Below are 288,358 nucleotides of genomic sequence, written 5' to 3'. Positions count from 1 at the left end.
CCTTCCATGCTGAGCTCTGCCCAAATTGCAGACTCACAAGTTAAACACATGAGTTTTGTATTTTTTAAGCCACTAAGTTTTAGGGTGGATTGTTACTCAGCAATACACAATGAGAACAATGGTTCTGGACATACTGCAGTGGATCTGCTTTAGGAGGGCTTTGTTAGGTGGTTAAATTGCCCTGTATAAGAAATAATAGGAAAATAAGAGGATTCTGAGTCATCAAGCTAAGGAGCAGAGGATGAAGAGAGGGAGAGGGCTCCAGCCATACAGAGGATGGGTAAAGCATAAATGAACTCAACAGCCAGCAAAATGATCTAGTGCTAGAGATGGGAGGGGCTATTAGGAACAGGGGTGCAAGTGCTCAGGTTAAAGATGTTTGCTGACACAGCTGGCTGCAGGGATGGGGCACCTGCTAATCTCTGTGCCATTACCGTAAGCATTCAACATAACCCTGCCACATGTATACAGTCTCAAGTCTGGAATACTCAGGACAGGATGGGTATACTGCAATGAAGCTTGGTGGAATAACACAATGCAATTATTAAGGTTTATAGTAACTTCAGTGGTAGAGCTGATCCTTCCTGCCCTGACTGCAAGTGTGCACCTCATTTATTTTGGTTTTGAAGGAAGACCACAAATTCTTTCCTTGGCCTCAGTGTGGACACTTGGGGACATTCGTTGTCTGGGTTTCTCTTTGGTGTCAGTGGAGCATCCCATACCTGGTAGGTGCCCCTCACAATGTTACTTAATAATGCAAGCAGGTAGATGCCTTAGATACCTTGATTAAGTGAAATACTCTAGGTCCAAGGAAAGACCATATCAGACTCTGATGTCAAGAACCATAAAATAATAAATTCATGTTGTCTGAAGCCACTATTTCCAGTGGCTTAAGCCACTAAGTTTGTGGTTACCACAAGAGAAAACTAATACAACCTGGATGTGAAACATTATAATAGAGTGTTTTAAGTTAAAGGAAAGATTTGTTAGAGGACAAAAAAAAAAAAAAAAGGAAAATGTCCAAAGCTTATTTCTTGAGTTAAAAGAAAGACAAAACAATGCACATTTTCTTTGCATTTACTTTTACTGGAAAAAAAAAAGAAAAAACAACAACAAAACATTTTTTTTTCCCAAAAGAATCAAAAGACCATTACACAAGATTGCACAATCACTTACAAATGCTGTCAATTAAAGGTAAGTAGGCTAGTCTCACAGAGTCCTTGTCTAAGTAGTTTTCTCCGTATGCAATACACTGACAAAGTAATTCTCAGAGCTGTTGGGCTGGATTCACAGTCCCACTGGGCATGCTCACTGCATTCCATAACTGAATCACATCAGATCTCAAGTAGGAACTCTTCCACCAAGATTTCTATCATGAGAGCAGTTTAAATAGTCACCTTCTTTCCATTTCCCACTGGCTTTTTTCATAGTCAGGGGTATAGTTCAGCGTTATCCAATGTCTTTCTCCATTTACCACACAATTTACTCTCCTTTGTTTGGGACCTAACTTCCTCAGTCTTCACATTCTTTTCAACCACCACTGTCTTTACTGTACAATAAGATGAGTTCAGTGTAAATATAGAAACCAACATCTTCAAAGGGGGAGAAAAAGAAAGGACCACCTGCTAGAAAAAGGATACAGGGATGATAGGTAATTTCAGGAAGCCCTAGAAAGGACTTTTTGCCATTAACATTAGCTTGTAAAACGCAAGTATGAAACTTAAAAAAAGAAATCAAATTTGATGTGTTGTGTGTGTGTTTTATTTTGCACCATTATGAATCAAATACAAATACAACTAATAATATGCTCTAAGTTGCAACATGAAACAAGAATGGTAACAGCTTACAAATGCTGTGAACGTTCAGTTCTCTTCTGAGACATGGGGTATATCAATACTCCATTTTTCAGAATCCTCCCCTGGGCCTTGTAATCACACATGCCACAGACGGACCTGTGTTTCTATTTTCCCCCCAGAGGACTGGAGTCTGCAATTCTTATTAGATTCAAACTCAAGGTACAACTTAGCAAATGCTACATGCTTTATTAATGATTTTATGCACCTGTGAGGTCTACTTAGGACCCAGAAATTAATTAAGAATATAGAAACAATCTCTTGAAAATATATATCATATCTCTACATATACCTCTTTAGGAATCATGTAAAAGCCTAACATATTCTGTGAATTTGATCTTTATAAGTAGTTTTCTAAAACAAACCTACACATAATTTTTCCCCTCAACAGTACTGATAAAATACAGGGCACCTTTTTCCTTTCAAGTATTTGGGTAAAATAGCATACCCTGAGAATTTGGGGTGCAAACCTACACCTTGTAAACTGTAGAATGAAACTCCTCAAGCACCACATAGGAAAATGTGTACCATGATGGTTTTAAAACACAGAGACTATTACTGAATGTGTCTTCTCATGCACATATAATATATACTTATCATGAGATTATAGTCAGTCTACTTAAGAATCAACACTGTCCTGCAGTCCAAAGTATTATTTCAGGTAGCATGAGCATTCAATTTGTAACAAACACAGACTTCCATTTCTATGAAATATGAAAATAATTTAAATGCATTAAATCTCTTCAAGAGGCAAGAATGATGAAACCAAATTTGAAATTAAAAAGATTTGTATAGCTATGTATTTCTGAGTGACATAGGATGGTTTTGAAGAGCATGTTAACATTTAAGATTCATCATAAAGATGTCAAAATGTAATTTGTTTTAGCTTATTTGCTCAATGATATCCAGAGAGCCATACACATACAGACATAACATAGATGCAGACATACAGAGAGCCAATATGTTAAGTCATTAACTGCATATTTGGGCTTCATTTCATCCTGAGGGCAATTTCAGAGAGTGTTTTTCAAGAAAATACATTCTGGTGAATTAAACTGTTGTACTGGTTACAAATTTGTTCAGTTTCCAACAACAATTCAAAAGGAGCATATTTCAACCTGACCATTTGACCAACAGGGAAATAGGGGAAATGCATCAAGATTTCTACACAAAACGCCCTGTGGTTCATCTGGAAAACTACATTTTGACATGTAACCCCAAGAAGAGATGGCAAAAGCCAGACTCTGCAATTCTAATTAGATTCAAGCTCCAGGAACCCTATAGGAAATGTTACATGCTTTATTAATGGTTTTGTATATTTAAACCATAAAATGGTAGCTTGGTAGCTGAAAGGACACTGTTAGGGTGATGGTTTTATGGGCCAGAAGGTTTCATATACTCTTGGCTTTTTCTACTTAGCTTTGGTTGAATAAGGAAGGACACAAGGACTTCATTCAAATATCAACACAACCTCAAGAAATAAAACAATGAAAAGTGAGGATTTAGATTTACCTTATGTTTTTAAAAATGTTCCCCTCTATCATTTGAGGTGGTAAATGGCCTGGCAGCTTTGCTTTTTATGGCTTGATGAAATAGAGAACCATGAAATTATCACAGATGACATGGTATTCATAGAACACTACTTTAAAAATCACTTTTTTTTTAACCACTTGGATATTTACGACAACGAAAGCAGCTTCTCAGAGGACATGGCCTCTCTGATAGGGCCAACAAATGAAAAGTTCTTTCTTTCCTAGTTTACCTCAATGTGAAAATTTGAGGCTTAGATCTGTTAGGGAAAAATAATGATAAATAGTGATAAGTAAGCTTATGGGATCCCCAGACCCTTGGTAGGTAAGACTCCACCACATTCTCTAGGAAAGGAGATATCTCTCTTTTTGGAGACCTGGAAGTAGTTGACTACTTAACACCAGCACTGGGTTTTCCTAAAAGTCACACGGAGTTTTGAAATAGTCTTGTCAATTCTGGTTCTATCTATGAAATTCTATCTGAGTTTCACAGGATGTGTTCAATACTTGAGATTTCAGTGTTCTGAAAGCATTATAAGTTATTTGAGTATTATGTTTGAGATCTTTAACTGATTCTACATTCTTGTTTCAGTATTAAGTGACCCAGACCCAGAGCATCTCTACTGAATATAAGGAAGGGCTAATGCTGGGAGAGACACTTCCTAGTAATGAAAAATTAAGTTCTGGGGTGAATCTGTTGATGGAGTTGAGTAAGATGACTTCTATAACAAAGGAATAACACTTCCCCCAATTGTGGCACAAGGGCATCTTTTCCAAATACAGGGACTATTTCATATTTCATGCTCCATATCTCATAGAGGCAGTCTCCTCATTTCATAGCTCATCAGCCCAATGATTAATTGAATTGTGACCAGAGCTGACTATTCCTGTCTCAAACCCTTCCTTTTACCCAAAAGAATTCTTTTCAGAGTAAGATCCCTTTAAGGAAAGCCCTGAATATGAAATTGAGTTTTTTTTTAAAAGAGTACAACTGAGATGGAAACATAACACATATCTTCAGTCATGAACAGTATAAATTTCTGTGGTTTCAAGTGGCAATTTTAAGCAAAAATCAATATTGATGATCATTAAAATAAAAATAAGGCTTTAAAAATTACCAGAATGCTTTATCTTTGAAAAAATAAGTAAATAAGAGGAGATTCCTTTTTGAAAAGCCCAGGAGAACCTTCAAGTTATTCTTTTTAAAAGTAAGAAATATTCCAATGTAGCATTTGCTGAATATATATTGACTCACTTATAAATTATGATGAGCTAAGTATCAGTTCAATCAGCTCTTCAAAACTTCCCATGAACACTCACTAAAATAACCTTCAGAAGTGGGTTACAACTGAGGCAGTATTGAACATCAATGAAAAATTCTATGATTTGGATTCTCGACATCTCTTAAAACCATAAGGAGCAAGTGATATAAACCTAGATCACTGCTATTGGTATCATGACAGCTGGAGAGAATCGGAGCCACCAAATCAGAGTTCACTTTCTGCTCCACTACCCCAAACAGGCCACACTTCAGACTCCAAACAATCTGTGAGAGAGAGGAGTATGCAACTATGGAGGGAATCATTAAAGAAGAATATAATCCTCCACACTCATAGCAAAGCTTGGATTCTAGAGGGAAATAGATATTTTATACCTTTCTGAAACTAAGACCTTAATCTTAAATGCAACCACTGGCTCTCCAGTCTTTCAAACCACTCTATTTTAAGGCAACAAATGGTGTCATGGCATTGTACCAATGGGAAAGTTAAAACAAGGCACAAAAGTTAAAACCACTGCTTTTCACAATCACATTTGAAATCATGCTAAACCCAATAAAAGGACATGTAAAACATAACCAATAGAATGACTAGGCTTGGCTGGTCTATGATTCATATTACAGACCCATCATATTTAAACCCAGACAAATGCTACAACTCTGCCAGCCAGTCCTGATATATTGCAAGAATCTGTAGGGAGATTTGTGATCCAAATGACTGATTTGCTAGTTTGGTTTACAACAAAACCAATCTTATTCTGTTGTATGTTTTGACTGAACTACAAGAACATGTAAGAGATGGTTTGCCTAGTCACAAATGCAGGAAGGAAAGATAAAGGGAAAGCTTATATTAAAGTACAAAAGGAAATAGTTTTACATAGGAAAAAACACAACCATTCAATCAGCAATAACACAAAGTGTCTTAACAGGGTTATTCAGAAAAGTATAGAAACTTACACACTTGTTTATAAGAAGCAAAAACTAAGAATAACATATCTAGAGGAAGTTTTTCAGGTGATTCTTAGTGTTGTTACAATGAAGCCTTCAGATTTAAGAAGGTTTGTCCATCTTTCTGTCTTGCTCCTATAAACAAACATAGTCAAAGAAAAGACTGTTAGTTCTAAAAGTAAATCTCAGTCTTAAAGAAGCAAGAAAAATGCCAAGATACATTTTATTTAACTATTTGGCTAATTTCTATGTGAATAATGCTGAAGTTCACATTTTAAAACTGGAGAATGCGTTTCTGAACCTACTAGACATCAAATGGGACATCTTTTTGAAACTTGAATTAAATACAGTCAATCCATTCAAAAATTATTTTAGAGTTAAATATTTAGTTTTACTGAAATTATCCATGACAGAAAATAGTATAACAGATATGTTGTTAAAACATGAAAAAATGATATTTAAACTAAATTGGAACATTTGAAATTTATCATGAGTTATTAATTTAGTTAAATTAATAAACTCTATACTCTAAAGTGAATGGTCACCACCTCAATTATGTGGAATTTCATACTGTGCATTTTGTTTGAAATGAGATACACTGGTTAGAGTGTATAACTTACTTGAATCCATTCTAAAACAAGCATTGACGTGTTCAAAATCTTACTGAAAATTAGCCCTTTCTTTCTGTCAATCTCTCTATATATTGTATATCTAATAGAACTTTGCCTAAAGAACTTTTTAAAATTAACCTTTGGGAGTTGGAACTTGAACATAATATTATGAAGACAGAAATAGAGTGGCCTACAGGTAATATTTTTTTAGGGATTAGACGACTCTATCATGTGAAAAACAACCTTTAAGAAGTATCAAATAACAGCTATCTAATCAATTATATGCAATCAGAGTAGAGTGGCAAAGGATATTTTAATCCTGCCATCTAGAAACTGACCTGTGTTATATATATGCTTAAGGAACAGGAAGACTATAATATTAATTATAGGTTTAGAGCTCATATGTATATATTTCAAGTTTGTTGATTTTACCCTTTTGTACTTTATATCAAGAAATTGCTTTCAAGAGAAAAGGGACTGTTGTGGGTCTGGAAACTTCCCATTTGCTAAAGTTTTTCTACCTTAGGACACACAGAACAGGAAAAGAAAACGTAATTACAAGGGGAGGAAAAGAAAACAGGAGACCAAGAAGAAAAATGTCAATGTGGATCTAAGGACAACTCAGGCTGAGTCCCGTCATGAAGCAAAGTTTGCAAGGACTCCTTGAGCAGAGAGGGGAGAGAGACAGAGAGAAACAGTGAGAGAGAGAAAGAGAGAGAGGGAACACCCCAGGAAAGGGAGAGCAAGTTGAGGAATGGAGGAGAAATCTGTTTCTACCAATTGCTGGGATCATTTTCAGGGACTTGTCTAGATAACATCTTTTCACTCATTTGTGGGATATTGCTTCTGCTAATTGGAGAAAGAAATGGCAACCCACTCCAGTATTCTTGCCTGGAAAATCCAATGGACGGAGGAGCCCTATATATTAACTTTAGAGGAACTGTGTTTAAACTCTTGAAAGTAATAAGGTTGCTCCAGTTCCTATTAAGGCTAAAATAATGATTGCCAGTTGAACCTGGAAGAGGGTCATGACGAAGTCAGGGAAGGGAGGGGGTGACTGTACTGTCACCAGGCAGTCTGGCCTGGATGACTTCCCATGATTTTTAGGACGGAACCCATGGCAGAGTTCAGCAGGGATGTTGGGTCAGATTCTCCCTTGCTCCACATGGGCCTGCGCTCAGAGAGAGGGGAAAACCACCCCACGCAGCTGGCACCCTATGCCCAGAGCTGTATAACATGCTGGAAAGTGTGGGGGATACTAGAGGACCCTGACCACAGCCAACTCCTGCCCCCAGGGGGTCAGGCAGCATGCAGAGCTGTGAGCATGACCTCCGGTTCGGAGAAATACCAAGAAATCCTGCATACCGGCCCCTGGTGCTGCCCTGAGAGTATGCAGGAAAAAGGGTTGACTTTCTGCCTTGGTGGAGGCCCCAGAGAGATGAGGGGCTTCTGAGGCATTGATGAGCTTCTAGTCTCCAAAGAAGATTGAACTCTTATGACAGGGCATGGACTGTGTGCCATGTCCTTTGCAGTGATTTTATGATTCAATCTTCACAATGCTCCTTCAAGGTATCCCCACTCTACCCTTGAGGAAACTGAGGTCCAGAGAGGGCGAGTCATTTGTCTGAGGGAAGACTTTGAGCCAGGGTGCCTGACTTCAAGGCACATATACCTGGGTTTTAGTCAAAGCCACACAGCTTCCTTTGGACTAAAATGCATGTCCCCATCGGCATTTAGCAGACCCTACTTTCAGGTGACATCCCACACCTGCCCCCCACCCCCCTGAGTTACCTGTCCCTCCCCCCAACACAGATTACCCCACCCCACCCCACCCACACAAACACTGGCAGCCACAGCCCTTAGAAGTGCTGAAGCTATTTCTCTTTGGGACACACAGTGTTCTAATGACTAACGAGAGCTAATTTTTTAATCAAAAGAGAAACACACATGGAGGCTTAAATATATGCTAGACATTGCCAGACTCAGTTTCTTACCTTATTTTCTCCCCTTTTCCCAGTTAAGAAAGAGGGACAATTCACAAGGAACTGAGATGTGCAGGGCAGAGAGGAAGAAAGTGGGCAACACATGGCCACTGAGCTCCAAGGGCCTGGATTTCAGCTGGTCTCTTGATCTGGGACAAATTATTTTTTCACTTGTCAAATGGGGATAAGAAAGTACCCACTGGCTTAAAGAATCAAGCAGCATGATGTTAAATCTTGGTATATAATAAATGAATACACATTAGTTATTAATTTTCCTTTCTTCTTAATTTTATAGAGGTTTGAAGAAAATACAATGACCAAAAAAAAAAAAAAAAAACCCTGTAGAGAAAAGCACAAAATAATAAGAATGAGGAAAGCTACAATCCAAGGAAAGAGAAAGGGAGAAAAAAGAAATGGCAAAAAAAAAAAAGACAAAAGGAAGATAATACAACAGCAGCTATTATAATCATTAGGAGAGGAAGCCACAATCACGGTAGGAAAAAACAGATATAAATGAATTGATTCAGAAATGTGATCATGGGATGAGCTGAAAATGAAACATCGAGCGTGCTGCCTGCAGCCCGCCCTGTGACCTCGTGCGCGAGGCTGCCGAGAACACAGGTAAGGGAGCCGCCACTTCCAGCGGTCTAGTCCATGATGACAACAGACTCCAAGCAGAAAAGGGAGGAGAAGGGAAGAAGCAAGGTGGCACTTTAAACTAAATCAACTTCAAGGGAACAGGAAAGAAGAACCAACAATAAGGAATAAAAAATAAATTATCAAAAAACAGAAAGCAAATTCTCAAACAAATGGAAGGGGAAGCAAAGAGGAAAAGTAAGGTGTGGGCCAGACCCCGGGATGGAGGAGGAGAAAGAAGACTTGGAGAAAAAGAGAAGGGGGCTGGGCAGCATTAAGAAAGAAGCAAATGGAAATAGACTCTGGTCTGGGATACTTCAGTTCTGAGTCCCAGTTCTGCCCTAGATGGACACTGTGACTTAAGAAGGGTCAGCCTGAATTTTCTCCTGCAATTTTTACACAAGGGGACAGGGTTTGATGATCTAAGGACCCCATGGGGCCCCTTTAGAGAACCCTATGGAAATCATTTCCCCTGAATCCGCTCCCTTTCTCCTTCCTCTTTAGTTGCTGATGTCTGGGGCTCTATTCAGGAGGTAGAAATAACTCCGAAGAAGTGAGGAGAAAAAGAAAGAACAATGACACAAGAACAGTATAAGGCACACTCAGAAATGAAGAAGCAAATGGGTCAAGTATTAAAAACAGAAAAGACATTCAAAGGAAACAAAATAATTGCAGTCCCCACTGGGTGGCAGGCATGGTGCCAATAACAGTTTTCTGTTGTTATTATTACATATATCTTTATGCCCTTGTAAATGGTACTTAGTATCAAGTCTCAGATACAATTTTAAAGCAAAAATACAGCATGTAAGCAGGTGGGCAGGAGAAAGCAGGAGACTGAATATGTTAGGGAAGGAAAAATATAGCCACATGCCTCAAATGACAGAAATCTAAAATACGAATAATCTCATCAGAAAAGGCATCAGAGATACTGTGGAGAAGGGACTTCCAAAATGAAACATAACAAACGACAAAGGCCTAACAAGAAAGGAGAGAGCTAGCAAGTGTTGAACTGGTATGCCCAGCACACTGGTGTGTTTCCAGTGGGTTTCTGTTGTAACTCTCTGGCCACCAGCTGGGAACCGTTTGGTCCATTTATCACACTGTGTGATATCATTACTAAATACAAATAAAATACATAATATTACTACTTAGCTTCTGAGATGGGTTGTGACCAGGCAAAGATTGAGGAGCACTGCAATTTTGTTCACAGGAAGAAGAGAAATAGCAAAGACACCCCTATAAAAGCGAAACTAGAGGAAAATTCAGAATAATCCGAGAGGAGCAGCAGCTGGGTATACTCAAATCTATATGGGGGAGAAAGTAAGGCTCCTGGTTACAACGTGCAGCTAAAAATAGATGATGAAATACTTATTATTTGAGCTGGAAGGAATCTTAAAGGTTAAGACAGGATTTGAACACTGGTTTTGCAGTTCTGTGTGTACTGCTTATGTCTTCCAGCTGGAGTGCAGGCTCCTGGCTTGTATTAATAGGATGGTCACATGTGGATTCATAGCCTCACCACAGAGTTCACCATGGCTGATGGAGTGTAAACATGTAATTCATGCTCATGGAATGAATGAAGGAGTTAGTGTGTTTTATTAAACATTCATTTTACAAAAGTCAAGAGAATCAGAGCAGGTCCAAGGTGTCCTGGCTGCCAGTCCTGGACTCATTAGGCTCCTCTGCCATCCTTTTTTTGTTTCATGACTCCTACCAACAAACAAACAGCACAGTGTGTGGTCCAGGAGCCAGGAGCCAGCCCCATGGGTCCTGGTTCTCTCCCTCTCTGGGGCCCACTCCAGCAAAACCACTTCTTTCTAAAGCCCCAGTTTTATTCTCCATGAAATGCTGTGTTTGGATCAAGTCATTTATGTGACTTAGTTGAGAGGGGCACATAAAACCCTACTCTACCTCAAGAAAAAACTCTGGAATAAGTCTAGTTTTCAAAGGAAATCTTAAAGTGAAACTAGCTTCCAGGCCTTCTCACACTGACTGTCCGTACAAACACCAACAGATGAACGGGGGTGTACCATGTAATTTTTGCTATATCTGAACCATGTTTAAATTTTTTCACACAAGGAAAAGAACTATACATTTCCTTTTTTTTAACCTGACTTTTCTTTGGCAAGTGGCATAGAACTTTCAGGATGCTGAGTCTTGAAGGATTTTAGTTATCATCTGAATTTGGGTAATTAGATTTTCACCTATACACAGAAAGCTAATAATTAACTCCTCTATGTGTGTATGTGTTTGTGTGTGTATATGTATTAATTGCTCAGTTGTGTCTGACTCTGTAAAACTACATGGACTGTAGTCCGCCCGGCTCCTCTGTTGATGGAGTTCTCCAGGCAAGAATCCTGGAGTCAGTTGCCATTCCCTTCTCTAGGGGATCTTCCCAACTCAGAGATTGAACCCAGGTCTCTGCATTGCAGGCAGATTCTTTACCTTCTGAGCCACCAGGGAAGCCCCAGTTATCTCCTTGCCTATCGTTAAATCTTGAAGCCAGCTTTTGCCTTTCTATTTTTAGGGTTGTGGAGTAAAATAAATGTTAAAGAAATGAAAAGCTTTCAAATAAATCACTGTTCAAATATCTAGTACAAAAAACCTGGGTTTGTATTTATGTCTGATGGAAACCACTCCAGCCTAATCTCTCCAGACTCAGCAGACGGGAGAAGGGCCAGAGGCAGCTGCTACAGGACACGAAGCTAGCCTGTGCCACTTCCTCCCTCCTCGGGGCCCTGTCCTCCTTTCCCCTTGCCCTGTGCCTCCACAACTCACACAAAGGCCTCCCAGGATTAGCTGCTCCCAAACAGCCTTAGGTAAACATCCCACCTGTCCAGAAGATGAAAACACTTTTGTCTAGAGGCTACTCCTTTTCTTCTGCAAAGCTATCTCTAAATTGGGGCCTCTTCCACATGCATATTTCTTTATTTTCTACATTGAACAACAGTTGCATTATTCATCATTAATCTTTGCCTCCCTTCTTTATTTGTGTTCATTACATATGGCCCGTTGCAGATTCTTGGAAAGGAATTCAAATCATTTATTTCTAGATTAGAAGTGAAATGAGGGTTGTGCTTTTACCTGATTTTTTTAAGGAAGATCCAAGGATTATTGAACAGTGGTCTATTGTTTATTTTGCAGCCTAGTAAATATAATACATAGTAAAATCCCTTAATTTGGAAAGCTTTTATATTTTGCAACAACTGTTACATGATCTGACATTCACACAAATGTTGAGCAGTAGAAAGCATTGACACACAGTTGTCATGGGTCCTAGAGAGTTTGCATGCCCCAGAACATACAACTGGTGAAAAGATGCTGGCTCTCTGATCCTACATCTTAATTTAAGGCTTTTTTTCATTGCAGAAAGAAACAATGTTCCTCTCTTTCTTTTCAGTACAGGAATGGCTTATTTTTTTCATGTAAGCATAGAAAGGGTTCCTCCCCTCTTCCTCTCCTTTCTCAGTTCAGTATGCTCTTACGGAGGTATGAAACCCCTTAGAAGCATTTATGCTGTCAACCCTTCCTCATGTGAAGACAACAGGAGAAGGAGAGGGCAAATCTGTCCGCCCAGTGCAGGCAGCTTCCTCCTGTATCTGAAGGGTGTGTGTGTGTGTGTTTAGCTGCTCAGTCATGTCCAACTCTTACGACCCCATGGACTGTAGCCCACCAGGCTCCTCCGTCCATGGAATTCTCCAGGCAAGAATACTGCAGTGGATTGCCATTTCCTTCTCCAGGGGATCTTTCCAACCCAGGGATTGAACCTGCATCTCCCTTTCATCACTGAGCCACCAGGGAAGCCTGTCTGAGGGTTGCCCCTGCCTTATGTGGTTGACCTAAAGTGTCCTGGTTCAGAAAAACCTGGCTCCCCTTCTTATCAAGTTCCATGGACTGTAGTAACAGCAAGGATTCCCACTGATGAATTTCGAATTCTCACCGATGGGCTTCAGTGTCAGAATCCACATCTACTTCACTTAGAGAGGGGAACAAGGGGGAGTTGATTCTTTTCTGACGGGAGAGAATGCAGATAGGAAAGGGTGCCTTGTAGGCATTCCCAGCAGAGCATAGTGGATTCACTCTGAACAGACTGGATCAAACACCGCAGCTTCATCCCAGGAGCCACTGCAGCTTGGGAATCTCCCATCCCATGGGGTCAAGCCGTGTGTGTGTGTGTGTGTGTGTGTGTGTGTGTGTGTGTAAAATACCTTAAAGACTTTGTAAAGACTTTGGACTTGCCTAAACAAAGTATTCTGATTGTCTGAAAGTAAAAACAAGACCTTAAAATAGGCTCTTTGTATAAGAAACTTCAAGAGAAAGATGTGGAAGATGGACAGAAGCCATTCTGCAGATTTTAGAAAACCTCTTAACAAGAAAATGTCAGTCTTTGACTCTCCTTTCTCTGAGGAGCAACCAGAGTAATGGTGTTTCCAAAGATGTCCTGTGCTTCTGTCACTGGGGCTGCAAGGAATAAAGCTCACTCCACAAAATCCAGACCAGGTTTTCATTTCTTCCCCCTGCCAATCTTCACCCAAGGCTAACCCTGATAGATCCCTCCTACTCACTGTGGGAAAAACACTCAGGCAATTTGAAAAGGCCAAAGGGAAAAGGCCAGCCATGGGGCTGAGGAGTGGGGAGAGAAGGAAGCTTGGCAGGAAAATTAGCTCCCTAATAATTTGAATGGGGTTCTATTATGAAAATACCTCCTCTGCTATAATAAACCTACTACTTCAAACACAAAGCATTAGGACTCTTCTTAATCCCTCAAACCTGATTATCAAAGTGATAGTCACTCACCAGCAGCTGCTCCCTTTGGCTTTCTGGTGACCACTCATCATCTGTGTTCTACCACGAAGCTCATGGTGGTGCCGTCAAAGGACGGGGGTGCGATGATCCGCGGCCCCAGGGGCTGTGAGGTGATGCTGATGACAGGCTTGCCGTGCAGCTGGGCAAAGCCCTTGGCCCCTACGAGCTGGGAGGTGGCTGCCGGGGCAGAGGAGGAAGAGGAGGCGGGAGACTGACCAGAGGCCATGAAGTAGGGGGCCTCGGTGAACGCTGCAGCTGCCTCTTTGCTGGGGGGCTCTGCTGTCAGTGGGGAGAGCTCACCGCCCGCTGGAGTGCGAGCAATTGGCGTGGGCTGCAGGGCGTTGGCGGGCAGCACCGTGGGCAGAAACCCGGGGTAGATCATGTAAGTGGGTCCATAGGCCCCAGGACTCAGGGCCAGGGGAGGCACAGGGAGGGACATGGGAGCCACTGCCTGCTGCTGGGAGGTCATTGGCACGTCCACATACTGCCCCGTCTCGGGGTCAAACAGTCTCCGGGTCATGGGCTGTACTGGTGTGTCCACCAGATAGTACTGGCCAGTGGTCACATCCAGGAGCATCTTGCGCTGGGTCTGCTGAGGTGCGGGCTGCTGGAAGGGGTCTGTGGGGATGGGAGCTGGGCCGGCAGGTGCCGGGGCTGGCATGCCTGGCGGGGAGAAGCAGAGGACCTGGGGCTGGGCGCTCTGTAGGGTGAAAGGCAGTGGCTGCTGGTGGTAGATGGCAGTGGGGGGATGCTCAGGGCTCTGGGGCCCCGCGGGGGCAGCTACTGTCTCCCTGGGGTGGTCAGGTTTGGTGCGCCAAGCTGGCCGGCTGGTTCCACTGACCTGAGAGCCCTTGGGACTAGTGGGAACCTGACTGCGAGCACTCAGGGGGGGCAAGCTGCATAGAGTGGCCGCAGCTGAAGATGCTGGGGGTCCCTCCCTCCCTGCCCCAGGCCTGCCTGGAAGCTCTCCAGCTGCAGAGCTTCCTTTAAGAGGGATGGTCAGGTAATTCTCACAGTCACTATTGCTCTTTTCCAAATTGCTGCCGATTTTCCTGCTGGTCACCTCTTCCAGAGGTGCCCGGGTGGCCGGAGAGATCTTGAGGGACCGCAGTCCCTGCGATTTGATGCCCTTGGCGGCCGCCGAGGGACTCTCCGGAGAAGGGCCTTGCGGGAACTTGCCAGCGACTCCCCCAGTTTTCTGGGTGCTGCTGGCACTCACTGTGAAGACATTCCGTTGGCTGGGGAGTGGGGGCAGGGGCTGGGTTCTGTCCACATCCTTGTGCACCGGGGGAATATAGAGGGACCGGGGCCGCTCCCTGGCCAGGTTCTCAAAGGCCGCCGCGCGGGCAGACACGCTCTCGGTGCTGGGGTTGGAGTTTCTCCGCTGTAGACGCTCTGGACCCCCTCTCAGGACCACCCCGCCTTTGTTCCCGACGCCCCGCGGCTCCTCCGGCTCACCCAGCCGTCTGGACAACTTGTCGGGGTCAGCGCCCCCGGCCCCTTCCCTCTCCTCGCTGGCGATGAGCGACAGGACGTGGCTGTCAGTCAGCAGAGGCAAGGGGTCGCTTTTCCGCTTCCACTCGTTCCTGTTGAAGCTGTACAGCTCTTCCATGGACCTCACGGCCGCTGTCAGCTTCTCCAGGGCATTCCGGGATGTCTTGGGGCCTTTCCCTTCCTCCCTGACCTCCTCCTCCTTGACCTTCTCTGGGGTCTTCTGAGCCTTGGAGACGATCTTGAGCACAGGCAGGTAGGAGCCCTGTTCAGCCTTATTGGGGGCGATGGTGGCTACCGGCAGCCTGCCAGATGCCCTGTGCACCAAGACTGTCCCTTCTGGCGAGGAGGAGTTCAAGACCCTGCCGCCTCCCTTGCCCGCATTCTCCCTGGGCTCTCGCTCGGTGCTGTCCTCCCTGGGGTTCACCACAGCCTGGCACGTGATCACCATGGGGGACAAGGATCCAGATCCCCCAGCGGCAGGAGCCAGCTGCCTGGGTTTGGGCCCAGTCAGCCCCTGCTCTGGGGTAACGCTGCCCTTGTCACTGCTGTCCCCTGACCCCTTGATTAGTTTCCGGACATCTCTCACCTGATGGAGGGGGCCTTGGGCCTTGGACTTGTCCCTGACGTCTCTCACCTGGAACTGGGGCACTTTTTCCAGGCTGTCCCCCCTGAAGAGCTTCTGCTGGGCCCTGCTGTTGTCCTCATTGGTCTTGAAGAGGTTGGAGGCACTGCCGCTGGCCAGTTTGGGTGTGAGCAACTTGGCAATGTTGAAGTCCGAGCTCGGCTGTTGCACGCTCCCCAGGCGGATCTTGATTTCAGGAGCCTTCGGTCGGATCACTGCCGTGGAGGTGGCCTGAGCAGCAGGATACTTGGTGGCCTGCTTCCCTGGCTGCTTATCCTTGGGTGTCTGCTGGATGTTGGGGACAAAGAGACGAGACATGATGGTGGACTTGCTGGCAGAGATCTCCCCCAGGTCGGCCCTCCAGTCACCCCCCTTGGGGAGTTTCAGCTTCCCAACGGGGGCTCTTTCTTCTCGCTTCTCAGCCTCTTTCTCCTTCCAGGACCGGAATGCACTGTTCTGACTGCGGAGGAAGATGCCCTTGACAGTCTCTGAGGCACTCTTTTTAATTTCACACACTTCTGGGAGTCCATTGGCAAAATGATGGCCGGAGCCTGCGTGGCTCTCCCGAGGGGCACTGGCTTTGAAGATGGGGGATTTAGACCCAGCTACGGCCCCCTCCCCGCCGGCATCAGACATGCTGACCACCGTGTACTCAGAGCCAGCCTCCGAGTGGCGAGAACTCTGCCTCTGCAGGCCCCTCTCGCGCTGCTTCTCAGCCCCCGGGGGAGGGCCCTCCGTCTCCTTGGAGGTGCTGGAGAGGTGATGGTGGGATGTGTCGCTGAGTTCTCCCCTCTCCATTTTGAACTCGTGTTCCCGCTGCATCTTCTTGGAGATGACATTTTTGAGCAGGCTGGAAGCAAACTTGGACTTCTGGGGGCCATCAGCGCGGGAGGCCGGCTTGCCACTCTCGGAGGTCTCTGAGCCATCATCCGTGTACACTGACCCGGAGCCCTTGCTGGGGCCTTTGGTGGCCTTGCAGGGCCCCGCGGCCAAGCTGGCTTTGCTCTCACTGCGTAAATTCAGAGGCTCGAGAAGGGTGACCACGCGCGGACCGGACTGGACCTGCTTCTGGAAACACAGAGGTGTCTCCACGTGTTTGATCTCGCCCTCGACTTTGCTGACCACGAACTCCAAGGCCTTGGTCTGGGACTTCTTGGATTGGATGTAGAGCTGGTCTGCCGTGGTCCTGGCCCCACCGCCCTTCCTCAGCCCTGCAGCCACTGAGGCCGCGCTGCTCCTCAGGAGGCTCTGTTCCACCCTGGCTCCAACACCTCCACATTTTAAGTCCAAGAAGGTTGACCAGCGCCCAAAGCCGACTTCGGAGAGCGCGGAGGACTCCCGGGAGCTGATGTTCAGAGCCTCAAAGTAGGGGTAAGCGAGGCTCCGGAAGGCCCGGGAGGTCAGGTTACGCACCTCTTTGTCCGCATCGTCCAGCTCGCTCACGGCACTGGAGGCTCCACTGGAGTAGTCCACCAGCTCCTTCGCCCGGATGGCCCCGCACCGGGTCTGCAGGCGAGCAGGGACGGCGATGAATTTCTTTGCATGGTCCTGAGCCACGGCTGCAGCCGGGTCTTGCTTCAGCGAACTGGAATTGTGTTCAGCAGCTGTAGAGACGCGGAGGCTCATGTCGCCTTCATGCTTGGCAGCATAAATAATGTTTTGCTTTGCACACACGTTGCTAGGCTCATTTATAGCCCGGGAAGTCGGTTTGATTGATAGGAGGATCTGGCTTGCTGCGTTCCCACAGCTGCTGGCGGCGGTGGCTGCTGCTGCCCCTGAAGCCGCCTCCGGGGGCTCGGGCAAGGGCTCCCGCGGGGTGGCCGTGCCAGGCCCCGTGGGTGGGGGAGTGGGGTCAGCGTCCGAGGGGCCGCTGCCCACTTCCGTGCTGCTGGTGTCGCCGCCGCCACTGCCCGCGCTGGGACGGGCAGGGTCGCTGCTGGTGGGGCTGGGTGTCCGGGTGGCGTTGGTGCTGGGAGTGGTGCTAAGGTAGCAACTGTTGTCGTCGTCCTCTTCGGTCAGGGTGGTGACGTCCTCTGGGGTCTCGTCGCTGCCACCGAAGGAAGCGTAGTCCACAAATGAGTAGATCACGTTGTTGTCCTCGAAATCCCAGCGGGAGGCCAGGCCCACGTCGAAGTCCATGTCCTGCTCCACCTCGCTCAGCTGGATCTCGTGGGTGGTGATGTAATGGGCCTCCTGATTTCTGGGGGGGTCCCGGCTGCCCTGAGACTTGGCAATAATGTCTCTGCACTCTGTGGCATCTGCTTCCCCACATCTCCCTCTTCCTCCCCCTCCCCATCCTCCTGCTTTTTCCCCTTCTTCTCCCTTGGGCTGGCAGCTCAGCGCGTTCTCACCACTGTCACTCTCGAAGCCTAAGGATGAGGACGAGGTGGCCAGAGCCCCTGTGGATGTGGTGGTGCCATCCATCTTGGACAGGCCACTTTCTTCTGCTCCGTCCACCGGGGAGGAGGAAGAGGAGGAAGAGAAGGGGTTGCTGCCCTCATCGGTACCGGAGAGCTGGGATCTGGAGAGTTCCGAGGGGACAGAATTCTTCAGGGGGGCCAGAGCTTCGCGCTCTTGACTGCTGACTTCGTCTTGGGCTTTCTCCTGGGGACTCTTCAAGCCCCTCTGATCCCCCTGGCGCTGCTCCTGAGTGAGTCTCATGGTCCGGGGACTGTCCCTGGGGACTCCAGCTGAAGCGCACATCTCCACATATTTTGCTTCTCGCAGGGAGGAGGCTGATGGCTTGGGAAGCGGCTGCAGCTGCTGCTTTAGCTCCTGGCTATCTTGAGCTCCGCTCGCCCCGTCCCCCACCTCCTTGGATCTGGCCTGCAGATTCAGTTCAGGAGGGGTGCCTTCCATTCTGAGCCCTTGCCTAGGTGTCAGCGACAGGAGGAGACAGTGGTGAGCGACGGGACTGTCCTGGGTCCCTCCCTGGCCCTGGAGGGGCTGCAGAGTAGCCTGAAGCAGGGTCCCACGTGCCTGGACTGGCCCCAAGGCTGCAGGCACCCTTGCCACTGCCGCCACCACCTCCCAGTTCTTCAGCCCCTGTGGCGGGGCCCAGGCCAACCTGAGGGAGGTAGGAAGGCTCCTGGGTTGGGTGGTAGAGGTGGTCTGTGGCCAGGGGGCTGCTGCTGTGGCCGAGACTGTGGCCAGCTTCCAGCAGCCAAGCTGTTCTGTCCAGTTGTTGGCCTGACGCTGTCGGCAGCTAGGAGTCTGAATGCCATCGACCACGGAAGAAGCAGCATCTGTAGGTCGACTCCGGGACTTCCAGAAATGAAAGGAAAGCATGTGCTGTTTCTTGTGGAGCCTTGTCCCTTTCCTGGATGGGGTAAGAGTGGGTCACGTCATTCCAGAAATATTTTTAGTGTCTATTCCCCAGTCATACTGAAACCACACTTGAGGGTAGAGAGAAGAGGCTCTGAGATGAAGAGAGAATGTGGGAGGTAGAGAAGACGTGTGGGTTCTAATTGAAATCAACCAAATGTCCTAGGTAATCTATTACGAGGATGTCTAGCAAGTATGAAATTATTCTTTACTCACTGCCGTCTTTCATTCCCAAGTCTGATTAAATGTGCCCCCCACTCTTGTTCTTAAATAAATCTGAATTCAGCAGTGCATTTCAAATCAATTAGGGACAGCCCAGAAAGACTTCAAAATCTCCCTTGGACATATGGCAGCTTTATGTTTGTCTGAAAATCTATGCCTTTTCTTTCTCTTTCATCTTAAATCAGTTGAGTTCTGGTAATACTACCTTTTGTAGGAATAAAACACTCTATTCCTCCTTCCCCAAAGTTCCACTTTATGAAACATAATCTGTTTGTTTAAAAATAGGGAGAACTCCTCCAGCCCTTACTGTTGACTAAAGTGTAAAAGGGCAATTGCAGAGACTTGAAACTTAACACTTGAAATAAACTTTTAATTAGGCTCACTAAAAAGCACCACATGGTTCCAAACTGACACTACTTCAAATCCCTACAATCTCAAAAAGTTCCCTAAACTTCCAAAACCGTGGCAAGACAATAAACCTCCAATTATATATAGAGCCTGAGCCGCAGCCTCACGATTCAATTACACTGGCTGGACTCCAGACCTGCAGGGCACCGCCTGAGAAGGCACGGGAGAACAACGAACACACTTACCCTTCACGAGTACAGTGAGGCTGGGAGGGAGGCTCAGAGAGGAAATGTGACCCACTGGCATGCCCCATGGCACCGAAGCCAGAATCCTAGGTCACTGGCTCTGAGATCCTTTCATTTCAAACAATTCGGGAGTTGTGCAAGTGTATTTGCCAGGCAACCCCAGATGGGGGTTCTGTGCTGGCCATCCTCAGAGCAGATCTCTTGGGTCTATCAGTGAAGAATCACAAGTCTTGGTTTGGTGAGATCTGGCTCCCATCGCCTGCCAGGCCCAGGTCCACCACTATACATAGTCTATGCGTCACTTATGCCGATTGAATAAAGCACTATTTTAAACATTCACATTTGTGGGAAGCAAAAATAACACCATCAACCATCCCCTTCCAACATGAAGGCCACCCCCGCACTGAAAAATGTTCCTTCCTCTGGCTGGGCATGGGGGGAGGTATGGAGTGGGAGCCCCTAGCAACTGAGGCATCCACCTTCTCATCCTTGGGATGTGGACAGTGCAGCCCTACCATTCTCCCGGAACAAGTCTCTCCTGCCCACATCACTGCCATTGAAAACACGACATGGGGAAGGCTGGAAATATCAAGTATCACAATGTGGATAGAGAGCCAGAGTGCTAGACACAGAGAGTAAAAGAGAAAAGGAAACAGAAACAGAGAGGGAGAGAAGGAAAGAACAAAAAAGTGAGAGAGAAAGAAGGGACTTGCTAAATTTGTGATCAAATTTTTGATTATGGAGAGCCAGGTGGAATGGCACAAAATCCTAGATTCTTAATGATAAGAAAAAAATTGTGAATCGCAATAGTTACAACTAAGAGTTGCATAGTGTTTACTGTGTGTGAGTCATTATCTGAGGCACTTTTAGATGTGTCTGTATTTATTAATTTAATTCTCATTACAGCTTGGTAAGTTAGGTACAATAATTGTAGTGAATTTACAGATGGAAAAGCTGAAGTACAGAGATGTTAAGAAATTATAGTGAAGTTGCTCAGTCATGTCTGATTCTTTGCAACCCCATGGACTGTAGCCTACCAGGCTTCTCCGTCCATGGGATTTTTCAGGAAAGAGTACTGGAGTGGGCTGCCTTCTCCTTCTCCAGGGGATCATCCTGACCCAGGGATCGAACCCAGGTCTCCTGCATTGTAGGCAGATGCTTTACCCTCTGAGCCACCAGGGAAGCCCAAGAAATTATAGAGCAGAATTCAAACCCAGGCTGTCTGGTTCTAGAGCTCACCGCTTCACCATGCTGCTACACTGCCTTGCTGACTTCCATACTCAAATACTCTCTGCTGCACCCAGATGCCCGATTAGACTGGAGCAGGGCATCCTAGGCTATTTCATCTGAATGACCACAAAATAAGCCATGTAACCATTTCTTGGTTTTGTTTTGTTTATATCATCAGCCTGTATTCACATTATGTATTCAGGGATTAAGGAACATGAGCCTATAAATAAAATGAAATAAAATATATCTGTCTCCTCCAGGCAAGCAGAATACTTCCAAAGCCCCATTTTAATTTTGCTTCAAAGCCTGGGATGAGAAACCCTGAATACTGCCTCAAACACTGTGGGCCATACACACTCCTCAGCTGATTATAAAACAGAGTTTCTGCCCATCATGGCAATTATACTTCAAGAAGAAATGTTTCCAGCACTTTCCATATGGCCCTGTCTGTCATGACAACTCAACAGATTTTAGCAGTTTTGCCTTACAGTTGGCAAGCACACAATTAAAAGGTCAGATGCCCTGGATGTAGGTTAAACATAATTATTCAATGTCCTGAATTCTAGAAGCTTACTTCCAGAGTTTTGCTTCTTCCAGAGAGTACAACCCTTGCCCAAACTCCCCGCAAAGAGAGAAGGTTAACCTAAAATAGGCACTTACCTCCAAAATACCTGTGTGGCTCCTTTTCTCTATTCTAAGTCAATGCCAGCATAGGAAAAAAATTGTAGGAAAAAAAAATTGGCCTTTTTCAAGTAAAGTCAATTTCCAAAAAGTAGAGTTTAATTCAAACCACAAGTTCTATTTAAAAATCAAAAAAGCAGAAAATTTGGAGTAGAAGACTCTATTAAAATATTTTTTTTAAAAAGAAACTCATAAATGGAAAAACAAGGACCAATCATAGAGTAAAGTAAGACAAAAGCACCAAACTTCTGCTTCCTGGCATTTCCAGAGCTCTAGATTAGTATATGCTACTGTGAAATAATTTCAGTTTTGATGAGATAACTTTTTGTCATTCATTAGCCATGGAGCCATTTATTCCTAACATGACTACAGTCATTTTTTTTTACAGATGAACTCAGTGATTGCCTACCTGATCTCAGCTCTTGAGCAATTAACAGTGACTAATATCACCAGCATTAACCCATGCTAAGCAAGCATACTTGCTAGACTAGGCAAGGTATACTCAGTAGATAACTTTATATGGGAATTCAAAGAGCAACAAAGGAAATGACTCATGTCGTTATATTTATCTCTGAAGAGAAAGTTTCTTAGCATTCCCTGAAAGTCTTATGCGATGTATCACAGTGAAGAAAACTTTAACATGATTAAAGAAGAATGATGGCCAGGCTATCCACCAACCAGTGAAAGGGGATGGTTATATTTCAGGCCTCTGACAGTGGCCTCAAATATCTCAAATAGACAAATACCTCATTCCAAAGCAAAACAGTTATCCAATGTAGACTACAAGACCAGAAATGAAGAGACAGGTTTAAACTCTGACTCAAACTAGACAAAGGATTTTTCAAACACAGGCATTTTCAGGATTCTCTGAGGTGCAATGGGGGACAGTTTCTGATTACTTTAAATTTGGAGAAAGGCTTCCCATTGCGTTTAAGTTGTGGTGCTGGAGAAGACTCTTGAGAGTCCCTTGGACTGCAAGGAGATCAAACCAGTCAATCCTAAATGGAATCAACCCTGAATATTCATTGGAAGCACTGATGCTGAAGCTGAAGCTCCAATATTTTGGCCACCTGATGTGAAGGGTCGATTCATTGGAAAAGATCCTGATGCTGGGAAAGATTGAGGGCAGGAGGAGAAGGGGGTGACAGAGGATGAGATGATTGGATACATCACATTCATTCAACTCGATGAATATGAATTTGAGCAAACTCTGGGAGACAGTGGAGGATGGAGGAGTCTGCCGTGCTGCAGTCCATGGGGCTGCAAAGAGTCAGACACAACTTAGTGACTGAACAATAACAAAGGCTTCCCAAAAACACCTGCACACCTATTTGCACACACTGATGTGAAAAGGCTTTTCTGTTGGCCACTGCTTAATGTCCAGGAGTGTGGCCAGCTGTTTCTCCTCCTAGCCAAGGCCGACACGCCTAAGACTTACATTTGAAAGAAAAGCATAATTTTTGTTTGTTTGTTTGGTTGGTTGGTTTTTTGGCTGGTGGTGCCAAAGAGCGAAGACAGGTAACCTGGATGATTTTTTACAACTACTAAGTGCTGGAGCCCTGGCTACCTGGCTCTGAGAGACTCAAACCCACACTCAGTTGATGACTGAGCTTTCAGTTCATGAGGTGGAGGTCATAGGCTCTTTCCCAGTGCTGGCCAGTAGGCTGTTCCACAGCCTCCACCAGCTGCCTGCACACGGGAGCAGCTGGTCACCATGGAGTCCAAGGAAACGGAATGGTAGGATTAGTGTAAAACTATCTCTGTGAATAGAAAACAGTGTGTCCCATGAGGATGAATAAGTAGCACTCTCTTCTTGTGCAAAGAAGAGCACGTTATCATAGAAGCGTGCCATGCACATCGGAGATGCAACCCCTTAGCTATGCCCTTAAAACTTGGAAGGACAGAAAGGGGCAGTTCATGACCAGAAATAAAATATTCATAGACACTCAAGCCTGCACACAAAGGGCAGAGGTGGTGCAAAACGTCCTTCACTTATCCCCTTGAGTCAGGCTGTATATCTGAGGTTGCTCCTCTTGTGTCCATCCCCACCCCACCACTCCTCTGGGTTTCCTAGACATTTTGCACCCCCCATCCTTGCCCCAGACCCATGCCCCTTTTTCCTTTTGGCCCCCGACAATAGTTTCTATCTTGTTGTCTCTTGAGGGAGTAGTGGAGTTTTTGGTGTTTCAGATATTACGGGATAAAGAAAAATTGTCCCTTCTACATCAACCTCAAAGTGAAACATTGACAGGACAAATAAGTCTTCCTCTATGGAATACAGACCACTTTGAAGAGCCTGTCAATGTTTGTCCGTCTCACCCAAGTCTGTCTGTTATCCTAGACTGTAGGAGGCAGAAGCCTGAGAAGGGTGCTGCTAAGGTTGCCTCCTTGGTCTGAGAAAGCAGGTCAAGGAAGAGGCCTCCTTAGGGTTTCACAAGTTAAAGTAAGATTTTTCCAGTTGGTAATGAAACAGAATTCACATCATCAGTCAGCTCAGCTGCCTGTCTATGGAATAACATGAATAACTTATTTCTAAGACTTTAGAAAGGAAGCTTGTTTTGCCTTTTAATTCTGGATATTGCATTGCGAGGGCTAAAAATCATGTTCCTGTTTTGTATTACTTTGGTAAGTATTTTTTCTCCCCACATTTTTGATTTCAAACTGGTGATTTCAAACAGGAGCCTCTATAGATACGCTCAGTATTTTATTTTTCAGCCTTCTATTTTCTATGAATATTTGAAATCATTATGAAAATTAAGATCTAATTTCTTTCTTTACTCCAAATCTGTTCAAAACTCAAGTACTGAGATGCAAATTAAGCAACTTTTGAGCAAATAATGTGACAGCTTCTGTCTATCATATGTAATGTGACCATTAGGGTTCAATAATATATATACAGGAATGTTTATTGCAGTGTGTTTTGATAGCAAAACAAATTGGAAATCACATAAGCATCAACCAGTAGGGGACGATTGATTGATTACAGAGCACACATACTCTGACTCATTGTGCAGACACTAAATAAATAGAAACATACGTTCTAATCTTTGAAGAATTGCCATGCAAAGACAATTACAGAATAAAAATGTACTAGTATGACTCTGTTTCAAATACAACAATAATAAAACTCACTTAGTGAACATAGTTCCTAGAGTTCATAGTTGAATCAACAGAAAATAGATAAGCATAACACAAACTAACATTGTTTTGTATATGTAGGAAGATAAGATTGAACAAGTATGATTAAATCTTCCTTCATGCAGCTCAGTATTGTTTGAACTGTTACAACAAATACGTTTTTCTTGTATAATTAAAAAAAAAAATTATTTTGGAAAAATTTCACTTCTCTATAAACATTCCTTGGGCCCAAGCAGCTTAGCGTGGAAACAAAGACAACTCAGGCTGCAGTAGACCAAAGAGACTTTTCAGTTTTACTTCCTCATTTGATTTAATTAATTGATTGATTTAAATTTTGGTTGTGCTGGGTCTTCATTGCTGTGCGTCGGCTTTCTCTAGTTGCGGTGAATGGGGGCTACTCCTTGTTGCAGTGCACAGGCTTCTCATTGTGGCGGCTTCTCCTGTCATGGAGCCTGGGCTCTAGAATCATGGATTTCGGTAGTTGCATCACAAGGGCCCAAAGTTGCAGTGTGCAGGCTCTCGGGCATGAGGGCTCCGGTAGTTGTGGCACATGGGCTTTAATTGCTCCACAGCATGTGGAATCGTCCCAAACCAGGGATCAAATGCACGTCCCCTGCATTGGCAGGCAGACTGTTATCCACTGAACCACCAGTGAAGTCCTTACTTCCTTATTTTATTAATGTAGGAAACGAAGTTCAGAGACTGTAAGAGACTTGCCCAAGGTCACACAGCGATGAGTAGCAGAGAAAGAGTGGAATCCATTTCTCCTGACTCCAAATTCAGGGTTTGTTCCTGTGTTGCTTAAACTTTGTCCTCAAAGTAACCAAAGGGAATAGGAAACCAAATCACATTCTCAAACAATTGGAGTATGTTCCCGAAGAATAAAGAATTTTATTGTGGAGTTATGTTTTACCTTCAAAATCAGTGTTGGTTAGATAAACAAACCATAGCCACATGCAACAATATGCATGTACCTCACAAACGTAATGTTAAGAAAAGAAGCTAGATGTAAAGAGAACATACTAGATGGTTCTATTTATTTAAAAATCTGAAACACGACAACCTGAATCACTGGTGTTGGAAGTCAGTCTGGATGGTGGTGACCCTTAGGGGACAGTGTCAGAGAAAGGCCAATGGGGTCTGGAGTGCTGTAACTTCTATTTTCCAATCCACATGCTGATCACATGGATGTGTTTACTTTGTGAAACTATATTGAGCTGTATCCTTATGATTGTTCACTTTAAAGTTTTTTTAATTATTTTACTTTTATTTTTGGGCCACACCCTTGGCATGTGGGATCTTAGTTTGCTGACCAGAGATTGAACACACCCCCCTTTACTGGATGTGCAGTCTTAACCACTGGACCACCAGGGAAGTCCTATGTTCATCAAAAAATTGATGTGATGTTTACAATCATAGTATACTCATATATAATTTCTTATATGTATTTTCAAATATTGAAAAAAAAGGGATAGTTTGTCAAACACGCACTATTTGTCCCTTCACATACCCCTTGTCAAACTCCAGGGTGTCTCCAGAGGCGTGGGCACCCGGGTATGGATGAGAAGTGAGGCATCATGGCCATCTCTGGCTGCAGGAGGGAGTCAGGATATTTTAGGCCAAGCAACAGAGTGTTCCAAAGCTTGGGCACTGGAGTTACACTGCCTGAGTTTGAATAATGGCTCTACCTCTCCTAGCAGTACAACTGAGGACAAGTAATTTAATTTCCCTTTACCCCAATAGGGTACATGTCAATAGAGCTGTGAGAATCAAACTGGATAATCCACTTGAAGCACTTAGCACAGGGCCTGGCCTGTTGAAGGCATGGGATAAATGTTAATTATTGCCAAATCTTGTTAAGCTGTGTGGGAATGTTAACCCTTCCCTACCTACATGGGTATCTCCCATGTCCACCTTCCAGCAAGAACACTGCATACTGCTTTATACATATAAGAGGCTCAATATTCCTGAATTGAATCCAGTGCTTCCCCTTGGTCTATAGGAGAAAGTCTAATATCCTAGTTTTCATTTAAGATTGTTCTTCATTTCATCCCCATCTATTTTCCAGCTTCAGTTTCTTCACTCTTCCATATTAACCCCTTGTCCCAATCATACAAGTCTACAACCATTCCCAGCTATGCCTTACACTTTTGTATCTCAGAATGTTTCATTGCTTATGTAAATTTGCATTGTCCCCACTTCCCAAAACAATCTTCCTGCTCCTCCGTACCTTCTATAATTTAACCAGTTTTTTAAGACCCAGATTAAATTGATCTCCTATAGCAATGTTTCTAATCTTTTCTGTTTTACAAAACCCTTTGAGAATTTGACAACTGCAATTTGACAATTTCTCTCTTTTAGGGAAAAAATATGTGCATACATACAAACTATCTGATTCTGGGCATTTATGATCCCCCTGAACCCTGGTCCAGCCCCCAACCTGTGGTCCTTGGACTCCAACACCATTACAAAGTGACTCTTGTTCTCAATACCCATAGCAATCCCTGTCTGAACGAATAAATGGTCCCTTCTTTTGATGTTTATTTTCACTTACTTGCATGTTTTTTCTCATACTCAGATTGTAATTATTTTGAGGAGAAAGGATTTGTCTCACACATCTCTTTGCCCTCAATGACTAGGCAATATGCCTTATATATAGTGAGTCCACAGTAAAAACGTGTTGACTCAGTTCACTTCAGTTCAGTTCAGTCATTCAGTCGTGTCCGACTCTTTGTGACCCCATGAATCACAGCACACCAGGCCTCCCTGTCCATCACCAACTCCCAGAGTTCATTCAGACTCATGTCCATCGAGACAGTGATGCCATCCAGCCATCTCATCCTCTGTCGTCCCCTTCTCCTCCTGCCCCCAATCCCTCCCAGCATCAGAGTCTTTTTCAATGGGGTGGCCAAAGTACTGGAGTTTCAGCTTTAGCATCATTCCTTCCAAAGAAATCCCAGGGCTGATCTCTTTTAGAATGGACTGGTTGGATCTCCTTGCAGTCCAAGGGACTCTCAAGAGTCTTCTCCAACACCACAGTTCAAAAGCATCAATTCTTCGGCGCTCAGCTTTCTTCACAGTCCAACACTCACATCCATACATGACCACTGGAAAAACCATAGCCTTGACTAGACAGACCTTTGTTGGCAAAGTAATGTCTCTGCTTTTGAATACGCTATCTAGGTTGGTCATAACTTTCCTTCCAAGGAGTAAGCATCTTTTAATTTCATGGCTGCAGTCACCATCCGCAGTGATTTTGGAGCCCAGAAAAATAAAGTCTGACACTGTTTCCACTGTTTCCCCATCTATTTCCCATGACGTGATGGGACGGGATGCCATGATCTTCGTTTTCTGAATGGTAAGCTTTAAGCCAACTTTTTCACTCTCCACTTTCACTTTCATCAAGAGGCTTTTTAGTTCCTCTTCACTTTCTGCTATAAGGGTGGTGTCATCTGCATATCTGAGGTGATTGATATTTCTCCCAGCAGTCTTGATTCCATCTTGTGCTTCTTCCAGCCCAGCATTTCTCATGATGTACTCTGCATATAAGTTAAATAAGCAGGGTGACAATATACAGCCTTGATGTACTCCTTTTCCTATTTGGAATCAGTCTGTTGTTCCATGTCCAGTTCTAACTGTTGCTTCCTGACCTGCATACAAATTTCTCAAGAGGCAGGTCAGGTGGTCTGGTATTCCCATCTCTTTCAGAATTTTCCACAGTTTATTGTGATGCACACAGTCAAAGGCTTTGGCATAGTCAATAAAGCAGAAATAGATGTTTTTCTGGAACTCTCTTGCTTTTTCGATGATCCAGCAGATGTTGGCAATTTGATCTCTGGTTCCTCTGCCTTTTCTAAAACCAGCTTGAACAACTGGAAGTTCACAGTTCACGTATTGCTGAAGCCTGGCTTGGAGAATTTTGAGCATTACTTTACTAGCGTGTGAGATGAGTGCTATTGTGCGGTAGTTTGAGCATTCTTTGGCATTGCCTGTTCACTTATCATCTGCTACTATTATCCTCTTCTTAGGTGATCTCATCCTGGCCCATGGTCTTAAATGCCTTACATTTGGGACTTCCCTTGTGGTCCAGTGGTTAAGAATCTGCCTTCCAGTGCAAGGGATGCGGGTTTGATCCCACATGCCATGCGGCAACTAGGCCCGTGCACCTTAACTAGAGAATCCAGCCCACATGCTGCAACTAAGACCTGAGGCAGCCAAAAATATAAATAAATAAATAGGTTACATTTGTTGGGGCCCATCAGTGTTATGCCTTCAGCCTAGACATCATCCCTAAATTCCAGATTCGTATACCCCGAAGGCTCCTTGAATGTCCAATAGGCATCACAGATGTAAAATGTCAAGAAGGGAACTTGTGGTTGTTCACACCACCCTTCCCTTTCCCCAGATATTTCCATTCCAGGATTTTCCATCTCAATAGTGGTACTTCCATCAGTTGAGAGCTGGGCCCTCCCTTTTACGCTGTTCATCTCTACCCATTCTTACAGTATTAGTCACTCAGTGTTGTCCGACTCTTTGTGATCCCATGGACTGTAACCATCAGGCTCCTCTGTCCATGGAATTCTTCAGACAAGAATACTGGAGTGGATTGCCAGTGCCTTCTCCACTACCCATTCTTGCTGCTGCTACTTCAGTCGTGTCTGACTCTGTGCGACCCCATAGACGGCAGGCTCCCTCATTACTGGGATTCTCCAGGCAAGAACACTGGAGTGGGTTGCCATTTCCTTCTCCAGTGCATGAAAGTGAAAAGTGAAAGTGAAGTCGCTCAGTCCTGTTCGACAATTAGCGACCCCATGGACTGCAGCCTATCAGGCTCCTCTGTCCATGGGATTTTCCAGGCAAAAGTACTGGAGTCGGGTGCCAGTGCCTTCTCCACTACCCATTCCTCCATGTTGGCGGCTCTAGAGACTGAGAGTAGGGAACGGCTTTGGCATATATTTTGGAGATTAATTTAAGAGGACTTAAGAATGGGTAGTCCTCTTAAATTAATCTCCAAAATACATGCCAAAGCCGTTCCCTACTCTCAGTCTCTAGAGCCGCCACCATGGCCCAACCCTTCACCATTCTTACAAGCTTGGGAAAACTGCTGTCCTTGCTCCCTCTTGGCCCTTTGAAATTCATTCTCAAGCTGCCAGAATGAATTTTTGCAAATACAAATCAGTGCTGCTGCTCCCTCTTAAAACCTTTCCATGTTCTTAGAATAAAGTCTAACGTACAACCTGTGTTTCCAGGGCAGCTCCCTCAGTGCTCCTCTATAAACAAACTAACTCCTGCCTTGGGGTGTCATTTTGTCTGACAAACCCTCTTTCCTTCATCCTGGAGTTTGACTACCTCGCTTCTCCTTATCCCTTATTTTAGTTCAGTCTTCATTTTCTTATGAATCTTCCCTGACTATCACATATCAAGCGGACATCTGCAGCCTGGATGGGAGGGAAGTTTGGGGGAGAATGGATACACAAATATGTATGGCTGAGTCTCTCTGCTGTGCATCTGAAACTATTTACAACATTATTAATCGACTATGTGCTGTGCTGTACTCAGTTGCTCCGTTGGGTTCAACTCTGCCACGCCAAGGACTGTAGCCTGACAGGCTCCTCTGTCTATGGGGCTTTCCAGGCAAGAATGCTGGAGTGGGTTGCCATTTCCTCCCTTAGGGGATCTTCCTGACCCGGGAATTGAATTGACGTCTATTCATGTCTCCTGCATTGAAGGTGGATTCTTTACCACTGAGCCACCAGGGAAGCCCATTAATCAGCTATACTCTAATATCAAATAAAAATTAAAAGCATAAAGTAGGCCTCAGAATGACCATGGATCCCATTACTTTGTATATTCCATTTTACTCCGATCCAGTTATCTTTATAAAATGTGTGTCTGTATTTATGGCTCATCTTTTCCATCAAAATTTAAATGCTCTGCAGGCAGGGATCATATCTGACTTGTTTGTTGCTTGAAACCCAACATCTTGGAAAATACAAGCTCCACGAGGTCATAGATTTTCTTTGCTCTTTTACTTTTTTGTTCTCTGATATTGTCCCTGGTGCCTAAAACCGTCCTCCCACATAGAAAGCACACAACAAATCTTTGTTGACTGCTGAATGAAGAGTAGGGACTCAGTAAATGTTGTTTTGTCTACATTATTGAATCAATCAATCAATGGGTTAATTATTACTTCAGGGTAATTGGAGAAAAGCTAGCAACATTATTTAGGGAAAAAAATCCTCCTTAAATGAATAGCTAAAAATGATTTATAATAAATTTATCAGAGCCCTATGGGTATTATTAATACATTGTTTATAAACAGTTGCATCCAAAGTCCTTAGAAACACTCAGTACTCAAAAGCTAGTAAATAATTCCCTCCTTATCTTGTTTGCCTTACAACTTTGCATTGTAAAAAAAGTTTCTAAATAAAGCAACATAGATTTCTAAATAGAAGGTTATCAAATAATACACATTTAGAATCAATATGCATAATGAATTGATCCTAACATAATGACTTTTGTATATAACTCAGCTCAACAGTTGATCAGGTAAATCCAGAAGAGGCTTCTTTGGAGTATTTCATAGCCCTTCATTAAATCAGTCACTGCCTCCAGCAAAATTCTCTGCTCTCTGTAGACTGGCCCTTTATATCATGCAGGAGCCTCCTGGGTCGAAAGAGATGTCTGAAAAAGGTCGTCTTTAAAAGGTCAGGGGTCCTTCATTAAGAAGCACTGTTTACTTTAAGCTCAGAAAGCTGACCATCTTCTGCCAGCAGCCATGGGTGATGAAGAGCGCAAGGAGATCTTTCACTGCTGAGCATCTAGGCTTAGTGGGATTACAAAGGAAGGAGAAATCAGCCAGATACATTTCAGGCCTGCAGACCCTTCTTATATTTATAACAACATGTTTTCCTAGTAACAGTTTATTTTGCTGAAAACATTTAATAAAAACTTTCAGAGCCTCTTATGAGAAGATGGTTTCACATTCCCTAGTCAAGCACCTGCCTGACTTTAATGTGCTACTATTTTAGGTCCTGGAATCATATACCCCCTTCCATAAGACTCAAACTGGTCTCTTTATAATTACCAAGCTCACAGTCCCTAAGAATAGAAATAGGTGCAGAGGCTTTTTCTGGATAACTCTGGTGAACTGTCCTCTCTCAAGCCCTTAGCAGCTGGGGCAGCAAACTCATGGGAAAGAATATTACTTCTAACACAACACACTTCAAAAAAAATTATTTAAGTATAGTTGATTTACAATGTCGTGTTAATTTCTATTGTGATACATACATATATATACATATATATATATATATATATATATATTATTTTCCACATTCTTCCCCATTATAGTGTATCACAGGATATTGAATGTGGTTCCCTGTGCTATAAGGCTGGACCTTGTTTATCCATTCTGTATATAATAGTTTGCATCTGCTAATCCCAAACTTCTGATCCATCCCTTCTACTCCCCAAACTCAGCAATCACAAGTCTGTTGTCTGTATCTGTGAATCTGTTTCTGTTTCATATATAAAGTTCATTTGTCAACACAACACAATTTCAATACAACAGCTCACACAACATTCTTTCACTGATTTTGACACATGTTCTCCTGGTTTTGAAAGTTCTTCTCACCTGAGTTTTCTCCCAGCTATCTTAAAGCAACCTTTGTGCAGTTCTGGATAAGATCTAACAGACTGATCAAACATACAAAGAGATTTGGATTGGAACTTGGGACCAGGGGACATCCATCCCTTGGGCTTTCTCATTCACTAAATGGCCATTTTAATTCACAGTAGAGTCACAGGCTGGTTGGGCTACTAAGATTGTGTTTAAGGTAAAAAGATGTGCATGGTGCTCAATCACTCAGTTGTGCCTAACTCTGTGTGACCCCAGGAGCTGTGGCCCAGCAGGCTCTTCTGTCCATGGAATTCTCCAGGCAAGAATACTGGAGTAGGTAGCCATCTCCTTCTCCAGGGGATTTTCTCTACCCGGGGATTGAGCCTGCATCTCCTGCGTCTCCTGCATTGGCAGGCAAATCCTTTACTATTGAGCCATCTAGGAAGCCCCAACGTAAAAAGACACGTAAGTTAAAAATTACCTAGGAAATCCCTTAAATTGCCCATAAATTCTGATTTCGGGTTTTGAGTATACAACCCTGTGTAACATAATACGTGAATCTGCATGATTGTGTACAATAGATAATTTATAAGTGCACGTGTTTATTCAATATGTAATAAGAGCACATATGCAGAAGAGCATTTGATAACATTTTTATTTTCCAGCCTCCCACCCCACAAACAGAGTGGTTGAATTTGCATAAATTAAATTTACTTGAATTGAAGATGGATCGCTACTGCAGCAATCAGAGGTACTATTTGCCCTCTGAGTACTAACCTGAAGCCTTGATTTCTGTTCTGTGCTTGAAATAAGCCTATTTGGAACCAACTATGTACCTGAGATCATTTTCCCAAGGGAAGTTTTCAGGCATATCAACGACCTTACTTAGACAAACAACATAGTCACAAGAAACTCGTACTTGGGCCATCTGATTATCTAGGAAGGCAGGCAATTTTTCTTTCTCAGCCAGAGCGATGATCTTTCCAAATTCCTATGCTGCCTTTCTTCCATAAAATGATTCATTCACTCGATGGACTTTAGATGTAGTATTTGAATTTTTTAAAAAGCCGTTAAATGTAAAACATGTTCTATTTCTAATATTGTAGTAAGTAATCAAATTTAAATTATTTGAAAGGCTGAAGTGAGTGCTTTGAGGTTGTGTATATCTGTGTGTGTGGGTACGTGGAGGGTGGGGAGGACCGGATTGCACAACCTCTAAGCAGAGTTATACCTCTCAAAATACACCTCTAGACCATATATTTACCCTTTTGCTGAGAATGCATGTGTTTCTTCAGTTCTCACTTTGCGGAGCTGCACTTTCTAAAGTTGAACTCTCATTGCTACTGGTGTAAAGACCAGGATGAAGACTCCACAGAGAAAATAAGAATGCTGTCCTCTACCCAGTGTCTGAGGAGTGGAGAATGTAGAATCCTCATAATGAAACACCAGGTAACTTGGAAAAACTGGGATAACCATAGCTAACGTGCCGAGGAAGAGGATCAGAGGAGGTAAAGCACGAATGTGTGAAGTACTTAAAATATTGCCTGCACACACGGAGTTCTGCATGTTGTTAGTATGGCTTCTATTGCTCATCTCATGACAACAGGCATCCTGGGAGTGGTTTGAATTTTTTGGAACCATCTCAGTTCAGTTTAGTTCAGTGACTCAGTCATGTCCGATTCCTTGCGACCTTACGAATCGTAGCACGCCAGGCCTCCCTGTCTATCACCAATGCCTGAGTTCACTCAAACTCACGTCCATCGAGTCGGTGATGCCATCCAGCCATCACATCCTCTGTCGTCCCCTTCTCCTCCTGCCCCCAATCCCTCCCAGCATCAAAGTCTTTTCCAATGAGTCAACTCTTCGCATGAGGTGGACAAAGTATTGGAGTTTCAGCCTCAGCATCAGTCCTTCCAATGAACACCCAGGAATGATCTCCTTTAGGATGGACTGGTTGGATCTCCTTGCAGTCCAAGGGACTCTCAAGAGTTCTCCAACACCACAGTTCAAAAGCATCAATTCTTCGGCGCTCAGCTTTCTTCACAGTCCAACTCTCACATCCATACATGACCACTAGAAAAACCCATAGCCTTGACTAGATGGACCTTTGTTGGCAAAGTAATGTCTCTGCTTTTCAATATGCTATCTAGGTTGGTCATAACTTTTCTTCCAAGGAGTAACCGTCTTTTAATTTCATGGCTGCAGTCACCATCTGCAGTGATTTTGGAGCCCCAAAAAATAAAGTCTGACACTGTTTCCACTGTTTCCCCATCTATTTCCCATGACCAGATGCCATGATTTTAGTTTTCTGAATGTTGAGCTTTAAGCCAAACTTTTACACTCTCCTCTTTCACTTTCATCAAGAGGCTTTTTAGTTCCTCTTCACTTTCTGCCATAAAGGTGGTGTCATCTGCATATCTGAGGTTATTGATATTTCTCCTGACAATCTTGATTTCAGCTTGTGCTTCATCCAGCCTGGCATTTCTCATGATGTACTCTGCATTTAAGTTAAATAAGCAGGGTGACAATATACAGCCTTGACGTACTCCTTTTCCTATTTGGAACCAGTCTGTTGTTCCATGTCTAGTTCTAACTGTTGCTTCCTGACCTGCATATAGGTTTCTCAAGAGGCAGGGCAGGTGGTTTGGTATTTCCATCTCTTTCAGAATTTTTTTTTTAATCTTTTAAATTTAAATTTATTTATTTTAATTGGAGGCTAATTACTTTACGATATCGTATTGGTTTTGCCATACATCAACATGAATCTGCCACAGGTGTACACGTGTTCCCCATCCTGAACCCCCCCTCCCACCTTCCTCCCCATACCATCCCTCTGGGTCATCCCAGTGCACCAGCCCCAAGCATCCTGTATCCTGCATCGAACTTGGACTGGTGATTCATTTCTTATATGATATTATACATGTTTCAATGCCATTCTCCCAAATCATCCCACCCTCTCCCTCTCCTACAGAGTCCAAAAGACTGTTCTATACATCTGTGTCTCTTTTGCTGTCTCACATACAGGGTTATGGTTACCATCTTTCTAAATTCCATATATATGCATTAGTATACTGTATTGGTGTTTTACTTTCTGGCTTACTTTACTCTATATAATTGGCTTCAGTTTCATCCACCTCACTAGAACTGATTCAAATGTATTCTTTTTAATGGCTGAGTAATACTCCATTGTGTATATGTACCATTGCTTTCTTATCCATTCATCTGCTGATGGACATCTAGGTTGCTTCCATGTCCTGGCTATTATAAACAGTGCTGCGATGAACATTGGGGTACATGTGTCTCTTTCAATTCTGGTTTCCTTGGTGTGTATGCCCAGCAGTGGGACTGCTGGGTCATAAGGCAGTTCTTTTCCAGTTTTTTAAGGAATCTCCACACTGTTCTCCATAGTGGCTGTACTAGTTTGCATTCCCACCAACAGTGTAAGAGAGTTCCCTTTTCTCCACACCCTCTCCAGCATTGATTGCTTGTAGACTTTTGGATCGCAGCCATTCTGACTGGCGTGAAATGGTACCTCATAGTGGTTTTGATTTGCATTTCTCTGATAATGAGTGATGTTGAGCATCTTTTCATGTGTTTGTTAGCCATCTGTATGTCTTCTTTGGAGAAATGTCTATTTAGTTCTTTGGCCCATTTTTTGATTGGGTCATTTATTTTTCTGGATTTAGCTGTAGGAGTTGCTTGTATATTTTTGAGATTAGTTGTTTGTCAGTTGCTTCATTTGCTATTATTTTCTCCCATTCTGAAGGCTGTCTTTTCACCTTGCTTATAGTTTCTTTTGTTGTGCAGAAGCTTTTAATTTTAATTAGGTCCCATTTGTTTATTTTTGCTTTTATTTCCAATATTCTGGGAGGTGGGTCATAGAGGATCCTGCTGTGATGTATGTTGGAGAGTGTTTTGCCTATGTTCTCCTCTAGGAGTTTTATAGTTTCTGGTCTTATGTTTAGATCTTTAATCCATTTTGAGTTTATTTTTGTGTATGGTGTTAGAAAGTATTCTAGTTTCATTCTTTTGAAAAAAAAAAAAAGCATTTCAATGAAATAGCAGTAAATAGAAATTATGATTCCTCTTTCTATGAAATGTCAAACATTAGGAGAAATAATATTAAAATTCCCAAATACCTCCATGATAGCAATATTCAGGAAATAGTTTATGGTAAACATTTTTAATAAACAGCAGCATAAAATAATCAGTGTTTAATATCTCTGGTGTGTGAAATACAAATGCATATATCCTCAATATAAAATAGGCTTCTTGTCATTACAATTTCATGCTTGTCTATTTGAAATGCCCATAATAACAAAAAAAATAAAAAAAATAAAAAACATTAAATTGTATATCTTAGCATGGAGGCAATATGATAACCAATAAGTTCAAAATCTTCATGAATCTTTAAATTAAGACTACTACTACAGCATATATTTTCCCCCATAAAAATGCAATAAAATTTAACTAGAAAAAAAAAAAAAGAAAGTATTCTAGTTTCATTCTTTTACAAGTGGTTGACCCAGCACCACTTGTTAAAGAGATTGTCTTTTCTCCATTGTATATTATTGCCTCCTTTGTCAAAGATAAGGTGTCCATAGGTGCGTGGGTTTATCTCTGGGCTTTCTATTTTGTTCCATTGATCTATATTTCTGTCTTTGTGCCAGTACTATACTGTCTTGATGACTGTAGCTTTGTAGTAGAGCCTGAAGTCAGGCAGGTTGATTCTTCCAGTTCCATTCTTCTTTCTCAAGATTGCTTTGGCTATTCGAGGTTTTTTGTATTTCCACACAAACTGTGAAATTATTTCTTTCAGAATTTTCCACAATTTATTGTGATCCATACAGTCAAAGGCTTTGGCATAGTCAATAAAGCAGAAATAGATGTTTTTCTGGAACTCTCTTGCTTTTTCCATGATCCAGTGGATGCTAGCAATTTGATCTCTGGTTCCTCTGCCTTTTCTAAAACCAGCATGAACATCTGGAAGTTCACAGTTCACATATTGCTGAAGCCTGGCTTGGAGAATTTTGAGCATTACTTTACTAGCGTGTGAGATGAGTACAATTGTGCAGTGGTTTGAGCATTCTTTGGCATTGCCTTTCTTTGGGATTGGAGTGAAAACTGACCTTTTCCAGTCCTGTGGCCACTGCTGAGTTTTCCAAATTTGCTGGCATATTGAGTGCAGCACTCTCACAGCGTCATCTTTCAGGATTTGAAATAGGTCAACTGGAATGTCATCACCTCCACTGGCTCTGTTCGTAGTGATGCTTCCTAAGGCCCACTTGACTTCACATTCCAGGATGTCTGGCTCTAGGTGAGTGATCACACCATCGTGATTATCTGGGTCGTGAAGATCTTTTTTATACAGTTCTGTGTATTCTTGCCACCTCTTCTTAATATCTTCTGCTTCTGTTAAGTGAAGTGAGGTCGCTTAGTCATGTCCGACTCTCTGTGACCCCATGGACTATAGCCTACCACCCTCCTCTGAACATAGGATTTTCCAGGCAAGAGTACTGGAGTGGGTTGCAATTTCCTTCTCCAGAGGATCTTCCCAACCCAGGGACTGAACCTGGGTCTCCCACGTTGTAGGCAGACACTTTACCATCTGAGCCACCAGGGAAATCATCTGCTTCTCTTAGGTCCCTACCATTTCTGTCCTTTATCGAGCCCACCTTTGCATGAAATGTTCCCTGGGTATCTCTAAATTTCTTGAATATATCTCTAGTATTTCCCATTCTGTTGTTTTCCTCTATTTCCTTGCATTGAACCATCTAGTGAAGGTTTTATCATTCACTGATCCAAGATACTCCAGACATATAAAAGGCTGGTAGAGTTCACTTTTAATGCTAGATATCCATTTGCAACAAAGACTCAGCCACATCTTTCATCTGTAAAACCTTTAGTGGGAAACAGAAGTAGCCTGTGATTTCTCAGAGAGTGAGTAGAAACCTGGAGAAAGAGTGACTCTATAGGTTATTTAGTTCAACCTACTTAGTGTAGAACTGATAAAATTGAGAATAAGAGAAGCACCAATGTAATCGACACTTGTGACTATGACTGTCTATGCTAAAAGTGGGTCTTCTTTCTTCATTTGTCCAATTCCAAGGGAACGGAGAACCAAAATCACACTTAACCATGAGATTGAAACACAGCCCAATCTTCTTTAAAGAATGTGAACGCCATGTATCTTTTTCAATTAGTCCTACTATGAAGATTTAGCTAAACCCACAAAGTTATCAGACACATGACCAAAGCCATAGTTAAACATCTCTATAGAGTTGAATGGTAGTTTAGTCACTAAGTCGTGTCCAACTCTTGCAGCTCCATGGACTGTAGCCCACTGGGCTCTTCTGTCCATGGGATTCTCCGGACAAGAATACTGGAGTGGGTTGCCATTTCCTTCTCCAGGGGATCTTCCTGACCCAGGAATTGAACCTGGGTCTCTTGCATTGCAGGCAGATTTTTTACTGACTGAGCTACAAGAGAAGCCCAAAGAGTTGAATAGCTGAACAATATATGCATTTTCATTATCTATAATAATAGGCAACCTACCTGTAAAAAGAGCAATCAATATGAATATAAATAAACACCAAAATTAGATTTATTGCTAAAATTTTGCCCTAATTGACTTAGTAATATGATGCTTCTATCATGAGAATACCTGCAAAATGCTTGCTATATTGTGGGTTGTAGAAAACGTTGTGAAAAAATTAGAAAAATAGGCAAATTGTAAAATTAAATAATGATTATTACAGTGTAACTACACGTGGGCAAGAAGAAATATAGCATAATAACTGAGATGACTATAATATAGAAATGAAAACGTTTTATCTTTTACCTTGTAAGGAGTTTAACTGCAAGTTGAAAACAAGGACATTTTTGCCTTCTACATTGTCCTCATCCTCACATTGTCGCCACCACCATTGTCATCAACATCATTAGCAGCAGCATCAATGCCATTTACTGAGCAGGTTTTAGGAGCCAGCAACGTGCTAAGTGTTTGATATGTGTTATCTAATTAATTCTTATATCAGTTAAGTTCTTTATAATCGTGACGCTGACAGAAAAACTGATGCACATCTTTCCTAAGGTCATATTGCTAGTAAGTGGTATCAGAACAGTGGTTTAACTGAACTCTGTTCATTCCAAAGCCTAATTTCGGAATCACTAAGCTCTATTGCTAAACTGTGGTAAATCTCAAGGTAAAGGAGTACAAAGTTCAGAACTCAGAGAATATTTTCAAATGGGGATTCAACTGTACATGAGACCAGACAAATAAAGTTGATGACTTATTAGTGCTCTAGGGTTTGAGGGAGAATTGTACCTTCAAGTTCTAGGTGACACTGTGTTCCTTCACTCATGAGGTTGCGGTGAAGATTCTGGAGAGAGCTGAAGATGCACGAGGCTGAGCTGGAGCTGGAGAATCCACTTCCAAATGGCCTACTCACCCACTGGGAAAGAAATCTAGCTTCTCACTGGTGTTGGTGGAAGCCTTAGTATCTGACCACGTGGACCTCTCCTTAGGGCTGCTCGAGCACCTTCCTAACATGACACACGGCTACCCCAGAGCAAGTGATCCAAGAGTGAGAGAACAAGGCAGAAGCCAGAATGCCTTTTATGACCTGGCTTTGGAAATCACATACTGTCACTTCTGCCTCATTCTATTGATTACAATGTGGGAGAGGACTTCTCAAGAGTGTGAATTCTAGGAGAGAGGGATGGCTGGAGCCACAGACTTCTTCCAAAATTCCCCATCACTGTCAACTTAAGTAAATAGTGAATTTTACACACAGTTTCTATTAAGATGTTTAACCTTAAGACCATGACCATTCTCAGGTATTATCGTGTTTACTTTTAGGAAGCTTTCATAAAATATTTGGACTAAAGATCATGAACAAAGAGAACTCATTTGAATGTCTTCTCTTTAGCAGTCATTATTCAATAACCTTCCATTCTTAATGCATTATTCCTTTATTTTTCAAGGATGTTTAGATACTGGGATCTACTGCCATCATTATCATTATGGTCCTATCTTGATATTGAATGAAACTGTAATAAACATAAAGGCCAACATAAGACACTGGGAATTACTCCTTACCATGCTTTTTTGACACTGTTTCCACTGTTTCCCATCTATTTCCCATGAAGTGATGGGACCAGATACCATGATCCTAGTTTTCTGAATGTTGAGCTTTAAGCCAACTTTTTCACTCTCCTCTTTCACTTTCATCAAGAGGTTTTTTAGCTCCTCTTCACTTTCTGCCATAAGGGTGGTGTCATCCGCATATCTGAGGTTATTGATATTTCTCCTGACAATCTTGATTCCAGCTTGTGCTTCCTCCAGCCCAGCATTTCTCATGATGTACTCTGCATATAAGTTAAATAAGCAGGGTGACAATATACAGCCTGACGTACTCCTTTTCCTATTTGGAATCAGTCTGTTGTTCCATGTCCAGTTCTAACTGTTGCTTCCTGACCTGCATGCAGGTTTCTCTAGAGGCAGGTCAGGTGGTCTGCTATTCCCATCTCTTTCAGAATTTTCCACAGTTTATTGTGATCCACACAGTCAAAGGCTTTGGCATAGTCAATAAAGCAGAAATAGATGTTTTTCTGGAACTCTCTTGCTTTTTTGATGATCCAGCGGATGTTGGCAATTTGATCTCTGGTTCCTCTGCCTTTTCTAAAACCAGCTTGAACATCTGCAAGTTCACGGTTCATGTATTGCTGAAGCCTGGCTTGGAGAATTTTGAGCATTACTTTACTAGAATCATGTGAGATGAGTGCAATTGTACAGTGGTTTGAGCATTCTTTGGCATTGCCTTTCTTTGGAATTGGAGTGAAAACTGACCTTTTCCAGTCCTGTGGCCACTGCTGAGTTTTCCAAATTTGCTGGCATATTGAGTGCAGCACTTTCACAGCATCATCTTTCAGGATTTGAAATAGGTCAACTGGAATTCCATCACCTCCACTAGCTTTGTTCGTAGTGATGCTTCCTAAGGCCCACTTGACTTCACATTCCAGGATGCCTGGCTCTAGGTCAGTGATCACACCACGGTGATTATCTGGGTTGTGAAGATCTTTTTTGTACAGTTCTTCTATGTATTCTTGCCACCTCTTCTTAATACCTTCTGCTTCTGTTAGGTCCATACCATTTCTGTCCTTTATCAAGCCCATCTTTGCATGAAATGTTCCCTTGGTATCTCTAATTTTCTTGAAGAGATCTCTAGTCTTTCCCATTCTGTTGTTTTCCTCTATTTCTTTGCATTGATCGCTGAAGAAGGCTTTCTTATCTCTTCTTGCTATTCTTTGGAACTCTGCATTCAGATACTTATATCTTTCTTTTTCTCCTTTCCTTTTCACTTCTCTTCTTTTCACAGCTATTTTGTAAGGCCTCCCTAGACAGCTATTTTGCTTTTTTGCATTTCTTTTCCATGGGGATTGTCTCGATCCCTGTCTCCTGTACAATGTCACGGACCTCCGTCCATAGTTCACCAGGCAGTCTATCTATTAGATCTAGTCCCTTAAATCTATTTCTCACTTCCACTGTATAATCATAAGGGATTTGATTGAGCTCCAAAATCACTTCACATGGTGACTGCAGCCATGAAATTAAAAGACGCTTACTCCTTGGAAGGAAAGTTATGACCAACCTAGATAGCATATTGAAAAGCAGAGACATTACTTTGCCAACAAAGGTCTGTCTAGTCAAGGCTATGGTTTTTCCAGTGGTCATGTATGGATGTGAGAGTTGGACTGTGAAGAAAGCTGAGCACCGAAGAATTGATGCTTTTGAAGTGTGGTGTTGGAGAAGACTCTTGAGAGTCCCTTGGACTGCAAGGAGATCCAACCAGTCCACCCTAAAGAAGATCAGTCCTGGGTGTTCTTTGGAAGGACTGATGCTAAAGCTGAAACTCCAGTACTTTGGCTACCTCATGGGAAGAGTTGACTCATTGGAAAAGACTCTGATGCTGGGAGGGATTGAGGGCAGGAGGAGAAGGGGATGACAGAGGATGAGATGGCTGGATGGCATCACTGACTCGATGGACATGAGTTTGAGTGAACTCCGGGAGATGGTGATGGACAGGGAGGCCTGGCGTGATACAATTCATGTGGTCACAAAGAGTCGGACACGACTGAGTGACTGAACTGATGCTTTTTTGGATGACAAGTATCTATTAGGGCTCCTCTTGCCATTGTTTTCATTTCTGTGTCCCTGGCATTACAGTATATTCTACCACATAGTGATGCAAATAAGATACAAGACAGAGCTCTTCTTGTGACAAGTGACAAGAACTTTGTGGATGTTCTTATTTGAGATAATCTTTGAAAGAGTAAGTTCCAAATTAGTTTCAAAGATATTCACAGGTAGATAGGTTAATAAGGGTATAAAACTCTCCACATAGTCACATAACTATGAAGAGAAAGTAGGCCTTGTGCCAGCTCAAGTCATGAAGGGTCCCAACTTCATGGAAAGGTCAGGCCAACTATTCCATCTGGGTTGGTGAGTCTCAGGAAAAATGGAACAGACTGAGTTGAAGAAAAAAAAGAAATGTGATATGATTCATGTACCAGGGAAGCTTTGCCAACAGTCCAGTCTATGGTAAGCTCTTTCATGCTTGTACAAAACCAGGCCAATTGCAGTAGTAATAAATCATGAGGATAATGTCAGAGTGGAAAGGGTCCGGGTCAGAGAGCTGGGAGAGATTTGTATTTGAGGCTTCTAGAGGCAATGTCCTAGAGGAGGAAATGGCAACCCACTCCAGTATTCTTGCCTAGAAAATTCCATGGACAGGAGTCTGGCAAGCTACAGTCCATGGAGTCACAAAAAGTTGGACACTACTGAGTGACTGAGCACAGAGGCAATGCGGCAGGGATACATAGTCATTGTTTAAAGGAGTCAAAATTGTAACCATGGAAATGGAACCAAGCACAAAACCCAAACTTTGTATGAAGACAGAAATGAGAGAACAGCAAGGTATACCAGCAGAAGAATAAGATGCAAGGCAGAAACAGGAATAGTTTGGGGAACTTGGTTCTGAAACAGAGACTGAGAATGATTTACTCCCATCAAACTTTACGGTCACCACTCCATCAAAACTGCTCTTTTAAGGGTCAGCATTGAGTCCTTGGCTTTAACATTAAGCCTCACATGGTTAAATACAAAGATCAGCTCTTTACTTTTTTCAGCCAAGTTGGAAAGAGTTGACTATGTTTTCTCCCTCGATTATATTGATAACTTTCTTCATTTGGCTTCCTGGAAACTGTGTTACTTGGCATACTGCCTACCTTGTTGATCAGTCCTTCTAAGTGCTCGTTATGTTTTTTTTTTTTTTTTCTCAGTGCTTGGTCCTTTCTTTTCCATATATACACATTCACTTGTGATTTCACCCAGTACCATTCAGGACTTTCAGTATGATTTATATACCAATGATTTCCCAATTAATATCTCCATCCTAACTTCTCTTGTGAACTCAGATTCGTGTCTCTGCTGAGGTGTCTAATAGACATCTCAAACTTCATACATCCCAAATGGAGCTCCTTATCTTATCCTCAAATCTGTTTTACGTGAAACCTTTCCTGTTTCAGCTGATGGAAACTCCATCCTTCCAGATGCTCAGGTCAAAATCCTTAGTGTCATCTTGGAATCCTCTCATTCTCGCACCTTATGGCCAAATCCATCAGCAAATCCTATGGCTCTTCCCTCAAAGTATATCTAGAACCCTACCTCTCTTACCACTTTCCTTGCTTATTCCCTTCCTCTTGCCTCCATCATCTCCTCCCTGGATGACTGAAGCAGTCTCCTAAGCATTCATCCTGTTTCAGTCTCCCCGCTCCCCATCTTTGCCTGCAATCTATCCCCAACACAGCAACCAGATGCTTTCTTTTAAGTCAGAGCAGGTCATTCTTCTGCTCAAAACCCATTTTCCAAAAGAGTAAAAGCCAGATTCCTTATAATACCCAAATAGACCCTTATGAGCTGACCTCTCCCTTATTTTTCTGATTTATCTTTATTTCTCTCTCCCTTATTCTCTGTTCCAGCCATAATGGCCTCTTTACTGTTTTTTAAAAATGTGAGGTACTTTGCACTTTTGTGGATCACATTGGCTGTTCCCTCTGCCTGTCACCCTCTTCCCCAACATGGTTAGTTCCCTCTGTTTCTTCAAGTTTTCGCTGAAGTGTCAGTTTCTCAAGGTCTGACACTTGAGGTCTGCCCTGGCCATCCTAGTCAAAATGTAAACCTGCTCTGAACTGTTTCACCCCTGATGACCTTTCACTGTTCACGGTGTTAAATAGTACTTACTACTTTCTAATACACTATGAAATTTGCTTATTTATACTTATTTATTGTGTTTTTCATTGTCCTACTCTCTCCATAGCTAGACGGAGAGAGAGCAGGGCTGTCTGGCTGTTTAGTTTACCCATATTCCCAAGCATTTAGCAGAGCATCTGATGTGAGGTAGGTGCTCTGTAAATGTGTTAAGGAAATACATGATTTTGCATATTAAAGGGATGAGTTTTGATGCACTGTGGAGGGGAGACGTCTGAAGAAGAGTGAGAGGTGAAGAAGACCAAGTAGGAGCCTAGCATTTCAGGTGAGAGGTGACAGCAGTTGAGTAATCCAGTTTCTGGCCCAGTTGTGCTGTCTGAACAGAGCTGGCCTCACTGGGAGTGATTGCTGAACACTGTGTCCTCATTTGGTCCTGGCCTTACTCTTAAATCTTGATGGATAGTATCTCTTTAAAGCCTGGCTTAAATGTTAATATCTATGTGAAGCCACAATCAACTTCTGTCCCATCCCACGCCAAATTCATTACTGCTTCGCTTGTTTTCACAGCATCATACCCATCCCTTTTATATAACACCAGCTGCACTATATGAAAATTAGAATACATGCCTTTACGTAGCCGTGACTGTTTGCTTTTCCTGCCAGACTGTGAAGCTCTAGAGAAAAAGTGATTACTTTTTTATTTTTTGGTCTTTATCTTTGTAACTAACCTGAGATTAATACCTGACCATTGTAAATTGTCAGGAAATAAATGACAATTATTTTCAATCCAACTGAATTAATTTCACTTTAAAGATGAATATCTTTTTGTCTTAAATGGTATTAGTGTAATCATGTAGTAGCAATAGATGCAAAATAATTCTGAAAGAAGTTATGCAGTTTTACAATTTTTAAAATAATTTTTTAATCGAATGAGAGGGACTACAATTTAAAAAAAATTTAATGTATAATAGTTTAAGCATAATAGTTTGTGTTTTGGTTTTGTTATTTTGCCAGGAAAAAAAGATAAGAATTTCAGGTGATCGCTCATTAAGTCCCAAGTTTCTGGTCTGAAAGGTGAAGCATGTCTTCAGCTACAAAGAAGCAGATTAAACCAGTTGTGCTGTCAGCTTGAAGCATTTGGAAGCTGGCCAGAACTGCCTAAGATTTTGTTTTTCCTTCTTATTCTCTTCCTTTCTGCCAGGCTCACTCAGTGAATCCATTTGCAGAATCAAATGAAAATCAATCCCTTTTATGCAAACCTTCCTGAAGCAACAGGGCTATGTTTGGTCACAAGAGTGGAGGTTCGTGCAGTGAAAGCCCTCGTGGTGATTTCTCCCCACCCAGGGCTTGCCAAGGTCCACTCCACCACGTAGTGATGAAAGGGAGGATCAAGCAGTTTTCTCAAAGCCCAGCTCCATCAGACAGGCCTTTTCTAAATATAGCAGACTTCAGTAAACAGCACTGTGAATGTGCAGTGTGCTTGCTGGAGAATATATCTACCTCCATCAAAATTTTATGCATGCATGTACATATCTAGATCTTGTTGGGCCCTTTTTTATCAATTAAAATGCTAAGTAAATTCTCTTTTTATTTTAAAAATTGACATTTGATCAGTTTCTGCCCTGCGCTTTAGATCAACTAACTCAAGAGAAAGGGCTCTGAATGAGGGAAGGTTGACTAAATGAAGCTTAACCACAGACAAAGCTGAGGTCTCTGGGATTCTTGAAAGTATCACCATAGACCAGGTTACTGTGTCCAGGATATGAGACTTCCGCCAGTCAAAAGAGGACTGGTTTAATCAGATTAAGACATTGCATTGCTGTAGACAGATTCTCCTGAGCAGTGACTCTGATATAATTATAAAAGTGTGTTCTGTTTTATTGTCTGAAGCCCCCAGTGGTGAAGGTACTGTCCTTATTTTTGGTTTGGGTACACCTTTGAGCCTGATGGAAATTACAGATCTTTGTTCTGGAGCCAGCACCTGATCCTTGGGCTTCAGTTCACTCTCACCTAAAAAAAGATCAGTAGAGAAAGCATACCAAGTGTGCAGAGCTCAACAATGGTTTAGGACAGGCACCATGAACATGATCTCCAAGGGATCCCTGGGGATCACCACCAGAGGATGTGAAGGTTCAAACTGACTTTGGCCCATGAAGCCCGCATGCAGGTGGGAGAGACACGGAAATCTGAGAGGGGACACTGTCTGATATCAGCTTCCCTCACCACTGAGCTCAATCGCTTTCGTTTTTACATAAAAGAAAGTTCAAAACCTCAGTGATATTCATGACTCTTCCCATCTACTGTTTTTAATACTTGTGATTAGGGGGTGGGAGGTTTTTCATATACACCAATTTCTACCTTATTCATCTATCAAGTCAACCCAGCAAATTAGGATCCCAGTTTTAGAAAACAAATCTTTCAGTTTTGAACCAGATAGTAAAGGAAATAAAACATTAGATAATGCTACCATATATGAGAGAGGTAGATTCTGATAGACAGGACCAAACAGGAAAAGTTAAGAAGTTTAATTTCTTTTTCTTGCACTCTGCTTTAATCTTTTTTTTCCTTTTTGTGCCTACCAACTATTTGTGTAAACTTTATGTGCTTCAGTTTCTCCATCTTCAAAAAGAGTGCAAAGTAGGGATTTACGCATTTGCAAAATGAGAGGTCGACTCTAGGAAAATCCAAAATAACATCTAAAAAAATAACTGACAATATATACATTAATCGTGGTTTTCTTCTCTACAAAAGGATTCCTCAGTGGGTTCCTTTAAATCAGAATTACACTGCCAGAGCTTTTACACACAGCTGTTAGCAGTGGAAAGAATCGAGACCTCAGTTAGAGTCCCAGCTCCACCATTTATTAGCTGTGTGACCTTGAGCACTTAAGCCAGTTAACCTTTTTGAGCTTCTGTTTTCCCTTCTGTAAACGGAGATAACAACACCTACTTCACAGACTGGTTAGGATCAGATGAGATAATTTGTGTAGAAGCACTTGGTTAACATCACTCATTTATCTGTGAGTTCAGTGAACATTTAGGGAGCAGGCACCATGTGCCAGGCACCATTAGGCACTGATATTGTGATCAGCAGTGTGTGGCACTTTCATTCGCAATTTTCATCTCTTACAGACTTCTGACTTGATTACTATGTAGTAAAACCCCAACTTCTCAGAATTACATCAACTGGGTAAAGTGAAAGGCAATTACACATATTCATTTACTTCCTTGTATATTTCATATGCACCATGAATTTATGAACCAAAGACCTGCTTCTAGAAGACTTATCATCTTGATTGGCTAATGTGAAATAAGGGAAGGTGTGGGACCCTCAGCTTTTCCCAAACAGAATGGAAAGGAAATACCTCAGGGTATGTGGGTGCAGATGTTACTGAAGGGCTGGCCATTCTGAAGACTCTTCTAAGTTTCTCCGTGGCTCATATCTGGGGCCCTGGAATTGGGCACTATGGCAAGGTGTCCTTGTTTGGGCTGGTTCTTATGTTCCAGAGCCAGGGTATATTGACGGAAGTGCTCCCTCAGTCTATTCTCATGCCAATTGCCTTGTGCCACCTCCCTTTGTCCTTCTTCAACCACCTGAGGGCCCACTGCTGTATGCCCTCCTCTTCTCAGCTCCTGTGTGAAGCAAGGACTGTTTCGTCTTGCATTAGATCCTAAGAGCAACCATCCGGAATTTTGCCTTACCTTCACCTCTTCTATTTAGTAGGACTTTTAAACCTCATAGAGTATTCTCAAGCAGCTGTGTAGACTATCTCTAGAAATGTTTGTTTGCACAGCCATAGCAGGAAGGCACAGCTCCAAGAGGCTTTAAACTCACTGTGGTCTCTATCAGCAGCATCTCCCGGAGTTGCTCAGTGCACAGCCTACCAGCCACGTCTGGTAGCCTTGATAGGAAAATCAGAAGCTTGGGAAGAGTCCCTGAAATTGAATCTGAATCTTGATCACATGTGAGGGCCACACTCTTTCATGCCCCCCAAATTGTTCTGACCACTTCAATCTGGCTTTCTGGTCAGCAGTCATGTCCTGTCTAAGTACAGGCATGCTTAATGTCTTGGAATCTATCTCCTCCACTCCATTCAAATTGTCACCACCTCAGTGCAGGTCTTCTGTCATCTCTCGCCTGAATTCCTAGAGCCACCTCTTCTTTGGTCTCACTGCTTTCTGTCCCCCCTCCCACCACCATCCATTTGCTAGTGTTGACAGGGTGACCCATCTCAATCACAAGTCTCATTTTGTCATGCCCCTGTTTGCAATCCTTTAATACCTTTCTATTGCCCTCATGATAAAGCCCAGAGTCCTTGGCATGGATACAGAACCCTTCATGATTCTAGCTCCTGCTCTGGTTTTCTGCTTCTAAAACACTGTACTAGCCCAAGTCAAGTCCAGGCCTTTGTCTAACATCTGCCCTGCCAAGAAGGCCCTTCCATCCCCCGCCCCTTCCTCCTGAACAAACCCAGCTCAGTGATGAAGACAAAAGCAGGGACTGTGCATTTAATAATGAAAATACCTCTTAAGCCCCGAAAGTGTGGAAGCTTGAAGAAAGGTCAGGAAGAAAATCATGGCTGCACCTGCTAGTTCACAGGGGTTAGATCCTGGTGGCAAGAAGTGCAGAGAGCCCTGAGGAAAGCAAGTCCATTCTGAATCTATTGCTCTCTGTTCTTTCCTGGCCTCTGGGCCACCATACAAAGATAACCAGATGGCGGAAAGGCCCCATAAGTGGCAGCTTCAAGTTGCCTGGGAAGTAAGGCAGAAAATGCAGCAGAAAAAGTTCAAGCATAGGAACCAGAAAGACTGAGTTCTGGTCACAGTATCTTTAGATCTAAGCTTATCATTTTATTGTGAAAGGACTGGACTCTGTGGGATGTTTTCATATTGTGCTTTGTAGAGCCCTAGGGGTTCCAGATGCTTTTCAAGAGCCACCTCAGGGGAAGAGAAGGGATGTAGAGGAGGAGGCAACCCCCAGAGCATCCCCCCTCTTGTCTTTCATTCTCTTCTTCTGTGTAAGAGTGCCTCTGAAAGAAGGATTATGCTGCTTAAAATGCATTGGAAAGCCCCAAAAAAGGTGAATGAACAGCTGTCATTCCACTAACCAACCTATGCTTGAGCTTCTCCCAGGGTCAAGGGGGACTTGTTGACTGATGCGGTCAGTGGGAACCAGGCAGTACTTGTGACTACTCCCCAAGCCACCTACCCCTCTACTAGCTTCAGCTGGGCTGCTTATGGTTCAAGGATCAGTTGGATTTTGTCCCCAAACCAGTCAGCACCAATTATACTTGTTATTTTGATTGTATTTTTTTCAGTTCAGTTCAGTTCTGTTGCTTAGTCGTGTCCAACTCTTTGCAACCCTATGGACTGCAGCATGCCAGGCTTCCCTGTCCATCACCAACTCCCGGAGCTTGCTCAAACTCCTGTCCGAGTCAGTGATGCCATCCAACTAGCTCATCCTGTGTTGTCGCCTTCTCCTCCTGCCTTCGATCTTTCTCAGCATCAGGGTCTTTTCCAATGAGTCAGTTGTTCGCATCAGCTGGCCAAAGTATTGGCCAGCATCAGTCCTTCCAATAAATATTCAGGACTGATTTCCTTTAGGATTGACTGGTTTGATCTCCCTGCAGTCCAAGGGACACTCAAGAGTCTTCTCCAACACCACAGTTCAAAAGCATCAATTCTTTGGCACTCACCTTTCTTTATGGTCCAGTTCTCACATCCATACATATGTGGAAAAACCATAGCTTTCACACCTTTATATTCTTTTAATTGCATATTATACAAGCCAGTGAAATACAGTAAAATGAGTTTCATAAGTATTTCTGTGAATACTAAGGAGAATGATTTGGAAAGAGTTTTTAAAGTCACTAATAATATTGCTATGAAATTACATGTAGACAAGTTATTTCTTTGTAAACATCTAGATGGAATCTACTCTCAGATGGTTTAAGTTACTTGGAGTTTCAAAAAATTGGAACTCTAAAGAAATTCAGCCTGGGAATTGTGCATGGTGCATTGGAAAGTGAGTTTCACCCATAAAAGGCAACGACACAACTTCAAACAGTGTGTCCACACTCAAAACAGGACCTGGCCTTCCACTAGACACTGGAAAATAAATAGACATCTATGTTTTAAGACAACATATTTATATGTATGCGTATTATTTTTATCATTCATCCCTTTGACTTTTTCAATTGGCTGCTAGCCCAACCACTTATGTACATGTGTGTGTGTGTGTGTGTGTGTGTGTGTGTGTGTGTGTGTGTATCTAGAGATAGACTAGAAAATATTCTCTCTGCAAAAACAAACAAACGCAAAAAAAAAAAAAAAAAAAAAACCCAGAGCAACAGCCCCGGATCTGAAGTTCTGTTGGCATTTTTCCTCCAAACAGAGAAGACACTTGTATTGAAGTGGCCCCTGACTGGCCTTGCATTTGTGCAGCTGCCAGGCTCGGTGGCCACTACAACACAGACAACACGGCCGTTTCCAGCTACAACAGGTGTCCCTGATTTTCAGTCTTTCTTAAATTTCAGCAGAGACTGCAGTATGACCATGGGAAAAAAATATAGCTGGACAAGAGGAAGAAAGATAGTTGAGGGTGTGAAGTGAGTGGTGTGCCTGGGGGCCTCTCTAACTGGTTAGTGCATTTGTGGTGCCAGAGGGCTCTGCTTGGTGAGTTCAATATTAGGAAGATTTACTGATTCTTCTTTCAACCACGCTCAGTCACTGAATGGCTTAGCCCATTTGGGTCAGGTAGTGACAGCACATGGACCACACAAAGCCATCTTTGCCCAGCGATAGTTGTAACTGTTTACAGCAAAATTAGCATTACCAGAGGTCAATAGAAATGTGCCAACTGGGTGGGCACTGACCTAAAAAGAGTAATACATTAGTGCGAGAAAGATGCCCTACCTCCGTTAGTGGAGGTATGCTGCTGCTAAGTCGCTTTAGTCGTGTCTGACTCTGCACGACCCCATAGACGGCAGCCCACCAGGCTCCCCCGTCCCTGGGACTCTCCAGGCAAGAACACTGGAGTGGGTTGCCATTTCCTTCTCCAACGCATGAAAGTAAAAAGCGAAAGTAAAGTCGCTCAGTCATGTCCACCTCTTAGCGACCCCATGGACTGCAGCCTACCAGACTCCTCCATCCATGGATTTTCCAGGCAAGAGTACTGCAGTGGGGTGAGATTGCCTTCTCCGTGGTAGAGGTATAGATATTCTGAAATCTGAGTGTGGATCCCTGGTGTGCAAAGCAGTTTTGTGAAAGACTAATAATTTATTTTATAAGGAGTCACTATGACCTGTAATTAAATTACAACATTTAGTAAACAAATCAAGATCTTAGTTTCTTACATTATAAATATGATAGGAGCTTTCAGAGTGGCAGGGCTTCCCTGGTATCTCAGGTGGTAAAGAATCTGCCTGCACTGCAGGAGACCTGGGTTCAGTCCTTGGGTCAGGAAGATCCCCTGAAAAAGGGAATGGCAATCTACTCTAGTATTCTTGCCTGGAGAATTCCATGGACAGAAGAGCCTGGAGGGCTACAGTCCATTGGGTCGAAAAGAGTTGAATCACTGAGTGACTAACACTTTCAGAGTGGCATATTGGCCCATGTAGAATTCCACCTGGGAAAGTCGACTAGGTCTTTTAAAACCTCTGAAAAGTAAATATCTCCTACATCCAACAACTCTCCCACCACCTCAGCCTCTATTCCTCATAATGGCCATTATCTCAGTCCAGACAGATTTTATGTATATTAAAATGTATTTTCTTTTTATAACACAGTTGAAATCACATCTTATATACTGTTCTGTGACTTGCTCTATGCATCTTATTTTTAAAGCTATACCACAGTGGATAGTTCTCTTAATAACCATAAATTTTTCAGCTAGCTAGCTCATGTCATACTTTAGAGAGGCAATAGGGGCATAAAGGAAAAAAAACACGGATACAACACAGAAGGATATAATTTTTTCAAAAACTGCTGGCAACGTGGGAAATACAAGGGGATGGGGAGGGAGCTGACGTCTGAGGATTAGACATACCTTTTAAGCGCAAAAATAGGCCTACTGTGATGAATTGTACCACCATCTATAAATTCAGAGCTAACTTCAGTCTCAGTGAGAATGTTTAATTTTCCAGGGGGAAATCCGTAGAACAGAACTTGAGTAATATCAGGACAAGCCCTTTGCATTGTCATTATCCCTAACTGATCTCTGCTAGCTTATAGCAATTCAACTAAGGAACTAATTAAGTAGGAGTCAGAGTTTTTGAAAGCCAGCCTTCTGGTGGAGGAGAATCAAGCTGTTACGAGGGCTCTTTATTCCTTTGGTTAATATTTTCCCTTTCATCCAGGACTGTGCTTACTCTTTGAGGGTAAGTTGAGTGAGCTTAATGGAGTTCTATAAATTAAAGGAGCCAACTGGAGCACAGTTCTTGGGGGATGAAGAGTCATGGTGGTCTACAGCTTCCATCAGTAGGATGTAGTCCTTGAGTTCCACAAGAAGGGCATTGGATTTGGAGTCGACTCATGTGCTGAGTTCAACTCCAGGATCTACTATGTTCCATCCATGTGACCTAGGCATTACTCAACCCTCAGGCTACTATTTATTCATGTGTAAGATGAGGTATATTCATCTCTCCATTACAGGGCTGTTGGGAGAAGTCACTAAGATAACATTCTCAGATCCCTGTGCACACCGTGTCAGTCACTATGCTAGATTTAGAGAGACGGGATACATGCTAAGCATGTGGTGGGCAGTCATTAGAGACTTGTTGAGCTGACATGATCCCATAAAGTCATCGGGAGACTCAAAAATAATCAAAACATAAGACAGTCATTGAAAGGGCTTTGGAACTGTGCTGCAAGGTAATAGATTAAGTAACTCTTTCCACATAAGCTCCATAGGTCTTGTTCCCCAGAAACAGAAATGGAGAGAAAAAGCAGGGAGAATAAAAGTAAGACGTTTCTTGAGACTAAAAGAAAGATTCATAGAACTAATATCTAATATACCCACTGCAGCATAATTATTAATGAAAAATTCTGTTGTGAAAGGGCCACAGCTTAAGCTCAGTCGTGTCCAACTCTTTGCTTCCCCATGGACTGTAGTCTGCCAGGCTCCTGTGTTCACAGGTATTCTCCAGGCAAGAGTACCAGAGTGGGTTGCCATGGCCTCCTCCAGGGGATCTTCCCAACCCAGGGATCAAACCCAGGTCAACCACATTGCAGGCAGATTCTTTGTCATCTGAGCCACCAGGGAAGATACTAAACCCTGCCCCTATTCTCCTCAGATGCAGATATTAGATCTGTATTTCTCAACCTAGGCATTATTGACATAGATAATGCTTTGTTGTGGGGAGCTGTCTCATGCATTTTAATGTGTTTAGCAGCATCCCCAACCTCTGCCCTCTAAACGCCAGTAACACCCTCCACCACGTTGTAACAACAGAGCATGTCTCCAGACATTGCCAAATATCCCATGGGGAGTAAAACTGCTCCCACCTGAGAAGCACTGCTCTAGGGTCTATTTGAAAAAAAAAAACTTAAGATAATGTTCCCAAAATATATCCCCAATGAAGAGACTCAGTACCCAGGCTTAGCTGTATATCAGCACCTCAGTAGCTGGGTCACTTCTGAGCGCAGATGCTTCTGCCACCTAGCTTTGACCTTCAGTCCAGCTGCATATTTGTGCCCAAAGGGCAAAAGGACTACAAAAACGACAAGATCTGCTTTCACGGAAGTCTCTCCGAGACACTGAGATATATCCCTTCTTGTTACTTCCTCTTGCTAACCTTCCTGTAACCATTTTGCTCCTTTGAGGCCACAGTGTCAAAGTAGTACTGTAGTGATCATATCTTTCACTCTGTACTTTGGATGCTTTGGCATCTTGGAGCTTGCTGGCCCTGGAGGGACTCCTATCCCAGGCATAGGCAGTTTCTAGAGGTATCAAATAGCTTGCAAGAGTGTGCCTTTCAAATGTAAATCAATCAACCCAGAGGTCAAACTATCGACCACCTCTTTGCACATGCAGGGTTACTATTTCCTGGCTCTAAACATCTCAGGATCTGGTACCAGACAAGCAGGGACAGCCCCCGTTGCCCAGAGCCCACTATTGGGCTAAGCCATTTAAACCAGTCAATTCTAGGCTGCATACCCTCCTTGCCCATTCCTTCCCACAGAAACCATGACAAAGGCTCTTGTCCACTTTCCTCCCTGGCCCCCTCAGCCTCTGACCCTCATGCTTCCCCATGTGCCCCATCCTCTTGGAATCTGTGAGTGTAAGGAACGATCTTTTCAATGGCAATTGTCTCCTGACCCGTCAGCTCCTCCATACCTGGAAAATAAAATCCACAGTTTAAAAAGTGAAAGTGTTAGTTGCTCAGTCTTGTCCGACTCTTTGTGACCCCATGGACTGTAGGCTTCCAGGCTCCTCTGTCCATGGGATTCTCCAGGCAAGAATACTGGAGTGGGTTGCCATTCCCCTCTCCAGGGGATCTTCACAACCCAGGGGCTGAACCCAGGTCTCCTGTATTGCAGGCAGATTCTTTACCACCTGAGTCACCAGGGAAGCTGCGTAAGATTGAGGGTAGGAGGATAAGGGGATGACAGAGGATGAGATGGTTGGATGACATCACCAACTCAATGGAAATAAGTTTGAGCAATTCCAGGAGATTGGGAAGGACAAAGAAACCTGGCCCACTGCAGTCCATGGGGTTGCAAAGAGTCATGACTTAGCCACTAAACAGCAACAGTTTTAAAAGACATCATATGGCGTACACTCACAGCCTCAGGGGCTTTCTTCAGTTCATCAAGCATGCTGAGGCCCTTCCTACCTTGCCATTCCTCCTACCAGAGATGACCCTGTTGCTTCAGAAAGACCTTCCCCCAGACCTAGCCAACTTCTGCACATCTAAATCTCATCTCAACGGGATCTTCCTCAGAGACCTTCTGTGAGCCCCAGCCTGGGTCAAGTCCCTTTGCCATTATTCTCAGGGCTCTCTGCTTTTTCTTCACGGCACTCCACATAGCATGTGTTGGATTCCCTGGTGATTATACAATTAAGGTTTGGTTTCCTGCAAAAGATTGAAAACACCAACAGAGCTGCAGTTATGCCTGTTTTCCTCACTATTGCATCCTTAGGGCATTGCCTGGTACATGCTATGTGTTCAGTATTTGTTGAGTGAATGAATAGATGAATCCCTTGAGGCCTCCTAGAAATGAGACACGGAGTCTTTGAAGAGAGCCTAAAGCCCAGCAAAAGAAAGTTGGAAGAGAGGCAGAGAAACATATTTTATTACTGTTAACATGGCTTCATTTTCCCCAGGCAACATACAGTTGGCAGCATAAGGTGTCAAATAAACTGTGGAATATCATACAACCATTAGAAATCATCTTTGTAATCCAAGTGTTTCATACATATGTCATAGTATATTAAAAAAAAAACAGTATGTAGTTATTCAAATTATATTGCAGTTTGATGTTTGTTAACATATGAAAAGGATCCTGATATATTATTTGCTTTTTTTAAGAAAGCAGGTTTTAGAACAATTTGTAGAGATTGAAATTGCTTGGTTTAAAATTAGTATAAGGTTATATGTACATGTTTTTTATATGCCAGACACTATGAGAAACATTTTATCTTTATATGAAGTATCTTATAACAGCCTTGTAAGGAAAATATTATCATTAGTGAAGATTTTGAAGATAAAAAAATGAGGTTTTTAGAGGTAGAACACTTGTTTATGGCTCAGAGCCAACTAGATTAAAAGTTCTCTTCTCTGGTTAGTTAGGACTGCTTATTTTATATTTGCTAAATTTTTTACAAATAGACATGGGTTAATTTAATTTTGCAATAAAACATATTTAATTTTAAAATATATTTAAGTGTTTTTAATGACAAAAAAATGTTCCTTTTTTTTTTTTTTAAGTTGAGCATGTGGGATCTGTAGTTGCAGCATAAGAACCCTTAGTTGAGACATATGGATCTAGTCAGCTGACCAGTGACCAAACCCGGGCCCCCCTGCACTGGGAGCATGAGCCCTTAGCCATTGGACCACCAGGGAAGTCCCAGAAAAAAAACGTTCTTTATGCAGTATTTAAGATCTTCCCTGTAGCTCAAATGGTAAAGAATCTGCCTGCAATGCAGGAGACTTGGGTTCGATCCCTGGGTCAGGAAGATCCTCTGGAGAAGGAAATGGCAATCCACTCCAGTATTCTTGCCTGGAGAATCCCATGGATAGAGGAGCCTGATGGGCTACAGTTCATGTGGTCGCAGAGTCAGACACGACTGAGCAACTAACCCACCACATGCAGTATTTATTGTCAGATAGGATAGTAAGACAAGTATATATATATATATATATATATATATATATATAGTATACTTTCAGTTATATTTTCTAAAATGCTGAAGGAACATACTAGAAGGAAATGGATACAAATGTTATAAATGAGTCTTTCTTTCTCTTTATCTAGACTTTTTTATTTCCCAAATTTCTTACAATGACTTTGCATTTGCCTTCATTATTAAGCAATTTACCAAAGTTGCCTGCTGTATAGCAGTGAGCCCTGAGATACTGCAACTTCAGACCAAATCCCAAGAAAGTATCTGAGCCAATTTCAGCTCTCCTCCCACAGTGTCAGGTATGCAAGAAAGAGATGTAAAATGTTTTCCTATAGCAATGTTAATTTTTATTTCAAAGCTTCATTTTCCAAGAATGGAAAATCTTCCTCTCAGTACACCTCAGTACACTCTCCTTCCTTCCCCAGCCCACCTCTTCCTTCACCCCTGTCCACGCTCCCATCATAAAGATTTACCACTGTATTTTAGGGCATCTCAAATATCAGGGAAAGAGTACCTATGTTAATATCTCAGAAATATTATCCCCCCTCACATCAGTGGTGCTGAAACACTGAAACAAGCAATCTGATCCCAAACAGACCATGCTGGATTTACCCATCTGAGTGACTGCCCTTTGCAAGGCGGACTAGGTTGTAAAATCCACCATCCTGTGACTTCAAGTCAGCCAGGCTGACAGAAGCTCTCTTTCCTCAGGTTGAGGATTTATTGTCAAATGGAGATAGAATCCTCTTTACCTAGAAAGGGTGGTCACCCCAGGTCATCCTGGAGGGAATGAAAGAGTACATAGAAGCCTCAGCTGGCAGCTGCTCTTGCCTGGTAAGTAGTCTCTCTGCTCCAGAGCAGATGGCATTGGCCATGCCACCTAAGTCACTCTGGAAAGTCACAAACACATTTAAATACTGGCTTTGGTTTTCCACACTGAATGTCCTTTGAGCTTATATATTCATTTAAAGAATACATCTTCTTAAGTTTACATATCTATATCTTTTGAGTTTGATATATGCATGATATTATATGCACATATCACTAGCATTTATGTGATGTTTACTTGACAGGCTGTCAGTGAATTTTCAATACCTACCTAACCCAGTGCTTGACACCTCCTGCCTGTGTACCAAGTTGCTTCAGTCATGTCCGACTCTGTGCAACCCTGTGGACCATAACCCGCCGGGCTCCTCTGTCCGTGGGATTCTCCAGGCAAGAATACTTGAGTGGGTAGCCACTCCCTTCTCCAGGGGGTCTTCCCGACCCAGGGACTAACACCGGGTCTCTTATGTCTCCTGCATCAGCAGGCGCTTTATTTACCGTAGCGCCACCTGGGAAGCCCCCTGGCGCCTCTTGGGCACTCATCTCTGTGTTGGGTTGATGATAAATAAATGAACAGTAAATGAGTCCACCCTTTCACAAAAGGGAAATATCCACAGATAACATGCACACACAATTCAAAAATATTTTATCTATAAAAATGACACCTGGGAGTCTTAGGGATAAGAGTGTAACTAGCTGCTTCAGAGCTCCAAAGCTGGAATAGACTCATCTGGCTGTGGGGATCCATCTGGAGTAGAAAATACTTAGAGCTGAGCCATTCTGAGTGTGTCGGGGGGAGGGAGATCCTTCTTCGTCCTCAGGTATACTAGGTTCAGACTAGAATGGAGGCATGCCAGGGAACCTGCAGAGAGTCAGCTTTAAGCTTAGCTTATCTCACAACTCAGGAAGGCCTCAGGTAGAAGAGCATCCTTAGGTACCTAGGACTAGCCAGGCATACACAGTGGGGACTCCTCATAGTGGCTGTACAGTATAGAATCAGCCAAGAACCCAACCTCAAATACGGATCTCATAAGAAGTTTGGGAATTTGTAACTTGGTGCCTGTGGACATCCTCTGTTTTTATTCTCATTGTCATGGTTATTAACTTTGCAGTTACATTTATTTGAATACCTACACTCCAGGCACTGTACCAAGTTCTTTGTTTCTAATCATTGCAACCTCTCGGGAAGGTTTTATTATCCCCCCATTACAAAGGAGAAAATAAGCCCCAGAGAGGGCTCACAGCTAGGAAAAAGCTTGCCTTCTCAGCTCAAAAATCCATTACTGACTCCTCATTACCTGAAGTTCCCGTTTATATGTATATTTCAAAGAATCCTAGAGGGTGCCACAGAGGCACTTTCGGAGCCATCTCAAGGCAAGTTACAGGGTTCTGCCCTGAAGCACACATTTGATGAAGCTTTCCTGATTTCATCTATTTTCAATAATAAGCAGTCACACAAGATTTAATTTCATTTCTTCAGGGCTCTATTCTGATATTTGAAAAGAAAAAAAAACAAACCAGAAATAAAGGAACAGATTGAAGTAGGAAGGGAGGGATGGAAAAATTAAAAACCACCAGCCTAAACAAAGAAGAAAATCTAATCTTAATTTTGGCATTTCTAGACCTTCAAAAAATTTCCCCAGGATATCATTCCTTAAGGAATCACAATCTCTATTCTTGAACACTTTACGCCCATTTTAAAAATTGTAAAGTGAAAAGAACTTTGAAGTTTGAAGAAAAGCAGAGTAAAAGAGAGGGTTTAAATTCATTGTCCTGTCTGATCTTCAACAGACCATGCCCTTTATTTTCAATTACAATCAGTTTGATTCATCCCACAGTGTTTGCTGAGAAAATCCAAATGTTAAACCAAGGTAGACAGTCATGTTTCCTGTAAAATTAAAGGACTGTTCTGCTGGTATTGCCCAGAAGCTATTATCTGTTGATGCAGAAATAAGAGGGCTACTCATGTTATTTACCATTAGAAAGCATCCCTTAACCATTTGCATGCCACACATTTCCTTTGACTACCACTGCACTGCACACGTGCTCAGGGCTGCCCTCATCACAGCTGACGCTGGTGGACACGATCATTTGGGGCTGGCTAATTGGCTATGGCGACTCCTCAAAATATGGAGCCTCTAATCTTTCTTAAGAAAAGAATGTGGCAATACAGAATGTTCTTCAATTAAAACAATTGCAAAAACATAAGCGACCATAGAAATAAATTTTCCGAAAGAAAATAGGTCTTATAATTATAGATCATGCTTGTGGGTAAATTAAAACCTGTACACTAAATAGGTGCAATGTCTAAGTGATGCCAGCACTGTGTGCCAGAGGTCAAATCTATTCTAAAATAGATCTTACTTTTCCTGAATCATTCCTTTTGCTGTTGTAAAACAGTGGGGATTAGAGGATTCCAGAAAATGACATCTCAGAGTTTCCTCAGTGATGAGTCACCCAGCAGAACCTGGGGCAGGGAGTGGAGCTGTTTACATGAGTTTGGCCACGCATTGAGAGCCTCTCATTTATGATAAGCTAAGATTTAAAGGCCTCTTTTAGAAAGGAAATAGGGAATTTAGTGGGGACCCAGAAGAGAAAAGAAAAAACAGAGATTCTGCTTTTCATAGTTATGAGTAACTGATGGAGATTTGAAACGAGAATAGATGCGAGCAGTCATTAAAGGCAGATAGATGATACTATGAGGACCTGATGCTAACTTGGGATAGTAGGTGAGGAAGAGAAGCTTATTTTGAGGGTGAAATGAATCCTAGCATATCACTGTCTAGTGAATATGTGTCAAGTAAATCATTCAAGTTCGAGAGAATGGATAAGGGCTTGAGGTGGAACATCCAGGGCCCCAAGGTCACAGAGCCCTTGCCGAGTGGAGTTGCTGTAGTGGTGATGGTGCAAGATAGAGTGCCTGGGGGCACACGGACACGCTGAGAAATGCCTCCCTCCCCAGGGGCCAGCGAGAGGGCAGATCCCAGGACAGGTCGATGAGCTGCCTGGGACCCAAGCCTAGGGATGCCATTTGGAATCAACTGTGGGTGAGATGATCACCACATTTTAATAGGGCTCATCCAAATGTGTGTAATTTACCCTAGCCAACTCGGCGTGGGATCAGTGACGAAAAGAAAAAGATGAGGGCTTCCCTGGTGGCTTAGTGATAAAGAATCCGCCTGGCAGTGCAGGAGACATGGGTTCAAACCCTGATCTGGGCAGATCCCACGTGCCACGGAGCAATTAAGCTCATGCACCACAACTATTGAGCGTGTGCTCCAGAGCCAGCGAGCCACAACTGCTGAAGCCCACGTGCCCTAGAGTCCGTGCTCTGTGATGACAAGCCACCACAAGGAGAAGTCTGCACACCACAACTCGGGAGTATTCCCCACTCACCACAACTAGGGAAAAGCCCACGCAACAGTGAAGACCCAGCGCAGTCAAAAACAATAAATAGAATTATTTTAAAAAATAAAAACAATAAAAACTTTAAAAGTTGGATTATCTAGCTAAGACACATGGGATTCGCTTTAGTCAGATTAAGGAAAGAAATCTCCACCTTCTGTGTCAGCCAATTCTATGCTAGAGTCAAAGAGGACCCCTGCCTCAGATGGACTAAAAGATGAGGTCATTCTCCAACTTGGTGACAGTGAGGATGAGGAGAGGAGGGTACCATGTGCTGGGGATGCCCTGTGCAGATGGCAGGGGCCATCCTAGACAGGAGGCTGGAAAGAGACAGCAGTGTAGCAACAGGAAAGGTGAAGTACAAGAGGGAAAGAATTAGGACTGCTTAGGATGCTTACCCTTGCCCAATCTGGAACCTTTCCTGTAGACATGTTGATGTATTGGATGTGGTCATTCGGCAGCTGGTGGGAAGTGTGAAAGCTCCCAGCAATTTCCAGTGATTACCTCTACCATCACACACCAAGGATGAAAAGAGAATTTATATAAGCAGCATCTTCGTGAACAGAGCAGTGGCCCACAGTAATACTCTTCTTAACTCTACCTCAAGCCTCATAAAAGATATACAGATTGAATTTATGATAGAAATCTTGAAACAGGATGACGTCTTGAGCAGAAGGATGAGTGATACACAAAGTCCTGCCTAACTGCCCCCTATTCAGCTAGGGCCTCTTTCCTGGGATGGTTCTCTAAACCCAATCTCTGAATTTTTACTTTTTCAGTAAGGATCAAATGTCATTTTTTCAGATACAACCCTTGTTGAGATTGTTGCTACTGGCCAGTTTTATACACTTTAAGTGAAGCCATAACCACAGACTTTTTTGAATGAAATAATCCTTTATGCATAAGTTATGCTTTGTATCACATGACAGTGTTTGCATGAGTACAACTAACGGGTCGAGGGCAGGCCTTTGAGCTAAAGAGTCATCTATAGCCTGATCAGCAGCTTGTGAGTTGGCTGGAGCCAAAATGATACCTGATAAGGTTGTTCCCTAGGTGTTCCAGGCACACTGCAGTCAGATGCTCTCTCTCAGGGACTTTAACTTAAAGAGAGATGGAAAGGAAGAGAACTTGAAGGATGCAGAAGTAAGGCGGTACGTAGACGCCTAAGACCTCAGGATGGTAGAGGCTGTCAGTGGCAGCAGAGACAAAATGCTGAGTCACCAAAATGGTGGAATGCTGGGATAGACAGCGAGAGATGTGTCCTGTTGATGGGATGTGGATGTAACCAAAGGACCACCAGATGAGAGCGAGCAAAGTGTATTTACTCTGAGCGTGCTATAGCAAGGGAGTTTGCCACTGCCACTTGCATTTTGGCAGATACTCAAAGGCAGGCAGAGGAGTGGGACAGCTTCACAGTGGAAAACAGGAAGGCTTCAGCTAGGCTCCGATTGGAGGCTATGGCATGGGGAAGCTGTACGTGGGTGAACTGTTCACAGAAGTGGGCCATCCTGTGTGATTGCTTAGAGGTGCACACTTGACTTTCTTAAAGTGGTTTTAAATTGGAAGCAGGGACAAAAATTAGGGAAGCTGTCAGTTATTAATCAGATTCCAGGCGTGTTGGGCTGATTGTTACAAAGGTTATCATTTAGCTTCCTAAACTGTTGCTGGAGATAGCAACAGGTTCCTGCAAGTGTGATTTTTAGCAGGTGGGTTTCCTGGGTTGTTTATTGCAGACAAGGGCTTGGTTTCCTGGGCAGGTTGCTGCAGGCTGTGGGTCATGGGTCTGTTTTAATAGGTGGTCTGGCCATTGTCCATTTATGTTCCATCTCTCAGGAAATCTTTAGCATTTGTGTCTGAACAGATAATCCGGTTCTCTATAGTATCTGACTCTATGGTTGCTGAGACTGTTCCCTGTATTTTCTGTTTCTGAAATGCTTTCTGTTTCCAAATCTGGGGCTATCTCAGGTTTCACATGAATTCTAGGAAAGCCCTTAGTTCCAGGCAAACCAGGATGGTAGGTCACCTACCTGTATATACTCTATATTAACTGAGTTAATAAGCAAGCATTGGTGGTTTTTAAGTTCTCATCATACTCAATATTTCTATCCCTTGAAAAATTAAAACAGCCTAGCTATGCAAGGCAAAATGATATCTTCATGCTGAATAATTAGAATAGTAAAATGTGCATTAATCTAATATCATTTGCATGTGAGTGTGATAGCACATGGCCCTGGAAATTAGGAGGCCCGAGTTTGCTGCCAACCAGTTCTGTGACCTTGGACACATCACAGAGGAGCATAATGTTCACCTGTGCGTGTCTGGACACAGTGTACAGATTTGGTTTTGACAATTCCTTCTCTATAGCTTAGGAAAATGTTTGAGCTCATATTTTCTCATTTGTTAAATAGAGATTCTAACAATCTAGATTTAAGATCATTGTGAGAAGTCTATGAAAATAATGTATGTAAAACAGTTGTCCCATTGCCTGGCACATAATATGCTTTAATACATTCATGCACATTGTGAATATATGTTCTTGCCAATACATCCTGTTATGGACTGAGTTGTGCCCCCCACAACCAACTCTCCCCAATTCATATATTGAAGTCCTAATCCCCACCCCCATAATTCAGAAGGAGACTATTTGAAGATAAAATATTGAAAGAGGTAATTAAATGAAAATGAGGCCATAAGGGGTGCAGCCTCATCCAGTAAGACTGGTGTCCTTATAGGAAGAGATTAGGATACACGCAACTACAGAGGGAAGGTGATGTGAAGACCAGGGAGAAGATGGCCACCTACAAGCCAAGGAGAGAGGAAACCAATTCTGCTGACACTTTGATTGCATACTCACAGCCTCCAGAATCATGGGAAAGTTCATTCTTTTAGCCACCTAGTCCATGTTACTCTGTTATGGCCATCCTAGCAATCTAATATACCTCCTAAAGAGATACCATCCTGATTCAAATAAACAGCTTAAGATAGAGTAGCAACATATTGTAATCTGCTATTTGGTTGATTATTGTCTGATCTGATCCATATCTGATTTTTGTACATCACAAGAAAATATAATGCAAAATGTTTCTATTCAAGAGATCTCTGTAGCAAGCAAATGTTTAAATGTTTCAGAATGAGTGAGTTTCCAACCATGTTGACTGAAATTACATTAATTTTGTGCTATATAAATCTTTAAACCACCTTTTGGGATTCGGATTTCAGTTTTTTCATGAACACCTGATTCCTAACCTCAATAAATGAGAAAACCTGTGTTTTGAAGAGCAGTCTACATGCTCCATGACAAAATAGAGTGTCTGCATCACCAGAGGCAGTAAGATGCCTCTAGAAGAGATGGCTGCTGTCAAGAAGGATTCCCTCTTTGCTATCTGACACCCTCTGTTGCGAGGACTATAGCCTGGCCTGGTGTAGTCTTGTGAATCTTTAGGTACTGATGAGCTCAAGTGCCTGAACAACCACATGGAGGGATTCTTCCTCCAGGGGACTGCTGGAGAGAGCCAGGGGTGGCCCCTGTCCTGAATCTGTCCCCCTCTGATAGATTAGCTTCTGATAAAGCAACCAGTTAAGGGAGGGCTTAGCTGGCAGCTCATATAGTAAAGAATCTGCCCACAATGTGGGAGACCCAGATTTGATCCCTGGGTTAGGAAGATCCCTTGGAGAAGAGAATGGCAACCCACTCCAGTATTCTTAACTGGAGAATTCCATGGACAGAGGAGCCTGGTGGGCTATGGTCCAAGGGGTTGCACAAGTCGGACACAACTGAGTGGCTAACACTTTAAGGGAGGGCAGACTACTTCAGTGATTCCAATTAAAAAGTCAAGGCTGCAACTTATTTAGACTTTTCAACTTAAAAGACTTGAATCCTTTTTTTGCACAGGTTATCTGCAAATTCCTGACTGGTTTTCAGAGAGACAAGGGCTGCTCCATTTCCTACATTCCCAGAGGAGCATATGAGCTACTCTCACTGAGGAAACAGCTATTCTCCTGGCTTGGATGTCAATTTCCTTCAAAAAGGCAGGACCAGAGCAAGAGAATAAAATTGAATTAAACATAAAAAACAGGCCATACTACGTCATAACCACAACTAAAGCAAAGTAATACCACAGCAAACATGCTGTAAAACACAGCAAGCACACCCTCTCAAGAAAAACACATGGTAATTTGATGCCTCTCATTTGGAACACACACCAGAGCTTTGAAAAACAAAACAAAACAAAAAAACACCTGAGGAATCCAATCTAATGGAAGTTTAAAAAATAAATAAAACAACAAACAACATGGAGTGTCTAGAAAGGATTTCCCAGCCAAGAATATGGGAGTGGGTTGCCCTTTCCCTCTCCAGGAGACCTTCCCAACCCAGGAATTGAACCCACACCTCCTGTTATCACCTCCATTGGCAGGCAGATTCTTTACCACCAAGCCACCAGGAAAGCCCATCTAGGAAGGAAGAAAATATCAAGCTAGTATACGCAGAGTGCCAAAGCACCCCATTGATTTGAAACTCCAATTTAATCGGTCACCTAAAACCATATGGGATGCCCTGACGGACTACAGTTTGGGATATTTGTAATATCCACCTCTATGTGACTTCTGAGCTCCATTCCCTTCTGCTCCCCTGATGCTAGCTGAGAAAAAGGAATGACAGTTGAGGCTGGAGGGAGCCTGAATTTCTTCTCAGGCTGTCAGAGAAACAGCTATTACCTTCTAGCAGGGACTGCATTTCAGTCTGAAAATTTTTGTCACAGTGCTCTTTACCTTTTCTCCAGCCTTTCAAATTTGAATTCTATAAATATTTGGGTGTTTTTAATTACTACAGAAGATAGCTATGCTGACTTACTTTTTAAAAATTTTAATTGGAGGGTAATTGCTTTACAATATTTGTCTTGGTTTCTGCCATACAACAATGTGAATCAGCTGTAAGTATACATATGTCCCCTCCCTCTTGACCTCCCACCCCTCTAGGTTGTCACAGTACTGCATTGAAATCCCTGTGTTATACAGTAACTTCCCATTAGCTATCTGTTTTACATATGGTAATGTATATGTTTTACTGCTACTCTTTCAATTCGTCCCACCCTCTCTAACCCCCTCTGCCCTTGAGTCTGATTTATTTTTAAATAGCCTTTCAAATATTTTGAAGTCAGTGCTATACTCTGAGAATCCTTAGTTTGGGAGATGTTCTGTTCTCCAAGGAGCCCAATGGCAGTTCCCAACCCACCATTACAAAGTTAAGGGAAAGTTGCCTGTGACTTTAAACTCCCAAATTTTTTCTCAAGTGAAAAGGAAGGTTGGTGGCGGGGGCGGGGGGGGGGGCGGTGTGGAAAGGGTTTAACTCTTTGGTCTTTAGAATGTTCATGCAGCCTACAAAATCCCTACCAGTCTTTTTCCTTTCTCCAGGGACTGTGGCAGTGAAGTGCCAGAATGATACTCTGTGAGCTGCAGCTGGGGGTCTGTCCACTCTTCTAAGCACAACTATAATTTAGAACAGCTTTAATAACCTCCAAAGGTATAATATTAATTCAAATGCAAACTTCTGCTCTCCCAAACACTGAGTCTTTCACGCTTAATTTCTTTCTTGCCTTGTGCATATTGCCATTATTTTAATATAAACCAAGGGCAAAGGATAAAGTTTTCCACCACATCCCTCTACTTGATTAAGTCCTTCTCTACACTGAACTCAGAGCCCTCTAAAAACCTTGAAGACCCTTCTCCAGGTGGATCTAGTCCCATCCTATCAAGTGTCTTACAGCACCATGTTTGTCCACCTGTAATAGCACTCAGCACACCAGAAATGCCTCTCAACACTGGCCTACACACTTCTTGAGAAGAGAAACAGTATATGATTCTTCTGTGCATTCTCAGAGCCCAGCACCATCCCTGGAATACAGGGGAAGTAACTCCATATTGAGTTGAATTTTCAAGACTCTATTGAAGTCAAAGACAACTTTGGACACCTCTGGACACCTCTTTTTTATGAAAACTCATCCATGATCAAGATCTAAAAAATAAAGACAGTCCCAAGATAAGGCTAACACTTGATATTCTGTCTTTGTGGCAATTTTCTTTAAAATTATAGAAACAGTCTCAGATCTCTTTGTGCATCCATGGGATTTCCCAGACAAGAATACTGGAGGGGGTTGCCATTTCTTCCTCCATGGAATCTTCCCAACCCAAGATTGAACCCACATCTCCTGCATTAGTAGGCAGATTATTTACCACTGAGCCACCTGGGAGGCTTATCAGAGTCATTGTCCTTGGGATTCATAAAAATTATTGAGGGAAGAGCTGATGTCAAGATCCTTGTAAGTCTGAGAGTTACAGTTATTAAAGGGAGAGCTGAAGTATGTTAAGGACCTTCTGAGTTCTCTTTCTATTTCATGAAGAAGGGCAAGATTCAAAAAGAATTAAATCAATTTTTGCCTTGTATGCTTATCTCCATGATCATGAAATTTTCACAGTCAAAAATATTAGTGACACTTGAAAAGAGTTTATTATTTTAGAGTTAGACCATGTCTTTTTTTTTTTAACATATTAAGACTTCACTCAATAAAAATGTACAATTTACTATCTTCTGGGCACAATGATAGACACTGAGATTGCAGCCATCACTAATCTTGTCCTACTCAAAATCCAGTTGTCTTGCCCCCTACTTCCTTATTAATTTTGTTCAAGGTAACAGTGTGCTGGGGTTTCCCTGGTGGCTCAGTGGTAAAGAATCCACCTGCCAGTGCAGGAGATGTGGGTTCGATCCCTGGGTCGAGAAGATCCCCTGAAGAAGGAAATGGAAACCCACTCCAGTATTCTTGCCTGGAGAATTCTATGGACAGAGGCGCCTGGTGGGTTACAGTCCATGGGGTTGCAAAGAGTCAGACACAGCTGAGTAACCAAACAACAACAGCAACATGTTGAACTGAAAGTCTCCGCTTTGTGGAGTCTCAGAATTAAGTGTGGCAGAGTCACACCATCATGGACAATAAAATATAAACTAAAGGTTTCTGGGAGATCATCTTTATGCTCTTAAGTCATTTGGGGGCCAATTCTTTGTTACTTGCAGCTGAGTGAAGTTCTGACAATACAGCCAGGCAAGCCCAGTTGAAGAGTGGCAGTTATCTGCCGGAAGAATGATGGGGCTTAAATGTTGATGTCTCATATCCTGAGCCTTTTATCTCCCGACCAACCTGAAATCTTCTCTGTGGGTGGATGAATGAGAAGAATTGAGGAAATACATCTTCCTCTGTTTTAGGGAAGGAAGAGGATTATGGGCCCATATGATTACCATTAGGCCAAAGACACAGTGTGGGTGTTTGTTGCAAAGTAGCCATGTGTGAATGGCTGTGTTCTGGGGAGGGGTAAAGAAATAAAGTTCAAAATGAAGGTCAGTTCCCATTGTGCTATGAAACACCTCCAGGGCAGCAATCTGGCCCTTCCCAGGGAGGCAATATGATCATTACAGGAGGATGTGTGTGTTTGTAGTTGCTCAGTCACGTCCAACACTTAGAGACCCTGTGAACGATAGCCCTCCAGGCTCCTCTGTCCATGGAATTCTCCAGGCAAGAATACTGGAGTGGGTTGCCTTTCCCTTCTCAAGGGGTTCTTCCCAGTCCAGGGATTGAACCCAGCTCTCCTTCATTGCTGGCAGATTCTTTACCATCTGAGCCACCAGGGAAGTCCACAGGAGGATACAGAAGGCATTTATTTCTTATTTCTCTAAATCCAGATTTCCTTATAGACACTGTTACCGATGCCCTTTGAGAGAAGGTGGTCTGGGACAAGAATTTCCTTCTTAGCAAACAAATTGTAGCTGAAAGTCAAACCCCCTGGTAGAGGAGTACTGGATTAGAGGAGGGGATTGATGTTAAATGAAATGAAATGGAGTGACACGACTACATTTCCTGCCTCTCCTTTGAAGTCACCTCAGTGCTTAGATCATCTTTGTAACAATCATTTACTTTTGCCTGGAGAAGCAGAGTCCCACTGTTACAGGTAAATATAGAAAGACACTGGAAACGCAGGCCTTTGAGGAGCCAGGATCCTCTATAGGAAGCCACCTCATCCCGATGACAAAGAGATAATAAAGCGACTCCAGCTGGCCTGATGGGTGTTTAGGAACTCAAACAGCTGCTTCCGGATGGAGCGTTCCCACCTTTCACAGTCTTTCAGCGGAAACAGTTATTGGCTCACTTGTGGGATAGAAAATCTTTCCAATTAAGCATAAAGGCACAAGATGAGAGCTGGCAAAGTCTCCCGGAGGGGTCCACCTCACATGGCAACCTGAGTCCCTGCTGAGGACAAGGGTGCCTCTATGCACATCAGATGCTGTGGTCGCAGACGGACCAGGGTGCTGAGGATGGAGTCCTGCTCACTTTTTCTGTATTACGTCATTTCTGGTGTGTTGGAGTCTTTAATAATTTTTTCAATCATAACCATAAATCCTTTCTGAGCAGCTATATGTGTATGTATGTGGGGGGGGGGGGTGCATTTGTCCTGTATGTTTGGAGAGAAAGGAAAATGAGAAGGAAGAAAAAGCCTCTTTCTCCCTGGAGACTGACATATTTGCAATCATCATATGAGATGTTTATAAATAAATATATTTACAGTATTTTCTGAATGGCTCAGATATAAGAAACATAAAGAAGAAATGATTGGACTAAATAAAAAGTCCTAGGAAAGGGTCTTGCTACTTACAGAGCAGGCTTTTTTTTTTTCTCTCCATCACCTGCCTACCCGGTCTGGCCAATTCATGTTGCCAAGGCCAGTGACTCAGCAGAGAGTGCCTCCAGCAGCTACTGAATGACACCCTGCGAGCTGCAGCTGTGGTCTCTCCACTCTTCTAAGAGTGACCGGCGAGGTGTCGTGTCTTTGTTCTTCCTGTTTCCGTTTTGACATGCATGTCCACCACTGCATGCATTTTCTGTATGTTTCTACATTGTCTCCTTATTATAAAGTACCCCAGTAAAGTGCTGCTAGAGAGACCTCCTGCAGTCTTCAGTCTCAAGTCTGCAATTTTCCAATCCGACTTGGCCTTTAAAACAGTTGGATAGCTCCAACCCCTGGCAAACATTGCTTGGAGCTGTGCACTGGAGGTGTGTTGCTTTATGACACGGTTAAGTGAAAGCATATGCTTTCCTCTGTGTTGGCTTTCTCTGTGCTCAGAGCAGCAATCAGCCCAATCAGGTTAACCCTGATGAAGCAGATGAGAAAACCCAAGGCTTCTTATTGTTATTGAGAAAAGCCCATGTTCAGTTTCTTTGATCTCTTTAGGGGAGTTTACCTTTTATCTGGAGACTAGGAATTTCCCTCCATGTTAAAAATCACAGATTTGCCATTAGATGGAGCTCAATGAAAGAAAGAATAGAGAATGGGCTATTTCTGTGTTAGAAAGAGATTTTTCCTGGGAATAGTATTAGAAGTGTGAAGGGGGCAAGTTTCACTCTGGTATATGGTTTTACAGGGGAAACCTCCTCAGTAATGTAAACTCAGCAGATATCTGTCTGACATTAATGTCATCAGTGCAAACCCACGAGCATGAACATCAGAGAGGAAACTGTTAAATGTGAAATATAAGGCCCTAGGAAATGATATCAAACCTAATAGAATAATCTAGTTTATATGACAGGGTGTAGTGTATATGAGCAAACACAGAGTCCTCATAATTTATAAAGTGAAGTCTATCTACATGTGTGCTCATGTTCAGTCAGACACGACTCTCTGTGACCCCATGAACTGTAGGCTCCTCTGTCCATGGGATTTTCTAGGCAAGAATACTGGCACGGTTTGCCATTTCTTACTCCAGGGGATTCTTTCCAACCCAAGGATCAAACCCACGACTCTTTCATCTCCTGCATTGGCAGGTGGATTCTTTACCCGAGTGCCACCATCTAGCTCATCCCACTTCCGTGCTTCTCAGTTAACCACACTACCGTCTCCCCAAAAAAAGGAGAAAACTAGAGTCAAAGAGACATGCAGCCTGAAAAGAGAAAGGTCACTGAGTGTTCACGGTTAAAAGGCAGTTTCCAGTCTGGCTCTGTGTGCTGGGGGCATGATGGCTGAGCCAACTGCCCAACCAGGAAAGATTGTTCTCTTTGCTTTGCGGGTAGGGCCAAATCAGGACGTACAGGATTCTATGTAATAAGGAAAATGTGTATGTCATGGGAAAAATACAGCATTTCTGAGGGACATGGAGTGTAAAAAAAAAACAAAAACCTCAAAGGGTTTTCTTAATACCAAGCCAGTAATATAATTTAATTGTATCATAACCATTTATATCCCATTGAGTGACACTGGGAATTTGTGAAGGACATTTCATCTAAACACTTCTGTGTGATGATATTTTACATTACCATGAGCTTAAAACACCAAGGGAAAGAAAATAAAAATAAATCATGTCACTTATTTGTTTGTACCCACACTAAACCATCATACTATAAGCATTTAAAAGGTGAATTTGGTTCTATGAACTGGTCTGTACCGATCAGTTTTTGAAAAAAGTCATTTTCCTTCTCTTTTCTCATACATACAGGTGCAACTCTTCTCTTCATGCAGGGATGGACTATTTGTCCTTTTCTTTCTTCCTGTCTGCATCACTTGACATGTCATAATAGATGTGCCTTTAAAACTTTTACAAATCAAAATGTTTTTAATTGCTATAGATAGTCTACTACGCTTTGGAGAAGGGCATGGCAATCCACTCCAGTGTTCCTGCCTGGAGAATCCCATGGATAGAGAAGCCCGGCGGGCTACAGTCCATGTGTCACAAAGAGTTGGACATGACTGAGTGCCTAATGCAATGCAAGTCTACTACACTTTGGGCTTCCCTGGTAGCTCAGCTGGCAAAGAATCTGCCTGCAGTTCAGGAGACCCTGGTTTGATTCCTGGGTTAGGAAGATATGCTGGAGAAGGGATAGGCTACCCACTCCACTGTTCTTGGGCTTCCCTGGTGGCTCAGCTGGAAAAGAATCTGCCTGCAATGAAGGAGACCTGGGTTCGATTACACTATTAGAAATAATTTCAGAGAAAAAAAAACATCTTTTAGGAGGTAAGTAATTAAACTGTTGTAAATCTTTTCTTATAAAAAGTTCATACTCCACAGTGTAATAGATTGTGGTGCTCTCTTCATATATGGCAGGTGTTCCCAGCTTGGCCAACTAGCTCTTGTTTTCTAGAAAGATGTCTGAGAGGTTCTCAAAGATTCCAAAGGTCTAACCTCCTTTCCTAGACTTCCAATGACAACCTCACATGCCTTCATTTACCTCCTGATTTCCACTCTAAGAGTCTCCAGGAAGATATTTTCTTCCAAAGAATCAAGGAAGAAATCTCAAGGGGCTGAAAGCAAGATGCAAGATTAGGAAGAAGACAAAAAAGCATAATTAAGTGTCATGGCACTAGTCTGTGATTCAACATTAGGCTTATAAGTGAGTTCAGTTCAGTCACTCTGTTATCCAATTCATTGCAACCCCATGAACCACAGCATGCCAGGCCTCCCTGTCCATCACCAACTCCTGGAGTCCACCCAAACCCATGTCCATTGAGTTGGTGATGCCATCCAACTATCTCATCCTCTGTCGTCCCCTTCTCCTCCTGCCCTCAATCTTTCCCAGCATGAGGGTCTTTTCCAATGAGTCAGCTCTTTGTATCAGGTGGCCAAAGTATTGGAGTTTCAGCTTCAACATCAGTCCTTCCAATGAACACCCAGGACTGATCTCCTTTAGGATGGACTGGTTGGATCTCCTTGCAGTCCAAGGGACTCCCAAGAGTCTTCTCCAACACCACAGTTCAAAAGCATCAATTCTTCAGTGCTCAGCTTTCTTTATAGTCCAACTCTCACATCCATACATGATCACTGGAAAAACCATAGACTTGACTAGATGGACCTTTGTTGACAAAGTAATGTCTCTGCCTTTTAATATGCTATCTAGGTTGGTTATAACTTTCCTTCCAAGGAGTGTCTTATAATTTCATGGCTACAATCACCATCTGCAGTGATTTTGGAGCCCTCAAAAATAAAGTCAGCCACTGTTTCCCCTGTTTCCCCATCTATGTGCCATGAAGTGATGGGACCAGATACCATAATCTTAGTTTTCTGAATGTTGAACTTTAAGCCAACTTTTTCACTCTCCTCTTTCACTTTCATCAAGAGGCTTTTTAGTTCTTCTTTACTTTCTGCCATAAGGGTGGTGTCATCTGCGTATCTGAGGTTATTGATATCTCTCCCAGCAATCTTGATCCCAGCTTGTGCTTCATCCAGCCCAGCGTTTCTCATGATGTACTCTGCATATGAGTTAAATAAGCAGGGTGACAATATACAGCCTTGACGTACTCCTTTTCCTATTTGGAACCAGTCTGTTGTTCCATGTCCAGTTCTAACTGTTGCTTCCTGACCTGCATACAGGTTTCTCAAGAGGCAGGTCAGGTGGTCTGGTATTCCCATCTCTTTCAGAATTTTCCACAGTTTATTGTGATCCACACAGTCAAAGGCTTTGGCATAGTCAACAAAGCAGAAATAGATGTTTTTCTGGAACTCTCTTGCTTTTTCCATGATCCAGCGGATGTTGGCAATTTGATCTCTGGTTCCTCTGCCTTTTCTAAAACCAGCTTGAACATCTGGAAGTTCACAGTTCAGGTATTGCTGACGCCTGGCTTGGAGAATTTTAAGCATTACTTTACTAGCATGTGAGATGAGTGCAATTGTATCAGTGAGTACTTGGATTAATTTGGATTCCTATTCCTGCATTTACCCCCTTTAAAAAAGAAAAAATATATGCATATATATATAGAGAGAGATGCCCTAAGACTCAGTGACTGACTGGGAAATGAGAGGGGGAAAAGGGATCAGAAGGATGCGGGGTTCCTGACGTGGATCACCAATGGGTAATGGGCCCTTCACTGTGCTCACGATGGGCATTTCTACAAGTTCAGGGCTAGACTGGTAAGTGCAGAACACATCTGCCTGCACTGGGTAAAAGACAGTGTTATAAAGAATGGCAGGACTAGGGCCATATTTATATAATGTTTTGTAGTTCTCAAAGTATTTTCAAAAACACTATCTCTTCTGACACAGCAATCTGACAAAGTATGCAGGTTAGTTATCAATAGCCTTGTTTTAGAGATAAGAAAACTGAGGCCCCAAATGCTGAATGATTTTTCCAGAGGTCACAGGGGAAGTAGGTGGTAGGGTGGGGCTTGACCTTTAGTCTGCTGACTCCAAATCTTCAGGGCACTGAATGTAGTATTTAATTATTTTTCATAACTTCATGAGTGTTAGGTTGCTGGTTTGCAATTAGAGTATAAATTCTCTGAAGCAGAGGATGATAGTGTGTATGTGGTCCTGGAGTTTCTTGATCTTAGCCACAGGTTGTCCTGTGCATTATAGGGTGTTAGGTAGCAATCCTGGCCTCTACCCACTAGACCACTAAGGCCAGTAGTGTTCTCCAAGCTGTGGAAAGTAAATATGCAAGCAGGCATTCCAAATATTCCCTGGAGGGCAGATCATCCCAGTTGAAAATCAGTGATTTAGTCACTTCGCAGTCCTAAGCACAGAGGAGAAACCCAGTAAATTTCTAGTGATTGACTGAAAGCTTACATGCATTCTGAAATGCTTTTAAAAGAAACCAGTCCGACAGTGAAGTTAAGATGGTACGTAAGGTCAAGGACATTACCTGTTTTAGAGTTTGGAACGGTGCCTAACAAATCAGGAAGGCTGTGGTGGCGACTGTGCTGGTGCTGATCAGCAGATTAGTTTTATAGGGATCAATTTGGGAAGAAAAGAGGGACATTGTTTCTCTCATACATAGGTATGTGCACAATGCTGCGTCTCCCTGCACGTGGCAATAGCGAGTCTTGAGCACAGGATGCACTCATGTATATTTCATTTGTTTAGAAATCCCAGCCACCATAGAGCAGCTCATTAAAGGGCTGTGAGTAGAAGGAGCCCAGGATTTGAGCACCTTGGAAGTGGAGTCTATTTCTATCTCTGCTGCTAACCGAGTAGTAAGACCTTTGGCAGGTTACTGCCAGTCTCTGAACTCAGAGTCCTCATTCACAAAATGAGGTTGGAAGGTATTTTCTCATAGGCTTCCCAGGTGGCACAGTGGTAAAAATCTGCCTGCCAATGCAGGAGACACAAGAGCTTCAGGTTCGATCCTGAGTTGGGAAGATCCTCTGGAGAAGGAAATGGCAACCCACTCAAGTATTCCTGCCTAGAGAATTCCATGGACAAAGGAGGCTGGTGGGCTGCAGTCGTGGGATCATAAAGAGTTGGACACGATTGAGTGACTGAGCACCCATGCACCTTCCAATATAAACATTTACTGATGATTCCATGATAACAGGTTCTTGATCTTCTATCTGCAAACCTGGATATTGCGTGTGTTCTTGAATTCAAGTGTTTCTGTTTTTCAAAGGTAATAAAGTGCATAAAATGTTTTAAATAACACTTTCAAGGGGGCTGAGGCAGCACTCTCCGATCAAACACATTAATGTTTCTGCAGTAAAATGTTTGGCTGTTCACACTTGGTGAAATAAATGAATATAATGAACAGCCTCACTTAAGTTCAGGTAAGATTTTGTTGCCAAACAAGTTTGCCACAAATACAAACAAACAAACACTCTTTTGGTTTTTACACCACTTTTAAAGTCAGAATTGTGGGTATGTAATCATAGGAGTGCAAGTCACTCAGTTGTGTCTGACTCTTTGCAACCTCATGGACTATACAGTCCATGGAATTCTCTAGGCCAGAATACTGGAGTGGGTAGCCTTTCCCTTCTCCAGGGGATCTTCCCAACCCAGAGATCGAACCCAGGTCTCCCACATTGCAGGTGGATTCTTTACCAGCTGAGCCACAAGGGAAGACTGTGTAATCATGTATATGTACTCAATTCTAATTAATGATAATTCATTAATAAATCAAGTTATAGGTAAGTAAAATCTGCAAAATAAGCATAAGAACACTTTTTAACCCTTTGGGAGATAATTTTATTTAAAAAAATAAAAGGTCTTTTCTTAATATTTATTCTTCTGGCTTCCAAATTTCAAAGTTAACACAATCGGCTTTTTTTTCAGGCCTTAATTTTGATTTTAACATTTAATTATAATGCAAAATTTATTATCCCAGGTAATGTGTATGGGACGGAGACGGCAATAGCAACCTACTCCAGTACTCTTGCCTGGAAAAGCCCATGGGTGGAGGAGCCTGGTAGGCTGCAGTCCATGGGATCGTGAAGAGTAAGACATGACTGAGCAACTTCACTTTCACTTTTCACTTTCATGCATTGGAGAAGGAAATGGCAACCCACTCCAGTGTTCTTGCCTGGAGAATCCCAGGGATGGGGGAGCCTGGTGGGCTTCCGTCTATGGGGTCGCACAGAGTCGGACATGACTGAAGCAACTTAGCAGCAGCACCAGCAGCAATGTGTATGAGAAAAGTATAGATGGAAAATGAAATGAATTCTTTTCCCTTAGTTTTACATATAATGAATTTAATGAAAAGAATAACTGAATGAAAACTTACCAAAATAAAGACAACACAATTTAACAAATAAAATAAATAAAGTATTGTTGTTTTATTTATATTAATTAGGGTCATGTCAACCTGCAGCTTGGAAAAAGGAAAAGGGAACAGAATTCGGTGAATATCATTCCCATGGCAGTGCTACGAGAAGGCTCAGGTGGGTTGGACGTGAGTCTCACCCTGTGGAGCTCTGTTTCCCAAATGACTATTAATAGTACTGCCGACCATGGCACCTTCCCTCCCCCACTCAGCACTTGCTGTCACGCATTAGTAGTACTCCACAACAGGAAAAGCACCTCTGAACCAAATACACTAAGAAGTACCAAGAAGAGCATGCGTGCTCATGACACTGACAGGTAAACTAAGGGAGGCGATGAGCCAGCAGTAAAGACTCATGCAGTCTTTCCATCAGGAGTTGAGAGCAGAATACAAGTGTCTCGCACTTTCTATGAGCAGCCAAGTTTGAAGCTGAAACTTTACACATTTCAAGCCATAGAGAAATGAAAGACAGAAAGTGTTGGGAAAGGGACAGAGGGAGGAAGACAAAGAGGCAGGGAAGAGTTTGTGAAATAGTGTTGGTTATGGAAATTTTCCATGCATATCTGCCATTTAAGTCATCCATTTCATCACATTCATGACTCTGCTGCTGATGCTGATAAACGTCTATCAGTGTGCACGGCTTGGTGAGTACAGTGAGGAACAAGGCATTTGAAACTTAGAGCTTGGTGACGTAAACAGACAATAAACAAGTAAGAAAAATGATTTCAGATAAATGCTGTGAAGGAGAACAATTGAGTAACCTAATGGCACTTACCTTGTATGGGATACTTCCGATGGGATTTTTCAGTGGAGGCCTTTCTAGGAGGTGTTAGAAAAAGGAGAGCAAGTCGGCCCTGGGAGGCACTCCCGGTGCCAAAGCCAGAACACAGGAGTACAGGAAAGTGCGCGGAAGAGGCGGGAGGTGGGGGGACGAAGGGGCAGAAGAGGCAGGGTCCAGGCTGCAGGACCTGTAAGTCACAGTGAGGAGGCTGTGCTTTATGGCAGGGACAAGGAGAAGGCCCTGAAGGGCTTCAGCAAAGGACAGGTGATCTGGTTTATATTTTAAAACAAACATGCCAGCTGTCTTGAAAAGGGGCACGGGTGAAACTGAGAGCACTAGTTAAAAGGCTAATGTGGATGAGGATGTTGCAAAAATGTAAGAACGCTCTAATCCCCTAAGACTAAGGGCTAGTTGATGAGAGGATGAGATATTACCTTTTCACATCATTGTCTTCCAAGCTTATAATTTGTGTAAGTTTTACACGTATCTATTTATGTTGTCGACTTGAAAGGTCTGTATGATTAAAAAACATATATTTCTTGGTGTGGATGCTTTTTTATATTCCAAATATGGACAAGACATCCACAAAGACCATCTTGTTAAAGACCTAAGCATTCACACCATCATCAGATGAACAACTCCTCTTTAACTTGTCCAGCTCCCGTAGGATATTAAAGACTTACATTATATTTCCTTTCAACCCTTACCTTCCTAGGTTGAGAAATATCTGACTCATATAGATGCCCCTTTATTATTGTAGCTATTTTCAGTCCTCTTGCCTCTCTTTTTTCAATTGACTAGTGGATTTTCTTGAGGTGTAGAATTAGCCCTGCATCTGAAAAGCCAAACGTGAATCCTGTGTTTTATTGTGTTTCCTTTAGAGCAAAATTGTACCTTGTTTCAGCATTTGTATTATGCTTCAGTGGGTCAGAAGTTTGTTCCAGCTCAGAACCGTGAAAGGTAAGGGGATCAGCTCTATTTAGTATAACGCAGGCATGAGTACAGGAGATGAGTCATCGAGGGCCATCTTGGAGGCCTCCTACCACACACAGGACAGTAAGTAGAACAGGGAAGGGCCTACGGGGGAGGAGTACATCATGGAACCAAACACACCACACGGAGACCAACTACTGTCCTTCAGGGGACGACCCACTTGCCAGATGCAGCATCTGGAAGGGATGGCAGCCATGTCACGTCTAGAATGTAGAGGGCCACGCATGTAGTATCACAAGGGCTCAGATCAGGCATCAAAACATGGCCATGATTCATGTCAGAGCAGGAAGTATTTGATTCAAATGGGCATGGAGCAGCATCTGGGAAAATAGTTATCATTCACTTATTTAGTAAATGTTTACTGAAGAACTATGAGCGAGACAGCAAAAGAAACACAGATATAAAGAACAGACTGTTTGATTCTGTCAGAGAAGGCAAGGGTGGGATGATTTGAGAGAATAGCATTGAAACATGTATATTATCATATGTGAAACAGATCACCAGTCCAGGTTCGATACATGAGACAGGGTGCTCAGGGCTGGTGCACTGGGATGACCCTGAGGGATGGGATGAAGAGGGAGGTGGGAAGGGGGTTCAGGATGGGGAACACATGTACACCCATGGCTGATTCATGTGAATGTATGGCACAGACCACTACAATATTGTAAAGTAATTAGCCTCCAATTAAAAGGAAAAAAAATAAAGTAATTGAATTAAAAAAAAGAACTATGGGCACTAAGGCTACAGTGTGAAGATTGACTCCCTGACATCATGGCACTCAGAATTCAGGAGCAACTGTGTCTAAGTGAAAAGGTCACTACAATGCGAGGAGGTCTGTGACAGAACACAGGGTGGTGGGGATTTCTTAAGGGGAACATTTGACCAAGAATTAAAAATCAAGAGGGGTGAAAAGAAGAAGTAACAATGGCACGAAAGAAAGAAAGAGTTAAGAAAGAGTTGGAAGTGAAACTTCTCTCTTGCCAGGAGAAGAGCAGCTTCTCAGAAACCCATCTTTCTTTCACTTAAGAAAGAGTTGGAAGTGGAAGACAGGGAAGCAGAGAATATTCCAGACCGTGAGTTATAGCACTGGGAACAGAGATGACCCTGGAGCAAGAAAGAACCAGTCCCCCAAAGCAGCCGAAAGGTGTCTAGAGCTATGCATGCCACACTGAGGCAGCAAGATTGACAAGGGAGTAGCAACCCAGTGCAGGGTTTCAGATGGGGCAATGGGGTAGGACCGCAACCTCAGGAGGCAGGAAAGCTCAAAGAGAGGGAAAGGAAGGCGCAGCCCTGGAGTCCTCCAGACAGGAATCATGAGGCTAGAATAGTATCGGGCGGGAGGTCTAGCCAACGTGGGTAGCATCTAAGATGGGAGGTCGTTCGTTTGTTCATATCAGAAGCGGTCATTTTCATGAAAGTGACCGGCACAAAGAGGACCAGGAGAGGCAGGGAGGGACCCTGAGAGGCGAGGTGGAGCAGGAGCTGAGAGGATGAGTCAGTAGATGAGCAGAGGAGACCTCAGACAAGAGTATCAAGAAGCTAATGCCAGAGTGAAGACGAAGCAAATAAGTGTCAGGAGCTAAACTCACAATGTCTGGACAAACATCCCTTCATACCGAGCCCCAAGCTTCTTGCCAGAAGAGTAGGTTCTCAGAAAGCATCTCAGACCACACAAGATGAGTAAGGGGAAAAAGTCTGCTTGAAATTAACGTTGCAAAGCAAGGCGGAAATGGTGATATCCCTGGTGCCTAAAGTCAGAGCAGACCTGGGGTAGTAAGACTGGATGCCATTGCCTCCATGAAATCAGAGATCTGCAGAACAGATTGGGAGACTGCATGGACTGAGCTTTCAACGAGGGTCCATCAGTGGTCCTGATGGTGGAGAAAATAAGCAGGACCCAGCGTACAATAGTTCCTGACCCACAGAAAGTGTGAGGCTGTGCGTTATTTCTTAAACTTTAGTCTGCATCAAAATAATGTGAATCCTTGCTAAAATACAGGTTTCTAGGGCTCACCTCTAGGCATGCCAATCCAGCTGAGCAGGAGTGAAGTGCGGTGTCAGTCTGGAGAGGAAATAGCTACCAACTCCATCATATTTTTTATGTTTTAGTGTTTTATGAAGACTTGTGGGTAATTCTGAGGCCAAGAAGGGGCAGATCACGCTTTGAAAACAGTTATTTGGAACTTGAAATTTAGCCTAATGGCTAAGAGTGTGGGCTCCATAGCAAGGCTGCATAGATATCAATGCCCAGCTCTGTCACTGCCCACAGACTTCCAGAAGGTCAGCCTATGCCTCAGTTTTCTCAGCTGTAAAAGGGGGTGATGATACCTACCTGACTGGGTGGTTGCAGAGATTAGACAAGTTAATGAATGTAAAGTACAGCACCTAGTACAGTTTGAATTCTTAATGTTAGCAATTAGCTGCAAACTTACACAAAAGTGCTGGAAAACCTGTTTAGCAAAATTTACATGTGAAATTTCAAGCCTCATGGATTTTTGTAGGCCTCAAGATTTCTGGTACAAGAAGAAAGCATAAAATTTGCATCAATGTCCATTTCTGTCTCCACTGATCAGTCAAATACGTTATTCCTTTCAGCCTGTCCTGAAACTCCTGAACTCAGTACAATTATTTTAAAATGTTAAAAATGAGAGGAAGTCAGAAACAGTATTGGAAATACTGATCAAATAGTGTAAAGATGATTATCATTTTTGTGATGTGCTTCTTCCCTGCCGCATTCAAACGGCGATGTGTGTGATGAGCTCTGATTGGGCCGCATCTTTTCACCCGACCACCCATCATACTGCTCAGTGGGTGACACCAAGCACTTGCCAAACTCACTCTGCCCTGATGCTTAAGTACTCAGATATCATAATTCAGCCCAGCCCTCTGATTTGCTACGATGAAGACAAGGTTGATGACAATTTCCACCGCCATAATTCTCAGCCATTTCCTCTGTAGAGATATAAGGCAAGTCATACTGTCCCTACCCACTCCAGTACTCTTGCCTGGAAAATCCCATGGGTGGAAGAACCTGGTAGGCTGCAGTCCATGGGGTCGTGAAGAGTAAGACATGGCTGAGCGACTTCACTTTCACTTTTCACTTTCATGCATTGGAGAAGGAAATGGCAACCCACTTCAGTGTTCTTGCCTGGAGAATCCCAGGGACGGGGGAGCCTGTTGGGCTGCCGTCTGTGGGGTCACACAGAGTCGGACACGACTGAAGTGACTTAGCAGCAGCAGCATACTGTCCCTATTCTTATAAATGAGGAAGCTGGAGCCCCAAAAAATATATGTGGCTGATGAAAAGGATAGTCAGGATTCAAGCCCAGGCCTTCAAATGCAGTCTAGTCTTAAATATATATATCTATTAATCTGTCTTTCTATAGAATAAAAAGAGAGGCCATTAAAAATAACATTATACCTAGAGATTAGAGTAGGACTTCAAAAAAAAAAAAAAAGAAAGAGAAGGAAAGCAATACAGTAAATTATGCACATGAGGAATAATAAGCTAGTGATACAGTCTAAATGTTTAGGTACCCTCACTTGACTGCATTTGTATGACATGATTAAGATATATATATATATAATCTATACCTATAAAATGATTTTTAGCTGTACAGTTATTTAGAAGTAAACTTCATGAATACAGTTGTTCAAGTTAAAGTAATACGATACAAGGGGAAGGGAATATTTGATGGTTGTAAGATGATTCTGATAGAAAATTTTCATACCTGCTTTTGAGAATGTGTAGGAGACCCATACTCAGTTCTGTTTATTGAGCACCTACTCTGTACTAGGAATTTTGAAGAGGTGATTTCATGTAGATCTGAAAACAAACAAAAGAGCTAGGAGTTGGCTTCCACATTTAACGGAACAGCAGCTGAGACTCACGATAGTTTGTCCACTAGGCTGGGACTTGTGATGATGGAGTGAGTTGTTATTTGAAGCCTGTGTGTCTGACTCCAGTCCACAGTCTTGCTTCAACACCAGCTACTGCAAATGAACAGAACTAAAAGGATTCTCATTTCTTTCTCTTCTGATTCCTTAAGGCTGAGTCTGTTAAAATCTATTCTCCTTCATAGACATTTCTCCCAAATCTGCTTCTTCTTATTTCTCTCTGTGTCTCCCCTGGCATTCATCCCAATTAGTCAGGCTTGATGCTTTTCTTCCATTCATCCCCCATCCAATCTGCTTGCAAGTTCTGGCAATTCTAACCTTGTCTTCATTTTCACATCACTCCCCTGTCTCTGCCTGACAGAAACCACCTACTGCAATGCTGCCCTATTTCTAGCTTACTAGGTTGAAGTAACCCCTTAAATGGCTCCCAATGATCCCTGCCTGCTGATATTTACACCATTGAATAATCCCCTCCATCTGCATGTGCCCTGGGCTTGGCAACTCACTTTGAATGAATAGAATAACATAGTAAACAGAATATGGCACGTGGGTGGGAAATCACTTCTGTGATTAGGTTACACAAAAGACTGGTTTCCATCCTGCTTGCCCTTTCTTGCTCTCTCCCACTGGCTTTGATGGACGCTGGCTGCCATGTTATGAGTTGCCCTATGGAAAGGCTCTTGGGCTTCCCTGGTGGCTCAGAGGTAAGGAAACCGTCTGCAATGCAGGAGATGCTGGTTTGATCCCTGGGTTGCGAAAATCCCCTGGAGAAGGGCATGACAACCCACTCCAGTATTCTTCCCTGGAGAATCCCATGGACAGAGGAGACTGGACGGCTACCGTCCATGGCACCACAAAGAGTCAACATGATTTAGCAACTGAAACAAGAACAATGGAAAGGCTCACAGGGGTGGGGGAATAAAGGAGGTTTCTGTGCCAATGGCATCAAGAAACTAGGATTTCCAGTCCACATGCCTATGAAGAACTGAATCCTGCCTGTAACTCCATCCAGATTTTGGAGCTACAGAAACTATGAGACAAAGAACACTTACTCATTTAAGATGCTACATTTTGAGATAATCCGTCATGTAGCAATAGAGAGCCAGTACCCAATCCAGGAATAGCATTGTTAGTTTTTCTGCTGCCAAATTAAACTTTCTGAAATAAAGGTCTGATTCTGTCATTCCCGTGACTTCTCATTTGCCTCTAGAAAATACCTAAGCCTCTCAACTTGGCAATGATGCTGCTTTATCACCAAGTCCCAGTATACCAGTTAATAATTGATTAGGGATTAGTTGAAGGCAATACTGTATAATTCAGTTATCAACCGAGGCTGCTCTGTTCCCTAAAAGCTGAATAAGATTGATTCCAACCACTACTACACAACTTTGCAGAAGATTCAACATCCTTCCCAAGGTTCCTACCAATTCTTGGTGGGTTTTTGTTCCCACAATTACCTCTGGCTTCATTTCACCTTTGCTGAGTTAAGTCAGGGTAAGTGTTCAACTCTGCGACTCATGTCCAACTCTTTGCAACTCTATGGACTGTAGTCTGACAGTCTCCTCTGTCCATGAAATTCTCCTGGCAAGAATATTGGAGTGGGTTGCCATTCCCTTCTCCAGGGGATCTTCCCAACCCAGGGATCAAACCCAGGTCTCCTGAATTGCAGGCATATTCTTAACCATTTGAGCCACAGGGAAGCCCCATGGATTACCTCTCCATCCCTCACCTGTTACTGTTCCACATCATGTCAGCCCAGATGTGAAACTCAGTCCCTTTCCTTGACATACACACACACACACACACACACACACACACACAACCATACCCTTATACAACACTGTTGTGTGAAGCAGAGTTTACCAAATTTCAAGGATTTGCTTCACAGCTCAAATAACTTGAATACTAGACATCACTATTAAAATATATTTGGAAGGCAGAAAATAAAATATAAATTAATTTTGGTTTATATTTGCATAAACACTGGAAAGAAATACTAGGAAGTAAAAAAGGAATTGCCTAGTGGGAGTGGTCGGAGTGGGGTGGTGGGTGCATAGGAACAAAAGCTGACCTAAGACATTTCACTCTGTCCTCTACGTCATTTTGATTTATGAATTATGTAAATTGTTTTATTTTTCAGAAAATTCAAATTTAAAAATTAAATTAAGAAACCATTTAGATGCCCTCCGTTGGGAATTTCTCAGCGGCTGGATTCTGAACAGCCCTCTCCCCTCCCATTTCTTCTCCTTTTACACTCCCTCCAGAATTGAGTCCTTTTACTGCTCTAATCTAGATTTTTCTCTCTTAATTCAATCAAACTCTCTTTTGTCCATACTCTCCAATTCAGCTCCAGGCCCACTTTTCCACATTAAAGGACTCATAAAAGTGCTCATAGGAACAAAGTACAAATGGAGACCTAGGAGTGATACTTTTAAATTCAGTTCCTGCCCCACCCTTCCATTAGGATACAGAATAAGAGAAGGGACTGGGAAGAGGTGTCAATGGGGCTGTGATATCACAGAGAAGTTGAAAAGGAGGAAACTCTAGTAGGTGAGGCTTTTGAAAGGATCTCAAAAGGAATCTGTGCTTAGTAAACAATTTTGCTTGTGTCCAGACCCATTCAGAATACCTCTTCCTTCAGCAAACTCTCCTCGAGTTCATCCTGTTGATACCACCTCCCTCTCCTCTGACATCCTGGCATACTTAATCTATATGTCTCTTATGGCAAGAGCATCCTCTACCTTACATTTTAATTATTTGTTTTCATTTTGCCTATTTCAGACTCAGCTCTTTTGAGAGAAAAGTAGTTGCATTGCTTAAACGTACTGTGTCCATCAGAGATGTTTATCAAGAACCTGTTGAACTAATTAATTCATTTAAGAATGTTAATATTATCAAAGCTTCCCTGGTGGCTCAGATGATAAAGCATCTACCTGCAATGTGGGAGACCCCGGTTCAATCCCTGGGTCGGGAAGATCCCCTGGAGAAGGAAGTGGCAACCCACTCCAGTACTCTTGCCTGGAAAATTATCAAGGCACATCTTACATCACAAAAGAAATCTAATATTAGAAAATTAATATTGAAACATCTGAATCAAATGATCAAGAGGTTATTATTTTATGGCTCAATATGTTTCTGCATTAAGGTTTGTCATACACAGTTAAATAGACTGAGTCTGATAATTATTATCCCGTGGAGCTTTAATCTGGAGAGGACTGTGAATATCTGTTTGAGAAAGTGTGCATTCATTTCTGAGATGAACCCACACTCCCTTCCTAAGTAGTGCAGGGATCCGGAAGAAGGGCTGACTCTATTTGTCTCAGGTTGGTCTTTTTTCTCTCTCTGGCCTCCTGTGTGTAACAGATGCAAAAGAAAGGCTTTGCAGAATTATAGCTAAGCCAGGAGAACCGTCTCCAGGGAGGGATCAGCTAACCTTCAATAGCTCATCTTTGGCAGGTAGTTGCTAAGTTAAGTTCTGTAGATTAGTGTATTTCAGTCTTTCCATGCACCAAGCAGACTGTTCTCACTCCTGTGAGTAAGCCCTAAGGAAGTTATAGCCATGACGATCCATGCGGGGGTGAGAACTAAACTCAAGACTGGAGAAGTTTTCAGCGTAATAGTTTTGTTTTTTTTTTAATGTTAGAATGTAGCAATTATGTAGAATGCTAGCAGGTATTAAAACTTGCAGGTATGTTTTAAACAAGAACCTTTACCAAATGATTTACAAAGAAAAGACAGGTGTGTCTGTTGCATTTGTAAAGAAATGATGACATATGGTAATCAAAGACCAGGGAGTAGGTGAGACCCTTCTTCCCCACTTCTTACAGATTTCACTGTACCTGGGAAGATAAATGTCAGACCTCTTATTCCATTTCTTTGATTTACAGCAGAACTTTATCTTGTCTTGAATCACATTTAACATTGTCAAGGAAGAAAAATGACACATACTCAGATATGTTTTGCTGAATTTGTTAAAAGGCATCTCAATTTTGAGTTAGCCTTATTGGAAAGCAATATGAAAATAGGTACTCAAAGTTTTAAAATATGCCTGTGATTCAACTAAGAAACTTCACTTCTGGAAAGAAACAGTTAAATCTTCGTTCCAAATACATACCTCTAAGAATATTTGTGTGAGAACCATTTGTAAGCATGAAGAGTCAGAAATAACCTAAATGCCCAACAACAGAGGATTGGTTAAATCAATTATAGCCCAACCATATGCGTAAGTATTATCTAGCTCTTCAGAGGGAAGTCATAGAAAAAGTATCACTGAAATTAAAAGATATTCACTATACATGCTTAACTTTAAAAACAATATATGTTACACACTCTTAAATAAAAACTCAACAGCTAAAATGTGTTCAGTGTTTACGTATACCAACATTTCTATGCATCTTCTGTATTTAAAACAGTTTTGTATTTAAACTGTTTTTAAAAACTTTTGTATTTTGTATTTGTATTTAAAATAGAAAACTATTTGACACAGTTTTATCAAGTAGATATTACTGTTACTTTCACTTTACAAATGATGAATGTTCTCAAGGTCATAGGGGTAGTAAACAGCAGAACCACAGAAAAGATAGTGAGGGAGAGAAAGGGAGAGTTCAGAAGGTAGAGACAGATGTATACTGCACCACTTTGTTGCACAGCAGAAGCTAGCACAACACTGTAAAGCACTTATGCTCCAATAAAAAAGAAAATAAACAATAAAAATGGGCAAAATATTTTGACAAAAAAAGTATCTGCTGCAAGATGTTAAAAGCTGTTCTTGCCATTTGTATGGGATTGTGAATTTTGTTGTTTTCTTCTTTTTGTCCAGATCATCTGTAGTTTTTTTCTCTAATGAGTCTGAGTTGATTTCATAATTAGGATTGCTTAGTCTCTCTAGTGTCTTTTCTTCTCTTTGGTCATTTTCAAGGTAGCCTCACATTTATGAGAGGGCACTCTGGCTCACATGATCTCATGGTTGAAGGGATGGTGGGTAAGACATGAATCCATGCAGAATTCTCTAGATCGTGCCATGCTCTGCTGCAAAGTGGCTGGTCTCAGGTGTTCCTTGATCCCTGAGGGGCAACGAGTCTTACCTGACTTTTTGGATAAAGTCTTCCATTGCCAGTGACTACATAGTCTTTGGCCACTGGGATCCTCATTCTTGGAGGACTCTTCTTCCCAATCCTAGCCTCTATGGATCAATGATGCTCAAAGAACAGCTGTGCTCCTATAAGTCAGCACCTGGGCACGACAGCACCTGGGCACATCTGCACCCCATGAAAAATCTATGTAGACTCAAGTATTACTTTTATTTTTTTTTAATTGTGTTGTTGTTGGTTAGTTGCTCAGTCATGTCCAACCCTTTGTGACACCATGGACTGTAGCCTGCCAGGCTCCTCTGTCCATGTGAAGAAGGAATTCACAGGGCCTGGACTCCATCTTAGGCCTGTTCATGCTGATCATGCTCGACCACCTTTCCAATGGACTCTGAACTCTGTGTTTAGTGCCTGTGAAAACAACAACAAAAGGATAAGACCCCCTCCAGACGGGGGAACCTTGAAGATCATATCTAGGTTACTCATCGCCTAAGAATAAACATACACTAATCACCCCTTCCTCCAGACAGGCCATAAATTTTTCTGTATCTATCAGAGTGTAACCTCAGGTTTATTGATTGTTGGCTAATTGTTTGACTGTTTGAGCACTTGAGCCCATAGCACATGAATGATGGGGTTATTGGGATTGTATTTTCCTTGGTTTATGTAAGTCTCAAGGAATTTGGAGTGGTGGCTTCAGACACGTACACATGGGATATGAAAGATTTTCACAAATGCTGGTTGGGGTCCTTGGCTAAGAGGAGACTCTGCCTTGGGCCCGCTGGTGTAATAACTGCACTCCACTATCTGCATTGTCCTTCTGAGTTTGTTTCCCAGAACGCGTGGCTACAACACATGGAATTTTCCAGGCAAGATTACTGGAGTGGGTTGCCGTTTTCTTCTCCATTTATTGTGTTAAGAGCAGATAACAAAAGTCCATGAAGCCAACTCAGACGGAAGAGGAACTAAAAGAGATGACAGTGGAGAACCACATGTCACCATTTGCCATGAAAGCTGTCAAGTAGAAGTAGCCTGAGCTTTGAGGTCACACAGAACATAAATTATAATGCAGCTTTGCTAGTTACCGATGGTAAGATGACCAGAAGTGACCAAATCTCTCTCATCATCAGTTTCCTCATCTAAAAGGTGGAGATGGTCACACCTATTAAATAAGATGTCCAGAGAATAAAAGCAGATAATGAGTAAATGAGAGTAAATAATGTGTAAATGGCATAGAATAGACGTTCAGTAAACAATGGCTAAACAAAACAGATCATCATCATTATCAACATCACCACTACCATCATTAGAAAAGGCATTGTATGAAAAGCTAGAAAGCCACTCCTGGTCCAGGCCTAGAGGAAGCTGTTAGAGGTCATTGCATGGATAATGAGCGAGAGCCGGAAAAGAAGATGGAAGATAGATCAACCAGATACTTGAGGAAATTTTGCGTGCATGCGTGCTCAGTTGCTCAGTCATGTGTGACTCTATGGACTGTATCCTGCCAGGTTCCTCTATCCATGGGATTCTCCAGGCAAGAATACTGTAGTGGCTTGCCATTTTCTCTTCCAGCGGATCTTCCCAACCCAGGGACCGAACCTGCCTCTTCTGAGTCTCATCCATTGCAGGAGGATTCTTTACCGCTTAGCCACCGCTTTCCTTCACCAAGGAACTTGGGGTGAAGGAAAATGAGGGTGTATATGGGATCACTATAGATATGGAACCTGGCATGGAAGTAAAATCAAACTCCAGGAAGCTGAATTTAGAAGGGCCATCCTGTTTCCTCTGCTGAGCCACACACAAGCAACAGGGAAGGAGGGGGAGGAAGAGCAGAAAAAATAGCATCCATTATATTTAGACTTTCCCCTGATGGTGGTAAGGGCCATGGATCCTATAAGCATCCTCCAGAGAGGTGGCTTCAGTATCCAGGCACCAAGCCACCTCTGAGCACAGAATATATTGCAGCCTGGGTGTTCTCACACTGCTTTTGCAGAGGGACTCACTTCTTCATTCCCTTGTCTTCCTGTGCAAGGCCCTTTTAACTATTGAGAAAGCTTTACTAGCTGCTATGGCTGTTGCTGTGCTGGAGACAAGGCTCCAGACACACATAGGTGAGCAAGATGGCTTACCACTCAGGATGGACATTTCAAGGAAAGGGGAGATGCCACAGTGAGGCTTTCTCTGGGCAAGCGGTCCATCCCATACAGGATCTAGGAGAGGTGTTCAATATTTGCCCCTGTTTAAGCCTGCTTTTGTTGTTGTTATTTCACTGCAGTTCTTTGAATTTATGGATCTCTCACCTGTTTCTAGCCTACACTGTGGCAGGTCCTGGCCCCCATGATGAGTGCATGGGTGAAAGGCTCTGTTGGTCTCTGGACTGTCCTCTCCGGGAACCCTGCCCAACTATCTGACGGATGAGCAGACATGTCTGCAGGCTAGATTGTTGTCTACTTCTCTGCCAGGCCGGAGAGCTCTACTGGGGAACATTCTATCCTGGAGTGAGTAAAATATTACTTATCTCCCCCAACAGACCAATATATATGTCTGTGCCCACACCTCTTACAGTTTCACAGCTGGGTTGCTGTAATGATAACAGAGAATTGTTTTTTATCTAAATTAACATTACTGTTTGCCTACAATCTCTTCTTAGAAGTTTTTTTTTTTTTTTTAAGGAAAATGGGGCTGAAATATCTCATCTTAATCTATGCACATCTGATGTACAGAGATTCAGGAAAAAAACAATTTTGCCCATTCAGAGAACTTGGAAATGAAATTATACATTATTTATACCATAAAAATGCTTTTCTTCCATAATACAACTCCAGAAATCCTTTATTCAAATTATCTACTGTGATATAAATATTGTGACTAAAAGTACAAGCCTTTGGCTTATTCTTTCCTCCAAGTCTCAAAACTATCTGTTCATTTAATTAATGAGTCAGTCTCAATTCAAATTTATTAGCATATGAAAACACTGGCCAGGCTGAAATCCCCAAAGTCTTCTGGAACTCAAACACAACATTAAAATCCAAAGTCAGCTTAATTGGCAAGTTATCTTTATTTGTGACGGACCTGTTAGCTTTGTTCCATTGCTAACAATGGAACAGTTAGCTAACAATGCTAACAGTTCAACAAATGGAATGTGTTGAGCCAGGCAGAGGGCAGACAAAAATGCTCTCAAACCCTTGAAAGTCTCCTAGGGCAACCACATCATTTCAACAGGGTGCCTCACACGGGTTGCCATGGGAACTCAGACAGGGAACAAGACAAGAGAGTGAAAAAGCTGGCTTAAAACTCAACATTCAAAAAATGAAGATTATGGCATCCGGTCCCATTACCTCATGGCAAATAGATAGGGAAACAATGGAAACAGTGACAGATTTTATTTTCTTGAGCTCCAAAATCACTGCAGATGGTGACTGCAGCCATGAAATTAAAAGACATTTACTCCTTGGAAGAAAAGCTATGACTAAACTAGACGGCATATTAGAAAGCAGAGACATTACTTTGCCGATAAAATCTGTCTAGTCAAAGCTAGGAGAAGGCAATGGCAACCCACTCCAGTACTCTTGCCTGGAAAGTCCCATGGATGGAGGAGCCTGGTAGGCTGCAGTCTATGGGGTCGCTAAGAGTCAGGACACGACTGAGCGACTTCACTTTCACTTTTCACTTTCATGCATTGGAGAAGGAAATGGCAACCCACTCCAGTATTCTTGCCTGGAGAATCCCAGGGACAGAGGAGCCTGGTGGGCTTCCGTCTATGGAGTCGCACAGAGTCTGACACGACTGAAGCGACTTAGCAGCAGCAGCAGCAGTCAAAGCTATGGTTTTTCCAGTAGTCATGTATGGATGTGAGAGTTTAGACCATAAAAAAAGCTGAGTGCTGAAGAACTGATGCTTTTGAACTGTGGTGTTGGAGAAGACTCTTGAGAATCCCTTTGGCTGCAAGGAGATCAAACCAATCCATCCTAAAGGAAATCAGTCCTGCATATTCATTGGAAGGTCTGATGTTGAAGCTGAAGCTCCAATACTTTGGCCATCTGATGCGAAGAACTGACTCATTGGAAAAAACCCTGATGCTGGGAAAGATTGAAGGCAGGAGGAAAAGGGGACAACAGAGGATGAGATGATTGGATGGCATTACCAGTTCGATGGATGTGAATTTGAGCAAGCTCAGGGAGTTGGTGATGGACAGGGAAGCCTGATGTGCTGCAGTCCATGGGGTTGCAAAGAGTCAGACACGACTGAGCGACTGAACAGTTTAGAGATATCTGGAGGAAGTGTTCACCAGACCTAAAATATGAAAGATATGTAGAAATTGGCCTGGCCAGGGGAGAGGGTGGACATCTACTTTCCAGCAAAGTGATTTACCCATGTTTGACATGTGAGTCAGGCTCCCCAGGTGGCTCAGATGGTAAAGAATCTGCTTGCAATGCAGGAGACCCAGGTTCAGTCCCTGGGTCGGGAAGATCCCCTGGAGAAGCGTACGGCAACCCACTCTGATATTCTTGCTTGGAGAATTCAGTGGACAGAGGAGCCTGGAAGGCTATATTCCATGGGATCTCAAAGATTCAGACATGAAGGAATGACAGCAGGTGAAGACAGAGAAGTTTTAGATTAATCATAAAACATTACTAGAGCCAAGCATTTTGGTCTACAGAAATGACAATTTCATATGGTTCCACCAACCATCAGGAAAGTCAGTTTCAGACAACTTTTACTAACTCCAAGTGGAAGAATTTGCACTTCATCTTGCTTGGAGTGGGAAAATAATGAAGAATTGTAACTAGGGGAGTTTCCAGCTAAGATTTTAGACAGACTGTTCTCACAGATGAAGAGGGTGGCCAGAACCACTTTACCCGTCATCTCCAGCTTCTCTTATTTTCTCCCATCTGGTCATAGCCTAGATAACAGATAGCAGGGGTCTGGACTAAGACTGAGGTACTAGTGCAAAGGAGCAAACATGTAATCACAAGAGAAAATCTATTGGAGTCAGTGACTAATTTTCAGTGGAGAAGATGAGAAAGAAGAAAGTCCCATGTTTCTGGTTTGCTTCACAGGAGGGAATTTGGAGCCATTGGTGTTGATGTTCAGCCACTAAGTCATGTCCGACTCTTTGCGACCCCGTGGAATGCAACACATCTGGCTTCTGTGTTGTTCACTATCTCCTGAAGTTTGCTCAAACTCATGTCCATTGACTTGGTGATGCCATCCAACCATCTCATCCTGCCCTCAATCTTTCCCGGCACTGGGGTCTTTTCCAATGCTGGAAGGGATTGAACCTGGGTCCCCTGCAATGCAGGCAGATTCTTTACCATCTGAGCCACCAGGGAAGCTTCTTGGAGCCAGTAACTCATATGGAAAAAAAAAAAAGAGAGAGAGAGAAAGAGCATGTCTGTGGTGAAAACAATGAGTTTTGGATATTTGGGTTATGAGGTGCTTGAGATAAGAAATTGAGTATAGGAGTGTAATTTAGGAAGGATTCTGATTTGGAATTAGAGATCTGGAAATTGTTGGATCATCAGGGGTCAGGGTGTCGGATAAGGCAGGGGGACTCAGAACATGAGAGAGGTTGACACTACTTAGAAACATGCAGTTTTCCCGGGACTATAGAGATTTTATGTTTTCTTTAAATGCTTTCAGTCTTAGTTAGAGGAGGCTTTAAAAATAATCTTACTTGAAAGTCCACTTATGAAAAAGAGTTGCTCTGGCTGAAATGGGGGTGAAAGCTGCAGAATCTCGCTTGCTCAGGCTCCCCACTTCTTTTTGTTTCCTTGAGATGGTCCCAGAAATCTCTGAGGAACACTTGGAAAATGATTTATCTGGACTAGTGGTCAAAAAATGCCTCCTTTGGGTCATATCCTGCTCACCACCTGCTTTTGGATAAAGATACTGGAGTATAGCTACACACACTCATTGTCTGCATTCGTGCTATAGCAGTAGAGTTAAGCTGTGACATGGATTATGGAGACAACAGAGAGAAAATATTTCCCATCTGGTCCTTTACAGAAGTTGGCTCAACTCTGAGCTACTTGTTGTTTAGTCACTCAGTCGTGTCCAACTCTTTGTGACCGCATGGACTGCAGCCCGCCAGGTTCCTCTGTCCATGGGATTCTCCAGGAAAGAATACTGGAGTGGGTTGCCATTTCCTTCCCCAGAGCCTCCTGATTTAGACTAAACTCTTTATTTCACAAATGAGAAAGATGAAATCCAGAGAATTTAAATGACACTTGAAAAGCTGCTTAGGCTAGAATCCAAATCTTGAGATACAGCCTGCATCGTCTTTTAAAAAGAGAAAAGCAATCAATTTAAAAGAGAATTAGCAATCAACTTGCCAAAGAATGAACTGGATACATTGCCACAGTAATTCCAGATAATAATAATTCTAAAGAACAATAATAAAAACAGCAAATAGCTCTGAACTTCCTTTCACTCACTGTTGAATAAAATACAGTTTTTAGCATTTTGCTGTTATCTCTGAAATAAATTCCCTTTGTCCTGTATTACTAATTGTTCTTCCTTAATTCAATGACCAACTTTATGTTAAAATGTGAAGGACTGTGTAAATTTTTTTCCTAAAGTAAATGAATAGCCTGCATGCTAAATTGCTTCAGTCGTGTCTGACTCTTTGAGACCCCATGGACTGTAGCCCACCAGGCTTCTCTATCCATCGGATTCTCCAGGCAACAATACTGGAGTGGGTTGCCATTCACTTCTCCAGGGGATCATCCCACCTCCAGGGGATCAAACCCACATCTCTTTGGTCTACCGCATCAGCAAGTAGGTTCTTTACCACTTGCGCCACCTACAGTAAGTAGTAGTCGCTCAGTTGTGTCTGACTGTTTGAGACCCCATGGACTGTAGCCCACCGGGCTCCTCTGTCCATGGGATTCTCCAGGCAAGAATACTGGAGTGGATGGCCATACCCTCCTCCAGGGGATCTTTCTAACCCAGGTCTCCTGCATTGCAGGCAGGCTCTTTACTGTCTGAGTTACAGGAAGTCCCACACAGTAAGTAACATGGTTTTCCAAGATAGAGTCACTATGATTGATTCACAGAGGTGGGTCACCTGCACATTTATTCACTCTCCTTATACCCCAGGACACGCCTGGGTCCCCTATCTCTCTTCCCCACCCCCACCCCCACCCCCACCCCTGCTTTCACCCTTTCCCTCATCTACCTTTCAGGCATCCAGAGACAAGCTAAGGGATAAGGGTGCAGAAGCTTCAGAGATGGAGATGTGAGGAGAGAGGCAGTGGAGGACCTGCCATCCAGATAGGGGCAGGCAGTGGAAGGAAAGTTATACCAACCTAGATAGCATATTAAAAAGCAGAGACATTACTTTGCCAACAAAGGTTCATCTAGTCAAGGCTATGGTTTTTCCTGTGGTCATGTATGGATATGAGAGTTGGACTGTGAAGAAGGCTGAGCGCCGAAGAATTGATGCTTTTGAACTGTGGTGTTGGAGAAGACTCTTGAGAGTCCCTTGGACTGCAAGGAGATCCAACCAGTCCATTATGAAGGAGATCGGCCCTGGGATTTCTTTGGAAGCAATGATGCTAAAGCTGAAACTCCAGTACTTTGGCCACCTCATGTGAAGAGTTGACTCATTGGAAAAGATTCTGATGCTGGGAGTGATTGGGGGCAAGAGGAGAAGGGGACGACAGAGGATGAGATGGCTGGATGGCATCACTGACTCGATGAACGTGAGTCTGGGTGAACTCCAGGAGTTGGTGATGGACACGGAGGCCTGGCGTGCTGTGATTCATGGGGTCCCAAAGAGCCGGACACGACTGAGCGACTGAACTGAACTGAACTGAACTGAAGGATGGTCCTGCCTCTGCATCCCTCCTCCTCCTTCGGTCCAGCTCTTCCACATTTGGGTAGAGGAGGAGCACAAGGCAAGAGGCCCAGGCTGCAGAGTCTAAATGTAGTTCAGGCAGCACCAACTGAGAAGGAAAACTGAGCTTCCCGCAGCTCACCAGAAGGATTTTAATGGAGTCATTTAGAGATCTGGAGTTGAAGAGACCTGAATTTGGTCTCCGGTCATCCACTGACAAAGCAATATTGAAAAACAGACTCCATTTTCTTCCATTTGTATCCTGTATTTTCTAGAACTAGAACAGTGAAGTAAATATAGATACATGAATGGTAACTTTATTATGAGGTTTCTTTTAAGGATGAGGAGGGGGAAGTTACCTGTCACAAATGAAAAGAAAATGGTTACTTTTGTAGATATATAAGCACTGAGATGTTTAAAAGTCTCAGAATAAAATTCCCATTGTGTTTAGTTAAGACCTTAATAGATCACACCAAGTGGAGAAGAGAATGTGAAGGAGGAGCACAGCATAAAGATCATTATGAAAAAACGAGGCAGTTAGCTCTTTTTGTAAGTGTACCAACCCCCTTAACATACCCATCTTCACTGGTTTTGTAAACCATGAGTTCTATTTCATATCATTAGCCAAGTTGATTTCAAATATAATGAAGGACAGCATATTTAGGGTTAAATTCAAACCTTGAGAGTTGACATTTTAGTATCATGCATTTATTTATTAACTATTTATGGAGTTATTTACTATGTGCCAGGAACTGTTTTAAGAGCTTCATAAATACTGACTCGGATAGTTACGGAGCATATCTGAAAAAGAACTGAACATCCATGTATAAAAATTGGTTTAGAAAAAAAAAGAAAAATATTAGAAGCAAGATTCAGGAAAAAGGGAAGCAATGTGTTGACAATTTGCACTTCATTTTATTATATTCTCCTTCTACAGAGCCCCTCCTTTCCTAAGTACCTTATTGCTTCACTTGGAGTATTTCTGTGAGAAAGATAATCCATGCCTAAAGACTGCTTGACCGGCAAGGGATTTCATCTCCTTCTGGGGGTGCTCACGTTAATGATAGGTTTTTTGTGCTACTGGGATTTAAAAGAAAAATAAATTGCTTACATTTCTGTTCTTTAAGTTATTCTACATACATCTTTACACAGATTTAAATATGTAACTTGTATTTAAATTAGAATTAAATTACACTATAATTATAGATTTAAATATGAAAACTGTAATACCAAAAAATTTATTTAATGACAATATTTGTACATTTCCCAATTACCAAGAACTTTCCATAGGTGTATAATAGCCATTTCCTATAGCCATAGTCCTCAAGTTTCCATTATTTTCCTTTCCTTTTTATTTCATCTGGAAAGTGTCCTGTTCTTCCAGTTGGCTCTTCTGGATCTTTACAAATCTCTGACTTAGGCATTTCCACTAGATTTACAACCTTATTCATGCAAATATGATTCTGTGTGTGTCCTTTCCTCCTTCAATTTGCTCACATCTAACCAACTTTTATTCACAGAATTCAGAGACCTTGCAAGGTCATCTTTCCCCCAGACCCCTCCATCATTTGGTCAGAGTGTGCTATTGGCCCTGAAGGCCTCGTTGCCTGAAGCCAGCAGACGGGTATGTGAGTTTTCCATGTATTTCTGCTGTCTGAGCCCATCTATTTCCTGAGCTCATGCCTCATCCTCAAGTCCACTCCCTTCTAAGGCTCTTCTTTGTATCATATAAAGCAGGTATTTGAATCTCTTTTCATTCATTCATCTGACAAATACTGTTTGTTGAGCTTATAGTATGTGCCAGGCACAGGTGTGTTATCTCTGTGTATCCAATGATCAACAAAACAGACGTCATCTCAGGTCCTATGGAGCTGCAGGAAGTAAACAAATGTTCTTGCAATTGGGTTAAGTGCCTGGAAGGAAATAATGGAGGATCATTGAGGAGAACGAAAGAGCAGACCTACTAATAGTGGTCAAGAAAGGCTTCTTAGTAAAATGTCATGATAGCTGGGATCCTCATGCTTTTTCTAGGATACATTTCCCTGATTTTCACCCTTGTCTTTCTTTCATCTCCTAGGATCCTTTCATAGAAGTTCCTTTCTCTGTTAGCAGAGCTCCTAGGTTAACACACACCTTTGTGAGGAACTTTAAAAACTTTCTTTGTTGTCACCTGTTGCCTTAGAAATGAAAGAGTATGACCATGTGGTGACCTACACATAGGTACGTGAGCCACCAACTGTCCTCTACTATGGGGTCAAAATAAGATGCCCTCTGTAGATCGTGGTCCTTACAACCCAGTCAAACTTGGCCACTGGGAGAGAGATGTGGCTCCAGAGATAACATGACCAACTTTATCTTGTTTCCTGAAAACTCTTCTGATCAGTCTCTTTCTTCCTCAGGATTTTTTCCTCAGGTTTTGATTTCTGAATTTCTTCTGCTGCCTTCATCTCCTCTGAATGGCATATCAGTATTCTCTAAACCATCCTCCACTTGTACAGCTTTAATAATTTGAAGCTCCTTTATTCCCTGGACCCTTTGCTTTGGGAGGCAGGAGAGTACAGTGGTTAAGCACACAGCCATACACTTGAACCCACTCTTTACCACTTTCTAGCAGTGAGGTCTTGAACAAGTTACTGACTTCTTAGATTCCACTTTCCTCATATGTAGAGTGAGAACAGGTCATCTGTACTAATTTTCTATTGCCATGTAACAAATCACCACAAACGTAGTGGCTTAGAACAGCATGTGGGTATTATTATTATCTCACAGTTTCTGTGGATTAGGAGTCCAGGTAGAGCTTAGCCCAGCTCCACTGCTCAAGTCCTCACCAGGCTGCCGTCAGGGCATCGACTGGGCTGCGTTTTCATTTAGAGACTTGATAGGGGAAGAATCTGCTTCCAAACTCCCTTGGTTTGTTGGAAGAAGTTTTTTCCTTGCGGCAACAGGACTGTGGACCCCACCTTCTTACTGGCTGTTGACTGGAGTCTGCCTTCAGGTGTAAGATGTCAGTTCCTTGACTCATGGCTTCTCCAACAAGGCCACTTACTTCTGTGAGCAGGAGAGTCTCTAGCTCAACTCTGCCAAACAGGAGTCTTAAATGATGTAACACAATCACAGTGCCTTTCACCACATAATGTAACCTAATCAAAGGGGTGACATTCTATCACCTTTGCCACATTCTATTGTTTGAAGCAAGTCACAGATTCAATCTGCATTCCGAGGATAATAATGGGTGTGGCACCAAGGAGCAGAGACTGTTTGCTTCTTTTAACAGCTCTGTTAGGTCCCCACAGTTATCTTTGACTTGCTCTTCAGATTTTTTCTATTTTTCACTTCTGTGTTTGGAAGTTGGGGAAATATTTGTTTTTAGAATTTTCTGCACCAAAGGGTCACTACTGATTCTTTTACTTGAGAAAATTTTGGCATGTTTTAAAGTATCAGTCTCTGATATTGAGAAAAACTAATTCAGAATTCTATTGACCTTCCCTCTTATAGTAATAGCCTATATAGTATGTATATCTCTTTCCAGATGGTGCAGTGGTAAAGAATCTGCCTGCCAATGCAGGAGACACAAGTGATGTGGGTTTGATCCCTGAATTAAGAAGCTCCCCTGGAGGAGGGCATGACAACCCACTCCAGTATTCTTGCCTGGAAAATTCAGTGGAGAGAGGAGCTACAGTGCATCGGATTGCAAAGAGTCGGACATGACTGACCACATGTGCATGTCATCATAGTATGTATGATGTTCTAGGCACCGTTTTAGATACTTTATCTATATTAAGCTAACTCAATTACTATACAGAAACATTTGATAAGATATCTATTATTATTATACACATTTTAAAGATGGAAATGAGATATGGAGGAAAGAGGAAACTGAGGCACAGAGAGGCTAAGTGACTTGCCTAAGGCCACACAGCTAATAAGAGATGGAGCTAATATTCAGACTACAAAATCCATCCTCTTGAGTATTTTGTTATGTTCCCTCTCATATTTTCATATCTTCTTGTTACAACATTTTTCTTAATTTACAATAACTTTTTCCATCTCTCATTTCCTTTATCCAAATTACCACTTTTTGAGAAACTACACTGGTTGGATGGCACCACTGACTCAATGAACATGAGTTTGAGCAAGCTCTGGGAGTTGGTGATGGATGGTAAAGCCTGGCCTGCTGCAGTCCATGGGGTTGCAAAGAGTCAGACAAGACTGAGCGACTGAACTGACTGATGCTGTGCTTAGCCGCTCAGTCATGTACGACTCTCTGCGACCCCATGAACTGTAGCCTGCCAGGCTCCTCTGTCCATGGGGATTCTCTAAACAAGAATACTGGAGCGGGTTGTCATGCCCTTCTCCCAGGGGATCTTCCCAACCTAGAGATTAAACCCAGGTTTCCCGCATTGCAGGTGGATTCTTTACCATCTGAGCCACCAAGGAACCCCTTTGAGAACCTAAGTTCTCCTATTAGTACAGCAGGATCAGAAAAAGAAAGTACAGCATCTCTCATAATCTTTATTTTTCTAGGCACATAAATGCCACGAACCTTAATGATGATTACTCTTTTTTGGAAGAATATTCCTGTTTACTGCTATATTCTTCAGTCCTCTATTTATGCAAGGTGATCTGAGGTATTTGATTTCCAGTCACTTTTTTGTTATATCTGATCTCATTTGAATGCTTTCTATAACATAGTTAAGTCCTATTACATCATAAACAGGACAAACACCATAAACACTCCAAAGTCAAACTCACTTCTACACTTATTTTAGAGAAGGAGAAAGGAAATTAAAGCTTATCAACTGGCTCTTAGGCCAGAAGAGAGGGTGTCTTTTCAAATGTCTTATTTAACCTTCACAATGAGCTATGAGGCATGTGGTTCCAGCCTTATTTTACAAGTGAGGAGTGAGCCCTCAAAAGGAAAGTTGCTTCTCCCATAATTACTAATGGCTTGCTTTGATCCATCACTCTGTTTCCGTACATTATCTTATTTAATCTTTGGAGCAACCAAACCAGGTTGTATCACTTACGTCCATTTATTTATAGACAAGGTTAAGTAAATTCCCTAAGATCATACAGAAAACCTGGTTTTTCTGACTCTAAAGACTATTTCCTTTCCTCTTTGCCACATCTTAGCTCCCATTTCTGTTGGAGAATCTGTTATTATGTTCTTTAATCCTTCTTTATATGAATTTCTCAAAATTAGGGTAAATTCAAATGTCTAGAGGACCAAGCAGGTGAACAAAAGGGAGTGAGACATGCCATGTGTCAGAAACACAAGGGTGCAAACGATGATGCATGGAAGTGGCCACGGGTCCTAGACCGCATTGTTCTAGGGGCGCATGCTCAGTACGAGCTTGAGGCTGGTCTGTGCAGAGTACAGGTTTAGAAGCGCTGCATCACTGAGTGATGGAGTCTCTCTGAGGGCTCAAGGGCCCACATTTACATGTGGGAACACACCTTAGACTCCAGATCTTCAGATTTTTTAAGGTGAGACAGAAAGTTATACTTTTAAATTATACTTCCTAATTTACAATGACAGCAATTAATTCAGGTCTTTCCTCTTGAGCTTCCAGTAAAACTTCTAAATGCTCTCATGTTCCTTCTGTTTCACTTTACTTTCCTCCTTCTTTTCCCATAATTTCATGGAATTTATTTTCCTTATTTCCTATATAATTTTTTCGTAGTATGTTGGCTTTACAATGTTGTTAGTTTCTGCTGTACAATGAAGTGAATCAGCTACATGTATCCATATATCCCCTCCTTCTTGGACCTCCCTCCCAATTCCATCATCCCACCCCTCTAGGTAATCATGGCACCGAGATGAGCTCCCTCTACCATACAAATACAATGGAATATTACTCAGCCATTAAAAAGAATGAGATTGGGTCATTTGTAGAGATGTGGATATACCTAGAGTCTGTCACAGAGAGTGAAGTAAGTCAGAAAGAGAAAAACAAATATCATATATTAACATATATATGTGTAATCCTATATAACTTTTTAAAGGAATATTTCATCTCTAACTTTTCATATGGCCTTTATCACACAGGGAAAAGACAACCTTCTTTGAACCAAGTTGAGAGGCTTAGATTCTTCCCTCAGAGCTCTCAGGAGGAACCAACTGTGCTACCTCCTTAGTCTCAGATCTCTAGTCTCCAAAGCTGTGAGAAATAAATTTCTATTGCTTAAGCCACCCAATCTGTATGCTTTGTTACAGCAGCCTGAGAAGACTCATACACCCTCCTTCACTTTGTTCAAGAGAGCAGCAGGGTAACCCTGTGACAACATGAGTCTGTGGGGATATGGAAAAAGAAAGAAAGGAAAATAAAAGGAAATAGGAACTGTAATTGAATTCTAAAAAACAAACAAAGTAAACCCTGAGTCTGTTGGAAGGGGGATTTCTACCCCTTGTGAGTTCTTATGGTGGCACTAATAACAAAATTGACGCAGGAAAGATGAACAGAAGAAAAAGACATTTTAATTCATGTCACAGAGGTCTCACAGAAATGGGACCTGAGAGGTGGCCAAAGCAGGAAACTTTTGTACTTTTTAGACAAAGAAACAATACTTGTGAGGAATTGAAGGACCAAGAAACTTCAGTTTGCAGTACCCAATTAGTGAAGAATGCAAACAGAACATGGGCTTGAGGTAATACTTTAAAGAAGTTTCAAGGCTGATTTGGACTTCGCAGATGGTGCTAGTGGTAAAGAACTCGCCTCCCACTGCAGGAGACACAAGAGACACGGGTTTGATCCCTGGGTTGGCAAGATCCCTTGGAGGAGGGATAGGTTACCCACTCTAGTATTCTTGCCTGGAGAATCCCCATGGACCAACCCACAGGGTTCCAAAAAGTCGGACATGCCTGAAGCAACTTAGCACGCTTCATGCAAAGCTTGTTTATACAGGTTTCTCAGCCAGAATTCCCTTTCTGGTGATAAGAGTATCTTCCTGCCTCCGCGTACAGGGAAGGGCTACTTTCCCTGGAGAGATTTGTCTCCTGCTTTCAAGGATCAGGAGGAGGGTCAGAGTGTCCCTCTTGCACTGGCCATTTCTTAAATAACTTTAAGTCAAAATAATGCCATTGTGGTGTATTTGGGGGCCGCCTGCCCTGGGCCCCAAGAAGTCAAATCACATCTCTTCTCTATTAAAACTCCCCATGGCCAGAGTGATCCACATGCCCTCCCGTCTTCCCAACCTCCTGTCCTGCAGCCTCCACTCACCCCCTCTCTGGCCTCCCCTGTACTGCTGAGCCTTCTGCCTCAAGCGCTCTTCCCAGGCTCTTCACCCGGCCCAGGTACAGCCTTTCCAGTGAGGCCCTTCCTGGCCATTTGATCTAAATTAACAACTCCTCACATCCTACTTGGCTGCATTCTCAAGCTCTGTAGCCCATGTTACTCTCCAACATAGGACATTTCAATTTTAATATTGTCTGTCACCCTGCTAGAATAAGTTTTACTGAAGGCAAGGAATTTTGACTACTTTAGTCACTCCTTTCAGAGAAGGCGATGGCACCCCACTCCAGTACTCTTGCCTGGAAAACCCCATGGACGGAGGAGCCTGATAGGCTGCAGTCCATGGGGTCGCTAGGAGTCAGATACGACTGAGCGACTTCACTTTCACTTTTCCCTTTCATGCACTGGAGAAGGAAATGGCAACCCACTCCAGTATTCTTGCCTGGAGAATCCCAGGGATGGGGGAGCCTGCTGGGCTGCCGTCTATGGGGTCGCACAGAGTCGGACATGACTGAAGTGACTTAGCAGTAGCAGTCATTCCTTTATCTATAGTTCCTAATACATAATTGGTACTCAATAATTAGTTTTTGAATGAATAACTGAATTCATGAATGAAGAAAAATTTAATATAAATTAGAATGTTTTTTTTCTTAAATCTTCAGTGATACAATTGACTTCATCCTTCCCTTTCCACAGTTTATAGCACATTGTAAGGTAAAACTTTGTCTGATAGTTTTACTGGTGCTATTAACTTTTCACACTATATTTAACCACAGTTTAATACCATTTAAAACTTCAAATTAGGGGTTAGGGGGAGGGAGGGAGGTCCAAGAAGGAGGGGGATATATGTCTATTTACAGCTGATTCACATTGTTACACAGCAGAAACTAACATAACAATGTAAAGCAATTATCCTCAAAAAAAAAAAAAAAATCCTAATCAGTTCTGAAAGAGAATGAGAACTTTTTTTCCTTCATAACTATCAATGGCTCTTTTTATTATCCCTTTTCCTTGATAAAATAAACCTAATAAATCTAAAGCAAATATAGTTTCTTTGCTGTTCCTGAGTTCCCCATTCATAATGTTTGTCCTGGCCATAAAGTTCTATTCTCCTGCATATCTATTCTTTCTTCACAGAATTTTGAATTGCTACAACCATATTCCTTGGTTTTATCTCAATGAAACTAGTAATCAAAGTTCTCACTGCCTTGCTGTGGCCAATGTATAATGCCTACTTCCCTAGTAAATCCATAAAGTCATGCTTTCTACTGGAGAAGGCAATGGCAACCCACTCCAGTGTTCTTGCCTGGAGAATCCCAGGGACGCGGGAGCCTGGTGGGCCGTCATCTATGGGGTTGCACAGAGTCAGACACGGCTGAAGTGACTTAGCAAGCAGCAGCAGCATGCTTTCTACATGAAAAGAAATTCTGAACAAAACTAAAACCATTATACTTTAATAAGCTGCTAAGGATAAATAGTAAGAGATGTCTTAATCTCTGAAGGTTGAACCATATTCTAAACTTGACGAGTTAGAAAGGCTGTATTAAAATTTTTTTAAAAATGGCCTGGAAAAGTTTCAGAATGATTTTAAGCATTCAACATCTTCAATATATCTTAGAAGCCACTGAGCTCATCCTGCCCTTAGTTAAAAAAAAAAAAAAACTGTATTTATTTTTGGTTGCATGGGTCTTCCTTGCTTGCACAGACTTTCTCTAGTTGTAGTGAGCAGGGGCTTCTCTTTGTTGCGGTGAGCAGTCTTCTCTTGTTGTGGAGGACGGGCTCTAGGCACACAGAGTTCAGTAGTAGCAGCACGCGGGTTCACTAGTTGTGGCTTGGGCTCTAGAACCTAAGCTCATTAGCTGTGGTGTAGGACTAGTTGCTCCACAGCATGCAGAATCTTCCTAGACTAGGGATCAAACCTGTGTCCCCTGCATTGGGAGGTGAATTGCTATCTATTGCACCACCAGGAAGTCCTCATTCTGCCCTTTTTGAAGGACTTTTTTGATGGCTACTTTTCTCTCCATCATGTGACTTGCAAGATTAAAAACTGTATCTTCCCTAAAGTCTCTCTGATCGAGAGTCTATGACTGTTACTCACATTGGGTAATGAACTTGCCCACAAATTATTTAAGCTGTCGTTGGTATAAGAGTCATTGTTGAAATATTTTTGGTCTTTAGGTAAATATGTTTGTAAGCAACACTTCAGCTTTCTTTTCGGTTTCTAAAGGATGTTTAGGAATCAGAGTTATAAAGAGACTGTTCTAGCCATTGAAGCTTCTGACTTAATTTCACTTGATTTCAGCAGCTTCTGACAAGTATTTGCCAAGTGAGACCATGGTGGGAGGCAGAAGAGATGCAAAATCTCAGCCTTAAAAATGCTTGCCTCCTGGCAGGAAACATCAAATGAACTAACGTCTTTAAAACAGTGAGAGGCCAAAAATGCAAATTGGGTGGTACTAATGAGAAGTGTAAGAGCAGTTCAGAGAAAAGGGAGAAGTGCGGTCTGCACGATCAGGGTAGGCCTCAGGGAAACAGGCAGCATTTTAGGTTGAATTTAGGAGCGCTGGGGTTGATGAGGTAGGCAAGAGTGAACCAGGAGGGGAGGGGGCAGAGCACAACCTTTGAAGAGAATGACATAGCCTGAGAACACGACATAAACTGATCAGAATCAAATGGGTCCAAGGTGGCAGATAAGTCCGCTTCAGCTAGTTCTTGATCCTCAGTATATGCTTATTGTAACACTTTAGCAAGCTAAATGACACAGCCAGAAGTGCCATGACAGTTCCAAGGCCAATCATCAAAGACCAAAAAGTACACAATGGACCAATTCCTGGAAATCTCCGCCTCTTCCCCAAAATGGTTGGAATAATCCTCCCACTCATTAGCCTTTTGAAATTACCCAGCCCATAAAAGCTAACCACACCACATTTCAAGGCCACACTCCGCTCTCTGTGATGGCCCACCCTTGTCTGTGAAGTCTATTTCTCTCTGAACGAATCCACTTCTTATCTATCACTATCTCTCTCTGAATTCTTTCTGCGATGAGACATTAAGAACCAGAGCTTCATTAGGTCCTGAAACCAGGTCTGTGATCTCAGTTGGAAGCGCATGGGCTTGGCTGGGTTTGAGTCCTGGCCATGTGGATTCAAATCCCAAGCACGGTTTTGACCAAGTGTAAGTCCTGGCCTTATGGGTTCAAGTCCCAAACTGGGTTTTGATTGGATTTGAGTCCTACAAGTGGTTTCAAGTGTCAGTCTGAGGTAAATGGTTTCAGGAGGGCATTATGGTCAACCGAAACAGCACAGGCAAAGCATGAACATCTTTCCTGGAAATCTCAATGGAGAAGAAAAATCTCCAGCCTCCAGTCCTTTCCTCCCTTCCCCCAAGATGCCTGGGTGCCTGCCCCATGAGTTTCTGAAAACACAAGAAGACTTAAGCCCACGTGTGTCAAGTGAGAGAAGACATTTGATGTCTATCCCCAGAATAGCTATGAGTAGTCTCTTGACTTTTCCGTTAGATTTTGAAGAAAATAAATGAGCAAATGTCAGATTCAAATAGATCCCCCAAGAAGGATAATTTTAGTTGACTCTTTGGAACTGGAAGCCTGTCTGGGCACGTACAAGCACACAGATATCAGTTACCTTTGGTTACTGAGGAGGAGCAGGTGTCTAAACAAAGCTTCTGCTAGCCAAACTGATTTAAAATGGCACAGCCCTCCTCTGCAACCCCAGGGATTAAAGAGCATGAGGCAGGCCCAAGATCATCTTCTCTACAGATGGCTTCTGAGGACACCTGTACTTAATGAACTGTCACAGTCTATGGCTACATTTAACTCTGACGTTCTGTCCCCAGAAGAATACAGAGTATTCCGGACTATCTGTCCTGGGTTCAGTGACTTCTGGAACAATGCTGGGTCTCTCTGAGCTCCCGTGTAACTCGAAGTCAGGCAAAGGTATAACTTCTGCATTATTACTTTTTCAGTTTGTCCAAATGTGTTTACTGAGCATTTACTCTGTGCAAGGCTCCCTGCCAAATGTTTGAGAGAAAAACTGAGTGCAAAAAGGTGAATGAGGCAACTTATATCTTCACACAGTGTAAAATCTTTGGTAGCTCTATAGGGGAGAGTAAGTCTCAAAACTTTGCATAAAAAAAAAAAAACTTTGCATAAATCTTTATTGTTTGTATATAAAAAAATTTCTATTTCCTTAGCCTGGCATTCAACTTCCATTCAACTTCTCGCACAGAATATGCCAAGAGGAGGCAGGGAATGGCATGATTAATTTTGAGGGAAATTTTCTGGACTGTCACCTCATAAGTATCTTTCGACTTATATTTGCCAAAACAGACAATATTCTGATTGGGAAGAAAACATTCTACCATAACAGAAGTACGTAGACAAAGGTACAGAAATATGCAAACACGTGGTATATTTGAAAAGAGTAACCCAGTGTGGTTAGAAGGGCTATAATGTAAAAATATGTTTTTAAAAGTGCGTTGAAGCTAGATGATGGGGAAGTTGAATGCCGGGCTAAGGATATAGATTTTTTTTTTAAATATATACAAATAATAAAGAGTTACTGAAAGTTTTGAGCAGGAGAATATAGCAAGCTGATTTTTAAATATTAGTGTATGAAAGATAGCAGCATAGGCTACCCTAAAATAGGCCACTTTGGCATATGTATTGTTTTGAACTGAAGGTAACTGAGAAAGAGCAGATGTGAGAAAAACCCCACCCTCCCGCTGTCAGTCTAATTTAAGGGGCCCATTCACCAGACCTAAGATGGGAGGCAAGAACTAACTTTTCCCTACCCTACATGTGCTACAGGGAGCAGGAATGATGGACTGGAGATAAAAAAGGCCAGTTAGGACCAGCGATCACCTTATTCCTAGAGTGAGATGATGGAGGCCTGACCTAGTCCAGGGAGAGTGAGAAGGCCTAAAAAAGAGGCTGGTTCGCAACGTGGACCAAGGTCCAGAGAGGAAGAGAACATGGCTCTGAATGCACCTGGAGCTGATGTCTGAATGCCATCCTCCACCACATGAGCATCCTGATGATAGTTGGGACCTCAACCTAGTCACAAGTAAAGAAACTTTAACTTACAGACCTCTACAGACTTCTAGAGTTTCCCAGACCACAACTAGTGATGAGTAGATGAAGGCTGGCCAAGGATCTGACTTAAATCCAGGAACTGGGAGAATAAAATAGTTGTAAATGAGGAGGAGGGAAATCTCAAGAACCAGGTCGTGAAAGAAGATTGAAGAACACACTAGGTCTTCAGCTGCCAGGGGGCCGTCAGGGTAGTGATCATCCAGCTGATTAGAAATGCTCACTTACTCTCTCACAGCATTTAATAGAGGTGGTGTTGTTGTTCAGTTGCTCGACCGTGTCCGACTCTTTGCGACCCCATGGACTGCAGCACGCCAGGCACTCAGTATGCTGGCAAATTTGGAAAACTCAGCAGCGGCCACAGGACTGGAAAAGGTCAGTTTTCATTCCAGTTCCAAAGAAGGGCAATGCCATCACACAATTGGACTCATTTCACATGCTAGCAAAGTAATGCTCAAAATTCTCCATGCCGGTTTTCAACAGTACATGAACCAAGAACTTCCGGATATACAAGCTGGATTTAGAAAAGGCAGAGGAACCAGAGATCAAACTGCCTGGAGAGTTCAGTTTCAAAATGGCGTAGTACAGGACCTGATAGAGGTGACGGCTGCTATTTCAGAAATTTTCAGAACATTTAGAGTGATGTTTTGTTTTTCCATTCATTTATTTGTTTGAAAAGCTAACTGTATATGAAATAAAAATATATTTATAAATATATTTATATTTATAAATGTAAGTTTCATTTCTGGTGAATCTCCCAAACTAAAAACAAGAAGAAAGAAAATATTCTGAGGTCAAATCTCTTCTGGAAAACTTCAGCAGAGTGTAGAAGCAGACATTATGGGAAATCTTGTTAACAGAGCTGCTGCTGCTGCTGCTAAGTTGCTTCCACTGTGTCTGACTCTGTGCTACAAAGGTCATAATCGTTTGTCTTTGAAGAGGGGAGACCAGGCCTTTGGCCTGAAGGCACAGGATGAGGTTCATTTATTTTAATTCCATCTACTAAGACCCTTATCTACATAAGCAATTGTCTTTGGCCAGTTATCATGGATTATGCCTTTCCTGAATCAAATCCTAGAACTTCCTCTTTCCCAAAGATCCTGAGGAGGGGAACTCTGTTCGTGGGGACCTCCAAAGAAGTGGCCCCCCAGGAACACACCTGTGTTCTGAGTAGCCTGCAGGCTTTGCCTCAGGAACAGAAGGAGAAGCCACCCTTTGACCAAAGAGCTTATTCAGGAGCAGCGGGAATTAAAGCAGTTTGATAGAATTCATGCAGAGGAGTTTCAGATTCTTCTGAGAGTAATGCTAAAGTGCTCCAGTACTTCCAGAGCAATTATTAACATTTTTATTGGTTGAAAACTTTGGAAAGATTCAGATTACTAGAATTAATACCTTGAAATTATCTTGCTCAGCATCTATACAATTATCTTAACTTCAGTAATAACAGTTGCTTTCATTTCTTCCAAAACGCTTTTGTAAAACATGGTTTGGAAAACACATTCCTGTATGACAAAAGCAAAAACATAAAGTAAATTTGGTACCCAGATGTGAGCATTTTGATAAGTTCATTCATAGTTATAATTTAGCAGTGTGTTGATGCAATTGACATTTATGATTGTTGTTGCCTGCAAAGGAGTATTCATAGCCTTGGATTTCAAAGTAATTGTGAGTGTGTGTACATATGCATGTGTATGTATGTTTGAGGTTTGCCTCAACTTGCAGAAGAAAAATTGTATAAATTAGTCATATGGGAAACTATTTTTGCCCCAAAAGAATTCTTGATTCCTGTCCTGTATCATTACCTTACAGTTTGAGGAAGATGAAAATGTCATCTGAATGGGAAAATGTGCTTAGGAAATTCACTACGCCTCTTTTTGATTTTTAGGTAGTTTCCAAAAAGCCGACATGGGGTTTTTTCTTTGTGACTGTTTCTGTTACAAAAGAAAGAGACATATATGTATAATTAAGATGTTTTTTTAACAAAGAATGAGTTTTACCCCTTATTTGGACCTAAAACCAAACATTCTCAAGATACGAACTTCTCTAGCAAAGGAAAACAGATGAAAACAAGGGAAAACATTCTTTGTAACAAAGCCATCTTGTCACTAATGAATTTGGGTTATCATGGCTAGCCATGACGCACATTCCCATGGTGCAGGGGCAGTGTGATATTCGGAATGGAAGATGCAGGCTGGTTCTCAGAGCCTTAGACACCCTCTCAGATCCAGTCCTCTCTGCCCCAGGCCTCCTCCTGGCTCATTCCCAGCTGTGGCCTCTCAAGTGGAACCTTGTGGAACCTTGTGTAAATCTGCCAGCCCCACCAGGTCCTATGCCTGGTGGAAACTTAGCATCTGCACATGTTATTTCCCATCTTCCCTGCTGGAAGACGCTCCTGACATGTAATACTCCAGGCTTCCAGAGTCACTTGCCAGGAATTCACTATTTTTCATGGCAGGGGTCCACGAATCACTCTACTCTATAGATGGCCAGGCTGAGTCCCCAGGATTGAATGACTTGCAGTCTGAAAATCCCTCACAGAGCAGTGGCAGAGCCAGGTTCAGAGGACAGGAGGGCCCCCAAAGAAATAGGTCACCCCAAAGGCAAACTCTGGAAGTGAAAATGTAGCCTCGGGCTCCGTGGCAGGGGAGAACTTTGAGTCAGGCTAAATATAGTGACCTGAACTGGAGGACAGCCAGTGCTCGGGCTGCCAGACTCATAGGAGCATTCTAGGATCCTTAATTGCCACAGGTGGGCTGCATAGTTCTTTTAAAGCTCTCCTAAAAATAAACCTTCAATGAGTCTAACTCCAAGGGTTGATTGTATTATCATTAGAAAAGTCAGCATGAAAAGATGTAGTGGTGAGGAGGAGGAAGAAGAGGTGGGTTATTCTTGGGAAATTGGAGGAGGTACACGCCATGAGTTGCTGGGGCGTGATGTTGAATTTTTTTTCTTCTTCTTTTTAAAAAATGTCTTAACAGACAACTATGTTCTTTACTCTTTCTGTCAACCTGTGATTGCTCACTGCTTCCAGGGCTCTGAGGGTCAGTCCGTCTCACCCATGGAGTTGTCTGTGTGCATCCTGGGGTGTCAGCCCCACACAGGGCCAAGTGAGCCCACCGCTGGGCCAGCAAGGTGCCTTCTCCACTCCCTGGGGAGCTCCAACCTCCTTGGGTACAGTGGGGTGATGGAACAGTGTGGAGATGAAGAAGGGCTTTGGAGCCAGAGAGACCTAGAGTTGGAACCAGGGTTTCACGCGTACTGATGTTTCCAGATGCAAGCCTCGGATTATCTGTTTCTACCTCTGAAATAATAATACCAGCCTTAAAACAGAGGCCGTGAGATCAGCAGGGTGATTACCAAAGGGTCTGGCTCATCTGCTTTCAGGAGTCCTTGCTTAGCATCTAAATAATCCCCTTGAACAGTCTAGGTCATCGCAGTTGCTTTTAGTGCAATGAAAACCCTTTTGTAAAACACGGCCTGGTACCGGCAATAGAGTATTGGGGACAGCCTTAGTTTTACAATGTCAGTGGTTCCATGGGGTAACACCCAGAGAATAACTTACTTTATGACTACCAGAAACACAGGGAAGAGACGCTCTTCTGCACTGGTATTTCAAATGTCCTCTTTCATTTTTTGACTCCCAACTTACATGAATTTCCCTCCTTGCTGGAAGGCAAGAGGGCCGGGGCCCAGCTGTGCGGAACCGGCTCTGGTGGTACGTTTGCCACTGGGGGCCCTGCATATCTTCACGTGCGTGTTCCCCTTTCCCCAAAGCAGAAGCCATGATCTCTGCTTCCCCAACTTACCGACTCCCCAGTTTTCTGTGAGCTCGTAGTCAATCAACACTGGACTCAGTGGGACCATTTTTCGCTGAGGGATTTCTCCAGAGACACAACCTACAAGCCGAGTCTCCCAGTTCATCAAAGCCACTCTCACCTCCCACACTCCTGCTTTTAAACATAATCTGCAATAAACAAACAGCCTTATTTTGCCACGAGTTGGCCCCTTTTCTGTTTGACTATTATTTCCATCCAAGTTGACTCCTTTGTATTTTCTTCCTATACATTCTTTTAAAAAAAAGCTTTTACTCTGAGACTTTGAGCTTTTCTGAAGCTAGTGGGGTGGGGTGGGTAGACATCTTTGGCTTGAATTTTGTTGATGTGCTTTTAAAAATTCTAATTATAACTCTATGGGGAGTTGCTCTGCACGGGGCTATAGAAGAGCTGGACGGGTGGCCAGACACACTGGCAAGGATTAAACAGACATGTCACTTTGGGGCTGGACGCAGCTGCCACAGCTAGCGCCCCAACCAACAACCCTGGGGGCAAAAGTTTACCAGGATACACTGTTGTGTTTTCCTTGGTGCTCGGAAGGAGACCTGTGCAAGGAAGGAGATGGAAGGACCATTGATTCGGGGAAAGGTGGCCGCCTCTCCCAGCTGATTCAGGGGCACCAGAGAGTCCCCTGAAATAATTCCCCTACCTTGTTCTCTGAAAATGGTCCAAGCCTTTTATTCCATAATTAAAAGGTCAAGTGTAGAATCTAAACACCCCTGCTAAAGTCACAGTGTGTGCTTTGCACTTTAAAGTCAGAGCCTGACCCGACTAATCAGGGGACTGTCTTCGGAGACAGCACAGTCTTAGAAGCCCCCTTAGAAGAAAAAGCTTTGGAGAAGAGAATTTATGAATGTGTTTTTCCTGGGCCAGATCAATGAAGTTAAAATAGATTTTCTCATCAAGGACGTCCATGGAGGAATCTCAGGACAGTTACTCCCGCTGCTCAACTTCCACCACCCCTGCTTTACAATCAGCCCTTTGGGATAAGAATTGTCTATTTCCCTGAGTGTATAGTTTCGATTGTTGTTTGCAAATGTAAGGGCTTGCAAGGAGGCGAGGAGAGCACCAGATTGCTTGTATCTTCACTTCACAAACTTTGGCTGTGTACTGGCAACATCAGCATCACATGCGAGGCTGATGAAAAATGAAATATCAATGGTTCGGAATTACAGTCTGTATTTTAACAAGATCCACAGATAACAAATCTGCATATTAAAGTTTAAGAAGCACTGACTCACACCTTATTGTAGACCTACTTATTCTAGGTTTGCAAGTTGGAAAGGCAACCGACAGTTTCTGGATGCTGAAAGGGGATAAGAGGACACAAGAACATGGACCTCATTCTATCCGCTGGTAGATTTACCTGAATGTCTCCATGGTCCATCAGCTTGGCCGTCCTAGGCAAAACTCTTTCCCAGTTTGTCCCCGTGCCTGCTGGATCCACATCCTCCACCCCGTGTCAGGGTCCCAGTCACTCCTCATTCTCGTGTCTGTCTTGAGGGTCCTGGAAAGGAAAGGGGTTCCCTCATAGACACTCTACCTGCCGCTCCAGCTGCTGCTTGGCTCTCTTTGTATCCAATCCCTGAAGCTTTAACACTTCTGAAGACATGTCTCCAACCACCCTCAGAGAAAGCGGACGTGTTCCGGACCTCTGAGCCCAGAGCGGCTGCTCTCTGTTCTACTGTCAACCTGGAGAGCCTTACCATCTGCTTTGTGGTCTCAGATACTCACCTCTTTTTCAGGTTAAGAACATCTTCCTCCAAGTGGCCACCTCTTTTCTGGAGAGGAGGCCAGTGACTGAGAAGGGTGGGAGAAGAAAGGAGCCTCGTGCAAGATGGTGGAGAATGTGGCTCAGCTCAGCCCCAGGTGATGCTCTGCAGTGGTGCTGAAGAAGCCGTTCAGCATAGACTAGGGTTCAGCATGAAGGTGTTTTCCTGAGCCAGGCCATAGTATGAGCCTCCCTCCAATTCTCCAAGCAAATCTTTGGTAAAGTCTTCTGTCTCCAGCTCTTTGTTAGGAGAGCTGAGGTTTGAAGGACCATGTATAGACAGAGGTTGGGGGTGGGGGGGTGGGTATAGCTAGAGGTCAGAGGCAGGGGGGTGGGAGGGTGTTGAGAGGAGGCGTTGCTGGCCTGAGAAGCCAGAAGAGATGAACATTTCAGTGGAAGCCAAAAATGGAAGAGAACAGTAACTATGAAAGTGTCAGTGCTCCAAATTCATGGAAATCTTGGGGATATCACTGGATTTGTCACTGAATAGGAGATGGGAGCACTGAAAAACTGATGCTTTCAAACTATGGTGTTGGAGAAGACTCTTGAGAGTCCCTTGGACTACAAGGAGATCAAACCAGTCAATCCTGAAAGAAATCAACCCTGAATATTCACTGGAAGGACTGATGCTGAAACTGAAGCTCCAATATTTTGGCCACCTGATGCAAAGAACTGACTCATTGGAAAATACCCTGATGCTGGGAAGAAAGATTGAAGGTGGGATGAGAAGGGGATGACAGAGGATAAGATGGTTGGATGGCATTAATGGATATGAACTTGGGCAAACTCCGGGAGATGGTGACGGACAGGGAAGCCTGGCACGCTGCAGTCCATGGTATCGCAAAGAGTTGGACATGACTTGGCAACTGAACAACAACGATGGGATGGGAAAGCCTGGAACAATTACTTTTTTAATTAAAGGAATGAGTGGCCCCCAAACAGACTTGGATCACCTAGGAAACAGTTACACAGTGAGTATCCCTGGGCCCTTTACTTCCAGGACACAAAGGGGCAGGAGAGTGAGAGAGATTAGGTTGAGCTGAGGCCAAGAAAAGCCACTGCTACCTGCCTGCATCTGCCCTTGAGGACCCCCTTTCTCACCCCCTGAAATTCAGCTTCTGCCCCTGTCAGGCATGTGTGTGTCTGAACCCTAAGTCTGGATAAAGTTCAAATCCCTTTTCATGGGTCTTTAGGGCCCCAGAATTACCAGTGATATTGAGTAACCCCTGACCCACAGGAAGGCTTGGAGCACCCAGGGAAGATCTCCATGGGGAAGCAACCTGTCCTGACACCTGCAGAATTCAGCTGCGCTACGGCCGAGAGACCTGGGTACAAGAGACCTTGGGTTCATGTTAGCTGCCGCCAAGAAAACAGAGCTGGGCTTTTCTGTTTCTGGAAGTTCTCCTTTCTCCCCATCCCCAGCTCACTGCCAGCCAGCACAAACAGATGTTTCCAGGGAATGCCTGAGCCTTCCTTGGTGCAGAGTGCTGACCCGTGTAAACAGGAGGTTAGGTCACACCATGGCCAGCTTCTTTGGCTCAGGCTTATGGCATGCATCCTTTACCCAGAAGTCCCCAAATCTCTTGCCATATCACTCTTGGTCTGCAGGCTTTTCCATCATCTCCAAGTGTCCTCAACATTTGGAGGGCGTATGAACCACCAGGGGTGACAGTCAAGGATGCAGGTCCTGGGCCCTGGGTGTGGCTGGGGTCCTGAGGCTGTGGACACCGTGGGAGAAGCCCAGTTCTAGTGCTTGGTCTTGGTTATCCGGTGTGCGAGCACAAGCTCTCCACCCTCCAGGGTCTTCTGGAGGGAGCCATTCAGTTTTCCTTCTACATGGCCTTTCAGGTTCCTTAATTCCCTTCAGGTTCCTCCCTTTTGCCTAATGCAGGAGACACAGGTTCAGTCCCGGGGGAAGATCCCCTAGAGAAGGGTATGGCAACCCATTCTGGTATTCTTGCCTGGAGAATCCCATGGACAGAGGAGCCTGGCAGGTACAGTCCACAGGGTCACAAAGAGTTGGACGCGACTGAACGACTAAACTTTATTTCATCAGCTTAGCCAGGGCCCTCTTCTGTAGTTTCCCTGATCCCTTCATTTTTTCCCCCTAAAACCCTCTTCTAGTTTCTCATAATTCCACCCTTCCTCCTGCTTCCTCTTTCCACTTAACTTTCTAGAAAAAAATTCACCTTCGTAATAGTCCCCTTAATATAGACCAAAAAAGCCAAAAAAACAAAACAACACAAAACACAATTACATGTTAAAGCAAACTTCTCTTTGTTATCATTAGAATTTTTAAAACATCAAAAAGTCCATGTTTATATGATTAACTTATGGGCCAGGAAGGAGCAGTGACACATAGTCTAGTTCAGAATTGTTGCTGGGGCCAAATCATGTTCTCTGTCAAGGCGGTGCAGGGCGGGGGGACTGCTCTCAATTGCTCTCATTGTGAGACTAAGAACCTCAAAGGTGTTGTCACTGTTCTCAGTTACTGATGGGATTGGACATGAAATGAGACTTCACTCAGTGAAGAAAGGAAATGTTCTGAAGATTTGTATTTACTAATGAAATTTCATTCAGTGAAAGGAGTCTGCTCTAGTAGTTTAACAGTTAACGTGTAGTAGTAAAAAAAAAAAAGGAGAAGGCGATGGCACCCCACTCCAGTACTCTTGCCTGGAAAATCCCATGGATGGAGGAGCCTGGTAGGCTGCAGTCCAATGGGGTCGCTGAGTCAGGCACTAGTGAGTGATTCACTTTCACTTTTCACTTTCATGCACTGGAGAAGGAAATGGCAACCCACTCCAGTGTTCTTGCCTGGAGAATCCCAGGGAAGGGGGAGCCTGGTGGGCTGCCGTCTATAGGGTTGCACAGAGTTGGACACAACTGAAGCGACTTAGCAGCCGCAGCTGCAGCAGTTAAAAAAAAAAAAAAAGATTTCTGCTTTAGCAGTTTGTCACCTACATGCTTTATTTTAAATGAAAAATGAAATGTTTTGAAGATTTATATTTACTAAATGAGGGGGGAAGTAAGTTCTTAAAATATTTTGTAATCGCAGGGACAAAAATCATTTTGAGATAAAAACTGAAATTTTAGATTCAGATCACTTTTTACTTATTCAAATACTTTTGGTAAAGGTCAGAACGCTTTAAAGGAAAGGAGAGCAGAATTAAGAATTAGACCATTTAAAGCTTGATGAGACACACAGCAAACGATACTTGAATCATCTAACGTTTTTAATAATCTACAAATGAGGTGTTGGGTAGTACTCCTTAAATTCGGCTTCTTTAATAAAGAGCTATACTTGCTTTTTCTACTTTCTTTATAGTAAGTGGAGTTGCTCAGTCGTGTCCGACTCTTTGCGACCCCATGGACTGTAGCCTACTGTAACCTACCAGGCTTCTCCATCCATGGGATTTTTCAGGCAAGAGTACTGGAGTGGGTTGTCATTTCCTTCTCCAGGGGATCTTCCTGACCCAGGGGATCTTCCTGACCCAGGGATCGAACCCAGGTCTCCTGCATTGTAGGCAGACGCTTTACCCTCTGAGCCACCAGGGAAGCTCTTTAAAGAAAGCTGTTTTTTCTTATACTTGCCTCTACAGATGAGGGAAAGCAATGGAACTAATCTCCACTCTGAATAAAGTAGCATGGCCCCTTAACTGGAGCTTCCCTGGTGGCTCAGATGGTAAAGATGGTAAAGCGTCTGCCCGCAATGCGGGAGACCTGGGTTTGATCCCTGGATCAGGAAGATCCCTTGGAAAAGGAAATAGCAACCCACTCCAGTACTCTTGCCTGGAAAATTCCATGGACCGAGAAGCCTTGTAGGATGCAGGCCATGGGGTCGGCAAGTGTTGGACACTAGTAAGCGACTTCGCTTTCTTTCTCTTAACCAGTGCGGTATGACTGCCACCTAGTGGCAGAATATCCTCATCACAAGCGTCCTGCCGAGCGGACGGCAAGGAGTTGGGTGCTGAAAGCTCCCCGACTGCAGGGCTGATCTGCAAGCTAAAAGCATCAGGTGACTATAATAAAATTAAACTTTCTACCATGTTAACTCTTACAGCTTCTATTTTAAGGTCTATTTTAAGAAATACGTCTGTATTGATATAGTTTTAAAGGGAGTTATGTAAGGACATGTTAACCTTGATTTTCATTCTTAGGGAGTTTATCTTATTTCATACAGGCTCCAAATGGACAAATAATATATATCATATATATATATGTGTGTGTGTGTGTGTGTGTGTGTGTATAATATATACATTTATAAAATATAAATCCCTATGAATTTAATTCTAGCCCAGAAGGCACTTTGTGACTTAAAAAAAAAGCCCTAAAGTTTGGTGACTTTTGTATCCCTGGAATGGGTAAAGAGAGAACTATGAGCTAAGTCAGATCCACTCAGCTCCACCACTGACCTCAGGCTGGACTGAGGCAAGATTGCTCAGGTCCGACTGCTGGACCTCAGGCCAAGAACTTTATGATGTGCCAACCCACTTGTCCAGCCTATTAAACGGGGGAGTTGAAATAGACTCTCTCCTAAGATGCTCTCCATGAAATTTCTAAGACCTCTCTTGTTGATTCATTTCCTCCCTAAGTGGGACCAAACGTTTTGAAATTTTAGCTGACCTGCTCCATTCCCTCTGCATGCTCCACCCCCATCTTATTATGGGTGATTTTAAGGCTGACCCATTTTCATAACCTAGTTCTATCCTGGAGCCTCCAGGGAAACGAGAATATCTCAGAAATATGTCAGCTGGCCAGCTGGTTCGACAATTTTTCCTCTTTGCTATTTGCACCTATTGGTTCATATAGCAATCTTTTCAGGTAAACTCAGACCAAGAAGACAAAAAGGATTCAAATAAGGCCCACAAGATCTGAAGGTGTGTAACCTGACATGGTTTCATTTTGTTGAGTTAGCAGCTAATTTTGCAAACTGAAAAACACCAGCTTGTGTTCAAGGTTTCATTTCAGTCCTGCTTTCTCTATTTAGCAATCAATGGAAAGACAATTAAGCACGACCTTTCTGTACAGATGGTGCCACCCTTCACAAGCAAATAGCACCATCATATTAACCCTCAAATGCAGATATTTGCTTATTTTTGAGACTTTAATAAGGTACAGTGAGTGCTGAAGTACAGGCATTGCAGAAGAAAGCTTAATATCATTTAATCTGCCTGTATCACTTGTGAAAAAGATTGTACTGCAGTTCTAGGAAATCAGGAGACAGGCAAAACAAAGCACTATTCTTAAACCACACGGACATGTGCTTTCTTCAAATTATTACAAACACCGCTCTATCTGAAGGTATGTTGATCCCTGTGATAAGCAGGTTTTGGTTCAATGCAATGGTCCCCGACTTCAATGCAAAGCATGATATGTACTGTGCGTGGGCAGGAGAGCTTCAGCAACTCTGTGGGACTGTGGGAAAGTCACAAAATCTCAAAGTTCAAAGGAATCTTAAAAGCGATTTCCTCCAAACATTAAGAATCGTTTTATCAGTAACTACAAAGTCAGAGTAAAGGAGAGAGTGAGAGCGATCTAACCCCAAGGATAAAAATTGAGAAACAGTGATAAACCAGAGTGAGAGACTTTATTTTGGGGGGCTCCAAAATCACTGCAGATGGTGACTGAAGCCATGAAATTAAAAGACACTTGCTCCTTGGAAGAAAAGCTATGACCAACATAGACAGCATATTAAAAAGCAGAAACATTGCTTTGCCTACAAGGTTCGTCTAGTCAAAGCTGTGGTTTTTCCAGTAGTCATGTATGGATGTAAGAGTTGGACCATCAAGAAAGCTGAGCACCAAAGAATTGATGCTTTTGAACTGTGGTGTTGGAGAAGACTCTTGAGAGTTCCTTGGACTGCAAGGAGATCCAGCCAGTCAATCCTAAAGGAAATCAGTCCTGAATATTCATTGGAAGGACTGATGCTGAAGCTGAAACTCCAATACTTTGGCATCTGATGCAATTAGAACTGACTCCTTGGAAAAGACCCTAGTGCTGGGAAAGATTGAAGGTAGGAGGAGAAGGGGACAAGAGAGGATGAGATAATTGGATGGCTTCACTGACTCGATGGACAGAAGTTTGAGCAAGCTTCAAGAATTGGTGATGGACAGGGAAGCCTGGCATGTTGCAGTTCATGGGGTCGCAAAGAGTCAGACATGACTGAGTGACTGAACTGAACTGAAGAGTACATGCATGCCTGCTCAGTCACTAAATCATCTGATTACTTGCAACCCCATGGAGCATAGCCCACCAGGCGCCTCTGTCCATGGAATTCTCCAGGAAAGCATACTGGAGTGGGTTGCTACTTCCTTCTCCAGGGAATCTTTCTGACCCAGGGGTGGAACCTCTGCCTCCTGGCTTGGCAGGAGGATTCTTTACAACTGAGCCACCAGGGAGGTCTGACTAAGAACACACTTCTTTCTAATTTTTTAAAAATGGATTTTCAACTTCCTATCTCCTAATTATTAAAGTGGTATTTTATATCTTAGAAGAAATACAAACAATATTAAGAAGGATTTAAGAAATTGTATATAATTTCACATATTCATAGCTGTTTCCAGCCTACCTTTTGGAAAATTTCCTACATTTCCTTCTATCAAGTTTTTCTTTAAATGATTAGTATTATTTGTATATCTATTCTAAAGACTCCCTGGAAAACTGTATTTTTAAAGACTATATAAAAATCCACTCCATGGCTGGGCCATACATTTCTTAACTATTCTGTTAACAATAGGCATTTAGGCTCTTTCCAGCCTGTCAGTCTTATCAGATGAAGATTACTGTATTATTATTGTATTTGTCTATTTTGGTCTATGTGGTAATAAACACATAGGCCAAATTTGGGTTGAACCAAATTTGAAGCAAATTTTCAACCATTATTTGGGTTGAAATTCCTAGAAATGGAAATACTAGGTCAAAGATCATTAAGAAATTTTTACAAAACTTCCCCAGTGGCTCAATGGTTAAAGAATCTGACTGCAGGGACTTCCCTGGTGGACCCAGGGGTTAAGAATCCACCTTGTAATGCAGACAATGCCAGTTGGATCCCTGGTTGGGGAACTAAGATCTCACATGCTGCAGAGCAGCTAAGCCCTCTCTCCACAACTACTGAGTCTGCGTGCTACAACTAGAGAGTCCGTGTGCCGCAGCAAGAGATCCTGCATGACCCGATGAAGATACTGTGAGCCACAGCTAACACCCGACACAGTCAAATAAATAAATAGATATTCAGCTCATTCAGTCGCTAACAATAACAACAAAAAAGAATTCACATGTAATTCAGGAGACACAGGAGCCTTGGGTTCAATCCCTGAGTTGGGAAGATCCCCTGAAGAAGGAAATGGCAACCCACTCCAGTTTTCTTGCCTGGAGAATCCCATGGACAGAGGAGCCTGAAGAGCTACAGTCCTTGGGGTCGCAAAGAGTCTGACATGACTGAGCGACTAAGAATGCACACACAGACTGTAGCCCGATAGGCTTCTCTGTCCATGGGGATTCTCCAGGCAAGAACACTAGAGTGGGTTGTCATGCCCTCCTCCGGGGGATCTTCCCAACCCAGGAGTTGAACCCAAGTCTCCTGCATTGCAGGTAGATTCTTTATCATCTGAGCCACCAGGGAAGCCCAAGAATCCTGGAGTGGGTAACCTATCCCTTCTCCAGGGGATCTTCCCGACCCAGGAATTGAACCAGGGTCTCCTGTGTTGCAGGCAGATTCTTTACCAGCCGAGCTTAGAAATTAAAAATAAACTGCTAAATGGCCAGTTTTCATACCCAGAGCAGTGCATAAAAATGTTCCTTTATACCAGACCTCACTGACATTGAACATTGGCTTCCTGTAACCACGCAGAGCTGATGAAACACCAGGAATGGGCTTGGGCACAGAACACATGGTAGACACGAAGGAAGAGTGACTGTAGTATCCCGGGTTAGTGCTCCCTGACGTTTACTCACTTCTAATCACTCACTCAGGCTCTTCCTAGAAGAGGCGGGGCCTTAGCCTTTATCCCTCACATCCTCCACAGTTATTTCTCACTTTCCAGAAACATCGGCTTACACGTGCAAAACCAAGTCTCCTGCTCTACTCTTGGTGCCAAGGGTTTTGCCAAAGCCCTTTAGCCCTCGTCCTCCTTAAGGTTGCTCTATGTAGCACAGGACTCCACCTGCTCCCCAGAACACCACTTTTGGCTAAGCCAATCTGACTCTTTGGAGGCAGTTAGTAAAGTGGACAGAAGCAGGTGAGAAGGGCTGGCTTTTGGCTGCATTTCAGCTCTCTTGTTAGGTAAGTGACTTTGCATAACTACCTTCAGTGGATCTATGGTATCATTGTTTATAGAATACTCTTGGTGTGAGAAAAAAAATGAGCTTGAAGTAGACCAGATGGACCGTTTTGATGTTTTGGTGAGACAATACTTTGTTGTGTTGTGTGTGTGTGGGTGTGTGTGTGGGGGGGTGTCTCATGCACTGATGCTCACTAGATGCCAGTAGTTCCCCAAGCTGTGAACCAAACAGTCTCTAGATGCTGCCAAACTGGATGGCAAAATTGCCCCTGTTGAGAACCATAGTTTTAAGGCCTATGGACCATGTATTAGGATTCTCCAGAGAAAAAGAGTCAATAGTATATGTATGTATATATCTATATATCTGTCTATATCAGTATCTATTTATCTATGTAACTATTTATATATATAAAAAGATTTATTTTAAGGAATTGGCTCACCTGATATTGGAGGCTGGAAAATCAAAAGTTTGTAGGATGAGCTGGCAGGCTGGAGACTCAGGAAAATTGATGTTCCAGTTTGAGTTTCAAGATTGTCTGCTGTGGAATCAGGGAGAATGATGCTATGGATGAAGTCTGAGGGCAGTCAGCTGGAGAACTGTCTTGCTTTTGTTCTGTGCAGGCCTTCAACTGATTAGATGAGGCCCACCAAATTATGAAAAGCATTTTTTTTTTTTTTTTTACTTTACAATATTGTATTGGTTCTGCAATACATCAACATGAATCCACCACAGGTATACACGTGTTCCCCATCCTGAACCCCCCTCCCACCTCCCTCCCCGTACCATCCCTCTGGGTCATCCCAATGCACCAGCCCCAAGCATCCTGTATCATACATCGAACCTGGACTGGCGATTTGTTTCATATATGATATACATGTTTCAATGCCATTCTCCCAAATCATCCCACCCTCTCCCTCTCCCACAGAGTCCAAAAGACTGTTCTATACATCTGTGTCTCTTTTGCTGTCTTGCCTACAGGGTTATCGTTACCATCTTTCTAAATTCCATATATATGCATTAGTATACTGTATTGGTGTTTTTCTTTCTGGCTTACTTCACTCTGTATAATAGGCTCCAGTTTCATCCACCTCATTAGAACTGACTCAAATGCATTCTTTTTAATGGCTGAGTAATACTCCATTGTGTATATGTAGCACAGCTTTCTTATCCATTCGTCTGCTGATGGACATCTAGGTTGCTTCCATGTCCTAGCTATTATAAACAGTGCTGCGATGAACATTGGGGTACACGTGTCTCTTTCAATTCTGGTTTCCTCGGTGTGTATGCCCAGCAGTAGGATTGCTGGGTCATAAGGCAGTTCTATTTCCAGTTTTTAAAGGAATCTCCACACTGTTCCCCATAGTGGCTCTACTAGTTTGCATTCCCACCAACAGTGTAAGAGGGTTCCCCTTTCTCCACACCCTCTCCAGCATTGATTGCTTGTAGACTTTTGGATCACAGCCATTCTGACTGGCATGAAATGGTACCTCACTGTGGTTTTGATTTGCATTTCTCTGATAATGAGTGATGTTGAGCATCTTTTCATGTGTTTGTTAGCCATCTGTATGTCTTTGGAGAAATGTCTGTTTAGTTCTTTGGCCCGTTTTTTTGATTGGGTCGTTTATTTTTCTGGAATTGAGCTGTAGGAGTTGCTTGTATATTTTTGAGATTAGTTGTTTGTTAGTTGCTTCATTTGCTATTATTTTGTCCCATTCTGAAGGCTGTCTTTTCACCTTGCTCATAGTTTCTTTTGTTGTGCAGAAGCTTTTAATTTTAATTAGGTCCCATTTGTTTATTTTTGCTTTTATTTCCAATATTCTGGGAGGTGGGTCATAGAGGATACTGCTGTGGTTTATGTCAGAGAGTGTTTTGCCTATGTTCTCCTCTAGGAGTTTTATAGTTTCTGGTCTTACATTTAGATCTTTAATCTATTTTGAGCTTATTTTTGTGTATGGTGTTAGCGAGTGTTCTAGTTTCATTCTTTTGCAAGTGGTTGACCAGTTTTCCCAGCACCACTTGTTAAAGAGATTGTCTTTTCTCCATTGTATATTCTTGCCTCCTTCGTCAAAGATAAGGTGTCCATAGGTGTGTGGATTTTTCTCTGAGCTTTCTATTTTGCTCCATTGATCTATATGTCTGTCTTTGTGCCAGTACCGTACTGTCTTGATGACTATGGCTTTGTAGTAGAGCCTGAAGTCAGGCAGGTTGATCGCTCCAGTTTCATTCTTCTTTCTCAAGATTGCTTTGGCTATTTGAGATTTTTTGTATTTCTATACAAATTGTGAAATTATTTGTTCTAGCTCTGTGAAAAATACCCTTGGTAGCTTGATAGGGATTGCATTGAATCTATAGATTGCTTTGGGTAGTATACTCATTTTCACTATATTGATTCTTCCCATCCATGAACATGGTATATTTCTCCATCTATTAGTGTCCTCTTTGATTTCTTTTACCAGTGTTTTATAGTTTTCTATATATAGGTCTTAAGTTCCTTTAGGTAGATATATTCCTAAGCATTTTATTCTTTTCGTTGCAATGGTGAATGGAATTCTATCCTTAATTTCTCTTTCTGTTTTCTTATTATTAGTGTATAGGAATGCAAGGGATTTCTGTGTGTTGATTTTATATCTTGCAACTTTACTATATTCATTGATTAGCTCTAGTAATTTTCTGGTGGAGTCTTTAGGGTTTTCTATGTAGAGGATCATGTCATCTGCAAACAGTGAGAGTTTTACTTCTTTTCCAATTTGGATTCCTTTCATTTCTTTTTCTGCTCTGATTGCTGTGGCCACAACTTCCAAAACTATGTTGAATAGTAGTGGTGAGAGTGAGCACCCTTGTCTTGTTCCTGACTTTAGAGGAAATGCTTTCAATTTTTCGCCATTGAGGATAATGTTTGCTGTGGGTTTGTCATATATAGCTTTTATTATGTTGAGGTATGTTCCTTCTATTCCTGCTTTCTGGAGAGTTTTTATCATAAATGGATGCTGAATTTTATCAAAGGCTTTCTCTGCATCTATTGAGATAATCATATGGCTTTTATTTTTTAATTTGTTAATGTGGTGTATTACATTGATTGATTTGCGGATATTGAAGAATCCTTGTACCCCTTGGATAAAGCCCACTTGGTCATGGTGTATGATCTTTTTAATGTGTTGTTGGATTCTGATTGCTAGAATTTTGTTAAGGATTTTTGCATCTATGTTCATCAGTGATATTGGCCTGTAGTTTTCTTTTTTTTTTGTGGGATCTTTGTCAGGTTTTGGTAGTAGGGTGATGGTGGCCTCATAGTATGAGTTTGGAAGTTTACCTTCCTCTGCAATTTTCTGGATGAGTTTGAGTAGGATAGGTGTTAGATCTTCTCTAAATTTTTGATAGAATTCAGCTGTGAAATCATCTGGACCTGGGCTTTTGTTTGTTGGAAGATTTCTGATTACAGTTTCAATTTCCGTGCTTGTGATGGGTCTGTTAAGATTTTCTATTTCTTCCTGGTTCAGTTTTAGAAAGTTGTACTTTTCTAAGAATTTGTCCATTTCTTCCAAGTTGTCCATTTTATTGGCATATAATTGCTGGTAGTGGTCTCTTATGATCCTTTGTATTTCTGTGCTGTCTGTTGTGATCTCTCCATTTTCATTTCTAATTTTATTGATTTGATTTTTCTGCCTTTGTTTCTTGAGTCTGGCTAATGGTTTGTCAATTTTATTTATCCTTTCAAAGAACCAGCTTTTGGCTTTGTTGATTTTTGCTATGGTCTATTTTGTTTCTTTTGCATTTATGAAAAGCATTTTACTTTACTCAAAATCCACCAATTTAAATGTTAATCTCATTAAAAAAAATGCACTCACTAAAATACTCAGAATAATATTTGACCAAATATCTGAGCAACTTGTTGCCCAGTCACGCCAACACATGAAATTAACCATCGTAGATATATAGCTCACATGCATATGAAGACAGAGACCACATTCTGAGCACTGACCCAGAGGATAAACAAGTGTTTCAGTTATTGATCAGTGGGTAACACACCACCCCAAACTCGGTGGCTTAAAACAGCAGCCATCTTATCATGTGTGTGTGTTCCTTAGATCTGAAATTCAAACAGGGAGTAGAAGGGAGGGTTTATCTCTGCTCTTCAGTGTCTGGGACTCAGCAAGACACATATCCCTGAGACTGACAGCTGGATGGAGGCTGGGGTCATCTTGTGGTTCTTCAATACTGTTTGGAACTGGGACTGAGTTAACTTGAGTTGGGTCTCCTGGGACTGTAAACAGAGCACAGTCAGGAAGCATGGCTTCTCCCAGTGTTACTGCTGGGTTCCACAAGGGAACACTCTGGAAGGAATGTCTGGAGATTGGATGTTCAAAGAAACCAGGCTGAAGCTGTGAGGCTTCTGATGACCTCCCCTCAAAAGTCAAGGAGTGTCACCCCATCATATGCCTAGCTGACATCTTCACTTGTCTGCTTTATAATTCTCAACAACTAAAATTTATCTCCTAATATGTAATATTTCCTAAGCAACTTAGAGCCCACACCATGGGTCTGCTGATCGTATTTTTTCAGAATTTTAAGTTACCCAGGAAACCATGTTTTCTCTAGGAGTGCACTTGGAAAGTAAAATCCAACGTGTTTATATTCTTCCTTTCCCTTTCAAGAGAAAGCGTCTTTTCTTTGTTTCCAGTTTCCTGCTCTCCTGAGAAAGGAAAGGGAAGAGTGGATTTTATACCTTGCTGTTGGTGAGTTATGGCCATATGCGTGTGTGTGTGCTCAGTCGTGTCAGTCGTATCTGACTCTATGACCCCATGGACTATAGCCCGCCAGGATCCTATGTCTATGGGGATTCTCCAGGGAAGACTTCTGAATGAGGTTGCCATGCCTTCCTCCAGGGGAATCTTCCTGACCCAGGGATCAAACCATCTCCTATGCCTCATGCATTGAGGTGGTGCTGAGCTAGTAGGGAAGCCCAAGTTATAGCCACTTACAGACAGCGTTATCCAACAAAGAATCTAGTACTGCTTATCTAGACAAGAGAAGAAAATGAAAGGGTCCCAGTTAATTCACATGACCTTTGATATTGATCACACAATTGTGGCAGAGAACACAGAAATGGTGGCTTGAAATAAAACTCCAACTGACGTACTTTTAAAAGCAATATGGCAGCCCTGAGCTTGCCACAGGGTTAGAAAGAGAGTGAGAAGCCTTCCTTTTGGAAAGCTGGCCTGCAGCCGAAAAACAATGGTTAGTTCTTTCTTCCTCTATTGTTCCTCTCTTCCAACTTTATATGAAATGATACTTTCTTCTTTTTCATGAGTGGGAAGAACAGCCAGTAATAAATAGGGTGAGGGTCCCTCAAGCCCAAGCTATGGTAACCGCAGTCCATGGTAATCCCATATATTGTTCCCTTTTCCAGAATGTATTATTTATTTCCCACCAACATAAATGATGGAGAAGAAGAGATCATGCTTATGTAACAGTTAATCAACCAAAGGAACCAAAAAACCATTCCCCTTGCACTCTGAAGAGCATGGATAGAGTTGCCATTTCCAGGTAACCAGGTGCAAAGAAGCATTGTACATTTGAGCTTTCCATAGAGAAAAATAGATTAGGAAAAGATTTAAAAGTTTCTTCAACCACATGGAGTCGTTTCTTTTGAAAAACTTCTTAGAGTAATCCCAAATGTTAGAAACCTATTTTTCTAATAAATAAATTCAAATCTGGACAAAATAACTCTCCCTGAATCCTCTTAATGAGAATATTTATGATTAAAATGTGATAGTCTTCCCGACAAAGGTTGATAAAGAAAATAATTTTCCGTCGAAGAATAAGATGTTCCAAAATTGTCAAAACAGCTCAAGACTGTTTGTGCCCATTTCTATGTCCAATACAGTGTGGAAAGAATTCAGTTCTATGAACCAGCATCATTGAAAAGAGAATAATGAAATAAATATGAAGTGAGCTATGTGCTTTTAAAAAATATTCTTTGTGCTTGTTTGGAAGGTGTTTGAAAGCAAAAGTTACAGTTTCTTTAATAAATATATATACATGTTGTTGCTATTATTTAGTCACTAAATCATATCTAACTCTTTTGTGACCTCGTGGACTGTAGACTGTCAGGTTCCTCTGTCCATGCGATTTCCCAGGCAAGAAGTGGGTTGCGATTTTCTTCTCCAGGAGATCTTCCCAACCCAGGGGGTGAGCCCATGTCTCCTGCATTGGCAGGCTGATTCTTTACCACTGGGCCACCAGGGAAGCCCAAATATATATTATATACTATTTATATATGGAGTAGCCATCATGGTCAACTGAAGAGTCCAAAATGCAGTACTTGGATGCAATCTCAAAAACGACAGAATGATCTCTGTTCGTTTCCAAGGCAAACTATTCAATATCACAATAATCCAAGTGTATGCCACAACCAGTAACGCTGAAGAAGCTGAAGTTGAATGGTTCTATGAAGACCTACAAGACCTTTTAGAACTAACACCCAAAAAAGATGTCCTTTTCATTATAGGGGACTGGAATGCAAAAGTAGGAAGTCAAGAAACACCTGGAGTAACAGGCAAATTTGGCCTTGGAATACGAAATGAAACAGGGCAAAGACTAATAGAGTTTTGCCAAGAAAATGCACTGGTCATAACAAACACCCTCTTCCAACAACACAAGAGAAGACTCTATACATGGACATCACCAGATGGTCAACATCGAAATCAGATTGATTATATTCTTTGCAGCCAAAGATGGAGAAGCTCTATACAGTCAGCAAAAACAAGATCGGGAGCTGACTGTGGCTCAGATCATGAACTCCTTATGCCAAATGCAGACTTAAATTGAAGAAAGTAGGGAAAACCAGTAGACCATTCAGGTATGACCTAAATCAAATCCCTTATGATTGAAAGGGATGAAATAGATTGGAAGTGATGAAATATATGGAAGTGAGAAATAGATTTAAGGACCTAGATCTGAAAGATAGAGTGCCTGATGAACTATGGAATGAGGTTCGTGACACTGTACAGGAGACGGGGATCAAGACCATCCCCATGGAAAAGAAATGCAAAAAAGCAAAATGGCTGTCTGGGGAGGCCTTACAAATAGCTGTGAAAAGAAGAGACACGAAAAGCAAAGGAGAAAAGGAAAGATATAAACATCTGAATGCAGAGTTCCAAAGAATAGCAAGAAGAGATAAGAAAGCCTTCTTCAGTGATCAATGCAAAGAAATAGAGGAAAACAACAGAATGGGAAAGACTAGAGATCTCTTCAAGAAAATCAGAGATACCAAAGGAACATTTCATGCAAAGATGGGCTCGATAAAGGACAGAAATGGTATGGACCTAACAGAAGCAGAAGATATTAAGAAGAGATGGCAAGAATACACAGAAGAACTGTACAAAAAAGATCTTCACGACCCAGATAATCATGATGGTGTGATCACTGACCTAGAGCCAGACATCCTGGAATGTGAAATCAAGTGGGCCTTAGAAAGCATCACTACGAACAAAGCTAATGGAGGTGATAGAATTCCAGTTGAGCTATTCCAAATCCTGAAAGATGATGCTGTGAAAGTGCTGCACTCAATATGCCAGCAAATTTGGAAAACTCAGCAGTGGCCACAGGACTGGAAAAGGTCAGTTTTCATTCCAATCCCAAAGACAGGCAATGCCAAAGAATGCTCAAACTACTGCACAATTGCACTCATCTCACACGCTAGTAAAGTAATGCTCAGAATTCTCCAAGCCAGGCTTCAGCAATATATGAACCGTGAACTTCCTGATGTTCAAGCTGGTTTTAGAAAAGGCAGAGGAACCAGAGATCAAATTGCCAACATCTGCTGGATCATGGAAAAAGCAAGAGAGTTCCAGAAAAACATCTATTTCTGCTTTATTGACTATGCCAAAGCCTTTGACTGTGTGGATCACAATAAACTGTGGAAAATTCTGAAAGAGATGGCAATACCAGACCACCTGATCTGCCTCTTGAGAAATTTGTATGCAGGTCAGGAAGCAACAGTTAGGACTGGACATGGAACAACAGACTGGTTCCAAATAGGAAAAGGAGTACGTCAAGGCTGTATATTGTCACCCTGCTTATTTAACTTATATGCAGAGTACATCATGAGAAACGCTGGACTGGAAGAAACACAAGCTGGAATCAAGATTGCTGGGAGAAATATCAATAACCTCAGATATGCAGATGACACCACCCTTATGGCAGAAAGTGAAGAGGAGCTAAAAAGCCTCTTGATGAAAGTGAAAGTGGAGAGTGAAAAAGTTGGCTTAAAGCTCAACATTCAGAAAACGAAGATCATGACATCCGGTCCCATCACTTCATGGCAAATAGATGGAGAAACAGTGGAAACAGTGTCAGACTTTATTTTTGGGGGCTCCAAAATCACTGCAGATGGTGACTGCAGCCATGAAATTAAAAGATGGTTACTCCTTGGAAGGAAAGTTATGACCAACCTAAATAGCATATTCAAAAGCAGAGACATTACTTTGCCAACAAAGGTTCGTCTAGTCAAGGCTATGGTTTTTCCAGTGATCATGTATGGATGTGAGAGTTGGACTGTGAAGAAGGCTGAGCACCGAAGAATTGATGCTTTTGAACTGTGGTGTTGGAGAAGACTCTTGAGAGTCCCTTGGACTGCAAGGAGATCCAACCAGTCCATTCTGAAGGAGATCAGCCCTGGGATTTCTTTGGAAGAACTGATGCTAAAGCTGAAACTCCAGTACTTTGTCCACCTCATGCAAAGAGTTGACTCATTGGAAAAGACTCTGATGCTGGGAGGGATTGGGGGCAAGAGGAGAAGGGGACGACAGAGGGTGAGATGGCTGGATGGCATCACTGACTTGATGGACGTGAGTCTGAGTGAACTCCGGGAGTTGGTGATGGACAGGGAGGCCTGGAGTGCTGCAATTCATGGGGTCGCAAAGAGTCGGACACGACTGAGCAACTGATCTGATCTGATATATACAAATATATGTAAGTGTTAGGTAGGTAGAATAGGGAAAAGGAGTCCAAAATGGCGGTGGCTAAAAGACAAGGAAGGTCCGAGGACCAGAGTGAAGACTTCAGGCAGAACAAACAGAACAAACAGCACTCCTGGCTAAGCCCAATTTGCATAGGGCAGGCCCAGGTGGAGGAAAAAACATATAAAAGGAGGAGCCAAAGCGCTTTCTCTCGGACTCCCTCTCCCGCGCGGGCACGCGCGTGCTCGCTCTCTCTCTCTCTCTCTCTCTCTCTCTCTCTCCCCCTCCCTCCCTCCCTACGCACTCCTCCACTCTCTTCTCTTTGAGTCTTGGATTCTCCTGCTGTCTTCTAAATAAAATGAAGCTGTAACACTGATTTGCCTAAGAGCTGTAGCACGGTTTGTCTAAGACCTGAGAACTGTGACGGGCTGAGGGCTTTAATGTCCGTCGCTCCAAATCTTTGTTGTGACGAGACAAAGAACCGAGGAACATACACTCGTGTGACATAAGCCTATATATATATGGTGTGTGGCCAATTTATTATAAAAAATTACAAATATTTTATGACTGTTCAGCATTTTGTTGAACCATCTAGTGATGCTGTGGGAACTGGTCTCCCTACAATGCTTAATGCCAACTCAGTGGAGCATGGGGACGGTAGGGATGAGGGGTCCTGGAAAACATGGGATACAGGACCCAAAAAAGTATGACATCAAAGGCAAGAGCAACAGATGGGACAGCAAGATGAGAAAGGGAGAGGGGAAGGAAGAGTGAAAAGAGGAAGACAGTCGTCTTAGTGAACGCTGCTACTTTACTAAAAATTAAAAAAAAAAAAGATTAAGTGAAAGGAAAACCAGAATTTGCTAAAATGGGATCAGAATAGATACTAAAACCCTGAACAAAAAGCAGTAGAAAGAGAATAGGAACTCTGCCTGACTGTCCCCCTATCTCTGCAATGTTCACATTCAGCGCTTCCCTGGCCAGGACTGGCCTCTGTTCTGAGTGAACACTGTGCTTCTCTCTTAACAAACTGTAGCTAAAAGAATTTTAAATATGGATGTACCACTCATTCCTGTGTGTTATCAGAGCTTACCAGGCCATCTCTAGACACATAGGAATCCCTCCCCAGCAGGCAGGGTAAGTCAAGATCTCAGACAACAGGGATGAATAGATGCCAGAGGGAAGGCCTGGGGAAAAGCTAGAATAATGTCAGGTACAGACTGACCTCTTCTTGCTGGTGGTGGTTTATTCACTCAGTTGTGTCCATCTCTTTACAACTCATGGACTGTAACCTTTTGGGCTCCTCTGTCCGTGAAATTTTCCAGGAAAGAAGACTGGAATGGGTTGTCGCCCTTCTCCAGGAGATCGGAATCTTTTCAACCCATGGATGGAACCTGGGTCTCCTGCATCGCAGGCAGATTTTTTTTTTTAATAATTTAATTAATTTATTTATGGCCGTGCAGGGTCTTCGCTGCTGCATGGGCTTTCTCTAGTTGTAGTGAGTGGGGGCTACTCTAGTCGTGGTGCCCTGGCTTCTCACTGCAGTGGCTTCTCTTGTGCAGCGCAGGCTGTAGGGTGCTAGGGCTTCAGAAGTTGCAGTGCATGGCTTTAGTTGTTCTGCAGCATGTGGGATTTTCCTGGATTAGGGATTGAACCTGCATCTCCTACATTGGCAAGTGGATTCTTTGCCAACTGAGCCACCAGGGAAGCCCTTCTTGCCGTCTTGATTTCCTATAAAGCAGTCTCCTCAAACTTGAAAGCACTACAGAGTCAGCTTAGGGATATTGTTCAAATGTAGACACTGGTTCAGAAGCGCTGGGATGAATCCAAATGCTACATTCTTACAAGCTTCTGGTGATGCGGCTGGTCTTCAGACAGCACTAGGAGGAGTGACTTGTAGAGCACCCTGACGAACCCTGATTGAGTCGGGTGTCACAAGAGGAAGGGAGAGAATGAGAGACTCTTTCCTGCAGGTTCCTATAGACAGTATGCGGGAAGCAACATATGTTCTTTGTTCCCTTATTACAGTACTTTGTCCGTTTCCCCAGGATTCAGAGTGATGACAGTTTCCCTTTAGAACTTTTAGGGAGCTGGCATTCTCTACCCATGAGACTGGACACAGAGCAATACCAGGTGTGAGTCACCCAGGGAAGGAAGTGGAACTCAGAGATTATGGGAGCTCTAACCTGTCCTTTGAGCTGGGCACCTGGCTGGCCTCTGCAGCTCTTCTACTTTGTTCTCACTTAATCCTTCTTCCCTGGAGGAATAATAATTATCTCTGAATCACGCTCAACCTGAACATCGAGTGTATGTTGGAAAGCTTGAATAATGGAAGCAGCAATATTGAGAAAGTGATAAAAATCAGACTTCAGGACAGAGGCTACTGGTTCAAATCTGACTTCTTTACCTCCTTGAGAGATGTTTCTGACCTAGAAGCTATCTCCGTGCTCCTTGTGTGTGAGACAGAAGCAGAGGTGATGGAATGCATCCCCTACAAACCAGAGGCAAACAGCATTAAGAAAAACCATGGTTTGGCCTCCCGAGGAGAGTCGGAGTTACTAGTCAATCTCAGTTGGAGTATTTCCTTTGATGCCGGAGTCCAGCCCCGGTGGATCCAGGGAATTCAAAGAGGAAACGGCATTGGCGAGGATCAGAAAAAAATTGCTTAATTAAACGTTAATTAAGGATATAAAGAGTGGTTAAATAAGGATAGCTCAGTGAGGAAATTCAGTGGAGAAAAGAGGCTGAAATAAGGATAGCTCAGTGAGGAAATTCAGTGGAGAAAAGAGGCTGAATAATTCAGCCAGAAGGTGAGAGAAAGAATGACATGGGGAGACCAAGTTTCAGTGAACAAGGCCCGCACTTTATTTTCCAAAGTAGTTTTTATACCTTAAGTTACGCATAGAGGATAATGGGGTAAGGGATAGAGTCAGGCAGTAAGCCAGGCTTTCTTCCTGCAAACTTATCATATGCAAAAGTTTAGGTGATTTGCATCATCTTCTGGCCCGGAGGCCTGTTAACATTTTAAGACCCTTTCTTCAGAAAACTTATTTTTCTCTAAAGGTGGTTAGTCAGGCGCCACCCTCCAAAAGCATTAGATAAAGTTGCATTCCTATAGGGCAAAGGTGTGGTGGAGTATAACAAGAAAAAGAATTAACTCAAGGGTCCAAGGTCACAAACATTAAAGCTACTACTTACACCAATTATATTAATCAATACACTGCCAGGGACACAGCAGATAAGGGATATGGAGAGTTAGCAGCAAACATTGGCCCAACAAGTGAAAAACCCTTCACCAATACAATTTCTAATCAATCTTTTAACTGCTCAAAGGAATCTGTATTTAGACAGTTTAAAACATCTCATGCCTCTCACAGTTGGGAGGCTCTGAGCAATCACATGTGGCCAGAAAAACCTATTCAGGCAGGCTAGAGGACTTCCAAAGAAGTTTGTAGGTTGAAACACTATCACACCCAGGAACTTTATTAATTGGAGCTGTAAGTTAACTCTTTTTTTCAGAGAGAGGTAGTGGGGGACAGCCCCCCGTAAAGTCAGAGGTGTAGGTGAGAGCACAAAGCAGAAAGTAGGCAGACTCTGGTTTTGGGGGTAGATGTTCGAGAATTTCCAGGGGGACTCCTGAGGCTCGATCCCGCCTTTGCGTATGCCGAGCCTCCTTCCTCAAGACCTTTGCCACGGGCGGAGCTCCTGCTCCCAGCACTTTGACAGTAACTGCGTGTTGCGTGAGGCAGTGTGGGTGTCCTCAGGGGTGGCTACCTAACTTTGCACGTTTCCTGACTGACACAACACTCCTGCCAGTGCCTTGGGGCTGGGGTGGTGAGTGTCAGTGGGAGGAGTAACCAAGTTTCACTTCCTTGCTGGTTGGAGACTTGCAGCTACAGCCGGCTTGAGTCTTACTAAGGAGGGGAGACTGTGAGGAACAGCAGAGCCGTCCCTCTCTGCCTCTTACCCAGAGCACCTTGGCAGGGGCTTTGTGGACGTGAGGGGTGTGAATGGGCAGAGCAGAATCTCTAGAAGGGAAGATGAGCACCCAGGATCCTTCAGATCTGTGGAGCAGGTCGGATGGAGAAGCGGAGCTGCTCCAGGACTTGGGGTAAGAGGGCAGGTCCCCTGCTCCAAGAGCTTCTTGGGTGAACCTTAACTCACTGCTCCTACCTGAATGCTCAGCTTGATGAGTGATTATCCTTAGTACTGTCTCTTTCTGAGTCTCAATCTTCTATCCTTTTTACTCAAAGGACAGTAGATACTCATCTCTGTGTGGGGCCAATTCCACTGTGAAAGCACATATCATCTTTGTAGATCTAAAAATAAATAGGTGGAGAAAATGGGACAAAAATAAAATATTGGAAATTCTTTGAGATTACGGACAGAATTGGGCTAGGGTCACTGATGTTGCTGGGTTTCCTTGCTGTTATTGATCTGGTTTATAAATAAATGTACTGTTAAACAGTTCTGAGCTCCAAGCTGTGAAATAAACAGAAAGCCTAGACCCTGCTGTAAGGGAGAGGGACTTTTTCAAAAGAGAAAGAATGAGGAAGTGTGTGCAGCCGTGTCCCATATATGTTTCTTTCTCCCAACACTGCACTTGTGACCTCTTGTATGCATGCATGTCTGGAAGGTCAACTTTGAGCCTTTCAAATACTAACAAGTCAGGAAGGGGATAAACTTTCTGCTCCAAACAGGCTGTACATTTATGTAGGTGAAGTCATCATAGTCCTGTCTTTAGAAAGGGACCAGATAAGACAGTTCATCAGGATACTCAATAAAAGAAGCAAGTATTGCACAAGAGAAGGGTGGGGGATTTCCTAAGGAAACTGCTCCTTTCCCCGGATGCACCAGGAATAGACTGGCGAGGCTGGTTTTGACACCTGTGATTCCAGAGAGGCAAGCCCTGCACCTGCTGTCCTACTAAACAGCTCTGATCTTCACAAACACCCAAGGACAGAGGACCTTCACTCATCTCCATCTATCAGAGGAAGGAAACAAGCACCAAAGGGACTGAATAAGTTCCAGCGGTTACCAATCAATTACGAGTCAGGTTTCCAATCTGCCAGGTCTGTGTTCTTAATCAGAGAAGAACTAAAGTAGGGATGAACTCTCTCTCCATGAAGACTACAGAGAGTGTATCTTTTGGAGTTGTATTACTATAAGAGTTCTCAACAAGTCCTGTCTTTATTAATAGATTTTAAACTTGAGGTCTCAGAATTGAACTCTACCTTCATAAGGTAAATCAGACATAACAGCTAGACTTTTCAGTAAAGGAAACTCCCCTTAAGGGGAGTGGAGTCAGAGCTCCAGGACCAGAAGTCAGAGCTTCTAGCCTCCTGGACCAAATCCCCAAACAGCAGAGGTAAAATGCCCCCTGAGCATCCAAAACAGTCATCACAAAGCCGAGGCACGAAAGCGGGAAGCTGGGCTCTCACTTAGATCTTTATTAACTTATTAAACTATCATTCTTTATGCAATGGGTTATCTAGATTCCCAGCCCACAACTGGTAGGAAGTCCCAAAGGAGAAGAGACAAAGGAAATACTCAGCTCTGCTCCCTTAATTCACCAATCCTTGAACCGAGGCTCTGTGATTGAGTGCCCTTGGCACTCACTTCAATGACAAAGATGAGCTAATGCTGTCTCTTCTCCTCACCTTAGTGCCCATAGCAGGAAATGACTACAGGTAAAACCCACAAGGAAACAGGTGTCTTTCCTCTACATGTGGAGATGGACATCCACTGCAACGCCCAATTACCCCCAAAAGGTGCTTTTATGTCCAGACCTCTCTATTTCAGGAGGCCCGGATATGTCTTTAACATTGGAGGATGGTTTCTGCAACAACAGGCCAGCCACAGTTGTCTAGGGAAATTGCTCTACAGTTGTGTTTCTTAACCTTGGCCATGAACTAGAATAACCTAAGGAGTTTTAAAAAATTCCCTGCCCAGGCCACCCACCAGACAAATGACATCAGTGTTTTGGGAGGCAAGCATTTTCTTTGTAGAGTTTCCAAGTGATTCCAGAGGGAGACTGAAGTTGAGAATCCCTGCACAGAACAGAAATCCGTCAGAAGCACTGAGTCAATGTGCCCTTGTTTTTCATTTGTTGAGTATGTACATGAGGAATCTTAAAGCCATGAATAAATAGATACTGATATTTCATTTGTGGGTTTGGGAGCATTTTGTTTACCAGTTTTTTACAGACATATTTAATAGATAATAGAATCCACTCATTTCTAGTGTACAGTTCAATAATTTGTAGTGGCTTTAAAGAGTGCTACAACCATCACCATAAACCAATTTTATAACATTTTCATCATCCTGATAAAAAACCACAAGAGCATTTTTTTTTTTAATACTCAGTGTTGGGTTAATATATCACCTGGCTGATGGATGGCCCTGTTTCCCAGGTATAAATACTCTGACCATGGGCATTTTCAAGCTGCCAAAGGTTTAACAACAAGCTTACAAAATCCCTGAGAATTTAATAATGGACTTGAGCTCTTGTCCCTCTAGGACAATCCTGATACACTTCTCGTTGGTCATAGGATCTGAGAAAACTTGAAAATGACTTCTTGTCTCTGGCGGAATTCTGAATAAAGTGAAACTTCTTCTTTGAACCTATAAGCTACTGGTTAGGTAGAATCTACCCCCAAGTAGAATGTGGAGGCTCAGTGATGTCTGACTCTTTGCAACTCCATGGACTGTAGCCCACCAGACTCTTCTGTCCTTGGAATTTTCCAGGCAAGAATACTGGAGCAGGTTGCCATATATTACTCCAAGCGATCTTCATGACTCAAGGATCGGTCTAACCTGTGTCTCTTGCATCACCTACATTGGCAGGCAGATTCTTTACTACTGTGCTACCTCGGAATCCAGCTACCCCTAAACTTCTAATTAATTCAGTTTTTCAAATGCTCCCTAAAAACAAAATGATTTAATGCAGTTGGTAGATAAAAAGGGGCTGATTTTATTGCCTTCATTTTAAAATTGTTTTTAAAAGGATTATTTGAATAGTTAGGTAGATTCTTAATGTTTGTATTTTTGATATAGACAAACAGATAAGGTGATGGTTAAATGGAAGACATGTCATGCATTTTTATTCTTCGGTCCCTATTTTCCTCCGGGCTCTGGAATCTATCAGCTCTGCAAATTAACCCCTGAATTGCAGCAGCTCCATCCCCTGCCTTTCTAGGACACACATGACCTGCACAGAAGATGCATTTATTCTCTCTAAAGCAACTTGGATGCAGTTCTGCGTCTCATTTGTCAAGTGTCAGCCTAAAAACATTTTTTTCTTCACCCTAAACATATTCACGCAGCCAGAAGCAAAGGGGAAATAACACAATCTGCAATGGTTGCTCAGCTTCACTTACACACCGGCCGAATGGGGGTTGGGGGGAGGTGGGAAGGGAGGGGCAAGGGCCGTGGAGGATGGTCCGTGTGAAGGAGAAGGTGGACAGGGAACAGAGGGCAGGCTGTGTGAGGCTTTCAAAATCAAGTGATGGGGAAAGGAAACAAATAATGATGATTCGAGACACCACCTAATGAGCAAACTAGGCTAGAATTGCTCATCAGTTTCGTGTTGTCCAACTCTTTGGGACCCCGTGGACTAGGTCCGCCAGGCGTCTATGGAATTTTCCAGGCAAGAATACTGGAGTGAGTATTCCCTTCTCCAGGGGATCTTCCCCATTTAAGGGCTGCCCTGGTGACTCAGATGGTTAAGAATCTGCCTTCAATGCCTGAAACCCAGGATCAATCCCTGGGTCGGGAAGGTTCCCTGGAGAAGGGAATGGCAGCCCACTCCAGTATTCTTGCCTGGAGAATTCCAAGGACAGAGGAGGAGCCTGGTGTGCTACAGTCCATGGGGTTGAAATGAGTCAGACAAACAAAGCGAATAACAGTTTCACTTTCATTTTAACCATTTAAAATTCCCACAATTCTTTTATTATAACAAAAATTCCTACAAACAATGTAGGAATGGTGTAGGTTTGTAGTTTGTTTAAGGATGCTCCCTTGCAAATGGTATAACTACTACAGACACAAAAGGGATACAATGAAATAAAAATATTTTAGGATATTTTAAAACTAAATATTCATGGGGACTTCCTGGTGGTCCAGAGATTACAAGGGACGTGGGATCCCACGTGCTGTGGGGCAAAAATGTAAAAAGAAAAGAAAAAATCATTCAAATTATCTAGTCATACATATTCTTTCAAGTGAGAAATATAGTAAATATTCCTTTAAAAAATATTCTTTTGTTTTATATATATACTTTCCCAAGTCTCAAATTTGATAAGAAAGTATCTGTGTTTGGCTGTGTTTGTCGAAGTCAAGAAAGTAGATTCTAAGCTCTGGATATTAAAATAAATTAATTAAAAAGTCTCTCACTTCTCACCTCTAAGAGAAAGTTAGACCAGATGAAGGGTCAGCAAACATTTTTGTCCAAAACCCAGGTTATAAATATTTTAGACTTTGCAGGCTTTATGACTTATGCTTCAGCTACTCACATCTGCCCTTGTGGGGTAGAAACAGCCATAGATAACACAAAAACAAATGACTGTGATGGTGTGCAAACACAATGTTATTTAAGGACCTACCCTAAAATTTGAATTTCATATGATTTTCATGAGTCACAAAATATTCTTTTTTCCCCCCTAACTGTTTAAGTATAGAACTCCACTTGGCTCACAGTCGAAACAAAATCTTGTACCTTGGCAGGAATTGGCCCTCGGATGATGACTTGCTGACCTAGGGAATGAGTAATAACAACTAAAGCAAGTTCTCACGGCAAGGCAGGCATTTTACATACACTCACTCTGGTCTTTGAATGATACTGATGTTCCAGCTCTACATCCAAGGAGACTCATCAGCAGAGCAATCAGACTGCCTGGCATCCTAGAGAATCTGGGTCCCCAGTCCATGCTTATCCCATGGAACCAGGTTGTTCTCCTGTTCTAAGAGTCACGTGCCAGCCCCAGGCCATTCACATCATTTGACCTTCACAATACCACCATCAGCACAGTGTGATTATGCTCATTTCATAAATTCAGGAGGTGACTTCAAGTCAGTCAGCTGAACTGTCTCTAGGTCACAGACCTCGATGTTGGTGCCCTGACAGTGCCTAGGAACTTGCTCCAAAGCTGCTACTCCTTCCACGAGATGAAAGAACGTAAATGTTCTAAGAATGGCAATTAGTCATTGCTGGATGCTCACCATATAGCAGGCATTATTTTAAGCCCTTTGCTTGTGTGACTTATTAAATTCACACATCACTGTGGGATAGATACTACCACTTACGTCATTCTTGTTTGCAAACGGAGAAATGAAGGACAGAGCTTTTATTATCACACGCCCAGGTTTACAAGCTCACAAAGCTTCGAATCCAGGAGTTTGGCTCCAGAGCACACATTTTTGTCCACTAATATAACTTCCTAATTTCTGTCCAACTTCTCTCTTCTTATTATACCTGCACTATTAGTGCTGGTGAGAACTGAGAGAAAAAAAAAGTTCTGTGATGACTACCACCAAAACTTTTTTTTTTTTTAACTAAAAGACATTATTCTTTCACATTCTTCATATAATAAATATGCACACAAAGCCAGATCAATATGCTAACTCATCAGAACTTTTAAAAATTGAGGGTAGATTCCTTTCTTCTAGGCTAGACAAATTGAGTAGGCTAAGAAAAACATGGTAGAGTCAAAGCTTTAAAGGAACCTGTTTACTTGATACCAAGTAGAGCAATGAAGCTTGTTCCTCTTCTGGCACAATTCTGTAATCTCGGACTCTAAAAATGAGGGTGATTCTCTTGTGGCTGAGCAAGAGTACGTAACTTGTAGTGCACAGTTCGATCTCTGCTCGAAGCAATCGAATTTCCTCTTCTCTTGCTGTGTTTCTGTTCCTCTATGGGTAACAGTGACTTCCTCCTACTTACATGTGGAAGTCTGGCCACACAGGTTCTCCACACTGAGTGGGGTCACTTTGCTTCATTCATTCTCCCTTCTGTTCCTTCATAGATCCGTCTGTTGAATGATGACATTATGCAAGGCAGTGTGGGAGATGCTGGCAGCAAGAAGTGGCTATCCCCTGGAGGAGTTTACAGGGCAGAGGACAGGGAGTGCCCGTGTGGGTGGAGTTAGAAGGCAGGGTGGAGGGGCCGGGTCATCACTGTGTCTGCACAAGGCACACGGCAGATGGCCGGCAGGAAGGAGATCCTAGGATTTCTGTCAGGTGAAGGCAGAGAGAGAGACATTTTCTAAAGAGAAAATGGCATGAATAACACAGTAGAAGAGGAAAAGCGTGTGGATATTCAGAAAATGAAAACCGTCCACGTGGACTCGGACCCTCCCAGCCCCTGGGAGGGTCATTACTCAGCATTCAGCCTGACTCTGGCCTTCACCTCTGAGAGACCCCACCTTCGGCTACATTCTTTGAGAACGCTTCCACCTGGTTTCTTACCCTTTTTTTTTTTTTTTCAAACCTGGGTTAATTTCTTGTTCCCACCAACTCCCTCCCCACAACCATCCCATCAGCTAGGATAAACTCCTGGTCTGAGCCCACACACTCCGGCTCCTGCTCCCTGATGTGGGCCCATATCTGAACCCCACTGCAGCTGGGTAGCTGAGTCTTAGCTGTCGCTTGGTCACCTCTAGGCTCCCTGTAGTCCTGTGCCCCCAACTCCCTGCCCACTAGTGTCTGCTCCCATTGTCTCTTGTTAGAACTGCTTTGTTTAAAAATCTTTAAAGTTTAAAAAGCGTAAAGGCAAGAGTTCAATTTGTTTTGAGAAAAATATAGCTATGTCAGACAAGGTTACTTTTTGGAGGCACGTGCCGAATTACTTAAGATTAAAGTGCTGTGATATCTGTAATTTACTTTTAAATGTTCACCCAAAAACATAGGAAGAAAATATGGCAAAAAGTTAAAAATTATTTTACCTAAAATATGGATATTATTTAAATATGTGGATATTATTTATACTATTTTTCTACTTTCTTATATATCTGATATTATTCATCACAGTTTAAAATAATAATAAATGCATTAATTATTGATGATTTGGGGAACAAAGAAAAGCACCCAAAATGACCCCCAAAATGACATATTATTCAACTTCTTTCCAGTCTTTTAAAAGCAGTTTTCTGTAAATACACACAGATGGAATTGCGGTCATACCATGTATATCATTTTGCTCTGAATTTCTGGTACCGTATATCTTCTTCATCTACTTTTGGTTCTTTCTCAAAGTGGATTCTGGGTCTGGTCTCTCCTTAGGCAGCCTGTTTCTCTATTTTAAAATCTGAATATTTAGACTGGTCCAAATTCCAGAAAGCCTTAAATAGATTAGGAGTTTGGACTTGGGTCAAACTTCATTTGACAGTATGGAAATATTGAACATTTACAGGAACGTGGAATTGTGTGGCCACCATGCTTTGTTTTGGGATAGATTAACCTGGGAGTTGAGCATGATGCATAGCAATGAGTTCAGAGCCAAGAAAGCTAACGAATGAGGGAGTTTACAGATCTGTGAATAAGAAACTAGGGAGAGGATCTGGGAATAGTAAGGAAGGAACAGGGTTAGATGCCAGTAATTCCTCTGAGCTAAAACCATAAGGGATTCATACCCAAATAAGAATGAGTTCTGCTTTTGTATAGTTTTTCAAAATGACATCAAAAAATTTTTGACAATCTTACTGTCATGAATGTCTTCTAATTCATCTATTGTTTGCTCTATCATTATAAAAATCTAAAGGTGCCTGGGTCTCATTTTACTCCTCAGAGCATTCTGACTCACCACCAGTTTTGTCTATGTTTTGGATTAATCCTCCACATAGTCTTAGAACCATTTCCAGATGATGTCAGTCCTAAGGCCCTCAGAGGTTTGGACATCTGCTCCAAGCTGAGCACTGAGTATTCCTTTTGACAATGAGCAACCTAGGGGCAGGGCTGTAGGTTACACAGCTTTGTCTATTCCGTCCAAGCCCAGCACTTGACAAAGAGCAGAATTCTAAATATCTGAATTGCCTCAAGTTGGGTCAAAACCAAGACAAGAACTCAAGGTCCCTGACTTCAGTTTTCCACACCAACACTGGTGATGTATATACTACCCTCAGACTCACTCAGTCCTCTTAACAAATGGTTTGTCTGCTGGGAAAAATTGACCTCAGTTGGAGGCATCACCTAAACAATGAAATAGACAGGAGATAATGAAACAAGGATCTTTCTTTTTTAAATTCCCCCAAAGTTTGGGACTTTTTCCTATAGATGTAGCTTCCTGAAAGTGACAGTCTCTGTCTCCCGTCCCAGCCCACAATGGTAGGTTGTCAATGACAACTACAGTCTGAGGACACTTACCCCCTCTGAAGCAGCATTTCATGATGGTTAGATTGTAAGGGTAACCAGACTAAGTGCAGAGTCAAGCTTGCTTCCACTCAGATATGAGCCTTCTTGAGAGACCCTCTGGTTTGGGATGTCTGCCCAGTCATTCAAGTCCCCCTCAAGCTCTTATCCATGACATAGTTTTTCTAGTCAGTCTCTGAAATTTGGTTCGCAGTCCCAATCACACATTCCCCGATCCCCAGCCACGGGGAGAACAATGATGCTCTTTTGGTTTTACAGCCGTTTGTGCACGCTGCAGGCGGACCAGGGGACTGGGCAGGATCTCCGCTGGGATGAGATGCAGTTTGCCCTCATCCTCCACCCTCCCCATTCCTGGTGGCTCTGCCCTAGGGTCTCACATGTCTCTGACCTTCCTGTGTCCACTGACCCAAGTCAGGCTCTGTGGGTCTGCGTCCTTCTGGCACTTGGGGTTCTCCACTTCTGTGTCCTGGATCACTGTACTGCGTCCTGGATCACTCTGGTGGGTCTCTGTTAGTCCCTAGGTGTTTCTACCTATGTGAGCCTCTACGTGTGCCTTTCTCGGTCTCCAGGTCTTTGTGTCTCTCTTTCTACAGTTCTTGGCTTATGTGTCTCTGACCCTTTGTGTCCCTCTGTGTCTCTGGATTTCCGAGTCTCTGGCTCTCTTTCTGTGTTTCCACCTCTCAGGACTTCTTGTCTCACTGCTCAGGCTCCTTCAAGAACAAGTTTGGCCTGGTTTCCGACTCCCACAGAATTATCAAACCTGTTCAGTCTGTTTCCTTTTACCTGGGCCTTGGCTCCACGAAAAAACACTGGAGGCCCCACCTTCAGTGCACTGTGTGACCAGAGACATACTCTGGCTCTGTCATCACTCAGGTATGCCCCATTTAGCTCTGCTACTATCATTTGTAAATGTGGGCATTTAGAATGGCAATGGACAATGCCTCGGACCAGCCGGTTCCATCACAGAAACCTCCTAATTGGAAAGACTGTGGTGGGTCTTTCTACAACTGCCCCATGTATCACACTATGATACATAGAGCTTTCAAACTTCTTTGCCAAGCCTCTGCTTGGTTCTGTTTTTTTTGGATGGGATCCTTTGCTACAATCAATGGAAAGATGAGCCCACATCTGTGAACAGCGGACTCAACATGCTCATGTGGACAATACCACATTGTCACATAAAATATGCCATAGCCTGACTATGGTACCAATTTCACTACTGACATCTTCTGAGCTGATAAGACATTTCCTTTTCCTTAACCCATGATTTCTGATGGCCAAGTGCTTCATTTTTTCAGGAAATCAAAGTATCTAACACTGCTGCTGCTGCTAAGTCGCTTCAGTCATGTCTGACTCTGTACGACCCCATGAAAAAATGAATACAAAAGCAATCCCATGGAGTGACTCAAGCACAGAGGATGAAATAGCCTGAGTTAAGATGGCTTAGGTTGCGATTGCCTAATAGATTTATTTTTTTGTTGTTCTATCACCATTGTGTTCAGAAGGATTCTGAGGCCAAGCATAAACTTAGCAAGGAAGAAGACAGAGAGTGCAGACTTCCCCTGTGGTCCTGTGGCTAAGACTCCATGCTCCCAGTGCAGGAGGCTGGCTCTATTCCTGGTCTGGGAATTAGATCCCATATGCTGCAACTAAGAGTTTGTGTGCTTCACTAAAGATTTCAGATGCTGCCACGAAGACTGAAGATCCTGAGCGCCTCAACTAAGATCTGCACAGCCAAATAAATTAAAAAAAAAAAAAGAAAGAAAAGGGGAGTGCATCATATGTTATGAATTTGCCATCTTTGGTCTAGAGAGTTCAGAAAGCATGTCAGTGCCATTCAAAAGTGAGAATAATTTTCAGAACTGTTTCTTTTGCATTCTAAAGCTTCTCAAATATAATATATTTAAGCTTTTGATTAAGAAGGCTTGCCATCTTACTTTTTGTCTAAAAAAAAATGCTTGTCATGAACACGAAAAAAAGTGAGCGTAATTTTGAAAATGAATAAAAAGTGAAAATTCTCTAAAGAAGAGTGCTTTTGTTGGCCATTCAACTCCAGAGCCTATAAGCTGTTTTCATACAAGCAGGAATTTCTGTTATTGCTTTGGGTTAAAATATGTCCTCATAAGTCTGAAGGGACAGAATCTTATTTCTATGTAACTTCTCTTTGGCAGGAAGGGGGAAAATAGGTATTTAAATATGTGAATAATCTGTAGACGTGAGTTAGGAAGAGATTTTCTCCCCAAGATGTATATAACCAAAACTGGATGTATGGCTCATGTTTTAACATGCAAGACTGGTTTCTGTGTCCACTTGTTCCTCCGGTGTTACTTTGCATTATTCTTCAGTATAGACCGTCTGTTCCAGGTAGGCATTGTGTTTTCTGTAGACCCATGCATACGTCAACCCCAGTGCCTTTGCTTATGCTACTGCTCCTGTTGGAATGCTCTTTTCTCTTACACTTAATGAATTCTGTATCTATTCTTCAAGTTCCAACTCATGGTCTTCCTCCTCCATGAAGCTTTCCTTGATCATTTCATTTCCTCAGGAGCTCCCCCTTCTATATCATTTACTGTCCATATCACTAAGATAGCAGCTATCTGGGGATTTTTTTTTAAATTAAATTAGCCACAGACCCTTCTCTTTCCTTCCTAAGTACTGTAAAGCCACTTAGTATACTCTTTGCTCTCTTTGTCTTCCTCTTTAATACTACATACATTACACTCAAACCATCAAGATTGTTGAAGTGAATTAAAGTTTTTAGGACCAAGAGTCCTTCAACTCTGTGCTTCTCAAACTCTAAACTCATACCAATCATGTAGAGCTCATGATGAAAACAGATTATAATTCAGGGGGTCTAGGAATGTGAATGTGCTAATGTGAATTCCTAACAAAATCTCAGGGTTCTGAATGACAAAAGACCTCACATTGTTTTTCAAACATCAGGTACAACCCAAGCATGTCCTTAAAGTTAATTTAGGGGATCACAGTCAATATTTGTTAAAAAAGAAATAGAAAAGAAAATAGTAAACAGCATTTAAAAGGATAGTATTTTTTCCTATAACACTTTTTGGATTTTTTTGTATGCATGTTTATAATGTAACTGTGTATACACACACACACACACACACACACAACACACACACACACACACAGATACAAAATATATTTTATGCTGTTGGTTAATTCAAAGAGCTTGAAAACTTCTCTTTCAAAGGACAGAGCAGAATGAGAAATAATTGTATCAACAAATTAAGTTAAGACAATTAAAATCAAAGGGATAAGAAACCATGAAGACTCCAGTACAGTGGGGCAGTTTCCCAGAAGGCTTTAGCGCAAAGGGCACTGGAATGAGAGAAGAGGCGGAACTGAGGATGGGGTTTCTGGATGGAGCTCGTCTGTTTTGTCTGTGGTTGAGCTTATTTCCTGTATCTCACTGAGAGGCAGCTATGAAAAGTCTTTAGTGGGTGGATGTTTCCTAATTTGTTAATGTATCATGGAAGGGATAACGCCACAGTTTCCTTCAAGGCCAGCTGAGGGTTTGATAAGCTAGTAAGCCCAGTACAAATATTCTTTGGAAGTTTGGTAAGCTTTTGTTGACTGTATTACCCTTGAACCATTTATGACAACATGTGGGCCTTGGGAGAAAAGAAAATACAGCATTGCTTCAAATGTGTTGTTGTAAAGAGTAGTTTCTGGCTCTTTTTCACTTCTTCAGGAACAATGAGACAAAATTTTGTTTTTTTTTAAGTTTCTGGAAAATGAACCTTATCCCAAACAGCAGAGGAGTTGTATTCCCAGCAACCAACACAATGCCTAGAATATTCATAACTGTTGTTGTTCAGTCGCTCAATTGTGTCTGACTCTTTGCAACCCTATAGACTGTAGCACTCCAGGTTCCTCTGTCCATGGGATTTCCTAGGCAAGAATACTGGAGTAGGTTACCATTTTCTTCTCCAGGGGATCTTATGGACCCAGGGATCTAAACCTGCACCTCCTGCATTGGCAGATGGATTCTTTACCACTAGGCCACCAAGGAAACCCCATGTATGTTGTATAAATTGCAAAGATTGTATCTTGCTCTCTTCTGCAAAAGTTAAAGAATCATATAAGAGGTTTATTAAAGAAGTCAATATTCCAGCATGAAAATAAGAGAGTTTTCCTACCAGGTGTTATTATTAGTCACCTTGACAGATGAGAAAGATGAAGGTTGCTACTTGCATGGGGTCATAACCAATGTGTCAGAAGTCACTGGGGCAGATGGACTCATCACTGAGGAAACGAGTGGAGATAAAGGCATGCTCTTGCCTCACAAAATTTTCACGGCTACTGCATGGGTGTTTGTGAGCCAGGTTGACTGCGTATTAGCATTCTTTTTCGCTTGGCAGTTCCCAGAAGTAAAAAGGTTTTTTATTGCACTAAATTCTAAAAACATCATCTAATGCAGCTGGCGGAGATGTGGGAGAGCCACAGAGGAACAGGACTTATTTGGGGGTTTTAATCAGCAGCAGGTCCAGCATGAATCAGCAGCGTGATGCAACTATTAAGAAACGAATGCAATCTTGGGCTGCCTTGCCATGTACCTGACAGCTGGAACAGGGAGATCCTCTGGGCTTTTGGTTTGCACTTCAAATCTTACCTTGAAGATAGATTTTAAATATTTGGAAAGTATTCAGAAGAGATAAGTTCTCTGGGTGATCAAGGGACTGAAAGTCTGTCATAAAAGGAGAAGTTGAAGATGATGAAAACAAAAGCGAGAACATTTTAAACACTTTTAACTATTTGGGTAAGTGACATCTATATAACTCCAAGAAGTAACTTTGAGATCATCTGTTGAAAGCTGTATATCAGGAAACAGTAACCTGATGTAGGCAAGAGTTTTCTGGCCATAAATCATAGAAGTATGTACAGGTTTGCCTGTACAAGCTGTGAGTTCCCCATTACGAGCAATATGTAAACAAAGATTGGATAAGAATCTTACTAGGGTTGAGACTTTGCCCACACACTGTACAAAAATTAGAAATATAAACCAAGCTGTTGGCAATTAGGGACTAAATGTAGCTTTTATTTACTAAGTCAAACATTTTAATTGTTTACTCTAAAAAAAAAAAAAAGCAGATGTGACTTTTATAATCTGTGAGTTTACTGTGAAGCCAATGAAGCTTCAGCTTCAGGGCCTCTGTCTTGCACAGACCCTAGTGAGGCAGTTAAAATAAATGCATCAGTTGGAAAAATATTTAAGAGTAGTCCCTGAGCATTAAAATTTTAAATACACTTACAGCTCATTTATGAAAGAAATTTGATAGAGGTTCTCAAATTTTCCAACAGTCCTAAAAACGTCATTATCAACATCACATTATGAAGTTGAAAATAACTTTTCTCTGCTATCAATAATTTAAAAAATTATAGGTGACTGAATTATTCTGTTCTCTCTATAGAAAATTACAGTAAAACATTGTTTTACATGAAAAAATAACTAAAGATGACCTGGCCAAAAGTGTAGAGAAAAAAGTATGGAGGTGTGTTAAACAGGTATTTAATGAATATAAGTTGTTTTCTCAGTTTATCAGCTTTTAATTTTTTTAATTTGTGATATAATTAACATATAACATTATATTTGTTTCAGGGGTACAACATAATGATTCAATATTTATGTATATTGCAAAATGACCACCACAATAAGTTCAGTTACCATCCATCACCACATGGGTAACAAAACATTTTTTCTTGTGATGAGAACTTTCAAGAGGAAATTTGTGCCTTTTGATACTCTGTATTCATTTTACTACCCCCTCAACATGCATCTCCAGCATTCACCAATCTGTTCTCTGTATCTGTGAACTTGGTGTTTTGTTTGCTTTTTGTTGTTTTATTTTTTCTTATTTTTCATAGTTAAATGTTGGTGTATTTCATTCTTTTTTAATTGAAATATAGGTGGCACAGTGCTAAAGAATCTGCCTGCCAATGCTCAATCCCTGGGTCAGGAAGATCCCCTGGAGTAGGAAATGGCACCCTTTATTCTCCACTATTGTTGCCTGGAAGATTCCATGGACAGAGGAGCTTGGCAGGCTATGGTCCATGGGGTCACAAAGAGTTGGACATGACTGAGCAACTGAACACACGCACACATATAGCTGACATACACCATTATGTTAGTTTCAGGAGTACTACACAGTGACTTGATATTTGTATACATTATGAAATGATCACCACAATAAGTAACCATCTGTCCCCTACAAAGCTCTTACAATATTATCACCATTATTCCTTATGCTGTATATTACATCCCTGTGGCTTATTTATTTTATAACCAGAACTTAGTACCCTTTAATCGCCTACACCTGATTCACACACAATCCTTTCCTTTCTGGAAACTATACATTTGTTTTCTGGATCTATGAATCTGTTTTGTTCTGTTTGGTTGGTTGTTTTGTATTTTAGATTTCCCATATAGGTGATATCATACAGTATTTGTCTTTTTTCTGTCTGACATTTTGTTTAGCACAAGGCCCTTAAGGTCCACTCATGTTGAAAATGGCCAGATTTAACGCTTTATGGCTTAGTAACATTTCCCTTATCCATTCATCCATCAATGGATGTTTAGGTTATTTCTGCATCTTGTCTACTGTAAATAATGCAGCAATTAACATGGGTTTTTTTTTTTAACATATATGTTTTCTAACCAGTGCTTTAATTTTCTTCAGATAAATACCCAAGAGTAGAATTGCTGGGTCATATAGCAGTCCTATTTTTAATTTTTTGACAAACCTCCAATCTGTTTTATATAGTGGTTGCATCAATTTACATTCCCACCAACCTTTTTTTCCACATCCTCACCAACGCTGGTTAGTTCTTGTCTGTTTGATGACACCATTCTAACAGGTGTGAGGTGATATCTCATTGTGGTTTTGATTTGCATTTCCCCGTTGATTAGTGATGTTGAGCATCTTTTCATATATCTGTTGGCCATCTGTCTTCTTTGGAAAATGTGTATTCAGATCTTCAGTCCATTTTAATATTGGATTGCTTTGGATATTTTTTTTTTTTTTTGCTATTGAGTTCTTTCTCTAGTCTGAATATTAACATCTTATTGGATATATGATTTGCAAATATTTTCTCCCATTCAGTAGGTTGCCTTTTCATTTTGTTGATGTCAGCTTTTAAAATTTGCAATCTATTATGATCTCTTACTCTAAAAAACTTTTCTCTTTTGGTAATTTAATATTAATTTTTCTTAAAGAGACTTCCAAATTTTACAAGCTTCAAGTCCCTTAAAATTCGAATCTTCCATCTAAAGTCAGAATAATCAAATAAAAACACTTTAAACACAGCCCCAGTTATAGGAATTTCGGCCCAGGCAATTAGTACTCTATGTAATGAGCTGTTGTGTATGCATTTTAAGCCATAAAAAGCTCTGTAGACATCAGCCATGGAACAGTCAGCATCCAGAGCCAAGCATAAGATAGCATCAATATCCTCCCAGGCTCATCTCACCATGCCTGGCTGCTGCCCTTGGACACTCACCTGGATATTGCCCACCCCACTATGCAGGGCTCTGACCTGATACATACCTGGTGTCTGCCTGCTTCCTGGCCTTTGCTCCTGTTATTCCCTTTGCACAGATAGCTTCCTGAACAATTGTCGCTCCAAATTCCACCAGACTTTAAATAGAGAAAGTCTCTCTCCCCCTCTCCATCCAAGTACTAGGTCACTTCCAGAATTCAATAAATAGTAGTTGAATAGGTAAATAAAATAAAATAATTAAATACAATAAGCATTACCAGGGCCCTGGATGTTGGATTAAGGTAGAAATACTGTCTTCTCTTTTTCAAATTTTAGTTACTCAATTAATATATGTATTTTTTTTATTAGAACAAGCTAAATTAGGAAAATTTAATCAAACTAAGGACTCTTAACAATACTCTCAATCATGGTTCTTTCCATTAAGGACCATTCTTATGAGTTTGGAGTATATTTTATTAGCTTCCCATTTTGTGCTTTTATGTACTTTTATATGTGTATGTGTTGTATTATTTGGAGATGAGAGAGTTTTTCTTTAGTGGTTTCATACTGTACCTGATAGTACGTTTTGGGATCTGTCGGCTCTGACATGTGTGGACATAAGCATTCCGTGTTTTCCCATGGGGGTGCAACTGGCATTCTGAGCGTGCCAATTCTCAGTTGCTCAGAACTACGTCAGTCTTCACAGGGTGGTAAGCATCTTGGCATTGCCTCAAGGAGTGCTGGTTGCACCCAACCTTCTGCCCCAAGCATTTGGTGACCAACATGCTCTTACCTTTTCAAATTCTGATTAACTTTTTTTTTTTTCATAGCTTTAAAAAAAAAAATAACTGGAGGATTATTTCTTTACAAAGTTGTGCTAGTTTCTGCTGTACAACAATGTGAAACAGCTATAAGGATGCATATATCCCCTCTCTCTTGAGCCTCCCACCGCAATCCCACCCGTCCAGGCCGTCACAGAGCGCCAGGCTCTACCGTGTGTGTGTTTTACACACGATAGTGTATATATGTCAGCGCCACTCCCTCAGTTCACCCCACCCTCCCCTTCCCCACTGTTCCAACTGTCCATTCTTCACATCTGCATCCCTATTCCTGCCCTACAAATAGGTTCATCCGTACCATTTTTCGAGATTTCATCTATAACATGTGTTAATATTAGATATCTGTTTTTCTCTTTCTGACTTACTTCATTCCATGTGACAGACTTAGATTCATCCGCATCACTACAAATGACCCAGTTTCGTTCCTTACCTGATTAACTTTTAACAAAATCTCATCTTCTGAGCACTCAAATTTATCATCTCACTGTTGGTGGAAAATTAGGATGGCTCCTAATTTTTATTCTCACAAATGCTCTACGGTAAACATCTTCATTCACACTTCCTTCTGTGTACTTGTGAGTTTCACTAATCAGACATCAGAAGTGGAGTCACTGGTCATGTGGGCATGTCCGGTTATACTAGATATGTAAGTTCCCCTCCAACTTAAACACCTGCCAACAGTAGATGATAATATCCATTGCCCCTAAATTCTCTAATACTTAATACTAACCAGTCTGGTGGATTAAAAAAAATTCTACATTATTGTTTTAGTTTGCATTTCTCTGATTAATAGTGAGACTATTTATTTGCAATACGTATTTTCTCTTCTGTGAATGACTTTCATTTCCTCTTCTGTATATGTACATATTTTAATTCTTACTATATATGCTTTGTTACCAGAGAAAAAGCACAGTTTAAAAATAATTTGTGTTTTCCTTAAGGCCTGCTTAGATGTTGGGCCTTTCAAAAAATGGCCTTGATCTTTACTCTGTCTTGGGTGTAGTTCACAAAGTACTTCTCTCACCCTCTTGACTAGATTAATGGTTTCTTGAAGCCCAGCCTGGGTTTTTATTCCCTTTGACCTGCCTAGTATAATGCTTTGCACAGATTTGTACTCAGTAGGGAGAAGGCAATGGCACCCCACTCCAGTACTCTTGCCTGGAAAATCCCATGGATGGAGGAGTCTGGTAGGATGTAGTCCATGGGGTCACTAAGTTGCACGACTGAGCAACTTCACTTTCAGTTTCATGCATTGGAGAAGGAAATGGCAACCCACTCCAGTGTTCTTGCCTGGAGAATCCCAGGGACGGGGAAGCCTGGTGGGCTGCCGTCTATGGGGTCGCACAGAGTCAGACACGACTGAAGTGACTTAGCAGCAGCAGCAGTACTCAGTAGACGAAGATTTATAAAGTCAAATGATAGAAAGTAGAAAAGGTTAACTATAGGAAAACTACTGACTGACCAAGACTATATTTTCAATCTTTTGATCCTTTTTGAAAAAACTGTTATTTATTTATTTGTTGGTTTCTTTTTGGCTATGCTGGGTCTTCACTGCTGTACTTGGGTTTTCTCTAGTTGCGGCGAGCAGGAGCTACTCTAGTTGCAGTGCATGGGCTTCTCTTTGCAGTGGTTTCTCTTGCTGTGGGGCTCAGGCTCCAAGGTGCACGGGCTTCAGTAGTTGATGCGCACAGGCTTGGTTGCCCCACAGCATGTGGAATCTCCCTGAACCAAGAACCAAACCCGCATCCCCTGTGTTGGCAGGTGGATTCTTAACCACTGGACACCAGGAAAGTCCCTAACCTTTCACTCTTTATGAACACAATCTTGAACCATCCTTAGCAAAGATGGACACATTCCTACAAAGGATATGTAATGCTGTTTGGCTTTATAATCACTTCCCTGAAAGATAACCTGATCTAAAGTTTCTGGGAAATGATGCTTAACTCAATGAAGAGAGGAAGTTTAGGCATTTGTGGAAGAGTTGTTTGGGGAATGAAGATCCTCATTGCCATGCAGACATGGTGAAGTGTAGGTGGCTGCCTGGCAGGCTCTGTCTTAGATTTGCCTGGGCCCAGGACTCCGTGAAACCTGTCATGGCCATGCTGACTCTACCAAGCTGCTACCAAGAAATTAACAACTCTACCAAGAAATTAACAACCCCTGCGATGTTCCAAATTACAGCACAGTGTAATGCTTTATATTCAAGTATTTCTTATGTGCTTATGATATATAGTTCCTGTTTAAAAAATTACCATAAAAAAGTTCTCAACTGGGACTTCTCTGGTTGTCCAGTGGTTAAGAGTCCATGTTGCCAATGCAGGGGATGCAGGTTGGAATCCTGGTCGGGAACTAAGACCCCACATGCCCTGCAGCACAACCAAGGGATTGAAACAACAACAACAACAATAAAAACTGCTATCAAGCTGTAATTATCAGAATTCTATAAACGCTTTAAACAGACATCATTAGATCTTGTTTAAAAGAATTCCAATGTCCAAATTCTTTACATTTTAGAATTTCGTTGCTTCAGATAAGTAATCTATTAACTTAAACTGAAATGTCCATTCAAAATAAAATTATTGGCAACATTTCAGAACTTGTGACCTCATAAGGATTTCATTTATCAAAAAAATTAGTATTCTGCCTGTAACCAAACCTGAAGTTTTTGATAGCCTCACTTTTAGCTCCTCCAATTTTTCTTTTTTTTTTTTTTAATTCAAGTATCATTGACATACAACATATTAGTGTTAGGTTCCAACATTTAAAGAATTTGATCCTAAGAAGATTTGAGCACATTTGGGAATTAGTCCAATGAAGGGGTAAATAACTCAATGGGATTTCTTATAAAAATGCTTTTCCTTGCCATTGTTTTTAGTTAGCAAGTACATTTCTAACTCAGGACGGAGGCATCTCTGCCCCACAGAAATGTGCTAAAGAAGCAGACATTAGGACATGCTGATTTAGAAAACATAGCTCAGAGACCTATATAGAAACTCCCTCTGCTTTTGGTCTTATGTTTACTTTTTATTATCAGGCTAAAATATCATAGCACAGCACATCCCAGCAGATCCATCACTCTCAGAGAAAGGCACTTCCTTGTACACCATGCACACCTCTGTAATAGTACTGAGTTCACTGACATTATCAGCAATATTTGTGTAGCTGCTCCGGTCTCCTTCCCCTTCGCTGCCCTGCGCTGTAGCTCCTAATAGCAGCTGCTACCCTCCATGACCTAGCTTCCCATATCTGAAAGAAGCTGAAAGTAATCAACAAGTATATCTGAGCAACAAGAAAATCACACCTCAAAGGCAACATCACAAGTTATGGCTTTGGGGATCTCAATGGCTTCGTGACAACTAATGTGCTTTGAGCTCAACTGTTTGCCAAGACTGCTTTGACCATAGCAAGCAGAACTTACTGCTGGCCCATGAGGCACCGCTGTTATTAATTCTATTTTAGAGGTGAGAAAACTGAGGCTTAGATTGGTTATATAACTTGCCCAAGGTGTTACAGCTATAAGAGGTTTCACGCGGATCAGGACTCCGGCAAACTGACACCAGAGACCACAGTCCTAATCACCACACTGAACTGCCTCTATTGACTCATTAAAAAGAATGGGAAAGGAAAAAGGAGTGAGGTGCAGAACAGGGAGCCTGGGATGCTCTTGTCTCCATAGAGCTGGGATTGGGGACATGCCTGGATGCCTCTGGACACAAAGGATTCCTGTCAGGAGGAAGCACAGAAAATGGCTAACATTGGGGTCCTCTGAGGAAAGGAACAGGAGTGATGTGGGTTAAAGGGGAGAAAAAAACTTCATTTTCATTATGCCTTCTTTTGAACTATATAGATTTTTTTATACCATGTGTTACCTTTTCTAATGTGTTTTTGGAGTTTATTTATTTATTTTTTTAAACACATACATTAGTCTGAATATCCTTGGGACTTCCCCAACTCTGCAGGTATTTGTGAGTTTTAAACAATAGTGAACAGGGCTTGCATCTCTGTATAAAACGTCTGAATTCCTTGTGTTCAACTTCATTTCCCTCATGACAATGGACTCTGGTATAACAGCTCAGTGGTTTTACACATTACAAAACATGGTACCACACTTTTAAAAGACAGTGTGATAGATCAAAAGAAAGAGAGATAATTGGCCCAAGCCTATTCTTATGGTTATTTTTGACTTGAAATTTTAAAAATCTTTCTGTCTACAAAGTAATGTGTGTTTGTTTGCTAGGACTTGCATGAGTAAGTACCACAAAATGGCAGTACTTAAACAGAGGAAACTGATTGTCTCGTGTTCTGGAGATAAGAAGCCCCAAATCAAGGTGTCAACCCCAAGTAGGGTTGGTTCCTTCTGAGGGCTATGAGGGGGATCTGCTCCAGCTCATCCTCCTTGACTTACAGATGGCCGTCTTTAGGGAGAGTGTTCACAAGGCACTCTCCCTGTGTGCAAGTCTGTCTCCAAAAGTCCCTTTTTTATGGTCCTATTGAATTAGGACCCACCTTGAAAATGGAAGTGTTAGTCACTCAGTCGTGTGTGACTCTTGGTGACCCCATGGACTGTAGCCCGCCAGGCTCCTCTGTCCAAGGGATTCTCCAGGCAAGAATACTGGAGTGAGTAGCCACTCTATTCTTCAGGGGATCTTCCCATCCCAGGGATCGAACCCAGGTCTCCTGAACTGCAGGCAGATTATTTACCATCTGAGCCACCAAGGGAGGAGACCCCTAGGACCCACCTTAAGAACCTCATTATAACTTGCTAAAGACCCTGTCTCTAAATAAGGAAGCATTCTGAGGTACTAGGGCTCAGCACTTCAACATAAGAGTGTTCAGGACACAATTCAACCCACAACACTCTGGGATAAGGCAAATCCCTCCTTTCCCCTTCAGCCTCATCCAGCAATTTCCTTTTCTTGATGTCTTGGCTCAGAGTTTGGTCTCAGGGCTACCAGGGTGGAGAATATTGCTGAGGTAATCTCTGAGAGGAAAACCCAGTGCAGGAAGAGTCCCCCGTAGTTCACTCTGAGTGAAAGTGCTGCTCTCTCCTCCCCAGGTGGTACCATGGCAACCTCACCCGCCATGCCGCTGAGGCACTGCTCCTCTCCAACGGATGTGATGGGAGCTACCTTCTGCGGGACAGCAATGAAAGGATTGGGCTCTACTCCCTCTCTGTGAGGTAGGATTCATAAGAACTCTAATGCATTTAGTGGGGCCCCATCTCTTACTTATATGGGCACTGACTTCAGCATCACAGGCAGATTGCCAGAAAATGGAATTCGCTTGATTCTTGTTAGATCAACAGGTCCAAGGATGCCAAGCTCTGAGTGGTGAGACTGCAAAAAACATGCCTGCTCCTTCCATTAGCAGGGAAAGTGTTATTAGAGCTGGGACAAAATACAAATGTAAAGCTGAAGGAGATTTTATGAATTATTTAATCTAAAACTCTTGCTTGACTGATGAAGAAACTGAAGTGGTAAAGTGTCTTCCACCCAATAAAACCATGCTAGAAACAGCACCAGAATCCTCATCCCTGGAGCCTGGCCCGGTACCCTTTTCACTGTTCTTTGCTTCATCTGGAAAATCAAAGCAACTTTCATAACCACAAACTCAAGCAGGCAATGTGCAACTTTTAATTTTTTTCTATAAACAGAATTTCTCAAAGTTCCATTTCCCCTCACTGTTAAGAAAGTTAATCTAGTCCCCACCAGATAGGCCTGGCTCAAAACAGTCATTGGCCAGCCCTTTCAGGGTTTCTCTCGCACACTTTTTCCTGGCTGACTTCCCTTTCAGAGGTGACCTAGCCACCTGATAATCAGGGGGAGTCATTGGTTATCTGTTAACATCTGTCACCTTGGCTTCCACTGACATATAGCAAGTCTCACTGGGTTCACAGGCAGTTGCTAGGATTTGAGGACTCCATGAAATTGCCCTCGGCCACCCATCCATTAACCTCAAACCGTTATTGTTTTATTTTGTTTATAAATTTTTCTAAACAAATCTTTGGGAAAATTTTTAATCAAAAGTGGAATTCTGCTTGAAGTAGGAATTCAATCTGGGTTGAAGCAGGAATTGTGCTTTCTCGAATCAACAGCAAATGTTAAAATTATATTTAATGGTTGGATTGTTGATCCTTTATTGCATGGATCACTCCAAAATCTCAGACAAACCTGTGGAATTGTTGGCTCAAAGAAAGTTAACTTTTCACTTTTACATGTTTCATAAGGCTTACAAAGAGATAACACATCTATTACACCTATATACAAATTTAAAATATAAATTGTTAATTTCCATTACAAGCACTTGGAAATGCTTTAAAAAGTAATAACCACCAGCAAAAGTGAGAAGGACCAAAGACCAGCTCAGGAGAATGGTTGTTTTTATTCATTTGTTCATTCACTTCCTTAATAATATTTCAGAGCGTCCATTCTGTGCTTACCACTTTGATAAGTGTTGTAGGAGATTTAAAGACCTTGTCTTCAGGAAGTCTAGCCTCACAGGGGCAATAAGGCCACATATAAATACTTTACTACAAAGGAGAGTGCTATAAATGACGTGAAAGATGGCAAGGTAAGTGTGTGAATTGTTGAGAAGAGAAAAAACAAGTAACTCAAGCTGGAATATCATGCAGTATTTGATAGAGTAAGTGGCATTTGAACTGACACAATCAAAAACAAAGCAGAAGAAGTCACAGGTGAAGGGAACAGTACAAGCTAAGGGACAAAGACAGAAGCTCCTAGGAGAATAGCACAGCTGGCTGGACTATGGCAGTTGCCAGAATGTGGTCCCCAGACCAGTAGCATCACTTCAGAGCATGTTAGGAATACAAGTCTTGGGCCCAGCCCCGGACCTACTGAATCAGGAATTCAGGGGGTAAGGCCCAGAAACTTGCACCCTTTGGGTGATTCTGACTTCTGGTTTTTGCTTAAGGTGGAAAGTTACCTGAAAGAGAATAATAATGGAAGTGAGGCCATGTGTGTGTGTGTATGAGTGTGTATGTGTATATGGTTATAGATATATATAAAATTTAATTTTCTGCCTTATTCCAAAAATGGCAATGTAGGAAAGTTGGTATTTTATTCAGCAGGGAGTGAAATAGGTGTGGGAAGAAAAGGACTGGGCTCACATAACTGCTTAAGTGAAAAGAGGCAGAATTTGTACTGACTCCCAAGTAAGGGAGGAGGACCAGGCACAGAGGAGAATCTGGGGAGAGGGTGGCCTGCCGTTTCTATCATCTCTCTTCCTATCTCTCTTACACTTATGCCTCCAGCAAAATACAAACAACCCATTTGAAAAGTGAGCAGACCTTAATAAATGTTTCTCCAAAAAAGACATACAGATAAGCACATGAAAAGATTCTCAACACTACTAATTATTAGAGGAGTGCTATTCTTTAAATGCCAGTGGTTTTGGTGACTGTGTCATAACTCCGTTTTGAGAAGGGTTTCATGGTGATACTAATGCCTAAGGTTACGTTTCCCTTCAAAAAAGATACTTGTTTCTTAAATAGCATTAAGGTTTTTTTTCCTTTTTTTTTCTTTTAGAGCCAAAGACTCAGTCAAACACTTTCATGTTGAATATACTGGATATTCATTTAAATTTGGCTTTAATGAATTCTCATCTTTGAGGGATTTTGTCAAGCATTTTGCAAATCAGCCTTTGATTGGAAGTGAGACAGGTAAGCTATGCACATATAGTTGACCTGAGAGACATTGTTTCAGAAGGGAGGTGGGACAAAATGGATTTCAAGTAAATGGTTGTCACTTCTATTGGATTATGTGCATACTATATACAATTGGGTATGTTTAGAAACATTTTTTTTCAATTACTGTGCCATAGGCTACATAAATAAATTATATATAAATAAATTATATACAGACATTTCAGTATTATCCTTAGGAGAAAACAAGGTGCTTTGTACAAAATAGGTATTTTTATCAGGATATATTATTTAGTGGATTGACTAAAAGCACACATTAAAAAAAAAAAATGGCCTAATGATGTATACAATAAAGAATAGAGGAAAAAAAAAACTTTTTGATTCATCAGAAGTTTAGGTATGGGCAGTTTGCCTATCTGGGAGACACAAAATGTTCATTTTGAACAGTTTTTGAGCATTTTTAAAAATGAAATTTACACTTAAATTTCCCCAAAGGTCATTGAATAGTGAAAATACTGACTAAAAATTGTTCTCCTAAGTCTTGGTTTCTTGTAAATTTTTAAATGGGGCTTAAGTATGCCTGAAAAAGTTTGAAATTTCCTTTTTGGGTGGTTAGAGTCAAACCAGAAAATTCAAATTAAAAACAAAATACACTCTCTTGACTTTTTAATGATCTAGCTCATTTGTCTGTACTATTTAAAGTATGTAAAAGATTTCCTTTGTATTTGTGTAAAAAGAATCACAATTTTGTATGTCCTAAATGATGCTAATTCTCAGTTAATCAAAAGTTGGACAATTCCAAGAATCAAGCACAAAAGGAACTCAAGCATTAATAACACAGTCAGTTGCTGAGAATTTGTACACACTCATGTTCATGGTAAACTTGGTTAGCGGGCTTTTTGTTAACCACTCTGGGGAGAGATACGATTGCCTTTTCCTCTTCTGCTATTTCTGTGGCCCGAACAGACCCTGATATGAATCATACAGTGTTGAGCAGAGACGGAAACCACAAAATAGTTACCTTACCTTATACTGACCGTGCAAGATCTTTAATAGAATATTCCAAACCGTAAGACTGAAGCGATCATCTTTTTTTTTTTCTGGTGGAAATTCTCCTAATCAACCCTGAAAATTACCATTTAACCAGCAGTAGTTCTCTTAAATAAAGAGCAAGTGGGGATGAATTTATTTCCATTGCTATCTTGGCCCTGTTGTTCAGTTGCTAAGTTGTGTCTGACTCTTTGTGACCTCATGGGACTACAGCAAGCCAGGCTCCCTTGTCTTTCACTATCTCCCAGAATTAGCTCAAATTCATGTCCACTAAGTTGGTGATGCTATCTAATCATCTCATACTCTGTCATCCCCTTCTTCTTTTGCCTTTGATTTTTCCCAGCATCAGGGTCTTTTCCAATGAGTCGGCTCTTCCCATCAGGTGGCCAAAGTATTGGAGCTTCAGCTTCAGCATCAGTCCCTCCAATGAATATTCAGGGTTGATTTCCTTTAAGATTGACTGGTTTGATCTCCTTGCAGTCCAAGAGACTCTCAAGAGTCTTTTCCAGCACACTACAGTTCAAAAGCGTCAATTTTTTGGTGCTCAGCCATCTTTATGGGTCAACCCTCACATCCCTAAATGACTACTGGAAAACCATGGCTTTGACTAGATGGACCTTTGTCAGCAAAGTGATGTGTCTGCTTTTTAACATGCTGTCTAGGTTTGTCATAGCTTTCCTTCCAAGAAGCAAGAGTCTTTTAATTTCATGGCTGTAGTCACCATCTGCAGCAATTTTGGAGCCCAAGAAAATAAAATCTTTCACTGTTTCCACTTATTTCCCCTTCTATTTGCCATGAAGTAATTGGACTGGATGCCATGATCTTAGCTTTTTGAATGTTGAGTTTTAAGCCAGCCTTTTCACTCTCCTCTTTCACCCTCTTCAAGAGGCTCTTCAGTTCCTCTTTAATTTCTGCCATTAGAATAGTATCATCTCCATATCTGAAGCTGTTGATATTTCTCCTGGAAATCATGATTCCAACTTGTGATTCATCCAGCCCAGCATTTCTCATGATGTACTCTGCTTATAAGTTAAATATGCAGGGTAACAATATACAGCCTTGATGTAATCCTTTCCCAATTTGGAACCAATCAGTTGTTCCATATCCAGTTCTAACTGTTGCTTCTTGTCCTGCATATAGGTTTCTCAGGAGACAGGTATAGTGGTCTGATATTCCCATTTCTTTAAGAATTGTCCACAGTTTGTTGTGATCCACACAGTCAAAGGCTTTAGTGTAGTCAATGAAGCAGAAGTTTTTCTGGAATTCCCTTGCTTTTTCTATGATCCAATGGATATTGGCAATTTGATCTCTGGTTCATCTGCCTTTTCTAAATCCAGTTTGTACATCTGGAAGTTCTTGGTTCATATACTGCTGAAGCCTAGCTGAAGGATTTTGAGCATTACCTTGCTAGCTTGTGAAATGAGTACAGTTGTGTGGTAGTTTGAACATTCTTTGGCATTGCCTTTCTTTGGGATTGGAATTGAAAACTGAACTTTTCCAGCCCTGTGGCCACTGCTGAGGTTTCCAAATTTGCTGGCATATTGAGGGCAGCACTTTCACAGCATCATCTTTTAGGATTTGAAATAGCTCAGCTGGAATTCCATCACCTCCAGTAGCTTTGTTAGTAGTAATGCTTCTTAAATCCCATTTGACTTGACTTCACACTCCAGGACGTCCAGCTCTAGGTGAGTGACCACACCATGGTAGTTATTAGGGGCATTTGGACATTTTTTGACTTCTTTGGAAGTCACAGAGTCAGCACTGTGACCTATGAACAGTTCTTCTGTGTATTCTTGCCACCTCTTCTTAATCTCTTCTGCTTCTTAGGTCCTTACCATTTCTTTTCTTTATCATGTCCATCCTTGCATAAAATGTTTCCTAAATATCTTCAATTTTCTTGAAGAGATTTCTAGTCTTTCCCATTTCCTCATTCAATCATTTTCCTCTATTTCTTTGCATTGTTCACTTAAGAAGGCCTTCTTATCTCTCCTTGCTATTCTTTGAAACTCTGCATTCAGATAGGCTTATCTTTCCCTTTCTTCCTTGCTTTTTGCTTCTCTTTTCTCAGCTATTTGTAAATCCTCTTCAGACAACCACTTTGCCTTCTTGCATTTCTTTTTTGGGGGGATGGTTTTGGTCACCACCATCTGTGCAATATTACAAACCTCCATTCATAGTTCTTCAGGCACTCTGTCTATCAGATCTAATCCCTGGACTCTATTTGTCACTTCCACTGTATAATCATAAGGGATTTGATTTAGGTCATACCTGAATGGTCTAGTGGTTTTCCCTACTTCCTTCAATTTAAATCTAAATTTGACAATAAGGAGTTCATGATCTGAGCCACATCACCTCCCACTCTTATTTTTGCTGACTATACAGAGCTTCTTCATCTTCGGCTGCAAATAATATAAACAACCTGATTTTGGTATTGGCCATTTGGTCCTATACATGTGTGGAGTTGTCTCTTGTGTTATTGAAAGAGAGTGTTTGCTATGACCACTGCATTCTCTTGGCAAAAGTGTTAGCCTTTGTCCCGCTTCATTTTGTACTCCAAGGCCAAACTTGCCTGTAACTCCAGGTATCTCTTGACTTCCTACTTTTACATTCCAATCCCCTATGATGAAAGGGACATCTTTTTTTTTTTTTTTTTCTCACCTCTTATATTAGTTCTAGAAGGTCTTGGAGGTCTTCATAAAACCATTCAACTTCAATTTATTTGGCATTAGTGGTTGGGGCATAGACTTGGATTACAATGATGTTGAATGGTTTGCATCAGAAACAAACTGAGATCATTCTGCCAGTTTTGAGATTGTACCCAAGTACTGCATTTTGGACTCTTCTGTTGACTATGAGGCCTACTCCATTTCTTCTAAGGGATTCTTGCCCACAGTAGTAGATATAATGATCATCTGAATTAAATTTGCCCATTCCTGTCCATTTTAGTTCACTGATTTCTAAGATGTTGGTGTTCACTCTTGCCTGGAAAGTTTTTTAATTTCTCAAATCTCTTCCCTTCAGGCTTATTTCCTACTTGTGTCCCAACCTGCACTTATTTTTGTTCAATTCTTGGGCACTGGCAATGGGCAGTAGATGTTGAAGCTAAGGACTCTGTTTCACCTACTTTGATTTTTGTCCTTCTCTTTGTCCCCCAGGTGCTGGGACAGTGAGTGATACTTTGGGTGAGTGAATGAGTGAATGAATGAATGATGACTATGAGCTGCAGCTCTTTGTGTCTTTCAAAGCCAGTATCATTATTGCTTTCAGCCTTCTTTTCTCTCTCCAAGCAAAGCTGACTCCCTTCTTTTAAACTCTCCCTCTAGATTCTATTTTCAATCTCTCTGGTCATTCTCCATGCTCCTGTCTGGATTTTCTCCAAGTTAGGAAAGGGTACATATTCTGCATACCAGCAGATTTCAAAAATCATTTTTTTAAAGTTTTTTTTAACTGAAGTGTAGTTGATGGATAATACTATATGTGTGTATATCAGTTCAGTTCAGTTCAGTTCAGTTGCTCAGTCGTGTCCGACTCTTTGTGACCCCATGAATTGCAGCACTCCAAGCCTCCCTGTCCATCACCAACTCCCAGAGTTCACTGAGACTCACGTCCATCGAGTCAGTGATGCCATCCAGCCATCTTATCCTCTGTCGTCCCCTTCTCCTCCTGCCCCCAATCCCTCCCAGCATCAGAGTCTTTTCCAATGAGTCAACTCTTCGCACGAGGTGACCAAAGTATTGGAGTTTCAGCTTTAGCATCATTCCTTCCAAAGAAATCCCAGGGCTGATCTCCTTCAGAATGGACTGGTTGGATCTCCTTGCAGTCCAGAGGACTCTCAAGAGTCTTCTCCAACACCACAGTTCAAAAGCATCAATTCTTCGGTGCTCAGCTTTCTTCACAGTCCAACTCTCACATCCATACATGACCACTGGAAAAACCATAGCCTTGACTAGATGGACCTTTGTTGGCAAAGTAATGTCTCTGCTTTTGAATATGCTATCTAGGTTGGTCATAACTTTTCTTCCAAGGAGTAAGCATCTTTTAATTTCATGGCTGCAGTCACCATCTGCAGTGATTTTGGAGCCCCCCAAAATAAAGTCTGACACTGTTTCCACTGTTTCCCCATCTATTTGCCATGAACTGATGGGACCATTGCCATGATCTTCATTTTCTGAATGTTGAGCTTTAAGCCAACTTTTTCACTTTCCACTTTCACTTTCATCAAGAGGCTTTTGAGTTCCTCTTCACTTTCTACCATAAGGGTGGTGTCATCTGCATATCTGAGGTTATTGATATTTCTCCCAGCTATCTTGATTCCAGCTTGTGCTTCTTCCAGCCCAGCATTTCTCATGATGTACTCTGCATATAAGTTAAATAAGCAGGGTGACAATACACAGCCTTGACGTACTCCTTTTCCTATTTGGAACCAATCTGTTGTTCCATGTCCAGTTCTAACTGTTGCTTCCTGACCTGCATGTAGGTTTCTCAAGAGGCAGGTCATTGTACATATAGTGATTCACAATTTTAAAGTTTTATTCCATTTATAGTATTACAAAATATTGGTTATATTCCCTGTTCTATACAATTATCCATGAAGCTTATTTTTATACATATAGTTTATACCTCATAACCAACTACCCCTATGCTGCGCCTCCCCTTTCCCTCTCTCCACTGATAACCACTAGTTTGTTCTCAGTATTTGTGAGTCTGCTTCTTTTTTATTTTATTCACCATGGTGGTGGTTTAGTCTCTAAGTCGTGTCCAACTCTTGCGACCCCATGGACTGTAGCCCACCAGGCTCCTCTGTCCATGGGATTTTCCAGGCATGAATACTGGAGTGGCTTGCCATTTCCTTCTCTAGGGGATCTTCCTGACCCAGGAATCAAACCTGGGTCTCCTGCATTGCAGGCAGATTCACTATTTTTTTCTATTTTTTAGATTCCACATATAAGTGATATACAATATTTGTCTTTCTCTGTCTGACTTACTTCACTTAGCCTTATGCCCTCCATCCATATTGCTGCAAATGGCAAGATTTCATTTTTTATGGCTAAGTAGTATTTCATTGTGTGCATATGTATGTGTTTTATTTGAAACGAACGTGTTGCAGTAACTTCTGGCTGAACCTCCTCTCACTGATCCAATCACTAGGTGGTTGGGACAATGTTGGGACATTGGGACAATGTTAAGCTTTTCCAGCAAATACAGTCATCTGAATAAATGTCTGTGGCTAATACAATAGGGATTATAAAGATCTGTAACCCAGACTCCTAGATTTCTCCAAATCTAAAGCTTGCTGCATCTCTTGTCATTACTATAATATTTATTTTATTTATTGCAATAAAACTTGGGAAACTGAGATTTTCATCCTCTCCATTGCCTCTCCTCTCTTCTATTCATTACCAAGTTGGGAATTTGCTACTATTTAAACCTCTGCTATAGACTCCAGGTGATGATAGATTTGCACTTGACAGTCTGGCTTCCAGCCCTTGAGTTATATTCCAGGAACTATAAAAATTCCTCTTATCTGTCCCTGCCAGCTGAAGGCAAAGCCACCAAAGCTAGGAACAAGAGGCAAAACCCATAACTTGTGAGTGTTCCTACTTTGTCCTCTGGGAGTAATAGGCCTCAGGAAATAAGATAACATGCACCACACGCAGAAGCTGTGATGGCTCTTAAATCCCAATGATTCTTGAAAGTCACAGAGTCAGCACTGTGACCTATGAACAACCGTGAACAGAAACTGGGATTCCATCTCCTAAAAACCAAACTCTTGTTCATTTAAGGGCTGGCTCTTGCAAAATTGTAATTCAAGAAGATACATGTACCCTATATTCATAGCAGCACTATTCACAACAGCCAAAACGTGGAAACAACCTTAATGCCCATTGGCAGATGAATGGACAGAGATGTGATATACATGTATATCACACACACACACACACACACACACACACACACACGCAGGAGTACTACTAAGCCACAAAAATGAAACATTGCCATTTGCAGCAACAAAGATGCAACTAGAGATCATCATACTAGGTGAAATAAGTCAAAAAAAGAAAGACAAATACCATGTGATATCACTTACACACAGAGTCTAAAACATGGCACAAATGAATCTGTCTGTGCAACAGAAACTGACTCACATAGGGAACAGACTTGCGGTTGCCAAGGGCAGGGGGCAGCAGAAGAAGGGTGAATTGGGAATTTGGGGTTAGCAGACGAAAGCTATTATATATGGAATGGATGGGCGACAAGGTCCTACTCTATATCACAGAGAACTAATATTCCTGGTCCTGTGATGAACCATAATGGAAAAAAATATAAAAAGAATATAGAACCATAATGGAAAAGAATATAAAAAAGAATATATATATATATATATATATATATATATATACACATATATATGGCTGAATCACTTTGCTGTGCAGCAAAAATTGATACAAATTGTAAATCAACTATACTTCAATAAAAAAATTTTAAATTAATAAAAAAGAAATGGCTTCCAGTGATCAGGAGACCTCCAGCTAATGATTCCTTGCTCACTATCAGATGAAGTGCAAATTCTTATTAAAATTTTTGCTTGGTTAAGGATCACCTGGGGATGCATTTTCCTGCATTGTGGATGAGACCCTGTCAGGGTCCTGACATCCTGATCTCTGGAATGGGAAGGACTAGAGCTGGGTATTTCAGGCGTCTCAGCCAGAGCCCACTCAGGCCAGCCTCACTCTGTAGGGCCTGGTAGTGAATTTATTTAAGAGAGACTTTATCTTTGAGGGCAATGGGAAAGATAATCAAATAACCAACAACTGTAAGCTTTTGCTTTACAGTTTTCGGTCTGAATAATGTCTTCGGTAGAGTGAAACCAGAATGCTTGGTTCCGGGTCATCAGAAAATATTCGCATTCAAGATAGGTAAAAGTGTTAACCTATAGGGATATATACTCTTTTAAGATTATTTCCCCTATTTTATTCTTATTTTCTTTTCTTTAAACTCCCAGGATTTCTGTTTTGTTAATAAAGAATGAAGATTCTTGTGAATAAGATCTAACCCTCCTAATAACTTCAGGATTCTATTATTCTTAAGTCTCCTTTTCCCTTGCTGTAATATCTCTAATCTCCATTAAAGTTTCCATTCACTGTAATTTCTTCTTATTTCTCTCTTAAGATACTTCTCCTTCTCAAAACCCAATCATCTCCCAAGTATATCATAGAGATATACAATGTACCCATTTGTTTTTACTCTATTCAGTAGCCCTTTTACCTTTTAACATATTTTTATAAGATATTTCAACTGTTTGATGTGGACCATTTTTTAAGTCTTTATTGCATTTGCTACAATATTGTTTCTGTTTCATGTCTTGGCCACGAGACACATGGGATATTAGCTTCCCAACCAAGGATTGAACCCGCACCCCCTGCATCGAAAGGTGAAGTCTTAATCACTGGACTGCAAGGGAAGTCCCTATTTTTAACCCACTTATTTTTTTAAATATCTTCACACTCATATATAAAGTCTATGAGAAGAAGGATTCTTGTCATTTTTTTTCCCTGTTATGCCCCATCACCTAAAAGAATAAACGCTAATCATGACCCACAGCATTGCTTGGATAGTATACCAATACCAACGTCCACATTGCAGCTTTGGGGACAACATAACAACTAGCAAGCTGCTGGCAATTTTTACTTCCAAAATATGTACAAAGCATAATTTGAAAATGATTTGTGTTGTATGCATGCTCAGTAATTATTAAATTCAGACTCTGCCTTTCATTTGTAATAGCAAAGTGAAGTGGCTCAGTCATGTCCGACTCTGCAACCCCATGGACTGTAGCCCACCAGGCTCCTCCGCCCATGGGATTTTCCAGGCAAGAATTCTGGAGTGGGTTGCCATTTCCTTCTCCAGGGGATCTTCCCAATCCAGGTATTGAACCTGAGTCTCCCACACTGCAGGTAGACTCCTTACCATCTGAGCCACTAGGGAAGCCCTGTAATAGTAAGATGTTATGTGAATCTTCTACTCATATTTGTACATGGCTTTTAAATTCAACTCAAATAGATTTGAAAATATGAGTTTTTTTTAGTATGGACATGTTTGGTTCATTATTAATTTTTAATGAATCCTCGCATATTTGACTCCAGAGAAGACGATGGCACCCCACTCCAGTACTCTTGCCTGGAAAATCCCATGGACGGAGGAGCCTGGTAGGCTGCAGTCTATGGGGTTGCACAGAGTCGTACACAACTGAAGTGACTTAGCAGCAGCAGCAGCAGCTTGTATTTGACTAAGATTTGTCTTGGAAAATGTACCCAGCATTCATCTTTATGCTTACATGTCCAAATAGTATTAAAATAAAAATTGCCTTTTCCATTATCTTTTCTCTATATTGCAATACTTTTGTACATGAAATTGTCATCTACAATTTATTATATAAATTACTGTGTTGTGACTTTAATCACCTAACTAGCATGAAAAAAAGAATAAGTGCTGTGTTTGTGCTTACCCTTTATAGTGATTGGTTCTCAGTTTTGAAGATCCTATCTGGTTCTTTGTTAAATGTCAAATTTCCACTTCTCTTTTTGTTCTGATATGGGGATTCCCAACCTTTTGATAACTGCTACGGTTATTATTATTTTATTTTGTGACTCTGGCCATTTCATCCAGGCGACATTTTAAAATAATTAAGTTAAAATTAATTTTAATTTGAGAATTATGTGACACTTCTGAAAATAATTGGTGATAACTTAGAATATTGTCCAACCACGACCAGGAGTCACTTCTTTTTTTTTTTTCCTTAATATTTATATTTATTTGTTTACCTTTGGCTGTGCTGGGTCTCCATTGCTGCTTGGGCTGCTCTCTAGTTGCAGGGCACAGGCTTCTCGTTGCAGTGGTTTCTCTTGTTGCAGAGCACAGGCTGTAGGGCATCTGGGCTTTAGTAGCTGCAGCACGTAGGCTCGGGAGTTGCTTCCTCCTGAGCTCTAGAGCACAAGCTCAGTAGTTGTGTGCACAGGCTTAGCTGCTCCAGGGATGTAGGATCTTCTTGGATCATGGGTTGAACTGGTGTCTCCTGCATTGACACGTGAATTCTTTACCACAGAGCCACTAGGGAAGCCCAGAAGTCACTTCTTTAGTTTATGTTTGCCAGAAACACAAATCTTCATTTGTAGATGAGGCATGTTTGGAAAAGTAAAAAGCAGGCAAGGAAGAGAATGAAACAAAACTTTGCAGAGTTTTACTAAGTTCCAGGCATGCTATTAGATATTTTCACACATGCCAAGTTATTTAATCTTCTGGACCACCCACAATAATGGGTAAAGTCATCCTATTTTCAGATTAGGAAATAAAAACTCAGAGATTTTAATTTATTTGCCCAAGTTGCAAACATAGAAAACATTAATGCTGAGATTGGAATCCAGGCTAACCTGGTTCTAAAGCCTGTGTGCTTTCCACTCCCTTTGTGTTCTCCTAAAACTGGTGTCCCAGTGACACTACAGGCAGTATTGCCACAGCACAGCATGGCTCTGAATGGATTAGGATGGGGATTAGGAGTCCCCACGCGGATTAGGAGTCCATGCCACGTGATGCACAAAATGCTTGTAGGATATGGCAGGCCTACAGTACATGGTTTAGTCTTCAGTCTCCTTAAAGCCTATAATAATATTTCTGATATGATATAAAATCCTTGTTCTAAAGAATATGACTCAGTTTGAACTTTGGATTTATTGTTATTCTCAATTTATTAACATGAATTTTTACTGGAGAAATTATTCTAGAAAATCATAAAACACAAAAAAAGTTGACTAGGGCGGTCCAGTGGTTAAGAATACACTTTGCAAGGCAGGGGACATAGATTCGATCCCTGGTCGGGGAACTAAGATCCCACACGCTGTGGGGCAACTCTGGCCGCATGCTGCAACTACTGAGCCCACGCACGCTAGGCGCATGCTCCACAAGAGACGCCACCGCAAGGAGAAGCCCACCCTAGCAACTGGAGAACCAGCAATAAAGACCCAGTGCAGCCAAAAATAAAATAATCAAATACATTTAAAAAAAGAGTTGACTAGAACACATCCCCCAAATACTTAGGCCCTCATGCATGCCTCTCCAGAAAGGATATAAAACAGCCTATGTAACTACAGTAAAGTTAAATAAAACTTAAAGTGTGAAGAGAAGGGGGAGGAAAAGAAAAATGAGAGGCAAAAATAAAATGACATCAGAAGTGAAGTATATCAGATGAATATTGCACATTTACTGAAACAGGATAAACATTTGGTTACTACACATCCTAATATTTCTTCACCTTCAGTTGGGCTTGTGCAGTTAACCAGATTTATGCAATGTTGGAATTGGAAGGGAGCTCAGAGACCTTTTAATTACTCCTTTACAAATGAAGAAACTGAGGTCTGGTGAGAAACGTTGAAGTAAAAACTCTCATTTTCTTTTCTTAAGTTGCATCTTGAAGAATCCATTTCATCAAATTTTGATTGATACACGTGATTCTCTTGTCCACAATAACCAAAGTACATTTCACATGCCATAGAGAGTTTCCATGGTGGTGATTAACACGAAGGCTAAGAAAAATGGGTGGTATGATGTGTAAACATGTGAACCTCAGGTCTAACTCCAGCCTTTGCTATGTACCAGCTGTGTGTCTTCAGGCAAATTATGTAACCTCACTGAGCTTCATTTTCATCATCTTATAAAATTGAGCTGATGGTAATAGTTGATACTTTAATGACTTGCTGTGAAGACTGAATGAGATTAGGCATGTAGCATAATGATATTTATAATAATTCTTAGCATGGCAGAAATAATCATTATTAATGTTACTTTAAGAAGCCTTTTTATGGTAATTCATTCCAATAATTATATGCTTCTGCTGCTACTGCTAAGTCACTTCAGTCATGTCCGACTCTTTGCAACCCCATGGACTGCAGCCTACCAGGCTCCTCTGTCCATGGGATTTGCCAGGCAAGAGTACTGGAGTGGGATGCCATCGCCTTCTCCAAATTATACGCTAGAGCTATATATTTTTTGACATATCATGAAGCGTTGGTTGAGGGACAATTGGATTAATGTTTTCATTAAATCTTTGAGATGTCTTCTTCAAATTTTAAGTCAGTTCCATAGTGCACTCATATGAAAGGTAGAATCAAGTACTCCAACTGATTTGCCTTGGATATTATAACAGAATCTTCTCTTGCCCTGGCTGTCACGTCTGCTTTTCTTAACTCAGTGTATTTCTCCCTATGAGACTAGAAATCAAATATTAAAACTCCTTCATGTGTAAACAAACGTGATTTTACTAGCACTATTTTATGATGAGTTCAAGTCCATTTGCAGAGCAGGTAGCAAAGAAGAAAACAGAAAGATCTTCAATATTCTTTTAACTCCCCTAGAAAGTTACCCTGTATTAGCCGGAGGAGATGGAGGAATCTGCCATGCATATGCAGCAGGAAAGCCTGTTTTCTGAACCTGAGGGCAATAATGAAACATAGATGGATATGATCTATTTTAATGTAATTCATAATTAATCATTTGTATTGAGAATCAGTTATGAGCTGGGCACTGCTGGCCACTGATAATATAGCGATGAAACAGGTATCGTCCTTGCCCTCCAGCCGTCTTCCAGTCTAGGTGGGGAACCTGGTGGCAGCGCTCACTTCAGTGGAAAAAGGAAATATTCTAAACAAAGTTTCCTTTTTGGGAGCTATGTGTGCCCTGCACTATACTCTAGTTTAGATAGCAAACCAGTGCCTGAGGCTTGAGACTGTCCTTACTTATTTTCGGAATTCCTGCTGGAATATAAGATAAGGAGTCTTTCAATGCAATCTCATAGTACTATAGCCTAAGTAGGTGTCTGTAAGTTACAGTTCAAAAATATTCCCCCACCAAGAGTTTCTGATACCAGGTTTCATGTCAAAGGCAGGAAACAACAATCTCCTTCATGTAGTTCGGAAACTGAAGTGAAACACAGCCAGGGTTCCAACCTGTAGTTGCAGATCTTTCTTCTCTCTCTACCAGCCCCTGCCTCCTTTTGTTGCCCTTTGTCAGAATCTTCTAAGTCCTGGAATTTGTTTGGTCTGAATATGACTAACCCAGAGTTCTTTCTTATGAAGTCAGCATGCTGTCATGAACCTTGAATCTTCTAACTTAATAAGTCTGTGATGTCTACATTAGATAAGTTTCTTTCAATTGCCAATGACAGAAACTAACCCTAGCCAGCCGAACTTCTCTAAAAAAAGATACGGGGAGAAAACTGGGAATTTTTTGGAAAGATATTCGTATTCCCATTCAAAATTTAAGGGCAAGAGAAACAGAAAGAGACAACAAGGAATCAGCCAAGTGATCATGAGGCTACTCTGAAGCTTTCAGCACATTGAAATACCTGCCTTCCTCATGCTCTGATCAACTCAAAACTGTGCCTTCATGGAGTTGCTTCTGAAACCAGCTTTCATGTCAAAGGCAGGAAACAACAGTCTCCTTCGTGAACAGAAACTGAAGTTAGTGAACCATCTCTCCAGAGAAGTGATTAAGCAGATCCCTGGGTCAGTCCAATGAGTGAGTCCAGGTTAGGTGTTTATTGGGGAGAGCTAGGATCTCTGGAGGTCTACCTCTGTGTAAGGGGATGGGATGGTGTTTAGAAAAGAGGAAATCATTGTAAGCCTCGAAGCCATGCCAAGAAGTCCATATATTGGCCCTTTCTTGGGCAGAATGGTTGGCTAAGGAGACATGTCTCTCAGGAGACCAGATTTGTATCAGTGGAAGCTTGAATTTTATAAGTAGCTTGTTATTTTCTTCATGACACCGTTCAAACTAGCCTCACGCATAGTCTTAGTAGTTAAAATTAATATGTCAGTTCTGCTTTCCTGATTGACTCAGTATCATTTACATTAATTTAGCTACTCATTGATTAAACTTCAGAGGAAGTTTTCAAAATAGAATTTGAGTGCTCCCAGTGGAGATATGGGGCTTCCCTGGTAGCTCAGCTGGTAAAGAACCTGCCTTCAATGAAGGAATCCCCAGTTCGATTCCTGGCTTGGAAAGATCCCCTGGAGAAGGGATAAGCCACCCACTGCAGTGTTCTTGGGCTTCCCTGATGGCTCAGTTGGTAAAGAATCTGCCTGTAATGCTGGAGGCCTGGGTTCAGTCCCTGGGTGGGAAGATCCCCTTGGAGGAGGGCATGGCAACCCACTCCAGTATTCTTGCCTGGAGAATCTCCATGGACAGAGGATCCTGGCAGGCTACAGTCCATGGGGTCACAAAGAGTCGGACATGACTGAGCAACTAAGCACAGCACAATGGAGATTTGGAGAGCTGAACTTGGGTTTGTTGTCCTGTCCTGTCCTTGCCCTGGCCAAGCTAACTGTGGACCTGGAAGCCTGGTTCATTTCATGTTCTTCCCTGCCTTACACCTGAATTACTGTGGCATTTGTTCATTCATTCATTCACTCATTAAGCTTTCCCTATGTCAGAAACTCTCGGAGAAGGCAATGGCACCCCATTCCAGTACTCTTGCCTGGAAAATCCCATGGACAGAGAGCCTGGTAGGCTGCAGTCCATGGGGTTGCGAAGAGTCAGACATGACTGAGCGACTTCCCTTTCACTTTTCACTTTCATGCATTGGAGAAGGAAATGGCAACCCACTTCAGTGTTCTTGCCTGGAGAATCCCAGGGACGGGGGAGCCTGGTGGGCTGCTGTCTATGGGGTCACACAGAGTCGGACACGACTGAAGTGACTTAGCAGCATGTCAGAAACTGTATCAGGAGGTAGGAATACAAAGATAAATTTGACACCATACCTTCTCTGAAAGGACTCACAGGGCTTGGAAATGTGTGTGTTGGAAACGCAACGGCTTTATGGTCCCAAGTGATTACAGCACTGCAGGCTCAGGCAGCAACCCTGGCCCAGAGATCCTTACACTGCAGCACAACAGGACTCTGAGGCTAAGCTTACCACCCAGAAACTGATACTGTAGTAAACAGAATAATGATGCCTCCCCACTTCAAAGGTGTTCATATCCCTCCCTGGAAGTGTAAATGCTATGTTACATGGCAAAAAGGAATTAAATTTGCTGATAGAATTAAGGCTACTAATTATCTGACTTGGAGATGCAGAGCTTATCCTGGATTGCCCAGGAGCATCCACTATGATCACAGTGGTCCTTATAAGATGGAAGCAGAGAAGGAGACCTGGAGAGACAGCAGCATGAGAAGGACCTGACCCACTGCTGCTGGCTTTAAAGATGGAGGAACGGAGCCGCCAATCAAGGAATGCGGGCAGCCTACAGAAGCTAGAAAAGGCAAGGGAAAGGATGGTCTCTGAGAGCCTCCAAAAGGAAAGCAGTTCTGCCAATACCTTCCCTTTAAATTATGAGACCCACTTCAGACTTCTGACCTCCAGAACTCTAGGATAATCAAGTCAAGTTACGTCACTATATTTGTGATGATTTGTTACAGCAGCAATCAGTTCACTTCAGTTCAGTGGCTCAGCCATGTCCGACTCTTTTCGACCCCATGAACTGCAGCACGCCAGGCCTCCCTGTCCATCACCAACTCCTGGAATTCACTCAAACCCACGTCCATTGTATCGGTGATGCCATCCAGCCATCTCATCCTCCGTTGTCCTCTTCTCCTCCTGCCCTTGATCTTTCCCAGCATCAGGGTCTTTTCAAATGAGTCAGCTCTCTGCATCAGGTGGCCCAAGTATTGGAGCTTCAGCTTCAACATCATAGGAAACTAGTATAAGCAAGTATATACCTGGGTGATGCTTGGTTCTATGCAAAAGGACAGGATTGACCAGGGGCATCTTTCTAGGGCATCATTTAAAATATTATTTTCATATTAAGCATATGAATAGGATAATAATTTAGCATCAACTTTGAATTTGAATGGCAACCCTCTCCAGTATTCTTGCCTGGAAAATCCCATGGACAGAGGAGCTTGGCAGTCCACAGTCCTGGGATTGCAAAGAGTCGGACACAACTGAGCGACTTCACGTCACTTGAAGATGAAGCACAAGATTTCACATTTCTTTTCTAATTTGTGAGCTGCATTGAGACCTGAGCTCCGGTCTTCTCCTCCACTGTCAGACGGAAGTGTTCAGAGGCGTCTGTCTGAGTGCTATAGTCAGTGACTCTCTAGACTACTGCCATGGTTATTCTTAGCACATAGTTCCATTTAGGTCTTTTTTACCTAATTTTAAAATCCATGTTCCCAAAGATGGTGCTCACTGGAATTTCACTTAAGAATTTAAAAATATATCAGAACGTAACAACATCTAACATTTTTATAACCCTTTCACAAGCCCGTCTTTATTTGGAGCTTAAAACAGCTTCATGAAGAAAGGGTAATCATTCTCACTTGTCAGAGGAAGAAAGAGAAGCTTGGAATAGAATGTCCAAAGCAACAGGGGCTAAGTGCCATGGTGGCTCTTTCCACAAAGCCAGGGTGGCTGCCAGAAAGTGTTTCTCTCAGGCAGGTCCCTGAGTAACCGGTCCCCAGTTCAGCAAGCCTCTGCCGAGTCACAGCTGCATCCATACGGGCCCTGCACAACGGCTGCTCTGGGTTTAGGTGTTGCTGCTTTCACTATGACTGTAAACCTGTAACCGGCCCCTCGTCCCAAGATGACTGGATCTGTTCTCATGAAAGAATCTCCTCAACAGAAAGGAGTGCAGGCAGTGTGCAAGAGCAGGACTGGGCCTTCTGAGAACTGCAAAAGCAACTTTTCACTGTGATCCCAGTGCTCCCGAGATGAGTTGGGTGCAGAGCGAGGAGGAGGCCACTGTTTGGGGTCCCCCTCTTTGGCTGTTCTCAGTGACCCTTTCACTTTCCAGCAGGGCCTTATCTGGGCCCCTGTGTCAGAAGACATTGTTCTGTTTTTGCAGTCAGTTCACTGTCTCTACTCAAATCTCATAGAAAGATTTTGCTTTGTTTGTAGGTTTATCATTATTATGTTTTTTTTTTTTTTTTTTAACTGCAGAAGAGGTATTTTCCTTTCCTTGTTGCGTCTTTTTCACTCCAATTCAAAGTCTATACTTTCTGTGAGCTTTCTGTCACCCATCAAAGAAGATTTCCCTGACCTGATATAAATACCACGCTACCCAGACCCCTTTCTCTTTTCACTCTTCATTCCTTCACTTTGCTTTGTTAGGGTTTTCATAACAATTCTCTGACTTCTCTTTTTTTCCCAAAATGTTTCTGTCTCTGTGGCCATGAGAGTGAATGCTGTGTCTCCTTGGTCTGCTGCTATATCCCCTGGGCCTATACAAGTGCCTGGCACTCAGGAGAGCTCAGGAAATATGTGTTGAATCAACTACTGAAATCTTTGCATCTCACCCAGTGTCTGGTACAATCCTGGACCTTCCGTATGAAAGACCCAAGTGAAAAAAAACAAAAACCCAAGAAGCCAGAGCAAAAGGGAGAAAACCCTTAACTTACTCTTTTTGTAGTCACTTTCTAGTTTCTCATTGACTGATTGATCAGGGGAAGGGAAGGATGCAGAAGGGGGAAATATCAGTGTTGAGTTGAAAGCTCTCAGCCCCCAATACCTGGCCCCCACAGGCTGGGGGTGGGGTGGGCTTTTTCTGCCTGGACCACCTCCTTCATATGGAAGTGAAGGTAATTACACAGTGGCCTTAGCCTATTCACTTCATATCCACCAAAGAAAAGCAAAGCCTTCTTTTCCTTCAGCTGTCAATGGGGTGGTAGGAGACAGTAGGGAAAATGCTATGAGCTCATATTTTTTAGGTCCATGGATTTGTTACAAGCTGTTCTGAAAATAGTACAAAGTAGAACAGTGGAATAAATCCTCCTATACCTGGTACATTGTGTGGTTTTGTTTGCACAACTTTTATAAAGCCCACCTGGAAAACCAACAGTTATTGCTAAGGTCTAATGGAGTCTAATGGTGTTGCCTCCCCTAGGAAAACATTTCTAGAGCATTCTATAGAACTGCACTTCTTATGCATGATCTTTTTTGTCTCTGTGGTACTTTTTATACCCTGCCACCTACAGACATCTCTCCTAAAAAGCAGAGTTACCACATGCACAACCAGCATGCTTGGTTCACACTGCTGACGGTGGTCTCATCACCCTATTCAGTTAAATGACTATATTCATGGCTAATTCTGTCCTAGACTAGAAGGGCAGAAATTATCTCACAATGCTTTATATCTCCAGTGTTCAGTTTAACAGCCTGGAATGTAGTTTGTACTTGATAAATGTTGAGACAGTGAGTCAGTGAATCCATGTAAAACAAGAAACTTTATGATCCAGGCACAGTGATCTGGTGTTAGCATTTGGACTCTCTTTTTGGGGCTTATATTCGATTTTTTTTTTTTTTTTTTGGTCTACATGCAGGCACTCTGATTGTTCTGAAACACCCCTATCCCAAAAAAGTGGAAGAACCATCCATTTATGAATCCGTCCGGGTTCACACAGCAATGCAGACGGGAAGATCAGAAAATGACCTGGTGCCCACTGCGCCTTCTGTAAGTGGCCATCCATCTGCCCACCGGGCTCACTGTCCAAAAGCAATAACATGCAATAAGTTACACACATTTTACAGTACTTTTGTTCACATAAAATTCTACCTTGGGATATAAAACTGGAAAAGGAACGTAAAGTTCTAAGCCTATGGCTCATGTGGTCCAGGGTAAAGTGTAAAAAAAAAAAAAAAATTAAAATGCGATAGTGATAGGATTTTAAAGATTTCAAAAATGGCACTTAAATCCTGTCCTTACTTCACCAAACAAGTTCATGGTAGAATGTGCGAAAGATGTTTATGGTCACACAGTTGTCTAAACGGTTATTCTATAAATTCATTAAAAAAAAAAAAGTTATTTTACATTTCAACTTTCTCTGGAAGAAAAAGATTCTCCACCTTTACTATAAATTCTCAGGATATTATTTTCTTCCCTGGCCTTTTTATTGCTTATGTTTTTCCTTCACTAAATGAAGGATCCAGACAGAAGCATTTGGACTCCTTTGTAGCATGTGAGCCATTGTCCACTTTCAGTGCAGTGGGGGCTTTCATTGCTCTCTTTGGAGTCCACTGACGTTTGTTCTGTGAGCTGTGACCCTGCAAAGATTCCTCTCCAGCACCTTCTTCCCTTCACTGTGCCCAGGGCGCCCTGATTCCTTTCCTCTTTCTCATTGGCTGCATGCTCTCCTATAAGGTATCTGGCTGTGTCCTCATGATAAAGAGGATCACACCTAAATGAAATGTCAAGCACTAGTTCTAGATAGCAATCATTATACGTATTTAGCTATAGATTAAATGAAAACATGCATGACTTTTTTGTCTCTGCGGCCGTACTTCTTCTACCCTGCCACCAGAGACATCTCTCCTGAGAAGCAGATTTACCGTGACTTCCAGCTTAACAGTTTTCGGCGGATGGCCACTGTCTTCATCCGCCTGGATCCTCCTCTTCTCCCTGGCCTGACCTTATGCTTCTGTCCCACATTCACGCTGGAAGACCCCGCGTTTCTGAATGCTCCTCCTCTCCTCCCTGCATCTGAAACCCTGCCAACATCTCTGCTGTTCCCTCATCCTTAGAGGCTTGCATCTGGGATCAGTCTCTTCCAGAAAGCCCTCTTGACCCCTTCTAGCTTCCTCTAACACCCCGTCCTCTGTGCATGCTCTGCTCACCTTTATCCTAGAATCATCGGACAGGAGGCTGGCTACCTGCACGGAGTCCCCCCTTCCCAGGAGCCTGAGACTTTACCCGGAACTGGAATCATAATCAGTAGCTTTATAGGCTAATCAGGTTCACGACACATTACATTGTTACTACACTACGTCCACTCAAAAATAAAAATCCTGGAAATTGGCTGAGGAAGATGTTTTAGCTTTTTCACAAAGGGACGTAGAAGACCTCTGAACTAGAGAAACTTAGGAACGCAAGACAGTAAATAGTTTCAAGTCGAAACAGACCAGACAATACATCATGATCCAACCAAGTCTTTGTTTTCCGGTCGACTGTGCTTTTCCGGGAGAAGGCAATGGCACCCCACCCCAGTACTGTTGTCCGGGAAATCCCATGGATGGAGGAGCCTGGTGGGCTGCAGTCCATGGGGTCGCTAAGAGTCAGACACGACTGAGTGACTTCACTTTCACTTTCCACTTTCATGCATTGGAGAAGGAAATGGCAACCCACTCCAGTGTTCTTGCCTGGAGAATCCCAGGGACAGAGAAGCCTGGCAGGCTGCAGTCCATGGGGTCGCACAGAGTCGGACACGACTGAAGCGACTTGGCAGTACTCTTCCTGTCCTTTCTCTTCACCATCCTACCCCACCACCAATCACTTCACCATCATTTTCATTTGTACTCTCAGTTTTACTTTACATTCTTCTCTGTTACCTTCCCCTAAAGATATCCACTCAAGGTCGATCAAACCAGACCCTACTGCGTGCGTCCTTTTTCAATAGTAGAAAGCAGATAAGACCGCACTTGTGGAGTTGGTGTGAGCATGAGACATGGGGCATACTTAGGTAGAAACAACCTTCTTGGGATCAAATTCTGCAAGCTTTATTGCTTGCCTCCTTTGCCCACTCCAGGTGTCAGATGGACTCACCTGCCCAAGGATCCAGCAATGAACATACGCAGGTTCTGCATAATGGCATTTTAAAAACAGTGCTGGAATTCCCTGGGGGTCCAGTAGCTTGGGGGTCCTATAGTTAGGACTCAGCCGTTTTCACTGCCCAGGCTGGGTTCAATCCCTGATCAAGCAACTAAGATTCTGCAGGCCAGGGACAAGGCCAAAATTAACTAATTAAAAAAAATGAAACAATGGTGAGTGGATAAGTTGAAAATGTCTTCACTCACACTGTATAATGATAAGTCCATGACATTTGTTGTGCATTGATATGGACAGAAAACTAGAAAGATTTTCTAGTGGATTCTTGTGTCACAGTACTCCTCACTACGGAATGAACCAGCCAGCTGGGGAACAGTCACCGTCTTATCAGGGACTCTCTTCCCCTGGCTGAACACAGGAGTTCACAGCTTTGATTGAGAGCTTGCTTCTGGGCTTCTGCCTGCTCTTGTGGAGATGCCCTTCTTGCACAAGCACTGGCAGTGGAGGAAGGTGATTAAGTACTATTTACAGGAAAAAGAACTTCTTGCTTGAAGTGAAAATGAAAATAGGTGTCCTATCACCCAGAAATGTAGATGCTTCTGTAAAACTGTTTACCATCCTTTGGCAACTGCATTTGGGGAAATGATTGTTTATATATTTCATACACAACATGGAGTTGGGCTTCTGAGATAGGATGAATTTAATTAATTCGTTTGCTTAGCAAACTTTTTAAGAAAGTGCCTACAATGCACTGAGGACTGTTTTAAGCACTGGAGGGTTGGCAATAAATTAGGCAAATGCTCTGCCCTCATTGAGCTCACACTGTAGTAGGGGGATCATGACAATCATCAACAGAATTCTAACCCAGATTCTAATAGGAAATTAGCATTGATGCAGTGCCACACTCCCATCCACAGATCCCATTTAGGCGTCAGTCATCAGTTTTCTTAGTAAGGCGCCTTAGAGCATAAGGATGCAATCCAAAATCACAAGTTGCCTTTATCTGTCCCGCCTCTTGAGTAGGCTTCATTCTGGAACACGTCCTCAGTTTATCCCACCTGATGGCTTTTGACTAAAATTAAGGCAGGCAGGGCTTCCCAGGTGGTGCTAGTGGTAAAGAACTTGTCTGACAATGCAGGAGACATAAGAGATGCTGGTTCGATCCCTAAATCAGGGAAGATACCCCAGAGTAGGAAATGGCTACCCACTCCAGTATTCTTGGCTGGAAAATTCCATGGACAGAGGATCATGGAGGGCTACAGTCCATCGGGCTGCAAAGAGTTGGCCATGACTGGCATGAGCACACACAAGGCAGGCAGATAGAAAGGATGATAGCCGGACTAATGCTTTAATTTTAAAATATTTAGGTTGTTTCCAATTTGGGGCTATTAACTCTCTTCTTCTAGATGAGAAGACTTAAAAAATAAATCTGCTGCTGTATAGATATTTCCTTTCTTACCTCCCAAGACCATAAATAAAATTGGTATGCTCAGCTCTTTTCTCTGCAGCCTTTCACTTATCTATCAAAACCTTAGAAAAATACTAGATTTATCATATGTTGTTTGGATGGAGGTAAGATGGAGTCAGTAGCATGATTTCTTAGTGTGATTTCAATTCTATCAGTATCTTCCACAAAATAATTTATCTTTATTTTGCCTCTGTAGACTCAATAATCCAAAATGGTAATTTTTTTCTGTTTCCATAATATAATATCCAAACTCAATTCAGTCAGTTCAATTTCTTCTAATGTCAAAATGAATCAAATTGATTATTCAATATCATATTCACCAATGCTATTAAACATTATTTAAATGAATACCTGGGAATTTCATTGTTACTTCAATGCCCTAAGAATTTTAAAGGAAGTGGTCATAGTCATATGTTATTTCTGGCTTTAAATCTTTATTTTGATGGTTGCTGTTCCTCTTTTTCCTTGGTAGGGAGAATTCATCTCAGGAACAAATACTGTGGAAACTCCCATGAAAAAACATTGACATCAATCAAATCATTTCCCAATTTTTATTCATTTTTTTCTTACTAATATAAGATGTATTATGATATCATAGAACAAAATAGCCTACCATGAATCTAATTTCTTCAGGAACGTATGAATTTTGACATTTTTTCACCTGAGGGTCCTGGTTTTATGCAAATTGCTATTCATACTGTTCCCACCATTCCTTATACTTCATAGGTGCCAGCTATGTGTCATACTGTTACCCTTGAATTATTGATAGGTGAGATAAAAGAAATGACTCATTCTTACTTTAAATCCTTTCCGGATGAATTAAGTCTAAATAGATATGCACTCTTGAGAGTCTATCCCATGGAATATAGGTCTCAAGAGATAGTCTGTGAAAAAAACAAAGGGGTGGGGTTGGAGAATTATATGATAAATTGTAGAAAACGTGCTTTCTAATTCACAAAGCAGTTTAGCAGAATACAGACTCCGGGAAGTAGAGAAATACCTCTTCTTTGCTTTATCCAAAGTTGCCCATGTCCTGAGCTTATGGCAGTGTGTGTGCCCGTGTTTATGTACATAACACCCCAGCAACAATCCGAGCAGCTGGGATGCACAGACATCCTTTGCCCAATGCAGCCTCTTAGAAATGGTATAGCTTATATAACCTGGCTGACTGCAAAGTGCTAACTCACGTCAGAGGAGAATCTGTGCACTGTTCTCTGTTGCTGCAAAATCACATCGGACAATCTGGTCTGAAAACAGTCTTTACCACACGGGAAGGATTTTCAAGTGCCTCAATGAAGAAGGAAAGGCAATTACTAAAGATCAAAGGCAAATTCGTTTCATTTTAAAATAGGACAGAAATAGACAAAATTCAAGTTGTGATAGTCCTGGGCTTCATTTGAGTGTTTATTTCTTTTTCAGCTGGGCACCAAAGAAGGCTACCTCACCAAACAGGGTGGTCTGGTCAAGGTAAGGAAGCATGTGGCCTCCAGCATCAGCCACAAAGAGAGAGAACGCATCCTGGGGGCTCAGTTCTCATTTTGACTTTTAAAAAGCAGAACTGCCTACTCATTTTGACCCAGCTATAACATTTACCTGTTTACAGAATTCATTTTGATGGCTAATGTTAGTCAAAATTCTATAAAATCACTTGACTATTCTTTGGCAAAGTGACATGTATGAAAATAGCCTACCTATCATTAATACTCAAAACTTAAAATCCTTTTGATGCAACAATTGAGGATTAAAGTAGCAAATTAACTCTAGCACATATCTTTTTTTATTCAATAATTTTTTTTACCATCTCAATCATTTTCTAAGCCTTTAATTTTATATTGGGATATAGCCAATTAACAATGTTATGGTAGTCTCAGGTGAACAGCAAAGGAACTCAGCCATTCATATACATGTATCCATCCTCCCCCAAACTCCCCTCCCATCCAGGCTGTCATATAACATTGAGCAGAGTTCCATGTCTAGTACATACCTTTGCCTTTTAAGAATTTTTTTTAGTTAAAAAAAAGTCAAAATTTTATGAAATGTTTACTTAACAGTAGACAAAAAAAAAAAAGAACAACAGGCCAACCATCTCACTGGTACTAATGTAACTATCTTATAAAATCCCAAATAAAACAAAATTTAGGACTTTACTAGTTGGGAGGTATTCAACTGTTTTGTTTATGTGACTGTACCTTTAAAGGTACTCAATTTCATATTCATGGGCTAAGAAGGCCTTCATGGAGTGTCTGTTCTTTCTCATTTAAAGTGTCAGGGCACTGAATCTCTCAAGGGTACTGGCCTGCTTGAATTTAACCTAAATATTTAGTTATTTTGTCCCGACTCAAGTGTATTGTTCCTGGGAAGAGGAAGTATTCATGTTCGTAGCATTATTTTTAAATCCACTGTTACTTCCTTTAATTGGGAACATTGCCACCAAAGATGATGAGCGTTCAGTTAGTACAGAAGAAGGAGACCAAAAAAAAAAAAGGGAGACAGAGGGTAACAAGACAGTGGGTAACATTTTTCCACCAATGACCTGGAATTTCTAGGCAAGGTTTAGAATAGCATGTGGTTTGAGGTTCCTAAACCCAGTTTGTTTGTTTGTAAAACAAGAATAATAATATTTGGCATTGTATGAGGGCTGTCTATAATGTATATAAACCTCCAAGGATAGTATGAATTTTCAATAGGTGCTCAAAAATTATATCTATTCTTACCATAGTTTTATTAAGATTATTAAGTCTTACTAAGATGGAAATTTTAGTGGTTTATTGTAATGTAAATCACCTTAAATATTTATGATAGGTTATTTCTTTTTACTTGCTTAAAAATGTTAATGATATCTTTGCCTCTGTTATGAGCTTAAGGCATGGAATCATTTTAATTTTTTAAACTTTAAAATTGTAAGGCTCACTTTGAAAGTTTTTTTTTCTCAGAAATAACACCACAAGAATATTTCATTGTATCTAATCTTGTAGGTACTTTTACAACAAAAGGAAATTATCCGGTCCAGATATTATAATCGTGTATGCAAAGCCTACATGTTTCATTTTTTTTTTTTTTCAGACCTGGAAAACGAGGTGGTTTACTTTGCACAGGAATGAACTGAAGTACTTCAAAGACCAGATGGTAAGAAACATGATCATATATTTTCCCTTTAAAAATGAGCTCTCGAAATGAAAAGAATATCTGCCTTTTAAAATCCCTGAAATTTATAGGAAACATCCTATAAATGACTGGAGATGAGAGTTCTTGATTCCTGATATGAGCAGAGCTTTCTTGCATAAATGAGACCTGTATAGCAGACACTGTTCTCAGTCTGGCTAACCTCTAGCTCTCAGGGGCATGCCACCCCCTATGTTTAGAGCAGTGGAATTGTTCCCTTACCACATTGGGTGGACTGTCTCTGTAGCAGTGTTCTCCTCTATTAAAAATATGTCCATTTATCAGGTCTAACTCATTAAGCAAATTTAAAATTATTTCATCTCTTCTCATTTTTCCTACACAAAATTTCTGAGAAAGTGGATGTCTAAAAACACAGGAGAAAAATATGCCTTCCTTCCACGTGTTAAAAATCCATCTCCACTGAATTTGAATTGACAATGAAAGTGTCTTTCTAATGTCCAATTTCATGAAAAGCCAATCCCCAGATAAGCATGTGGCTTTCCTTAGGAAGTTTTTCTATTATCAATTCCTGTAGTGGAAGTAAAGTTAACAGTCACTCATAGTGGAAACTTGTTTGGGGAATGAGTGAGGAACAGATTTGTGTGTGTGTGTTTTATCATGACATAGTTTGTCCTTTTGTTTTAAGTCACCAGAACCAATTCGGATCCTAGATTTGACGGAATGTTCAGCTGTACAATTTGATTATTCACAGGAAAGGGTAAACTGCTTCTGGTAAGTTGTTTTATAGAGGAAATGTTTTTTAAAATCTTCTTGCCAGACACTTATTTTAGCAGAATAAAAAATTGTATGTCTAATGTACACAGATGTTTTGATCTGAGGCGGTACATGCATATTAGGAGTCCTTTCAGCTGAATGTGACATAAAATCTCATTTGTTGTTGTTCAGTCGCTAAGCTGGGCTTCCCAGGTGGCACAGCGGTAAAGAATCTCCCTGCCACGCAGGAGAAGTAAGAGACGGGGGTTCAATCCCTGGGTTGGGAAAATCGCCAAGTTGTATCTGATTCTTCTGTAACCCCATGGACTGTACCCAGCAGGCTCCTCTGTCCATGGGATTTCCCAAGCAAGGATACTGGAGGGGGATGCCATTCCCTTCTCCAGGGGATCTTCCCAACCCAGGGGTCAAACCCACATCTCCTGCACTGGCAGGTAGATTCTTTACTACTGAGCCACATGGAAGCCCTATACTCATTTAAAGCCGTATAGACAAATAAGCAGTTCTGCTGGGTCTGATTCTTTACATCGCATACTGCAACAAGTATGATGCCCATGGCAGGATGCCAGTCACATGTTAGACAGCTTTCATTCCTTTGAGATGTTTTATTCAATTTTAGTTATAACTTTGCTGACTCCAAGAATGAGTGATTTGTGTAATTATGACAATTCTTGCAGATGGCACCAAACTGTTTTATTCTAACACTATCAGTGTGTCATGATAATTTTCCAACTGGGAGGAGTAAAGTGTCTTGAGAAAAAAGTGTTTTATTTCCCACCATTTATTTTAAAGTTTTTAAACATATAAAATTTGAAAGACTTACATGGACCTCTACTCAATGTTATGTGCCAGCCTGGATGGGAGAGGGGTGTGGGGGAGAATGGATATATGGACATGTATGACTGAGTCTCTTTGGTCTTCATCTGAAACTATTATAAAATTGTTCATCAGCTATACTCCAATACAAAATAAAAAGTTTGAAAAAAAAAGAATAAAAAAAGTTGACATATACCCATATACCCTTCACCTAGATGCATCAATCACTAATATTTTGCATATTTGCTTTATCTCTATCTATTCACTTTCTTTTGTTGAACCAATTGAAAGTAAATTGCAGACATCATGGCACTTTCCCCGTGAATATTTAAATTTGTATCTACTAAGAATAAAAATATCACCTGTAGAACAATATCACTGTCCTACCTAAGAAAATTAACATCAACTATTGTTAATTAATGATTGGATAGTATCAGCCAATGATGGAAATCTTTTTTAACTTCACATAAAGACACTGTACACACTAACAGGGGGTTTATATTTCTCATATAACAACCAATCGGGAGGCAGACGGCTACACTGACAAGGTCCTGTCCAATGTCTATATAGTTCTTTTGGTCTTTTCCTCATGCTTACTACTTCAGGGGCCAAGAGAAATAGTCTAGCTGTAGGTCTCATATTTTCATGTAAGCCATGAAGAAAGATGCTGGGATGGGAGGAGCCAGGTCTGCCCTATCAGGAAAGCAGACATTTTCTCAGAAACTCTCCTATCATATTTTCCCTCCTATCTCATTGGCCAAGACTGCAGCCAATGGCCATCGGCAGCAGCAAGGGAAGCTAGAAAAGGATACTAGTATGATCATGATTGTGCTTCCCAGGTGGCTCAAGTGGTAAAGAATCTGCCTGCCAATGCAGGAGACACAGGTTCAATTCCTGGCTCGGGACGATCCCTTGCAGGAGGGCGCAGCAATCCTTTCCAGTATTCTTGCCTGGAGAATCCCATGGACAGAGGAGCCTGTCAGGCTGCAGTCCATGGGGTCGCAAAGAGTCGGACACAACTGAGTGATTGAGCATGCACACATGATTATAATTGGCTCTAATTGTAATTTATTGCCTGGGGTTCTGTTAGCAAGAAGAAAGGAAAAATGATCTCTATTAACAGGTAGTTAATCATGTCTCTCATAAGGAGTACCAAACAATGACAATTCCAGCAATCAGTCACACCCCCTCCCCAATTTCCCCTCTGTCTACTAGTTGCCCAAGGGGACTTCACATCAAGGTTTACCTTTCATACACAGAGACTTACCTCTTGTCTATTCAACATTATTTACTGGTGTAAACAAGATACGTCGCTTTGGTTTTAGAGTATAGAAACCCTTCTGGTTTCAGTTCAAGGCTTTTTTTATTTTTATTTTTTCACGAAAAGGACAAAAAATTTTTTTTAGTGTTTTGTGTCTCAACTGTTAGGATAGGAAGTGTGGGCAAGATATAAATCAGATGATTTTTTAAGTTAATTAATTAGACTGCATCAGGTCTTATTTATGGCACGTGGGATCTTTTAGCTGCAGCGTTTGAACTCTTAGTTGCAGCGTGTGGGATTGAACCTGGGCACCCCTGCATCGGGAGCTGGGAGTTTTAGCCACTAGACCACCAGGGAAGTCCATGAGTCAAATGATTTTGACTCTATAACCCAAGACACAATCAAAGGAGGAGTTAATTCTGTTCCTAGAACAGTCTTTCATGCCAGTAGGCAAGTTTGTCTTCCCTTCAGCAAAGATTTTCATGGCAAGAAGGAGGCAAAGTGAATAGTTAAAGAGATTTATTGTCTCCTTTGCCGCTCTGAAAAGTTAAAACTGCCTTCATCCACAGAGGCCGCTGTCTTCCTTGTTGCAGCCAGCTAACACAAATGAATTCCTTCAGCAAACTCTCTTATTTGTGTTGCTTGTTCTTTGAACTGTAGCACAAGTTCTGAGCCATGTAACAAATCAGCGGAATAAACACATGTGTGTATTCAGCCTAGATCATGAACAATGAAAGGATCTGGGTTTGACCTGGACCTCTTCCCCACCTCCATCCCACTCTTTGGACTCATTAAAATATATAAATATGCCTGTAAAAATAATAATGTGAATCTACAACATCCTCAACATTTCTGCAGTTTGCCAGCAGGCCTAGCTCTCTATATACAACTCCTGAGGTTCTTACCCAAGTTCTACGTCAATTCTTTTTCCACTTGGAATACTTTAATGAGTGCTCAACTAATAAGATGTTCAACGGTCTGGAATATCTTACATTCTTTCTTTTGTCTTATCAGCTTAGTATTTCCATTCAGGACATTTTACCTCTGTGCAAAGACAGGAGTAGAAGCTGACGAGTGGATCAAGATATTACGCTGGAAGTTGGTAAGTTATTCGTGTCTCTGAATGCCTAGTACTCCCAAATCACATGTTGATGATCACACTTATTTCTACTGGAAGAGTCAGGGAACCCCTGAAAACCTATGGGAAGTCAACATGCAGGCTTGTGGAAGAGTCTCTTCATTCTTCTCGAACATGGAAGGGTTGAAGAAAGGAGTAAGGACAGAAGAATGAGGCTGCACCGGGGTCTCATTGCCAGAGCCTAGCCTAGTGTGTATCAGACTTCTGATGTCTGTCAGACTTCCTGTTAGTGTGTGGGTGGTCCAAGTTGGCCTGGAGGAGGACGTGTGGTACCAGAAGGACAGATAAGAGGAATGCTGACATACCTCTGTAGTAGAAAATCCTTTTATATTGTCAGAGAAGGTGGACTTGCCAGAAAGACTTAGCTTAGTGTCCTGTATAATCGTTACTTTGTGCAGGTCAAGGACAAAAGGTATTCTAATTTATCTGCTTTCCATATACCTCCCGGGAGGAAGACAAAGTGCTTATAAGAACATACTAGTCTCATGCAATTTTTGTGTGTGTGTGTGTTTGCAAGTTAGTCAGTTGTTAGCCAAGAGCTTGTCAAAGCTTTCTCAAATTTCATATAAATACCACCTTGAATCCCTTGATGTTTTCAGCTATAGACAGTAATCTCCAATTTTCAAAATGAAATTAGCTTATATTTAGAATCTTACTGAATAGTCCTTTCTAAATACTAGGATTTTTGCCTTTGGTTGTCTTTTCAATTTTAGATCCAAAGAGCTATAGCCCTCCTTTTGAGATAGTTCCAATGTATTTGATATTCAGTGGGGAAATATTTTGCCATATGAAGTCTTTGCTCAAATATGAATTATTTTTTATTGTTTCTGTTTGATAACTTTGAAAGTGACACATAATCATTATAGAAAATTTAAAGTAAAAACAGCAAATGAACATTTCAGATTTCTCCCTTTGCATATAAACATTTAAAACCAAATTTAATCATTCTGTAGTGTTCTTCATCTGCTCACTTAACAATATATCATGAACATTTTTCCATATGAATACATTTAGATTTATATCTTCATTTTGATTCATTAGTGTTGCTATTACTAAAAGTGCTAGGCCGGTTCCCAATTTGTGTATGTTTTAGAAACCACTTTATAGTATTTCTCCTGAGAAAAAAACAGAAAACAAGAGTAAAATTGGGGAAGTGGGGATATGATAATTACTTGTTGTTGCATACTTTTCTTACCGGTCAGCATTTTGTATTTAATATTGGTTAAAAGCCAAAGTTTGTTATCTTAAAGTTGCTCAATAGTCCATACAGGTGGGTGTGCTTTCTTACAGTCTCAAATAAGAAAACAGCTCGATCAAGGGGATGGCACAGTCCGATCTCGGTCGTTCATCTTTCAGTAGACAGATCCCCCTCGGTGAGGGAGACCCTGACGCAGGAGCAGGGTGGAATGCTCCCAATGCTGGGGTCCTCGGCACATTTCACATGAGAACTGACTGAGGGCTTTTCTGTAGAAACAAATCAAAAGCAGAGGCAGATTTGGACCGTCCCGAAGACACCACATTTGCTGACTCAGGGAAAACTGCTGCCCTTCAGGATCCTGCCATCTCCCTGAGACTACCGAAGCGTCCTCGTTCTGACAGGAATGGACAGACCACTGCAACCAGGCATGCTGGCTCTTAGAACATGCAGTAGGAGATGGTTCTGTATTCCCTCATTGTCGTCCCCAAGCTGGTTGACATTGGTTACCCGGAGTCCCATCCTGCATCATAGTCAGCTCATCTGAGTCCCAGACTGTGTGTTTAACCAGGAAGGAAATGGCTATTTATGTAGCCTGAAGCGTAAGACTGCTTCTTCAGAAAGTATATTGGGATAGAAAACGTCCAAGATTGGTGGGAGGGCAGTATTTTTGTTTTTAATTTTTTCCCTCATTTATACAAAAAACAAAGCTATTTCCAAAACAAAAATGGAAAATATTTTTAATATTTATTTTCTCTTTGTAAACAGCTCAGATATCTACTGGGTCCTGTTTTCCTTCTAATGAGAAACCCGTGAGAACTAAATCTCCTATGGGCTATGAGGCAGAATGATAAAGATAACAGGAGGTACAATATTAAAAAATCATCTCTTTTAGTCATTTTGGGGGAAATATAGAATTCTTATATTATTAATATTCTTATTCTCATTCTTATAAAGAATGAGAAAACAAATAGAGGAAGAGTGAGAAAGTATAGGTAATTTCTAGTTTAAATATAATAATCATGACAATTATTATTGTAACAGTAAGAGAGGACTTGTAAGCACTAAGTTCTTCATCCCACACTTCTCAAACAGCCTGAGAGAGACTTCTCAAGGAGAGTGTGTTTTAACAGTGCCTTCCAAAAAGTGAGCAGTAGGTACTGGCCCAAGAGAAGTAAGATGTATCCCGCACTGCCAGGAGCATCCTACACCTTATTCAAGAGCAACTTCTTTTGCCTACTGAGGGAGCAACACTAACCCACATGCGGAGTGTAATGATGTGTTACACAGCATTTTCAAGCCAGAATAAGGGGGTTGAAATTGGGAGATAAGATACCATCATCCAGAGCTCCTAAGTAGATTCTAACTCCTTCTAGAATCTTTATTAATAATGCTTTAATAGGCTGAAGTTTGAAGGGAGATTAAAGTGTAGGAAGAAACCAAATAAAGATGTTGTAGGGCAAAGCTATGACACTGCTCTTACAGTCCAAAGGGCAACTTTGTTATTGAATACATTTCTTCTGTTATTTGAACATCTCTCAAAAATTACATTTCAACAAGGTTTTTAATGTATTTTGTAATGTTTGTATCACATGAGATAAAGCAAATGTCAAGTTAAAATGTATTGTGTCAAGTTTGCAAAGTAAGAAGTTAGACATAAATGTTCACTGAGATGTAGTTTCATGTTTTGTTTTAGATCCAGAAGTGTTTGTGTAGGTAGCATTGTTTCTATTTTTTGTAAAATATGTTATTTATATCCTTTGGTTGTATCAAAAAGAGCATGATTTTGCTGTCTGTAATATTTTGCTATTAAAGTGTTTTTAGTATCTAATTAAAAAAATACAATTTATTAATACCATAAATAGCAATGAAGAATCCACTTTGGTTAGACTACAAGTTACTAAGGATTGAAGGATTCAGAGTTGAATAGTCCCCGTCCTCAAGGAGTTTTTAGTTGAATATAGGCAAGGTAAGAAATACATGCATAATAATGCATTAAAGTAAACACGATAAATGCTGAAAGTGAGGCAGCGCTAGATGATGAGGTGTGCTTTAGCAGGACTGTTGTTCAGTCACTAAGTCATGTCTGACTCTTTGTGACCCCATGGACTGCAGCACGCCAGGCTTCCTTGTCCTTCAGGAGCTTGCTCAAACTCCTGTCCATTGACCTGGTGATGCCATCCAACCATCTCATCCTCTGTCATCCCCTTCTCCTCCTGCCCTCTATCTTTCCCAGCATCAGGGTCTTTTCCTGTGAGTCAGCTCTTTGTATCAGGTGTTCAAAGTATTAGAGCTTTAGCTTTAGCATCAGTCCTTCCAATGAAAATTCAGGATTGATTTCCTTTAGGATTCAGCATGGAGGAAATCATTCTTTGGGAGGCTTTTGACATGAAAAGGGCAGTCTAACACATACTATGTAATTAGTAATAACCCAGATGTTTACCTGCTCTCAACAGCCCTGGAAAGTGGTAGTGATTTCGCCTCCTGAGGGAGATCAGGAAAAGGGCCTCGAACAAAGGATATTTCGTGCCAATGGCAGGCAAGTGGGGTTGTTTGAGATAATAGCGGTCTGTGTCAAGCTGTCACTAACAGTACATGCTCATTGTAAAGGAAGTACCTCAAGACCCTGCCGAAGTATCAACAGTTGTTCTCAAAATTCCTCCAGGGAAAATCTTGCCCCACAGAAGCACTGTTGCCTCTGGATGAGGGGAGCCCCGCTCAACAATGGGAATGGCTGTAACTGCCTCCAGAGAAACCTGCCCTTATTCCAGGGCCGCTGGGCAGAATGCTCAGTGCTCAGAGCCCTCTCATCCAGCCAGGCGGCACCCACAAGTGGGCTCTTTGATCCTCTCCTCTCTCTCACGCTGGGAGTGCAGCTTAGGGAGTCACACTGTCGGTTTCAGGAAAGAGCAAGAGAATTACTACAGGGTGAATGTAAATTCTGCTCCCCTCCTCTACTGCTACTTCAGGTCAACTGCAGCAAACCTGAATTTCTGCCCATCTTTCCAGCCACATGCAGCCTTACACACTGCTTACCATGGATTCAGGAGTTTCTTAAATTATCTGTGGAAAAGGGCAGATTTTTTTTTCTTTTTTGATATTTACGATCACTGGGATTTTGTAAAATCTAGTTACTAGAAAACTGAAGAAACAAATACAACTATCACAATCCATTTTTTTAAATTCAATAGACTTGGGACGTCCCTGATGGTCCGGTGGCTAAGACCCTGAGCTCCCAATGCAGGCGGCCCAAGTTTAATCCTTGATCAGGCAACTATATCCTACATGCTGCAACTAAGATGGAAGATTCTGTGGGCCACACCTAAGACCCAGTGCAGCCAAATAAATGGATAAAATATTTTTTGAAATTCAATAGATGTAGTATACCTGCTGTTCTTTTATACCCTGAACTCTCAACTTCTGTAATTTGTCATGTACTAAGAGAACAGCCCAGTCTGTGGACTACATCTCAAGTAGCTCTGGCTAGTGGACTGCCAAGTAAAACAGACCAGAGCCTTCTTGAGGAAGAATTCATCTTGATGTTGCTATAATGTGCTTAATAACATCTACAGCCGCTTGAATTTATATAAAAGAGGTTATCCTCCATAACACGTGTGGGCCTCATTCAAGCCCTTGAAAGACCTGAAGAGCAAACCTGAGGTTTCCACGGAGAAGAAACAGATGGCGGGCTCAGCTCCTGCCTGAGATTTTCCAGCTTTCTTGCCTGCCCTACAGATTTGAGGTTTGCCAATTTCCAAAATCAGGTAACCAGTTCCTTGAATTTAATCTAGTTCATATATATCCGACTGGTTGTTTCTTCGGTGAACCCTGAGTGATACAACTTCTTTTCCCAAATACCTCATCATTTTATATTTTATTGTTTGCTAAAATATTTTATTATTTTTGAATAGTTAAAAATTTAAGAAGTGCAATAAAGTTTACAGTGAAAAGGGTCATTCCTAGGATCTCTGTTCCCCAAGTATCCAGTTCCACTTCATGGAGGTTATCAATGACACCCCATTCTGTGTATCTCCACGGACACCATCATATCAATACAAGCAAGTATCAACATGCACATGTATTTTTTCTTCCTATACATAAATTGCAGCATTGCAGTTTCACTGAACACTATTTTTCATTGAACATTATGTTTTGGAGATCATTCTACCTCAGTACCTAATGTCTTTTTTTTCCATTGAGCCAATGTAGAAATTTCTCTAACCAATCCTCTATATTAGAGTGAACATGTAATTTATCTAAAGTGGGACACTTGAAAGGAGCACTAACGATTACACCAAGAACAGCAGGTATAAACTGACGTTTAAAAAAGTCACCTTATCTGATACTTCAGCTGTTTCTAATCCTTTAATGTTACTAAATTGCAATGAATACACTTGTACTATACACTTTTCACACGTCCCTATGGACTGGCAACATAAATATCTAGAAGTGGAACTGGGGGCTTTTGTGTCAACTTCACCAGTCATTGGGTGCCCAAATTAAACATTTGTGCCTGTGGGTTCTGTTTCTTTGGAGAATCTTAATACAATGTATCAAAGATTATGCACATTTGATCTTGGTATAGATTGCCAAATTGTGCTACTTAAAAGGGTATAACAATTCACATTTCCAACAGTGGGGAATAAAAAATGTGCTTTTTGAATCTTTCCCCATTGACTTATGATGTCATTGTTAACAATTTTTTATGTCTTATATGTGTGTACTAAAGTCTGTTTCTGGGTTATTCTATTGATCTATCTAGTCATACATCTGATGTAGGTTTATACTATCTTTAAAATAATCTAGTTCTATATTATCTTTTCAAAAATTCCTTAAGTTTTACCTTCCCAATGAACTATAGAATAACTATAGAATCTATTATACCTCTTAAAATGGAAATTTTAAAAGTAGTACTATTCACTATGCAAAGGTTAGTGAAGTGAAATCGCTCAGTCGTGTCAGACTCTTTTCGACCCCATGGACTGTAGCCTACCAGGCTCCTCCCTCCATGGGATTCTCCAGGCAAGAATACTAGAGTGGGTTGCCATTTCCTTCTCCAGGGGATCTTCCCAACCCAGGGATCGAACCCGGGTCTCCCGCATTCCAGGCAGACGCTTTAACCACTGAGCCACCAGGGAAGCCCCTAAGTATCTCCATTTATTAGTTCTCTTTCCTGGGGTGTGTGTATGTATGCACATTGTGTGTATGTGTGTGTGTATAAAATATATAATATATAGAGAAATAAAATCACAATCTTGGTCACCTCATTTATAAAAGACTTTCTTGTTTCATGCATCACTGCACTGGCAAAAACTTCCTGGACACATTTAAATAAAAATTGGGATAATGGCGATTCTAGATTTTTATCAATGTGTCTAATGCCTCATTAGGTTGTAACAACTAACTATTTATAGCTTGCTGCAGGTAAAACATTTTTCTTGTCCTAATTTCTTTGTAAAGACTATTGTCCTTGCTAAATTTTAATGCCTCATCTTGTGTTTTCTATAGCATCCTGTGCACAGCTTCATCGCAACACTTCCTATGCCTGTTTTGTTTACTGAGCTGTACATTCTTTAATGATAGGTACCACGATTTAGTCTCTTATTTGTAGAGGATGGGAGGAGAGTGGGAGGGAAGAAGGGAAGGAGGGAGGAAGAAGGAAGGAGGCAGGCCCAGTGCCTAGCCAATCTTACCACACAACTTAAGGGACTGCACTCAGTCTTATGGCACATAAAATGCATCCTTGGAGCACAGAAATATGACATACACTTGTGTGCCTTAGAATTCTGCAATGTGGTACTTCTAGTGAACAGCACACATTTGCTACTCAATGCCAGGTACCAGTGATGAACTCTGACTGTCAAAGAACCCAGGAGGAAATTAAAGCCTTGAATGATAGACTGCATTCCTAAACATGAAAAGCCACATGCTAGAACTGTGAGACCAATTACACAGAGATTACATTAGGCTCCTGGATGAGGTTTATTTTCCAACTGACAACTTATTTAAGGTAAAACAGTCTCCAAACTAGACAAGAAACACTTATTTATGTGGTTGCAAGAGTGAATTAAATTACAGAGTTTAAACATTTGAAAACAGTCTGGGGAGGGGTGGGGGGAAGCTATATAGTGTTCAAACTGTACTTTTAAAAATACTATTTATCCTCATGTATGAAAAAAGGGATATACTACCATGCGTACATACATACCAATACTGGAAACAGAATTCAATAATGAATCACACCTAAATTTTACAAAGAATAAACAAACATTAAAAAAACACTGATTGGTTATAGAAAGCAGAATGGAAGAAAAAACCATTAGCTATCATCTTCATTTCCATCAAAGAGCAGCACCCTCTAAGAAGAAACAAATTCGTTAGTAAGACTCACCTACAGTGCACAACAATATATACAAATGAAAGTTAGTGATTGTACTGGTTTCATTCACTTTTCCTAAGCCACTTTTATCTTTCTCACACTCAATGCAAAGAAAATAATATGAAGAAAAATATGTCCTCACTATTCACAATAAAAAGAGTCTGCCCTATTCTGCAGGCCTGGCACATGGTATAAAAGGGAGCACTTCATGGCTCAAGGGGATCAAAGTATCATTTTGATTCTGAGCCACCAAATAGGATCTCACGCATATTTGGTGACTGGACTAACTCCACAGGAGCTGCGATATAGAGTGAACCATTTCTGTGGTATCCCCAGATCTCACTAAATAAGAAACAGCCCTACACAAAAAAAGATAACCATCAACCTGTCCATAAATTCTATCTGTAAGGCTCTTTTTCTAGAGTAAAGTGGAAAAAGGGGGTCCTTGAGTACATGGATACAAGTGTCACTGTGGCCTAAAGATTGCTGGATTGATATTGTGTCTGATATGATGAAGAAAACTCCAGATTAAGAAACTTCCACAACTTGTCTCAATTCTTCAAATAATGGAGCAAGTTCCTTTTCCAGGCTGACAATTAGTCCTAAAGCAAAGAGATTAAGAAATTTGAACATTAGAAAAATGCTTATCAAAATTTGTATACTAAAAAGTAAATGAGACATAGTTCATTCTCCATAACTACACTTAAAACAAAATACTATAATTCTGAACAAAATAATTGAAAACCCACACTTATTATGAAGTTTACTTTCATCATCTATTATTAATGTAAGTAAATAAAACCATTGATATGCATTAGAAGATGCAAAATAAATTATATATGTGCTATAATTTTGCTGGAGTTTTATGAAAAACTTCAATTCATTTATACCTCATTATTTCAAAATTTGCACCAATTCAGGAATAATACACATGATTTTTACTAAAGGAAAAAAAAAAAAAAAAGACTTTTTTCCTGAGCCAATTTTAATGAACTTTATTAAAAGATAGGTAGATAGCAAAGGAAAAATTAGATACTTATTATATAAATTCAGTAAAGCTAAGGCACAAATGCATATTTCAAAGGCAAAAATATTTTAAAGATGCCTCCTCATAGGACTATAAAATACACACCGAAAGCAGCAAGCTAATCTAGAAATCAGCACATCCAGCTTGTTAGTTTCCTAGGGTAGAAGGCTATATAATCTTAAACACTGCTTGTTTTTCGCTCAACTAAAGATCTTCCTGTCTCATACAGCATTCAAAGCACCTGGGATTCATAAGGAAATGTTCTATGTACTAGAATACAATTCTGGAGATTATCATAATTTATAATAACTGATGATTTTATAGTATGATAGTGATTTATCACAACTGAGGTTTAACATATTTAAAATACCGACACCACTACTATCCTATACATTTACAAAGAGTTTTCACACACAGTATTTTACGGCTTGAAAGCATTTAGAAATGAAAGACACCCAACAGTTCATTCAATCTAAACCCCACATTTTAAACATAAGCAATCTAAATACAGGCTTCAGTGACAGCTGGAAACAAAACTGGCTCAAATATCTTGCAAATAAAAAAACAGAAAAGGAAAGTAAAGCAGTTCTAACAGTGGTGAAATCTGGAGATAGACCTTTAAAAAATTCCACTTAAACTAAAACAGAGTAAAAAAAAAAAATTGTAATTCAACTGAATACTGAATACTGTTATGATTTTACACAAAGATAGCCAGTGAAGACCCCTGGATATAATGAGATCTTACAATGCTCTCTACAAAGTACAGCTTCCAAGTGTTTGTCCTCAAATTCTTCCACTGTGAAAAAGAACTGAGTATATTCATCCTAGTCACACTCTTTAAATTCCCAAACACATTTACCTTGCCCACTATTGTTCAAGATTTTATAGATTGGTCCTTATGGAACTGAATTTATCTGTGATCGTTTTTATGTTTTGTTTGGTTATTTTCTCTGTTTTTTTTTTTTTTTTTTTGCTTTCTGAAACTGTTGTAATATGAGCAAGATACTGTATTAAAGAGGTGAAAATAACATTTAATTTTCCGTTCTATCTTAAATGATATTTATCTATACGTCATCTCATCTGAACTAAAAAATAATAGCACAAGATCAAGAAAGCAGTTCTTAGCTCCATTATACAGATATACATATATATATATATATATATAAACAATTCAGAGAAGTTATATTTCCAGAACACAAGGAATAGATGGTAGCACTGGGCCATGCATTAAGGTTTTCTTACTCTAAATCTGTGTTCTTATCATATTAGACTATTCAGATCTGGTATTATAAAGATTAAAAGCTGTATTTAAGGTGATTAAAACATACCTGTATTAGCATTGCTGCTGGCTATGAAACTCACTACCAAAGGTAAACGATTGAATTGAACCACCTAAAAAGAGAACAAGATCTAAAGTATACTGTTATGTAGTGAAAAGGCGGTATAATTCAAATCAAGTATCTTAATCTTTCTAAAAACTTTAAATGTGTAAGATACTAGCTTGACATCATGGTATTATGTCATGAAAGGTGAAAGAGTTGAAAATAAGTATTTCCGTAAAACAGACTTACTAATTATTTCTTAGAGACATTAATACCACTTAGTCTGGAAAGTTTCTAAGGTGGGGCTGCATCTTCCTCATCTTTTTTATATTCTAAAGCCCTGCAAAGTGTCAATGACATAGTAGGGGCTCAATAAATATTTGATAATTAAGGAGCTAAAGGCATTTTTTCTCAGTCATTCAAGTGGTTATAAAGTCTCAATCTTTTGCCTCCTCTGTACCACTATAATTTAAATTAACTTACATTTAAGTTAACTTTAAATCAGCTATCTTTTTAAAAAGTTTAGTTTCAACCTAACCTTTACTGACTAAATTAAAGGTCAGATGAGCTACTTATCTTCTGCCTAATAGACACTAAAATATACAACTTTTAAAATAAAAAATACCATACATGTATCATTGGTAGTGCATGACTTATACCCTGGGAAACACTGCTCTGTAGAAAGCAGTGTGTGTGCTCAGTTGCTCAATACTGGAGTAAGCTGCCATGTCCTACTCCAGGGGATCTTCCCGACCCAGGAACTGAAACAGTGTCTTGTGTCTCCTGCATTGGCAGGCAGATTCTTTTTACTACTGTGAAGAAGTTACTGATTTATTCTAAAGAAAATGCAGCTGGAGATCAAGAGATCTGTAGCAACTAATTTCTCTCCCACAAATAATAACCTCATTTATTTTATATATTTATATATTTCAAGCCAAAAGATGGGATTAGTAGCAATAACAAATGTAAATAACTATCATTTGACTTTCAAGGAAAATCCTGTATCTGTCACAACAACAACGACGACAAGTGTGTCATTTGAGAAATCAGTTGTTAAATAAGCTCAGGGCACCATCTACTGGAGGTATTAGTAACAGTGACCTGACTTACCCATTTCAGGATGACATATATTTTACTATTTAATTTTTAATCTAATTGTTCATATTAATTAATTCCTGAAATAAAATGTGAAAAAAAATCTCTACAGTTTAACATAACCAATTTGAAGGTTAAGATGTTAAAATTCTATCACTTTGGAAACCAAAATTTAGAATTATATAAACAAACTATTCTACAAAGAAGAGATAATAATAGTTGAAATCATCAGCAAACCATTTGATAATTATGAACTTACCTGGTAGGTATTATAGTAACAGATGATACTTTTATTTTTTGAAAGTCCGAGTTTGCTTCCTTGGTCTGTTGCAAGGGCAAAAGTTGATAAGAAACCAGGTCTCAAAGCATGCTCTGGAGCATTATCATTGGCCACTGGAAATACAAGTGATTTAAGTAAAAATTATGCAGGATATACAGTGGGAAGAGATTTACAGTAGTTATTTGCTTTTTTTGACAAAAACATAAACTTACAGAAAAAAAGAAGCACAAGAGTTAGGCTTCACAACACTGAACTTCATAATACTAATTGGGTCTCATCAGTTTAGGTGAGAAAAACCATTCAATCACAAGTTGAGGGATCACAACTAAGCGAATAAATGCTGGTTCTCACAATTTTTCAAAAAATTTCAAATGAATACTAAATATCTCTATTTTCTTAATATCTAACTTAAAACAGGTTAGGATTATCAGTACAATTAATAAATTGAACATTCTGGTTAACTATGAACAAAGTGAGAATACTGAAAAAAAGTTTCATAAACCTTTGCTCTTACAAAACCCACAGAAACATCATTTGTAGACGATGATATTTCTACACCTGGCCACTGATTTAAGTTTTTTTACACTCACTGAAAGGTCTAGATGGAGTTGGTTGTACCGTAAGTGCTGAGCTTAAGGTTTTAACACAGAGATCCTCAAAAAGAACACTGGAACTGAAAATCTGAGATTACTTTGTTCAAAGTCCTCATTATAGAATTGAGAAAAGGAAGTGATTTGCCCATGGCTACCTATGTTCTGTGCTGGGTTAGGAAGCACACTGGATCACGTATCAGAAGATGATGGGTTCTATGACTATCTCGTCACTGACTCATGAGCAACTTGCAGCTGACAATGTACTCTTTGCACCTGACCACTTTCATTAATAAAATGAAAGAACTACATTAGCTAAATTCTAAACTTTGATTGAATTCTAAACTCTGAAATTATCTGACATATATGATAACTCCAGGTGGAGAATGTATTATAAACAAAATATGCAGGACATTATTTAACCTTTCTGTCATATCACATATACTTAAAAAAAAAAGCTAAACCTTAGGCAAAAAGAAACCTTTTCTTTCCTCTTTTTTTAGGTTAACCAACTTTTCTTTAGGCAAAAATTCTTGCTAGATTCTGGTTAACTAAAGTAACTGTGAAGTTAAAAGTTTTTCAAAATCTTATTTCCAATAAGGAAGAACAAGAAAGAGTAAACAAAACAATAAATTTATGTTAATTCAAATGTATGGCTGTTTATCCTAAAACCACCAGCAATACTGATGAAAAATATATGCTGGGGGAGTCCATGGGTGTAATATGTCTAGCTGTATATGTGCTCATTCTCATCATTCAGATTTACTAATCGTTTACGTTATACATAAAATGTCTGTAATGGGAAACTGGGCCTTCAATAAATCCTTACTTAAACTCATGCTATCATGAAATAGTTGATATATAATAAGATTCCAACCTATCCTTCAACACACAAAATCAAACATTTTCTTCCAAACTAAGACTATGTCCTGAATGTATTGAATGGGTTATTTTTTGCTTGCTTTCTGTATTACTCAGATAGAAATACATTTTTATTCGAAGTCGAACATGGCACTGACATGTAATTGCGGCATTTTACCTTTGATGACAGGCACTCCATCTCTATCTGACACAACAATAGCATGGAGCCCCTCAACACTAGAAAGGAAAAGTTAATATATGATAAAACATTGTCTCAAAATATGTACCTTCAAAATCACAATGATAATTCTCATGTACATTTCTGAAAAACCATGAGGACTCAATCACTGATATAAGCTCCTATAACGTTTGCAAAACTCTTCCACCATAAGAAGCAAAAACAGATCCAGTTGCTGCCTTCACACAACTTACAATCTAAAAGGAAGAGTGGCTATCATTCAGATCACCTCACACAAATGTAAAACTACAACTGTGAGAACTGCCATTAAGAGATGTGTGGGGCCACGAGAGAGCTTACAAAAGGAGGGGTAGATCCAGACAGGTGGGTCAGGGAAGGCTTCCCGGAGGAAGTGGTTCCTCAGCTGAGACATTATGGCAATAAGAAAAGTGGAGTGGGGAGATCATTGTAAGCCGAGAGAAGAGGACAGAAAGAATGGAGGTCACAGGGCAATCCCCTCAACCACGTCTACACAAGAAGTAAACAGAATGGTCAAGACCACAGCTCTGAAGTAAGAAAGACCTGAGCTCCTGTTCAGGCTCTGGTGTTTACTGTTTATGCTACCTGGCATCAGTTACAAAACCTCGCTAAGCCTCAGTTAATATGAAAACGGGGATACTTGTACTCATCTGCGTGTGCAAGTCGTTTCAGTCCTGTTCAACTCTCTGTGATCCCATGGATTGTAGCCCGCCAGGCTCCTCTGTCCATGGGATTCTCCAGGCAGGAATACTGGAGTGGGTTGCCATGTCCTCCTCCAGGGGATCTTCCTGATCCAGGGTCTCCTGCATTGCAGGCGGATTCTTTACTGCTGAACCTTTGGCTACCATGAAGTTTAATACAATGATGCATGCAAAGTGGAGGGTGGCTGGTACATGATTAATATTCAAAAATATGAATTAATATCAATGTTGTCATCTGTACACCCTGAGAATAACATAATTTGTCCCTGCAATTTAAATATGAAATTATTAGTGGGAATTCCTAGAGCCCCAAAATGTTAAAAATTATAATGGGGAAACATTCAAATCATCATCGTTTATACTGGGCTTCCACATGGTACAGTGGTAAAGAAACCACCTGCTAATGCAGGAGACATTGCCACAGTCACCCAATCTTTAGCAACCACTTGCCAGACTGGTCAGCAGCCATCAATACTGAGGCAAGATCCTCCACCAGCAAAACATTAAGACTCATTAAAGGCTCAGATGATGGTTAGCACTTTTTTAGCAATAAAGTATTTTTTACCTAACAATGTACATTGTTTTTTTTAGACATCATGTTGTTACACACTTAACAAACTACAGTGGAGTGTAAACGTAACTTTTGTATGCAACAGGAAACAGAAAAAATTGTGACTTGCTTTATCTCAATATTCACTTTATTGCAGTGGTCTGGAACCAAACCCACAACCTCTCTGAGGCATGCCTGTATCTTAAAATATCTACAAGCTGCAATGCTTGCTGTTCCTACTACATCTCCAAATAAAGGGATGATTGTTATTAGCTTAGGAAAGAGAAGTATTAGCTTAATATTTTAGCTTAGGAATGAGGAGTATTACTATTAACTTAATCTGCAGGTGCATAGCGTATCTCTGACGGTAACAATGGGTGTCTCTGAGACGGGAATCGTGTGGCTGGAGGACAAGGATAAGAAGCTCCTCACTCTGTGTCCTTCAATTAACTTTTGCATCTTGAACTTTATAAATATATTGCCTACTCAAAACGTGGCAGTGTTAGTCACAAAGTTGTATCCAACTTTCTGTGACTCCATGGGCTATAGCCATGGAGCGGGTAGGCGTTTCCTTCTCCAAAGGATCTTTCTGACCCAGGGATTGAAGCTGAGTCTCCTGCATTACAAAAAATTGTGAATCACTATACTGTATACCCCCACGTAGATGCAGCAATTAGGTCTTAAAGGCAGTATTAAAAATAAAGGCAAGTTCCTAGGTTTTTTAATCCAGTAAACTGCTATGAAAGAACTCTAAAGTGGCAAAAACTGGGTTCTAGCCCTTCACCATTCACCAGCTGTTTAATTTGAGACAAGGCATGTAACTTCCCTGGGGGATCATGTTGTTTATCTGCAAACTCAAACCGTATCACTTGTGCTACCTACGATTATGTTAGCTATTTGAAAGTGCTAAATAACAGCAGAACACAGGATTAGTCTAAGATAAACAGAAACGAAATACTAAACAAAACACGTTAAGCAGAATTCATTTAGTAACAAAGTAGTAATTTTTTACCTCGGTAATTTTTTATACAGGAATCGTTTTAGATCCTGAAAGAGAGTATAAAAATTATATTATAATAATATGCCCAGTACTGGTTCTCTAGATCCTGTCCTAGCCACATCTCAGGTACCTTAAGTATTCATTCACAACCATTCTTGCTTGTGCTTTGTCTTTCTCGTTTTGCTTTTGATGTTTTAAGGAGTGGTGTAACTTGCAACAACTAATCTTTTTCTCTAAGCCTCAGTTTCATTATTTGCTGAGTAAGCATAATTAAAGAACCTACATTATAAGACTGTTACTAAAGTTTATTGAAAACACTCATGTCAAGTGGTTAGCATATCCATCAGTGGAAACACAAATACATATTAGCTATAATATTAGATCACACTTCTCATACTACTGTACATCTTGTTGCTAACTTTGAGTTCACTTGAGAATATATTATGAATACTTATCCATGTCCACAGACTTTTTTAACATCACTTTAAGATCCAAGGTAAGTTAACTAACTTCATGAAACTCAGTTTTCTTACATGACTAAAGACAAATGACAATGTGTGTCAAGCATTCAGCATGGAACATAATTATGACTTTAAAAAAATTAGAAGACTACTTGGTCTCATTACACTCTCATTTGGGGAATTTCACTGACAATCCAGGTAGCAATCATGAGTTCTACATAGGTAAATCAGATATATCTTGTTTTGACCCTCTAATTCCTACTACTCCCCAAACCTGAATGTTGATTTTATTCCATGCTATCACCACCAGCTTACTTTTGCTCTCATCTTAAACACAAAATCACAAAACTCATCATTTTCCATCCAAAATCTGGATTTCCCCAATCTCTCCCTCTGTCCACTAATGGCATTACTGTTCCCTGTTACTTAGCTTTGAAACTTAAGGTAATATAATCACCCTAAACTCATGTGTCACTTTAAAAACCACTTGTGAAGTCAAGTATTTTTAAACTGACGTTCTCCTCTCCTTTTCGGATGACATTACAATTTAGGTTCATTTTAATATTTATGACTTACACCAGCCTCCCAATTGGTATGATGGCCTACCACTTCTATCGCACACATTTCTACACAAAGCCAATAATCATATAATTCTCCCTCTCTAAATGGACAATTGCAGTGACTCTCAACCCTGGCTACGGACAACACTTGCAGAGTATAAAAAGAACTCTGATGCCTGTATTGAAAATGCTCCCCAGAGGATTTTTCATGCAGCCAAGATCATGAACCAATGTTTGAATGGCTCTCCACTGTTTACCGAATTATGTACAAATCCTGTAGATATTTGAGGCTCTCTACAATATGGATGGGCTATAACACATTTTATAGTCCTGCTTCCTACCACTCCCTCATACATTTCCTCAGCCCCAGATGAAATGGGCTATTCACAGCTCTGCAACACACATCTTTCTGTTTCCTATCTTTAATTTTGCTCATGCTTACATTCTAACTATTAATATTAATACCCTCTGGATCTTAAAAAAAAATGCTACTCATCAATTAGAGCTAATCTCAACCACCAAATACTCCAAACAGGCTTCCCTGATAAAGACAAACTGAGGTAATCCCTCTCTTCTCTGAATTTTCACACAATAATGTATGCATATCTATGATCACTTGCCTACTGTACTTTTTTTTTAACCTTTAAAAATCCTTAGGGAGAGAAATTATACCTTAGTTATCTTTATTTCTCCCACAGCCCTTAAAGAACAATCTTTTCAAGGGAGATGCTCAAAAGAATTCAGCGATTTGATTATGCCTAGAGAATGAGGCCTCAAAAATATACTGGAAGACCCCCAAAAATGGAGTGATAAAGACATAAAAAGTTGCTAAATGTTGAAACACATAATCCTGCAACCTAAAAGAAAAATCAGATTCATATTGTTGAATAATCATTTAGTGTAGTTAAAAGCATGGATTCTGGAGTCTGCCTGGGTTGGTATCCTGACTCAGCAACAAACTAGCTGTGTAATCTGAGGAAGTTACTGGATCTTTCTGTGACTTAGCATCTTCATCTATAAACACAGTGATAATAATAACAGTGCATATCTCATGAAAGTTACTGTAATAATTAAATGAGTATCTGTTCAACGTTCCAAAGAATATTTAGCATGTATATAAGCAAAATGTGTGTGTGTTAGTTGCTTAGTCGTGTCCAACTCTTTGCAACCCCATAGACTGCAGCCCACCAGGTCCCTCTGTCCATGGGATTCTCCAGGCAAGAACACTGGAGTGGCTTTCCATTTCTTTCTCCAAAAGGAATTACAGAAAGAAAGTGAAGTCGCTCAGTCATGTCCGACTCTTTGTGATCCCATGGACTGTAGCCTACCAGGTTCCCCCATCCATGCAATTTTCCAGGCAAGAGTACTGGAGCGGGTTGCCATTTCCTTCTCCAATATAAGCAAAATAACAGTATGTAAAATATAAACAAATATAAACATTAATAATATTAATTCCCTGTTGTTTCCAGAAACTAGTACAATAAAGTTTCCTAAATTTAGAATTTTAATTATATTGCTGTGTTAAAAAGGCAATGGTTATAAATCATCTGAAATTGCTACAGTGAACCCAAAGAGACATAACTGGACAAAGATTCAGAGCAGCAAACCATCATTTACAAACTGAATGGGTAAATATGAAGAACCTGTCTTATGCCCGCAGAACTGGGGCGTGGGAAAAATAAAATTGTCTCAACCTCAGGCACCTTTAGTGTCTTCTACCCCCATTCCAGGCAGAAACTCAGGGCCCCGAAAATTACTCCTATTAGTCTCTGACTTTAGATCCTAGACAAAGCAATTGGAGGGAAGCGGTAAAACGAAACAAATTTGTATTTGGGAAGCGCTCTCTCTCCCCACCCAGCAGTCTCAACCTACTCTCCACTCTCTCCTTCCTCTTATGTGGGGGTGTTAACTCACATCCGCCATGATGAACCCTTTCCTCCCGCAGGATCAGTCTCCACGCCTGAAAGAGAAACTCCGGGTGACTCTCCCCTCAAGACTTCCTCTCCCTCCCACCCCCAACCTAATAAGCAGTGTCAGTTCTCCGCTGGGTCAGGCAAGGATCCACGGTTCCAGGGCTCCAGCCAAGGAGGCTGATTAGCGTCGGAGTTCCCAAATACTCAGGCGGGTAACCGAGATGCCTGACAGCTCACTAACCCCCAAGATCCAAGCCCAACCGGGAGGCGAAAGCGGCGTCTTCTCTTCCGTCTCACCGCCCGGGCCACTTGCGGCCTAAGCCACCGGGCAAAGTGGCTGCAGTTACCTGGCTTTCTGGGTTGCCTGGTTCTCTGAACTGCCACTTCAGGGACAACTTCTCGGACAGGTTCCTCTAAAAGCCGCAGTCACATGATTTGTGACCTCTTCTGTGCTCCCGGAAGCACTTCCCAAGACTCCGACGCTGGGTGACTCGGGATTTCCGGGGCGGTACTTCGACAAGGGAGCGCGCATTTGCGCGATAAGCCCCGGCCCACTCAACGCGGGTCCTCTTTGCGGCCGTGCGGAGTTCCGGCTGTCCCAGACCTCTGCACTTGAGTAGAGCTTGCTTTGCTTTGAGAACGCGGAACCCTGAAGATTTCCCAGAAAACGCAAGCAAGAAAACGTATTTGTTTGGGGAGGGTGCATAAATTTCATTATTTTTTTCTTAGGGTCCGTTATCTTAAAACCTCTTCTTGTAGATGAATAAATTTAAAGGGGGTGGTGTTACATACTGAACAGCAAGCCCCAGGTCCGTCGGTCTCTGATCGCAATTTAATAATCCTTTCGCTTCCCGTGGGAGCTACCCTCGTACTGTGACTTGTCTGGATTGAATCAAGGATCCTTGAGCTTTCTGGAGATCTCCTTTGTGTGTACATCAAGCTTTTACATATGCAGACATGGAGCAACTTTCTTTCATTGGCTCTTTGTTTAGAAGACCGTACTTTTAAGGACTGTCTATAATTTTTTTTTTTTGGTGCATTGCTTGTTTGCACATTGAAGGAAAACCTACAGTAAGTGGTAGAAAAATGAGTTCTAGGGGAACTTCTTTTCCACAGGTCATCAAGTTCAGTTCAGTTGCTTAGTCCTGTCCGAGTCTTTGCGACCCCATGGACTTCAGCACGCCAGGCTTCCCTGTCCTTCACCAATTCCCAGAACTTGCTCAAACTCCTGTCCATCGAGTCGGTGATGCCATCCAACCATCTCATCTGTCGTCCCCTTCTCCTTCTGCCTTCAGTCTTTCCCAGCATCAAGTCTTTTCTAATGTCACCTTCGCATCAGGTGGCCAAAGTATTGGAGCTTCAGCATCAGCGTCAACCCTTCCAGTGAAAATTTAGGGTTGATGGATTGACTGATTTGAGCTCCTTGAAATCCAAGGGATCCCTGAAGATAGAAGTGCAAAAGGAACCAGCTATAGACCAAGGTATGGTGGGAAGATACTAATTTGCTAGTTACCCTTAGGAGGATGAAATGGTAAGTTACAAAGCACCTAGCTGTTAAAAATGATCTCCTTGTCATTATAAAAGAACTTGACAGTTCCATAGCAACTGACATCATTTAAGACCACTTCCTTTTCCGTTGATTTCTTAGCCTCTGGAACACCGCACTTATTTTAGTTTCTCACCCAATCTCCTCACTCTTAAAGCTTGTCTTCAATTCTTCTGCTGTTTTTCTTTCCACAGTATCCTGAGAATGTGATTCCTAAATCTGCACCTTTCCTCTGAGTTCAAGGTTCATATTTTCAGCTCCTGGTTGGATATTGGATATTTCTACATACTTCTGTCAGTTCTAACCCAAAGGTACTAAAAACTCCAGTAAACCTGTTTCCTGATCTATGTCCTTGTTGGTTCCATGATTCTGTCAGGTATCATGTTTTCTCTTTCCTTTCTCATGTCCTTTTCTCACTTAACAATGATTTTTTACATTTATATTTTTTCAGCTCTTCATTCAACCCTTATTCAGCAAGACTTGTATCAGTAGCCATTTAAGGAAGCCCAGTTAAACGTTTCTAAAACAGTGTACATTATTGCTGACCAAACAAATCTTTAGTTACATACCATTGCAGACAATAGTTGATAGTCTTTAATCATTTTACTTGTAAATGCAATCTAATGTGAATCCTATTTTTCAGCCAAATTGATTATCTCACCCTTCCATCAAAATGGCTATTATCCCAGGCAGTTGTGGAAATTCCTGAATCTGAAATGTTTATTTCTCCTGTAGGAGAGGAAAAACTTCCTTATACCTTATTAGATTTTGTGGCTGGGCTAACAGTGAAATTGACAGACAGATTGACAGGAGCAAAACATAGAAATGCATTTACTACTTTTACATGTACATGAGAGTCTTCAGAAGAAAAATGGAAGATCCAAAACTTGGTTAGGCCCAAAAATTTATATGCCATTTTACACAAAGAACAATAAACTTGTGAGGATGAGACAAAACAAGGGGCTTAGGCTAAGAGCAGTAAATTGTATGATGGTGACTATTAAACATGGAATAAACTAGTGGAAGATAAGGGTTATTTTAGTAGGTTTGTTTATATAGGTCCATATCAGTGTCAGTCCCATCTCTGGTGATAAGAATGTTCTTCTCTTCCTGGTAGAAGGAGGGCACATTTCCCATGGGAAGTTTTATGACAAGCCTTTAAGTGAAGGTGGGAGGTCAGAGAGCCTTTCATGCATTTGCTGTGGCATATTTCAGGGTGACGTGTTCTAAACCCCTTTATTTTCTACCTTAGCTATTTAAATCTTGTTTCCTTATAACACCTTCTCATCCATCATATTCTCTTGAATGTTCCTATATATTACCAAGAACAACTGATACTTATTTGTGCATAATTATGTGTCATAGCTTTAATTTGCTTATCCAATGAGACCATAAAGTCTAGGAGGGGTCATGGTTTCAATTTTTTTTTCAGTTTCTTACAATGCTTGTTTCTTGCACTCTGTAGGTATGCATTCAACATTTGTAGAATGAAAGTCATTACGAGAAGTCATTAGTCTTGACCCTGACTAAAACTCATTTCTCATTTCCCCACTGTTTCTCCCCTTCATTTGCCCCTAAGTTTGGAGTCAAATAAAAATATGAACTCTAGCAAGACTTCTAATTTCTGGAAGCATTACTTTTCATTTTAACAAAATTATCCATCTTAATAACATTATTACATAGTAGTTGACCTGGAAAACATTGCTGATTTTTTTCTTCCTCTTGAGTGGCAAAAAGGGAGAGCACAGCTTTCCAAGATCTTCAGATGCCAAATACCACCACTAACGTCTGCCAATTGAAAAATCTAGTAAGATTTTTAATTTCCAAGCATGGTGGTTTCTAAATTATGGCACGTCAGTAGAGCTCCTTATGTACTCAGACTGATCTGTTTGCATTTACCCATCAATAACACTGCTGTTGGTCCAGGACTAAGGGAAATATTTACTGACCTAAAAGATTATCAGCACGATATGCCAGTTCTCCAAAGTGGGATGTAACAGATGATTGCTGAGGTTCAGAAAGAAACAGACATTGTATGCATGCCTATGCACAGAAAATTTTTATCTCATTATACAAATTTGCTATTTTGCATAATAGTACATTATATAGTTAACAAATATACACATGCTCTGACTTTGTTATATCAGAGCCTTTGTTTTTGCTTCTCTTGAGCTTAAATTTCTCTCAGCTGTTGAATACAGCTTTAAAAAATTTTTTTAATTCTCACTTTTTAAAAAAATTTTGGTTTCCTATCAAAAAATAAACAATCATCTGAATTTAGGTTGGTTCCACTGTCTGTGTAAAAATTCTAGCTGGTATGCAAACTCAAATGGGAAGGAGAGGCTTGCTGATTCTCCAACATACAAAAATAAAAATTTTATAACTTACACTGGCTGAGTTGTAAAATGTCTTATAAATTTTGATTCTGCCTGTGGCTTGGAATTTAGCCCATGGAAAATACAATTTAAGATCTATACAATAACTTTCTCTACTGTACTCTCACCCATTGTTGTCACACACCAGTCACTTCAGAAATCACTAATTCCCTTGATCTCTGGCTTACATCTAATAGTGAAATTACTCACTTGTCAACATCTTACACACCCCTGCCATCTTTCCTGCCTGACATAACCTCAAATTTAGATGAACTAAATTTAGATGAACTATATATATATATATGTATGTGTATGTGTGTGTGTGTGTATATATAGATATAGATATATATAGATAGATAGATAGATCTATATATATATATATATATATAGCCTCATGGGATTTGGCCCTTAATTCTCTAACCTGGTCTCGGTCCCTAGGTCATAATCTTACAAGTTTGTTTTCACTTCTGTAAAGTTTCTATGACCTTATCTACTTAGCACACTCTGCCTGAAATACTTATCCAGCATTCACCTCACTCTGACTTATCTTATCTTATGGGTTTCAGCTTAAACTCACTTTCTCAGAGAAAACTTCCCTAACCTCCCAAAGTTTTCTAGATACATGCTTTCATTGTACCTTGTAATTTTCTTTATAGCATTTATCATAAGTAGTTATTTACTTGACATTTATTTCCCTTGCTAGATGTAAACTTCATGAAGATTTTGGTCTTGTTCAGTGATTAATTTCCACATTACTTCCCAGGTCATAGCAAATATGCATACGTTTGTTGGTTGGTTGAATGAATGAAAGAAAAGTCATAGTAAGAATATAAAACATGATAAGAACAAATCCTTTACAGTGAGAACAGACCTTTTTATTCATATATTGAGATAAACTGCAAAGACTGAAAGACAAAAATTCATCATAAATCATTCAGCAGAACATTCATTAAAAATCAAATGTATTTTCTTTAACAGAGTTCTCACACAGAAAATTTCATTTTATGTAAGTCTGATACAACATTAAATATTTTACAACTCAGACATTTCATTTTTAAATCTAACTGTATAATTTTGAATGCACTATAGACAAATAAGATCTTTACCAATTTCACTTCATTTAACTTATACAAGGCTTCCATTAAAATTCCATCACACCTTGAAAATTACCTGCAGCTTTTAAAAAAACACATGATCTAAGCTTTATATGGAAAGAAAAGTCTTATGTAGCAATCCAAAAACTGAAAAAAACAAAAAAGGTAAGAAGCATTTCTTAATACAAATAAATTACAAAAATACCATTTATGTGTGAGTTTCTTTCTTTTCACTGATACAGTCATCCATCCAGAATCCAAAACAATTCATTTTAAAATCGATGCTTAAAACACTCCAATGTCACTGAAAAATCTATTATTTTAGTGGTACTATTAAATGGCAAAGTAGAATATCAGATTAGAATCTCCCAACTCCTGTACTGAAGTGAATGAGACATTCACATTCATGCCAGATGTCATCTGTTATGCATTACCAGACAGTTTCGCAATCAATAATCCCAATTTTTAATGAAAACTTACTAAAACATTGCAAAAAACACTTCTTACCCCTTACATATTTCCAGACTGCTATAGAAAATACAATTATATTTGAAGTATGGGCCTTATAGTAGGAATCTCTGTTAAAATATGGAAAAGATCAATAAAAAGAACTCGCACCAATGAAATTCTATGGACTGATTTTCAAATTTAGAAATAAGAAAATCCACTGCTAATGGAAGCCCTGCACTGTGCAAATATAGTGTGGTATATATTAAACAATCACACATTTGAGGTATTAGCTGGAAAATATATTTATATATATATATATTTATCTATATATATACACCTATACATGGACACATCCAGAGAATATTCACAAATCTATTGGCCCCAAAACCAGCAGATAATAAAATTAAATGAAAAGAAATTACATACCAACAGGAAAGTTACACACAAGGAATTTACAAAAGATGTGGTTACATAATCCTTAATATAAGGAATATGTTCTGAACTAGTGTTTTGAGGGAAAATGTTTCCATTTATATGAAACTGTCTATTTAATAGTAATAAAACCAGAAAGGAAGCCTGAATTCGAGGACTGTATTGCCTGCCAGATGATCAAAGGGATGTACAAGAGTTCTTGAAGATGCTCATTCTATGCACTTTTTCTTTAAAAATTAAAAAAAAAAAAAAAAAACCCAGAAACTATGACGTTATTATGAGACTATATAGAGAATTTTACAAACTTTAAGCAGTAGTCAAATGTGGCCAAGAGATAAAGTCTTTCAGCTATCTAGTACAGATTAAAATTAAGATCTATTATTCATTTTCAGAAGGTTTTGTTTAAAAAAAAAGATTATAAATGCCCTTTCAGTTGGTTACTCAGTATGAAGACAGACAACAGTATAGTAATACTGAACACAAGCTTCATATGGAGAAGCTAAGTAAGTGCACAAATTCTCCTTTTGAATCTTTTGGTCTTTTGACATAATTCTTACTTAACTAAAAGACGGCTTATTGGTCCTCAGGCCAACATCATGGAATATTTCACTGCCTTTACACAGGTGGGAGTTTTTAAATGAAATCTGTTGAATGAATTATTAAGTAATATTAACATGTCACATCTGTTAAATAACACCTGCATTTAAAAATTCTACAGATCAACAAAGGGAAGTCAAGAGGTTAATCATTTCTCTCAGGATCTATTTTACATACTAGTGTAACTAAAGATACAACAGGAAGAACACTTAAGCATTAAAGTGCAATTAACATAAAGAGCTGGAATTCTATCTTCCTGTTCTTACCAATAAAACCTGAGGTGACATACAAGCAGAGAGGCCTAATGTACTGGCACACATGTACCTTAAGGATTTACTTTTCTCTACCAAATCTTTGTAGATCATAAATAAGAATGGAATGATTACGAAACAAATACTTATTTAAACATTCAAATGCAGTCTGTTCCCAAAACATAGTTTCACTTATTATTTCTCATTGTCAAGAATTAAATTCTCAGATTTGCTCACAATAAATTCCAAAACTTACAAAGGACTAACATCTATCGGGAAACAAAAAAATCAAAAGAGGAGAAAAGGTACTATTTTACTTTCCCCCAAATTCCTGCAAGAACACTGATGTCTGTGTGTGTGTTTAAAAGGGATAAAAATGTAAAGCATTAATATAATTGCTTCCAAACTTCTAAAATACCAGTCAGAGAAGCTAGTAAAGCAATCAAAGACTGAGAGCATTTAGGCAATGATTAGAATAAAGAGGACAAGTTATCACATTAAATTGGAGAGCTCAGGTAGCTAAAAATACGACGGCTAAACATTGGGATTTTTGTTAGAAGAGCAGAAAAAGTGATAATCTTATGTTTTAAGATAGCTGACACTGAAAATCAACTATACTTTGATTACAGAAACAAACAAACAGATTAGGTCATTTTACTTTGTAGAATTAACCCAAGATTCTAAGACACTTACTTGGACGGGCCTTTACATCATGACATAGGTGACATTAAGGACTTACTCTTTACTTGCATACTTTACATGTAGCTTAAATTGTCAGGCACTCGATCAGTCCTTTACCAAAGTCATTTGAACAGTTTATCAAACACATTTTATGAAATTTGATGTAATGCAACTGAAATATAATACTGTCCAAAAGCCATGTATGACTTTGTAATATATAACTTCACTTAACATGATTAACTTCACCTGTTCCTTTAAAATCAGGATTAAGGGAAAAACAATCAGTCAACAAGAGTTCAATTCACATAAACATGAATCACAATAGTGTAAATTTCCCATTAAAACCAGAAAATTAATGGATGGAATTTTTTCATTTAAATTTTTATAAGTTTTTTGGTGCATATAAACTTTCAGTTAATTAGAATGCTATTACTTTATTTTTTTAAGAAACTCATTCTATAGGCTGAAGAAAACATTTTAGATTATATTTTCTTTTAGGCATGCTATTTTTTTTTTTTTAAGGTTACATTTCTAAAGAAAGTTGGTTAAGCTGTCCAGTTTTTCTAGGACAGTATCTTGTTTAGTTAAACGACTAATTCAATCAAGGCATTTCTATTGATAAGAGAACATTTAAAAAAGAATGGTCATTTCAGAAGTTCTATTCAACATATGCTATATAAATTATACTCAGGAAAAAAACTTTAAATAAAAGAACACCACGCTCTAACCAGCATTCTCCTACACACAGAAAAAAACCAAAGATGTGTTTATGTTCTGTTAAATGAGTATGAAAGCAAAATCATTAAAATACTACAACTTGTTAAAACATAGAAGACTAGAAATCAAATAGCTTCATATCTCATATATAGGCACCAAAAACTTCAATTTTTCTAATTTACATTTTTGGATGTAACTGTAAGGAGCTTATTCCTATAGGATTAACTGAATTACTTAATGGTGAATAAATCTGAGCTCAAATTTTGTAAAGATAACCTGCTATAAATCACTATTCTACCTGCTGCTATATTTCTGTTCACTGTGCGTATGGCCAAACAGATCATGCTCTGATCAAGTAAGTGTGCTGTAATCTACGTATATGTTTAACAGTTGGCAATCAGGTTAAAAGGCACAAGCTTCATTTTAGTAGTAATTTTTCTTATTACTTAGACAATAGTAAGAACCCATTTACTTTTGGATCCTGCTTAAATGATCACTAAGAAGAAACTGCAGATTTCCACGGGGCAAGGGGTAAAACAGGTAGGTCCTTTTCTTCATAAATTTTAGCAGCCTTCAAAGATGTACATATGAACATGTGGGGGCCTTTTAGTTATTGGAATTGCAAATGATGTAACTGCAATTTACTGCTGAAGACCCTTTTTGGTTAATATTTATATAGCCATTTCCTCATATTTTCTTTAGAATCTATCAGTATAGCATTTCATTTCTATGCATGGCTTAGCAATTCATAAACTAAATAAATAGCAAAATGATACTTTACACCAGTTCATTTATCTCAATATATACTTTAGAATATAATGGCAATATTAAAAATATCAATTTTATCTAAGCTGATAATGCTACAAGATTTTACACAAGTTAAACAGCTTCTGTTTTTTTTCTTCTCTTTTTGATAAAGTTTCATTGTAAACTCCACACATTTGACATCTGACAAGAAAAATGTAATTTTGTCATAAAACATTTATTCCATCAATTTAAACTAAAGTGTCTCATGGAGTTAAACCCAAAAGAATTTAAATAAAAAGGCGATAAACTGTATATACACAAAATGATCATTCTATAAATATTTACATGACAAGGGAAAAAAATGGAGGATCTAAAAACCAGAAATTGCTACAGGTATGATAATCCTTTCTCAAGACATTTTTAGTTAGGAATCATATAAGCTTTTAAAGTAAAAATAATTACAGAAGCATAACTAAAATAATAATTTTAGTTTTCATTTTCTTACTATTTAAAGGAGCCAGTAGGTCATAAACAGTCCAAGATTTCAGGATCAACTATTCAGTTTAGTTTTCAATATCAAATCTTTTTCTTTAGCTCTCATGATGAAACTAAACTTACAGAAAAAATAGAAAGTACTCTAAAAGGTATAAATAAAATTCCCATTCATCCTCCTTTATAAATACTGGTCAGCCGCTCCAACTCTTTACAGTTGTCCATGCTTAAGGCTTCTGCCTTCCTTCGGAGTCGTTCATCATGGTAAACTTTTGCTGCATACTGCATATCTGTTTCTGTTAACAAACAAAAATATTTTGCTAAGTAAATAATTTAGATCAACTAGTTGTTTAAACTCATGATGCTTCATAGAAGCCCTTCAAAATACTTCTATTAACTGTTTTTTGTTTTTAAATTTATTTGGCTAGGCCAGGTCTTAGTTGCAGCACACAAAATCTCCAGCCTTCACTGTAGCATGTGGAATCTTTAATTTTGGCATGTGAACTCTTAGTTGTTGCATGTAGGATCTAATTTCCTGACCAAGGACTGAACTGGGGACCCCGGCATTAGGAGCTCAGAGTCCCAGCCACTGGACCACCAGGGAAGTCTCTTATTAGCTGTTTTCTTTTTTGAAAGAAATCCAAGTATTAGACCTAAAAGCCATGTAGAATCTTACCACGTAAAATAAATACAAGTTGCTCAGGAAAAGAAATAAGAATAGTATCCTATCAACCCTTTCCCTCCTCTACTCCTGTTCCCAAAGGTTTAAAAACAACTGCTCTAAAGCATCCTCTGGATCTCTTTCCCCAAAGATATCACATGCTATTCAATACTGTCAGTGGTTGTTTTTGCTGTGACCTTTATTAAAGTTCCAGATTAATTATGTTGAGGTCTGAGTAGAAAAATTTATAATCTTGTTCTGAGTTTATCTGAATTAATGCAGGGGCCCAGGTTTGATCCTTTCATGCCACAGCTAGAGATCCAAGTGCTACAACTAAGATCTGGGACAGCCAAATAAACCAATAATTTCTAGAAACCATATATACTAAACTTATTGAAGGAACACACACACAAAAAAAAACCTTACTATACAATCAGAGTAGTGGTATTTAGCAAATAAGTACTTTTCAGCCTTCCTTCAATATGTAGGTAACATTAGTAAAGAAATATAGACTAGAAATCAAACATTCTTCAGGGAACCTATTCCTTGTCATTTTCCTGGTAGTCTCAGCCATTTCACTATTAACACTTCTAAAGGGTGGGAGCAGTTTAGATAAGATGTAACCAAAAACAGAGACTAAATTAGAAGACATCAATCAGGACGATATTCAAAATAAACTCAAAGATAAGTGTATACTCTGTTTGTAAAAATCTTCAGAAATGATCAATCAGGATTTAACCAATCAATCAAAATCATTCCACTGCTTTTATTTACAAGTGCTGCCGCTGCTGCTATGTCACTTCAGTAGTGTCCGACTCTGTGCAAAAAATCCATCTGCAGATGATTCTTTTCACGTGAGGTAGATAAACCAAAGTTCATAGAGCTAGTAAAGGCAGAATCTAGATGCCAATTCAAATCTTTACCTCCTAGCCGAATATTCTTTCCATTACCTCAGATTACTGCTTGTATTTTATAAAACACCCATTTAACCAATCTAGACTTCTGACAGTATTAGAAGTGACTTCAAAACAGAAAAATGCTGGCGAAAGACTATCCAAGCCTTTAACCTATATATCAGATCAGATCAGTCACTCAGTCGTGTTCGACTCTGTGACCCCATGAATCGCAGCACGCCAGGCCTCCCTGTCCATCACCAACTCCCGGAGTTCACCCAGACTCACGTCCATCGAGTCAGTGATGCCATCCAGCCATCTCATCCTCTGTCGTCCCCTTCTTCTCCTGCCCCCAGTCCCTCCCAGCATCAGAGTCTTTTCCAATGAGTCAACTCTTCGCATGAGGTGGCCAAAGTACTGCAGTTTCAGCTTTAGCATCATTCCTTCCAAAGAAATGGAAATCCTTTGGAAGGAAGCATCATTCCTTCCAAATCCAGGGCTGATCTCCTTCAGAATGGACTGGTTGGATCTCCTTGCAGTCCAAGAGACTCTCAAGAGTCTTCTCCAACACCACCGTTCAAAAGCATCAATTCTTTGGCACTCAGCCTTCTTCACAGTCCAACTCTCACATCCATACATGACCACAGGAAAAACCATAGCCTTGACTAGACGGACCTTTGTTGGCAGAGTAATGTCTCTGCTTTTGAATATGCTATCTAGGTTGGTCATAACTTTCCTTCCAAGGAGTAAGCGTCTTTTAATTTCATGACTGCAGTCACCATCTGTAGTGATTTTGGAGCCCAGAAAAATAAAGTCTGACACTGTTTCCACTGTTTCCCCATCTATTTGCCATGAAGTGGTGGGACCAGATGCCATGATCTTCGTTTTCTGAATGTTGAGCTTTAAGCCAACTTTTTCACTCTCCACTTTCACTTTCATCAAGAGGCTGAATTTGCTGAAGTTTATTTTAAAAATTTCAAATATACACAAGTTAAAGAGTACCACAATAAACATTCTAAAGCCCTTGACCTTGATTGACTAATTTTTCACATTCTGTCAAATCTGCTTTAGCATTCTACAGTAAAGGCTGCTGTTACTGTTGTGGTGGTGATTATTTTGTAGAACTTTTTGAGAGTTAAGTTACAGGCATCATGACCTTTCATTCCTAATACTTCAGCAAGTTTCTCCTAAGAACAAGGGCATTCTCTTACATAACCACAATACAATTTTCAAATCCATAAATTTAACAATGACATAATACTATTAGACATAATTCTATTATCTAACACATAGTCCATACTCAAATTTTACCAGTTGTCCCAATGATATCCTTTATAACGGTTTCCTCCCACCCAGGATTCAATTTAGGATCACATACTGTATTCAGTTGTCATGTCTCTTTGTCTTTAAGAGCTTCGTCTTGTTTCATTGATATTTTTGAACACAAGCAAGTTTTATAAATAATGACATTAAACAGATTTAGCTAAAACTTCTGATAGTAACTTTGAAAGACACATGGAAATGTGTACAATACAGCTGTAGACAATGTGGTATAGTGGACAGAAGATGGACTGAAGGGTCCATGAAACCAACTGATAAGTGATCTTGTTGAACTATTAAGAGATTAAATTATGCAAAAAAAAAAACCCACTTGGCTCATGCTAGGGAAAGAGTAAAACAAAATTATAACAAACAGTAATATAGAATACATATGGGTACAAGGCATTATGCTAAGTGTTAACAAATATTATCTGTTCTGGTCCATATTTTAATGATGAGATAACTGAGATTTAGAGAGGTTAAGTAACTTGGCCTAGGTAACTGTGTTGATGAGGTCAGGATCTTGCAAGGGATTCCAAGAGCCAACACTTTAAACATAACATTACACTTTCATCCATAAACGTGAATTATCTTTCCTTTCTATTTATGCGGTCACTTCCCTATTATTTAATAGAATATAAGCACGCAAAACTCAAAAATCACCCGTTTTGGCTGGGGACTAGAACTTGTATTTGAAAGTGATATATGTAATGTACTCATCATTCTTTTAGCACAAAATAGGTAGGCCTTTCATTCATTCATGTGTGTGTGAGTATTAGTTGCTCAGTTGTGTCTGACTCTTTGCAACCTTGTGGACTATAACTCACCAGGCTTCTCTGTCCATGGAATTCTCTGGGCAAGAATACTGGAGTGGGTTGCCATTCCCTTCTCCAGGGGATCATCCTAACCCAGGGTCTCCCACATTGCAGGGAGATTCTTTACCATCTGAGACACCAGAGCCCTGTCATTCATTCATACAAATCCATTACTCATTCATCCAACAATTGTGCGAGGTACTACAGATAAAAAAATTAAGTGAAATAAAATTAAATAAATAAAATTTGGCAAATACTTCTCTTAAGACATTTGGCTAATGCACAGTTTCTCAACCTCAACAAAACTGGTATATAGGGCTAGATAATTTTTGTTGTGGAGGCTGTCCTGTGCACTGCAGAATGTTTCAGCAGCATCCCTGGCCTTAACCCATTTAGGTGCTAGAAGCAATCTCTTCTACTCCAACCCCATGTTGAGTCACATAAAGTTTCCAGACATTATCAAATGTCCACTGGGAGGTGGGAGCGAATCATTCCCAGTTGAAAACCACTAAGGTAACCTTCTCTACACTGAGAACATACTGATTCACAGACTCAGAGACTCAAACAGCAAGGAGGTTTCTACTCTAATTATCAAAATATAGAAGAAGAAACCAAGGCTAGAGATAAGAACTCTCTGAGAAATATATAAAGGTAATGTTTTATCAAATTTTCCCTAGTAGATAAGAGATAATGTTAACTGCTTCCATTTTCTGAGTATTTACTGCATATGAAACACTTTAGCTATTCCCTGATTTAATTTTCGTAACAAACCCATAAAGTTAGGTATTAATGAGAAGACTGTAGAGCACACTGCCTAGATTCTGAAAGCAAATAGGTTTTGAATCACAGATTACCTTAATGACTTTGGCAAGTTATTAATTAATCTCTCTTTGGCACAGTTTCCTCACATGCAAATTGGGTATAATAACCTCACAGTGTTGTTGTAGATTTTAAATAAGTTAATATACATAAAGTGCTTGGGACAATGACTGAGAAAATAGGTATTATATAAACTATAGTTATTCCTCTTCCCACTGATCATTATCAACCATCTTATACATGAGGTTAGAATATTTGTTACTACTCACTCAGCTAAAAATTTCAGAGCTAGGATTCAATTTCAGTCTATTTAATTCCGAAGTCTATACTATATAATCTACTTTATGACTTGGAACAGACAAAAAACTATAATGAACAGTTCACAAGGAACATTTCAGCAGATTCTTATGGTCAATCTTTTTATAGAAACAACTAAATTAAGGAAGCTGAGGCTGGAAGATGCTAAACAATTAAGTGTTCACAAGAACTTTTCTACATACAAAATAAGTAAAGGAAAATGAATTGTCAACAAAACTCATTGTACACTAACAGTGCTACCTGTTGAAGCTAAATTAATGAAGAATTTCAAAGTTAATTCTGAAACAGGATGTATATTAAAACTGATGACATTGTTTATGCCAAGACTTTCTTTCTTAGTGGTCATAAAATAATGATGCATGTTACAACCATCAACATCTTAAATACAATGAAATTTGATACTATCTACTTATTCCACCTATAGTTACTAAGAACAACAATAACACAAATACCATTGTCTTTGCCACGTGCCAAATATTGTTATAAGGCCGCAAGTACGTTAAAACACATTGTCTCACTTAAGTACCAGGCTCCGGGTAGGTGCCAGGCAATTTTAGAACATCCTTTGAGTAAAGAAATCTTCAGTAATCAATTCCAAGACTCTGAATAAGTTTTTAAATGTTAAACATTTAAAATGTAAACTTACTTTGTTGTCTTTCTTTCCAGCAATTATTTCGAATATTAGTCACATAATCTTCTTCCACACTCTTTTCTACCTTTTGTAGTAACATTCCTTTATATTCATTTTTAAAGTCCTTGTTGACATAATAAATGACACCTAAGTTTTCTGTCTGCATTTTAATTGTTTGTCCTGATCCACTGTAAAAGAAATGTTTGATCATTATTTTTTAATTAAAATTGTACATTCTGATTTGCTTCTACAAACCAAGCTAACAAAAACAATTAAAAATAATTAAAAAATTACTATTGGTAATCAAGTATTTATATAATTTCAAATTACCTAAAGCTACTTTTTTTATGTGATAAAAAAGTAATCATATTTTAATACATTATGTTCTTATAAGTTCTCTCAATTTTTAGTTAGCAAAAATCTTATTTGTAAGAAATAAATTATTTGTAGACCAATCATTTTAATACTATAAAAGAACTGGTGATATGGTTCTACAAAGTTTCCTTTATCTTCATTGTATTATACTAAAGTTTTTTAGAATGTATACTGCATTAAATTTGCTTTGTCCCGATCGCTTATAGAGTACAATATATTGTGGAAAAATACATAAAAAGTAATATTTGCTTTTATTTAATCAATATTTTATAAACAGAAGAGTAACATCATTTCTACTTTAATGACACAAATCTATGTATGTAGCATCAATCACAATTCTACTTGTCTTTTTTTTTTTCTTTTTATTTTTTAACTTTACAATATTGTATTGGTTTTGCCATATATCAAAATGAATCCGCCACAGGTATACATGTGTTCCCCATCCTGAACCCTCCTCCCTCCTCCCTCCCCATACCTTGTCTTTAAAGTACTTTTGTCTTCTGAAGGTTTTTGTCTTTGATGTCAATCCATTACCTATTATATTAAATTGCTATCAAGTTCAAATATAGCACTTCTGTCCTTATCCACAATAGAACAGAAATGTAAACTAACAACACAAACTTACTGCTTAGGTAAACTATCTTTAAAATTAAAGATTTTTAAATGGTACACATGAAGTAAGAGAAGATTTGTCATTTAAAAGTTTAAAAGTGCACAGGGCCCTTTAAAGTTATCTAAGTAAAAAACAACAATTTTGGGGGGTAAAACTTCACTTAGCTACTTACGATCTGGGATATAAGGAATAAGGAGGATTAGAGACCATCAACTGGCTTAATAATGATACGAGGATCAATACGATAATGGGCATCAGCTGGATAAACACAGAAAAACCTCCCTGTAAAAAATCATCAAAGAATAACAAATTGCAATATAACTGTAGTTGTCAATAATCCAACAGTTGTCAAACATTTTTAGAGGAGAAATGACATTTGAGATCATCTGATTCAGTGCTTCCAAATCTGCCTGATCAAACCAACGTCCTGGGATGATTCTTAATAATACAACTTTTTAGGTGCTTCACCTAGAGATCCTGACACTGTTCTGGAAAACACTGATATAACCTGTTCATGGGGTTCTCAAGGCAAGAGTACTGAAGTGGTTTGCCATTCCCTTCTCCAGTGGACCACGTTTTGTCAGAACTCTCCACGTGACCCGTCCATCTTGGGGGGCCCGACATGGCATGGCTCATAGTTTCATTGAATTAGACAAAGCTGTGGTCCATGTGATCAGTTTGGTTAGTTTTCCATAATCGTGGTTTTCATTTTGTTTTTTCTTCCTTGGAAGAAAAGCTATGACCAACCTAGACAGCATATTAAAAAGCAGAGACATTACTTTGCCAACAGATGTCTGTCTTGTCAAAGCTATGCTTTTTCCAGTAGTCATGTATGGATGTGAGAGTTGGGCTATAAAGAAAGCTGAGCACCAAAAAACTGATGCTTTTGAACTGTAGTATTGGAGAAGACTCTTCAGAGTCCCTTGGACTGCAAGGAGATCCAACCAGTTAATCCTAAAGGAAATGAACCCTGAATATTCATTGGAAGGACTGATGCTGAAGCTGAAACTCCAATACTTTGGCCACCTGATGTGAAGAACCAGCTCCTTGGAAAAGACCCTGATGCTGGGAAAGACTGAAGGCGGGAGGAGAAGGGAACAGAGGATGAGATAGTTGGATGGCATCACTGACTCGACGGACATGAGTTTGACTAAGCCCTGGGAGCTGGTGATGGACAGGGAAGCCTGGTGTGCTGCAATCCATGCGGTCACAAAGAGTTGGACACGACTGAGGGACTGAACTGAACTGAACTGATATACCCTGATCTCATTATATAGATGAGGAAGTTCTCTGTCTCCCTCTTTTTTTTTTCTTTTCCATAGATACTCTATCAATATGCAGCAGGTTGCAAAACTATTTTTACCTTGGATTTGAGGGTGGAACGTGGACACTGATGAAAATGGCAGAACTGGGGCCCAGACCTTTTAATTTCTAGTCTAGAGCGCTTTCCATTTACTTTTCTCTTTCGTGTAATTTAACTGCTATATGCAATTAAGTATAACTGTATTAGAACAAGGAAAGTTACTTCTAATTTAAGTTTTTCAGTATTAATTCTAAACTCTTTAGACCCAACAATAAGAATTTACCTTAGGAACATGAACATTTGAGATTTATCTTCATTAGAATCATAGAATATCAAATGTGAAGGTGCCATATTGCCCAACCACCTGCCACCCTGACTTCTTCTCCTGGTCCCCCATCATCCCTAGGGGATTCTCTAGTCTATGCTGAACACCTCTGGCAAAAGAAAACTCATTACTTCCTTTTAAAACAACGTGATCTGTTTTCAGACAACTCTATCCTTTTCCTGAGCTGAAATTTGCCATTTTCTGATTTCTGATCATATCATAAACATACATCTCCTCTTTCTTCTTCTCTTTCATGTCCACTATGTCGATGCTGATGTTGATTGCTATAACCAGCTCGTCCATTTGAAAATGAATGTACACTACCTAGAAAATTAAAAGCAAGGTTAAATTAGGGAGAAAGTTATATTATATTTTCCTTTATATTTTAATTTTTTTAATTACTAAAATAATGCACATTTGAGTAATGAACTCTTACTGCCCTCCTGTAAATGAAAAGTGGACAAAACCCAGAATGATTCTTCTTTGTTTCCCTTAAAGTAAAGGAGAAACTCTTTCTTGATGAAAACTTTAGTAAGAATTCCTCTCTAATACTGCATACAAACAGGACTTTTGTTGTGGTTGGTTGATTTTACAAATCTGGGATCATTAATCTGAAACTCTGCCTTCTGCATTTATCAATGAATCATAAGTATCTCTAGAAATCAAATGATACTACTTTCATTCATTAAAAAAAACAGCTGTATAATAAACTATCGTACAGGTGGACCACAACTTTCCAACATTTTCTTGTTGATGACATTCAAGCTGTTTTCAAAAAAAGGTGACCAATGAGCAAGGGCTATCACTGATAAAGTAAACTATGTTAAGACAAGCAAAAAAACTACAAATCAACGATCAGAAAGTCACTATTTCCTGAAAGATTTCTAATTGTTCCTAGCATATTTTTAGTCAAAATTATTAGTCTGAATAATTTTTCTATGAGAGGGAATTACATATCCTAATATGTCAAGGTTATATTTTCAGTCATTAATTTGTTTTATATATCCTCTTTCTTTCAAGGATGTTTTACAAAATACCTTATCAATGACCACAGTGTTTCTCAATAATATTCAGACAGTGCTACCAGGCCAAATTATACTGCTACATTCATAAAGACTCTCCTAATTTTGAATGGGATGTTTAACTCAGCACCTTTTTAAACTGTGGTAAACAAAACTAGAGCTACAATTTTAAACACCTTAGAGAAGCTACTCTTAAAAAAAATTAATTTCCACACAAGCAACTCACAGTAAATGTAAGTAAAACTCAATACTACATATGCTGTACTAAAAAGTCTATTTAGTAGTACTTCTATAGCACTTTACTTTGATAGCCTAGTTCAAGTAATTATTTCTATCTTAATGTAATGTAAGGTGTTAAAACCCACTTTATATAGAACCAATGATTCAGACATTTTAATATTTCAATGGAAAATATCTCCACATGTATTCATAATATATCTATAATGTTATTAATTAAATATCTATGAAGATCTTCAAAGAACCCATGCCAAATAGTCCTCCAATAGACAGATTACTTCCTATAGTTGTAACAGCATTTAACTAAGACATTGCCACTCGATTTCCTACTTATAGATCCTTTTTTCAGCTTTATGTAAAATATAGAACATCTTTTTAAAATTAAAATATATTCTGGGAAAAATACAGACTTACAATAAAGCTAATAAGTCTACATTTTTATCATATTTTTATGAAGAACTATCACAGGACCATAATACTGTAAGAAATCTCAGAGGGAGGTACATAAGTCTCTAAATAGCCTAATTGGTGGTAAGGATCTCTAGCTTCATAAAATATAATATTTATAATTAACACTAAAATACCTGAAGGAAATCCGCCACCAAAGAATATATTAAACAAATCTTCTGGAGTTATATCAGCTTCACAACCTCGATGGAAATTAAATCTACCATTGTTCTGCTGATTACATGCTTGTTCTTCATTGCCTGTGAGGTCATACTGCTTTCGTTTTTCTGGATTGCTTAAAACAGCATAAGCATTTCCAATCTCTGAAAAAGTAATGAGAAATTGATAAGCAAAGTTTTCACATTAAAAAAGACTGTACCATATAAAAGCTACTTGTCAAACAATAAAAAAGACTTGAGGCTAATCAGAAAAAAAAATACAACAGTAACAATTTCTTTTAAAGGTATTATATACATTGCTTATAATTATATGTATTATCTCCCAATACAATTTTTTATACTGTACAGTCTCCCTACTGCGTTGAAGATAAAGGAATGCCCATCTTGCTTTCTTACTATTGTGCTCTATCCCCTAATAGCCTGCTATGATTTCCTTTTTGAGTATCCTAATCTAGTCACTCACTAGTAACAGCAATAGCTACCAACTGCCAGGCTCTGAACCCAAATATCTTATTATATTATCCATTAGTATCCCCACTTTACAGATGAAGTCCCCGAGTTTCAAAAAGGTTAGGAGACTTGTTCAAGATCAAATTTATTTTAGCATAGTAAGTGAACTCTCTGCAACCTACACCATAAAACTTTTTTTTGCACACGCCAGCCCAGAGTGAGGTATTCTTCATTCTAATCCTGAACAATTTATTTCTCTTAAACTGTCAACTCCATGAAGGTAGGAACTGTGTGTTTCATTGCAATATCTCCATGGTCTAGCATAAAGTCTGAATTTTTAAAAAAAATGAATCCACATAGTCTCTAGTTTTCCTATCTTACTTTGCTACTTTTGTGATATTCATAAAAAGTTCGATTTCCTATCTCACATTTCCATGTCCAAAAGAGGACATTAATTACCAAAATGTCTTCTCAATTTACAAAAACTGTACTGCTTTAATCTAACAGCAGGAATTACCCTATTCTTATTCTGAAACTTCTAATAACTAATCATTTCACAAATACAACTTGCTTCTCAAACTAGATCATAAGCCTCTTGCATATGGGATTATTTTAAAAATACTTTCTGGATCCCATGTGGTGGTTGTCATAGGTACTGAACAAGCAAATAGATGCTCATTAGATAGTTGTTTCTGGATGACTACATATCACATTGAAATTAATTATATGCAGATACTCTGGAACTTTTTTCTGATTCAGAGATAGCTTTCCAGTCATCTGTGAACACTATGGAATGAAAATTTAGATGAATAGTCCATTTATCTTGAGGAGATGGCCCAGAACTTTCTTTAGATTTCCAAATAGATCTATGACTCAGAAATATAGCAATCATTTATAATGTTGCTCTAATGGGAAAGCATAATCAGAGATCCAAGTAATGTACTTACAAACATCACCAAGGTACATACCCAAAAAAGAAGCATACTTATCAATATCTGCCAAAGTTGTACTTCCAGTATTAATAACAGTTTTAGGATTCTTAACCTCTATACACTGAACCTATTTCAGGTTCATAATACTATTACTTTTTAAACTATTAATATATTGGCAACTCAATTCTACTTCTAAGGCTTTGCTATAAAAATAATTTCCAAATGCTATGATATTTTAGATGACATTTGTGAAAAATTGTCATAATTCATAATTGTATATGTAAGACAATTTAGTCTATCTACTGTGACTAATTTACTATTTATTTACCTTGTGCTATACCTATAATCAAGATTTTTTTTCAGTTCTTTATTATCTTAAAAATTAAAACCAAAATTCATTTTGGTATTCAAAGCTCACAAAATACATTTCCATCCCAGTGTTGTTTACTTCACAAAAAGATACAGTCCACTTTATTCATTTTCCTTTAATTACACTGTTTATTTCGAGGTTAACTTTAGATTCATATGAAGTTGTAAAGAGTAATATAGATAGACTCTTCTACCCATTACCCAATTTCCCCCATGGTAATACCTTATAAAATTATTATATCAAGCATACTGACATTGATAACAATCAGGATATAAAACATTTCCAGCACCATCTGAGGCTGCCCTTTTATACCCACATCTACTTCCTTCTCCTCCTTTCCCTTTTAACTGCCTACAACTACTGACTTGTCTTCTCTATTTCTATAATTTTGACATTACAAGAATGTTAAATCAATGGAATAACAGTATATAAATGGAATGAAATCTCCTAGATTGACCTTTTTCAATCAGTATAGTTCTTTGGAGATCGATCCAAGCTGTTATGTAAGTCATTCATTCCTTTTATTGCTGATTAGTTCTCCATGGGATGGATGTATCACTGTTTCACTAATCACCCAATGAACAACATCTGCGTTGTTTCTAGGTTTTGGTTATTACAAATAAAACTGCTATGTACATTCATGAATAAGTTTGTGTGAAAATATATATTTTTATTTCTAGGATAAATTCCTAGAAATGCAATTGCTGGGTTGTCTATTAGTTAAATACTTAGTTTTGGGAGAAACTGCTAAATTGTTTTACAGAGTGACTATGTCATCTCATAACCTATCAGCAATGTGTAAGTGATCCAGTTACTCTGCATCTGTACCAGTATTTGGTGTTCCTACTTTTTTTTATTTTAACCATTCTGATAGGTATGCAGTAGAATCTCATTTTGGTCTTACTTTGCAATATCTCTAATGGCTAATGAATGATGCTAAAAACTTTTTCACATGCATACTTGCCATGTGTATATAATCTTTAATAGGATGTCTCTTCATGTCTCATATCCATTTTCTAATAGGGTTGTCTATTTTAATTGGGAGTTTGGGGGAGTTCTTTATATATTATGGACACTAGTCCTTTGTCAGATAGGTATGTGCTTGGCAAATATTTTCTCCTTCCTTGTTGCTTGTCTTTTCTTCTACTTCATAGCATCTTTGCAAAGCAAACAAATTTTTTTGATCAAGTCCAACTTATCTACTTTTTGTGTTATAAACTGTCTAGTGTTAAGTTTTAAGAAGTCATTACATAGCCTAAGATCCTAAAAATTTGTTCCCATGATTTTTTGCTAAAAGTTGAAGTGCTGTTTTACACTTTATAAGATTCATGTTGAACTCATTCTTATATAAAGCATGAGACTTATTTCAAGGTTAAATTTTGCTGTTTGTTTTGCCTATGAATGTCCAGTTGCTCCAAAACTATTCTGTTGGAAAGGCTATCTTTTCTCCACTGAATTGATTTTGCACTTCTGTCATATCTCTATGGGTTCCCATCCTGTTCCACTGATCTATGTGTCTCTTCTTCTGCCAATTCTATACTATTTTGCTAACCATAGTTATAATGTAAGTCCTAAAATCAGGTACACTTATTTCTCCTACTCGTTTAATGAATCATTTATTCAGGTTCTTTGTATTTCCATATGACTTTCAGAATAAACTTCCTTTCATCTACAAAGAAGTCTGTTAAGATTTTGACAGGAAGTGTATTAAATGTGTGTATCAACTTGGGAAGTCTTGACATCTTTACTACTGTGTCTTTGAATCTATGAACATGATATATCATTCCATTTATTTAGATCCTCTCTGATTTCTTTCATTAATATTATATAGTTTTCAGCATACAAATCTTAAACAAGTTTTGTTAAATTTACACCTAAATATTTCTTGTGTGTGTGTGATTATAAATAGTAATGCATTTTTAAATTTCAGTGTCTACATGTTAGTATGAAGAAATATACTAAATAGTATACATTAGTATGCAGATATATACTAAATAGTAATCGATCTTTTTATGTTTATCTTACACCCTGAAATCTTGCAGGATTCATTTATTGGTTCTAGGATTTTCTTTTTGGTACATTCCTTAGGTATCTTATACATGATCATGTTATTCACAAATAGGGACAGTTTATGGGCCTTTCATTTCTTTCTCTCACCTAAATGCACTGATTAGAATTTCCAACACTATGTTGAGTAACTTATATTTGTTTTGTTTTATAACTAATTTTCAGTTGTACTTTAGTGTGAATAACAGGGAAAAGTCTTCCTGAAAGTGGAAGTCCTCACTGACTTTTAAATCACTTCCCTCATTCTCATACCCAAGTTTTTGCCATCTTCTCTAACCAAAGAAATCACACTCATCTTGAGAATACATAATTCCCACATATAATATGGAAGCTTCTCCAATTACTCTGATTATAACTCTACTGTACCTATCTGGCTTTTCTTTGGATATCTTTATTCTATGTTTTGAATTTTAATTACAGTCAGTCTTCTGGGAGATCCTGGGTAAATCAGTTAATCTCTTTGAGATTCACATTTTCTTACTTGCAAAGGGATGACACTGGTTCCTGTTTACTTCAGAAGATTTTTAATAGCATTAAAGTTTTAAAAATGGGAATGAAAAACTATAAAATGCTTGTTGAATGCTAGATATTACTATTATTCCAAATGTTCTGTGTGAGATTTGTCTCCTCTTCATAAATTACAAATTCATTTAATAAGAGGATATCTCATATTTTCTTCTTGTATTTCTCTAGAACTTTAGCCCACAAGGTAGACTGACTTCTCTATTCTTAGAAAATCAGTCTAGATGTTAAGAATACTGAGGGGCTTCTCTTGTGGCTCAGTGGTAAAGAATCCACCTGCCAATGCAGATGACACAGGTTCAATCCCTGGTCCAGGAAGATCCCACCACATGCCTCGGATCAACTAAGCTCGTGAGCCACAACTACTGAGCCTGTGCTCGAGAGCCCGGAAACCACAACTACTGAAGCTCATGTGCCCTAGAGCCTGGCTCTGCAACAGGAGAAGCCATTGCAATGAGAAGCCTATGCAACATTACTAGGGAGTAGCTTCTGCTTGCCACAACTAGAGAAAAGCCCATGTATCAATGAAGACCTAGCACAGTCAAAAAGAAAGAAAAAAAAGAATACTGAACTACAAAACCTGACATAGGCAGTAGCATCTGATCCATTATTATTTAACAAACAAACAAACATACAGTTAATCAATGCCCTTTGTAATCAGATTCATGCATATGTCACCAGGCACATGTATTATTCAAACAGTCTACGAAATACTTGGAGTCTTTGAAGATAAATGCAGACAGGGCATATTTTGAAAATATCCACATCAGAGAGAAGGAAAGGGATATATTTCAAATATTTTTAAAGGTATGTTTATACATATTATGCAAGTTATTGTCTAGATGTAAATAAAATATTCCCTGCCTTGAGAAGTTCAAAAACCTAATTAAACGACAAAGAGCTATATGACCTTAGTTTATTTAATCTACCCTCTTTGCTGGTAAGCTTTTATTTTTACAGTTTTACAAAACACAATGAAAATATATCTTCTACCTAATCTCATTCCTTAACTAACTGTCTCTTTTTCTATTCTTGAAGGAAATTAAAAAAAAAAAAGGTTTCCATCTTCTGTAAAAAGTATTTTAGCAATCACAGAGCAATAAATCTATACTTACTTCTTATACAAACAAAAAACTATAGTCTTTATTTAGACTAAATAGCTTGGTATCCCAGACACAGAAGTTAAGATCAATTGATTAAGGAGAAAATAAGATGATTCAGAAGGTCATGAAAAGATCCTATGAAGGATCTTGCCACTTGAATGAAGGAAACTTGCCACTTCTCTGTGATGACACACTAGCAGTAATATTGTCTAATTAACTACCTTTGTTCACCAATCTTCTGTGGCTTACAGTCTGGGTTTTCTTTTATTTCTTTATAGCTGCACCATGTGGCATGCAGGATTCCCCATCCAGGGATTGAACCTATGCCCCTCGAAATGGAAGCACAGAGTCGTAACCACTGGATCACCAGGGAAGTTCCAACAATCTGCGTTTTCTATGTAGTTTCTACTCAATGAAAAATGGGTTCATCAACCACCACCCTAGTATGATCCTCTTTGGAATTAATAAACTGGCATTCTGATTTGCAAATAACCTGTGTATTGAATAATGTGCACCTTTCCTCTACAGATGAGTCATCACCCAGCATGTTGATCAATATTGTTTCTAGTTTTGCAAATTAGAGCATTAGATTCTGAAATGTACCACATCAAAGTAGCATCACCTTTGTAAAACTTCTCTGAGTGTCTGTGTGGGATGACATTTATGTTGCTCATCTCTTCAAAACACAACACAAGCTGTAAAAATATTGGTAGATCCACTCACTGTTATTCTAAGACCAATAATGCTATTAATAACACAACTTCAATACAGAAATGGGAGAAAGAAGCATGTTCTTAGCATTAATGAAGAATTAATACTGAAATCATCTAACAGATCACAGACATGCAAATATTTCACTGCCAAACATTTTAAACATCTTAAAAACACAAAAAATTTTAAATTAAATGAGTTTAATTCTGAATGTGAAAAAAAATTTTTTACCTTTGTGGGGGGAATATGTGGTAAAAGCTAGTGTTTTTGAGTAAAGAAACTTTTCCTGTACTTTCAATATGCTACTTTTAATTTAAGGAAACAATCAGAGAAGGTTCTCACTGTCACAGTGATATCTTAATTTCACCAGTACCACTTTGGCAGCTGCTTTTATTGAACTATATTAATAATCCCCAAATGTATGCAGATTGGCAACTTCCTTTAAGAAATAAAACTATTCTGGAAACAATTTTAACGGTATTTTGTTGAGTGACCAATTGAGTCATCTATTTTTTAGGAAAATTTAAAAAATTAGTATCTCCTTTCTGTTATTCCAAAACCCCAGCATTTCACCGTAAACATCATACGTTGGCTCTATGAATGCCAAATTCACAAAAACAAATAATAACTTAAGCATTTTCTTATTAACCAGAAAATAACTCCTATGAATAAACTGTAATAAACATGAAATTATAAAATCAGTTCTCTCACACTTGTTTACTAAATTGACAAAATAAAACTGAAGTAATAAAGAAAATGAAGAAAAATGAATAGTAGCTAACAGGAAACAAACATTCTTGAAAAAAAAAATCATGTTAGAACTACATATGAAAAATGCAAAAAATTGTCTGGAGTTAACAGAAATAGAAGAACACTGGACAAACAGTGATTCTAAGTAATTTTCCAATTCTAGACAGTCTCTAATATTTAAAAAACTCACAGAAAATATATTTTACTTTTAACTCCTTTAGATCCAGCTGGTAAAATGCTAGAAGCTCATGCATAGTCATCACACTACTTGTGTGGTAAACAAGAAAGCATGCTTGTGTATCTAGAAAAGTTACTTTGAAATTTGCAAACGCTGACATGATGCTTTTGTGAAGCCAAACAGCATTTGTTTGGCTCTTGGTATAACAAGTTAAGTTTTAAAGGATTTTGAGGACCCATGCTTATGCTGGTCCTCACCAGTCTAAAATGCTTACGCACCAGTCTAAAGGTAGGACTTAGTATCTGAAATACTATAAAGTAAATTCTAAAAAGAGCTTAGAAAATTGCTTTAAAAGGTTTACTTTACTTTTAAAAGCATCTGTTGCTCCAGGTGCATGGTTTTTGTCTGGATGAAACTTCAAAGCAAGCTTTCTATAAGCTTTTTTCAAATCTTCATCACCAGCATCTTTGGTTACTCCAAGTACTTCATAGTAATTTTTACATTTGTTTATGCTGTGAACAAGAGAGTGTGTTATAAGTAAATTTCAAGGAAGAACTTTGAGTAATACTTCTAATTTTTTATTGATTCAGTTCAGTTCAGTTCAGTCACTCAGTCATGTCTGACTCTTTGAGACCCCATGAATCGCAGCACGCCAGGCCTCCCTGTCCATCACCAACTCCCAGAGTTCACTGAGACTCATGTCCATCGAGTCAGTGATGCCATCCAGCCATCTCATCCTCTGTCGTCCCCTTCAACTCCTGCCCCCAATCCCTCCCAGCATCAGGGTCTTTTCCAGTGAGTCAACTCTTTGCATGAGGTGGCCAAAGTACTGGAGATTCAGCTTTAGCATCAGTCCTTCCAATGAACACCAGAATAGTATAAAGAACTATTTGTGGATTGTTTTCTCAATATTAAATGATAGTTTATCCATTAAGGGTCATTGCTCCATTCTCTTTTCAACCACAGACCATTTTTCCAACCCCTCTCTAAGAAGAATTAACCATGAGAATGTCCTTGTACAATTTATCTCAACTACAGAGAAGTAAAGCAAAGCTCATAACAAATGTGGATGTAGGACAGAGCACATACTAAAATGAGCGAGTAAGAACAATTTTACAGTACTCTTAAATATATAAGAAATCCCAAAACTCCTCTCAAGATGTCACAGCTAAAGATTAACAGACATTGCATTTCAAGAGTTTTGTTGTTGCATAATGCAAACCTAACCAAATAGCAAAGCAACAGTTTAGTGCATGTAAAACAACTACTGTATCCCATGGCTTAAATGTCAAAGCAAGTGAATTCAGCCAGGCAATGTTAAAGAGAGTTCACGTGTGTCACTCTCCATGAAAGATAAAATCTCATAATAAAATACATTATGGGACTCAAACATATTTGTTACACCTGATTTTCATTTTGATGAACATACTCTTAAAAGACTACTTACATAGTTTATAACCCTAAATATGCAATATTTAAGCCCAGAGTCTTTGAAGTAGGTTAGGAAAAGAAGTACTGCAAATGGAGCAAAGAACAGTAATCCTTTTGGATGCTTACATTTTCTCATGACCTAATAATTTTCCTTCTCTAAAATACAGATATATTTTACATATTTTTTGGTGTGTACTTTATGATTTTAAATGTGTTCCACGTATGAGTGGCTTGATGACAGGTAGTAACAGGTTAATGGATCTGAGGCACAATTGTTCATTGACAGCTAGAGGACTGCAAAGGCTGACTCTAGGTGTTCAAAGAAAAGAGAAAAGATTGACCTTTTTTCGCTACTACACCTATTAGTCATCACAGTGCTTGGTACATGAGGGGTTCTCAGTAAATATTTATGGAATAAATGAACTTTAGTTCTCCTTTCGTAATGAAAGCACTCATCATTTGTTATATGAACAAGGGTAAAAAGAGAACACACTGAAAAGATTACAGAATTATTTTATAATCACATCAACAAAAATCTGTTAGGCAGTCTTCTTCATAGTAATAATAATTAAAATTAGACTCTTCTACTTTAGATAATAAATATTGACACAAGTCAGTTTATTTCATAAGCATGGCATTTCCTTTATTTAGGAAATAATATTTATTGACTCATTACTGAGTCAGTAATATTTATATCCCAGGGTTCTTGAGATCAGTTAGTGAACAAAACAGAAAATGATTACTCTACCTTTGTAGAGACTCATTTTCCTAGATATGTTAAGTAACTATGTGACAAAAAAAAAAAGAAACTATGTGACAAAAATAAAGGGAAGAAGGACATGTACAGAACACCTACTGTGTCCAGAAGAGGAGAAATTCTTTGAGAAGCCAGTAGAGAGGTATAAAGTCAATGTCACCAATGGACAAACTGTAGACTACATATTTCAAGTAATGCTAAACATATACTCATTTACTTAACTTTTCACACCTAAGCAAGAAATTACCATTCATGTATTAATTTTAATCCATATATTGTTCATCATACTCATTTTCACCAGCTAAATGCATTTGTCACAGTTTTTATAGTTTGCTCCTGCTTCTCCATTCTCATTGAAGAATTAAAAAAGAAAGGAAGTAAGGAAAAAGAAAATAAATTAAAAAGAGGTAAACTGTTACCTGCACTGGAAGGAAACATTGTGGACAAAGGCCAGAAAGATCTGTCTGGGAGCTCAACAAGGGAGAAGTATGCATGGCTCAACTTTTATGTCTTCCTTTATGTGCTACAAAGCATACTGGCTGGGGCAGGGAGGCCTTGTTCTATTCTTTTTTCATATGTTATAGATGACTTTTTGTTGTTGTTATTATAGATGATTTTTAAATGTACTCCAAATTTAATTGGTATTTAGGAAAATAATTCTTTATTCCTGAGACAAAAGATTATTTATTTTATAAATTTAGCAAAATGATTTGTTTCCATTTAAAGAACTATAGCTTAAAACCAATCCTAATGAAATCCCCATAATTCAAATAATTTTAACAGTTATACAGAAATGTTCCTAACTGATAAATATAATGATGGCCAGTTAATGATTTCACACTGATCTTATATTTTTAAAAGAAAAAGATGGGCTTTTTTTCCAATGAGATATTAAAAATCTCCTCAAATAAGACCTAGGACACCTTTTGCACTGTGATTTTTCAACACATTTCAACACTTGGAGACAATAAACAGTGCTTAGTTTCACAGAATATGAGTTTTACAAAGTTACACACTTTTTGTTCAGTCTTACTGTACGCTAGCTCTTACTTATGCAATGGATGCAGTATTATTGCATGGCTTCTCCCTTTGAGCCAAAATGTCACTGAGCAACTTGTTTGCATAATCATGCTAACCAGCAAGATAACATGGCTTTCTTCAGAAAAATCCCCAGTGTACAGGTAAAACAAAAACACACAGCATGTAAGTGTTTGCTGGTGATCTGTTACCTCACTAAAGCAACACTGATGAAGGCTAATATGATGAATAAGTGTTACATGATTAGCTAAAGCTAAGCAACTCTTATATAAGGTAGCAAATGAAATACTCTGAATAACTCAGGGATTCTATTAAAGAATGTTCTGATCATATTAATCCCCCCCAAAACTACATTTATGTAATACAATAAAAAGGTATGCTAAAATTGACCAGAGAAACCATCTCTAAACACAGGCACAAAACTAAGCTAATTCTTGTAACTCACTAAGAATTCAGTCTGAAACTTGGCTGGCTCCTCAGTGCTAGCCAGCAATCCTGCCTTCCTGTCTGCCTTTCTGGCTGCAAGTATTCCATACTTTCACTATTCTTCTCAAGCTTTCAATCTCATTTCTTTCTTCTAAACCTCAGAGGATAACTTCATCTCCAATTTCACAGAGAATACAGACCCAACAGACAGGATCTCTCTCAACATTTTATTTCCCTCTGCCCAATTGTGGCCACATACAAAAGTGGATGTGCACCCACCATCATCTTTCATTCTTCTATTCTCAAAATGTCCCCCTGCCTAACTACTGAAAAAGAGCGGAAAACAAAACACTGCTCTTCTTTATTTCTACCATATCTTGAGCTACTCCTGTTTTCCTTTCAAGGCTAGAGAAGAAGAAATGAAGAAAAGAGATTTTTTAAAAATAATATCAGATTCAGGAGATTCCTATTCTCCAAAATTTCAATTGTTTGGGGAAGGGGGTATATTTTCCAATACACAGGTGATTCTATAGTCTTTCTTTAAAAACAAATTTAAAATAATTCTAAATAAAAATCACATATAACAAAATTCACTCTAGGTCTTTTACTGAGAATATGTTCTCCTAGTAAAAAGTAATTTCTAGCAGAAAATACAATTTGGTTTTTGGAGAGAGATGGCTTCCTAGAACACATTTCGGCACACTGTTTAGTAGAAGCTTTTTCTTAAAGGAATTCAAAAGCAAATCTCTCATTTTTTCACTTATCTCACTTATTCAGCCTCTGACCCAACACTACAGTTATAAAAGTGGTCACCAACATTATTTATAATTCTTAAAGGACTTCACTACCATTCAGGCCAATTGAATACCCTTTATCATGATTTCATCATAGTTAGGGAGTCTTTGTTCTTATTGTTGTCACACACAGATAAAATGTTACATTTAAACTTTAGCATATGTATGAAAAAAAGTAAAATATAAATACATTGATACTTAATTTAAAAATAACTTCAATTCCAAATAATGCTGAGTTAAAAAGAACTAACTAAAAATAAGAATGGAGAAAAAAAGGAAAAACAAAAAAAAAAAAGGAAGTACGGTTAAAAGAGGATAATAAGAAAGGGCAAAAGAGAAAGAAAACTAGCTTTACCTACTCTTCACTTAAGCTAGTTCCCTGCTATTCACTCTTCAAGTTGAACTATCTGATTAATCAGAGTCCTTCACCCTTATACTTTAGATTCCCTAGAGAGCAATTCCAGTACAACATCAATACAGCCTCCTTAAGGTGTATTGATGTTGTGTATAGAAAAAATAACAGTATTTTTTCTAGTGTTTCATACTCAGTTCATTTTCTTTCCAGAAAAGATTTTCTTAATTACAAAATTAATAAAGTTAAATCTCCAAAACCCAGTTCATAATTTACCAATTCTACCTAATTTTCCTGCTTTAAGTAGAGGTGTATCATGAAGTAAAAATATAACACTGAAGCAGAACAATGAGAGTAAGAAAAAATATTAAAAGGAGAAGACTATAGTATTTGCTATATATAAAGACAGCCTTAAAGAAAGAATATAAATAGAAAAAAATTATCCTTCATTTATATAAGTAGAAAATTGAAAATGCTTTGCAATCGCACTCAATATTCTCCTCATATGAAATTCTCCTTCATACATATATATATATATACATTTGCTGTTGCTGTTGTTTGTTTTTTTGTTTGTTTAGTTGCTAAGTCTTGTCTGTCTCTTTTGTGACCCCCTGGACTATAGCCCATCAGGCTCCTCTGTCCATGGGATTGCCCAGGCAAGAATACTGGAGTTGAGTTGCTACTCCCTTCTCCAGGGGATCTTCCAGACCCAGGGATAAAACCCATGTCTCCTGCATTGGCAAGGGGATTTTTTTACCACTGAGCCATCAGGGAAGGTTTCACTGTACTGTGTCAAAAAATTGAAGCAATCTTCCTAAAAAAAATTTTTTTTGGTAATTAGTTTTGTGCCTTATATTTAAAAGATGGAAATTTCAATAGAATTGGTAATTTACACTACTTTATAAAGAATATGAAGCATAAGACACCAAGAGTTCAACTCCTCAATGTCTGTTCTTCTACTGAATTGTAATTAAAACCCATTTTTTAGGTGTTACAACATTAAACTTACATTAGCATCAACAACAACTGACATATATATAAGTCATATTCATTCCTACCTGAGAACTCCATCCACTTGGTCTTTGGTGTAGCCTTTTCCACTTTCACCACTACCAGATGAGCTGTCCTTTGTGCAATTAGGTTTGCTTTGATCACCACCACCTGATGGTTTTCGGCAATGAGGGCTATTTCCAGCAGTGCTTCCATTTTTCATGATAATTTCCAACAGTGCTGTAGAAAGATATGGAAAGCATACTCCATCTGTTTACATCAAGATACATACACATGGTCTTGAGAAGAAAGTTATAAAGCTGACAAAATGTGTACTCCAGAAAGATACACCATAGGGCCTTTTTAAATAGATAGTAAGCATTCCCTTATGTATAGCTGTTCACAGATCACTAATCACTATTTAGAAGTAGAATATTAAGTTTAATGTTAATAACTCAAAATTACTATCACCTAATTTCTTATGACATACTTTATTTGTAATATCATGGTGAAACTGCCAAATACCAAAGAAAACAATAATCCTTAAAGTAGCCAATGAGATTATCTACAAAGAAACAAGTTCCCTGGTGGCTTCCCTGGTGGCTCAGAGGATAAAGCATCTGCCTGCAATGCGGGAGACCCGGGTTTGATCCCTGGGTTGGGAAGATCCCCTGGAGAAGGACACAGCAACCCACTCCAGTACTCTTGCCTGGAGAATCCCATGGACAGAGGAGCCTGGTGGGCTACAGTCCATGGGGTCGTAAAGAGTCGGACATGACTGAGCGACTTCACACACACACAAATACACACACACACACACACACACACACACACACACACACACACACACACACTTATTTCCCAAAAGCAACAATGGCAGCTAAATTGAGCAATAGCTTCAAAATGGTCAGGGAGAATAACTGTCAACTTGAGTTCTGCACTGCTGCTGCTGCTGCTAAGTTGCTTCAGTCGTGTCCGACTCTTAGCAACCCCATGGACTGCAGCCCACCCGGCTCCTTCGTCCATGGGATTTTCCAGTCAAGAGTACTGGAGTGGGGTGCCATTGCCTTCTCCGGAGTTCTGCACTAATTTTCTGGAAATTATGTAAGATTAAAAACATTTTCAAACAAACAAACACTGATAAAATTATCACTAAGATTTCACTGGAAGATATTTACTACCTTGAGATACCACTTTACATCTACTAGGATGACTATAATCAACAAGGTGGACAATAACATGTTGACCAGGATGTATTACTAGGAAAATGGGAACACTCATATATTGCTAGTGGTAATAGGAAATGGGGTGCTTGCTTTGAAAAAAGATCTGGTAGTTTTTGCAAAGATTAAACATATAGTTATTATCTGACCCAATATTTCTATCTCTCAGTGTATATCCATGAGAAATGAAAACATATATACAAAAACTGGTTCACATATGTTCATAACAGTATTGTTCATAATAGGAAAAAAGTGGAAACAATTGAAATGTCCATCAACTGATGAGTAGATGAATAAAATGTGACAGGTCCATACAATGGAATACTATGACAATCAAAAAAAAATGAAGTACTGATATATGCTGCAATACGGCTGAACCTTGAAAACATATCAAGTGAAAAAAGTCAGTCACAAGAGACAATATACTGTATGATACCATTTATACAAAATCTAGAGGCAAATCTAGAGACAGAAAGGTCAGTTGTTGCCAAGGGGAGGGAAGGATGAACTCTGGGAGAAGTAAGAAGTGATTGCTAGTGAGTATGAGATTTCTTTCTGTGATGAAGAAAATGTTCTAAAATTAATGGTTGCAATGGCTGCACAACTCTGTGAATCCACGGAGTGGTATGCTCTGAATGAGCTGTGAGATATGTGAATTACATCTCAGTAAAGCACTATATATATTCCCTTGTAGCTCAGTTGGTAAAGAGTCTGCTTGCAATGCTGGAGACCTGGGTTCGATCCCTGGGTCAGGAAGATCCCCTGGAGAAGAAAATGGCAACCCACTCCAGTACTCTTGCCTGGAGAATCCCACAAACAGAGGACCCTGGCAGGCTACAGTCCATGGGTTTGCAAGAGTCAGACATGACTTAGTGACTACACCATCACCACCAAAGCTGCTATATAGATATTAAAAAAAATCCAGCAGTCATTGCCGCACAGCCTGTGAGATCTCAGCTCCCTGACCAGGTATTGAAACCAGGTCATGGTCATGAAAGTGCTGAATCCTAACAGTAGATCACCAGAGAACTGCCAGTAATTATTTTCAATATTTCAGAAAAACATCTGCTTCACTGAATATACTAAAGCCTTTGACTGTGTGGATCACAACAAACTCTGGAGAATTCTTAAAGAGATGGGAATACCAGACCACTTTACCTGCCTTCTGAGAAATCTGTATGCAGGACAAGAAGCAACAGTTAGAACTAGACATGGAACAACAGACTGGTTCCAAATTGGGAAAGTAGTATGTCAAGGATGTATACTGTCACTCTGCTTATTTAACTTCTATGCAGAGTACATTATGAGAAACACTGGGCTGGAAGAAGCACAAGCTGGAATCAAGACAGCTGGGAGAAATATCAATAACCTCACATACACAGATGACACCACCCTTATGGCAGAAAGTGAAGAACTAAAGAGCCTCTTGATGAAAGTAAAAGAGGAGAGAGAAAAAGTTGGCTTAAAACTCAACATTCAGAAAACTAAGATCATGGCATCTGGTCCCATTACTTCATGGGAAATAGATGGGGAAACAACGGAATCAGTGACAGACTTTTATTTTCTTGGGCTCCAAAATCACTGCAGATGGTGACTGTAGCCATGAAATTAAAAGACGCTTGCTCCTTGGAAGCAAAGTTATGACCAACCTAGACAGCATATTAAAAAGCAGAGACATTACTTTACCAACAAAGGTCTGTCTAGTCAAAGCTATGGTTTTTCAAGTAGTCATGTAGGGACGTGAGAGTTGGACTATAAAGAAAGCTGAGCGCCGAAGAATTGATGCTTTTGAACTGTGGTGTTGGAGAAGACTCTTGAGAGTCCCTTGGACTGCAAGGAGATCCAACCAGGCAATCCTCAAGGAAATCAGTACTGAATATTCATTGGAAGGACTGTTGCTGAAGCTCAAACTCCAATACTTTGGCCACCTGATGAGAAGAACTGACTCACTGGAAAAGATTCTGATGCTGGGAAAAATTGAAGGAAGGAGAGAAGGGGACGAGAGGATGAGATGGTTGGATGGCATCACTGACTCAATGGACATGAGTTTGAGCAAGCTCCCAGAGTTGGTAAAGGACAGGGAAGCCTGGCATGCTGCAGTTCATGGGGTTGCAAAGAGTTGAACACAACTGAGTGACTGAACTGAACTGAACATATAAGAGAACTTTCTTCCAAATCTTTTTCATAGCTCATGCATTCAAGAGGTCACCAAAGACATAAGATATTTAGTTTTTATAACAATTTAGTTGTAGATGGTACAGAAAGGCTCTTAATTAGGTAGCTATTTTGGACTCCTTTCTCATTTAAGTCAACATAGAGCATTGAATAGAGTTCTCTGTGCTGAACAGTAGGCTCTCATTCAGTTCAGTTCAGTTCAGTTGAGTCGCTCAGTCATGTCCGACTCTTTGCGACCCCATGAACTGCAGCACACCAGGCCTCCCTGTCCATCACCAACTCCAGGAGTTCACCCAGACTCACGTCCATCGAGTCAGTGATGCCATCCAGCCATCTCATCCTCTGTCGTCCTCTTCTCCTCCCGCCCCCAATCCCTCCCAGCATCAGAGTCTTTTCCAATGAGTCAACTCTTCGTATGAGGTGGCCAAAGTACTGGAGTTTCAGCTTTAGCATCATTCCTTCCAAAGAACACCCAGGGCTGATCTCCTTCAGAATGGACTGGTTGGATCTCCTTGCAGTCCAAGGGACTCTCAAGCGTCTTCCTCAACATCACAGTTCAAAAGCATCAATTCTTTGGCACTCAGCCTTCTTCACAGTCCAACTCTCACATTCCATAACACAGGAAAAACCATAGCCTTGACTAGACGAACCTTTGTTGGCAAAGTAATGTCTCTGCTTTTGAATATGCTATCTAGGTTGGTCATAACTTTACTTCCAACGCATATAACACACAGATACACATACACATACATTCATGCATCATGCATATATATATTTCTTAGCTCTGTCTACTGAGAGGATCTGGAGGCAATGACACACTTGTAGCAATGAGCTTATCAAGTGTCTATATATTAGTTTCCAAGTATCATTATCCACTAAAAAGAATCAGGACTCCTGGGGCAAGAATTGATTCCGAGGGCAGAGAAATGAGCTTGAAAACTTTTTTGTGTTTGAAAGTAAAGAAATTCAAAGAATGATGAGGACATGTCATAAGATACAGGAGCTTGAAGGGGCTCCTACTGATTAAATCTGAGGCAATCTGAACATCAAAATGAACAGTGATAATAATAGATTAAATAGGAATCCATGTTAATAAATAAGGTTGAATGTCAATTAATAAACTGTAGAAGGAATAATGGAATAAGAAAACCAACATTTGGCAACCATCAGAAATTTATTCTGGAAAGAATCATCAATGAATGCTAAAAGGAGCTTTGGAAATTTGTTGTAGAATAGGACATTCAGAGTTTTAAAGTATTTTCCCACAAAATATTTATTAATTACAAGAGGGGAAAAAAAGTAAGTTTAGAGTAGACAAACCTGGTAACACCAGCTTCACCAAGTGATCAAAGTTAACCTCATCAGTAAGGACCAAATCAGCATGTTCCCTGATACGTTACACTAAGAATGCAACATCACTTCTATGGTATGCCTGCCAAAAATTCATAAGGAAATGTCAGCCAAACCTAAATTGAGGGAAAATCTATAAAATAGCTGGCCTGCATTCATCAAAACACAAAGATCAAGAAAGAAAAGAGACTGAATGCAAACTGGTACAGCCACTATGAAAAACTGTATGGAGGTTCCTTAAGAAACTAAAAACAGAGCTACCAGCAATTCCACTCTTGAGCATATATCCAGAGAAAAAATGGTTCAAAATGATATGTACACCCCAGTGTTCCCTGAAACACGGTTTACAATAGCCAAGACATGGAAACAACCTAGTCCATCCACAGATGAGTGGATAAAGAAGATGTGGCACATATACACAATGGAATATTACTAAGCCATTAAAAAGAATGAAATAATGCCATTTGCAGCAACATGAATGGACCTTGAGATTATCATACTAAGTGAAGTAAGTCAAACAGAGAAAGATAAGTATTTTATGATATTGCTTCTAAGTTCAATCTTAAAAAAAAATGATACAAATATACTTACTTACAAAACAGAAAGACTTGCAGACTTATAGAGGGAACGAGGTGGGGAAGTGTAGGGGAGAGGGATAAACTGGGAGTTTTGAATAAATACACTGCTGTATTTTAAACAGATAATCAACAAGGATCTCTCTGTGAAAATGGGAAAAGAATTTAATATACAGATACATGTATAACTGAATCACCTTGCTGTACACCTAAAACCAACAAAATATTGTTAATCGACTATACTCCAATATAAAATAAAAATTAAAAAAGGAAAAGAGAAAAGATGGTATCTAGATAACAAAATATGGCAAATAAATGCAACGTAACAGGGAGAACTGGCAGAATCTGAATGAGGTACTTACATTAATTTCATGACTCTGACAGCTATACTGTTGTTATGTATGAGTGTCCTTATCTTAAAAAACATACACTGAATTACTTAGGTGTAATAGGATATCATGTCTACAACTTACTCTTGATTGGTTCTGGAAAAAATATAAGAACAAACTGTATACCTGTGGGGGTGGAAGAGAGATAGCAGGGAGAAAGAAAGGGCATGATAAAGCAAATGCAGTAAAATTTTATCAAATAGGAAGCACTGAGTGAAATGTATACAGGAAGTGTACACTATTTTTAAGACTTTCCTATACGCTTCAAAGTATTTCAGAATTTTCAAAAAGCTAAAATGAAAAGGGAAAATTGAGAAAGTATATGCAAAAAAAATTTAACTGTTTTCAGTAATTTTATCAGTGAGGTAGTACTGGTAATGTTACACTGAAACTACTACATATATCATGTGGCATAAAGCAAATAAATAATCATGACATATTCTACCATTTGCCATGGCCTTGAAAACCAGGATTACTACTGTGGAAGGAAAAAGATAGAAATATATGCAAGAAAAGTTTAAAGACCCCAAAATACTTAACTTAAATTTCATTTACTAGTATAAATGTATAAGATGTTTTAACTTAAAAAAAAAAAAAAATTCCCTAGTCTGTACACTGAAAAGGCCCAGAAACAATGACAATCTATTAACCACAGCATCGTTTGTACCAGACCATGATACTAAAACACCATTTTCCACTAAAAGAAACCAGGGCTTATTGGAGCTACGTTTGATTCAAGATCTAGTACAGGGAATGTATAAGAGAAATCTGAAACTTTATGTCATACCAAAGAGAAAGAAAATTATTAAAGACTATTAGGAATGTGTCTATGAAACTCAGGAGGTAACCTAAACAGGTTCCACCAGCCACATCTAAAAAATGATATTATCTGCTTTTGGAAAACAGGAGTCAATTCCTTTTCTTGAAAACTGATAAAAGCAGTCAAGCACTTATCGTATCTTGCCTTTCCTATATGAACTCTACCACTGTGTAACCCTAAGATAGGTGAGGGGGAAGTGTCTCTTTATAGAATTATTTCAGCCTATAAAAGAATAAATTATTTTGAAAAAATTGTGAAGCCAGATGGGAAAGTGGTTATATGTATTTATATTTACAGGTGGCCACAAAGTCCCTATGCATGCTAGTTAGAAGTTATCTGTACATTCCTTTCATTCTTTGCACAAACACATTCTCTCAGTTTTTCTGGACATCTTCCATGCTAACAGCTAGATGCTGGATATTGCTAAAGCAAAAGATCATATAGCTGTTTTAAATTTTCAAGTTATTATGATACTGAAAATCTTTCAGAGCCTAGGGGTTCTGCTTAACAACGGCTATGTATATATATGCACTCACACTAAGCATTTTGGCTCCAAACAGTGAAAATTTGAACAAGTTCCATTACCTCTGTGTCCCAATATCCAGTTTTATCATCTTAAAAATGGAATCAGCAAGGTTTTCTGTATTAACAATCACTGGAACCAATGCCTGAGAAGGTAATGTGGTTCAGTTCAAGTACTGCCAGAATTTGGAACTCACAACCTTTTTCTGACTTATTAAATGTCTTAGCTATTATATGAGATCACATTTATAATAATGAGCAGTATTACGAACATTAGTTGAACAGATATAAGATATCTCCTTATAAACCAGATTACTTTTGGTTTTAAAACTGTCCAACCTTATTTTGTATGTTCATTTTCCAGACATACAGCTTTGCTTGTATGTCTTAATTAATGTAATCTGTACTTAATTTATACATATCCCATAATAAGGACCAGTGAAAAAGTAAACATAGTATTAAAAATGTTTATGTGGCTAATCCAAAAGTGAATAACCAAGATCCATTTTTATTTCATAATGTTCTGCTGCACACCTATTATATATAATACCCATCACTAACAAAACCTAAAATAAGAATATATGATTTGGAAAACAGATTTTTTCATTCCAGGCAAACTGAAAATAGCTTTTATTTGTGTGATTATAAAAGTAATGTTCAGTTCATTTAAAAAAGATAAAGTAAAGATCTCCTATAAATCACACACAAGAAAAAAAAAAATCACTCAACCATTGTGATATATTTATATATCTATATATAAATATATACATAGCCAACTAGAGTAGCTAGTTATATATATATATAGCTATATATATATAAATATATATATGTATATATTTATATATATCTAGCTACTCTAGTTGGCTAGCTGTCTAGCTTTTTTACATATTTTGAAACAAAATGAGAATAATCTACATATGTTGGTAGCATGCCCTTAATAGGTTTATAATTCAATGTATATATCATTTTATAGCAATAAATCTAGGTGCACATCATCTTTATTTTTTAAGACCTTATTCAGGACTATTGCAATAGGGGAGTGACAGCAGGCTGAACTCTGAATTCAGTAAAGACAACTGGAAACTTATAGTCAATGAGCACGGTAAGGTGGGTCACTGAACGGAAAATTACTGAGGCACATCATTGTTTTTAAGTGCACAGTGTATACAGGCAATTCAATTTATTTAATAATTCCCAATGATGGACTCTTTCCAAATTTTTGCTACAATGACAACCCTTATATACATTTTCCCATACTTGTCTATTGTGGGAAAATTTCATTTGTGAATATATTATCACAAAAAGCCTTACAGCTTCATTTATTTATGAACAAATTGTCTTCACTGATAAGAGATAAAACTACCTAAACAGGTATCATTCCAGAAAACCAGGATTTATAGATGCCACAAGTATATGCAAAAGACTGGTAGAAAAGATGATAACATTAAAACAGTTCCTGACAGCAGAGCAATTTTTAATCTAGGAGAGGAAGAGCTATATACATAAATAATACAAGAAATAAATGCAAAGCAGGGAGAACTACATATTAACTAAGAATGGAATGAGTACCTGAATTCACATGGAAATTAATCCTAACTTAAGGCAATTTTTTAATGTTAAACAGGTAAATAAAAAATGATAGAAAGAGACAAATATTATATAAGTAACTCCAAGCAATCATCCAAATACTTTTGCCATTGTACTAATACATGAAATTCTTATAGCACTTAATAAACTAACCTCATAATAATCCTGTGAAGACTACAGATGAGAAAACTGTGGCTTAGGAAAGGAAAAGGGAATGATAGGAACGGAACCATTTTTGTGTCTAGCAGAGATTTCCTATTTCATTTCTCTAAAATGTAAGCTCCAAGAGGACAAGAACTGTCTTATTGATCACTGACTCCCTAGTTCTGAGAAGAGTGCCTGCCACAAAGAAGCATGGATTCAGTAAATATTTGTTGAATAAATATATCCGCATCCTACAGATGTCGTAATTGAGGCTCAGAAAGACAGTTATGGATATAAACAAATAAAACCATTAAATTAAGGTTCAAAACTAAGTTTAGTATTCTTTCTTCAACTATAATGTCTGAAACAGTTTGGTTATTAGCTGAAATGTGGAAATCATTTTATAATATTTAACTAGTGCTACCAAAATAACTGTTTTGAATGTATAATTTACACTTATCACTAAATTTTGATTAAGTCAGAAACAGAAAGAAAATGGTATTGTCTTCAAAGGAATAGCTGAATAATACTCCAGATGTGAAATGACAGTTTTAACTGTTTTATCATTTTAAATGAGACTAAAGGGAACAGAACTTTGAACTTTTTATCAGGTTTAAATTTTAAAATAAAGTAGCAAAAAAAAAGGAAGAAAAATCTTTACACATAGCTCTCACCTGAGGGGAAATAATAAAAAGAGGACTATTTTAATTTGCTATTGTACAGATAGAGGTTGCAAATTATATAAGTTATCTATTCATTAAGTAGACACAGGATGGCCGTTTTTGAAGCTGTAGACTGCCATTTGGTTCAAATTACTATGAAACTCTTGAAAATAATTAAAATGTTTTTCTCTGAAAAAAATCTATACTTCAAACTGCCTAACAATTAGAATTAAACACTAAAGTATTAAAACAGCAATGTAAAAAATAAAAAGCAATGTAAAGCATTAAAACTGAGAGGCTGTATCTCTCTGTAAAAATCTAAAACATATCAATAATCCAGTAAACATAAAGTTTAAGAAATCAAAATGCAATTTACTTCCTCTTGCTGATATTTTCCAAGTTTATATTTCCTATGTAGCATCATATACATATATTAATCCTTTCAAATGTAAACCAAACTTATAATATGAAAATATTTGAAAGTTATAAATCCAATTTGCTTAGAAGTCCATTTAAATAAACTGTAAAATAATATTCTCAACTAAATACTTAGAAAGCAAGCAATGTCCTAGATTCTTTTGAGGATGCAGTTTTTCCTTAAGGAAAACCCTTGCCAATTTTTTTAAGTGGTTTATCAATCAGATTCCTTACCTAGCAAGAATAAAATTGTAAAGGGGACAAAAACTCTGGAATTTAGCTAGAATTTAGACTCACATTTTTGCATTTACTATATAAAAACAAGAGAAATCAAAATGCAATGTTTTATTTTGCCTACCTTAGCATGAAAATACATCCAAGAGGAATATTAAGCTCTAAGTTATAAAGATGTGAAAGTGGTCTAGAATACATGAAATTCAGGGATAACAATTTTTCATTTCATTTTAAACAATAGCTTCAATTCCCTTCTACACTAAATATTTTATCAGGAGCTTATACAAATGTTCTAGATCTTTTCCGCCTCCTCTGTATTCTTAAATTATTCCAGTATACATCTGAGAACATTCTACGTAAAATACACTTTGTTAAGTATTTGCACATGATCTATTTCGCCTAACATTAACCCTGTGATGAAATCCTTATGTTATACATAACTAAACAAGGCTTGGCAATGATAAGTAACTCATCCCTGTCAGAGTAACTCAAATCTGTCAGAGGCAAAGTCCATATCTGAATAAGGTCTTCAGACTACACCACAACTGTAGCTAATCACTTTATGTCATAATCACATGTTGCCTTACAATACATTGTACTATTTATTATCTTTCACTGTTACTGTCGTAACTTTCCCAATGTTCATGTCTTTAAAAGCAACAGCTGTATTGTGCTTTGATATCTTACAGTATCTTTAGTAGATTGATTCACGTTGCTTGTTTCATAGAAGAATTACAGACTATAGGTTTAAAAACTCTTTGTCTCACACTTGTTAAATAGAAATGACACCAAAATTATCAAGCACTATTAAATGCTTCCCATGTATTAACTCATTTAATCCTCATGCCACCCCTATGAAATTGGTACATTATTGTCCTATTTTGTAGACAGAAAAGCTACAAGCTAGATAGGTTATTTAACTTGCCCAAGATTAAGGTTACAAGGGAGTTACGGTCAAGGCTTCAAAAGCCAAGGTATTCTGTCTGGAGTGGTTACATGCTTAAAGTTAAAACTGTCCCTCAAGTCTGTGCGTGCATGTGTGCTAAGACACTTCAGTCACGTCCGATTCTTTGCAACCCTATAGATAGTAGCCCGCCAGGCCCCTCTGTCCATAAGATTCTCCAGGCAAGAAGACTAGAATGGGTTGCCTTGCCCTCCTCCACAGAATCTTCCCAACCCAGGGACTGAACCTTTATCTCTTTCATCTCCAGCATTGGCAGGCAGGTTCTTTACCGCTAGTGCCACCTGGGAAGCACCCCCTAAGACTACATAATGACTAAATGAAATCATGCATTCATACAGTAGAAAAATTCAAAAAGTTTTAACTCTTGGCAATGATTTCTTGAATATGAAACCAGTGAAGTGAAGTCGCTCAGTGGTGTCTGACTCTGCGACCCCACGGACTGTAGCCTACCAGGCTCCTCCATCCATGGACTTTTCCAGGCAAGAGTACCAGAATGGGTTGCCATTTCCTTCTCCAGGGGGATTTTCCTGACTGAGGGATCAAACCCGGGTCTACAGCATTGCAGGCAGACACTTTACCATCTGAGCTACAAGGGAAGCTCTAATGAAACCAAAAGCATAGGCAATAAAAGAAAAAATAGACAAATGGGCCTATATCAAAAGGAAAAAACTCCCATGTATCAAAGGAAACAATAGAAAAAAGACAACCTACAGAATGGGAGAAAAAAAAACCTTCAAATCAGACATCTGGTAAGAGTTTCCTAGGTCGCATGAGTGGTTAAAAAACCCATCTACTAATGCAGATGTAAGAGTTGTGGGTTCAATCTCTGGGTTGGGAAGATTCCCTGGAGGAGGGCATGGCAACCCACTCCTGTAATCTTACCTGCAGAATCCCATGGACAGAGGAGCCTGGCAGGCTATGGTCCATAGGGTCACGAAGAGTCAGACAAGACTGAAGCAATTTAGCACACCGGCATAACTCGACAACTAAAAATAACCTAATTTAAAAACGGGGAAAGGACTTGAATAGTTCTCAAAAAATGATATAAAAATGGCCAATGAGCAAATAAAAAGATCCTCAATATCACTAATCTTGAGAGAAATGCAAATCAAAACCACAGTAAGGTATCACCTTACTTGCCAGGATGGGTACTGTCAAAAACGAACAAAAAATCAAACAGAAAATAACAACTGCTGATGAGGATGTGGAGAAACAAGAACTCTTGCCCACTGTTAGTAGGAATGTAAAATTGTGTAACTCTTACAGAAAAAGGTATGGCAATCCCTCAAAAAATGTGAAAATTAAAATTACCAATATGATCCAGCAATCCCATTTCTAGGTATATATCAAAAACAATTAAAGCAGGATCACAAAGAGGTATTAGTACACCCATGTTCTTAGTAGCCTTATTTACAATATAGACTGTGATGGTTTCCAAGATATGGAAACTATCAATGCAATCTATTCCTAGATGGTGAATGGATATTGAAAATGTGGTATATGCACACAATGGAATACTATGAAGCCTTCAAAAAGGAACCACCATATTTATGCTACAACATGAATAAACTTCAGGGACACTGTACTAAATTAAATAAGTCAGTGAAAAATGGCAAATACTAAATAATTCCACTTACTATATAATAAGTATCCAAAGTAGCCACATTTTTAAAATAGAGTACAGTGGTGGTTACCAGGGGCTGGGTGGAAAGGGAAAACAGGGAATTGTTTACTTGGCATAAAGTTTTAGTTTTGTTAAGACAAAAAATTCTGTAGATCTGTTGTACCACAGTGTGAAAATGTTTAACGTTAGGGAATTGTATTAAAAATGGTTAAGTTGGTAAGCTTCTGTTTTTGCCACATTAAGAAAAAAAATCACTTATTTTCTTTCATTTCCCCTCTTTCATTTTCCTCAACAGCAGGGAAATAAAAAGGACAAAAAAAAGTAAAGAAATTCAAGGACTTCAATAAGTAGGAAAAAACTAAGAAAACAACAATAAAATGAAACAGGTAACCCCACACTCTTACTGACTTATTGCTAATTTTCTTCTTAACGTGGAAATATCCTGAACCTCAAGTGAAACTGTATCCTATGGACCAGATAATGGAATGTCGTGGTTAAAGGCCTTTTGAAGCTGGAGAGCTCAAATACTATTTTGACTTTGCTACAAATTACTGTGTGACCTTGGGTAAGATATTTTCATTCATTCACTCATTCATTCATTCACTCATCAAAAGGTCTGTTTCCATATGAGTGAGCCTGGTCAAATGAATTCTAGGATCGATCTGAGGAATAAATGAAATAAGTCATATTAAACAGTAGGTACTTTACAAGCACTCACGAAGTGCCGGCTATAATTACTTTAGAGCCTAGAGAGCAAGAGAAGAGCACTTGGATTTCGACTAAAGGAAGTCCAGAGCTCTTCCTAAAGATGTGTCTCATTTGTCGATAATTATGGTGCTATCAAATCAGATACTATTTAGCAAACCTTCACTGACTCTATCATTCTTGTGGTCCTCTCTTCTGAAGAACTCTCTCCCAGGGAAAAGCAATGTCATCTCAGGTGTTCGAAAATGTTTGCTTTGGGAACAGCGTTTTCTACCCGAGAGGCGGTGGAACCAGGGACCTGTATATTAACCACTGAGTTCCCTGTTCCTCTCACTTCACTAGGGACCTAGGCCTTAATCGCGGATGAGGATGGGGGGGGGGGGGGTCACACAACCACACATCCAGATATAAAGCCCCATCTGGTAAGGCAGGACCAGATGAATCTCCTGGGAGAATGACAGCTGGACATTCAGGAAAACCGATAGGCGAACTGGCAACTCTAGCCGGGTGGCTCAGAGCCGGCATCTCGCAGGTAGGCCGGTGAGGAGGGAGTCTCGGGGAGCCCACGGCTGGCCCGGCCCGGATGTTCAGGGCCCGAGCGGGGGTGTGTCGGTGAGGAGCGTTCTGGGTGTCCGACCGGCGGGGTCCGGCGGGTGGGGGGCTCCGCGGCTCCATGAGGGGCGACGGTGGGGGCGGGGGCGGGCTGCGCGGCGGCCCGGGGACAGGGCGGGGAGGAAAGGGACCGAGGGCCTCACCGCGGGCCGAGGGCAGTGGGTAGAGCTTCTCGGCCTTCTGAAGGAAGCGCTGGGCCTTCTCGCGGTTGCCGGCGTTCAGGGCCTCCCGGGCGATCTCGACACATTTCTCCGCCTCATCCCGGTTCCCCTCCATGGCTTGCGCCTTCTTCCGTTTCCTGCGGGAGCTCAGCAACGAGGGGCGGAAGCCGCCGCCGCCGCCGCCGCCGCTGAGGAGACAAGGCCGGCCGGGGCTGGGGGCGTGCGAAGGCGAGCGGGGAGGAGCGCAGGCGACCGCGGCGGCGGGGCCCGGGCGCACTGGCGGGCTCGCAGCTCCGCCTCCTCACGGCGGCCTCCCCGCCCCCCGCGGGTCGCTACGGCGCGAGCCGCATCCCTCTGGCCCCCGGACTGGGCTCCGCCGCCGGGCCGTCAGAACCGGCTCGCTGGTCCTTGCCGGCGCGGACAGGCTCGGGGCCGACCGACCTGGAGGGTGAGGGGGGCGTGCGGGCGATACCAGGCCGGCTGGCCGCCGGAGGGGCTCTCTTGAAGGGGTTCCGTCGCGGCGTGGACCCAGCCGCCAGCCTCAGCAACGCGATGCCCTCCAACCCCCAGCGCGGCCCGCGAAGGCGGCAGCCCGCCTTCCGGGCGACGAGTGGGGGTGGTGACATTCGTTTTCAGGAAAATTCCCAGGGATCGAAAGCCCCACCTCCGGCCCCCCCTCGGCCTCGGTCAGACTAGGGAGAATTCGGTCAGGTGAGGACCGGGCTGCCAGTCCCTGGGCACCGCTTCCGGCACAGCTGTTCAGGAACCCAGTAGGGTGTCCTTTGACCCTAATTCCTGTTTCATTGCCTTATTTCATTCATACTCCATTTTTCTGACTCAGGGCCATTAAACTGTCTTAGTACATCCCAAGAGGTACAAACACTTAATTTGTAGTTTGCACTTATTCTGGTGAAAATAAAAACACTAGTAGCCATGACCAGAAAGGACAGGAATCAGTTCTTTGGCAATGTATTACCTCATATAGGTAAACTTGGGTTTTCTCCCTTCTCCCATTTTAATCATCACCTTTGTGAAATACTTGCCAGGTTGGTATCCTCAGTGGAGGCAAAGGGCCCACTTTTTGCTTGGTATTAAGAACTTGCCAGAAACTAAGTGTCAAAATGATCCACTTAACCTAATTACAAAGTAACTATTTTCACACATTGTTCAGTAAAGATATTGTCTGCTATAGCAGCAAATATAGTAACTCAGGACTTTCAAAGAAATCTTGATTCTTCTCTGTTAAATGTGAATAGTATGTTCCCCAAAGATGTTACCATATACTGAACAATTTAACGCAAGTAACCTTCAAAACAGCGTGTAGCACACTACAATTATCAGTCTAAACTGAAAAGTCCCTTCTGTGTAGGTAGCTACATACAGGACCTTCCTAACTGGTCTCTGCTCCCAACCCCACCCAAGCCCCCCAGTGCTCTGGTGTAGTGCCGCTATCACAAACAGCAATCAAAGCTAATGAACTGAGATGGTTAAACTGAGCCTAAAAAACATCAACTTGTGCTGAAGTTTTAAAATCTTTTAATAGTTCATTACACAGTATTTAAAAAAAAATACTCGGGCCTTTTAACTTTGTTGATCTACAGACAGAATTAACAGTAATTTAAAGGGAAGAAATGTGCTTAAGTTATTGCTAGGTAAGATACCTATTCAACAAAGCTGTTCCTACTATAATCAAGCAAATTTTATACACAACTAGTTTGGGATATGACCTTTATTGAGCTTATCCACCAGAGTGGAAATAATGTCTGTACAAAACCAAATGTTTGTTACTATAACTTCTGCATCACAATTAAAATCCAAACAGTTTTTTAAAAACAGTCAACTCAATCAAAACCCACTACTTCAGAATCAATAGCTTCTTTGAAGCCACAGTAACACTTAAATATGGTTAAGACTCAAATGCAGAAATTTGGTTGGTTGGAAAGCTAATTAAACTTCCAACTTTCTCAAATAGAATTACAAAAAGGCAAAATTGTGTTTTTCACAGAGATACAGTCCACTGGAATCACCAACACTGGACAGCTGTTAGAGTATTTAGAGTCCTGAGATAATAAGGAATCCAGGCATCCTTTAGACAGTCTTCTGTTGTCCTTTCTTTCCAATCAGAGATTTGTGGATGTGTGGAATGACACCTAGAAGAGGGATAAAATAACACAGCACTTTAAAACCAAGTTTAATGTTCAACTTTGAAGATGTCTTTCAATGTGAGGCTAAGTGCAGAGTAAAAATTCAGAAATACATAGAGAAATCAAATTTCATGATGCAACCATACTACAGATCAATGAAAATATACTGTGTCCTCTTTTAGACTGAAAATTACTAGAGGGAAATTTAAAAGCAAATTCTTTTCTCTAGAGAAATTTATAAGTTAATATTTACATACCACCACCAGCAATTGTAGCCTTGATGAGAGAGTCCAATTCTTCATCTCCACGAATAGCAAGTTGCAAGTGACGAGGGGTAATACGCTTTACCTTCAAGTCTTTCGATGCATTTCCTGCCAATTCAAGTACCTAGAAGGCAGAATGCAATCAATCTCCTTCCAACTTACATTAATGTCAAGATCCAGACAAGAATCAAACCTTCACGATGAAGGTGTATCTACCAACTGTCATCTCCCCCACTACCTGAATGGCAAGATAAGCAAAAGCCATAAAGAGGGCACGCAATTTTATTTCCTAAGGCCGCAAACTCAAGCTCAGGAGGATCCCCATCATGATCACCAGCCCCCCCTAGCGTTGTCGGAAGCTTCTCGCCGCGTTCAGAGCCTGGGAGTTTTCTTGCATCACTTTCCTCCTTCCCTCTCGCCGCCTCCCCCCACCCCCTCCCAACCTTTTCCAGATTATAGGCGTACACCCATTTACCTCTGCGGTGAGGTACTCCAGGATGGCTGCGCTGTACACAGCGGCAGTCGCGCCCACACGTCCATGGCTAGTCGTCCTAGATTTCAGGTGTCGATGAATACGGCCCACCGGGAACTTCGTTTTTAGCATACACAAACATAAATGCACAAAGATAGACAAGTCAAAGATAATTATACGCGCGCCAAAGGCAGGGGCATGGACGGTGGTGCAGCAACGCGCCCCAGCACAGACACACGTGATCGCCCCCCCGCCCCGATATTTATTGCATCGGTAAACCAAGTCGCGACACTATCACCCACGCAAAGACGAAACGCTAATCCAGAGCGATGATAAACAAGAGAGGAAAAGGAAAGAAAAACGCCACGATTCCCAGAATGCACGAACCACCACTGACCTGCAAACCGGCTCTCTGCGAGCGGGAAACCGCCTTTGTCTTGGCCTTTCCGGAGTCCTTCCCAGCCTTACCGCCAGCCTGCGGCGCGCACACGCCCGCGAGCGAAGGAGGAACGCAGAATATAGGATTACCAGAGCAGCACGCCCTTCCCCCACCGCGCCGCGGCTCGGGCGCGAGCGCGGCCCCGTGCCCAGCCGGGGTCTCCGGCCCGCCGCGCGCCGCAAGGACGACCCCGCCCGCCCGTCCCCCGCCGCGCGCTCGGCGCGGCCGCGCGCCTCGGTCCGCCCGCTCGCCGCCCGCCGGCCCCCAGCGGCGCTGCGCGCGCCACCCAACCGTCACCGCCCGCCGCGAGATCCGAGGCTGCTCCGCTCGCCGCCGACAAAACACCTCCCCCTGCTCTTCCAAATCCTGTCTCCGCGCGTTCCCAACCGTCGCCGCTTCACCCCCATCTCCGTGTGTAACGGGTTTTTCTCCCGCCGGCAAAAACCCGCGGAGTCTTCGAGCGTCTCCACCAAGTTTACCATTTCGAATTCTGCTGAAGCTCAAACAAGCAAGGCAGAGAAAGGACTAGTCAGACACCCAGCGAGAACCCGCCGCCTACTCCTTCGTCGCACCGCGATTCAAACTGCGCTGTCTCCCGCCTTCCCCGCTCCCTTTATACTGCAGAATGTTCCCTCATCCGGGAACTCGGATTGCTCATCCCACCAATGGCTGCCACCCGCCCTCGGGACGCGTCCTTGAAGCTTCAGCCAATGAGAAGGCGAAGAAAAGGGCGGAGGGGCGGGCGCTTCACAGCTCGAATTCCTATTGGAGCATGCGGAAGGAGGTGGGGGAGGGCGGAGGGATTGGAACTGGGGAGAAGAAGGGCACAGCGGCGGGAGGGAAGAAACAGAGCGAGCTATGCTGCGGGAGCTAGGGGGCCCCCCCGCGCTCGCTGAGGTCACGTGTCCGAGAGGCGGAGTTGAGAGGCTCAGGGGAGGGGCACGCAGTATCGCGCACCCCACCATCACCCGTTCGCTTTCGTCTCCTAACCTGATTCCGGAGACCACGTGAAGTCTCCGCGGGGTCTAGCGCGCCCCACTTCCTGCCCTCCCCTTCCAAATGAGCACCTCGAAGGCAGAGACCCACCAGTCCACAGCCTTCTTCCGAGGCCCGGGGTACTCTTCCTTGATACCCTTAGCATCGCCCAGCTTTTTCAGTCTGACAGGTGGCGCGAACGCGTCCAGTGAGAGGAGCCCCAATTCCTTCCCTGACCACATCCTTGATAGTGATTTCAGTCTTCTAACCCCACTGGGCGAGTCTCGAGCCACCGACTGATCATGATACACTGCTCCCACGTCATTTTCAGTTCTAACTCCCTCGTCTTTCCTCACCATTTTTGAATGCCCTAACCCCGCCACCCCACCCCAGTGGGATACTTTCACGGGAAAAACGGTGATGAAAGCCCTCTTGCTGGTCAGAAAAGACACTTCGGTCTACCCCTAGAGGGCTTGGAGTGAGACGGTATTCTTTAATCAAATCATAACCCGTATCTTTCTGGAGATTACACATCAATGGGTTGTACCTATAGCCTGGTGTCTAAAGTTGATTTAATGAAACCTCAAAGCTATTCTGTGTCAACTTTTCTATGCTAAACAGTTTGCTACATGACAAACGTTCGGTAAATGTCAGTGGGGTAACTTCTAACGTGATTCAAAGACAGTTACAGATGGTCCATGTAATCAGTTGCAAATGATGGGCTAAAAAAATAGTACTGTACACACAGTACTATCATAATGCCAGCTACTTAGTCGTCCAACTAATAGATTAATAACACCTGTGTACATGTCCAGCTGCTTGAAGACAATAATGATCTAAATCTTTTATATTTATAGCATTTAATAGTGTATTACCTTTTAAATATATTTCTGATGTCAAAAAGTTTTAATATATGTATTCTTAAGTACTGTAGTTTGAGTTTCAGTTTGAAAGAGTTTATCAAATTAGAGGACCCCTCCATATCTAGTAGGTAAGTAAGTTCCAGTGAAGAAGTTCCCAACAATTTGACAGAGTTTTGTTATTTTCTTCCCCTTACAAATGAGGAATTTTTACATTGTAGTCAGTAGCAAGAGTTAATCAGTTCTCCCACTGAATTGTTACAATGACATTTTAAAACTGTGAAACCTGATGTAATAGTTAATCTGAGCTCTGCAGAGGCTTCCTGATATGTAATTTAGAAGCCAACGTTAATACCTTTTCCAGTTTGGATAATATGTACTCTTTGCTATGAGATCCAGCTATAGGAATTCACTGTTGCCTCACTGAACAGTGGTTAAGAGAATGTGCTCTGGAGCAAGTAGACAAGAACTCTGCTCTGCTTCCTTCTCAGTATGTCATCTTAGTTACTTTTTGGAGCTTCAAGTTTCTCTTCTCTCCATCCATGGGATTTTCCAGGCAAAAGTACTGGAGTGGGGTGCCATTGCCTTCTGCGTATGGAAAGAGTACAGTACTACCTATTCTCAGCTAGTTGTTGAAAGATTAAAGGAGAAGGTATGCAATGTATGCTCCAACGTGTGTTTATCACATAGCAGCAGATAATAATGATGGTGTCCTCTACATTGGATGCTGAAGTGAAGTCGCTCAGTCGTGTCCGACTCTTTCCGACCCCATGGACTACAGCCTACAAGGCTCCTCTGTCCATGAAAATTTCCAGGCAAGAGTACTGGAGCGGGTTGCCATTTCCTTCTCCAGGGGATCTTCCCGACCCAGGGATCGAACCCAGGTCTCCCACATTGCAGGCAGACACATTGGATGCTGGGGAAGGATGAAATAAAGTGTCTTTGATTCCTACATCTTTTCCCTTGTCTAGCATACCGTCTTCGTTTGACATGAAAGTAAAAAGCCGCAATGCAACCCTGAAACCTACCTAGGCCCCCTGCATTGGGATAGCAGAGTCTTAGCCACTGGACCACCAGGGAAATCCCCACTTTAATTTTAGATTGCCTATCACTTGCTGAAATGGATCTTAACTGTTATAGTAAGTCAACACCCTAAATCTTGGGGAAAGAAACACACTTTACTCTGCAGCACTGAGAAACCCATCAGTATTTCTGAGAAGGGGAGAATACAGCATTCCTCAATTTTAAGGTACTAATTTAGCATGGGGTAAAAGCCAAATCATAAAAGAGAAAATTTTTGTGAGAAGACTGGTAAAGCTGATGTATGTCATTTAGGTATAAACCCTAAAACCATGTAACACTGAAACCAAGACAAGGATGTAAAATCTTGAAGGAAGACTGAGTAATATTTAGTAACTGGGTGTGGCATTTAAGAAAGTGTAGGAAGGATGTAGATAAATGAGAAAGGGCATACAAGAAGAAGCTCAGGTTTTTTGGATTGATGGTTTAGGATATGAAGTAGCGTCTATAATAATGAAAATGCCAAAAGGGTAGACATGGATGAGCAGAGGAGAGAAGAAAGAGGAAAGCCAGGAACATTATGAAAAGTTTAACCTGACATTCGGGGAATCCAAGTGGAATTTTCTAGTAAGTATGTTGACAATGAGGGCAAGAGTTTGTGAAAGAAAAATTTTCAAAGATATAGCCTAAGAAGCATACCTAATAAAGAAACTTTAGGTGATGATGTCAGCACTGTTACAAGATAGCACGAGGCATGTTTAACAGTTTATGTGAGCAAAAATTGGTTGGATCCACTTTTAAATTAAGTGAGCCATTTTAAAATTTGTAATTCAACAAAGTGGTGACTCAGATGGTAAAGAATCTGCCTGCAATGCAGGAGACCCAGGTTTGATCTCTGGGTCAGGAAGATCCCCTGGAGTAGGAAATGGCAACCCACTCCAGTATTCTTGCCTGGAGAATCCCATGGACAGAGGAACCTGGTGGGCTGTAGTCCATGGGGTCACAAAGAGTTGGACATGACTGAGTAACTAACATTTACTTAAAGTTTCTTGTTATTAAACATGTTTTAAAAAATCATCGATTTAACATGTAAAAACAGCAGTCAATTGGAATTGGCAGCGCCAAGCTGGAAGTAGTTAGAGGCACTCCACCAACAGGAGCTGGGGGAGAAGACTTCTGTAGGGAAAGTCTGGAAGCAAAGAAAGGAAATTATTTGATTGGCTTTAAAAGATCTGATTAACTTAAAGCAATTGGTCATCTCTAGGTTTTGATTTCATAGCCTTGAGGCATTCACAGGTATAGATTTTAGGCTATTTTCATAGCATTAGAGCCACCTCAGTCTAATAACCTTGTTTAATTAATTTGACACCACAGACGCCAATACCAAGGAAAAGAGTGAATGCAACTGAAAGCTGAAGAGCAGTCAAAAAGATCTAGAGAAGTAAAACGTAGTCTCACTAGACGTAATGATTCCACACTAAACTAGAAAACTGTAGTTACTACATCTTGTAAGATGATGTTTACCACATGTATATTGCTCACTCTAGGTAAAGAACAATCTGTATTTGGTCTTTACTACTCTCTTCTGGAGAAGGCAATGACACCCCACTCCAGTACTCTTGCCTGGAAAATCCCATGGACGGAGGAGCCTGGAAGGCTGCAGTCCATGGGGTCGCTTAGGGTCGGACACGACTGAGCAACTTCACTTTCACTTTTCACTTTCATGCATTGGAGAAGGAAATGGCAACCCACTCCAGTGTTCTTGCCTGGAGAATCCCAGGGACAGGGGAGCCTGTTGGGCTGCCGTCTATGGGGTTGCACAGAGTCGGACACGACTGAAGCGACTTAGCAGCAGCAGCAGCATTCTCTTCTGTTTACCAAAGATGATGATGTTGCCATAAATTCTGAAACTAAATGGCTTTATCAAAAGTCTTGGTTATTAAGTAAATATTTTTTGCCCAATGTTATAAGATAATGAGGAAAGTCCATTTGGTAAATGCTATAAATCAGAAATTCCACAAGGCTATCTTAGTACTGTTGGGAATCGAAATGCCACTTTCATCCTGAGAAGTTAAGGAAGCACCACAAAAAAAGGCAAGTTTAAAGCCATTCAGTTTATATTGCACAGTCCTCTACAGACTCAGCCCCAGGGGAAAACCATATAAAAGATGTGACCATCACATCTATTGTTAAAACCTTGCACAGATAAGTGTGACTCCCTAGGCCTCTCAATAGGATAATCATGGCTCAGAGAAGAAGCTGAACGTTTTTCCATTCCCTAAGACTTTCCCAGCTTTATTTTGTGTAGGTGCTATGTATGTGTGTTGGAGAAGGAAATGGCAACCCACTCCAGTACTCTTGCCTGGAAAATCCCATGGACACAGTCCACAGGGTTGCAAAGAATCTGACATGACTGAGCGACTTCACTTCACTTTATGTATGCGTGTATGTGTGTGTGTGTTTGTGTGTGTGTGTGTGTGTGTAGGAATGGGAGTGGTTGCTTGAAATTATTTGTCAGCGTAGAGTAACCTAGTGAAAGCTAACTAATCCAACCAACAATCTATCTGAGAATCACCTTGTTTACTTTTGTAACTGCTTTAAGTTTTCCCCAGTTTGCTATAGAATTACTTTCATTGAGATTTCGCACTGTCTGGGCCCAGGCAGAGAATGAAAGAGCAATGCTTTTGTTCAAAGGAATAGATAAGGCTATCAGATCATGATTAACGAATCACTAGGTTTAGGATATTTGAGGCATGATATTAAGCAAGATCAATTGCTCAAAATAGTTTTTGAGCCTTGTAAATTCTGTACACTTACAAGGCATTTTATGAGTTTTCTATGGAATTTGACCTAGAGGTCAAATTTCAACCTAAACATGTCTGAGGTAGACGTGATCATGGCTTATCTTCATTTTAAAAGATGAAGAAACAGACTTAGGGGACATTCAGGGATAAAAGAGACCCGATGTACATTCTCTGTGGTCTTTTATAGTTTTGTACTTCTGAGTTAAAAACCTTGGGAGAGGATTTGATTAGTGCCCATGACCATATATACCTGTGATCTTCTCTGTCTTAAATGAAATAGATGCAATCTCTGAACAATTTTGAAGACATCAATGTTATTCTTTCTAGATGAATACCATTTTCATTATCTTCTCGTGTCCTGATGTGTTGTGAAATAAGTTATTAATTTCTTCGATAAGCCCTCTCTACTGCTCAGAACCTCAGCAGGAAGCAGCCTGAGATGAACTCTTCCTCCATTAATAGATTATTCCAACAAGTCTAGGCAAGAGCTGGCCAGGTCATTCATCATATTTCACCACAGGATATGGAAATTTACATGCTGGCTCTTTGTTTAGATTTTTATTTCCTGTTTTTAAAGTAAAACAGTGTACTCATTTTAATTCTCAAAAATGAAACAAATCACTTTTTGTCCAAACTTAGCTGACAATTCAGGAATTTTATAAAAATTTGAAGAAGAGAGAAAAGAGTTACTGTATATTATTATAATGTAGAACCTGTTTCACAATACTGATTTTGTAATAAAACTTTACTAATTTTACAGAAAGTGCTGTTTCAAATTAATGAATATTATAAATTACAGAGCACTTGATAAATAAATATATATATGATATGTATAAAAATAAACATATAGCAAAGGTATAATACTTTTACATATGGATATATATAAAACTCCAAGTGACCAGTAAATAGTTTTGCCAAGAACAAATATAGTTATCTCCAACTCTTTGCGACTCTGTACTGTAGCCCGCCAGGCTTCTCTGTCCGTGGGATTCCCCAGGCAAGAATTCTGGAGTGGGTTGCGATTTCCTTCTGCAGGGTATCTTTGTGACCCAGGAATCGAACCCATGTCTCTTACATCTCCTGCTTTGGCAGGTGGATTCTTTACCATTAGCGCCACCTAGAAAGATTATATATAACACTCCAAGTGACCAGAAAATAGTTTTGCCCAGAACAGTATTAGTAGATTTGCTTTAAAAAAGAATTTATAATAGCATTAATGATTTATAAATGTATCAAAGATCAAGAACTTTTATAATATATATTTGGAAATTTCTGTATTTTGTGTTCTCTATTAAGTAGGTTTACAAACATTCTTTGTGGCTGATTTAAACTGTAGTTCAGTTTCTGTTTCCAATGATATATTAAAAATTCTCAGATGGGATCCGAAATATTGAGGCTCTACTCTTGGTTGTCTGTGGCAATCTGATTGCCTCCCAAAAGTGGGGGACATGACTTGAGACTGCATTTACAAAGCATCACATTTGTATTCAGCCTGCTTATTTTGGAGGTAGGTCAAATCTCCCCAAGTCACTCCTAGGTGCTGAAACTTTGCGTTGAATGATAGCTCATGTAAAAATACAGACACATGGAGAACTGCACCTGTCATGGCTCTTTTGTTCCATTTGCTTCACACATATCCAAAGGCTATTTTGCAAGTGGGACACAGCGCCTTTTCACTGATATGATCTTTTTATGGGTTACAGATTTCTATAGAAACATTGGAACAAATATATTGAAGAATATGAAGCAGATAACCAGAGCCTTAAATGACCAAGACTGGCTCATTGTTCATCAAATCCATTTTTTCTTCCTGAGCTTTCCACCAGAACTCCTGCTCCATGCAGAAGGGGTGGCCTGTGACTGTTTCTTGTCAAGATGTGTGGAAGTGGTGTGTGTCATTTCTATATCAGGGCTTTTGAAAAATAAATGTGCCTTCTCCACCCTCTTTTTCTCTATTGAGAGTTGGACGCAAAGCAGGAGACTTCCAAGTAAGATAAGGGATTAAAACCATGAGATCAATCTCACAAAAGCCACCTGCCAAGAAAAAACACCAGGCAAATACTTGTATTGTGTTTAGTCACCACAATTTTGTTGTTTGTTACAGCAGTTAGCCCTCCCTAACTAATTGCCTAGCTTACAGACACAAAACGTGAAGGCAGAGGTGGTTTTGAGAGACCTGCTGCTGCTGCTGCTAAGTCGCTTCAGTCGTGTCCAACTCTGTGCGACCTACGTATGTGTAATCTATTATTATTAGTATGCTGATTTCATTTGCCAATACTGTAAAATAGAAGGATAAGTTTTGGCAAACATTCCCTACTAAAGAATCCTTGTTTTCATTATTCCCTACTTTTAAAAAACTAATTAATTAATTTGGCTGCTTTGGGTCTTATTGCTGCATGTAGGATCTTCGATTTTTGTTGAAGCATGCAGGATCTTTATTTTCAGCATGCAAGTTCTTTAGTTGAGAATGTGAACTCTTAGTTGCAGCATGTGGGATTTAGTTTCCAGGGATCCAATCTAGGACCCCTGCATTGTGAGTGCAGGGTCTTAGCCACTGGACACCAGGGAAGTCCCCATTAGTCCATACTTTTAAAAAGACTGTTATTGTAAAAATATAACTTATGCACAGGTTTACTTTCCATGGCAGTATTTGTAAGAGCAAAAGACTGGAAATAACCCAGGTGATCGTTGATCGGTTCAGATCACTCAGTCATGTCCAATTCTTTGAGATCCCATGGACTGTAGCATGCCAGCCTTCCCTGTCCATCATCAATTCATGCAGCCTGCTCAAACTCGTGTCCATCCAGTGGGTAATGCCATTCAAACATCTCATCCTCTGTCGTCCCCTTCTCCGCCTGCCCCCAATCCCTCCCAGCATCAGGGTCTTTTCCAGTGAGTCAACTCTTTGCATGAGGTGGCCAAAGTACTGGAGTTTCAGCTTTAGCATCATTCATTCCAAAGAACACCCAGGGCTGATCTCCTTCAGAATGGACTGGTTGGATCTCCTTGCAGTCCAAGGACTCTCAAGAGTCTTCTCCAACACCACAGTTCAAAAGCATCAGTTCTTTGGCTCCTTCCCTATTTGGAACCAGTCTGTTGTTCCATGTCCAGTTCTAACTGTTGCATCTTGACCTGCATACAGTTTTCTCAGGAAGCAGGTAAAGTGGTCTGATATCTCTAAGAATTTCCCATGGTTTGTTGTCATCCACACAATCAGAAGGGTTTAGCATAGTCAATAAAGCAGATGTTTTTCTGGGACTCTTGCTTTTTCTACGATCCAACAGAAGCTGGCAGTTTGATCTCTGGTTCCTCTGCCTTTTCTAAATCCAGCTTGAACATCTGGAAGTTCACATACTGTTGAAACCTGGCTTGGAGAATTTTGAGCATTACTGTGCTAGCGTGTGCTGCCGCTGCTCCTGCTGCTAAGTCACTTCAGTCGTGTCTGACTCTGTGCGACCCCATAGACAGCAGCCCACCAGGCTCGCACGTCCCTGGGATTCTCCAGGCAAGAACACTGGCTAGTGTGTCGGATGAGTGCAATTGTGCAGTAGTTTGAACATTCTTTGGCATTGTCTTTCTTTGGGATTGGAATTGAAAACTGACCTTTTTCAGCCCTATGGCCACTGCTAAGTTTTCCAAATTTGCTGGCATATTGAGTGCAACACTTTCACAGCATCATATTTTAGGATTTGAAATGGCTCAACTGGAATTCCATCACCTCCACTAGCTTTGTTTGTGGTGATGGTTCCTAAGGCCTACTTGAGTTTGCATTCCAAGATGTCTGGCTCTAGGTGAGTGATCACACCATCATGTTTATCTGGGTCGTGAAGATCTTTTTTGTACAGTTCTTCTGTGTATTCTTGCCACCTCTTCTTAATATCTTCTGCTTCTGTTAGGTCCATACCATTTCTGTCCTTTATTGTGCCCATCTTTGCATTAAATGTTCCCTTGGTATCTCTAATTTTCTTGAAGTGATCTCTAGTCTTTCCCATTCATTGTTTCCCTCTATTTCTTTGCATTGATCACTGAGGAAGGCTTTCTTATCTCTCCTTACTATTCTTTGAAACTATGCATTCAAATGGGTATATCTTTCCTTTTCTCCTTTGCCTTTAGCTTTTCTTCTTTTCTCAGCTATCTGAAAGGTCTCCTCAGACAACCATTTTGCCTTTTTGCATTTATTTTTCTTGGGGATGGTCTTGAACACTGCCTCCTGTACAGTGTCACAGACCTCCATCCATAGTTCTTCAGGCATTCTGTCTATCAGATCTAATCCCTTGAATCTATTTGTAACTTCCACTGAATAATTGTAAGGGCTTTGATTTAGGTCATACATGAACGGCCTAGTGGTTTTCCCTACTTTCTTCAATTTAAGCCTGAATTTGGCAATAAAGATTTTATGATCATTGAAAAAGCAAGAGAGTTCCAGAAAAACATCTATTTCTGCTTTATTACTATGACAAAGCCTTTGACTGGGTGGACCACAATAAACTGTGGAAAATACTGAAAGAGATGGGAATACCAGACCACATGACCTGCCTCTTGAGAAACCTGTATGCAGGTCAGGAAGCAACAGTTAGAACTGGACATGGAACAAGAGACTGGTTCCAAATAGGGAAGGAGTATGTCAAGGCTATATATTATCACTCTGCTTATTTAACTTCTATGCAGAGTACATCATGAGAAACGCTGGGCTGGAAGAAGCACAAGCTGGAATCAAGATTGCTGGGAGAAATATCAATAACCTCAGATATGCAGATGACACCACCCTTATGGCAGAAAGTTAAGAAGAACTAAAGAGCCTCTTGATGAAAGTGAAAGGGGAGAGTGAAAATGTTGGCTTAAAACTCAAAATTCAGAAAACTAAGATCATGGCATCCAGTCCCATCACTTCATGTCAAATACATGGGGAAACAGTGACAGACTTTACTTTTGGGGGGCTCCAAATCACTGCAGATGGTGACTGCAGCCACGAAATTAAAAGACACTCGCTCCTTGGAAGAAAAGCTATGACCAAACTAGACAGCATATTAAAAAGCAGAGACATTACTTTGTCAACAAAGATCCATCTAGTCAAGGCTATGGTTTTTCCAGTAGTCATGTATGGATATGAGAGTTGGACTATAAAGAAAGGTGAGTGCGGAAAAACTTATGCTTTTGAACTATCATGTTGGAGAAGACTCTTGAGAGTCCCTTGGACAGCAAGGAGATCCAACAGTCCATCCTAAAGGAAATCAGTCCTGATTATTCATTGGAAGGACTGATGTTGAAGCTGAAACTCAAATACTTTGGCCACCTGATGCAAAGAACTGACTCATTTGCAAAGACCTTAATGATGGGAAAATTGAAGGCAGGAGAGAAGGGAACAACAGAGGATGAGATGGTTGGATGGCATCACCGACTCAATGGACATGAGTTTGAGTAAACTCTGGGAATTGGTGATGGACAGGGAAGCCTGGAGTGCCTCAGCCCATGGGGTCGCAAAGAGTCAGATACGACTGTGACTGAACTGAAGTTCATGATCTGAGCCACAGTCAGCTCCCGGTCTTGTTTTTGCTGAAAATACAGAATGTACTTCTCCATCTTTGGCTGCAAAGAATATAATCAATCGGATTTCAGTATTAACTATCTGGTGATGTCCATGTGTAAAATCTTCTCTTGTGTTGTTGGAAGAGGGTGTTTGCTATGACCAGTGTGTTCTCTTGGCAAAACTCTGTTAGCCTTTATCCTACTTCATTTTATACTCCAAGGCCAAATTTGCCTGTTACTCCAAGTATCTCTTGACTTTCTGCTTTTGCATTCCAGACCCCTATAATGAAAAAGAGATCTTTTTTGGGTGTTAGTTCTAGAAGGTCTTGTAGGTTTTCATAGAACCATTCAACTTCAGCTTCTTCAGCACTACTGGTCGGGGCATAGACTTGGATTACTTTGATATTGAATGGTTTGCCTTGGAAATGAACAAAGATCATCCTGTCATTTTTGAGATTGCACCCAAGTACTGCATTTCAGACTTTTGTTGACTATGATGGCTGCTCCATTTCTTCTAAGGAATTCTTGCCTACAGTAGTAGATATAATGGTCATCTGAATTAAATTCACCCATTCCAGTCCATTTTAGTTCATTGATTCCTAAAACGTCGATGTTCACTCTTGCCATCTCCTGTTTGACCACTTCCAATTTACCTTGATTAGTGGACCTAGCATTCCCGGTCCCTATGCAATATTGTCTTTACAGCATCAGACTTTGCATCTATCACCAGTCACAGCCACAACTGTTGTGGATTGGCTCTGTCTCTTCATTCTTTCTGGAGTTATTTTCTACTCTTCTTCAGTAGTCTATTGGACACCTACTGACCTGGGGAGTTAATATTTCAGTGTCATATCTTTTTGCCTTTTCATCCTGTTCATAGGGTTTTCAAGGCAAGAGTACTAAAGAGGTTTACCATTCCCTTCTCCAGTGGACCTCATTTTTCAGAACTCTCCACCATGACCCGTCTGTCTTGGCTGGCCCTACATGGCATGGCTCATAATTTCATTGAGTTAGACAAGTCTGTGGTCCATGTGATCAGTTTGATTAGTTTTCTGTTACTGTGGTTTTCATTTTGTCTGCCCTCTGATGGATAAATATAAGAGGCTTATGGAAGCTTCCTGATGGGAGAGACTGTGGGGGAAAGTGGGTCTTGTTCTGATGGGTGGGGCCATGCTCAGTAAATCTTTGATCCAATTTTCTATTGAAGGAGGTCGCCATTATCTTCATTACCTCCATCAGAGTTTGGTCTCAGGTCAAACAACAGGGAGGTAACACAGCCCCTCCCATCAACAGAAAATTGGATTAAAGATTTACTGAGCATGGCCCCACCCATCAGAAAATGATCATTAATAGAGAAAAGTGAAAAGTGAAAGTGAAATTGATCAGTCCGACTCTTTGTGACCCTGTGGACTGTACCTGCCAGGCTCCTCTATCCATGGGATTTTCCAGGCAAGTTTACTGGAGTGGGTTGCCATTTCCTTCTCCAGGGGATCTTCCCAACCCAGGGATTGAACCTGGGTCTCCTGCATTGCAAGCAGACTCTTTACTGCCTGAGCCACAAGGAGGCTTCATTAATAGAGAACTTATTAATAAACTATGGTTCATCAACTTAATGAAATAAGATGGAGCTGTAATGGGAAATTATATAAAAGAAAGAAAGTACGTAATAGGTTATCTAGCATGTTGTGTTTTGTATAAGTTGCATATTTGGTAATATTTGCAAAAAGAAACAATAGTGGATTGATAAGCCAAAAATCAATAAAAATTATGTTAGTAAGAGGGAGGGTAAAGAGAACAGGGATCGAAGCAAAACTTGTTTCACAGGTTTTACCTTGGTGTGTTTTAAATCTTTTTATATAATTAAAAAATAGAACTTAATAAGTAGTCTGTAAACATTAAAAGCAAACAACTAAATAAATCTGCCTGGATATTAAGTTAATGCCATTTTCTAACAGAGAAAAGAAAGTATATCCAAGTAAACTTAGAAGTAGTATTACTCTTAATCTTTAGTGGAATATATTATTGTTGTTGTTAAGTGGTGTCTGACTCTTTGTGACCCCATGGACTGCAGCACACCAGGCTCCTTTGTCCTCCACTATCTCCTGGAGTTTGTTCAAATTCATGTCCATTGAGTTGGTGATACTATCTAACCATCTCATCCTCTGCTGCCCCCTTCTCCTTTTGCCTTCAATATTTCCCAGCATCAGGGTCTTTTTCAATGAGTTGGAATATACTATAAAGGCACACACACACACACAAATACCAAGAAGTCTTATAATTCTTTAAATAGTCAATGTTGGGAATAATATCAGTATTGTTACTTTTAAAATTATTACAAGTATATAATAGGATAAGGAAGTACGTTAATTTTCTTAAGTATCAGTAATTTAGCATAAGGGGAAAAAGAGATATGAATATAAAACCAGAAAAAAGACCCTGTAATCTTATATTTGAATGGGAATATCAGTGAAAAAATATAAATTTTCCTTGGTTCTTTAAAAAACAAAAAGGCAAAGCTCTGTATCTTAAATCTCTCTAAGGAAAAGCCTTAGAAACAATGACCAGCTACTAGCAGTAAATGATGGCAAGATCCCTGTCTCTAAATACCATTTCCTACTAAAAGCAGTCATTGGAGAAGTGACTGACTCCAAGGGCTGGGGCAAAAAACGTATGTGATGGGTTTGTGATATTATAATATTATATTGTCCCAGAAAGTAAGGACACTATCAAAGATAGTGAAATCCTGCAAAAAGGACATAGAAAAAAGTGTGAAGATTCTCCCACTGGCCAAAATGGGGGTAATTTGAACACTGAAATAATACCTGTAAGTGTAAGCCCAACACATTGAAATGAGAAAAAGCAATGAGTTCAACTTAGACAGAGAAGAGGGGAAGAAATGGGACAGTGGAGAGAAGAGGGAGAGGGAGGAAGGAAGGGATAGGAGGAGGGAAGGAGAAAGAGAAGAGAAAAGAAAGTCCATTGAATGCCATTGGAAGTGTCCACAGTATCAACTCATTACTCTAAAAACTGACAGTTATAGGGGGAGAGGTGAACAGTACATCTTATCTCTATGCAATGAACTGTATTCCATTTTGAAGTGAAAAGTGAATGTGTTACTCGCTCATTCATGTATGACTCTGCCCCTACCATAGACTGTAGCCCACTAGGCTCCTCTGTCCATGGGATTCTCCAGGCAAAAATACTGGAATGGGTTGCCATTCCCTTCTCTGGAGTATCTTCCTGACCCAGGGATTGAACCTACGTCTCCCACAGTGCAGGTGGTTTCTTTACCATCTAAGCCACCAAGGAAGCCCATGTTGCAGTTTATACTGAATTAATTAATGAGGAAAATTTCTTCTAAACAAAAGAATTCCAGTTAATAAATATAGAAGAAATAATAAAATTAGAAAAAAAAATCCCATTTTGCAACCTTCACATGAATCACTTAAAGTTCATAAATCTATGGTAAAACCACTTTTCTTCGTAGTATATTCCACTGAAGATTGAAAGAAAAATATTTCTAAGTATACATGGAGTAATCTTTGTAAAAGAATATTTATAGATGAGGCTGTGTAGTTTATTTCATATCTATTTGAGTCTTTAGGACTAGCTTCTTGTCCATTGGAAATCAAAGAACACCAGACAGGCAATGCAAAGGACCATTATTAGCCACATATATGAAGTGGAAAATTGACCTGGTTTTCTCAATAAGGAAATAGTAGTGAGAAGAGAAGGGGAAGAGAGAGGGAGAGATTGAGAGATAGAGAGAGAAAGAGAGAGAGAAGAACTCTGTTCTAAATTGAGAAATTTAAAAAAAGAATTAAAGAGACAGTACAACCCAATAGTATGTGTGAACCTTCTTTGCAAGCTGATGTTTTGTCCCTAGTTTTGTTTTTCTTTTGTTTTTATGTGTAGATAATTGGGGAAAGTTGAATATGAACTTAGCATTAGATAATATTAATGAATTATCATTAATGTTATAAAATAAATTAATAGCAATTAGTTATGTAAAGAAATGTCCCTTATTTTATTATTTGTAAAGAGGCACACTAAAATATTTAGGGTAACATGTTTCTATTAAAAAATACTCAAAAATATTTATGAAAACATGTTTGGAATTTGCTTTAAAATGTTTCAACCGAAATAAAAAAATTTTTTAATGCAGGAAAGATAAACTTGGCAAAATGTTGATGATTGTTGAAATTGGGTATTTATATTTTGAAAATTTCAGGCAAAGTTCAAAAAAATTTTTTTGAAGGCAATGAAACTGCTACAATGTTATCTTCATGGTGGGGAAGGGAAAAAATTGTAAACTTTGCTCTGTAGTCTTGCAAAGCTTAAGTTCAACACACATGGCCCCTCCTTTGTTGGGTCTGAAACTGTTTTACATCGTGGTTTGCCCTTTAATTTTGTTTTTTGTAAAGAGTAACCCCAATATCTGATTTGTACAAACGAGGATGGCTCCTCAGCCACTCTGGTTTCACCATGTGAGGATCTTTTTTTGTTTGATGTTGCTAGCTGTCTTTAACAAACAAGTTTATCTCTCTAAATGTTTTTATTGTTAAATTTGTTTTGCTTTGGCTGTACTAAAATAACATACAGGGAATTTGTACAAGAGTTCACAGTGTACCAATGTGAACCACAAAAGATAAGGAGCAATAAAACAGGACTAGAATAAAAGGAAAATTGAATTCAGACATGTGGATCTGACATTGATACTGCCCAGTTAGGGGACATTGGTCACATCAATCTCTGTGAATACTGCACTTCTCTTGGGCAAGATGGGAAGGGTAACATGGTTATTGTAAAGACTGCAGGAGCTAGGGGAGGTACTTTTTCAACTCTAAACCCTTATTACATTATTAGCAGGAAGAATGAATACTGGTAATATTTCAATGATTATTTTTACTTTCCAAAAGTGAAAAGTTTCCTAAATTAATTTTTAAAAGTAAAGCAAATAAGCACACCAAAGTTTTCCAGTAAAAGACGCCAGAGTAAAGAGATGATACTTTCATAATGTACCTGTTTCACTGTTTTATGCTTTTCTTCAATATACCAAGTCTTGGTGTTGGCTTTACCTCAGCACCTAATACAGTTCCACCTATTCAAAAACTTACAGGTAAATTTAGTACCATACTGAAGGGCAACAGGTAACATTGACTGTGGCTTAACTTGTTTTCAGTAATTTATAATTTCAATTTGCAGTCAATACTCAGTGCTGTTATGCCCTTGAACTAAGCTTTTCTCTAAATTGTTTAAGGCACTTAAACATCTTGCATTAATGAAAAATTGTTTTACAATATAATTGTAAATCATGAAAAGAGAATTAAAGAGAAAACATATAACCTTTTGCCCTATTGTCTCTGCCAATGTAGGAGGAAGGGAAGGGCCAGGGAAGATCCTCTGGAGGAGAAAATGGCAACCTACTCCAGTATCCTGGTCTGAGAAACCCCCCTACAGAGGAGCCGGGCGGGCTACAGTCCATGGGGTCACAAACAGCAGGACAGGACTGAGCGACTGAGAGTAAGCACAAGCACTCTTTGACAGAAGAGACCACGCGAAAGAACATGAGTATCTCTTTCAAGTAATTAATGACTTAAGGGCTGCAAATACTGTAAAACAAGCAAACAAACAAACAAAAAAAGATTTCTTTTCCCAATGAATAGCAATAAGAAACGCATTTCATCCAATTCTACATTTTATGTCAGTAGAAGGATTAGATCAGCTCATCAAATACAGAGCTCCACAGTGGCTGTTTGCTTGGCGCCTGCCAAGCCCCGCTTCTCTACAGTTCTGTGCTGCCTTGTCGACTTAAACTATTATTCAGGTGAAAAGACAGAGAAAACAGACCATATTCCTATGGATACTGTTAATACTTCTAACACCTTTATCAACTGGCTCTTTCATATTTCATGGCCCTCGCTTTTTTACAGACTGATCTTTTAAGATAAAAAATTACCTACATATCTATCTACCTGTTTTTGAAGGGGTTAAATGCTTACACACTTCAACAGCTTAAAAGGCTAAAAAAAGAGGTATGTAGTGAAAATTCTCTCTCCCATCCCTGTACCCCAGTTATCCAGAAATATGTTTCCCCCATATTTTTTTGATCACCTGCTTTTGTTCACATTGCTGTCTTTATCTGAAATGTCCTTCAGACATCTTTCATTTTTTCCCCCTTCACTTCTTCAGAATGTAGCTCGTTATTCTCCTATAACAAGCATTCCTTGAACCATCAACTCTAAAATTGATTCCTTATTTCCCTTATTTTGCATAATTGAATACGGCTTATACCTTGCTTTCTTTAATATATTTAAAATGCTGCTGCTGCTACTGCTGCTGCCAAGTCGCTTCAGTCGTGTCCGACTCTGTGCGACCCCATAGACGGCAGCCCACCAGGCTCTCCCGTCCCTGGGATTCTCCAGGCAAGAACACTGGAGTGGGTTGCCATTTCCTTCTCTAATGCATGAAAGGAAAAGTGAAAGTGAAGTCGCTCGGTCGTGTCCGACTCTGTGCGACCCCATGGACTGCAGCCTACCAGGCTCCTCCGTCCATGGGATTTTCCAGGCAAGAGTACTGGAGTGGGTTGCCATTGCCTATTTTCAGATTTCCTGAACAGAAGATTTCTGAATGGCTTATGGATTTGTAGGTTCCTTGAAAGCAAGAAATGATCCCTATCTCTTTTGTTTTCACGTAATAGGCAGTCTGGACTTGATGCCTAATGTGTTCTCTATCCTCAAACATCTTACCTGGTGCTTCTCAAAATTTACTGCTATTAGAATAAGCTGGGAAGATGTAGAAACTCATAATCTCCTACCTTCACCCCATTTCAATTACATCAGTATCTCTGAGGGTGTGATCTACACATAAGGACTATTTAAAACTTGCCACATAACTTAGCTTCCAATGTGAAGCTAAGTTTAAGAATCTGTAACTCAACCCACCTGCATGCCCTCCATCTCAGTCCTTGCCCGCATTTCATGAAACCATGCTCTTCCCATCAGTATCAGACATGCCCACTCCTGCACTCACAGCCATCTTTCCTGCTTTTCTCTGGTCACAGGTAAAAAAGTGTTCCTCTTCCTCCCGTAGCCCTTCTTCCAGCAGCCACATTTTCTTTGTTCCCCTTCCCTGAAAACCTTCTGGTAAGGTTTTGCTATGTAGATGGTTGTCATTTTTTTCCTCCTCCAAGTCTCTCTTTGACCCACTTATATCTGGCTCTCATTCCCATCAGGCCTCAAGAATGTCCTTGTCCATGTCACTTGTCACGTTGCCAAACCTAAGGGCCAGTTTTCTGCCTCCTCCTTACCTCTCAGCAGCATGACCACTCTATGCTCCGAACACTATCTTTCTTGATTTGCTGAATCCGTGTGGTTGCTCCTTCTCCTCTCCCTCTGTCCCCTCTTTATTGACTCTTTGCTACCTGACTGCAGGATGGCAGTTTCCTAGGGCTTCATCCTAAGCCCTCTGCTTTCTCCACACATTTCTGTGTACAACTTGTGCATAGAGATGATTTCAGGTAGCAAATGATTTGAAAAAAATTTTTACCTTAATTTCTTTTCAGTGATATTAGAAAAGACTACAGCCTACAAATTGAACTCACTTTAAGGCTATAAAGTGAAAGAGGTAAGTTTAAATAAAGTACACGACAAACTCCTTAAAACACCCTTTACATATCTTGGTTCTTTCATTAAATTTCTCCAGACCACAGCTACCTTTGTTCCTTCCAAAATCCTCCATCAACTTCTAGGTTTCCCTTTTTCTTTAGCCTTCCCTTCAAGCATCCTTTCCATTCTTCCCCACTCGTCTCCAGCAGAAACATCTTGATGCACTCCTGTACGCTCTAATTTGAAACTGCTTGTACAATGGAGAACGTAGTGTAGTGTGTATGTTAATCACTCAGTCGTGTCTGACTCTTTGCCACCCCACGGAGTCAGGTTCCTCTGTCCATGGGATTCTCCAGGCAAGAATAGTGGAGACAGTTGCCATTCCCTTCTCCAGGGAATCTTCCAGACCAAGGGATCAAACCTGTGTTTCCTGCATTGCAGACAGATTCTTTATCATCTGCAAGGTGATTCTTTATTACCCTTCCACCACGGAAGCCCGAAGGGTCACCTAGTAGAGAAATCTTTAAAATGGGAAATGTATACATTACCAGGAAGCCACAGAAAAGTTACTTGATATAGAAGAGATATTTTGGGGAAGAAAGAGATGTAGCAATAAAATGATGTATACATATATTTCAATAATAAAATCCATCTCAAATATGTTTTTAGTATCAAAGCATCTAGAATTGTTCACATTTAGAAATGCCAGTATACTGTAGAAACAGGGAGTCTCAAAAGCACCTGGGTCAAGATCGAGGCCCTCATCTTCATCACTAATTTATTTAAATATTTAATGAGGCTGAACATTGTCAATATATAAGTCTATCTAATTATTATTAATAGATTTGCATACCTTTTAATAGAATACCTAGACTAAATCTTTTTTCTAATATTTCTGTTAGAATCTCTTAAGCTCATAATAATAATTTCTGACATGATATATATAACAATTCTATTAGTTTCTATAGGTTATATTTATTAGTTCATAATAAAGTAAACAAAGTATACTGTCTTTGTAGGACTGGAAATAAAACAACACAGAAGTCAGTGTCTTAGTGAAAGTGCAAGTCACTCAGTCGTGTCTGACTCTTTGTGACCCCATGGACTGTATAGTCCATGGACTTCTCCAGGCCAGGATACTGGAGTGTGTAGCCTTTCCTTTCTCCAGGGGATCTTCCCAACCCAGGGATTGAACCCAGGCCTCCCTCATTGCAGGCAGATTCTTTACCAGTTGAGCCACAAGGGAAGCCCCAGAATACAGGAGTGGGTAGCCTATCCCTTCTCCAGCGGATCTTCCCGACCCAGGAATTGAACAGGGTCTCCTGCATTGCAGGCAGATTCTTTACCAATTGAGCTCTCAGGGAAGCCCGTCAATGTCTTAATGAGCAACCAATTTCTATTATTATCCTATTACTGCATTTTTTTTTTCATTTAAAGTATTTTATTTCTTCAGACTTCAGCCTTCAGGAAGGCTACGAAGTTAAAAGCTTTATAACCAAAATTTAATATAATAATTCATTTTTCAAAGCAGCCGCAAGCTTTTCAACTCTGGACATCCAGGTTACACAACAACCTAAACCTTCATGCTTTCTCCGTAAATGTACATCTTTCTCAAGAGGCCTTGCATTCCAACTCCACAGCTTAAATTCCTGTTACAGGACTGAACCAAACTGAAATCAGGCTGCAACCAGCCTGTAGGCCCTGATGTACATAGGGCTCTGGTCAAATTCTCTCCCAATCCTGGATCTATCATGGTTCATTCAATGTCTGTTTACTGCCAACAGTGAGCTCCAGAGGGCAGGAAACTGAAGGTTGTGCACATCTACACGTGGTTCACTTGGAGCACGAGCAGGCACTGCTCCTCCAAGATTCATTCTGTACCGTCTGTTCAGGCAAATAGTAAACTCTGATTCCCGGGTTGAGACAACATCGGATGAGGCACAGACAACCAATGATGAAGAGAAAGCACTGCAGATGCGAAAAAAACCTATTATTGCATTTTGTCTTTGTTTTGTAATCTTCAGTGTGGTTGTTTAGTATGGGTGGTATCCTTTTTCAGCATCACAAACTATAACAACCAATAAACTGTAAATGAGGCAGGTAAATAAGGTATAAATCCTTGGGAATTAAACAATACTTTATATATTTATGTAATGACTTTTAATAAATTAACCCTTGCATTTGTGGGGGCTCATACACTATATTCCTGAATGTTTACATGCTAAAAATTAAGCTAACATTGCTAAATATCTTTTATCTCCCTGCACTGAAAGGATTACATTTATAATAACAAAAATTTTTACATATGAGGAACTATGTTACTGTTTTATAACTCAAAGTCAGAAAATGTAAAGGATGACTGATTTTAATTATGGTTGGCATGTCTGGCCTTTTGTTGATGAACCGGTGATATTTAGATAATATAAAGGAATATGGAACTAATAAATTAGTATATATTTATTTAATAATAATTGTTACTCTTCCTTTCATTTTAGAAATGTCATTAATTATGCTATGATTAATATTTTAATGCAACATCTGTAGCAGTGTGCCAAATTAGACAATATATTTTGATTCAGTAGAACTTTTTGATAGTTTTTAAAAATGCTTTAACGAACCAGTGTGCATTTTATTTTATTTTTTAATCTTGCCACACAGTGCAGCATGTGGGATATTATTTTCACCACCTGGGATCAAATCTTTGTCCCCTGCCTTGGGAGCATGGAGTCTTAACCACTGGATCACCAAGGAAGCCCTGATAGTTTTTAAAATTAATTTTAATCAGGCAAAACTTTGCTGAAGCAATACCATCAGATTTTTGATATAATTCTTAATGCAGTTCTTAGATCTGGTAATGAATCATGAATTTTACATATCAAGTATTATAGTAGGTTTGCGTATCATAAATTATTGTTACCCTAAAAGATTTTACAAAATATTTAAAATTTCATTGGCATCATCTTTATTGGAATTTATGCTGTCTCTTAAGGCAAAATATCTAAATCTGTATAGTAATGTAAAGAACTGATAGCACACGACTGATACCATATCTAGATTTATATGCTCAGTTATAATATGAATGACCATATTGAAAATCGATTCTCGGCTACCATGTGCAATTATGGTGATTGTCATGTTAATTTATGAGCAGTTTTAGAACCACAAACAACATGCATGAAAAAGTGGACACTAAGCACTACTGGAAAATAATATTTCCTTACCCAAGAAACTACAGCATTGCCCTGGATTTAGAATTGCCTTATAGATGTGCAGTGTTATCAATAAGTAGCCCTATTTTTAAATAAAGATACATATTTCCAGGGCGTAAAAAGTCAAATCTCTATTTTGTGAGTTGTGCGGTAATGGGTGGAGATGCAGATGTTTCAAAATGTCTTGAATGCCAAAGTGATCACTGATATTTGAGAAAGTGAATTAAAAATACATATCTACCAACCAACAAGGTTTAAAGTTGATGTAAATTATTGATATTTATTTCTAATTAAGTGACAATTTTTAGAATGTTACTCAAAGTAAGCTTAAATATGCATAGTGCTGCTAAATTTCTGAGTCAATATATCATTTCAATACAAGTGAAATCCATAAATATTAGAAAGGCAAAATTTTGATTTAATGAAGAGTGGTCTGTGGACTACCAAGAAATAATTAATATTCAGAAAGTAGTATATATCGAGAACTGTGTGACAAAAATCTAAATATAAGCAAGGAATATATTTAAAAATATATTTTTTTATTTTATTATAGCAAGAACTTGTAACATGTGATCTGTCTTCTTAACATATATTTAAGTGTATAAAACAATATTGTTAACTCTAAGCACAATATTGTACACCAGATTTCTAAACTTTATCTGAATAACTGAAACTCTATACCTATTGATTAGCAATTCCTTGTTTCCCCCTGCCTCCTACCCCTGGTAACCAGTGCTCTGATCTCTGCGTCTATGAGTATGACTATGTTCGACGCCCTCTGTAAGTGAATTGTGCAGTATTTGTCCTTCTGTGACTGGTTTATTTCACGCAGCATAATACCCTTCAAGTTTGTGCATGTTGTTGCAAATGATAGAATTTATTTCCCTTTTTAAGGCTGAGTAATACTCCATTCTATGTATATATCACATTTCTTTATCCATTCATCCATCCATGTACAAGATACAGATGATCTTAAATGAGCCACATGTTAATATGTGAAACAGAGCAATGAATTTTATTACAAGCTTGTGAGATCTATGTAATTGCTTTTCTAGAATTGTATTTTTAGTTAGAAGTTGGGATGAGAAAATTGAGTTTTAAGAACCCTTAATCCCCTACCTTAGTTAACATATTTAGACCAGTTTGTTTGGAACAAAATGCCTTCTGGGTTTTTGATGATCAAAAAAGTCATCAGTTTATAAACAACCAACTATATTCAGTGACTTAATAAGTGTTTATTAAGTACCCACTCTATACTAGCTATTGTTCTAAACACTAGTTTATAACAGTGAACAAAAACAGAGTCCTGCCTTCAAAGAACATACATTCTGTAATGGGACAGAGTGGGGTAAAGACACAGATAGAGAACAAATGAGTAAATTATATACAATGTTTGAGCATCAATATTGTGAAGAAAACAAGTCAGTATAGGGGTATGGGGAGTGCTGGGCAGAGGTTGCAGTTTTAAAGGGATTGTCATGGAAAACTTCACCGAGAAGGTGATCTTTGAGTCAGGAAGAGCTAAGTTTTAAAATATACAAGCATAGTTTTTAAAAATCTCAAACTTAAAGAAAAATTACAAAGAACTAATTTTGAGGCTTACAGACTTCGAGAACAAACTTATGGTTGCAGGGAGTAGGGGACAGATTGGGAGAAGGGATAGTAGGGAATTGGGAATGGACAGGAACACAAGGCTGTATATATACCAACAAGGACCTATTGTATAGCACATGGAACTCTGTTTAGTGTTCTATGCCAGCCTGGATGGGAGGGGAGTTTGGGGGAGAATGGATACATGTCTATGCATGACTGAGTCCCTCTGCTTCCCAGGCGATGCGGTGGTAAAAGTATAGGAAGGCCTGCCAATGCAGGAGACCTGGGTTTGATTCCTGGTTTGGGAAGATCCCCTGGAAGTGGCAACCATTCTGGTGTTCGTTTGCCTGGGAAATCCCACGGACAGAGAAGACTGGCCAACTACAGTCCGTAGCAACAACAAACAACAAAGAATTTGATAGCCAAAGTGCAGAACCAATCCACTAACAAATATTTTTAGAGCTTCTACTAAGACACAGAGAATCACTGCTGACCAAACTTTTCATATTTCCAATAGTCTTTTAAGATTTCCATTTACAATAACCCAGTAATTAACGATCATAATGCTAAATGAGGCATCTTGAAAGGCAAAGTGAAGTTCCACTTACTTTGTCTTTACAGGAAGGAAAATATGAAATATACACATTAGGACTGATTTCAGAAAAACGACTGACAATTATTTAGTCCTTAAGTTTTCGTTGTCCGAAAAATTTGTGTGTGGAGAAAACTTCATTTTATTTATTAGACTCATTAGAAAATAAAGTGCTAGTGTTTGTATAAGAGCCAAGCCAAATGCAGGGTCCTACACTCACTGCCTTCAGCCAGCCGTTGTATCTTAGAGCAGTCACTGAACCTCTTAGGACCTTTTGCTTCCTCAGCTATAAAAAAATAGGAAAGAGAAAAGAAAGTGAAAGTGTTAGTTGTTCAGTTGTGTCTGACTCTTTGCTATCCTGTGGACTGTAGCCTACCAGGCTCCTCTGTCCATGGAATTTTCCAGGCAAGAATCCGGGAGTGGATTGTATTTCCTACTCCAGAGGATCTTCCTAACCCAGAGATCTTGCTTCTCCTGTATTGGCAGGTGGATTCTTTACCACTAGGGCCAATTGGGATGCCCTTATAAAATAGGAAGGTGGTCTAAAGTAACTCAAAGATAACTGTGAACTCTAAAATTCTATATCTTAAAGAAGATTATGAGTTTTTTTTTTTCCAATCTCTTAGGAAGAGCTTCAAGTGTATACTTTAAGCTTAAAGTATATACAAGTCATTAGAGGATAAAGTATTTTATGTTGGAACTTGCCCAATGGGGCAAAAGAGACTGATTAGAAATGAAATCTTCACTCACAAGATACCGCACAAGTCTAAGAATAAGATCTGGTTTTCTCTCAACTGGTAGAAAAATTTAAATAATGGCATATGGAATCCATAAGTAACTAATTTACTGTTTATGACTTACATCAGAGATCAGTTGTTGGAATTTCCCAGAAGGTAATTTCCCATTGTGGCTTGTCTTTCCTGATATATGGACCATTGGAAGGCACCTAGACTACAAATCAGAACAGTGACTAATATTTAGTTTGTATGGCGCTTCTGCAGTAAGTGTTTCTCCCATCTCCCCTTCTTTCTTAAAGTCCATGTCCTCAGTCTGACTTCTCAAGGCATAGCTTTAATGTCTTTAGGTGTATTTCCCCCTAACTTAAACCAATCATATTTCCTCACTTGGGGTGTTGAACTAGAGAATGTTAATACTGATTTAGATATAAGGGAAATTGTAAAAGAAAGACCATACCAGGCAATCCTAAGAGGTGAGCTGGAAAGTGACAGTCCACGTGTCTGCTCAGATTATTGGATACAGAAAACCTGAAAAGGTTAAGGAGAGTGGAGAAAGGAAAGGAGCACGGAAGAGCAAAGACACAGCTTTCACAGCTTCTGTAAGGTAATGTCATATTTTTACAATGAACTGCAATTTACAAATTAAAAGACTAATACTCAGAAGGGGAATGACTGACTTTCCAAAGGTCACATGACTAATTTCTATCACAGATATTTTGGAACCTCACTTTTTTGACCTCTAAACTGGTTCTCTTCCTACTACACTCTACTAACAGTACTGACTCTGCCATTGGCCTTGTGACTTTGGAAAAGTCAGTTAATCTCTCTGGGTCTCAGATTCCAGGTTAGTAAAGTGCAGTTAAAACATAAGCTTTGCCCTACTTCATAGGGTTGTTTTAATACTACATAAATATTTTAATTCTTATTATGTTTTAGAGTTTATAAAGGGACAATGACACATGATTTCATACTGTCCAATTCCTACAAAGATGCTATAAAAATCAAATAAGAATGTATGCAAAAGCAGTTGCATGTAATTATCACATGCTTCTACTTCCATATACTACTTCCCATCTCTGAAGCTGTTGAAATTCTTGAGATACATTAATGAATTAAAGGTTCTCCAGTGATACTGGCCAAACAGACACCATATAGCCTGTTTGATAATGCTTAGAATAAAATAGAGGCATAATGAGAATTTTATAACTTGTAATGTCCAAATTCTTCAAACAGACTTTCAGGGCTATTAATAATCTGTCCACCACGACTTACAATATTCTTGTAAATGTCCTCCAACTTTATTACTCCCAATGTTAAATGTTAAGTGAATTCTCTCTCCGTGTAGATCTCTTTGGGGGTTCATTTAGGATTCCTTTTCTTTTTAGCTGGACAATATATGTTAGTGAAAAGAGCTTGCTATAAATAGACCTTTAGCAATATGGTGGCCAGCTGCTGGGGTAGGGATGTATTCTACAGCCCTATGGTTGGGTCTTGGTCTTTAATTGAGCCTGTGTCTCATTTAATAACCCATCTTGATCATTTAAGTTTACATTGAATGGAAAGAACTAGGTATTGCTTGAACATTATCCTCATTTTCTAGGATCTTTGGCAAGTCATTTTGTCTCTCTAAGCCTGTTTTCTGGTGATAGTAATATTTACCTTGTAAGAGATGTTTCCAAAATAAAATAATTCATGTAAGAGCATTTTGTGAATTCAAGGGCTACACCAGAGTACAGGGTTAAAAAGTTGCTATTTTGCAAACAGGTCCGTGTATTAACATTTTAATGCCTACATAGAAGTTTCAAAATTTCCCAACATTCTGCTGTTTGTTAAAGAATGCCGTCTAAGTTGTAAAAAAATTTCCCCAATGGAATTCAAAAAAACAACTTTGAGATTAAAAAAATGTAACCTATGAGTTTTTTCCCTCCATACTGGGCCATGTGCTAAAAAGACTCGATAAGCATATGGGTATCCATCCAGCTTGCACATGACCCCTCTGACACTGAATGTCACCCACCGCAGACTATTCCATTTTCACAGCTTCCACTAATCAATCCTAGTTCCTCAAAGCCTCACAGAATATTCCTAACTAACTGCCCCTCAAATATTTGACAAGAACAGTGAATTCCTCTCGCTAAGTTTTCAAATTTTTACCAATCTGACCACTGTGCATTAGACATTTTCAGTTTTTCTATTTTTCTCATGGTATCTAGAATAGAGCAGAGTATTCTAGATGTGGTATGAATTATAAGGAAAACAATCACTTTCTTTATTCTAGGTCCAGTACCTCTATTAATGTGTCCCTGTACGTGTGTGTGCTAAGTCACTTCAGTCGTGTCTGACTCTTTGCCACCCCATGGGCTATAGCCTGCCAGGCTTCTCTGTCCATGGGGTTCTCTAGGCAAGAATACTGGAGTGGGTTGCTGTGCTCTCCTCCAGGGGATCTTCCTGACCCAGGGATTGAACTCACATCTCTTACGTCTCCTGTATCAGCAGGTGGGTTCTTTACCGTTAGCACCAGCTGGGAAGCCCTAACATGTCCTTAGTTCATATTAAAGTTTTAGTTAAAATCTTGACTTTTCTTTTTCTTTGCAATGGCTGGTGGCTGAGCCATACTTCCCCTGTTCTGTTTCCCCCAATGGCTTTTTAAGGTTCAACTGCAGGAATTTAATCTATTCTTTGTAGATTTTGTCCTGTCAGATGCAAAAGTGAAAGTGTATAGAAAACATTTTTGTTTCCCAACTTTTCATTTCACGTGAAATCTGTCCTAACTTCTTCCCTGTCCTTAGACTATGTAAAACCAAGAACAGTGCCCCTGTATCGCCAGTATTGGCTTTCTTTGTACTTGAACTAATGCGAGTTCAAGTTTCTGGTTTTTGCACCCAAAACAGCTGTTGCTAGAACATGGCCTTAACCCGACTAGGGCTGACTTTACTCATCCCTAGTCTGCAGGACTGGAGGCCAGAATAAGGAGCTGTCTCAAACTGAAAGATCAAGAATTGTGGAAGCATTGACTACACAATTGTTGGAATAGAAGAAAGTACTGCAATTTTCTGTCTCTTATACTGAAAATGGAAGCAGCTATGTGTAGAAGAATCAAGTATGGGGAGGCAGGGAATGAATGAAGTTGGGGGTGCAGGGAAGCAACTCCACTGGCCTTGGAGTTGGGGAATGTTAGTTATTATCTTAATTCTGCTGCATTCAAAGTGTGTGACACTGAACTAGTCACAGCCTTCTCAGCCTTTGGTTTTTTCATATGTAAAATTTAAAGAGTTACATGGATTACGTATGATATCTACTATCTTTTCAGCTCGAAATGTCAGCTTTCGCTGTAGCTCTGCACCACTTTGCCATTGCCTGTAGCAGCCCTCTTTATCCTTGCTTTTGTTTCTTTATCTGAAAGATATTTCTTCCCAAGTCCTGGAGACAGCCAGGACTGTCACAGTGTGTGACTGTGGTTCCTAGAATCAAAACCTTTCCTCTCCCTCTCTAACCGTGTCATGTACAGGTACAAGCCTGAACATGTGCAAGCTTTTTTTGTTCTTTGACTTTGGACAAGTTCATTCCTGCTTTCTCAAGTCTTCCCAGGCCTAAAGTGAAATCTAGGGTCAGAGGGAAAGATGTATGGAGGGAACATCTTGTCAGGAGAAAACAACAGACTTGAGTTATTCAATCAGAAAAAAGCTTAGAAGATTTTTTGGCATGAATCCAATTCTTGATGATTGATTAGGGCTTCCCTGGTGGCTCAGATGGCAAAGAATCTGCCTGTAGTGCAGGAGACCCGTGTTCGATCCCTGGGTTGGGAAGATCCCCTGGAGAAGGGAATGGTAACCCACTGCAGTATTCTTGCCTGGAGAATTCCATGGAAAGAGGAGCTTGGTGTACTACAGTCCATGAAGTCACAAAGCATCAGACACAACTGAGTGACTAACATTGCACTTCATTTTCAATTCTTAATTGGTGGCTTAGTGGTAAAGAATCTGCCTGCCAATGCATGAGACGCAGGTTCGATCCATGGATCAGAAAGAACCCCTGGAGTAGGAAATGGCAACCCACTCCAGTACTCTTGCGTGGGAAATCCCATGGACAGAGGAACCTGGTGGGCTACAGCCCATGGCGTTGCAAAAGAGCCAGACAGGATTTAGTGACTAAACAACAACAAAATTCTTGATAAAGTACTTGTTTTTGATTTTTTTGGTTTATTTTTATGGTTTTGATTTTTTTTATACTTGGACTTTATAGTTAAGCAAAAATGACATACTATCTTTTATATACTTATTCATGTGTATGCTTTAGTATTTTTATATAATTTTAAAATAGATTAATACAGAAACAGATTATCAAATTCAGAAGATACAAGAATGCATACATACCATTTCATCTACACTTCACTGTTTTCTGGATGTTTATTTTCCCTTCTAGGAAGGAATCACTACTTATACTAGCATTTAAAAAAATTATTTATTTATTTGGTGTGCTGAGTCTTAGTTGTTACATGTGGGATCTAGTTCCCTGACCAGAGATTGAGCCCAGACACTCTACTTTAGGAATGAGGAGTCTTAACTGCTGGACCATCAGGGAGGAGCCAAAGTTTTTTTTTTATTTTTAATGAGACCTTCTAGAGATATTTTTATCCATGCACAATCACACATGAATTCATGCACACATGAATATAGTCATAAATATAAAGACTGCTATAATTATGAAATTGTTATAATTGTTTTTCCCCTATGGCAACATATTATGTAATAAGGCATCTTCACCCACTTACCAGTAAGACTTGGCTCTGATTGCTATAGCAGCATTTGGAGACCTTCCTCGTTCATTTAATCAGCTTTATAGTATTTCAGTGTTTGAGTGTATCAGAATTGGCTTATTTAGTTTTCTATTGCAGTTGCAAGTAATATTCTTTTACCTTTGTTGATTTGTGCATGTATATATCCATCCATAAGACTGGTTTCTAGAGATAGACTTGCTGGGTTAAAGGGCAGGTGTATGTGTGACCTTGATGGATGCTTCTAAATTTCACCCCCTAAAATAATGGTTGCTTTTATTTATATTCCCAGAGGCAATATGAAAGGGTTTGTTTCCCCTACACTCATTCCAACACAGTGAATTATAAACTTTTGGGTTTTGCCAATTTGATAGATGAAAGACAGTATCTCATTGTTGTTTTAAATTGTATTCTCTTACTGTGAGTGCAGTTGGCTATCTTTTCATGTGTTTAAGGACTATTCGTCTTTCCATTTTTATTAAGTATCTGTTAATATAATTTGCCAATATTTCTATATAGGTATCGTAAAGACAAGTTTGATCAGGTTATTTTGAATTCTGTAAAATAAAATCCAAATAATGGTCAGAAGTCAAAACAGAAGGTTCTTAATCTTAAAATAATTAAAGAGAAAAGATTTGAAAGAATTTCTGCTGATCATCTTCCCTTCAGCATTTCATTCTCTGTCTTCTTTTTCCTATTCATTTCTTTTCCTTCTCTCTCTTAACTGTTTGTAAGATTTTAAGTATATGTATGTAGTATATCTATTTACTGAGCACAGTTCTGTGATCTGTTTCCTTATTGGGTAAAAAGAAAAAATAATTAGATTTAATTAGAATCAATTAAAAAATGATTCTACATTTCAGTTCAGTTCAGTTGCTCAGTTGTGTCTGTCTCTTTGCAACCCCATGAACTGCAGCATGCCAGGCCTCCCTGTCCATCACCAACTCCCTGAGTCCACCCAAACCCATGTCCATTGTGTCGGTGACACTATCCAACCATCTCATCCTCTGTCGTCCCCTTCTCCTCCTGCCCTCGATCTTTCCCAGCATCAGGGTCTTTTCAAATGAGTCAGCTCTCTGCATCAGGTGGCCAAAATATTGGAGTTTCAGCTTCAACATCAGTCCCTCCAATGAACACCCAGGACTGATCTCCTTTAGGATGGACTGGTTGGATCTCCTTGCAGTCCAAGGGACTCTGAAGAGTCTTCTCCAACACCACACTTCAGAAGCATCAATTTTTCGGTGCTCAGCTTTCTTTATAGTCCAACTCTCACATCCATACGTGACTACTGGAAAAACCATAGCCGTGACTAGATGGACCTTTGGTGACAAAATAATGTCTCTGCTTTTGAATATGCTGTCTAGATTGGTCATAACTCTCCTTCCAAGGAGCAAGCGTCTTTTAATTTCATGGCTGCAATCACCATGATTCTACATTTATTAAAGGGTAAATTAAAGATACAAATTTTTTTTGTGTGTCGGAGGTTTTAGTTGGAAGCAATAGAAACAATGGATGATTTGAACACAAATGGAACAGCTCTCGAATCTGTGGCAGGCATTTAACTAGGTTACTGATCTGTGAATAGTGGTTTGAGTCAAGTAACAGAACTCTGAGTCTATCACAGTCATTGAGCATGGCTTGATCACTACTGATAAAAGACCCTGGGGGCCACTGCTGGTACCGCTCTTCCTTTACCCTAGAAGATGGATGTGGCTGATACTGGCTTCTCTAGCTTAAATTTAGAGCACTCCTTTGCTCTTTGGAACCATAGCATCTGATTTAGTTTGTCTAAGCTTTGTTTGGTCCGTGATCTGGTTGTGGTGTCTATGTTCTAACTCAAGAGAAGCTATGGAAGCCAGTATCAGGCATGCTCACCTTCTGTAGTCAAAGCCAGGCTCAAATAATAAAATGGGGGAGGCTCCATCATTGGAAGGGTGTTTAGATTCTGTATGGCCAAAAAGATTGACAGTCATCAGCAATTCTCACCTGCTTTTCTTCTCTGGGCAGAGATCTTCAAAAGATGACCACTTGAAAATCAATCTGATACACTATTTCTTCTCTTGGCCTGAAATGTTGAGGGCTAAAGAGGAAAATAATTGGTCCCCTCTTTGCATAACTTGGTCAGAGTTTGGCTGAGAAAGGAAAGAGGAGGTTACAGGTAAAGAAATAGCTGCCAAAGCCAAAATTTATGCAAAGCCAGAGTTTATGCCTGAAAGTACCAATTTGTAATCCTTCCTTCACAATACTCTGATATTAAAATTATACAGTCTCTTTCCATCTGCTTACTTTTTCTCAAAAATGATTTAATACATTTACAATTTCTCCATGAAAATGACAAATTTATTGTTTTTCTATCTTCTGGAATTTCAACAACTAAGTTAGGGCCAGCCATAAAGATACACATGGCCTAAAAAGTGAATATAACTCATTTTCCTCAGGCTAATTGCACTAGTTTGTTAGGGCTGCTACAAGCAAGTACCACAAACTGG

At 40.4% G+C, this 288,358-nt stretch overlaps 5 protein-coding genes, 1 long non-coding RNA gene and 1 other non-coding gene across 9 annotated transcripts; 2 read left to right on the top strand and 5 right to left on the bottom strand.

Moving 5' to 3' along the window:
- Nucleotides 1-1,061: 1,061 nt before the first annotated feature.
- C6H4orf54 (chromosome 6 C4orf54 homolog) lies at nt 1,062-19,383 on the bottom strand. The gene is made up of 2 exons (XM_027543991.1): nt 13,633-19,383; nt 1,062-5,741 (listed from the first exon to the last, which is right to left on the bottom strand). The coding sequence occupies exon 1, from the start codon at nt 19,043-19,045 to the stop codon at nt 13,670-13,672; it is 5,376 nt and encodes a 1,791-aa protein (XP_027399792.1). The 5' UTR covers nt 19,046-19,383; the 3' UTR covers nt 1,062-5,741; nt 13,633-13,669.
- A 115,206-nt stretch (nt 19,384-134,589) lies between these two features.
- On the top strand, nt 134,590-191,354 carry DAPP1 (dual adaptor of phosphotyrosine and 3-phosphoinositides 1). Of its 2 annotated transcripts, none has more exons than XM_027543989.1 (9): nt 134,590-134,864; nt 156,512-156,634; nt 159,000-159,133; nt 177,533-177,663; nt 182,639-182,686; nt 184,283-184,345; nt 185,028-185,113; nt 188,205-188,292; nt 189,619-191,354. In XM_027543989.1, the coding sequence occupies exons 1-9, from the start codon at nt 134,764-134,766 to the stop codon at nt 189,685-189,687; spliced, it is 843 nt and encodes a 280-aa protein (XP_027399790.1). In that variant the 5' UTR covers nt 134,590-134,763; the 3' UTR covers nt 189,688-191,354. The 2 variants fall into 2 exon arrangements, with proteins under 2 accessions (XP_027399790.1, XP_027399791.1); XM_027543990.1 differs by having other exon boundaries at nt 134,591-134,864; nt 189,799-191,349.
- Nucleotides 191,355-194,589: 3,235 nt separating this feature from the next.
- Nucleotides 194,590-194,661, bottom strand: TRNAS-GGA. The gene has a single exon. It is a non-coding gene; the product is annotated as a tRNA-Ser (tRNA).
- An 820-nt stretch (nt 194,662-195,481) lies between these two features.
- On the bottom strand, nt 195,482-206,953 carry LAMTOR3 (late endosomal/lysosomal adaptor, MAPK and MTOR activator 3). Its single transcript, XM_027543987.1, has 7 exons — nt 206,827-206,953; nt 206,481-206,526; nt 203,558-203,592; nt 201,256-201,314; nt 199,606-199,739; nt 198,258-198,321; nt 195,482-196,504 (listed from the first exon to the last, which is right to left on the bottom strand). Exons 2-7 carry the CDS (start codon nt 206,487-206,489, stop codon nt 196,431-196,433), a joined length of 375 nt encoding a protein of 124 aa, XP_027399788.1. The 5' UTR covers nt 206,490-206,526; nt 206,827-206,953; the 3' UTR covers nt 195,482-196,430.
- A 43-nt stretch (nt 206,954-206,996) lies between these two features.
- Nucleotides 206,997-231,755, top strand: LOC113894095. Its single transcript, XR_003511468.1, has 2 exons — nt 206,997-207,960; nt 231,542-231,755. It is a non-coding gene; the product is annotated as an uncharacterized LOC113894095 (long non-coding RNA).
- Nucleotides 207,501-253,072, bottom strand: DNAJB14 (DnaJ heat shock protein family (Hsp40) member B14). 2 transcript variants are annotated; one of them, XM_027543982.1, is made up of 8 exons: nt 252,837-253,072; nt 238,759-238,930; nt 233,269-233,414; nt 225,778-225,963; nt 224,164-224,258; nt 222,479-222,588; nt 221,334-221,506; nt 207,501-216,157 (listed from the first exon to the last, which is right to left on the bottom strand). In XM_027543982.1, exons 1-8 carry the CDS (start codon nt 252,967-252,969, stop codon nt 216,033-216,035), a joined length of 1,140 nt encoding a protein of 379 aa, XP_027399783.1. In that variant the 5' UTR covers nt 252,970-253,072; the 3' UTR covers nt 207,501-216,032. The 2 variants fall into 2 exon arrangements, with proteins under 2 accessions (XP_027399783.1, XP_027399784.1); XM_027543983.1 differs by lacking the exon at nt 238,759-238,930 and having other exon boundaries at nt 252,837-252,940.
- Nucleotides 253,073-254,373: 1,301 nt separating this feature from the next.
- LOC113894093 (histone H2A.Z) lies at nt 254,374-256,850 on the bottom strand. The gene is made up of 5 exons (XM_027543986.1): nt 256,652-256,850; nt 256,131-256,208; nt 255,737-255,850; nt 255,256-255,385; nt 254,374-255,004 (listed from the first exon to the last, which is right to left on the bottom strand). Exons 1-5 carry the CDS (start codon nt 256,652-256,654, stop codon nt 254,943-254,945), a joined length of 387 nt encoding a protein of 128 aa, XP_027399787.1. The 5' UTR covers nt 256,655-256,850; the 3' UTR covers nt 254,374-254,942.
- Between the last annotated feature and the right edge of the window lie 31,508 nt (nt 256,851-288,358).

This window comes from Bos indicus x Bos taurus, chromosome 6 (assembly GCF_003369695.1).
Source record: "Bos indicus x Bos taurus breed Angus x Brahman F1 hybrid chromosome 6, Bos_hybrid_MaternalHap_v2.0, whole genome shotgun sequence".
NCBI lineage: Eukaryota > Metazoa > Chordata > Mammalia > Artiodactyla > Bovidae > Bos > Bos indicus x Bos taurus.
Note: the sequence above shows the minus strand (reverse complement) of the source record. Positions and strands in the feature narration are given on the sequence as shown.

Excerpts from the sequence above, each read along its gene's own strand:
- LOC113894093 (XM_027543986.1), bottom strand. Across the intron at positions 255,851-256,130 it reads CGCAGAGAGCCGGTTTGCAG|TTCCCGGTGGGCCGTATTCA; the intron begins GTCAGTGGTGGT and ends CTAAAAACGAAG. Across the intron at positions 255,386-255,736 it reads TGGAGTACCTCACCGCAGAG|GTACTTGAATTGGCAGGAAA; the intron begins GTAAATGGGTGT and ends TCTGCCTTCTAG.
- DAPP1 (XM_027543989.1), top strand. The coding sequence starts at position 134,764 with ATGGGCAGAGCAGAATCTCTAGAAGGGAAGATGAGCACCCAGGATCCT. Across the intron at positions 134,865-156,511 it reads GAGCTGCTCCAGGACTTGGG|GTGGTACCATGGCAACCTCA; the intron begins GTAAGAGGGCAG and ends TCTCCTCCCCAG. Across the intron at positions 184,346-185,027 it reads AGTACTTCAAAGACCAGATG|TCACCAGAACCAATTCGGAT; the intron begins GTAAGAAACATG and ends TTTTGTTTTAAG.
- C6H4orf54 (XM_027543991.1), bottom strand. The coding sequence starts at position 19,045 with ATGCTTTCCTTTCATTTCTGGAAGTCCCGGAGTCGACCTACAGATGCT.
- DNAJB14 (XM_027543982.1), bottom strand. The coding sequence starts at position 252,969 with ATGGAGGGGAACCGGGATGAGGCGGAGAAATGTGTCGAGATCGCCCGG. Across the intron at positions 238,931-252,836 it reads CCCACTGCCCTCGGCCCGCG|CACTGTTGGAAATTATCATG; the intron begins GTGAGGCCCTCG and ends ATCTTTCTACAG. Across the intron at positions 233,415-238,758 it reads CAAGTGGATGGAGTTCTCAG|CATAAACAAATGTAAAAATT; the intron begins GTAGGAATGAAT and ends TCTTGTTCACAG.
- LAMTOR3 (XM_027543987.1), bottom strand. Across the intron at positions 198,322-199,605 it reads GTTACTATAATACCTACCAG|GTGGTTCAATTCAATCGTTT; the intron begins GTAAGTTCATAA and ends TTCTCTTTTTAG. Across the intron at positions 196,505-198,257 it reads CAGCAGCAATGCTAATACAG|GACTAATTGTCAGCCTGGAA; the intron begins GTATGTTTTAAT and ends TCTTTGCTTTAG.